Raw genomic sequence first — 288,358 nt, forward strand, 5'->3', positions numbered from 1 at the left:
TGGGCGACAACCGCGCATGAAAGAAAACTCACGTAAACAACTCTAAATAATATTTCAACGCGTTATTATCACAGCTGAAAGAGCTGTTCAGCGCTTTTCTCTCTCTCTCTTGCATCCACCTTGACCAAAAAATTATTAGAGGATAGCGAGCATTGGGGGGCGGCGGCGGTGGCGGCGGCGGCGGCGGCGGCGGGTCCCGCGGAAATAGCCGCGCACATCCCTTCGCCATCGTATCGCTTATCCCCCTCGTGATGACAGACATTTCCGATTTCAAAGTACAGTCATACACACCTCCTCGCGGTGTGATTTATTATGTTTATGTAAACAGAGTGACAAGTACATGGTCCATGTTTACATTAAATAGTCAGTAGTTGCCTCCACGCGACACATTTCAAAGGTGTCGGTCAAGAACATGGTCCTCGAATCGTTATCTCTGTTTATATAAACATTGATTACGCAGAACCATTTCCGATTTCAAAGTACTGTCATACCCACCTCCTCGCGGTGTGATTTATTATGTTTATGTAAACAGAGTGACAAGTACATGGTCCATGTTTACATTAAATGGCCAGTTGCCTCCACGCGACACATTTCAAAGGTGTCAAATTTATTTAAACATCGGCCAAGAACATGGTCCTCGAATCGTTATCTCTGTTTGTATAAACATTGATTATGCAGAACTACCGGTTAGGTTTACACGTGTGACCTCGTTTTAAGCCCCCCCTCCCCCTCCTCCACCCGGTTTGGTCCACCCGCGGGACCTTATCGCCAGTTAGGTCCCCCCGCGCGACCCGAAATATTCCCCCCCTTCCCCGCACCCCCCTGAGATCCCCGAGTTAGAATCCGCCTATGCATTCTACTCTCCTCGGTCAGCGATTTTTTGAGCGCAAGCCTCAGCTTACTGTACTTTGAGAGAGAACCATTTGTGCGAAGTCGAATAAAGTGTCCGCTTTTGTTAACTGCGTGCGTGTTATACTACCCGGCTCTGCTACTCCTCGTCCTCTCGCAACTTAATTTAAACTATTTCTAAACGCCTTCCTGCATCGAGAAGTGCGCCACCACCATTTTGGTCCTTTGAACCGGATACCAACGGCGTTGGAATCGGAGCAAGGACAAGCGATAGGCCGGTAACTCGCCACGCGGTTTTGTGAGCCATCTTGGATGCCGGCACGGTTCTCCGGCCGTGCATCCTGTGAACTCTTCGTCTTTGGCGCGTCGCGTGTGTATCTGCGCGGACTCGCAAGTGCACGGTACATCAGGCTGTTGACTGGGAGCGAGGACATAGTGCTTAGCAGCAGGAGTCAGTCTTCAGGCTTCCTACACTCGCTCACGCCGTGTTGCCGTGCGTGCTTGCACGCGCCGTGGAGCAGGACATTGAGCAGAAAGCGGTGCGCAAAAACCTCGAGTCGTAAACAAGCTCGGGGCAACCGGAGGACCAACAGCGGAACGTGGATATCATCTCCGAGCACCCCCTTCCGCAAGCAATGTAAGTTTGGTAAGAGGGGAGCGGCGCGATGAGGAACGATACCGGCATCTACGCTTCACGAATCTACACGCCTTGCGCACATGTCTCGCTCGCTCGGAGCGAAATCGGTCTCTCTCTCTCTCTCTCTCTCCACTGGCGTTCCAGCGTGCAGCGCTCTCGCTCACACGCCCGCGAACGTGCATGCCACAGCGTGCTCCGTATTGGACGCTCGCTCGCATTTTCACATCTCATTTCCTTGCGCGATCCACGGATATTCGTGTGACATTTACTGACTCTTTTTCCGTCGACTCGTATTATTGTTCGCGACCGGACTCTCGTTTGTTTCCGCGACGGTGCTGAAACAATACGCGCCTTAATTTTTATTTGCGCCGTTATTTGCTGCTGGCGCACGCGCTGTCTTCAGCATCATGCCGTTGGAGCGTGCGGAAATTGATGAGACCTTGGCGCGTCAGAAGCGTGACCTCGAGCTGATCGTGAACTTTCAGGCAAATACCTTTAAACAGACGGCAGCGAAGGACATGACGCTAAGCGATTATCAAACGCGAGATCGTCTCCTTGAAAATTATTGGAAAAACTTTCAGTCAAGGGATTATGCGCTCTTTCCTCATGCCGAGGAACTCAAAAGTCGCACATATTTTAAGAAAACCTCTACGAGTCAGGGTTGTCGGCCTATATGTCGGCAAAGTCGTGGCTAACCGAGCGCATTGCCGTGAGAACGATGCCTGTGCTAAGCGGTGGACCTGCGTGCAGATCTGGTTCAATCGTTTCGACCTCGACTTCCCAACTCGGACGCGTCAAGCTCCGAAATTCGACGGGACTCAGCGGGATTGGCAGAGCTTCAAAAGTAAATTTCAATCGCTCGTTTTGAACAATCCGAGTATAACCGCGGTCATTAAATTTCAGCATCTTCTCAACTCCCTAGAAGGAGAGGCTGGAGGCAAACTCAAGGGACTGGAGGTCACCGGAGAGAATTTTACTACTGCCTGGGAGTCGCTCTGCAGTCGATACGACAACATTTTTCTTAGGTTCTCCACTCACTTCAATGCGCTGCTAGCGCTGCTTTCGTCGGCTAAGGAGACAAGTGCGCATTTGAGTAACCTTCTCAATACGACTAACGAAAGCATAAACGCTTTCAAGTCACTAAAACTTCCTATTGAACACTGGGATATGGTGTTCATTCAATGCATCGAGTCTAAATTAGCTCCTGCAACACGCATGGACTGGACGAAGCAGGTTGAAACCCTTCAGAACGGTTCCTTCCCAAAGTTTGAACTTTTCAAGAAGTTTCTTGAAGACCGGATCTAGACCTTGGACAGAGTCGAGGTTGTAACTCAAGCATCAGCAGATTCCACGAGCAAATCTTCTAACGATCAGCAGGGAAGCTCGAGCAAGCAACCAAAGGGGAAGAGCACCGCTGTTCACACGACAGTTTTCTCTTCTTCAAAATCGAACAGTTCGAAGTCCTCGGACCCTGGTTCCTGTGCGCACTGTCAAGGACCACATTTTATCAGCAAATGCAAGGGCTTTGCCGCTCTTTCGCAGGGCAAACGAAAGCACCTTGCTGCCAACAAAGGTCTTTGCACGAATTGTCTCAGCAACCGTCACAAGGTCGACGAGTGCAAATCTCAAGGGCGGTGTCTCGTGTGCGCTAGGTTGTACCACACGCGACTTCACCAAGATGGACAGCATTCCGGATCTACAACGCAACATCTCTCCGAATGTACCAGCCTTCCAGCAAGAAAACATGCTCTCTTACCAAACTTGGGTCCTGGCAAACATATAAACTTTATTTATTTTCAACTTCTTTTTTATTATCAGATTTTCTAAAACTAAACAAATACATCGTTAACTGATCTTGCTAGCTCATGGATATCTTTGTCAAGATATTATGCATATCTCAGATACTAAATGATTGTTATTACGTGCACACAATATCCAACCATATAATATCCATTCTTGCAAGATCAGTAATATTGAACTACTTTACCATTATATTCTGTCAAATATCTCATGATTAGATATTACTTCTGTGTCTGCATCCAATAAAATGCTTGTCGCCACAAACGCTCCGTTGTTGAGTCCTTTCGCTTATTTATTATTACCTGTAAATAAGAAGAACAGCTTACAAAATATATTTTCTTATTAATAAATAATTTATTAGCAATTTTATTTTATTTTTTTTAATTTATCTGACGTATCAAATAATTCAATCCACTTCCTTTCGATTAAATTGTGAGTAATTTTCTTTAATTCCTAATGAACACTTGACTTTATTACTAAATATTCCTTTGGAATATTCCAAAAATTTGAATGATCAAAATTGAGGTTAGAACGGCTAGCTGTCAAAACATTACTAATACCACTTCTTCTTCTTCTTATGGTTATTGGCACCCGTTCCCACGCCACAGAACCAGGAACTTTACGGCCATCCTTCGCGAATCAATAATGTGTTCGACAAATATCAAATAACAAAATTCATGTAAGAAAGCAAAATTAATGTTAAGAAGGCAAAGTCTGTGCACGAGAACAACTACGTTGCCGATTGTGATGCAATCGACGGGTACAAAAATATGAGTAACGGGCGAACACGTAAAAACTTGTATGCGGCCCCAAACGGACTCACTAACACCACGATACATTCGTGGTCGGGCGCGACATTCGGTCATAAACGTAAAAAATAACCAAGAAAGAAACAAGGTCCCTAAAATGGGTGACCCAGGCATTAATGGCACGGTCTGTACTGAAAATCTGTACTTCATATATAAATTTTTAGTACACAGAGAAAAATATATGTGGTATTTGTGACTATAATTGCATAGTTGGATAATTATGGTTAAGAGGACTATTTTTATAGTTATTGTTAATACAAACAACCTTATATGTATAGTTGCGTCAAATGTGAAAATATTTTACTATAAATTATGATAATCACAACTATTAATATAGTAAAACATATCAAGATATGTAAATTAAAATAACTATTTTCATATCGTTAACGCAACTACAATTAAAGTAAATATAATTATTTTCTTAACCATGCAATTATAGTCACAAATATCACATGTTTTTTCTCAGCGTATGGTAGTACACAAAACCACTAGATGGCTGCTATAGCGTTCTATTTCTCATAAGAAAGGAATCACATAAATGGTATAAAAGGCAGAGCTTTATGAGATTTTTCAATGATGAGAATATCGGTGTTGTTATAGTAAAATAATTTTTCTGATAAGTTTCCTTAAAAATGAAATCAAGTGGAAGATGTTTTGATTTACTAATGATTAAAACTAACGTTTCTAAACTTCCAATGATGCAACCATATAAACATAAAATTGAATTATGGTAATTGCAACCATTCTCTTCTCTCAATGTATCGGCAGTGTATATCAGAATATAATTTGCATCCTGCAAACACCGAATAAAAGAGCACCAAAGAGAACCAAAACTTACCATTACTTTGATGTAACATATATGTTTTAAAGACAAATGTGTTACATCGCAGTATTGGCACGGTTATACTATATATTATAGATATAATATATATTTAAAGAGTTCTGCTACATATCTGAAATAGACCAGTAACGTAATTTTATTGCTGACATTTAATAATAACGTACATGTAACGTACATATATGTTACCTGCTACATAACTCGTTACCTAGTGATACATACTGTTATGTACATAAAATGTATATGTTATATTACTGTGTTTGCTGGAATATTACAATTATGGAAAACTCTCCCCGGGGTTGCGGACCGGACTGGCCCCGAGGTCGCTCAAAAGTTTTCCAAGGCAAGGTTCGGGGCAGTGTTGATCTCACCCGGTTTTCCGCCACAACGCCTCTTTCGAAACGGAGTGCCGGGCCGGAGTGTCTTGGTCCCTCCAATGAATTATTTTACCCTGGATGGACGTGTTGGTCGCCACGGCGGTTAGGGTGCGGAGGGGGCGTCGCCTCCGTTACCCAACCCGTCCGTGGGGCCCCGGGTGGCGCCACCCGTGACAGTGTTCCCGCTGTCGGAGGCGGGGGACTCCCAAAAGCCCGTACGAGGTCTCGATGGCTCGTCCGTGCAGGTAAGTAAGGGACTGGAGGCCTGCGCTCCGGATGTTACATTCCCAGAGCCCGTGCCAAGCCAACCCCCCGGGGCACCCCTCCCCATGTTGGGGAGGGGGGGAGATACACCGGTCGGTGCAGCCGTCACAGGGAGTGGGATCCAATATATTATAAATTCTTATTCCAGCAACACACGCATTAACAAGGAAGAGAACGATGTGTCCTTAGACACACGCGTGGGAGGAAGTTCGAGGGAGATGAAACCTTCATCCCTCCTGAAGCTGGATGGGGGCAATATCTCGCCCGCGGAAGAAAGAGACGACTCCGTATACAAGAGAGGACCCTATACTGGGGCTAGTGGGCTGGAACTATTCAGCTCGACTGGTTCACGGAACAACGGAGAATTCAAGAAACCCACTAACGTGGGTGACGTCACGCAGATGCCCCTTTTCAACAAGCAAGATTTTCGCTCTTTTACCAAAATGGACTGTGCAGGAGCGACTCCCGATACCAAACCGGGCCCGGCCAGCTCCACAGTAGGGGCTAGTCAAAGGATTAATCTTGAGACGAACCTCTTAAGGGCTACCTCCTCGAGCTCGGTCTTCATTTCGTCCTCGGATGAAGAGGAGACCGATGCAAAGGGAAAGAGAAAGACCAGGTCCATACAGCACAGAGAGCTTGCAAGAACATTGCAGAATGATTTCATTGAAACATTGTACTATTGCATTTTGATTACGAAACATTGCTGCAACATTGCTGGAAAATTGCAGCAACATTAAGATGTCCGCTTTTTGAAATATTGCATTGAAACATTCCATTTTTTCCAAAATATTAACATAAATATTATTACATCACATAATTTCAATAAACAAAACAATATTTGTGTAACATTTCAAAAAACATTTTTCGCAAAAAAAAATAAAATCTCGGGAATATTTTTTCGGAAATTTCCAAGCGCTCACTCATCCAAGTCGCCGGTGAATGTTGCTTGACCTCCGTAATCGCTGCGAACTGATTCCTCATGGTGACCTGTGAACACTTTATGCTGATATGTGTATATAACTGGTAGATCAGGTCAATATACGTTATCGAAAAAATGAAATATGTATAATTAAAACACAATATTTATATAAACAAATATAAAATTATAGTTTTTACTAATTTTGCAAATGCAGAATAGCATCTGGAATAAGTTTTCTGTTATTTGTTTAAATAAGATGTAATTAGAAAATATATATCAATATCATACAATAATTAAATTAAATATAAAAAAATTTTTATTAAAAAAACAATTAAAAGATATTGTTTGTTCATTGGGCTGTAGATCGAGGTTTCTTTATATATAGACCTATTTCATCTATTGATATAAATATTTATGTTTCTTAACAATATTATGATGCATACAGCACCACGGGACCACATGCCTTTTTTTAAACGTCTTATAGTCAACATTTGAAGAATGTCTGCAGACGTCTATGCAAAGTCGATTTGCAGTCAACTTTGAAAGCCTGACTTGGATGAGTCAACTTAGAGTCGATATATGGACGGTTGTACTTTTAGGGAATGTAAAGATTTAGAGGAAAATTTAGTAACGTCGCCCGACCTAAATGTGGATGAATAATTATGGATGAGTTAAATTAATATATTATTATACGCGAATATTCTACTTTGGTTCTTTATTGCCACTATTTTATTAAAAAATGATGATATTGCAATGTTTCCGGAATATTACTGGCATATGCCATGCGATGTTGCAGGCATATTGTTAATTTATGTTTCTGCAATATCTCCGTAATATTGCATTGCAATCTGCAACATTGCAACGTTGCTGCAATGTTGCTAGAATTTTCTGTGCTGTATAGGGGCCGTGCCGTGCCAAAAATGCGGCTAAACGCCTAATCGTCTCCACCTCCGAATCGGAAGAGGAGACGGAAAAGAAGAAAAGGGGCAGACCGGCCCTAAACCCAAAAAATAAAGGAAAATTTACGGCTGAGGCCCTTCAGAAGAAAGCCGCCAAACAGGCGGCCAAAAATCTGAAGACGGACCATCTGGCTATAATTGACTCCCAGGTCCCAACGACATCCAACTCAGTAAAAAAGATCAACAAAAGGCTGAGGAGCTCTGTGAAGAGTACAGCATGGAGCTGTAAATGCTGTCGCAGCTGTGATGACGCAAGGACTTGTGACAATTGCAAAATCGGTTGAATGCTCAGGCCACGTACAAGGTTTCATCATGAGACCTTTGGGACGCTTATGCAAAATTGACTGCGGGCACAAGCTCTCTCCTTGCAAGGAAGGGAGCGCAGGAGGCTAGCCTCATGCAGAAAGACTCCGAGCGCCGACTTCAAGAGGCGCAGGAGAAATGGGAGAGAGAGAAGGAGGAGTTGAGACGCGAGCTCTCGCTCCTCCAGACAAGAAACACCCGGTTTAAGTTTAAAGCCAAACCACAGTAGAAGAAAGAACAGTAGGTCGACTCGGTGTCGGCATCTTTGATATAATGATTACAAAATCGCCATGTTGCTGGTTGTGCATGGATCCAATAGCGTTTGTGAACGCAGTGGTTTAACTTAACCTAAGTCGAGTTAATGACGCCATATGCTGGAATCGTCCAATCAGAACTTAATCGCTATATTGCTGATTGTGCGATTCGGTTATGCGCGAAGGACAACTTTTGCCGTGTTTTATGACAGAGTCAACCTACTGTTCTTTTTTATTCTGTGGCTAAACTAGGCATACCGGAACAACCAACTTTGCCTAAGGAAAGGTCTGCTCCCGCAGCAAACGCGGAAGCGCAAAATATGAGCTGCTCCGAGAACGATGTAATCCCGGCGGCCACTGACGAGGTTTCTCAAATCCGAGACGTCGAAATGGGGTCCCCAATAGAGGATTTCCCTCCTTTGGGGAGCACCAGAACCAAAAGAAAAAAAGGAAAACCCATAATCATCATCAAGGAGATCCTAAAGGAACCTATCTACAGTCCGGCTTACGCGGAGATTCAACGACAGTTAAACCCACTGTCAAATGCGCCGGACCAAAAGGTAAAAAAGGCGATGCCCATCCGGGAAAGCCGGGGTAACCTCAACAAAAAGGACAAGCAGGTTTCTGAGACCACCTTGGAGGTCAATGTCCAGGAGAGGTCCAGTGAATACCTGTGTAGGATTGACAGGGAGCCAACGGCACACTGCCACCATTGTGATGAGGAGCGGGACTCCGCGCAGCACACGCTGGAAATCTGGCCTGGAAAGCCGTCTCCTTCTTCTGCAAGCAAATTTTACGGCAGAAGGAAGAGACGGAGAGGGAAAAAGAGAGGAGAGAAAAGAACACCGCCCCTCCTCTGTTAAGGGAAGAAGGGGGGAAGGACGAAAAGGAAAAGGAGGAAGGAGAAGAGAATTCTATACGCTCTGATCCGAGCGTATAGAATAGCTCGGGCCGTCGCCAGGTACTCCGCTGGCGGCACTCCCGCCAAGACCATTATGGCATCGTTTGGAGAGATGCAATATGCGCGCGCTATGCGGAGGGCCAGCAACCTCTTCACAGAGTGCAGATTCTTGAGAATTCTGCGGCTGGCCCTCACCGCCTCGCACCACACCGGGGCGCCGTACAGCGCCCCTGACATAACTGCGTGCATATATGCGCATCTCGCACTCACACCCGGGCCCCGGAGGTTGGGCATCAGACCTTTGAGGGCATTGCTTTGAGGGCTCTCTTGCTCAACCGTAGGGCAAGGTCGTTGAAGTGTTTGACGAAATCCCACCAATCGTCCAGGAGCAACCTCAGATACTTCAGGGTTGTTTCCACCCGGATTTGGGTCCCTCCCACGAGGATTGAGGCCTGTGAACGGGGCCCCCGGAAGTCATCGTAGAAAAAGATGACTTCCGTTTTATATGGGGCCACCCTCAGCCCCAGTGCTTCGATTGAGCCGACAACGCATGCCACCGACCAATTTGCTCTAATTACTGCTTCTTCCCAGGAGGTCCCCCCAGCCACCACCAGCGTGTCATCGGCGTAGCATACCGTGTGGAAGCCAGGAGGAAAAGCCTCACGGAGGACGACGTCATACGCGACGTTCCAGAGCAGGGAACCGAGAACCGACCCCTGCGGAACGCCGTACATCATTCCCCTCCGCCGCTAGAACCCTTCTTTGTTGAAATACTTTAGCGTTCTGTTCCGGAAATAGTTCCTCAACGTCTCGACAAGGTAGGGCGGCAAAACGTGGTAGTCCGACAATGCCGCCACTACCCTCTCCCACGGGACGGTGTTAAAGGCGTTGGCGACGTCTAGCGACACCGCGAACGCCACTCTTCCCTCCCCCAGCATGGATCCCGTGAGGGCGCGAACGTGCTGTATCGCATTAATCGTAGATCGTTCCTCACAGAACTCAAACTGCCCGGGAGATAGGTCGGGACCTTCCCGAGACAGATGCCGGATGATGCGGTTGGCAATCACACGTTAGTGGATTTTGTCGGCATCATTCAGCATGCAGAGGGGCCTGTATGCAGAGGAGTCCTCCTGGCTTGCCCTCTTTCTTCAGGAGGACAAGCCTGGCTCTCTTCCACCTTCTGGAAAATATACCATTTTTTAAATAGTTGGTGAGGACCCTTTTGAGGTTTCCACCAACTACCGACGCGGCCCGGACCCAAATTTTGCCACAGACTCCGTCTGAGCCGGACGCACGAGCTCTTCCCTTGCTGCATATTTGGGCAAAAGCCGCCTTAATCTCGGACCTCCAGTTCCTCTGACCAACCCGGAGGGGAGGGGGGACCAGATCTAACCGGTACGTTCCTCTCCCGGGTGGGGAACAATTCGGTTACGACCCGCTCCAGGAATTGGGGATCTAACATCTCATTGAGGAGGGAGCCCATGGGCGGAGTTTCTTAACTGCTTATATGGCCTCCCCCATGGGTCCCTCGTGAGGCCTAAGATAAATTTCTCCCAGGCTTCGGTTTTTGCCCGGCGTATAGCGATCCTTAATGACTTTCTAGCATCTTTAAGGGCCGCCCTCGCTTTCTCTACTTCAGCCTCCATGCCCCGGCCACGTGCGTGCGTGAAGACCCTCTTGGCGGTCACCGTCGCCGGCCTTAGTTGGGCGAGCTTCTCAAACCACCAGTAGGACGCACGACGCGCCTTCGGGCGACTCCGGGGCATGGAGGCATTGCACGCGCGCAACATAACATCACAAAGTCATTCCGCCTCCGCTTCTGCTTCGGTGTTTTGTCCTCGGTCAGCCCACGTTGATATTGCGAGGCTGACCTTGAAAGCCTCTTGGTCCAGTTTTCTGAAGACCCATCTCCTCTCCGACATTTGGCGGCGGGTTCTCGCACCTCCGCAAGTGTGGAGGCCACCTCCATCTTGATCTATCGACCTGGCTGCTGCAGTTTGTCTGGGTGTACCTGAAGTCCAGGCACCTGTAGCATTGTAGCCCGCGCGTAGGCAGGACAGCCCTGCACCCCTCAACCACCCCACTCTGAAACGTGGGGCAACCAGAACCGCTTTGCCAGCACTTGCAGGGCACCGCACCCAGCAGGTGCCTAGTTCGTTTAGAGCCCGGCGGATCTCCCCAATCTTGACATCCTGTAGGAGCATCCTTTAAGGCTCCCTACGGTTTCAGCCAACTCTAGGGTTGTAACGGAATTATCCATTCCGGACACCCTTAGTTCTACAGTCTTTGTGAGACAAGCAAATTTGACATCATCCCTATGGGCCGTGACCTCCCGAAGCCTTCTGGCCAGGGCGTCAGCCTTCGAAGTGGATCCGACCTGACGGTCTGGGGGGAACGACCCTGCGGCATAACGCGGAGTCGCTCCTCCCACTGCTTCGCCGGGGTGGGGGGAGAGGAAAGGATTTTCTCTCTCCCTCCTAGGATAGGAAGGAGGGCCGCGCCGCCGTCAGTGCGGCGCGAAGAGGCCCGGGGTTACGGCTGGGACCGGATACCCCGGGCTTTATTCCCAAAACACCAGGAGAAGAGGTGGGGGGATGGTGTCTCCCTCCCCCGACCTAGGGCAGATTAGGCCCAAAGCCCTGCCAGGTGCGCTCTTGGTTAGGGCGCACCTGGCGCGCCGAGTCGGACCAGGCCGACCGGGTCCAGGGGGCTCCGGCCGTATGCTGCACGCGTTTCCGGAGCCCCCCCAGTCATGGACCAGAGCTGGACACCCGGAGAGGTTTTAGTGGGTAAGCCCTCGCCGGCACGTCGCCGGCGGGGAAGAGCCCCACATAACCAGGCTTTCCCCGGGGCCTGGGGTATACGGTAACGCATTTCCTCTCCGTAAACAAAAAAAGGGCGTCAGCCTTCTTACAATTGCCGCTAACCCGGATCTCTCGGATAAGGACTCCAGTCACGGTCCTTCGGGGTCTCAAGTTCCCTATCTCAAAGACTCGAAGTTTATTTGACTTCTCGCGAGCCGCATAACTTCCTCATACGCCTCCTGATCGGCACAGGTCACCGAGATCGCAGCAGTATTCGGCGGCCTGATTTTCACCGACCCCGCCGACCAGGCAGGCTCCGCCCTCTTCTTTTGAGAAGAGGGAGGGGCGGGAGGTCTTCTTTTATCTTTCCCGTTTAGGTACTTTTTTCCAGCTCCTATGGGGTGGGCCCGCACTGGTGGCAGGAGCCCCACTCAGAGGGTGTTTTCCTCCTAGGTTGCTCGCAGCCTTGCTTTTTTTTGCCGACTTTGTGACCACTAGGGTCCACTTACCAAAGCAACCATGTCCGGTCAGCACTTGTGTCATCTTGAAGGACAGACCGCCCCATGTGCGGTCAACGTCCAGATGTGGTAGGACGGCCTCCAAGATCCGAGTGCCGTACGCCGGCGGGTCGTTAACAAGACTCTCTCGCCAAGCGTCTATGGCCCGCCGGCGTGCCCTTATTCTTAGCAACAAGGCGATTCGGGGAGTCACCACTTCTCCCTCGAGGCGGATGGCCTTGACCTTTTTTTTATAGTTGGGAAACGCCTTTATGGGTTCCCGGTCCTGTGGGGACAGAAACGCGGGGTATGTGAGACTCTCCGACCTAGAAGTGGCCGGCATACTCACTAAAACCCAACTTTTTCCGGCGTCTGGGCTCGGGACGGATCACGGGATCAAACTAGCATGCACCGCGATCCGTCCTAGCCCAAACGGATCCCCGCCCAGCGAGCAGGAACCCCCCTCCGGAGTTAACGGCCAGAGCTCGACCAAAGTCAAGCCCCAGTCACCCGAACCGGGTGTGCGTCGGGCTCCCGTGAAAGAGGGCCCTAGGTACGCACTCCCGCATCCCAAGCTCCAAGACGGGTCAGCCGGGCAACTACCCCGTCGCTTATTCCGCCCGAGGCGTACCTCCTCAACAGTGGGTAGGGCTCTCTGTCCGATCTAGTCGGCGCTGCGAGGGTCTCCCTCCCCACTGTTCCTTCTCGACTATCCCCTCTCCCCCTTCAAAGAAGGGGGAAGGAGGGAGATAGAAGGGAAGGAGGGAGATGGATGGCCTTGGCCCTGGCATAACACTATGCCAGGGCGTCGGCCGTTACCTCCACCGGGGGAAGCCCCGCCAATACCAGAGTCGCCTTGCCGGGTAGGGTGCAAAACGCACTACCCTCCTGGCCAGCCGCACTTGTATCGTGCGTAAGTTTGCGCGTATACGGCGGCTGGCTAATGCCTCGGTGAACAGGACCGGGGCTCCATAGAGAGTTCCAGCCATGACGGCGTATGTGTACGGGCGTCTTGCAGCGTCTTTCGGACCTCGGAGGTTGGACATCAACTTCACGATTGCGTCCGCCCTTTTGCCCAATCGCGGGGCCCATTTGTCAAAATGCTCGACAAAGGCCCAGCGACCGTCCAGGAGCAACCCTAGATATTTAAGGGTTGCTCCTACCTGGACTCGGGTACCGTCCACTAAGATGGGGGGGGGGGGAGGCGACAAAGCCGTCATAAAAAAAGACGGCATCCGTTTTTTCGGGGGCCACTTTCAGACCCAGGCGTTTAATGGCGCCAACCGCACACGCCACCGCCCAGCTGCCCATGGCGGCAGCTCTTCCCCAGGAGATGCCCCTGGCTACCACTAGCGTATCGTCTACGTAGCAGACAATGTGGCAGCCAGGCGGAGAGCTTCAGGAAATACAGCGTCGTATGCGACATTCCATAGCAAGGGACGTAGTACGGACCCCTGTAGAAAGTTGCACGACATGCCTCTCCGCAGCTGGAGTCCGGTTTTGTCCCGGAACTCCAGCTTCCTGTCCCAGAAGAAGTCCCTTATAAAAAGAGACAAAGTAGAGAGGCACGAGGTGATATTCCCCAAGTGCCTCCACCACCTTGCTCCACGGATACTATTAAAGGCGTTGGCGATATCCAGGGATACCGCAAATGCCACCTCCCCGTCCCCCGTGATGGCCCTCGAGAGGAATTGCACCCGTAGAATTGTATCTACGGTGGATCTCGCCTTTCGAAAGCTAAATTGGCCGAATCGGGACCCTTCCAAGACAGGTGCTGGATGATGCGGTTCGCGATGATATCTTGCCCGCATCATCCAGCATGCACAAAGGCCTATATGCGGAGAAACTCTCCGCTGGCTTGCCCTCCTTCTTAAGGAGGACAAGCCTGACCCTCCTCCTGGGGAATGTTCCTTCTCGGAGGCATTTCGTAAACACGTCACAAAGTGCCTCCCCGACGATAGGCCGCCCAAACCTAAACTTTGGCGTATATTCCGTCTGGCTCGGGCGTCTTCGTTCGGCCCTTGATGCGGGCAAAAGCCGCGGCTATTTCATGGGTGAAAACCCCCAGTTTCTCCCGCCAGTCCGGGGGAGGGCCGGTCTTTTCTGGTATGTCCCTCCCTCTGGTGGGTCAACTACCCCATTCAGGAACTAGGGGTCCAGTGTCTCCGTTACTGGAGGCGCCCATGTGCGGAGCCTTTTCCTCACAATTTTATAAGGCCTCCCCCATAAGTCGCGATCCAGCTCAGAGACTAACTTCTCCCAAGCCGCGGTTTTAGCCCGCGCTATGGCGGTCCTCAGGGCTTTTCTGGCCCCTTTAAAGACCGCCATGCTCGCCTTTATGTCCGCCTCTACGTCCCACCGTCGGGCGCTCGCTTGGCAGCTACGATGGTCTGTTTGAGTTCTGCCAACTCCGCGGACCACCAGTAGGCAGCACGGCGCGCCATTAGTCGGCTGCGGGGCATGAAGGCCTCACAAGCGAGCGTCATGCGCTCACAAAGGCGCTCCGCCTCCTCCTCGGCTCCAAGATCAGCCTCTCCCTCCGCCCATGCGGAGGTTGACCTTGAGGCTTCCGGGTCAAGTTTTCTTAGAACCCATCTCTTCTCGCTCTTTAAGCGGCGGCGTTGCTCTCGCACCTCCGCGGGGGAGGAGACCAGCTCCATGGATATAAGTCGATGATCCAACGTTTCACCCAAGGAGCCGGTCTCCACTCGCCATCCATGTACTCTTTTTAGGGCACTAGGGAAAGCCCACGTGATATCCACGATGGACTGCCCCTTTCCCCACACGAAGGTTCTGACCCGGCCCCTATTTAATAGGACCAGGCCGAGCCCCGCCGCGAAGTCCTAGGTCAGAGGGCCCCTGATGTCGGTGCAAGGGGAGCCTCAACACTCGTAATGAACATTGTAGCCCCCCCTCCCACAACGACTGGCCGAGGAGAGCGACGTTGTATATCCTTCTCCATGGCCTCCAGGGCCGCCTCATACTCCCCCATGTGTAGACTAGGGGAGAGGTAGCAGCCCAGGACATCGATGGGTCCATACTCGACCATGACAAAGCCCTCATCTGCCGATATCAGAATCATCGGCGGAGCGTCCGGTACATGTCGGCTGGCCATCGCTATCCTCCCTGAGGTGTCGCTGACCCAATTAGGGTCATCCTCGGGGAGTCTATAAGGATCGGCGACGATGGCCAGCTCGCCACTCACTACAATTACTTTATGTAATCGCATATATCAAACGGTGAGTTGCGCCGGTCCGCTATACGCACCTGGTTAATGGATAACTATTTCCTTTTATTATTTAAAAACTATGCTTCGGACAAGATTTTGCCAAAGAAAAAGTTGTTTTAGAATAACCTTAGGAATATGTCTCTTCAAGGACATAAAGTTATTCTGAATTACCCTGTGTGTGTGTGTGTGCGTGCGTGCGTGCGTACGTGTGTGTGTGTGTGTACAGGGTGTCCCAGAGCGATGTATACATATTATCACGATAAAATAAAAGAGATAAAGATAAATCAAAATGTCTAATACCATTTTGCGATATTTGTAATAACTTTCAATTAATAAAATATTAAAGTCGGCCAAATAAGAGAGCGCGAAGAGACAAGCAGTCGCTCGCCTGAGCCGTAGAATCGCCCACCGCGGCCCGACTGTAGGCGACGCCGCGACGGTAAGTGGCGCGCGGCGATGAGAAGGATAGCTCGGCACCGCACCACTCCCTTGTGCTCCCACACCACGCTGTGGCAGTGTCCCGAATTCGTATTACACTGTGTTCAAATACTGTCTCAAGCGGTTGTTCGGGACACCACCGACAGAGGGCCGAGCAAAGAAGCTATCTCGTAAGAAAAATTCGCATACAATGCTATAAATGTAATTAATGCATCCGCGGAGTCTAGCAGATTTATGACTGTGCCAAAATCTTTAAAGAAAATTTTCATAAACTTGTGCTGTCTCAGGAAATTTTTTCCTTGATTTTTTTCTTTCGAGACGTTTTGTGCAACTTTAATTCAAATTATATTTAATTTTTTTGCCTTTAAATTACTGATCAATTATGACGACGATAAATCCTGAAAAAGCTGGCCAAGTTGTTGCTTTAATTGAAGATAGCAAAAGTCGAAGGTATGTTGCTAAAGCACTTGATTTGTCAGTGTCAACTGTGCAACGTGTTTACGCTAGGTACTTAGACACCAATTCTTTCTAGACAAGGTCTGATTTGGGACGACCTCAATGTACCACAGACAATGATGATCGATTCATTGTTTTAAATTCATTAAGAGATAAACATCTAACAGCTGTCTAAATTCGAAATAAATTCAGGGATGTCCGCAACACGAATGTATTCGTTAACACTGTTCGAAGAAGATTAGCGAAACAAAATCTCTTTTCGTATAAGCCAGCGACTGTACCTTTGCTTACACGTCGTCATCGTGTAGCTCGACTCAATTTTGCATATGAGCATAGAGACTGGACTTACGCAGACTGGAACAAAGTACTCTTTAACGATAAAAATCTTTATTCTCCAGATGGACAAGAACGAATTTATCGTCGCAGTGGAGAACGTATTGCAGATTGCACTGTAAGTCAGAGGCGTAGCTACAATGGAAGCGGTGTAATGATTTGGGCAGGAATTTCAGCGAATGTTCATACAGATCTACATTTCTTTGACATAAACATAAACGCAGATGTATACGTGGAAGAAGTACTCATTCCATACGTTGTTCCGTATGCACCCTTCATTGGAGATAATTTTTTGTTTATGCAAGACAATGCTCAACCACACATTGCGAGAAGAGTGCTTGATTTCTTGGATGAAGTTGCCATAAACCGACTCGATTAGCCAAATAGTCCAGATTTAAATCCTATAGAACACTTATAAAACAATCTTGGTAGAAAAGTACGAAATCACGTACCTGCTCCTCAAACACTGCAAAAACTTCAAAGAGTTCTTGAAAACGAGTAAAATACGATAACGCAGACTGAAATTAAAGAACTAATAAGAAGTATGCCTCATCGTATGAATAAAGTAATATGCACACGAGGAGGTCATACTCATTATTAGTTCACATGTGCGCACACGCACACACACATAACACAAGGAGAGTTTAGAGTCTTTAATTGTGGAATTGACGAACCACAAGGTCCTTATTCTTGTGGTATGCAAATACACATGCACGCACGCACGCACACACGCACGCACGCACGCACGCACGCACGCACGCACGCACGCACGCACACACACACAAGGTGTCCAAAATGTTTCGGGACGGCAAAATATCTCAAAAACTAAGCATTTTAGAAAAGTATTTCAGATAAAAATTGTAGAATTTTAAAAGATCTATTTACTGAACTTATCAGTTAGATCTTAGATAAAATCGCCAAGGTCAGATCAAAATCACATTAACTTTTTTAAATGAAACATCTTATTTTTGATTCCAGAATCTAATAGCTGATGTCAAGAGCTTTCCAAAACTTTACAAGAAAGTTTATTTTCGTTCAGTACTTTCCAAGTTGTAAGGCTTGAAAGCTACGGTGTACACTAACTTTCAAGCGTCATAACTCAAAAAGCACTTAACTAAAATAAACTTATTTATAGTGTTTTGAAAAGTTCTCGAAATCGACTACAAGAAAATGCAATAAAAGATATAATGTTAGCATATCGGTAATTCCCTAATTAAAAGGTATCAGTACTTCCCTAGCATTCTATATTTTTTATTGCATTTTCTTGTAGTCAATTTCAAGAACTTTTCAAAACACTATAAATAAGTTTATTTTCGTTAAGTACTTTCTAACTTATGACGCTTGAAAGTTACATTACACCGTAGCTTTCGAGCTTCACAACTTGGAAAGTACTCAACAAAAATAAACTTTCTTGTAGGATTTTGGAAAGCTCTTGACACCAGCTATTAGATTCTAAAATAAAAAAATATATATATAGAGAGAGAGAGTAAGATTATTATAGTATTTTTAAAGTACTGTATACATATGTGTGTGTGTGTGTGTGTGTGTGTGTGTGTGTGTGTGTGTGTGTGTGTATATATATATACAGGGTGATTCAAAATAACTTATTGGTCCCGAACCTGGCATATTCGTAATCGAATTCTGAGATGATTTTTTTGCCTTTTGCAAAAATTTGTCCGGAGCTTAGTTTTCAAGTTACAATAAGAATTAATTAGCGTATGACGGGTCGGATACAAGTGGTAGACAGGGGCGGCGCGACTCACTGTTACAGGCGGGTGCTTCCATGAGGTGCCTCCTGCGCTCAAATGCCTAACAAAAGTACACGGACAGCACATTCCTATTTAAACTTTCTCTCTCTCTCTCTCTCCCTCTCTCTCACTATCACTTTAATTATGCTACATTTAACTTGTCAAATTTCGATCTCTGTCATCCGGCCGTCAAATATCGGGATGACCGTGAGATCTTCAAGTAAGTTTACATTATTAAAATAAATGTACGTCCGCAAATAATAAAATTTAATGCAAATTAGATTACTTAAATGTGCACTTGCAAGTTAAAAGTAGCACTTTTAAAATGCACAAAACGGAAAAAAAGGAGAGAGAAAGAGAGAGAGAGACGGGGGGAGGCTTTGAACAAGTTTAAGCACGTTTACTTACGCACACGGCGATCAGCTTATTGCTTCCACGATGCAACAGTTCAATTTAAATTTGTCCTTTATCCAGATTAGAGTCCTATATAAAGAGAGAAGCGACATCGAACCCCCAGAAACTTCAGTATCCAATTGAGTCCTCCATCGCCATTTTGGGACCGCTCTAACGTCATCAAACATCATTCGTATCATTCTGCAAACAGCTGTGGTCACAATATGGCTGCTCGCTTAGCCAATCAAGTATCAATCAGATTACCAATCAGAGCTTCGGACATCAATGTCGCTTCTCTCTTTATATAGGACTTGAATCCAGATCTATCCCATATTGATTAATACGATTTACATCAATACAATTTATTAGAAATGGCAAATGCATGTTTATTATTACTTGTTAAAAATTGTATGATCCATAACTGACTTTATTAAGATAATTATTTAGAATATTTATTATAAAAAAAACTTCAAGGATATAATTCTTGAAATCTCCTTGCAGCAACGGATAATCTGCCTTTTTCAGAGCAACCAAATATATTATTTCGAGGAATATTTTCACAGTTTTTGCAAATATTCAAAAATAAGAAATAAAAAAAAATATTTAGAAGAAATTGATTTTGATAAAATTATTTCTTGAATATTTAGAATGAATAATAATTATCTTGATAAAATCACCATCATACAACTTTTAACAAACAATGATAAACATGCATTTGCAACATTTTTCTAATAAATTGTATTGATGTAAATTGTATTAAGCAATACTTTCATTTTAAATTGCAGCATTTTGATTTATGGCTTTAACCAATCGTTCGACACTTTTATAACAACATAACTAATAACATCCGTCGACTGCTTGATACCGCCGAGTGAACACGTGTTGTGTGATCGTAGCGTAAACACGTGTTTCTTCAAGTAATTTTAACGCATCAAATGATTGTAGTGATTAGAGTAGTGATTAATAGTAATTAATAAAGTCAATCGATCGATTCATCGCGTAGTTCCGCGTTTATCGATCAAGTGCAGAGTAAAGAGTGTAAATGTGGTGAAATATAAAACAACTTCGAGGGATAGATCTGGATAAAGGACAAATTTAAATTGAACTGTCGCATCGTGGAAACAATAAGCTGATCGCCGTGTGCGTGTAAGTAAACGTGCTTAAACTTGTTTAAAGCCCTTCCGCCCCGTCTCTCTCTCTCACTCTCTCTCCTTTCTTTCCGTTTTGGACGTTTTAAAAGTTCTACTTTTAACTTGCAAGTGCACATTTAAGTAATCTAATTTGCATTAAATTTTATTATTCGCGGACGTACATTTATTATAATAATGTAAACTTACTTGAAAATTTCACGGTCATCCCGATATTTGACTGCCGGATGACAGAGATCGAAATTTGACAAGTTAAATGTAGCATAATTAAAGTGACAGAGAGAGAGGAAAAGAGAGAGAGAAAGAAAGTTTAAATAAGAATGTGCTGTCCATGTACTTTTGTCAGTCATTTGAGCACAGGAGGTGCCTCACGGAAACACCCGCGTGTAACAGTTAGTCGCGCCGTCCCTGTCTACCACTTGTACCTGACCCGTCATACGTTAACTAATTCCTGTTGTAACTTGAAAACTAAGCTTCGGACAAATTTTTGCAAAAGGAAAAATCGTCTCAGAATTCGATTACAAATATGCCAGCTTCAGGACCAATAGGTTATTTTGAATCACCCTGTATATATATATATATATATATATATATATATATATATATACGAGGTGTGATCAAAAAGTAAGGTGACTTTTTGAATTTCGCGCGCTCTGTACACTCTAATTTCAAATTTTTTTTTGTGTTGGTACACTCGTCACGATCATATGTTCACAGTTTTGACTATATAGCATGTGTTGTTTTTATGTGAGAGGCATAAAGGTTAGACTCGTGTTTGCGTGCTCGGCGATTTTTTTGCTGTTGAAAATAATGAAGCAGAGAGTTTGTATTAATTTTTGTGTAAAAAATGGTATTAAGTGTTCAAAAACTCTTGAAATGTTGACAGTGGCGTACGGTGAGTCAACTTTGAGCAAAAAAATGTTTATAAATGGTATAAGTTATTCCAAGAGGGCCGAGAAAATGTTAACGATGAACCTCGCTCTGGACGCCCCAGCACGTCAAAAACCGACGAAAATGTTCAGGAAGTGAAAGAAATTGTGTTGAAAAATCGTCGAATCACGATTAGAGAAATAGCTGATGATCTTAACATATCCTTTGACTCATGCCAATCAATTTTAACGGATGTTTTGGGTATGACACGTGTGTCAGCAAAATTCGTTCCAAAACTGCTTAATTTTGATCAGAAGCAGCGTCGCGTGAACATCGCCCAAGACATGTTGAACGACGTCAATGATGATCCTGATCTGCTCAAAAGGGTTATAACTGGTGACGAAACATGGGTATATGGTTATGACGTCGAAACCAAAGCCCAATCATCCCAGTGGAAGAGCCCAGGAGAGCCAAGACCGAAAAAGGCACGCAAAGTTCGTTCGAATGTGAAGGTTTTGCTCACAGTTTTCTTTGATTACCATGGCGTTGTGCAACAAGAATTCCTACCATAAGGTAGTACGGTAAACAAAGAGTATTATCTTGAGGTTATGCGGCGTTTGCGTGAATCAATAAGAAAAAAACGTCCGGAAGTGTGGAAAGAAAATTCATGGATTCTGTACCATGATAATGCACCTGCGCACACGTCGTTACTAGTGAGTACTTTTTTGACCAAAAACAATACTATCATCATGCCTCAGCCACCGTATTCACCAGACTTGGCCTCCTGCAACTTTTTCCTCTTCCCAAAATTGAAAAGGCCTATGAAAGGACGAAGATTTGCGACGATTGAGGAGATTAAGGCTGCATCGCTGGAGGAGCTCAAGGCAATACCCAAAAGTGCATTTCAGAAATGGTTTGACGACTGGAAAAAGCGCTGGCACAAATGCATTGTATCAGAGGGGGATTATTTTGAAGGGGATAACATAATTTTGGATGAATAAATGAATATTTTTTTATAAAAATGAAAAGTCACCTTACTTTTTGATCACACCTCGTGTATACATATATATACAGGGTGTCCCAGAAAGCTCGCATCCCATTTTAAGAGCGGATTCTTTGGAAAATTCTAAGAAAAAAATCCTAATACAAAAATGTCGAGGATATAATGGTTTTCAAATTATTTGCGATTAAAATTTACGAACCACTGAGCTGACATTTCGCGCGCTCAGGCATGGTGACATGACAAAGGTACCACAAGGGTACCTCTCGATATTGAGATTGTCATATAAATACGCAGTGACATTTATATTAAGAAATTACTACTATAGGAAACATATTTGTACATTACATATGCACAATTAATGTTTTCAACAAAATATCAATTTAATAACAAGATGTTACGATAACCGTTGGATCAGCTGTCAAAATAAATTTATTACCATCTTCATATGATAAGAACTTTTATGGTAACATATTGATAATATCGATAATTTATGCGATGATATGAAAAAGATTGAATATGTTGATAAAGTAGAATTCAAACATATCAAATTAGGTCTATTTGACATTATCGCGTTTATATCAATTAAATTACCGATTTACATTTTTAATAGTTAAAAATGTAAATAAATTATTTATATTATCGATATGTTACCATAAAAGTTCTTATCATATGAACATGGTAATGAATTTATTTTGACAGCTAACCCAACGGCTATCGTAACATCTTGTTATTGAATTGATATTTTGTTGAAAACATTAATTGTGCATATGTAATGTACAAATATGTGTCCTATAGTAGTAATTTCTTAATATAAATGTCACTGCGTATTTATATGACAATCTTAATATCAAGAGGTACCCTTGTGGTACCTTTGTCATGTCACCATGCCTGAGCGCGCGAAATGTCAGCTCAGTGATTCGTAAATTTTAATCGCGAATAATTTGAAAACCGTTATACCCTCGACATTTTTGTATTAGGATTTTTTTCTTAGAATTTTCCAAAGAATCCACTCTTAAAATGGGATGCGAGCTTTCTGGGACACCCTGTATATACAGGGTGTTTCAGACCACCCGTACACCCCTTTTCTCTTCGCAGGATTAGGACCAATCAAAAATATGTTCAGACGAAAGTTGTAGGGTTTCAAAAGATCTATTCAATGATCTTATCAGTTTGACCTTGGATGGCGTCGCCAAGGTCAGATCGAAATCACATTAAGTTTTTAAATAAAACACCCTATTTTTGATTCCATAATCTAATAGCTGGTGTCAAGACCTTTCCAAAACACTACAAGAAAGTTTATTTTCGTTGACTACTTTCCGAGTTGTGCGGCTTGAAAGTTACACTACCGCCAACACCATGTAAATAACTATATAAAATCACGCGTTACGCAGAAAGCCGTGCAGCCGACAGAAAGAAAGTAAACACGCGAGCCGGGCCAACAAAAACAGATCATGAAAAATCGTGAAAGTTAGCTGTCGCGACCGTAGATAGTCACATACATATGTATGTCATAATATTATGTAATTACATTATTACTTTAACGGTAGCACACGAGCAATAACGAGCGCGGCTTTCTGCGTAACGATGTCTAACTCGTGATTTTATACATATTGTTATTTGCATAGGATGTAGTAGAGATGTATTCACCACAACGCTATTGTGACTCAACTCAACCCGAGTGACAATAACTCTCTCAAACTTGTCACCTACGTCTTCAATAACCGTGTGACGATGCACCCCATAGAGAAAGCATCGCCACGGCAAACACCAGCCGAAAAGGCCGCCGGGCCATAACCGGGGGTGCCGCGGGCACCCACTTTTAAACCATCCAAAGATTGCGATACCGCCTGGCGATAGACATCGCCAGAAGACACGCGCCGAGCCATCGCACGCGCTGAGTCGGCGCGCACGCGCTCTCAGACAACACGCGGTTCTCCCTTCCCCGACGACTCCGCCGTCAAGCGCCGAGAAAGATAACGGAGGCGAGCGGAGTCGCTCGGTATAAATAGGGCCACCGCGACGAGAAACGACACTCTGTCACCGACCAGCCTCCCGATCACGGTCCGCTGCGTCGGCAATATCCTGCTCCCAAAGTCGGAAACCCGGTCGAAGCGTGCTTGGCCGCGGCGAGAGAGTACTCCGCCTCCGACGCAACTCCTTTGCATAGTTACCAGCCTCCACGAACCGAAGACCACGAGTCTCGGTCCGCGAGCCGGCCGCCGGTAAACCGGAGGCTATCCTCCTCTCCCCGCGACACCCACCAAAACCGCGACCGCCGTGTTCGGGGTCCCGGGTCAAGGTACTTGACAGGGTGTCGCGCGTCCAGCCTACCTGCGACGATCCCCGTCGCGAAAACCGCGATACCGTGCGGGAATCCACTCCGCCTAGGACAATCGCGTCTCACCGGCCCGAACCGCGAACGGCACCGTAAGCCACGCCTACTGCGTCGCCGGAACACGACGCACCGACCGCGGGGACCGCATCCCCGCCCCGGAACCGCGCCTACCTCGCCGTAGTAAATGTATATATCTGTAAATAGCGCAAACGTGTACCTAGTAGTTAAGAAATAAACTTGTATAATCCACGATTAAAACTCGAACTCGCGTCAACTGTTATTCGAAGCCGTTCTGCCAACCTTCCTTTCTCCCGCGTCGAACCCTTTCCGCGGCCTCGCGCCGGGAACCCGACGAGCTGATCCGCGCGCGGAAAGTCGGTAAATTACAACCGTCATATCAGTATCAATCGCGCAACAAAAATCCGACCCTCTTTATTAGTCTAGGTTTATTTAGCCATGTCCTATTCCAATGAAGAAGCATATGATATGCTGCTAATTTTAGGTGAGTGTCGAGGTACATTCATTGCAGCGGAAAGATTGTGGCGGGAACGTTATCCTGATCGGACTCCTCACTCGCGAAATGTTTTTTCACGTTTGGCTAAACGAATCAAAATTAAAGGTGTCGTTCAGCCTCAACATAACAAAGGTACACAAATTCGTCGTCCGATTATGGATGAAAGAACAGTGGAAATTCTTGCATCGACAGAATTGAACCCTTATGATTCTTTAAGACGACGAGAACAAGATTCTGGTGTTAGTAAAATCAGTGTTTGGCGCATTCTAAAAAATAACAAATTTCACCCTTACAGAATGTCTGTTCATCAAGCGTTGAATTATAACGATATTAGACAGAGACTTGTACTTTGCAACTTTATAAGACAGCAACCACTTGATTTCCACTTGAAAATTTTATTTTCTGACGAATGTACACTTAAAAGTGATGGATCTGTTAATACTTGGAACTCTCGTTATTGGGCACAAAATAATCCTCACTGGTTGAGAGAAGTAGATCATCAAACCATTTGGAAAGTCAATGTTTGGCGTGGAATTATTGGAAGTCAAATCATAGGTCCTGTTTTCTTTGACGAAAATCTAAACGGTGATAGATATTCCGCCTTGATAATGACAGATCTTCCTGTCTTACTAGAAAATATTCCTCTGCAATTGCGCCTGAACATGTGGTTCCAACAAGATGCATGTCCGTCTCATACATCGAGAGTTGCTCGTGCGGCATTAAATACTATGTTCCCCGACAAGTGGATAGGCAAATACGGTCCAATCAATTATCCACCCCGATCACCAGATCTCACCGTCCTTGATTATTATTTCTGGGGAAGGATAAAAAACTTGGTCTATCATGAACGTCCGACTACGAGGGATAATATGATTCGTAGAATAAGTGAAGCAATTCGATCCTTACGTGCCGAGGAAATTCTTCGAGCAACCAATGATTTTCAAAATAGAGTTGATGCTTGCATCGCAGAGAATGGTGCTCACTTTGAACATTTAGTCGCTTAACAAAACATACACTCATTCATTCCCGAACGTGAGAGGCAAGGGGACTCACGTGAATCAAGCACCCCAAACGTGAGAGGCAAGGGGACTCACGTGAATCAAGCACCCCAAACGTGAGAGGCAAGGGGACTCACGTGAATCAAGCACCCCAAACGTGAGAGGCAAGGGGACTCACGTGAATCAAGCACCCCAAACGTGAGAGGCAAGGGGACTCACGTGAATCAAGCACCCCAAACGTGAGAGGCAAGGGGACTCACGTGAATCAAGCACCCCAAACGTGAGAGGCAAGGGGACTCACGTGAATCAAGCACCCCAAACGTGAGAGGCAAGGGGACTCACGTGAATCAAGCACCCCAATGGGATGAAATTCTCGTCACGTCCACGTCGTTCATTCTGGATAATGCTAAGCACGGGAAAATGCATACAGTCAATCTGGACATGATTGATCATCAAACATAATCAATCCAGTTAATAAACAAAAGCAGAGTACATAAAACTTTGACTCCCCTTTTCCTCCCCCATACACATACGCATGCACGTATGCACACACCCACACACAAGATTAAATCCGACTAAGTAACCACCACATGGTACATCTTGAGTAATGCTGATGCTGTCGGTAGTGTAACTTTCAAGCCGCACAACTCGGAAAGTAGTCAACGAAAATAAACATTCTTATAGTGTTTTGGAAAGGTCTTGACACCAGCTATTAGATTCTGGAATCAAAAATAGGGTGTTCCATTTAAAAAACTTAATGTGATTTCGATCTGACCTTGGCGACGCCATCCAAGGTCAAACTGATAAGATCATTGAACAGATCTTTTGAAACCCTACAACTTTCGTCTGAACATATTTTTGATTGGTCCTAATCCTGCGAAGAGAAAAGGGGTGTACGGGTGGTCTGAAACACCCTGTATATATATATATATATATATATATATATATATATATATATATATATATGTATGTATATATTGTCACGTATTTTCTTTACGCCGGAGAGCGACGGCAAAATACGCGATCAAGCAAGGTAACTGAGATTATACGCAAAACACGCGCGAGAGCGACAAAAGTACCGATCGTTAACGTTCACGCTAAATCGCGAGATTGGGCACCAGACTCGATTATACCGGTCGCGTCGCCGGGTTCACTCTTCAACGCTAAACGCTAATTCATACCACACGATAGCTCGTCATACAAAAACGCGAAATCATCGCTCGCACGCGGCCAACTAGTTTCTCTGACCAGTAGAGGGGCGGGATAGCGGAGACAGAGACAAAGCGCCTCTCTTACGGGAGGAGACAGATAGGCGAGAAATTAAGCAAAGTGAGGTCGATGTAACGAGCAGAAATAACATGTATTATAGTGCATAATAAAAGCGGCGTATAGTAAAACAAAAAAATAGGAGCCAATATAAAAAAAAAAAAACGAAAAAGATAAGGAGTTGGCGGAAGACACAAGCAGAACGCGAAAATTACCTTAACTTTTACAACAATTACGCTAAAAGCGAAAACTACGGCGGCTGGTCCCGCGCGGAACACGACAGCCAATCACGCGCGTTCTGAACGGCGCGGCGAGAACGCGATAGCCGAGCCTTCGCTAAGACGAACCAAGTAACTCAAAGAAAAAGTACGCACAGTAAAAGATTCGCGCCGACGACAACGCAGTTGTCGCAACCGGACTACAAAATTATTCCAACATGTGCGGCACAACAACGTACCGATAGCTCAGACGGCCGTAACATAACTCGCGCACGTGCGCAAGGGCTTTGCGGCTTCCTGGGAAGCCGGTCGTCCGCGAGCTTCTACGGCGAGACAGCTAAAGCACACGCGGCAGCCGACTGCTGGGTGCTTCGACAAGGTCTCGTGTTTGAAGTGGAGAGCCAGCCAAACACGAAAAAAGGGGTGCGTTCAATCGCCACGCGGCGGACGCACTCGCACACTAACCTAATGGCTCCACCTCAGAGCGCGAGCCAGTCGACACCGGCAGCTCGTGGCTTTACACAGCTTTTAGAGGGTCATCTCGATTACGGTACCGCCCTTCCTCCGTTCTTAGAGCTGCGGGGACTCGTTCGGGCCTGGCACACCTCCCAATAGCCGACTCCGATAGCAGAGGCCGATATCCAGCACGCTCGTTCACGCCTGACATATACATGGGTCGCCGGATCGCACGCCAAAGCCGCGAGAATCGCGCTCGGTGCGCGATTGATGGGCGCTACCCCTCCCACAGGGTGCGCGATACCCTTGCGCCTAGCGGCGCGGCTTATCAGCGGCCGCCCTTATCTAGCCGTGACATCACGGTAGCAGTGTCGGGTCTCCGCAGGTGTCGTGCGGTTCCCGTCGGCATCCGATATCCTCGTCTCTCTTGCCGTCCTCGCGAACGACAGCTGCTTTTCCTCGAGGCGACGTTCCTCCGTCGCCATTATTTCGGACGGACAGTCGGCATCCGATGGCCCTTATCCTGACCGTTCGTCTGCTCTAACCTGTCCATCCTTAGTGCCTCGCGCGAGCTTCTTCCGCGCGGCGCTTATTTGTCGCCACCTCTCGTCTCGTCCTCCTCTCCGTCGGCGGTTCCCCGTGCGCCGACCCTTAACGATCGCCTTCTCCTTTTCTTGCCGCTATCCGTCTCTCTCATCGCTGTTGCTCCTTCGGTGACGTTTGTCGAGGCGCCCGAGATTACATGAAATTAAGCCCCGTATCAATACAACAAAATAATAGACGCTACGCAGTTCCGCCGGAGATTTTGCTCTTTCGCTTAGTGCCCGGCCCGGTCATATGCACTTTGCTTAAGCGGAGGACAAAGTAGCGAGGCAGGTAAAACTGCCACGTTACAATATATATAATTCACTTAAGATGCCTCCCCCTCTCGTGGCAATTCTCTTTCCGGAACAGTAATAGTTATTGAGATATCACAAATTGACACAGAATTATATGAGTATCCCGATTACTGACTTAAACAAGAGAACTTGTAAGTTAAGACCTGATATTTATACTATTTTTTAAATCGTACAGAGATCAATTATGATATTAAGGGGGGAAATAGGGTTAGAGGTTTCAAAATTTCGAATTTTTGGAACTAGCATGAATCGATAGTATTACTATTGAAGAATGTGTTCTGAAAATTTCAAAGCAAAATTCGAAGTCCTTCCCAAGTTATGAGAATTATACGGAGCGCGCTCGAGTTTACTACCTGACGCTGTAGCAGGCAGAAGGGACCAAAGAAGCGAGAATAGCGCGAAAAGAACAAATGTTGGCCGCAAATCTCGTTTATGAAGAAGAAGAAGGCTTGCTATATGGCGCAGGAATCGATGACTAAAAGGTAGGAACTTCGCATAATTCATTAAAAGCCATAAACGTTCAGTTTTCATTTTTTTTTCAAACGCGTTTTTCTCGAAACGACTTTTTTTCGGCTTGCGTGACGTCTAGCTCAAAAAATAATGAACCAATTTTTAAAAACCAAAGTGATTATTGTTCGTTATTAAATTGTCTTCGATATGAACCTTCAATTGGAATAAAAAATGGGTTTTAAGTGCATTTTTAAGGGCAAATAACTGAAAAAAAAACGGTGAAAATTGATGGTTTTTTTTCAAACTTGCGTAATTTTTCAAATTTTTTATTTTTTTAGCCGATTTGAGGTTCATATCGAAGAGAAACTTGTAATAAACGTAAAAATTTTTGGATTTTTGATTTTAGGCGAAAATTACGACCTCTACATGTCACGCAAGCGACATGTTCGTGCGGCGAACGTCCACGGGTTGCGGCCTACAACTGCTCTATTTTTAAATATGACTTAAAAAAATTTGGACATGTACTTCAAAATATGTATAAAATGATCCCAAAGTTGCAAAAAAAAAATTTTTTTTCTACCTAAAAAAAATTCTCAAAAAAACATGAAAAATCGGGCTCCTAACCCTATGTCCCCCCTTAATGCTATTTTTTAACTTCATAATAAATAAGATTTATAAAATATATATTCTCTTTAGAAATATATGCGTTTATATCATTTTATACGTATTTATTTCTGAGTTATCAGTAATAGAGATAAATAAATATTCTAATACCCATTAGTGACATACATGAATTAACTACAAAAATTTTAAACCCTGATATTTTTATGCTCAGAAATTTTATCTCGACTTGACAAAACAATTCACTTACATCAAATTATTTAAAGCACAACTGAATAGATCCAACAAACAGATATCTGGTATGAGCTGTCTCTTTCTAAGATTACGGAGAGCAATTGCGTTCAGACTGTCGTCATCAGACTACGCTTGTAATTATAACGTTTTAACATTCTTTACAGCTTTTAAATTTATTCGAAATGTATTGTAATCAAATATAAATAAAATTTGAATACATGTTTAGAATAAATATTGGACTTATATTAGCTGATTTATTAAGGAAAATGAGTGCGATTGACATAAATTGGGACACTGTCAATAACTGGGACATTTATCTTAGGTTTATCTCCTTCCAGATGAGAAACATTTCACCAGTAAAAAATTAATTTCAGCACTAGCACTAAGATCAAGCTATAAGCGAGGGGAAATTCACAGCCGGCATTGGTGTACAAAATTTCAGCAGTGGACTGCCGAAAAAAGTAAGCAGTGACCTATAATATTGACGGCATTGTCGTCAGTGGTTGGGAAGTGGTGAGCTCACTTCAGAGTCGATCATGGGGTTGAGCACAAAAATTTTTGAATACTTCGGGAAAGCTTTAGAATTCTTGTGCAGGCATTGGCGTATGATAATGGGCACGCGGTAGTGTTCATAATTGCATGGCATTGCCTTAATTTTAATATAGGATTGACGGCATTGTAGGCATTGACTAACAATAAGCATTGTCGGCAGTGTACAAAAATGTCGGCAGTGTTTTACAGCAATGCCAAAAATCGGCATTGGTGTACAAAATTTTGGGTTGTGAATTCCCCCTCGGCTATAAGCGTCAAAGGCATTTTGTTTATATATTAAAGTTTTTTCGTCGTTCATTTAATTGTTATTTTTAACATTATGTGCATCATCGAATCATAATGAATGGCGTTTTAGAAACTTCAATACCAATCTTACAAAAACACACAAAACGGCAGAAAAATATTTCAATTTAAAATAATTAGACAATTATATGAAAAAAAAGACTAACTTTTGCGTACACTTTCCTCAAATACAAATGATTCCGCACGCGAGAAACCAGTACAAAAATAATAATTTATATAATTATTAATTTATTTATCAAATCATTAACTAAACACATTAAAATACAATGATTACATTATTTGCTCCGTTTTACTGCAATCATATTTCTTTTAGAACTCTAACCCACGCAAACAACGAGACACAAGTGTTTTAAAATTACAAATCTTAAGTTTAGGCGAAAATACAAGACATTTATATCTGATGTACATCAAGTCAAAAAATTAATTCGACCTAACTACATTGCACAAATAAAATTTTATTTTATAATACATTGAAATATTTAGATTATTAAAACATAATTAATTAGTACATATGATTATTTCAAGCAATATTCTTTTGATTAGTTAAATCTGAGATATAGACATATAAAAAAATAATTAAAAATAATTAAACTACTTATCTTAATGAAATATTTTGCACTCTGTTAGGGAACCATGGTAACACATGACAAATATATATATATATATATATATATATATATATATATATAGATATATATATATAAGTGCAGATGTACGTGTGCGTGTGTGTGTGTGTGTGTGTGTGTGTGCGCGTGTGTGTACATACAGGTATATATTTCAGAATAACCTTATGTGCTTGAAAAGACATATTCCTGAAGTTATTCTAAAACAACTTTTCCTTTGGCAAAAACTTGTACAAAGCATACTTTTTAAATAATAAAAGGAAATAGTTATTCAATAACGGGGCGCGTATAGCGTTGAAGCAGGGCCGGTAACTCACCGTTTAATATGGGCAAATACGTAAAACGATTGCAATGATAAACTGACAGCTCGAACACTGCTTTCCCTGCCTTTCTGCTCTCTCTCGCTCTCTCTCTCCTGTTCTTTCAAAGCCTCTATCTCATTCTCATTCTTTTCTTATTTATCAATTCATACACTATCACTGAAATAATGCTAAAATTAAAAACGATATTTAATTATTTGACGTCTTGTTTTTAATAATTCTGTACGTGTAAAAAAAAATATTTCTTTTAGTCAAAAATATCATATTTAAAATGTCCGATTAAAAAATAAAAATGCAGAGTGAGAAAGAGAAAGAGAGAGACAAGTCTGAACGTGTATACTTACTTATCATCTTGCACAGCAATCAGCCTTTATCTTCACAAAGACAAAATATCCATATTAAACTCGAGACTTTTTTCTTTTCTTATTAAATCACATCACTTGTCACATTCACTGTAATAATACTCTTGATTCAAAGAATACTAATGCATCACTTTATACAAATCAATTACTATTGTCAATTACTATTAGTCACTAATCACGCGTGAAAATTACTCAAAAAATGAAACACGTGCATGTGACCGTGATCTCGAAGATTTCAAGGTCATCCTGATTTTTGACGGCCAAAAGACTGAGTTTGATATGAGACAAGAAACAGTCGCTCGAGAAACGTGAGCCGTGAACGCGCCGTGAGTGCAACATTTGGGGGCTTGTTCGGGATGACCGTGAAATCTTCGAGTTCATGGTCACAGGCGCAACACACGGGCGCAACAATATTTTTAATTTTTAATTATCGCGTTCTGACTTTTAGAACGTCAATCATGCAGTGATACCGCAAACAATAAAACTAGTCGACTACTCGCTCGTGAAACTAAGAGGATATAACCTAACCTCTTTGTTGTAAACACGTGTCGAGTGTTCGTCGGGTAAACACGTGATTCTTTTTTTGAGTAATTCTCACGCGTGATTAGTAGTGATTAATAGTAATTGACGATAGTGATATGTATAAAGTGATGCGTTAGTAATTTTCGATCAGAATAATTGCAGTGAATGTGATAAATGATGTGATTTAAAAAAAAAGAGGAAAATCTTGAGTATAATATGGATATTCTGTCTTCGTGAAAATAAAGCTAATTGCTGTGGGATGATAAGTGAGTTTACACGTTCAAATTTGATCAAACTCATCTCTTTCTCTTTCACTCTGCTTTTTTATTTTTTAATCACGCATTTTAAATATGCTATTTTTGACTTAAAAGGAATATTTTTTTACTCGTACAAAATTATTAAAAGAAAGACGTCAAATAATTAAATTTTAGCATTATTTTAGTGTCAGTGTGTGAATTGATAAATAAATAAGAAAAAAATAAGAATAATGGGATAAAAATTTTGAGAAAGCGGAAAAAAGAGAGGAGAGGCGGGAAAACAGTGTTCGAGCTGTCAGCTGATCATTGCAATCACCTCACGTAATCGCCCATATCGAACAGTAAATTGTACCGGCCCTATCTCATCGCTATACATGCCCGGTTATTAGATAACTATTTCTTTTTATAATTTAATAACTAACAAGGGGAGGACCAGGTGAGAGACTCTGAGATTTTGATCCCAATTTTTTTAGTTATTCTGGAAACGAAAAAAAAGTTTACGTCTCCCGGCGTTTCATCGAATAGGCCTTAGTTTCAAAATAATAAATTTGTGAAAATTGGCCATACCGCGGCGCGCTATATGAGCCTTCCCGGTAACTGTTCTCGCAACCAATGCAGTCGGCTCCGTGCGTTAGGTGCTTGCTTCGCAATCGTAAGATCCGGGTTCGCTCCCGGGAGTGCAATATTTTTTTTCTTTTTTTTTTAAATAAATATATTTATTTATCTTGATGATATTAATATAGAATGCAAATTTCTAAAATAGAAAATTTAATTCAATATCATTTTCTAAACTTCAATTTAAATTTAATTTAAAGGGAATTTGAATTCAAGTAATAATATTTGAAATAATGAATAGGAAATAATAATAACAATATATAAGTAAAATCTGCAAAACTTAAATAATTAACTTCTGTAATAAAAGTATTTACATTCACATTCACAATCAGATGTTTGTTTATTATTCTTCTTTTACGATTAATTATTTTAAAAACTAGAATTTTAAAATACTGTTAATATTATTTGCAATTAAATTTTAAATTAAACAATTTGAAAACTTAGATACGTTGCCTTTATATGTTATCCATTTCAAATAACTTATATATTATTATTATTATTATTACCTATTTATTATTTCAAATATTATTACTTGAATTCAAATTCCCTTCAAATTAAATTGAAGTTTAGAAAATGATATTGAATTAAATTTTCTATTTTAGAAATTTGCATACTATATTAATATCATCAAGATAAATAAATATATTTATTTAAAAAAAAAAGAAAAAAAATATTGCACACCCGGGAGCGAACCCGGATCTTACGATTGCGAAGCAAGCACCTAACGCACGGAGCCGACTGCACTTGTTGCGAGAACAGTTACCGGGAAAGCTCATATGACGCGCCGCGGTATGCCAATTTTCACAAATTTATTATTTTGAAATTAAGGCCTATTCGATGAAACGCCGGGAGACGTAAACTTTTTTTTCGTCTCCAGAATAATTAAAAAAATTGGGATCAAAATCCCAGGGTCTCTCACCTAGTCATCTCCTTGTAAGCTTCGGACAAGTTTTTGCCAAAGGAAAAGTTGTTTCAGAATAACCTCAGAAATATGTTTCTTCAAGGACATAAGGTTATTCTGAATCACCCTGTATAAATATATATGTATATACACGGTGTCCAAAAAGTGTGGAAACCCCTAAATATTTCCGTTCCCTTGCATTTTACAGAAAAATGTTTTAGACAAAAGTTGTAGGGTTTCAAAAGGTCTATTGACTGTCTATTTACTGATTTTATCAGTTTGACCTTGGATGGCGTCACCAAGGTCAGATCGAAATTACATTAATTTTTTTAAATACGAGGTGTGTTCAAAAAGTAACGGGAATTTTTAAATTTCGCGGGTTTGGAGAGTCCGACAGTCAAATTTTTTTTTGTTTATGTTGGTATACATGCCCCTGAAGTATGCTGAAATGTTGAGCTGTATTCATTGTTTACTTTGTCTGTGGCAGCCGCTAAGATTACACGTGTTTTTATGAGCTCGGCAATTTTCGTTTCTGAAAAAAAATGGATCAAAGAATTTGTATCAAATTTTGCGTAAAAAATAACATAAAGTGTAACAAAGTGTGTGAAATGTTAACAAAGGCCTATGGTGAGTCTGCTATGAGTAAAACAAGAGTTTACGAGTGGTATAATCGTTTCCAAGATGGCCGTAAAGACGTTGAAGATGACGAACGCCAAGGACGCCCCAGCACATCAAGAACCGATGAAAACGTCGAAAAAGTGAAAGAAATGGTTATGAACAATCGCCGAATCACAATCAGAGAAGTCGGTGAAAAAAATGCCCGAATTTATGGAAAAACAATTCATGGCTTTTGCACCACGATAATGCACCTGCTCACACTTCATTGCTTGTTCGTGAATTTTTGGCCAAAAACAATACTGTAATGATGCCCCAGCCTCCATATTCGCCAGACATGGCTCCGTGTGACTTTTTCCTATTTCCAAAAATAAAAAGAATCTTAAAGGGCCGTCGTTTTACAAGCATAGATGACATTAAAAGCGCATCGCTGAAAAAGCTAAAGGCTATCCCAAAGATCGAGTTTGAGAAGTGTTTCGGGGATTGGAAGAAGCGTTGGCATAAGTGCATAATATCTAATGGTGACTATTTTGAAGGCGATAACATTAATGTAGACGAATAAATAAATATTTTTTTCAAAAAACGAAAATTCCCGGTATTTTTTGAACACACCTCGTAGAATACCCTATTTTTGATTCTAGAATCTAATAGCTGTTATCAAGACTTTTCCAAAACACTAAAGGAAAGTTTCTTTTCGTTGAGTACTGTCCAGGTTGTGAGGCTTGAAAACTATAGTGTACTGTAACTTTCATGCGTCACAACTTTTGTCTGAAACATTTTTCTGTAAAATGCAAAGAAACGGAAATATTTAGGGGTTTCCACACTTTTTGGATACGCTGTATACATATATACAGGGTGTCTCAGGGTTAATTTCTTAATATAAATGTCACTGCGTATTTATATAACAACCTCAATGTCAAGAGGTATCCTTGTAGTAGCATGTTATATCACCATACTTGAGCGCGCAAAATGTCAACTCTGTGATTCATAAACTTTAATCGCGAATAATTTGGAAACCATTATACTCTCGACATTTTTGTATTAAGATTTTTTTTTCTTAGAATGTTCCAAGGAATCCACTCTTAAAAGGGGATCCAAGCTTTCTGAGACACCTTGTATATACAGGGTGAGGGAAAAGTACAGGAACAGCAAAATATCTCAAAAACTAAAAATTTCAGAAGTGTTTCAGATAAAAGTTGTAGAGTTTCAAAAGATCTATTTACTAATAGTAATTATCAGTTTGATCTTGGATGGCGTCGCCAAGGTCAGATTAAAATCACATTAACTTTTTTAAATAGAACACCCTGTTTTTGATTCCAGAATCTAATAGCTGGCGTCAAGACGTTTTCAAAAGCCTACAAGAAAGTTTATTTTCGTTGAGTACTTTCCGAATTGCGAGGCTTGAAAGCTATAGTGTACTGTAACTTTCAAGCGTCATAACTCGAAAAATATTAAACAAAAATAAGCTTTCTTGTAGTGTTTTGAAAAGGTCTCGAGATGTGCTACAAGAATATGCAATATCAAGTAGACAGTCCTGTTTAAAAAATTGAAAGTATCCTTTACATGACCTTTAAGCAACTATTCAAGGTGAAATTAATGACACCATCTTATGACCCCCTCGAAACCATACAACTTTTGCCTAAAACATTTTTGCTGAAAATGCTTCATTAAAGAATTATCGAGATAGATTTTTTAAAATAAGACACCCTGTATATACATATACACGCACGCACGAACACACGCACGCACGAACACACGCACGCACACACATATGCATACATACATACATACATATATACACACACATATAACATATACATACATACAAGTTGTCTCAGGAATGGGAAATGAGTTATATTATAAGAACGTAGAAACGGTCAGGAGGAGCAGAAAAGTCTTAGATTAATTTCACTATAACTATCGATTTAAAAAGTAAAACGTGACTCAATGTGCGGTGACGTCGCGCCTTGTGAATTCGTAGCCCATCGCACCTCATTCAATGGTGATGGCGCACTGCAAAAGAAAAGTAATGTGGTGTGACGGGCCGAATTTGCAAAGTGCGGCGTTACTACGCATTGGTTCAGACGTTTTCATTTTTAAGTCAATTATTCTAGCAAATATCCCAAAATAGTATAAAACTTTTTTATTCCTCTCGACTGTTCCACATCCTCAATGCGGTTCATACCCCATTGCAGGAACACCATGTATATGTACAATGAATCTTAATGATTAAACTAAGTTTTTACACCATCAGAGAAATCACTAATTGTACTAATGTTAGTTCAGCGTTAAGCAAGAATTAAATATGTATCGTTTTTTATTTTTCTTTCCAAATAAATAAAGGCAGACACATATTTAATTCTTGCTTAATGCCAAAATAATGTTGGTACAATCAGGCCAAATTAATTAAACATACAATTTCTCTCAGAGGCTAAAAACCTGGTCTAACTAATAAATTTCATCCTATATAGATATAGATAAATGCAATTAACTATAAATAAATATCACATTCGGTTCACTGTCATAAACGTTCTGTTATATACTTTGCACGATGATATGTGAACATTATTTACAATATGGGCACTTTAAACTACTTTTGCTTGTACTTTTAACATGATTTTGTAATCCTAAATTTCTCCACTATGAGATAAAAGTTAAATCTATCAACAGATGTTAAAGTTAAACTTGGGTGAGACCACTAGATTTGCCTCGTGTTCTACGACGTGCCAATTCGGACATAACAACTGGACCAATGTGTGGCGATCTCGGACTACTTGCTATTACTTTGTATGTTTCTGCAACTGCCATCTGAAATTAGAGATGCAATATAAGATCTATTATATGTTTGTAGAAAATGTTATATATAGTGTAAAGTTTAATGGTTATTAAACAAAGATTTTATCCTATTAAAAAAATTATCAACTAAATATATCTGTTTTTATTTATTTAAAAAAAATGACAAATACACGTTTAAGTCTCGCGTAAAATAACGTTAGTGCAATCAGGCCTATATCAAGTGCCGACGTGCAGTCAGTAATTTCTTTCCTAAAGTAAGAACCTGGTTCAACCTTTAAGATTAGTAGTGTGCGTATACGGGCGTGCATGCACGTGTACGCGCGTGCGTGTGTGTGGGCGCGTGTAAATATATGCGTGTGCATGCACGTGCGTACGTATGTGCACATGCGTATATATACCATGTTCATATAACAAGAACTTTTTTATTAAGCGTGGGGTTATTCTGATTATAATTTTCGGTTTCTACGAAGAAAAATACACAAGAAAATGTAGAAATGGAACAATCACTGAATGGTGACAAAATCGTTGAAAATTTGTATACTCCTTTATTTGATTTTTGACGAATGTTACAATATTTAAAAATTTTATTTCGACAAAACTGCTGCGTTATAACGCATTATCTTAGCGTACTTATTCAAAATTTTTGTCAATTTGTGATACCATAAAATAATATTCGCACAATGTGCCTGTTGGGGAATACAAATACCGTAGTATTATGATGTAATAATATGAAACATTATTTCATATAAATAAAAATGTAATTATGTGTCAAAAAATTTCACGTTCCTATCAACACATTTTTCATTGCCAATTTGTATGACATACATGTATCTCTTCTCTAAAGTTGGCTGTTTTGTGCATCATTGACATCTCGTAAATTTTGACATGAATGTTAAGAAAGTACCGATACTCTTTAATTAGGAAACTACCGATACTCTAATATTGTATCTTTTATTGCATATTTTTGTAGCTTATCTTGAAACTTTTCCTAAACAATATAAGAAAGTTTGTTTTCGTTGAATACTTTCCAAGTTGTGAGGCTTGAAAGCTATAGTGTACTGTAAATTTCATGCGTCATAACTCGGATAATACTTAACAAAAATAAACTTTCTTGTATTGTTTTGGAAAGGTCTCGAAATAAGCTACAAAAATATGCAATAAAAGATACAATATTAGAGTATCGGTAGTTCCTTAATTAAAGAGTATTAGTACTTTCTTAACATTCTATATTTTTTATTGCATTTGTTTATAGTCGATTTCGAGATCTTTCCAAAACACTATAAAAAAGTTTATTTTCGTCAAGTACTTTCCGAGTTATGATGCATGAAATTTACAGTACATTGTAGCTTTCAAACCTTACAACTCGGAAAGTATTCAACGAAAATAAACTTTTCTGTAGTGCTTTGGAAAAATCTCAAGATAAGCTACAAGAATATGCAATGAAAAAAAGGCAGTCCCATTTAAAAAATTGAAGGTCCTTCACGGGACCTTCAAGTCAACATAAACTTTTGACCCCTTGAAACCATACAACTTTTGTCTGAAACATTTTCTTGTAAAATGCAAGAGAACGGAAATATTTGGGATAATAGATTAAAATAGGACACCCTGTGTGTGTGTGTGTGTGTGTGTGTGTGTGTGTGTGTGTGTGTGTGTGTGTGTGCGCGCGTGTGTGCGTGCGCGCGCATGTGTGTACAGGGTGTTCGGAAAATCGCCCGAAATATTTTGGGACGTGATTCGGGACCTCAAAAGAAAAAGTTATATAAACATAGGTCCGGAAGAAAGTCGTTTTCAAGTTGTAGCCACTTTTATATTTAAAAAAAAAAATCATAATTTATAGTCCGCGTGGCATCCCTTTTTAAATTCTTATTTTTTTATTTTTTTTAATTTTCAAATTGTACTATTTTTTTTATTTAATACGTTATATGATGCTTTTTTTTCTACAAAAAAGGAAAAAACGCAGCACAAACATGCAGAAAAATTTGTGAAGTTTACGGCGCTGATGCTGTAAGTGAACGCAAGACGCAGGAGTGGTTTGTACGATTTCGTTCTGAAAATTTTGATGTCAAAGATCGACCTCGCTCTGGTCAGCCAGTCACTGAAAAAGTCGATGAAATTTTGCAACTGGTCGAGCAAGACCGGCATGCAAGCTATCAGGACGTAGCCAATGCACTAAGAATCAACCATGTGACAGTTTAGAATCATTTGAAAAAAGCTGGCTACGCAAAGAAACTCGATGTTTGGGTGCCACAGAAATTAATGCAAAAAAATTTGATTGAGCAAATTTCCATCAGCAAAATATTAGTAAAACGCAACAAAATCGACCCATTTCTGAAGCAAATCATCATGGGCAATGAAAAATAGGTAAAATACAAAAATATCGTTCGTAAAAAATCATGGGGTAAACGCGGCGAACCACAACAAACGACTTCAAAGCCTGATTTGACGACAAATAAGGTGATGCTGTGTGTATGATGGGATTGGAAGGGAGTCGTCCATTATGAGGTGTTACCACATGGCCTAACGATTAATTCAGAGCTCTACTGTTCACAACTGGATAGTTTACAGAAAGCGATTAAGGAAAAACAACCAGAATTCATCAACAGAAAAGGTGTTGTCTTCCGGCATGACAACACCAGACCACACACATCTTTGATGCGCCAAAAATTGAGGGAGCTTGGTTGAGAAGTTATGATGCATCTACTGTATAGCCCGGACCTTGCTGACCACCGTCTGACTACAATTTCGATCTTTGCAGAACTCTCTTGATGGAAAAACATTGGCCGACAAAAGAGCTGCCGAAAATCACTTGAAAAAGTTTTTCGCCGATAAATCACAGAAGTTCTACGCGAATAAAATTATGAAATTATCCAAAAAATGGCAAAAGATTACAGATAAGAATGGCCAATATATACTTGATTAAAACTGATTTTCAATAAAGAAAAATTTCATTCAACAATTGAATAAAAAACCGCGAATACTTTTTAAATGACTCAATATTTATCTCTGAGCACATACAAAGAGATCAGAAATTAAATAAAGTTGCACTTGGACATATCTCAATAGCGCAATAAAAATGGCCACAACTCGCGACAGCACCAGCCGATACTCTGACGAACAGTACTCTTCTACAATTCTTCGTCTGTTTGATAAATGTTTCATTTTTGCGTTTTTGTTTCCGGCAGCGATTTATATCAGTCGCGCCGCAACGCCGCTTATAGCGGCTCTGGATAATAAATAATTAGATGATAGTGAATTTGGTTAGAGACCCTAGAAGACTAGGGATCTTAAAATAAAAATCCATAAGATAGTTTTTATTGATTCATCAATGAACCACTCCCGCTCATATTTTGCAAATTTCATGTCAACTTAGACAAAAAAAGTGATAATAGTGATCCTTTCTAGACAATAGTGACATTTTAGTGACTTAGAAAAAAAAGTAACAAAAAGTGACTTTAATGACTAAATAGCAGCACTGCATATATTCTATTTTACTAATTACGATTACGCATTATTTTACAATTTTTGAAAACGCATTGGCGCTCGCGGGATTCAAACCTAAGATTTCAAGACAATAATTTATATACACTAACACTGAGCTATACACTTGTGAAATTGTTAATAATAAGTTATATTTGAAGTAAAGCTGATTTGAAGGAAGAAACTTACATGCTGAGTATCACGCGAACATTCTCACTAGCTCTTTGATTATTTAGCCTTAAATATTTTTAAAATAAACTATATAAATAATTAAAAACTGTTCCTGTCCATGACCAGACTAATATAATGAAAAAAAAAACAATTGGGTATAATGCCGGAGCATGAAAAACTATTGATGTAAAAAGCAAGCTTGCAAAAATCAATTTTGCAACTAATTGTTATACACAAATGACTAAAAATTGACTGTAAAAGAAAACTGATTACTCCAATTTATTCTACGGAAAAAAATAACTCAAGAAACATACATAACCATTTCCTAATTGTTATAAACAAATTAGTTGCAAAATTGATTTTTGCAATGTTTTTTTAGTAATTTTTCCCGTAGAATCGATTGGCGCAATCAATTCTCTTTTAGAGTAAATTTTTAACAATTTGTTTATACCAATTGGTTACAAAATTAAGTTTTGAAAAGTTCTTTTTATATCAATAATGTTTTTTCTTGCTTTGGTCCTACTTCCAATTCCAATTTTTTTGGCTATTTTTGCTAGCCAAACCTTTCTGTAGTAGGGGAAGGTGGGGCAAGAATGGGAGATAAGACGGGGTATCGCCTGCAGCGTGCGATACAAATGCAGAAATCACAATTGAGCATACGTGTTAAATACGACTCCTTAGACATTAACAGTTATCTACGAGTCAGCGAACTAAACAGGTGCGTTATTGAGATAGACCATAATTTATATTTGTCCGCGATTTTCATATGATTACAAAAAGATGTAACAGCGAGGAAACAGGCAGAGGCAAAAAAAACGAAGAGAGCAATTATAAAATAAAATTACATAAGAGTCATATTCAAAGAAACATATGAGAAAAAAATTAAGCTTAAAACGCACAGGTACGCACAGGTCCAACCGTGCCCACGGAAATACCCAACTTACCCCACCCGTTAAGCAAGATGGAGAGAAATGTCTCCTTTTGATTTTTATTAAATAAAGTTTATAATATTTTAAAATTTTATTTTAATAATAAATAAATTGAAAGAAAAATGTATTTTAGAATATTATAAAATAAAAATGACTCGTTAATTATAAAAACCTAGTTTTTATTCATTCTCAAAACTTAACTACTCTGTTTTACCCTACCTTCCTCTAACTGTTAAAGTTAATATTACAGGAAAGTGCTACAATTTATAAATTTTTTTGTAATAGCAATGTCTTTTTGAAATAAAAGATAAAAACACTGCAATACGTGATTTTATTTTGCGAAGACATTACCTTCTGTTTCTCTTGCAAGATTTAAATTTATTAATGTTATGTTATTTCATTTTTTGTATAATATATATTTTTATGTATAAATGTTTATTTTTATATTTATGCTACTAATGCTAAATAAATTAAATGTTATTAAAAATATAAATTATTTCCCTAAAATATAGGGACCATGTGTGGGCCATAAGTCAATTGTCACTAGCACATTGCACCAAACGCATTTTTGACAATTAAGGGCCTATCTAGACAACCTTGCATAATCGCATAAACATATGCATAAAGAAATTAACTGGTCCAATAATTAAGTAACGCATAAAAAAATGGTTCAATCACTTTCTTTATGCATATGTTATTTATGCAGGCAATTATGCAAGTTTGTCTGAATAAGCCCTTAATAAATTCATAAAGAGTGACGTCACAATTTAAAAATATGCAAAACAGCACGATTTGCTTGATTTCTGCTGCCAGCATGACGTCAGATTCTGTTAGCACAGGATACTCGATTTGTGATGTCAGTTTGCCGTCAAATTATTGGGTGTACAACTTAATCCGGTCCGCTTTTTTGCTTGAAAAACGCATTTATTTGAACAATAAAATAAATTAATAGCTTATTCAAAGTATTGTCCATCGCTAGCCATTACTTTTTCCCCATCTTTCTGGCAATTTATGGATTCCGTCGCGGAAGAAGCGTTCATCTTTTGAAGCCAAGAATGAATCGAGTCAATTTTTGATACCTTGTTCTGAAGTGAAGCGTATTCCAGTCAAAGCGTTCTGCACCGATCAAAACAAATGGTAGTCGGAAGGGGCAAGGTCTCGGTTATAAGGTGGGTAAGCCAGAACTTCCCATCCGCTATTTTCTAAATAGTTTTTAACCGGAACAGCAACATGAGGCCAAGCGTCATGGTGAAAGATTATGGACTCGTGTCGCATATTCTAGACGTTTTTCGACTATAACTCGCTTTAAACAGATCAATTGTTGCCTGTAGAAGTCTCCCGTGATGGGAGACCAGGTTTTAGCAGCTCATAGTGGATTACATCCTTCTGATCTCATCAAGTACAGAGCATTACTTTGGCACCATGGATATTCTGTTTCGGCGTTGATGTTCCCGGTTGGACGGGCTTTACATACGATTTTTTACGTTTCGGATTGTCGCAGTGAATCCATCCCCGATAATAATTCAATGCAAAAAAAAACTTCTTTTTGTACCGTTCAAGCAACACTTCGGATATGAAAAGTCGTCATCTCGGTTTCAATTCGTATGGGATCCAATTTCCTTGCTTTTGGATGTATCCCGCGGCTTTGAGTCGTTTCGAAATAGCTTGTTGAGTAACTTCCAATGTTTTTGCAAGCTCTTCTTGCGTTTGACACGAATCTTGAGCGAGTACTGTTTCTAATTCATCTTCAAATTCTTTCGGTTGACCCAAACGCTTTTTGTCTTCAACACTAAAATCATCACTTTTTAATCGTCAAAACCTTTGCAAAATTTATCCGATGGTGCAGATTCACCATATACTTCCACAAGCATTCGATGAGCTTCAGTTGCACTTTTCTTCCAATTGAAACAGAAAATCAAAACTTCCCGCAAATGGTGCTTATTTAGAACAAAACTCGACATTTTCAACGCAGTAAATATTAAATTTGTGCAAAACTTAAAGGCTTGTAAACAATATTTGGTTGAGAGATGTTGACACTTTACGATACAGCAAAAATCAACTGTCACCGTCAACCATTTATAGCACCTAGAACCATCTTTTGAAAACAGACCGAACTAAGTTGTACACCCAATATGTTACGCAGGTTATACTCGAATTGTGCCGCCAATCTGACACCACGTCCTCTCAGCACGGGATGCTCGATTTGTGCTAACAATCTGCCGTCAAATTGTGTTGTGCAGATCTTGCTCTGATTCTGTTGCCCATCTGACATTAGGTGCTGGCAGCACGACGTTTGCGTGGTGCTGCTAGTCTGCTATCAAATTGTCGCGTAGATCCTGCTCGTTTTTTTGCCGCCAATCTAACGTCAAATCGTGTCAACACGCGGTGCTCGATTTCTGCTGCCAGATTGTGTTGAGCAGGTTATGCTTGATTTCTGCCGCCAATATGACAACAATCCTGTCATCACTATTTGCTCAATTTTTGCTGGAATTAAATGCCAACAGTTTCTGTCCTATTTCTGACAGCAGTTTGCTGATACCGCAGATATTGCAGAGTCTGTGTGAAATCTGTTGCCTTTCTAGCAACAGAAATTGATAGCAAAATCTCCGAATAATCTATTTGTTCACGTTTGGCTGACGGGGTTAGTCATTATAATAGAAAAACTGTTTTAAAATAAGTTCTTTTTCATCAATAATTTATTTTCAGTAATAACCACACATATATTCACACACTTAATAAGGAATTTGTTTTGTATGAAAAATCGAAAACCCATATGGTATAAAGAACGCATTAGCTGAGGAGTTCCGCCCTTCCCCCTGCACCCACCTCCCCGTATTTTTTCTAATCCAACCTAAACATATTTTAGTTGTAATTTGGCCAAGGATATCCAATTGACCACGTTGCGATATTAGATTTGAAATTATGATCAAATTTTATCTAAAATAAAGTTAGATTGAGTTAGGAAAAATATGGGGTGGGAGTGTAGGGGGACAGAGGCGGAGCCCCTTCCCCGCCCAAGCGTTCTCTGTACATGTGTAAATTTAAATTTTTCAGAGTTTTTTTAAAATGATTTTTTGATTATAACGACTGACGTATTGGAGATAGGTAAAATATGTATAGAACCTTATTTGTAGAGTTTTTTATAAGCTTCATTTTTTGACACATTTTTTTCTAAAATGAATATTTTCTGAAATAATTAAGAAAAACTATTTTTTCTTTCTCTAACAAGGGGAGGACCAAGTGAGAGACCCCTGGATTTTGATCCCAATTTTTTTAGTTATTCTGGAGACGAAAGAAAAGTTTACGTCTTCCGGCGTTTCATTGAATAGGCCTTAGTTTCGAAATAATAAATTTGCGAAAATTGGCCAAACCGCCGCGCGCCATATAAGCTTTCCCGGTAACTATTCTCGCAACCAGTGCAGTCGGCTCCGTGCGTTAGGTGCTTGCTTCACAAACATAAGATCCGGTTTCGCTCCCGGATGAGTGCAATATTTTTTTTTCTTATTTTTTAATAAATGTATTTATTTATCTTGATGATATTAATATAGTATGCAAATTTCTAAAATAGAAAATTTAATTTAATATCATTTTCTAAACTTCAATTTAAATTTAATTTGAAGGGAATTTGAATTCAAGTAATAATATTTGAAATATTAAATAGGTAATAATAATAATAATATATAAGTTATTTGAAACGGATAACATATAAAAGCAACGTATCTAAATTTTCAAATTGTTTAATTTAAAATTTAATTGGAAATAATATTAACAGTATTTTAAAATTCTAGTTTTTAAAATAATTAATCGTAGAAGAAGAATACCAGTGTTAAATTTAAACAATTTGAAAATTTAGATACGTTGCCTTTATATGTTATCCGTTTCAAATAACTTATATATTATTATTATTATTACCTATTTATTATTTCAAATATTATTACTTGAATTCAAATTCCCTTCAAATTAAATTTAAATTGAAGTTTAGAAAATGATATTAAATTAAATTTTTTATTTTAGAAATTTGCATACTATATTAATATCATCAAGATAAATAAATACATTTATTAAAAAAAGAAAAAAAAAAAAGAAAAAAAAAATATTGCACACATCCGGGAGCGAACCTGGATCTTACGATTGTGAAGCAAGTACCTAACGCACGGAACCAACTGCACTGATTGCGAGAACAGTTACCGGGAAGGCTCATATGTCGCGCGGCGGTTAGGCCAATTTTCGCAAATTTATTATTTCGAAACTAAGGCCTATTCAATGAAACGCCGGGAGACGAAAACTTTTTTTACGTCTCCAGAATAACTAAAAAAATTGGGATCAAAATCCAGGGGTCTCTCACTTGGTCCTCCCCTTGTAAGTATATCTCAAAATCTGTAGAACGCTAATTAATCTACAAGGAAAAATTGTTCAGTATCCTTGCCTCTGTAACATATATCAAGGTCAACATGATTAGAGCTCCCCTATAGTAAATAATTACCTTCATACTACTTTCCATTAATAAAACAGTATATAAAAATCCTTTAGCAAAATTTTTCCAAATTCTAAATCCGTAAACATCTAATTTTCCCTGCGATGCCTTTAGGTATCATAGTAGTAATGTTTTCCCGGAAGTGTTAAATCAGAAATAATATTGGGACAATATCCAATCCATAAATCGATGAAAAAAACGCTATTAAAATCAATATTTGAGAAATAAGCTCCTTCTAACCACATTTTAAAATAATCTGTAAAAAATATTAATTTTATTTTAATAACTTTTACAACTATTGTTAGATTGTTTAATGAAATATAAAATATTATAAGGATAACAATTGATAATTAAGGATTGCTATTTTATTATCTTGTTTAATTTATAAAATTATTTTTCAATAGTACAAGAGTATTTGAAAATCTGTTATACATGAAAATTTTAATTATCTAATGTCATTTTGCCAGATTTCGAGGTTTTTACAATAACATTTGTCGGTTTGAACAAGATTTCTTGTACTCTTGGTCCAAATCTACTATCAACTCCTTTTATTACAATAAATAAAAGTGGCAGTAATTTGCCATTACACGATATTATCGGTTGTATTGTGTAAGAATAAGTTGTCAATGGTATAGATTGCACAACACGCTCTACTTTTTTTACTCCTTGATAAAATAATGATCTTCCAGAATGAATTTCTAATTGGAAACAACTTTAATTTAAATTATAAATATTTTCAGATCTAAACTGTCCAATAAGTGGTTTTACTGTTTTCCAAAAATTATCAGCTGTTTTTTGTAAATCACGGAATGCGTAATAATTTTTCTATAACGCTTGAAACGAATGCGTTCGGAAAGACCACTATTTGTGTTTTCTATCTTTCTATTGAACACACTTGTAGTTCACATTCCGGGCAAAAATGAATGAGGTCGTTAGTGCATCGGAAGTTTCAAGCGTTATAGAAAAAAAAGCCGGTCTCAGGCTCCTCTGTGCTATAACGATTATATTCGAGGTTGTTCAAAAAGTAATTTCGTTGTTTTTTTTTATGAAAATAAAAGACGATTTTCTAATAAATATTTTATTAAATTATATATCGTCCATTCTGGTCCAATACCTTTTGCCATCTTTCTGGTAGTAGCATAATTCCACGCTCATAAAATTTTTCTTCTTTGCTGGCAAAAAACTGATCCAGATAATTTTTGACTTCTTCGTTTGAAGTAAAGGTTTTACCGTCTAAAAAATTTTGTAGAGACTGGAACAAATAGTAACCAAAAGGTGCCAGATCTGGAGACTATAGTGGGTATGGCAGTATATCCCATCCAAGCTGCAAAAGCTATTGACAAGTTACCAAACTTGTATGAGATCTCGCATTATCTTGGTGGAACACTACTTGGTGGAACCTTTTTTTATTGATCAATTCTGGTCTTTTCTGTTTAAGTAAATCATTCAATTTGTCCAGCTGATGACAGTACACTTCAGAATTAATCGTTGTGTTGTCCGGTAGAAGCTTGGGAAAAAAAAGCGATTCCTTTGAAATCCCACTAAACAGACAGCATCACCTTTTTTTGATGAATATTGGCTTTCAAAGTGCTTTGAGCCGGTTCATCTTTTTACTCCATGATCTCTTGCGTTTAATATTGTTGTAGACACTTTTTTCATCCCGAGTGATAATGCGCTTCAAAAATGGATCATTTTTTTAACGTTTGAGAAGCAAATCACAGGCGTCAACGCGACGGCACAGATTTCTTTCCGTAAGAACATAAGAAACCCATAGTCGAGCTTTGAGATTAAACCTAGGCGTTTTAAATGATCATGAACGGTCGAATTCAAAAAACCTAACCTCTCAGCAATCTCACGAGTTGTTATTCGCCGGTTAGTATCAATTAATGCCTTTATTCTGTCTTCAGCTTTAACTGGCCTTCCAGAACATGGTGCATCTTCAACAATAAAATTGCCGGATCGAAATTTTGCAAACCAGTTTTGGCACTGGCGTTCTGTCAATACATCTTCTCCATACACATCGGATAATTTTTTTCTTGCTTGAACAGCATTTTTACCTTTTCGATAGTAAAATATGCCAAAAATGCTTTTTACTTTTCATATTTGATAGGGCATCAAACAAAAACTACTGCGTAAAATTAATCAAACTTTTTTACAAGCAAGCCTTGCTAAATCAGCTGTCAAAATATATAATGATTATGGGGCTTCAGTGTAAAGTTGCCCTCTGTTAGAAAAAAACAAAATTACTTTCCGAACAACCTAATACTATTATACTACTATTATTATTATTATTATTAAATCTCTTCTTTCAATATTTATTGTACTGTAGTGATTTATCTTCAATGCTCTCTCGCATAATCAACCGTCTGTGATAAATCTATTTTAGCATGAAGAAGCAGGCGCATAGATGAGAACGGATAGCATATATAAAAATTCGTAATTATTTCTCAAAAATGTCTGAAAGAATCTTCATCATATACTGTTGAATTCATTTCAAAATAACCTTTGCCATTAAAAAACTTTATAATTATAAAAAGTAGCTAAAAAAATTTTTTTTTAAATTATTATCACTATTATAAAGTACTCTTGCCATTCATTTAGAAACTTTTTTTATCTTTTACAGTTTCAACATTCACTTCAAAAGAAAAAACTTAATTTTATTAAAAAGATGTTTCACCTTTTTAATGAGCGACTTTTGTTAGTACGTATAAAAAAAAATACGTCTCTTATTTTCGTCCATATTTTAACACATTCAAAGCTTATTAAAGTCGGAAGGAAACACTCGGTTATGTTCCTTTATTAACTTTGTAAATAAATAAATTTTGTGTAATAATATCAAAATTGTCAACCTGAGCCAGTGTTTTTCTTGCATGAATCATGAAATGCGTTTGTACTTCATACAACGCTAAAAAATTTTTACTAAATGACCGTACAACTGACGCCAAAAGTTAGAGGACTGCACATAAATTGAATTATTAACAATGGCACTGAAGAGGTCCTAAAGTAGGAGAACAAAATGTATTCGCTTTTGATTTTAAAATTGTGTAAAATATAATTGTAAAAATGTAAACGCACTAAACAATTCACGCGAGAAAAACAGCGTCAATTCAGATTGGCAATTTTGATACTATTGAATTTCATGAAATTTGATTTGTATTCATTAATTAACTTTTGTTTATTCACAGATCAATTTACAGAATTATTCTCTGCGCCGCAATAAACTTTTACATAAATCTTGTGAATATTTAAGAAGATAAAAATATTCAAATTTTTGTCATTATTTCTATTAAAGCATATATCTTTTTACTAAAATAATTAAATCAGGAAAAAATCGACATTTTCAAATGCAATAATAAATATAATTAAAAAATTGAATTTTCTTCACTGTTTTAAAAATAGATGTAATACATCCTTAAAAAAATATTGGCTACTAGCTTAAATATATTTTTATATTTCCATTGTAATATATACCTTCAGGCTATGTGGATCTTTGATAACATCCGGCCCATCCGGCAATACTTTTGGAGGAATGCGATGTCGATTTACAATCCATGAATATTTTAAAATCATAGCCGCTGTAGGTCTTCGAGTAGGATCCAAGTGCAACATTCTTTTAACCAGTTCTTTAACTTCACTGGAAATATGACACCATATCCCACTTTCCACATCTATGTATCCTGAACCAATACGATCTAATATATCGTTTGCACTATCTCCTGGATTATTACGGAAAGGTGTATACCTGTATCGTACAATAAGAAAACGATAAAATCAATTCCAACCGTATAATCGCATATAATAAGTAACAGGTGTTTACTCAAATTTAGCAAAAAAATACCCCAAGAATTCCAGGATTTTCCAAGTATTTTATTCAGAATCTCAAATAAGATTAAAGAATTTTTTTATACTATTTTGAATAAATTTATTTTATTTTATTTATTTTGTAATGTTCCTTAATCATACAATTACACACAAAAGCTATTTGAATTTTGAATATTTTGAAAATTAAAAATCAAGTCCTTACAGCTCAATATGTGCAATCGCAATTAGTCGTATAAGAAAGATTAACAATGAGCATTTAATTTTTAATTAGATGTAAATAATGTAACTATAATTCAAATTTAAAGCATCACGCTAGATTTATATGAAAAAAACGTTTTCGGTCATTTTGCTTAAATTTTTTATATGTTGTAGTATTTATATTTCTAATAAAAAATTTTTTAAACATTTCTATGCCTAGTTTCAAAATTAAAAATTATTGAAGGTCTTTTTCATGACATCGACTCATATGTATATCTACACACTCATTTGAACGTGTATGCTTGCTCATATATGTATATCGGTACGTATGAATGTCCGTAGAAGAGTGCGCATGCGTTTTCTTGTGCGTGCATGCATGCGCATATAGCTGTGCGGAACTTCAAACCTTCTCTATATATGTTGCACAGAGTCAGTGAAGGAGATAGCTTTTGCCGAAAGATTTCGAACTGGTATCGCTGCCCCGAGCGTATATGCTTTTTCCTTATGCGCGCATTTTGTTCGATTCCCGTATTATCTGGCATCACTGTCTCTCAAGTCTTTCCTATTTAGTATTGTCTTATGCGCTTTTAGACTTGTTATTCATCTGCGTTTCTTCACGTCAAACTTATTCTTATTCATATCTTGTTCGCATTTATTAATTGTTAGTTATATTAATATTACATATTTTTATAAACATCTAAAATCTTCTATTGTTTATCTTATACCTTTAAAAATCGAATTAAATGTATAGCGTGTGATGGAGCTTATGTTTCTCGAGTAATGATGCAATTAAAAGTATAAGATAAAGAAAAACTGCAAATTGCAATGTGATATAAAAAAAATATTAACAAACCTTCTATTGACGGGAGAGATGGGATCTTTATCTCTACTAACATGCACGCACGCGCACGCACACACGCGCGCGCGCGCGCACGCACACACACACACACACACACACACACACACACACACACACACACACACACACAAGACGCAGAGAGGATTTGGAGTTATTAAATACTATAAGTATGACAAACCATGAGGTCGTTATCTCTGCTGACACAAAAACATGCGCGCACACGCAGTCATACACGGGCATTTATACGTACTGATATACTGATATGAACAATTCATCAAACTAGTGTAGATATACATGAGCCAATATCATGAAAAAAATCTTCAAATATTTTTAATTTCAAAACTAGGCATAGAAATGTTCTAAAAATTGAGGTTTTTCATTAGGAATGCAAGTACAACATATAAAAAATTCGCAAATCGACTGAACATGTTTTTTTTTCATATAAATCGCGCGTGGTCCTTTTTACAGATAATAGTGTAAAAGTGACATTGATCATTTCTGACATACCAGTCTTTCTTCAGCATCTTATGTTAATCACACTTAATAATAATGAAGTACTACTTATTGCTTAAACTAAACCAAAACATATATGACTTAAGAAAAAAACTTGACCAATGTCCGAGTAAACAATTTTTTTAGCTATAGTCAAGATATTTTCATTATTACTGTTACTATACGCTATGTAAGTATCTCTGGTGTGAAACATTAGCGTCAACTTTTGTTCGTTTTTTTTATTTTATGGAAATATGGGAATAAACGCACATTATTGTTTTGATGTTATAGATTTATTTTGGTAAAAGTAAGAGGTAATAAAGTCGGATCAAATAATTCTTTCCTGGGATCATTAAATTTCTTTCTACAAATAAAATAAACACTACAAATTCTGATGTTGGCAGTCAAAATTTAAGCTTCTTTGTTCTTCTAAAAAATACATTTTTAATGTGTAGCTGCACAGATCAATAATATATGCTGTATTTTAGCCGTACAATTATTCTTTTGTAATTACAAATTCTTATATTCTACATTCAAGTCAATTTAAAATTTTTAATTGTCTAAATTTTCTATGAAGAGATAATTTCAGTTATATTTCTTAAAGGAAACGTTTACATCCTAAATTAAAAAGATTAATTTTAATTTAATCTTCTTTTGATATTTATTTTTAAAAAAATGAGTATATTTATGTTTGACGACGTACTACCACAATTCACTTTTTTCTTCACTCTTCTTTCTATGAACAACCAGGAAATCGATAAATTGTAGCTTAGAACTTTTTCGTTTACTATTAAAACATTCAACACAACATATCCAATTTGATCGATATTTCTTTAATAAATTATAAAGAACACTTGAAACACTTTATTTTGAGATTTTGTTAAAATACTCCCAGAATTTCAGATAATGATTGTTAAGCGGCGCTATCAGAGCTATTTATTGCACAGTGTATGATGCAGTCGGTTTATTTACAAGCTACAAAATTTATTTTTGTAAAAAGGTTCAAAAATTGATATGTTATTAAAGTAGTAGAGAGATATTTTGACCGTGCTGTATCAATACAAATTGAGGGGAAGGAGAGAAGAGTTAATATTTAATAATACACGATATTACTTAATTTTGTTCAATTTAAAATTGTGTTATGATTGAAAATTAATTCGGCACGCAGTTCATTGAACTTGCGGAAAATATATAAAATCACAAAAACAATACAAGCACGAAGATCTAGCTGCGACCGTAGAAAGCATTCTTGTTTAATTTGTATTGATACAGCAACGATCAAAATATCTCTCTACTACATTAAAAGTCACGCTGCCTTAAAAAGCGTTCTAACTTATAGTCGATTATTGCGAGAAATATCATCACAACCTCAGTGATAAAGTTGGCTAAGACACCGGTACGGGAGATTCGGGAGGTCCCAGATTCGAATCCTGGCTGAGGTGATATTTTTCGCAATAATTTCTTTACAGTTTTTTCAGGAGAAAAAAGGGTTAATATTTAATAATATGTGATATTACTTAATCTTGTTCAATTTAGAATTGTGTTATGACTAAAAATTAATTTGGCATGCAGTTCATTGAACTTGAGGAAAGTATATAAAATCACACAAATAATACAAGCACGAAGATCTAGCTGCGACCGTAGAAAACATTCTTGTTCAATTTGTATTGATATGTTATTGTTTTTATGTATAAAGATCGTGCTTTATCTCCAACTAATAAGCTATGTGTTAAACATACTTTTTTAATTGACGCTTGATGCTACCGTTTCGAGCAATCACGTGACCACATATAATGCAAGCGTCAATCAGAAAAAGGTTTAAATTTTCCAGCTTCAAGCATCAAAACTTTACGAATGTCAAAATACCAGTTAGATAAGTTATTATTCGGATGACCTTTTATACAGCTAAAAAACAAATTCTGTACATGAATTGACAATAAATTTTGAAAATGCAAGTCAATTTAATCGTAAGTTGATATATATTAATCTGTTTTATTTATATAAAATAATAAGTTAATATATTAATCCCTTTTATACAGAATAATTTTACAAAAAGTTTTACAATTATATTTTTAACACAGAAAATTTGTGTTTTTAAAGCGAAACATTTACGCTTTTAAATTCTCTGCTTTAAAACATTAATTTTCAGCTTTAAAAACATAAACGCTCCGTTTTAAAAACAAATTCTCTGTTTTAAAAATGCAAATTATTTTTTTATATAATTTTTGTGGTCTTAAAACAGAGAATTAATTTGTTGCACCCACTCACAAGGGGAGACTACAACGTGATACCAATCGATTTTGTCGAAACTCCGTGTATCGATAGAGTATCATGTCAAGTGTTTCAGGGTAAACGGATAAGACGCACTTCTCAAGCGTTCGCGAGAATATCGAGATTAAAGAACCCCAAGCGCTATATTAGCACATGGTGTAGAGCATAAAATCGAAGAGCGCGTAGCTCAACGGTTAAGTACTAGACTCGTAACGGCAACGTTGCTGGTTCGAGTCTCGATATTTTTTTTTTTTTTTTACAAGGAAATGTAATTATTAACATATTATTAATATATTATTATTAATACATACACAGAAAATAAATGTAAATACATTTTATTCATTCATTGCATATTAAAAAAGCACATTTTTCTACATATTACGAAGGAAAAAATTCTTAACCGCTGTCTAGTACTTAACCGCTGAGCTACGCGCTCTTCGATTTTATGCTCTACACCATGTGCTAATATAGCACTTGGGGTTCTTTAATCTCGATATTCTCGCGAACGCTTGAGAAGTGCGTCTTATCCGTTTACCCTGAAACACTTGACATGATACTCTATCGATACACGGAGTTTCGACAAAATCGATTGGTATCACGTTGTAGTCTCCCCTTGTCAGTGAGCGATTGTAGTACCGAATGCATCCATTAAGTCGATAACAGATATCTTAACCTTTAAAATCTCAAACTTTAACGCTAAAGCAGACCGTCGCTTTTTTCTGTCAGGTTCTTTCGTTTCGAGTGAAAATGCTTCAAATGAGTATATTTTTATCAAAATTTAAGGTGAGGTAGTTATTCTAAATAATTACTCAAAATTTATTATTAATTCATCTTCAGAATCCATTTTTTAATTATATAAAAGATTATCTGAACAATAGCCTAATTAACGTTTAAAAAACTTTGATGCTTGAAGTTAAAAAATTTAAACTATTTCTTGATTAACACTTACGTCACGTGATCACTTGAAACGCTAGCGTCAAGCATCAAATAAAAAGGTATTAAACACTAGTAAATTATCGCAATATGTTAATCCGTGTGATAGTCATCTAAATCTTTATGTTATACGGTCAATTTATTAAAAACTTAAATGTAAAAACCAGATTAATTATCTATACTCACAGTTGTGACTGTTACACATCGAATTTTATTCATGGGAGTATCCTGATTGGACACGTAATGATTGGACATAGCATGATTGGAAACGTAATATTGGACGATTGGAAACCGCATGATTGAAAACTGCAGGATTGAAAACCGCACGATTGAAAACCGAACCTAACCTCGTCGGTAGAAAGACTGACAAGGAATAGGCAAGAACTATAAAATGCCAAATGAGATGAATCATAGCTCATTCAAAAGGAGGGAACAAGTATATTAAAAGTGTTAGGCCCGGTTGTTCCACCTTTTGGTAAGTATCAGGTAATTTAACTGTTAGGTAAACCTATGCGAAATGCATAGGTTTACCTAACAGTTAAATTACCTGATACTTTCCAAAAGGTGGAACAACCGGGCCTAAAAGGGTTAGCGTGAATACCGTACTTTTTAAGAAAATTGCAATTAAAGTTTAAAGGCCACGACACTCGTTTTTGCATAGCTGCATAACCGTATGGATAAAGAAATTGATTGGTCCATTTCCTTATGCATGTGCTAACGGATTAATCAACTTCCTTATGCATACGGTTATGCAGCTATGCAAAAGCCTGTGTCGCGGCCTTAACATTTAGACGTTTGTACGTTAAGTACTAGAATCTTGAATCACTATCCAAGAGAACGTCATGGCTGAGAAGGCTAAGTTCTAGCGTTTTTCCCTTCGTGACGGATTGGGTTCAAATCTCCGCAGTATCAAATTTTTTTTTACTTTTTTTAAACCTATTGCTATTATATTTTACAATTACTTTATCTTTATTATTTTTTAAATTAATTAATAATGTACTTACATATAATAATAAAATTAGGCTAATTTTTATTAATAAAAAATTAATAAAAATATTTAATAAATTATTTATTAAAATAAAATTATCTATAAAAGTAAATAATTAGCCCTTAACAAACAGATTTATTCCTAAAAATAATACACTTTAATTTATAACGTTCTATAAATTTATAACATCTTATAATATTATATCTTTATAATATTATAGAAACTCTTAAAGTGTATTATTTTTCAGAATAAATCTGCTCGTTAAGGTCTAATTATTAATCTTTATAAATAATTTTATTATAATAAATAATTTTTTAAAAATTTTTATTAATTTTTTATTAATAAAAAGTTGCTTAATTTTATTAGTATATGTAAGTGCATTATTATTAATTAATTTAAACAATGCTAAAGATAATGCAATTGTAAAATATAATAGCAAAAGGTTTAAAAAAAAGTAAAAAAAAATTTGATATTGCGAAGATTCGAATTCGGTCCGCCACAAACGGAAAAATGTAATGATAGAACTTAGCCTTCTCAGCCACGACGCTCTCTTGGATAGTGGTTCAAAATTCTAGTACTTAACGTACAAACGTCCAAATGTTAAACTTTAATTGCAATTTTATTAAAAAGTAAGGTCTATTCACGTTAACCCTTTTACACTTTTAATATACTTGTTCCCCCCTTTCGAATGAGGTATGATTCATCTCATTTGGCATTTTACAGTTCTTACCTACTCCTTGTGAGACAAAGCAGGTGCGGGAGGGGGTGGGCCGTAGGCTCAACCCCTTGTACCCCTTCCCACGTGTGTGTGTGTGTGTGTGTGTGTGTGTGTGTGCGCGCGCGCGCGCGCGTGCGTGCGTGCGTGCATACGAATGTGACGACGAGGTTAAATTTCCAATCGTGCGGTGTCCAATCGTGCGGTTTCCAATTGTGCAGTTTCCAATCGTACGGTTTCCAATCGTGCAGTTTCTAATCGTGCGGTTTCCAATCGTTATGTGTCTAATATTACGTTTCCAATTGTTTTGCGTCCAATTGTTACGTGTCCAATCGGGTGTCCCTTTTTTAAGATTAATACTTTTCTTGTTTTTGTATATCATTTAAAAAATTAGTCTTTTATGGTAATTAGTTTCCTTATCTCATATTAATGCATTATTCCAATTAAAATTGTAATTAATCTGTAATATGTTCAGTAATAACAGGCTGCTTATCTGAATCCAATTTAATGTTATTCTTATGTTCTTTGATTCTTGTTTGTAACTTTCTAATTAATCGACATATGACGCTTCGTGAATATTATAGGTAATTTAATTTGTATACAATGTTACTATATTATTAAATACCCACGGAATTTTATCTTTATGCGCTCTTATAATTATATTTAATTTAGTATAGCCCTAATATAATACTATGAATTGGTCTCTGTTAAATTTCTTAATAATTCTACGATTAATTTCAATGAATACATCTAATGGATAACCGTTCTTAATATTTCAATATACAGTTTGATGTTGTTCTTATGAAACAATGGATGTGATAGAAGAACTGCACAGTCAATCAAATTACGCCTACTTTTTGACAATGCAGATGATTCGAAAAATATGTCAGCACACAATCCGAGAATATCTTTTATGTCAATGTCAATCAATAATGTCAATCAATACGTATACGATTATGTTAAACTATTAACAACGGATTCAAGAAATTAAGAATTTTCTTCTAATTCATTAGCAAATTTTTTCAATTATACTAATTATTAAAACTTTCTCGGACTTTTTCTATACTATTTTTAGATACAATAAGTAAAATGTCATCGACATCTCTATAATAAATTGTCTGTTCCAAAAGTTTCCGGAATGAAATTCTCCAGCGAACCATAAGGGCTAGAGCGATGCGGTTTTCGGAAACAGTGGTAGGGAGTCATAGCTAACAAATGCAATTTGGCTCAATCGCCTCCGGACAGTGAGGATCGCATTTCGCAAATAATATGTTTTGGTGACGCGTTGAGATTTAAGATGCAGCAATATGCAATCAAATATTGTGTTAAACTAAAAAAATCGGGCTCTGAGACGGTAGGCCTGATACGGAAAGCCTTCGGAGAGGAAGCCGTATCCCAGCCAAGCATTTACGAGTGGCATAAAATGTTCCGGGAGAACCGAGAAAACATCAACGAGCGCTCTGGACGTCCGTCAACATCTCAAATGGATAAAAATGTGAAGTGCAAAAAGTTTTGAATTCTCTGCTATCATTCTTACACTAAGATCATCAATCCCCGTTCAAAACTTTTTGCATTACAATTATTTTGCACACAGCGCGGTTTGCATTAGGTGTCTATCCCTATTACGAAAAATATCATACAGAATATTATAATTAAAAAAATATTATTAATATTGATTATTACACTGTAAAATTGTATGTTGTGTTTACATTTATTATGATGTTCATTACAAAATGTTTATTTCAATGTATAATTAAAAATAAGTTTATTAAGAAATTACAAATATCATTTTTTATGGAAAGTTCATTTTCTTCCAAAAAGCATCGGCAAAACAACTTTTGTAAGAGTAAGACGTGAATTCGACCGCAAACGACTGTCCGCGTGGTGTATACACTTTTGGCGTGGTGTCTCGTTCAATGGAAGTCTCAGCGGAGAGAACGCTCGTAGTGACAGGATTAATAAAATTCCTTGTATAAAGTACTCTTTAAATCGGAATGTTAGTAAAAAAAAGATGTGACGTCTAACGAGCACAAAATTTCAGTTGTCTTATTGCATCTCTTTCTAATATATTGTATAAATCAGAGCTATTATTTATGTAATTTCTAATTTCTAGTCATTTGTCGCTTATTTTGTGAATAAGAAGCAAATAAATACAAAGTAGTGTTGATTGAAAATACAATAATTCTAAACAGACAATTATGAATTTTAGGAATTTTAGATTATCTTGATTTAAAAAATCTATTGTATACTTCCACTATGCTAATTTTTTTAATCACGCGCCTCGAAAGCGTTTCTACTCACAGCCGATTATTGTAGGAAATATCATCATAGCTTCAGGTGTCAAGTTGGCTAAAACACCCGTATCGGAGATTCAGAAGGTCCCAGATTCAAAATCTGGCTGAGGTGATATTTTTCGCAATAAATTTCTTACAGTTTTTTCAGAGGAGGGGAAAGGATTAATATTTAGATGCTAGTTATCATCAAGTATTATTAAATTAATTTCAATTTAATAAAAGTGATTTTACCAATTCTTATTCAACTATAACTGTGTTATGATCAAAAAGTAATTCGATGCGCAGCTTGTTGAATTTGAAAAATTATACAGGCTGATGCAAAACCAATTGTCCTTTAAGGGACGTATTCCTGATCAAATTCTAAGATGATATTTCCTTTGGCAAAAATTTGGCAGAGGCTTAGATTTCAAGATATAAACCGATTAAATTAGCGTATTACGGATCAAATACAGAAGGTACGCAAAGGCGGCGCACTCACTATTACGCGCGGTTGTTTCGAGAGGCGCCTGCTGCACTCAACTGATACTTCTCTCTCTCTCTTTCTCTCTCCCCCCTTCCTCTCTCTCTCTCTCTCTCTGTGACAAGAAAAGTACTACTGTTTCTAAAAACTCAAGATGTAAATACTTTTGTAGATTTCGTGCAATTCTTTGTTTGATTCTTCGATTGTAAAAAGAATTTCATAGCACTTCTCTTACCAAAATCATAAAATCAGGACGGAAAATAATTACATTTTTAAGTTAAAGATAACATTGTAATGTGACAGAGAGAGAGAGAGAGAGAGATACAAAGATAAAAAAAGAGAGAGAGAGAGAAAAATCATCATTTATTGAGTGCTCTAAATAGTTAGCTTCTCAAGCGCTAAATTAGGAATACAGTTTCGCGAATCCTAATACATAGCACATCAAAACCGCAGTTAAAAATACTATACAATTGATATAGAAAATAATACAAAACAAGTAAGAAAAAGATCCTAAGAAAAAAAAAGAAATAATAAGTAAAAGTAAATAAAGAATAAACTAAAACGTAAGACTAAATGAAAATAGGAGATTAGAGCGTACGAGTGTGTCCGAGAGTAAGCAGGTGCAGGGAGCGCAGCTATCAGCGGTTACGATGTATTAAATATGCAAACAGTTTGCGTTTAAAGTTTGCTAATGAGGTTGCTGCCCGAATATTCGCGAAAACACTACGTCATCGCGGTGCAACAAAACGATCGTTTGTAAAAGTCAGTGCAACATGTTCGGAGAGCCAAAACGTCGTCGCATGCTCTCGTTATTCGTGTGGAAACATCGCTCTCAAATCTACGAGGTGTGTTCAAAAAATACCGGGAATTTTCGTTTTTTGAAAAAAATATTTATTTATTCGTCTACATTAATGTTGTCGCCTTCAAAATAGTCACCATTAGATATTATGCACTTATGCCAGCGCTTCTTCCAATCCCCGAAACACTTCTCAAACTCGATCTTTAGGATAGCCTTTAGCTCTTTCAGCGATGCGCTTTTAATGTCATCTATGCTTGTAAAACGACGGCCCTTTAAGGTTCTCTTTATTTTTGGAAATAGGAAAAAGTCACACAGAGCCATGTCTGGCGAATATGGAGGCTGGGGCATCATTACAGTATTGTTTTTGGCCAAAAATTCACGAACAAGCAATGAAGTGTGAACAGGTGCATTATCGTGGTGCAAAAGCCATGAAATGTTTTTCCATAAATTCGGGCGTTTTTTTTAGCGACTTCTCTGATTGTGATTCGGCGATTGTTCATAACCATTTCTTTCACTTTTTCGACGTTTTCATCGGTTCTTGATGTGCTGGGGCGTCCTTTGCGTTCGTCATCTTCAACGTCTTCACGGCCATCTTGGAAACGATTATACCACTCGTAAACTCTTGTTTTACTCATAGCAGACTCACCATAGGCCTTTGTTAACATTTCACACACTATGTTACAGTTTATGTTATTTTTTACGCAAAATTTGATACAAATTCTTTGATCCATTTTTTTTCAGAAACGAAAATCGCCGAGCTCATAAAAACACGTGTAACCTTAGCGGCTGCCACAGACAAAGTAAACAATGAATACAGCTCAACATTTCAGCATACTTCAGGGGCATGTATACCAATATAAACAAAAAAAAAATTTGACTGTCGGACTTTCCAAACCCGCGAAATTTAAAAATTCCCGTTACTTTTTGAACACACCTCGTAAACCTACTGTAAAGCTCTAGGAAATTTCGATTGCAGAATCTTATAAGTTAGACATCCAAGAAAGTACATACGCCTAGTATGCACCTTGAGCCATTGCAGCCTCTCATAAAATTCCGTTATGGGCGCATCTCGTCTGACTTTAAACATAAACCTAATACTAGCATTGATAGCTCTGTATAGAAAAAGATCCTGCTCTCCTGTCGCATTCGTTAAGATACAGCAGCAATAGTCCAGTATCGGTTAGATGAGCGCCGACACTAACGTAATCCTGAGAGACTGAGGTATCAGCTGGTTGAACAACTTTAATTGATAGACAACCGAGTGCACCCTGGAGGACATCCTAATGGTCTGATTGCTCCATAAAAAAATCTTGGAAATGCAAAGGCCCAGACACACAACAGATTTGCAGTATTAAATCGGAATATCGTCGACTACGACACAAAGGACCTCCTCGAACATGAGCCCATTTATATACCACGCAGTACCCATGATCATGGCGGACTTCTTACGATTGATCATTATCAGATGCCCAGGCGATGATACTTCTGATATCTTCGTTTATCAATTGAACGCCCTCATGCAGATGTCTAGGATCGACATGAGTGTAAATGAGATCGTCAGCGTAGAAATTCTATTAAAGAAAGAGAAAGAGAGAAAGGAGAGGAGAAAGACTCTTGTGTGTTGTATCAGCTGGACATATCAACTGAACGCAGTAGGCGCCTCACGAAACATCCGCGCGTAACGGTGAGTGCGCCGCCCCTGCGTACCTTCTGTATTTAACTCGTGATACGCTAACTTAATTGGCTTATATTTCGAAATCTAAGCCTCTGCCAATTTTTGCCAAAAGAAAAATCGTCTTAGAATTCAATAAGAAATATGTCCCTTAAAGAACAACTTATTCTGAATCATCTTGTATAAAATCACACGAATAAATATAAGCACTAAGATCTAGCTACGACCGTTAAAAGGTGTTGTTTCAATTTGTGTTGTCACATTATCGGTCAAATCTCTACTCTAAATTTTTTAGTCATATATATTTTGGTTTAGTTTAATCAACAGATGTACTTCGTTTAAATAATATAAGATACTGAAGAAAGACTCATATGTTAGAAACATTCATTTTCCAACTTTCTTCTTATTAATAATTTGACTTTGAATTATAATTACAATATTTACATTTAATTAAATGGGCTCATTATTAGGGCTCGGACGTTCTCGGACTGCTCACAGAAAATTGCTGCGTGCGAGTTGTGTGTGTGATGATTATCATTTCCTGTCTGCAGGGTTTAAAAAAACCCAAGCCAGTAGAGTTTTTCTAATTTTATGTTTTATTTCTTATAACCTTTATGAAAAAGAACTATTGCTGGCCGTGTGATTATTACACGCAGCTGTATGATTATTACTGGTGGCTCTGTAATTATCAAGGCAAATATTGCTTCTACAATAATTACTAGCAATGGAATACAAATATTACTCGCCTGTTGGGTATCACTAGAAAGACTACTGCATATAATAATTACTGGAACTTGGTTAAGTGGTGCAATGGCGTGCGGATGTGGAGGTGAAGTGAGGTTGAGTATGAGTGTTGTAGTATATTAGGAAGAATTAGGAAAGTAAAGAGACATGAACTAGAGAGGTAGGAGGGTAGAAAAGACGGGTTAGAGGCAGAATTAGGGGAAAAGAATTTGTGGTAATATTGGAAGATATAGGAGAAAGGAAGAGAAGTAAGTTAGGACGGACAATGAGGCGAGAGAATCCAAAAGGATCGGTAATAAGGTAGGAAGGTAACAAAATAAAACGAGGAAGATAAGGAAAACAAAAAGAATGACGATATGCAAATAGAAATAGTGTTAGGAGAAAAGACGGTAGAAACAGCTATAAAAAAGATAATGTAACAAGTAACAAAAGGAATCTGGCAAAATGGTTTATGGAGAAAGAAGGACATATTGTAAATGAGAGAATAAATAAATAGAAGAAGATTGGAAAAAATGTATAGAGGTACGGAGACAGTGAGAAGAGTGATAGTATAGGAAAAACGTAGCAAAGGAAAATGTATATTAAAATGTAAAAAGAGGATCAAGTATAGATATAGGTATAGATATAGAAATTATGAAAATAAACGTACAGGAAATGGAAAATGTAAAGATATGGACAAATATATAATATAAATAATAGTTAATTAAGGATCCTGGGCGGCTTGGTATATAAAGAAGAAAACAAAGGGAACTCAGATCACCGACCATTGGAGATTGAAGTTATAAAGCATAAAGGCTGGAGGAAAAGGTATAGAAAACGAATAAGAAAAAAAAAAGAAAATAGAATAAATATATAGGACAAGGAGGCGACAAAGTTGTTTAGGCAGAAAAGAAAGAAAAACCGGAGTTAAGTAAGAATTGGAAAAAAAGGAGACTGTTGGATTGTCAAAGAAAGAGGAACGGAATAAAAGAGCAAAATATTTTTTTTGCTGCCTAAATTATATTATAAAAGATATAAAAATAATATAAATATTATGAGTACATTATATAAAAAATAAAAGATATATATTTATAAAATTGTATGCAATAAAATAGCAATTATTGTACACACATGCACACGCACACGCACGCGCACACGCACGCACGCACGCACGCACATACATTCAATTATTATTTGTAACGTGTATAAGTGACATTATATAAGACATCCTACGGGAGAGGCTTTTTGGGATAATTTCAGTAGTTACTGATAAGGCAACAATATTTTAGTAATATAATTTTCAGTTAATTTTGAAACAAAAATTATTGGACATAATCACCAATATATTTACTACTATTTCAGTGGTGAAAAAACAGCAATAATATATTTTGATCATTGTGTCTACTAATTTTTTTTTCTAATTAACTGGAAAGCATTATTAAAATATTGTTGTCTTATCAGTAACTACTGAAATTATTCCAAAAAGCCTCTTTTATTTAGGCAATAATATTTGAGCAGTAATATATTTCGGCAATAGTACAAAATAATTATTGACTTCTATGTAATTGTTAATAATATTTTCTGTGATATTCTGTAATATTTCCTGTAATATCCAATAATATTTGTTGTAATATCCAATAATATTTTCTGTAATATCCAGTAATATTCCTATGTAATTATCAGTAATATCTATGTGTAATCAACAATAGTTCTTTTTTGTAAGGAAATCCACTAATAAATATCTAATAAAATTTACCATTTAATTAATAATTCTAATATAAAATTAGTTTAATTTAATCTACAATATTTAGAGGAGACCGGGGCAATTCGTTAGACGGGTTAATTCAATAAATAGAAATATTTTTTAATGGGTACATATTAAAAAAATTTACTTTAAATACTGTAAACATGTCCTAATATAACGATGTTGCTAACAAAGTTTTGTTGGCAACGGCGTCATATTGAAGTCGTAATAGTAAAAAATGTATTTTGCGACAGTCGAAGTAATTTCTGATAGTCAGCATTTCTTCGAAATTTAACTAAGATAAATAAGGTTCTTTTTAAAAACTTTGAATGTATCATGTCCAGTTGAACGTATTTGAAACATTTCGTGTTTATTTTTTGCTGTGTGATTTCTATTTTTGTCAATTATACGCAATAATGCGCACAGTTGATGTCGGGGCTATTCGTAATACCGAACACTGGGGTTATTTGTTAATACTGATTGCAGCGCCTATGGGTAACCCTAACCTACATTAACCCTGGATACATTACGATTGTCTACGTTACGCAGAGTTAAGCATTGAGATAAACTAAAGTTCTTCATTGATTTACTTCAAACTTGATAATATTGTGTATTTTAGTACATAGAACATAAATATGAATATAAAATCGTCGCTCTTAAGCAGATAAAAAATTATAAAGCGTTAAAGAATAACACTTATAGGGTTAGAAAGCCTGTCACACCAATGGCATAAAAAAACATACAAACGTGTAAGTGAGGATATAATGGATCTATTTTTATTTTTTCTTTGTCATAACCTCATGTTCTCTTGTCGCTCTATGCAATCAGTGTGACAGATTTCCTAACCTCACAAGTGTCAATTATAACGCTTTATAATTTTTTATTTGCTTGATAGCGACGATATTTTCTTTCATATTCACGTTCTATTACCAAAATACACATTTAATACTCAATTTCAGATGTAATTATGCGACATATGAGTGATTTGTAACTTGAACAAGATCAAAATTATGATTTATTCCTGGACTGGGTGCAAATTACCCCTATTGGGGCTATTCGTAATACTTGGCATTAGTCAACATTTTTATATGCACTTCAAAGCAAGTGCATTTCCATGTTCTATCTATACCAGCATTGTGAAGAGAAAAGTTCAATCTTTCAAATCATCCCATGTTTTTTTTTTTTTTAATAAATATAGAACTAAAGAGACACGAAAGAAAAAAGTCTTACAAATAGCCACGATCTCCCCTACATTTAATTTATTAATTTATTACTTTAATTTATTTATTTAGTTATTTATTCATTTAAGGATATCCTGGCGGTAACGTTCTAACATTGACAATACTTTAAAAATTTTATAAATCGTTTCTAAACACATGTTTAAATCTGAAGTCAATCCTCTAATTGATTCACAAGTTATTCAACTTTAAATTTTGCATGTATTCTTATGGCGTAGCAATACATTTTCACTTATGTCAACAAAATTATAAAGAAGTCCCATTGCCAATATTCTAAAACTTTGTTTATGAGTAAATAAAATACTGAATATTTCTAAAAAAAACTTATATCAATTTACTATTCGCTATTAAGATATTAAAACGACGCAAAATTCCGAATGGGCTACATAATAATGCTACATAACACATTTCATTTTGACTTGTATAAAATGCTAAAAAGGCAAATATTATGTTAATAATATTTGTTTAAGTATCTTATGGATTTTTAAGTAGGGCGATGTGAGGTAAAATGGAACGGGTTTTTGTTTGCCTCTATAAAAGTGTCAACAAATTTTATTGAACAATCAATGGTTGTTTTCACTAGAGGACAAAAAAAACTAACTTTCTATAATTGAGGATTTTCAAAGTTTTGATTTTAAATTGTATTTTTAGCTATTTTTCAAAAACAAAAAATTTTGAGCTTATGAAAAATAGTGGGGTAAAATGGGACACCAAAAAACTTCAGTCAAAACAGCCATAAAAACCAACTTAAATCGACTCTTATGTTTAACCAACACTTTTAAATAATGAATAATTGAAAATAGAGCAATAAAATCCTTCCCTTTCTCTATAAGGGCTACAGTATTTAAACTTATTCTTTAATGGTTCGCAGCTACTATCACATTATAGTAATATTTAATATTAAATTTTCTCCGTGTATAAGTAATAATATTCAAAATAATTAATAAATCACTTGATTTGCACTAATCCTTCAAGAAAACATGAAAATACCCACTTTGCCCCACAACGTTAATTTGCACGCAATCATTCATCACCAAAATTAGATTAATTTTCTACAACACTTTTTTTATTTAGAAAAATAATAAAAAAACAATAACTGCTCATAACTTTCCTTTGTTGAACACTTGAAAAACTTACTTAAATCACGAGTATTATGAATACAAGAAAAACTTTATAAAAATAACTTTTAAGATCAGTCTCGTACAGCAACAAAATGTTTGTACACAAACTACAATGGCTAATTGAAACATGAGCTGTCATGATAAGCAACAGATGACAGTTTTTCGTTTTGCTCTAAACTCACTACTACATAGAAATTTTGATGGTGTCCCACTTCACCCAATGTTCCATTTTACCCCATATCACCCTACCATTCAATATCTAATATACAGTAAATGTTATATCAATATGTGTCTAGTTCTTTCATTTTTTTTTACAGTAGATTTCAGGTAAAATTCATGCCCAAAAGTTTTTTGCTAACGATCGCAAAAATTGTAAAATATACAAATATATTCAATTGTAGTGCCAAATGTCATGTTAATTGGCATTATTTAAATCCTATACATAATATGGGCACATTTCATCAATTTCAAATTTAAGTAATTATTGTCTAAAATAGTATAGCCAAAATATCCTTAATTTAATTTATTAATTAATATAATAGGTGTGTGCATATATCTATATAAGGGGCATTTTACGTCAAATCAAGGCTTTAGATCCAACCAGTTTTTACTAAATTAATTATTTTATTAAAAATGCTTCTACCGTGTGTGTATGAGGTTTTAAAAAGTTCATTACGTATAGTAAAATTTTTTAAGGACTTCCGTTTCCGGTAGCAAGAGTGATAGTTGTGTGCTTGTAAGGTGTGTTTGGTGAAATTATGTTTTTTGAGACGAAGGAGGACAGGATTGGAGAGCGAGGAGGTAAAGGGACACAGAAGTAGCAAGTGGAATTGGGAGAATAAGGGATAGGGCAGAGGTAAGGGAATAGTGAGGCAGGAGTGATAGTAGGGTTGGGACGGGATTTGGAGGTTAGACGGGAGAGCAGGTATAAAGAGTAGAGAGGAAGCAAAAAAGAGGGAGAGTAGCGACATCGGGCGGTAGAAGTGAGAAGCATAGCAGGAGAAAGTAAGTGCAGTCGTGGGAAATTTTGAATTAGAGTAACTTTTTAATAACCAATATATTATCTTAGTATATAATTTTGTATTTTTACATTTTCTACATTTATATAATGATTTTACAAATAAGCCCAAATATTATTAAACTTAATTAAATTGTTTTTTTAGATTAAAAAGTGTGATCATCTTAAATATAAAGAGTCATATTTTCTAGTAAATATTTTCTAGAACTGCAAAAACAGATTACTAAATTAAAAATTTTTTCATTTACATTTTATTTACATAAATATTTCAATAAAAAAAAATTTTAACCCGACTGCAAGTAAATAAACTTTTTGAATAGAGAACGTTGACAGGTTAGAAGACGAGATAGAGAAAAGAAAAGAGGTAGGGAAGGAGAGGGAAAAGGAAGTAGAAGAGAATGGAGAAGAAAAGAGAAGAATGGAAAGGCCGAGCAAGGCAGAAAGTTTAATGAGGGATAGATCAAACAGTGCGCCGCTGCTAGAATTGTTGAAGAGACGTGAAAAAAGGAAGGGTGAACAGGGGAAGGAGACTAAAGTAGAGGAGGGAGAAATTTTTAAGAGGAGCAATAAGGTAAAGAGATCACCGGTAAGACAAGAAGAAGGAGGGCTAAGGAAGATATTAAGGGGGGTGAGGGAAGGTTTTAAGGAAATGAAAAACAAATTGAGAAAATTGAGGGAAGGTAGGGAAAAGATGAGAAAATGGATAGGGGAAATGAGGAAAAAAGTAGACAATTTGGAGAGAAGAGTGAAGGATAGAGAAAGGTAGGGGGAGGGTAGAGAAGGAAAAGGGAGGAAAGGAGAAGGATAAAAAAGAAGAGATAGAGCAGATACAGATAAGGAGAAGAATGAGATAAAGGAACTGGAAAAAAATGAGAAGACTAGAAATAGAAGGGAAAAAGAGAGAAACGGAGAAGAGGAAGAGAAATATAATTATAAAGAGGGTAAGAGTAAAAGAGGGAAAAGAAGAATTAAAAAGAAAGATAGAAAAAATAATGGAGGCAACGGGGGCAGTAGCGAAAGTAGAAGGGGTGAAGAGGATAGGGAAGAAAGATAAGGGAGAAGAAGTCATAGTATGGGTAAAATTCGCGAGTGTGAGAGAGAAAATTGATGTGATGAAGGGAAAAACGAAGCTGAGGGATAGGAAGGAGTGGAACATGGACGACTTGACGGAAAAAGAGAGAAGGGTAGAGTGGTGGATAAAAAGAGAAGCAGAAAGGAATAGAAAGAAAGGAAAGAAGGTAAGTGTAGGATATATGAAAATGTGGATTGAGAATAAATTGTGGATATGGGATGAGATCAAAGATGAATTAAAGGAATGGAGGGGAAAAGATGTAAGAGAAGAGGAGAGAGGGGGGAGGAGAAAGGAAAAGAGGTATTTTAGCAGGGGGAGGGGGGTAGAGTAGGAGAAAGGGAGAAGGATGGGAATAAGGAAAATGGAAAATATGGTAGAAAGAGGAACAGAAAAAGGAGGGACGGTAAAGAATACAAAATAGGTTTTTGGAATGTAACAGGCATGGAAAATAAAGAGGACTTTAGAGACAAATTGAAGGAATGGGATGTGATGTTTTTGAGTAAGACATGGTTACAGAAGAAAGGATGGGAGAGGGTGCAAAGATGGTTACCGAAGAGATACGTTTGGGAGGCGCAAAATGCGGGAAGAAAAAGCAAAAAAAGGAGGGCAATGGGAGAGGATGATCATGGGGATAAGGGATGAAATAGAAAGAGAAAAAGAGAATAGGGAAAGGAAAGAAGTGGGATTACAGGTAAGTAAAGTCAACTTAAGAAGATAATGGTGGAAACTAGTGGGTGTATATGTAAATGGGGATCTAGAAGAAAAAACGAGGCAATTAAGAGAGTGGATGAAGGAGAGAGGGAAGGGGGTGAGTATATTAATAGGGTGGGATTTTTATGCGAGAACGGGTAGGGAGGGGGGAGGTATACGAGGGGAGAAAGAGAGAGGAGTAGGGGAAAGAGAGAAAAACTCAAAAGATAAAAAGATGAATGGAGAGGGAAAGAAATTGTGTGGTTTTTTAAAAGAATTAGAATGGTCAATTCTGAACGGAGGCATAAAAGAAGATGAGGACGGAGAATGAACGTATACTGGAGGAAAGGGGGAAACTATAATTGACTACGTAATCAGGAATAAGGATACAAGAAGGAAAGTGGTAAAGATGAAGGTGGAAGACTGGGTGGATTCTGACCATCAGCCATTAACTGTGTACGTGAAAGGGGGAGGAAGGGGGAAGGAAAGGATTGGGAAAAGGAAAAGAAGAGAAAAAAAGGGGTATGGATAAAAAAGAGAAAGAAGAAATTTGAGAAATACGTGGGCAAGAGGGATAGTGTTTCGGAGGAGGTTGAAGAGGGTTGGAGGAAATTAAAAAAGAGAGTGGAAGGAGCATTGGGAAGAGTAGAGAGAAAACAGAAAAAGGTGCAGAAGATGGTGGAATATGGAATGTAGAAGTATGAAAAGAGAAGTAAGGAAGAAGTTTAAAAAGTGGAAGAAAAGAGGAAGGAAAGGGGAGAAATATAAGGAGATGAGGAAGAGATACAGAGAGTATTGTAAGGAAAGCAAAAGAAGAGAAAGAGAAAAATGGGAGAGGGAATTGAAAGGTGTAAGAACGGAAGAAAATGTATGGAGGATAGTGAACAGAGGGAGGAAAAAGAGAAAGAAAGTCAGGGAAGGGATCAAAATAAGGGAATGGAAGGAACACTTTAGCAAAGTGTTGGGGGAAGTGGAGTGGAGAGTGAGAGGAGAGGTGAGGGGAAGAAAAAAAGTAAAAGATGATATCAGTAGGGAAGAAATAACAAGGGCGGTAAGGAAATTGAAGGTGGGAAAAGCGGACAAGATGGTATTGTAAATAAAGTATAGAAATATGGGGAAAAAAAATAAAGGAATACCTGTGGGCAATATGTAACAGAGTGTGGAGAGAAGAGGGGTGGTCGGAGAAGTGGAGGGAGGGGGTGGTAGTGCCGGTAAGGCAGGGAAGGAGAGGGAAAGAGAGTTGAAGAATATAGAGGGATCAAGGCATATAAGGTGTACGCAACGGTACTTGCGAAGAGATTGAGAGAGGAAGTGGAGAGAAAGGGGATACTCCCACCGAGTCAAACGGGGTTTAGGAGAGAGGTAGGTACGATTGATCAAATCTACGTACTGAATTATCTGATAAACAAGAGGGTAGCGGTGAAAAAAGGCAAGATGGTGGTACTATTTGTAGATTTGAAAGCTGCGTTTGACTCGGTAGATAGAGAAATCCTCATACAGATGATGAAGGAGAGGGGAGTTAGAGAAAGTTTGGTCGTGAGGTGCAAGGAAGTACTGGAGGAGACCATAAGTAGAGTGAGGGTGGGGGATAAAGTAGGGGAAAACTTCTGGACGGGGAAAGGGATAAGACAGGGGTGCCCTCTGAGCCCATGCTTATTTATGCTGTTGTTGGCGGATTTAGATAAAGAGTTAGAGAAGGAGGGTGAGTGAGGGTAAAGGGAAGAAAAATATATTCGTTGGCGTATGCAGATGATGTGGCAGTGGAGGAGACAGGGAGAAATGGATGATAAAAGCACTGAAAAGTTATATAGAACGGAAGGGATTAGAGGTCAATGTGGAGAAGACGAAAATAATGAGATGTAGAGGGGGAGGGGGGAGACAGAAAAAGATGGTGTGGAAATGGAAAAGAAGAGAGATAAAAGAGGTGAGAAAATATAAATATCTAGGGTATGTAATGATGGCAAATGGGGGTCAGAAAGAACATATAGAGAGAATTAACAAAGGAGCGGTGGTGATGAGAGAAGTATAGGGGATAGGAAAGAGGAAGTTTGAAAAGGATTGGTCGAGAAGGATATGATTATTTGATAGATTGGTTTTGGACGGTAATGAGATATGGAGTGGAGATATGGGACTGGAAAGAAAGAGAAAAGGTAGAGAAGATACAGGACAGATTCTTGAAGTGGATTTTGAGGGTTGAGAGGTACACGCTGGGGTACATGGTGAGGGAAGAAATACAGAGGGAAAAGTTGAGGGGGAGGGCACGGTTGAGGGCATGGAGTTATGAAAAGAAACTGGGAGAGGGAAGGGGAGGAGAGCTGGCAAGGTTGTGGAAAAAATAAGAGACAGGGCGAAGGTAGGAAAAGTGATGGGTAAATGAGAAGAGGAAAGGAGAGATTTTTATGAGAAGAGCTGGAGCCTAATTGAAATAGAAAAGATGAGAGAAAGAGGAGAATTGAGGGGAGAAGAGGTAGTGGCAAGAGAGACTAGGTGGCAGGAGGAAGAAAGATGGGAGAAAATTAGGGACTCTAGTTTTAACATATGGTATGCTAGGATGAAAGGTAAGGGGTTGCCAGAGTACCTAAAGAAGGGATAGAAGGAGCAAAAATGACAGAGAGTGGCAAAGTATAGGCTGGGAGACGGGATGATGGAGAGTAGATATTGGGGAAAAGATGAGAAAAGGAAGTGTAGGATATGTGGAGGGGGAATGGAAACTTGGGAGCACATATGGGAGGAATGCACGAATTGGGGGATTAAAAAGGGATGGCAGGAGATGGAGGATAAGGTCTTGGGAGAGGACGAAGAGGGAGAGATTTGGATGAAGAGATTAGAGGAGTTGATGGAGGGAGGAGAATGGTTGGGTATGAATGAGAGTGTGGAAGGGAGAGAAAAATGCGGCGGAAATGGAGGTTCAGAGAATGAGTGCGGAGGTATGAATGGATAAGTGATCTTTCTCTCTTGTGCGTTGTAAAGGATGCGAGGAATAAAATGTTGAAACTTTGTAAGCGGAGCGAAGGTCCGCAGTGTACTAAAGGTCCGCAAGGAATAAAGTACCTTATATATATAGTAAATTTTTTAATAAATTTGTTAAAAAAATAAAGTTTTTAACTAATTAATATTTAAAGAAAAATAAAGCAAAAATTAATTAAATTAAACAATCTTTTAGATTCTCTTAAAAAAGAGATAAGGAAAAGATTTTATCATGTAAGAAATCTAAAAATAATTATTACTTATATATTTAAACAATTAATTAGTTCCGGATTCTCAAAATTTAAATACAATTAATAATTGGAAAATAGACTAATGAGAGTCAGCGTGGGTCAAAAAACGCAATCACAAGTATCGATATTAAATCATTTATTCAATTCATTTATTCAAAATTACAAAACGAATGTTTCGACTCGCTTTGGAGTCATCTTTAGCGCAACAAGAAATACTACAGGCAATAAAAATAGAAGCCGTCATCAGTCTTTGTAAATGGGAAGCATCAAGTCGCCAACGGTTTGACAATTCCGTGGTGATACTTTTAACCGCAAAGGTATCGCAAGAGATAACGCTTAGTTGTATAACTGTCGTATAATTATTTTAAATCTCGAAAAATTCTAATTGAGACTATATTTTCTCGTCATCATGTCGCAAGAAATGACACTTCACTACATAATTGTCAAATGATTATTTTAGATGTCAAAAAATTATTTTAGTTGCGACTGTATGTACTCGTGGATCCCCACTCGAGCTGATGACAACTAATGAAGCTTGAGATAAGTTTTGTCCGTAGAAATTAATTTCTCTTGACGAAGTAAGCACTCAAACACTACTCGTCTTACACCAACACGTACTCACGGTTTCGAGTCCGAATGGGTACTAACTGTCCGGAACATCATATCTTACCTGAACGTTTCGAGATCCAAAATAATTATACGACAGTTATACAGCTAAGCGTTATCTCTTGCGATACCTTCGCGATTAAAAATACCACCACGGAATTATCAAACCGTTGGCGACTTGAGTGCTTCCCATTTTCGAAGACTGATGACGGTTTCTATTTCTATTGCCTGTACTTTTTTTTGTTACGCTGTGATAACTCCAAAGCGAGTCGAAACGTTCGTTTTGTAATTTTGAATTGAATAAATGATTCAATGTCGATACTTGTGATTACGATCTTTGACCTGCGCTGACTCTCGCAGAACATCAAGCGGTTGAGAATAAACAACGGTAAATTCAAATGCACAAGTACCAAAAATATATAGAATAAATTGACGGTGAGCCAAATATTACAAAAAAATTGATTAACCTTGTATCATTTTGACGGATTAAATCAATTATAATTTACTCAATAACAAGAGATACGCATGATGCAAACATTCGGTGTCCGTTTGTAAGTTGAGACTTTTATCTTGTAACTGAATATGTAGCATTTCAAAAATAAAATCAACCGCTTGCCTAAGTAGCGCTCATTATCTAAGATTTTAATGTTCTCCAAATCAAATTCGTAATTACAAATAAGTCTGTGTTCTGTAATGACAGAGTAATTGTGCGTGTTCCAATTAATGTGCAATACTCATTAATTCTTGTTTTCAATTTCCTGCTGGTTTGGCTCACATATGACGCCTCGCAGTCTTTACATGCAATTTTATACACGACATTGAATAAATGATTCAATATCGATACTTGTGATTGCGCTCTTTGACCCGCGCTGACTCTCATTAACTTATTTTCCAATCATTAATTGTATTTATATATTTAATATAAATTATTGTAAATGTATTTTAATATTATATAAAAATTTAATATAAATATGTCAATTTAAATTAAGTTTTATTATGTTCTTTTTTTTTTTACCAATTTTACTATATAGGGTGTCTCAGAAAACTCGCCTCCCTTTTTAAGAGCAAATTCTTTAGAAAATTTTAATACAAAAATGTCAAGGGTGTAATGGTTTTTATTCGCAATTAAAGTTTACGAATCACAGAGCTGACATTTCGCGCGCTCAGGCATGGTGACATGACAAGGTACCACAAGGGTACCTCTTGACATTGAAGTTGTTATATAAATACGCAGTGACATTTATATTAAGAAATTATGACTGTACCGTTGAGTCAGCTGTCAAAATCAATTTATTACCATGTTCATATGATAAGAACTTTTCTTTTTATAAGAACTTTACTTTTTTATATATTGCCATAATAGTTCTTATTGTACAAATTTGGTATTGAATTAATTTTGACAGCTGATCCAACGGCTATCGTAACATCTTGTTATTAAATTAATATTTTATTGAAAATGTTAATTATGCATATGTAATGCACAAGTGTTTGCTACAGTCATAATTTTTTAATATAAATGTCACTGCGTACTTAGATGACAATCTCAATGTCAAGAGATACCCTTGTGGTACCTTGTCATGTCACCATGCCTGAGCGCGCAAAATGTCAGCTCTGTGATTCGTAAATTTTAATCGCAAATAATTTGAAAACCATTATACCCTCGACATTTTTGTATTAGAATATTTTTCTTAAAATTGTTAAAAAAATCCACTCTCAAAAAGGGAGGCAAGCTTTCTGAGAAATCCTGTATATTATTTATTTTATTTATGATATTACATTATATTTATAATAATTTATATTAAATATTTCATTTATACTATTATTAAATTTTCATTGAATTTTCTGAGTAGGTTTTTGTAAGAGATTTTTAAGTGGGTTTAAACGGATTTTTTTAGGTGGGTCCAACCTATTAAAACCCGGTGGGTTTTAATGAGTTAGACCTATCTTGACAAATCCTGCCCGTCTGACATATAGACAAATCTATGCGCGCATGCACATAACTTGCATGCAGTGATTCTCCACACGTGTCACAGAATTGTACCCGAACGTCCGAGCCTTACTCATTATACATTTTTCTTATATAGCAAATTAAATTTTAGAAAAGATATAATATACTTATATTAATAAAAATAAATAATATGAATTAAATGGCACATCTATCTGCAATACGGATCTAGCTCAAAATATAGAATTTGAAAGTGATTAAACACACGTCAATTTAGAACAATGCTTTTCCACTATTATTTTTATAAAATTTTGCGAGTTACATCAGAATGTACATATATGTGCATCAGTGCTTGCAACAATCTGCACATTTCGGTCGATTCCTGAAGCGACGCCCACTGCTTTCCCCAGCTCGCCGCTCGAAGGTCGAGACCGCGAACACGCGACAGGCGCTCTGCCGAGCGGTAGTGGGGAAAACAGTGGGCATCGCTTCAGGAATCGACCCAAAATGTACAGATCGTTGCAAGCACTAATGTACATAAATGGATATGCCACATTTATATGAGTATACCATATTTATTGTTAATTGTCGATATTGTATATTATTAAGAAAAAATAATTATAGAAACAATTTTGTCAGAAAAACCGAAATAGAATTTAAATTTAAAAATAATACTCTAACAATTTCTCTTTAGTTATTAATAAAGTCTTGCAAAAATTCATGATTTTTAAAGATAAAAATAAATTTCATGTCTTTTTCCTATTACTAAACACTTGAGTAATGATTTTTCAAGTTACCCAGCTAACATGATGTATAGCAAAACTCCAAGTGACCAAATGTCACACGCTGCGTCATATCCTTGGCGTTTCAACACTTCGGGTGCTACAAAGTTGGCTGTGTAACAAGGCGTCATTAGCAAACCGTTCTCTGCTCGTAATTGTGTCGCAAAACCAAGATCACATATACAAAGCGTCGTTGGGTCACCACCAGGTTTTGAATAAAGGATATTTGATGGCTTCAAGTCTCTATGAACAACCTATTTTTTTTTTTTTGTAAGCAACGGTTTATTACATTTCATCATATATATATATAAATCCATACTTACACACGAGCGAATATACAAGTTAAAATATACGACGCAAAATGTTTATTACAGATATTCATAGTATTTAAAGTTATAAATTAAATAATCAAGTTAAAAAATTAATGATTTTTGACTGGATTTAATTAATTTAAAATAAATTGATTTAAGTTTTAATAGTTTTAGATTTTAACTTTAACTAGTTATTTTTAAAACACACATTAACTTATTAACTTTTTTCTTAATTAAAAATATATCTATGTAAAAAAATACATTCCTATATGAAAAAAAACAATCTTTCTCACTTCATATAAACTTAATTTATAAATAAAATATTAAATTTATTTGATGTGCGTGTATGATCTGTATCATAATTGTTCTGTTACTTAGAGTAACTAATTTAAAAAAATAACATTCTAATTTAATATAAATAACACTTCTCATGATTAACTTTTAATTTCAGTTAATTTTACCTTAACGCATTTTAACTAAATTAGTTTTTAATTCGTGCAACTTTTAACGTATCAGTAACAAAATTAATTTTTTAAGTCATTAATTTTAATTTAGTCTGAAAAATATTAACTTGCCCAATCTTAGATTATATTATACAATTAAAAATCATACTTACTCCGTTTTCATGAAGATAATGTACCACACTTGTAACAGTGTAAATGACTTCAGCGGCTTCTCTTTCGGTAAAATTTCGTCTCTGTAGTAAACGATCGAGGAGTTCGCCACCGCGTAAAAGTTCTAATACAAGATATACTCGTTTATCGTCTTCATGAACCGCTCTCAATGTTACAATATGGGGATGCCTGCCGTATCGTAATAGAATTTCTATTTCCTCCGTCGAATCTCGTTTCGATTTCTCAATCACCTATTTTGATCAGTTATCCAGCTCTAATTTTCTACTTATTTCATATAACTCTTAAAAATGTATTTTATCGTAACTCTTATATACTTTACCTTTACAGCATATTCCATTTTGGATGCTATATGAATAGCCAAGTATACCACACTGTAGCTTCCTCTGCCAATTTCGTGTTTAAATTCATATTCGTCAGTTATAGAAACAGGATTAACATAAGCCGGAAAAATGGCACTAATGTTATCGTAATTTCTATATTCGGAAGACATAACGTGATCCGCATCCGCGAGTAAACATGGTGCAACAAAACTGAATCCGCGAAATAATTCGTGAGCGTTTGCACTAGGTGGTACTCCGGGAGAATCTGCGTGTATTTGTGAGTGTGTATGTATAAGACAGTTTTAGTAAAAATATTAGAATGCGAATTTAATTAAGATACCAGAGCCGAATAAAGGCCACTTACGGGAACACTAAAGTGATGGTATTATCGGCATTACAGGATACAAAATTATTCAAAATAGCTTTACAAAATGTAACAAAATTCTTTTACATGTAAAAAGTATAAACAGAAATAAATCGCTATGGCAAACCATATTACTTTTTAACATTATAAAAAAATGATTTTTATTATAACAGTTTTAAAAAATAAACATAAGGTTAGCAGACCTATGTTAGTTGCAGCGGTTCTTCATGCTGAATATTTTTTACAATCTCCAACTTATCGAGAGACGCAGAAGTATCTCGCGTCAAATAAACGCATAACAAAAAAGATTGTGTGTCTTTACGCAAGCCAGCGATTTTCGAGTACCCGAATTATCGGTTCTCTGCAGTTAGAATTAATTGCGTTCGGCAGGAAAGGCAACTTTGTAATTGTTTAAGATGTTTCATCCCTTAAACACACCGATCACGTAAAATAGGTAAACATATTTTCCGGTCTGGGACTCTTTTAACTTTGAAAAGCTATAACTTAGGTTCCAATCAATATTTTTTAAAATTATTTAAAATGGACTCGTCAATATAAAAATTAAAAAATAAAACGTAAGAAATGCGAGTCAAAACGCGGTAATTGGTGCATTAATAACATGCACAATATATTTAAGATTTAGTACGTCGATATGTATACATTAACTCGGACGCGTTTCGATTTCCCTTGAAGTCATTTTCAATATTGCAATTCCATTAAAATGATCGTTGTGTGACGTAGTGGTCGCGTTGAACAAAAGAAACAAACATTTCAAGCCCGGCATACGTTGTGTCCGACTCGAGGGCGAGAAATTGACACGCCGTGTAGTCGCTATTTCGTGTACAAGAATTCAGAGCACATTTACACATTATGGTCCATCAATGTTGACCACCAAGATGGATATATGAGCAATCATGCCGTAATCTGTGGTAGACAATAAACATGAATCCTCGGAAGTCATAAAATAAAAAATTCAGACAACTCACCAGCACTGTCAAAATATTATTGGAGTAATAATAATATAACTTTCCAATGTCCACATGATTCAAATTTGTTAAATAACATCAACACAGCCTCTACAGCATCATCTGATTCCATTTCCTCTGACCTTCTCACTATTTCTCTTGATCCCTCCTCTTTCTGTAACAATATTTTCCCTCCCTCTTTTGTTATCATTAGGAACAAATGGTTTTTGAATCTGTCATCTACCTATACCTATGAATATACAATGTTTGTCATAACTTGGTGAGAATTTCTCCTTACCAATTAGTAACAAAAAATTGTTATATTTGAATTTATAAAAAATATTGAACAAAATATCAAAAAATTTCCGGGTTCACTACAAATGGCAGTCAGAAACCATTACATTCCCTTACTTAACAATCTTTTATCTCTTTCTCCCTCATAGGAATCAATCACAATTTCCAAATTTAGTTAAGATTACTAAAAGTTTTTTAAAAGACAATCCGAATTTGATAATCACAAAGGCTGATAAGGGTAATTTTACGGTTGCTTTGAACAGAGATGATTACACGAATAAATTAAATGAGATGTTGGACAATGAGACTTATACTATAATCAAAACAGATCCTTCAAAAAACTTGATAAGTAAGCTTAGAACGCTGTTGTCAAAGTGGAAGAATCTGAATTATATCTCAGACTTTAATTACAAAAGAATTTTCTGTAGTGATGGCTTAATACCTAGAGCCTAGGGTCTCCCAAAAGTACACAAGGCAAACTGCCCCCTTAGGATCATTGTGTCATCGATTGACAGTCCGTTATATGAGTTGGCAACGTTTTTACATAAAATACTTTCCACAGTACCCCACCAAGTCGTGGGCACATTGATAACAGCTTCGAACTTGTAAAGGAATTGAATAATTCACAAATTAATAGTGATTTCCAATTAATATCGTTAGACGTTGTGTCATTGTTTATGAACGTTCCCACAGAACTGGCTGTAAACAGTATTCACAAGAGATAAAACCTTATCTAGCAACATTGCAAGATTCCTCGAGACGAATTCGTTGGCGCCGTTCGCTTTGTTCTTGACTCGACTGTTTTTCAATTTGACAATCAATATTACAAACAAAATTTCAGGACTCCTATGGGCTCCCCGCTATCGCCTATCATTGCCGATTTAGTTATGCAGAATTTGGAAAGTGAGGTGCTCAAGACAATTGATTTTCCTGTAGCTTTTTATTATCAATACGTAGACAACATTGTCACAACGGTGCCACCACCGTACATTGATATGTTATTAAATAGTTTCAACGCAATTCATCCAAGGTTAAAATTCAATATTGAAGTCCGCAGTAATAAAATTAATTTTTTAGATACTACGATTTTAATTTCTGACAATAAGATTAAATTTGACTAGTTTCACAAAACTTATATTTTCAGAAAGATATCTGAATTTTTTTGTCGCGGCATCCGCTTTCACAAAAAAGAGGTGTTATCATGGTTGATAGGGCCTTCTTTTTATTGCATCCTGAATTTCACCAAAAAAATCTAGAGTTAGTAGTGAATATTCTTTTGAGCAACGACTATCCGTTAGATTTTATTTTTAAAACTATAAAAACAAAATTAAAAAGTCTGATCCATAATCAAAATACCCAACAGGATAATTCCGCTAACGATTCTAAATCTGAACAAACAAAAAATTGATTTACGATCCCCTATATTGATTCAGTGTCTAACAAATTCAGAGACATCACAAATAATACTGACTCTGGATTGACATTTTACAGTCTCAACAAACTCGGCACTTTTATCAAAGTCCATAAAGATCCTCTCCAGGATACCTCCAAAAAGAAAGTCGTATATAAAATATTGTGCAATGACTGTGATGCTTCCTATGTGAGCCAGACGGGGAGACAATTAAAACAATCTCAGAATACCGCCGACATATTCGTAGAAACACGACAACTAATTCTTATTGGTTATAATTGACCATAGATTGCAATGCAGTCATGATTTTGATTGGGACAATGTACAAGTTCTTGATGTTGAAAAAAACATTTTCAAACGGCTCACTTCAGAGATGCTACATATCAAATCTCAGAGAGAGAGTCTGAATTTACAAACAGACACGGACTTTTTCGACCATGCCTACTCGGCAATCTTAAACAGGTTGTGACCTCTCTGATACATATCGGCTATTATTTCGTGCTCATTTGTGTTCGTACCATTAACGAGAAAACATCAACTATCTCTGTGCCATTCTATTTATTATATTTATTAGTTCTATTATTTCCGACTCAATAACGTCTTTTTTAAAAAATCGGTGTTAATTTATTATTTTACGATGTGACGTCAATACCTTACAAAATGGCTTGAATTGACAGTGCTGGTGAGTTGTCTCAAATTTTATTTTACAACTTCCAAGGATTCATGTTCACTGTCCACCACAAATTACGGTATGATCGCTCATATATCCATCTTGGTGGTCAACATTGATGGACCATAATGTGTAAATTTGCTCTGAATTCTTGTACACGAAATAGCGACTATACGGCGTGTCAATTTCTCGCCCTCGAGTCGGAAACAACGTATGCCGAGCTTGAAATGTTTGTTTCTTTTGTTCAACGCGACCACCACGTCACACAAGGTCATTTTTATGAAATTGCATCGTTGAAAATGACTTCAAGAAAAGTCAAAACGCGTCCGCGTTAATGTATACATATCAATGTACCAAATCTTAAATATATTGTATGTTATTAACGCACCAATTACCGCGTCTTGACTCGCATTTCCTACGTTTTATTTTTTAATTTCAATATTTTTCAACAATTTTTTTCAAATAAAAGTTTAGAATCTCAGAAATGTGACTGCACAAACGAAATTGCCAAAAAATGATTTATTGTAAAGTTATAAAGGAAAAACTATTAAGAGGATGCTAAAGTACCGCAAATTATCGACATAACTCTTAAAAATGTATACATTTACAGCATCTAAATATCTTCAAATTAGCGTTACAGAATCACGAAAACTTTTAATAGAAATAAAATACGTGTAAAAAAGAAGAGGTGCTTACATAAATTTTACAAGAAAATCAAACAAAATTTAATAAATCATTAAAAATTTACTCGTATAGCCATCATCTAAGATTAACTTTGCCTTCAGGGATAACACCACCTTTGAGATTTGAAAAAATCGATTTTTTTTGCTTAAATCATTAGTTTATACTTATAAAAATATACTGTAAGTAGTTTTAGAACAAAATTCAAACTGTATTATAATATTTGAGCTGATTAAATGAATCGTCTCTATGCGCCTACCGAGCAGCTGCAAGCAATTTGAAGCGGCCCCGTCTTCTCTATGCTTCGTAAGTATTTGAGCCTTATTTATGTACCAAAAATAGATCTTTGACTAACACAATATAAATGTTATTACTTGTACTATATCAGTAAATAGTTTTGGAAGTGTCGGTTTCTGTGTTTATGCAACGCCATTAGTTTTTCTGTGTTTATGCAACAAACTTGGCTGTTTGCTATTATAATGATGGCTATAACAGTCTAATGAAAATTTTGCAAGTCTAAAACCGCATGGTGGGCACTACTTGTCATTATTATTGCCAAAAATTGGATGCGCGGCGCGTCGTACTTGCCGAGCGCAGTCTCACTCAAGAAGCAAAAGAGACCAGAATATCATTATTAGCAACAAGAAAGGAATATAATGAGGCTGCTGAACTCGTGGAAGGACAACTTTATGGGGCAGGCATCGCAGATTAGAGATAAATTAAAAATTTTCAACTTTATACACAAAAAATCAGTTACCAAAACTTTAAACGCGTTTTTCTCAAAACACAGTTTTTCAAATTTGCGTGCAACGTCACTCTTACAATTTTTATCCGATTGACTTGAAATTTTAACACAATCTTCTTGTAACTATTCTATAGGAAAGTACGTAGGCTTTTTGCGAAATGTTGAAAACTCTTTCTGTAATCAGCATTTTTTAAACAAATTTTTGGGTGAAAAATGCACTTTTTCTATAAATAGCTGCCATTTTGATAAAAATTAATATTTTTAAAAATCCCTACGTATTTCCTAAGTTTTGAATATGCAAATAATCTAGATTTTTTTGTTTGGTTCCAACATAAACCATGTCGCAAAAAACTTGCACGCAAAAATTCATCTTTAAGAAAAGACAATTTCGTAAATGGGCCAGAACGCCGCCATTTTGTGTATGAAAGAAAATTAAAAAATATTTTTTTACTCATCAATATATGTACAATAAAGGCCCCTAAGCTTTTTTAAAGTTATTCATTTGCCAACAATAAATTCCCAAACTTAAGTATCATTTTAGGGCCTCAAAGGTGGTGTTACCTTTTAATATAGAAGTTGTGTAGCTCGTACGTAGAAAATGAGAATAGAGCACCCTTCAAAAAACACGCACAAATAACACTGACCGTGTAAAATTACGACTGAACGCCTGACAAAAAAAGGCGTTCTAACATATCTTAATGTGCTTTTACCGCATGCATATTTCGATCAGCAAAGCTAAACTATCATAAACAGAGCAGTAATAGTATGACAGTAGATGATAGATCTTTTCGCAGATGGCGATATAATCGAAAAACAAAGATAGATCTATGCAACGGACAAAGGGTGATAGCCTGGTCTCGCTTGAAAAATAATCTGCAGTACCAATGTAGAGGAAGTTCTTCTTTAGCATCCTCTTAAGCAAAAATGAAAAATTGTTCAAAAATTCCCTTTTCCTGTAAAAAATCATATCTTTGCACAAAAAACATTTAAAGACTTTAAAATACGGCGTTTTAAAACTAAAGAATCATACTTTCAAAAAAAGTTGTCATTGTCATTCTTATTAAAAAATACACTTATGTAACAAGACGAATATAAGGTACTTTTGATTAATTCAAGATAAAAAATTGATGTGTTTCATGATATATTTCGGACCCTGCGCAGAAGCCTCCTTTTCCACAGCACTGTACAAAGTGTTCCTAAACCCACGATAAATATTTTAATGACAGATTCTTTGGAAGATTTCAAGAAAAAAATTCTGATACCAAAATGTTGAGGCTACAATAATTTTCAAATAAGAACAGTTTAAAGATTACAAATGACAGGCCTAGAATTTCGCGCGCTCAAGGATGACAATGTGCTTCCTTGAAAACAATGCCTTTTATAATAATAAAATTATTGTAAAAATACGCAATGAGAATTTTATTAAAAATTTAATTCCGTTTATCTTTAACAAAATTAATATAAAATTAGATAAATATTTGTACATAATAGTTTAACAATTATGTTGATATTGATTAACGTCAAATATCAAAATTGTCAAAATGTCAATCATCGTTTATTTGGTTCAAGGATGAAAATCTTTAAGATCGGCCTATAAAGACATTTTTTTATCAATACTAGAAAATGGACATTAATGTAAGTAGAATAATGCACATACCGATTACATTAACCTGCGAAAATAGACATTTTTTCTGCAAATATAATAAAACTAATTGTAAGTGATTTTTATAGACAATTTTGCTCGCTAAACACGAATTTGTTGCTCAAATTTGGCTATCACAACATAATTTTGAGAAAAATGAGGTAAAGAACAACGATTTTGAGGATTTGCATGGTGTTATAATATTCGCAGCAGATTTTTCTCTAAATTTCGTTAATACTACATGAAAGTATGAATTTTTAGCTTTAAAACGTATTTTGTTCCATTTCGCTACAATCATGTCAATTATCATTTTAATAATTTTGATATTTGACACATTAATATCGACATAATTATTAAACTATTATGTGCAAATATTTATTTGATTTTATATTAAATTCGTTATAGATAAACAAAATTAAATTCTTAATAACACACTCATTGCGTATTTTTACAACAATTTCATTATTGCATAAGGCATTCAGTTCAAGGGAGCACATTGCCATTCCCGACAGCGCAAAATTCTAGCCCTGTCATTTGTAATCTTTAAACTGTTCCCATTGGAAAATTATTATAGTCTCAACATTTTAGTATTAAAATTTTCGTCTTAAAATCTTCCAAAGAATCTGTCATTAAAATATTTATCGCGGGTTTAGAAACATCCTGTATAATGTTCTAACTTAGACACAGTATATGCGAGTAACATACCCAAAGAGACTTGTTTGAACATATTTTGTCCGGTTTATTTTATACAGTATAAGATTACTCATAAAAAAGTTTCATTCACACACAATGTTAGTTCCATAGACCCCCAACAAAATTTTGCTGTCATGCCATTCAAATTTTAATTGACTATAAAAGTTGATCAATCATAACAATCAAGAGAAGAAATTTCAAACTTTTTTTATCCCCTCAGTTCAAACCTCCTATCTCATTCCGTCTTCACACAGCAAACGTTCGAAACTTCATATGAAGTTTCTTTGACCCATTTCTGTGTTTAAGGCTTAATAGAATTGGTTTTTTCGTTTAGTTATTCCTGATAGATATAAATATATAAATCAATATTAAAAAATTTTACAATAGTTGCAAAACTGCTTTTCCTACTGAACAAAGAATCAATTTACAAAAAAGATAGCGCTGCTTTAGAACTGACGTACCAGCCTCTAATCCGGAAAAATGTAACAAATCTTTGTGTTTTATATTATATATTTCTAGAATAACTATTTAGTAACATTTTAAAACACGTAAAAAATTTTATAAAATGATTATAAAAACATTATACTAAAATATAAGATGTAATAAAAAAAAACATGAAATTACAGCAGCTGCTCCTCAGAATAACTATTTAGTAACATTTAAAACACCTAAAAAATTTTATAAAACAATGATTATAAAATATTATTAATATACTGAAATTTAAGATATAATAAAAAAAAAACATAAATTACAGCAGCTGCTCCTTTAAAGGTTAGATATATTGGAAACAATTTATTTTTTATAATAAAATTACAATAAACTCTTAAGATATTTCAATTCTGGAAAATCAGATGGATATCTACAAATTTTTTTCGTATTTTTCATATGTACGTTCAGGTAAGTTTTGTCAAACACTTCCTTTTTCTCAAACACTCCGTCTCAAACAGTTCCTTCTAGTTTCCAAAATTTTCAATGTAAATTAAAAATTTATATATAGTAAAAAAAATAAATATAAATACGTACATATATTTGTAAAATAATTTGAAATATATCTAAAAGTAAATGTAGAAGATTTTGTATAAAACATAACAGTAAATATCCATAAAAGTCAATATTAAGGTCATGAGAGACTTTCAAAAGGTTTTAGCTTTCGCTCGTTATTCGTTAAAAAGTTATTAACAAATAAAGTTGAAAAAATTATATGTGTATTTCTTAGCAAAGGTAGAAGGCTTTCGCTCTGTTTTTAATCCGAAATGACAACCTGGTTCTGGTTAATAAACACACGAATTCTTTGCATTACAAACACAAATTCTTAGATTTAAGAGCAAAAATTGCATTACAAAAATTTGTCTTTAAAACAGAATTTTATTGATATTGACCATATTAACAAATAAAGTTGCAAATGTAAATGTATATTTCTTAGCAAAGTAAAGATTTTCGTCCTCCCTATAAGACGGCACAACCTAACTCATCCGAATTTTTATCGCAATTAATTACATTTCAATTGATCAGATTGCCATTTTGGATTGGTAATGTCAATATCAACATAATCAACTGTGATAAAAATTCAGGTTAAATTAGATTATACTTTTCGATGACAACATATGTCAAATTCATTGACTTGTAAAGAGGATGACTTTTTGTAAATATTTATCAAAATTATTAAAAATAACTTATTTTCCGCCCAAGAAAATAAAAAGCTCCCTTAATCATATAATTACAAAAAACCACTTGGGTTTTAAATATTAAATTTAAAAATGTACTAAAAAAATTACCTTAAAGGGGGTACATTAAATTGATAATCATATCTCTCAAAAGTCTCAAAGTTTATTGTTGACGCTTTTCCTAATGCCGATTGGTTCTCCCGTTATACTTACTTCGTGAACTGCTGTCATAGCGGAGATCGCGTTTTGACAGTTATGTGCATCGAGGGTTAATAGTGTAATTTTAAATTGGTAAATATGCCAATGAGGGAAAACTACCTCGATGACCTTGACATATGTTGTCAAGGTCATGACCCTGAGCTACCTCTCTTCAGATAAACCTCTTACTTCTTTTGTGATAAAAACCTTGTAAAGCTGTGTAATTCATTATTAATTCCAAATTTTGTATTATTAAAAATTTTTTAAATGTTAAAAAATAATTTTATTAAAAAGAGAGCTAGAGCTTAAATTTAAAAGTAAAATTCTAAAAATTTCCATAAGTTTCAATAAAATTTCATTTTCAAAATTAATTTTTAAAAATAAAAAAAATTCTCTAAAAATTCTAGGTTTTTCGCAATAATAAACACATTGTTTAAGCATATACTCTAAGTTAGTGATTCGCATAATTTGCAACTTTTAGTGAAATTTCTAAACCGATGCCCATTTGTCGGTTACGTGATAACAACGGTTTGCCATATGTAACTAAAGTTTACGACGCTCAAAAGCAATTAAAACACGTTTTTAAATAAATTTAAAAGTGAGCCTTATTCGCTTTAAGTACCTTATTATTAATTTTTATTTTTAAAAAAAAAGATTACCTTTAGGTGTTTTACAGGTAAATTCGTTATCAAAGTAAAACGCATCATCTTCCCTAACAGCTGGCTTAAATGGCGGTTTTATTTCCTTTTTATAAAGAGCATCCCAATCAATGGTAGCAAAGAAAATATGATTTTTAATTTCTTCCACTCCACCTAACAAAAAGTTACATAGAGATTATATCATGTATGATAACTGATATGCGTCATTCAAAGCACCATTTTTTCAATGCATGTAAAATAAATTAAGATAATGTAAGTTTTTTTTATATTACCAGATCCAAGGCGATTTACTGGATTTCTCTTGAACAATACTCTCAAAAGTGCTTGCGCTTCTGATGAAAGATTGTGTGGCATTCCAAGTTTAGCTTTCAAAATTTGCGTCATCGTTTCTTTACGATTAGCACCTTGGAACGGTAGTGCGCCTGTCAGCATTTCAAACTAAAAATATTAAGTATCGCATATAATCATCTCTAACTTTCTTCTTATATTCATACATTTCATTGATTGCACCGATCCACAGACGTGATACCTGGCAAAAATTTTTCTCATTTCTCTTATATTTTTAAAAACTTTTCACATTTTAAAAGATTCTACAGAGTTCTTATATAATAGCCTTAACGAGCAGATTGATTTCAAAAAATAATACACTTTGAGAGTTTTTACAATATCATAAATTATAAGACCATAATTTACTCGTTACTAATTTACTATGGTCTTATAATTTGATATTGTAGGAACTCTCAAAGTATATTATTTTTCGGAATAAATTTGCTCGTTAAGACCTAATTATTTATCTGTATAAATAATTTTATTATAATAAATAATTTATTAAACATTTTTATTAATTTTTATTAATTAAATACAAACGTCCCAATGTTAAAATTTAATTGCAATTTTCTTAAAAAGTAAAACCCATTCACGCTAACCCTTTTACACTTTTAATATACTTATTCCCCCCTTTCGAATAAGTTATGACTCATCTCATTTGGCATTTTACAGTTCTTGCCCACTCCTTGTCAGTAATCATACGCTGAGGTTTTCTCGTAATAGGAACAAAAAACTACCAAAATAATATCTTTTAATTAATCATCATGTAATTATTGAATAAGGTAACTTGATAGTCAGGTTAAAAATAGTTATCGTGTATCCGTTTTCACGGATTTACCAACTACCGTGTCCCAAATACAGTTGATGAAAAAAATCCATTCCGTAATGCTGATTGGGTCTCACGCTGTGCTTACTTCGTGAGCTACTGTCATCGTGGAGATCGCGTTTTGACAGTTATCAAGAATTATGTGTGTATCGAGTAGTATAAATTTGTAATTTATAATATCAAAAGCTGTGTATCACGCGCGTAGCGTGAAAAAATGATAGAATAATAGTGAACTAAATACTTATGTGTCAAGTCATTCGCACTTTCACTGAAACGTGAATACCGCGTTAATACCAACAAGATACGCATTGCACCTAATTTCGTGGGTAAATTTGATTTATTTATTAAATGTATTCATATTTCCATCTTTATTTAATTTATTTAATTTATTTTACTATTGATTAGATTAAATGTGAAATAATTTTTTTCTATAGGCTCTTTTTTTAACGAGCTATCATCTATTTTTCAAAAACCACGATAGTAGGGCAGGCCACGATAATAGGTGCACTTACCCTAGATTGTTGACAAAAATAGTTTTTTGTGTACTTTTATATGTCAATATATCAATAAATACATGTCTATAAACTTGTAAATGTAACACACCCCCTTGCACCCCGTGTGTGTGCGTGCGTGCGTGCGTGTGTGTGTGTGTGTGCGCGCGCGCGCGCGTGTGCGTTTGTTTCGCTCCTCAAGCAGAGGAGAGTGGGGTGGACCTTGCTTTATTTGGCCATTTACTACAAGTGTGTATATACTTATTTTAAAACAGTTTTTCTATTATAACGACTAAAATATTGAAGTTAGATAAAATATGCATATGACCTTTTTGTAGAGCTTATCACAAGCTTCATTTTTTGTTTGACCCTTTTTTGTAAAATGAATACTTTCTGATGTAATTTAAAAAAAACTTTTTTCTGTCTCTAAGTATATCTTAAAAACTGTACGAGAGCACCAATTAATTTATAAAGAAAAGTTGTTCAATATCCTTGCCTCTATAACATATGTCAAGATCAACATAATTAGAGCTGGGTCTCCTATACTGCATAATTACCGTCGAGGCTATAATACTTTTCAAATGAGAAATATTTACAGTAGGCGAATCAAGTAGTCTAAAAATCGCGCTTAGTGACGGCTCAGTACAATGACAGTAAATGCTCTTGCACTTTTGTAAACTTGTTATTACATTGAAGTAATTATGATGATATTGAAATGCTTTATTGATTGAATCATATTTAAATATAAATTAGTATATGCATTATACATGTCATGATCATATAAAAACATTACAGAATATTAAAAATAATTATAATAATTGTCCAAATTCACGAGGTGTCAATGATTCACAAAACAGCCAACTTCAGAGAAGAGATATATGTATGTCATACAACTCGGCAATACTTAATAAAAAATATGTTGATAAAAATGCGAAATTCTTTGACACATAATTACATTTCTATTTATTATATATGAAATAATGTTTCATATCATTACATCATACTATAATATTTATGTTCCCCAATAGGCACATTGTGCGAATATTATGTTGTACAATGGTATCACAAATTGACAAAAATTTTGAATAATTGCGCTAAGATAACACGTTATAATGCAGCAGTTGTGTCAAAATAAAATTTTTAAATAACATTCGTCAAAAACCAAATAAAAGAGTATACAAATTTTTAAGAATTTCGTCACCATTCGGTGATCGTTCCATTTCTACATTTTCTTGTGTATTTTTCTTCGTAGAAACCGAAAATTATGCATTATTACTCGATTTGATCCAATTTTAAATTAATTTCTAAATTATTGAAGCATAATTGACGATTTCATGACGATGCGAATAATGATTCATAAACTTTATTTCAATATAGCAATTTTTTATTAAGTGTTTTTTTTTTTATTAAACGTTTCTCTGACGATAATTTTCTGTTTCTATATAGAAAAGTACAAAAAAAAATATAGAAGTGGAACGATTAACTTCAATAGCCTAAAACAACTTCCAGATTATTATAATAAAAGTATTGTACCAATGCGCAACTGAAGAACAACCGAATAATGTGCAGGAATATTGTAATTGAATGCTTCTAATAAATATATTGAAAATTATTTGACGACTATTCAAACTAAAGAAAGTGTGAATTATTGCATTTGTGCTTGTACGTATAATGAGTTGCATTGTTAATAAGATTAATTATAATCTTGAATAAATAAAGTTGGTATGCATCTTACTCGTTAAAAATAAGATATTGTGACATTAGACACTTTTGACAAGTAGCACTTCGTAGAGGTCAAATAGTCAACTAGTGAGGGTTGTGATCATGGAGACTTTTCATCAAAATGAGAACATGTACAGTGAGTTGCCTGGAGTTCAATTTTAGGCACCACGTTTTTTTCTTAGTAAATTTTTACGTTCATGACCGAACGCTGCGTCAACAATCACAAATGTATCGTAGTGTTAGTAGTGTTTTGACAGTTAGCCTTTGCAACCTCACTTTTAATCGGTCACATCTCTGAAATATTCCAAAGGAATATTTGATAATAAAGTCAGGTTTACTTAAATTTAATTTTAAAAAAGTGGATTGAAAGCGTTTAATCCCATACAGCACAGAAAATCGCAGCAACATTGCAGCAATGTTGCAGATTGCAATGTAATATTACGGAGACAGTGCAGAAACATAAATTGACTATATGCCTGCAACATCGCATGGCATATGTCAGTAATATTCTGGAAACATTGCAATATCATAATTTTTTTAATAAAGTAGTGGCAATAAACAGCCAAAGCAGAATATTCGTGTATAATAATATATTAATTTAACTCATCCATAATTATTCATCCGCATTTAGCAAACTAAGGTCGGGCAACGTTATTAAATTTTCCGCTAAATCTCTACATTCCCTAACAGCACAACCATTCATATGTCGACTATAAGAGTCAAATCATCCAAGTCAGGCTTTTAGAGTTGACTGCAAATCGACTTTGCATAGACGTCTGCAGACAGCCTTGTTGACTCTAAGACGTCTAAAAAAAGGCATGCGGTCTTGTGGTGCTGTGTGCATTATAGTATTGTTAAGAAACATAAATATTTATATCAATAGACGAAATAGGTCCATATATGAAAAAACCTCGATCTACAGCCCAATGAACAAACAATATTTTTTTATTGTTTTTTTAATAAAAATTTTTTTATATTTAATTTAATTATTGTATTATATTGATATATATTTTCTAATCACATTCTTATTTAAACAAATAACAGAAAAGTTATTCCAAATGCTATTCTGCATTTGCGAAATTAGTAAAGAAAAACTATAATTTTATATTTGTTTATATAAATGTGCTTTAATTATACATATTTTATTTTTTTGATAACGTTTATTGACCTGATTTACCAATTATATACACATATCAGCATAAAGTGTTCACAGGTCATTATGAGGGATCAATTCGCAGCGATCACGAAGGTCAAACAACGTTCACCAGAGTTGCGACTTGGATGGGTGACCGCTTAGAAATTTCTGAAAAAGATTCCCAAAATTTTTTTTGCCAAAGATGTTTTTTAAAATGTTACACAAATATTGTTTCGTTCATTGAAATTATGTGGTGTAATAATATTTATGTGAATATTTTGGAAAAATGGGATGTTTCAATGCAATATATCAAAAAGCGGACATCTCAATGTTGCTGCAATCTTCCAGCAATGTTGCAGCAATGTTTCGCAATCAAAATGCAATATTACAATGTTTCAATGAAATCATGCAATGTTCCTGTAATCTCTTTGTGCTGTATGGGATATGTTAGATAAGTATTATTTTGAAAAAGTAAAATTGTTATTACTTGTCAAATTTATCAATAGAGTGCCATTTTTTTTAATAATTTATTAATTGTAATTAATTTTTATTATTTTTAGCAAGATATTAATCATTATACAGGGTGTCCCATTTAAAAAAAACGAACCTTAATAATTCTTCAATAAAGCATTTGCAGCAAAAATGTTTCAGACAAAAGTTGTATGATTTATGTCCCCCTCAAAACCATACAACTTTTGTCTAAAACATTTTTTGCCGAAAATGCTTCATTGAAGAATTATCGAAGTCCTTTTTTTAAAATAGGACACTGTATATTATTCGTTACATGTAACAAAATGTAATAAAAATATAACGATACACACACGCACACGCACACGCACGCACACACAAACACACACACAAATATTTCCAATGCTTTTACGTAAATTTTCATTCACAACATTGTACAACAATATCAAATTTATATAATGAATAAAAATAAATAAACTTGAATCAATATGCAAACCTTCTGATTATTACATTTTGTTATATATAACGAACAATATATAACAATTAATATCTTGCTAAAAATAATAAAAATTACAATTAATAAATGTAGCTATTATTGAAAAAAAATGGCACAGCAAGGTTTCGAACACTTCTCTTCACGCGGTCGCCGAGAACAAAATAGATGGCGCGTGTCTTAAGCTCCTCAGCCACAGTTTAGATATACCAGTTACGACACTGAGCGTCGGCATCTTTGATGTAGCGGGTGACAAGATCACGTGATCGTAGCCATATTGAGAATTGTACACGCGCTTACATTTGAATGCTTTATGAGCTATAGATGAATTATGTATGTTCCACAAAAAACAAATTTACCCAGTGTAACAGTGCAAATTATTTCATCCTTGTTCAACATTAGTAAACAATAAAGATAAAATGATTAACTGTTTCAAATTATATCAAATGTGTGCCTCTTACTGGAAAACGTACATATCTTATGTAGTAAATGAATAACTTTTTGTCATAAAATTTATTATTATTTAAAAATAAACTAAATCTTTCATTATTATACTATTATTAAGTTACATAATTTTTAAATAACATTAAAGATTATTTTGTCTTATTAGCATACAATAAATTAATTTACTGTTTAATTATCTCTAACAAAAATTTTAAAGTTAAATATTTTTATTAATTTTTAATTATAATAATTTATATAACACGTTTCGTTTAATTGATGTTATTTTCTTTATTCTTGTGCTTTTGACTGTGATCGAAGTTTTTTGAATTCATTTATGTTATACAGTTATAAGAGCAGCCATCTTCTCTGTGGTACAAACTGACGCATGCGCATTGGAAATTTGTCCCATCGAAAAAAGTGGAGTGTCGGAACTGGTATATCTAGACTGTGCCTCAGCCATAGCGCTTCACGCTTTAACCTATCGCGCAATAGTTACTAGCGTACCGCGCGGCAAATACCAAACTTTACACGTAAATTTCTCTGAAACAGAAGCCCAAGCACTCAAACGCTCTGACACTTTTTATACCCTCAATCCCGCCCTCCCATTTCGAATAACTATGGCTCATCTGATTTCGTATTTCGCAATTCGCGTCATCTTCTTATAAGTGTTTGTAATTCATACAATAAACTGAGAAATTTTCTAAAAATGTCAACAAATTTATTTAGAAATTCTATAAACTTGTATGAAGAATCCTGCGAAAAATTTTCACCAGATGTGTATATAAATGTCAACTCTAACCATTAAGACACCAAAACTCCACCAATCCGCTGTAAAAGTGTGTCCTTTTCTGTTGACAATTTCCGGTGCCATATATTCAACAGTGCCACAAAATGAATATGCTTTCGAATCGTCTAAAGGTTGTTTGCTTAAGCCAAAATCCGTTAAAGATATATGTCCTTCTGTATCCAACAATATACTATCGCGTAAAACAAGAAAAGATTAATCGCATATTTTAATAGCCTATTAAGGGGTAATGGTAGTTGGAAAAAACTGTAAATGACTGTTTGCTCATTTTTTTAAGAAAAAAGTAATAAATCAAATTACAGATTTTCTTTATTAAATATGTAATATATTTATCTGTCCTTTTTATCTTTTACTTGTATTTTTAAAAAATTCTAAAAAACAGATTTATTATGAATAATAGCTGCAACAACTATCAGCGAAGATTATGCTTATTAAAATGTATTTTGCGATGGTCAGTGTCACATTTCACAGAATTTTATAATAGCAAAACTATTTTGAGAATTTTATAAAAGAAAAACATGGAGAATAAAATTACTAATAGCGGAAATGAGAGTAAATAGAACTATCAGTCCTTATATCTAATGTCATCTAGATTTAAGGAGTTCTTTTGTGACTCTCGCTAAAAATTAAAAATCTTTAAATTAAAAATCCGTATATACTAAATATGTAAGTTCGAATACACAACCTGTTACTTACGAGTTTATCGCTAAAATTTTAGCGATCGATTGAATAATCTTGAGATATCGTGACTACTAATTTAAAAAATTCTATTTCATGAAAAACGCATTTAAAAAATGATCGCAAATGTTCTCCGAAATGGTACTTACTCGTTTCTTCCCTGGCGATTAACTGATACAGACAAACGGTAAACAATAGCACTAAACACTTTAAGAAAATACAAAAAAAAAAAAAATCGATTTCTTTAATGTTTCCAATCTACTATTTCCCCTTAAAAAAAGTATATGATACAATAGTAACGTGGATAATACAAACTTTTCGGGCTTCAAATCCCGATAAATAATTCCGAGTTTATGTATATGATCCAATGCGAGTGCTAGCTCAGCCAAATAAAATTTAACATCATCTTCTGTAAACATTACCTGAAACATTATACTTATAAGTACAATATAGTTGAGCTAATTCAGATAAAGTTGCATTTTTTCCTGAAGCAAATTATATACAAATATGTATACATCTCTTAAATAATATTTACTCGCGTTCTTTCAATTACATTAATCGAAAATACAATACTAAAATTAAAAAAGTTATTTTGCACAAGTAATTATTATAGTTACACTTACAATTCTTTTAAAGATATAATATAATAAATTCGCGAAATTAGCATTAAAAGTGAAAGAAAAAGCGACGTCTATTAAATTAGCATCCCAACATGAGCACAATCACATGAAACATACAAAGGATTTAGTTCTCTTTATGTGCTAATTTATTGCTCTAATCGTGATTTTTATTGCTCCAGCCATTTAAAAGAGGCTAATACAAGTCAAGCACGGTAATTGATACGCAGAAATAAATCAAAATTTAAAGAATTTAAAAAATATATGTATAGGAGAGAGTGGACTATATTGGACCGTGTTCCAAATAGAATTTTTTTTAATTTAAATGAATAAAGTTAAGCAGACTTGTGCCATTTAAAGTCCTTATAAGACACCAAACACGTGACAGCAGTATAACAGTTCTCTGTCATAATATTCATAGAATAGACACAAATATGTATTTTCATCGTGCAAAAATTTAAAAAAAAAAAAAAAAAAAATTCTTGTAAATTTTTATTTAAAGGATGTTAAAAATTCAAAAGGTAATTAAAAATATTAAAGAATGTAGAATTCAAAAATATCAAGCATTTTGTGATTACTTTTGCGGTTTATTGTAAAATTTGTTTCAAAGTTCAAAAAGACTCGTATTCAAATCAAACTTTTACATCGGAATTGCAGCCTGATCGTAACACTGGTGATCAACCGACCAAATCTAGTCCTAGAAATGTTAAATTAGTAAAATATTATGAGTCAGAATAATTGAATTTTATTGATTTCAACTAATTATATAATAACAAAATAATAACATAATCAGGAAATGTCTAATTATATAAAGGGTCACTAATTTTTTTCTAAAATTTTTATTTATGATTGTCAAATTGCTCATTTTTACTAAAGACTAAAAAGATATATTAAAATCTTTCAAAATTCTGTTTAACAGTCAGTAAAAAGCAGTATCCGATTTGCAACCAGTGGTTCCAAATGGGACTGAAAAAAGCGGTTTTACATTTTCTATTATAGTTCAACACAAGTGAGAAATATGTCAAAATGGTCTGAAGCAAAATGAAGAGAATTAAATTATCTTTTCAACGGCACCTTCAGTTTTACAATCAAACTTTATTTGCACCTTATAGAAAGCAAAAATTGCTAATCGGCACGGCTTATTCCACTATTCTCCGACTCTCCCCTACTATTTTAAGTACAAGAATTTTAAATGTATAACGCAACTAAATTATTATATTTATATTAAACACTCACGCGTTATGCAACACTTTTAACCCTTAAACACATATTGAAAATTCTCCTAGATTTTCAATCGCTTATTGTAAAGACGGATTAAAAAAAAAAAAAAATCGGGCTGCGTGGAAAAAAGTTTGAAGTCTCCTTTATCGATTGCTAAAATTGACCAACTTTATTGCTAACTAAAATAAAATGGTAAAATAAAAGTAAAATTTTTTTCGGGAAGGTCTCCCAGACCCACTTATGTGTTAAAGAGTTAAAATTTAATAACTGAATTATATATTATAGTTATATAATTATATAACTTAATTATTTATAATAAATTCACTTAGAACAAAAATTATGGGATCAATATTTTTCAGCTAGAAAATTAGTCAAATTCAAACTGTCTTAATTTCGTAAAAGTATCGTAAACAAAAAAATCTTAATGTTAGTATTTGTATAGGGTGTTTCAGAAATAGTTGGCCAAACTTTAAGAGCATATTCCATTCATTGTAAGGATAAAAAAAAATCATATAAACTTGGGTTTGAAAATGTTTTCTTTTCAAGTTATAAACATTTTTTGATTTTACAGAAATTGCTGGAAATAATTTCCTTTCGCATCAATGCATGCTTCGCATTGACGTCGCATGGATTGTCAAAAACGTTTAAAAATTTTCGGAGTATTTCGTATTTTTTCACACAGCAATAATACAATTTCAAAGTACTTCTACAGTAGCAACAGAAGCATCATACATGAGAGTTTTAAAATGCCCCCATAAGTAAAAATTCAAAGGGTTTAAATCGGGAAAACGTGCAAGCCAAGCAATGGGTCCTCCTTTAACAATTCATGTATTGATGTAATTATTATTCAGGAACTCTCGAGCAATGCGGTTGAAATGTGCGAGAGCTCCATCATGCATAAACCAAATTTGATTGCATATCTGTAGTGGAATGTCTTCTAATAATATAGGGAGTTGCGTTTCCAAAAATTGTCTGTTATTATTAAGTGTAGGTAAACAAAAATCGGTCCAAAAAGAAAATTTCGGAAAGAAATCATTTCCAACAATTTCTGTAAAGTCAATAAAAAAATGTTTATAACTTGGAAAAGAAGCATTTTCAAACCCATGTTTATATAACTTTTTTTCATTCTTACAATGAGTGGAATGTGCTCTTAAAGTTTGGCCAACTATTTCTAAAACACCTTGTTTAATAACTATTCTAAAAAAATAACTTATCACTTTATTCTAGTTTTTAGTTACTTTTTTGTTAATTTTTCTTAATTTTTTATGCATTATTATTTTAAATATAAAAATTTTATATTTTTTTGCCATAACAAATTATTTCATTTATAATCATAAATTTAATCTTAAATTAAACTGTCGAAGTGTAACAAAAACATTTATATAAAAGCTAATAAAAGTCAAGGTGCAGTTATAGATGCGCAAATACTATTAGATTGTTCGGAAAGTAATTTCGTTTTTTTTTTAAATAAAAATAAAAGACAATTTTCTTATAGTGAACAAATATTTTATTGAATTATATATTGTCCATTTTGGTCCAATACCTTTTGCCATCTTTCTGGCAGTAGCATGATTCCACGCTCCTAAAATTTTTCTTTGCTGGCAAAAAACTGATCCAGATGATTTTTGACTTCCTCATTTAAAGTAAAGGTTTTATCGTCTAAAAAATTTTGTAGAGACCGGAACAAATAATAATCAGAAGGTGACAGATCTGGAAAATATAGTGGATGTGGCAGTATATCCCATCCAAGCTGTAAAAGCTTTTGACGCGTTACCAAACTTGTATGAGGTCTCGCATTATCTTGGTGGAACATTACACTTTTTCTATTGATCAATTCTGGCCTTTTCTGTTTAAGTAAATCATTCAATTTGTCCAGCTGATGACAGTACACTTCAGAATAGATCGTTGTTCGGTAGAAACTCCAAAAAAAAAAAAAAACACGATTTCTTTGAAACAGATAGCATCACTTTTTTTTATGAATATCAGCTTTCGAAGTCCTTTGAGCTGGTTCATCTTTTTTACTCCATGATCTCTTGCGTTTAACATTGTTGTATACAACCCATTTCTCATCCCCAGTGATAATGCGCTTCAAAAATGGATCATTTTCTTGACGTTTGAGAAACAAATCACAGACGTCAACGCGACGGAACAGATTTCTTTTCGTAAGAACATGAGAAACCTATATGTCAAGATTTGAGATTAAACCTAGGCGTTTCAAATGCTCATGAACGGTCAAATTCGATAAACCTAACCTTTCAGCGATCTCACAAGTTGTTATTCGCCGGTTTGCGTCAATTAATGCCTTTATTATGTCTTAATTAACTTCAACTGGGCATCCAGAACGTGGTGCATCTTCAACATCAAAATTGCTGAAATTTTGCAAACCAGTTTTGGCACTAGCGTTCTATCAATACATCTTCCCCATACACATCGGATAATTTTTTTCTTGCTTGAACAGCATTTTTATCTTTTCAATAGTAAAAAAATAAAATATGCCAAAGATGCTGCTTTTTACTTTCCATATTTAATAGGGCACCAAACCAAAAACTACTGCGTAAAATCAATCAAACTTTTTCACAAGCAAACCTTGCTATATCAACTGTCAAAATATATAATAATTAAACAGCTTAAGTGTAAAGTTGCCCTCTGTTGGGAAATTACAAAATTACTTTCCGAACAACTCAATAGTTAAAAATATTTTATTATATTTTATTACATCAATTCAACGCAGAGCCGATAAAATGTGTGTAGAATGCTGGAATACGTCACACGTGTGAATTTAGCATGTTTCAACATATGTCGAGCATCTAAGTTAAATTTTTAATGAATAATTATTATAATTTCTAATAAATTATAATTTATTGGATATTTTATTGTCGATATCTCAATAAACAATACTATGCACTCTGATTGGCTCTTGGCGGAATCTCATTCCTTCTAGGCAACCATGTAGCAACGACTACATTTAATGTAGAGATAATAATTCATAAATAAAAGTAATATTTGACGAGCTACATTCGCAATAAATAAAAGTTTGTACAAAAACATAAAATAAGTATGTGTACTTTCAACATAAATATAAATAAAAGACAACATAAAGATCGAAAACAAGACAATATAAAGCCACGTGTGTATTATATTTATTTTTTTAATTTTGATTATATACACTCGACACCAAAATTAAAAGATCACCTATTCCCAAATATAAGCAAAATTTAAAAAAGTGTTACTTTATCAAAAATGATCGTAAAAAAATGTTCAAAAAAGCATTTTAAAGTTTAAAATCTCTAGCTTCAAAATTAATAATTCATTAAACAATTTATAAATTGTTTGCAAAGTTACATGGATTCAAATGGGAATGCGTCAAATCTCAAAATTTTTTACAAACTTTGCAAAGCTCCACGGCACAAAATAAAAAATGCACGCAAATGCGGTTTACAGCATTTAAAAGCGCAAATCTTTATCTATAATTTACGTACTTGTTGAGCGATTCTTGTTGAGTGTTGTACGATTCCTTTTCACTGAGTTATTCATAACTAAAGAAAAAATAACCTTTTTTGCTTTAATGTTGAATAATTCGGTGAATGAAAATCGTACAATGCTCAACAAATACGCAAATTAAAGGTAAAGATTCACACTTTTGAATGCTGTAAATCGCATTTCTGTGAGATTTTTATTTCACGTTGTGGAGCTTTGCAAATATCGTAAAGAAATCAGTCAAATGTCAAAATTGTATATAAACTATACAAAATTCCACAACATGAAATAAAAATCGCACGCAAATGTGATTTACAGCATACGGAAGCGCGAATCTTAACCTTTAATTGGCGTATTTGTTGAGTATTGTATAACTTTTTATCATCGAGTTATTCAACATTGAAACAACTATGATTTCTTTTGCTTCAATGTTGAATGATTCGGCGAATAAAAATCATACAACGCTCAACATGTACGCAAAATAAAGGTAAAGATTTACGCTTTCGCTGTAAACTGCATTTGTGTGCAATTTTTAATTCATATCAAATAAATTCGTAAAATTCGTAACAAGTTTTGCCGCACCTTTATTTGTATTCGTATAGCTCCGTACAATATCAGTTTTCAAGGTCAATATAAGAAGTAGAAACATTAAGCTGTAAAATGCATTTTGCAAAATTTTGTTATGATTTGTCATTTTTGTCGATGTTATATTCTTTTTTGGAGAATAACTGCAGGTGATTCTTTAATTTTATTGTTGAACGCTAACTCAATTTTTGCTTTGGTCTTTTATTGCATTGTGACAAATTTTTCACAATGCAATAAAACACCGAAAATATCGTGGATTATTTTAAAGTGTCTTTAAATTTTTATTTTATGTTAATTTAAATAACAAAAAATTTGCAACTCCGTAGATTTGTTTAAGTTTACAAAATTCTTGTTTTTTAAAAATCGTTCTTGAATTTCCTACTTTATTTCCTAGTGTAAAAGAATCTTCGAGAAAAATAAACTCAGATAAACGGAAGAACTTCGCCCTTTAAAATGAGCCCAGAAAGATCGTTTTACAATTTTTTTTCTCGAAGTTCAAATAAAGTTCAATACCAAATTCAGTAAAAATTGAGTGAGCGTTCAACAGCAAAATTAAAGGATTACCTACAATTGCTCTTCAAAAGAAAGTGTAACATCGACAAAAATGACAAATCATATTAAAATTTTGCAAAAAGCATTTTACAGCTTAAGGCTCCTAACTTCTCAGCTGAGAACTCCGTGTTGAGTAGCAACATTCCGTCGCGAACAAAATTAGAATTAATAGACGTGAAACGTGACACATTGACAATGAGATGTCGTGCATGTCATTTTGTTATTATGTGTTTCATTGTGAAAATATGACTTGTCTCATATTTACCAAATTTGTAAAAATGGGTTGTTACGTCCGCGGATTGTGGAATTTGAATCCGAGATGTAATTTTTTAATTGGTTTTGATTTTTTAACGAATAAGAGGCAGCTGTCACCAGCCGTGTCCCTGAGTCGTGCGAATAACACGCCCAAATACACGATAACTTATCTGACTGAAAAAAGGGAATTTTGGAAGGGTACATAATTATGTGATTAATAAGTAGTTAGAAGAACAAAATAGTGTTTTATTGAAATAAAAAGAGATTTGACATGCGTGATTAAGCGTACATTTAGTGTGGAATTGAGTATGAAAGTACATGTTTTTCGTGTAAACACATCTGATTTATTTGTACACATCTAATTGGTTTGTATGTTTGTATAAGTGTTACTGTTTCTGTATAATTGTTTCATGAATGCCAGAATAATAGAATAAGTGCGAACACGTGAACGCTTGTATGATAAAATCGCATTTTTGTAAAATCGCTTGAAATTAAATGAATGATCGCTCGTGTTAATAAAATGAAATCACGCGGTTTGGATTCGCGTCGGTCAGGTTCCGTGTAAACGCGATGAGATTTTTTAGCCATATTCCTTTTAGTTTACTCATTTTATAAATTAATAAATTAAATTTGAATTTTGCCACAAGAATACATTAGGTTACTGAGTTTTAGTATCTTTAAATAGAGAAAAAAAGGCTGAGATTTTAACTCGCGCGAATTTACTGTAATTTTAAATTTTAAATTTAATATGTAATTAATTAGAGGTGAATCAGTTGGGTCGGAGATGACGTCCGTCCGAATGCCTTTTTGGAAGATAAAAATTCATTTTGGCAGGTTTAAGTCATTGGTTAAAAAAAAAAGAAGTCGAAGAGTCGCGTTTACGAATCTTCCTCGACGACAAAAGAGAGGGAAAAAGATAGAAAACGTCGAAGAGTCTTGTTCGCAAATCTTCTTCGGCGCAAGTAAGGCAGAAGGCGTCGAAGAGTCGCGTTTGCAAATCTTCTTCGACGGGACTGGGGAGGGAGAAAGAAGAAAGACGTCGGAGAGTCGGGTCAACGAGTTTTCTTCGACGGCAAGGATGGAAGAGATAAAGAAACAAGGTCACACTCTAACGTATGCTTGGTGTGGTTCAACCCTCTAAGACTCTAATAGGAGGAAGAGAGAGAAAATAATAGAGAAGGAAAAGGCATCCGACCAGGGCCAATCCCAAAAACCAACGTCTTCGCCTGGGATAAGACCCACCCGTTAGTGCAGTTGTACCTGGAGGTCTGCTTTTAACGGTCGCCTAAGAGCGAGTCTCGCGGACCAATAAGACAAATCTGCGCCCTGGAGCTCTAATTTCGCTCCTTATATAGGCAAGGGCAAAAGATGTCGCGGGACGTTTCCGCAAGTTCGCGGAAAATTCGAAGTAAGTTTTTCTAAACGCGTAGCCCTTAGAAGCTCCACACCGTTCCGCGACCGCGCGGCTCGCGCCTATAATTCGCACGAGATGCTTGTAGACGCTCTCGGAAGTCGCGAGTCACGGAGATACGACGCTTCGACGCAAATTCCTATGCTTAGAAAATTAATATAAATTATATTTCTTAAAGGATCTTAATTTGACGTACATGGTACGGTGAAGAATCATGTACCAAAGCGTTATGCAATGTCAGAAGTTAACATTTTATTGTTGTTACAAGAAACTAAATTTTAACAGAATTTTCTAGAAATTTTTATGAGCTTTAATTTTTTAGCTAACGTAATTTAGAGTGTACAAGACTAAATACATCCTATTGTTTTATGTTTAAAAAGTTAAAGTTTTACTGTCATTTATATAAGATTAATTTTTATATTTATCTAAAGTCTTCTAGCATTTTTAATGGTCACAATTTTAAAGTTATTTTAATCTGAGTTGCATAGTGCGGTAGCAACATATATCCGCGAAAAAATTATGTTTCAATAATTATCATTTTGCCGTTCCTAATATTTTTAATTAAATCAAAAGATAAGTGGAATTTCAATGCGCGAAGCTTTGTGATGTTAGAGGAGATCGCGAGCCAAGCACGCGCGATGTTCGTGCAGCGCTTGTACACGCTCCCGGATGTTGCGCGTCGAGGGAACAGCGCCCACGATGTTGTCAAGCGGTTGCGCATGTAAAAGCCGTATTGAGATTTATTAAGATCGAATGATAGATTATGATTTCAATGTGATATTTATTTAATTGGTCGAAGGGTGTTTCCAAAATTTAATTTGTTATTGCTAAATGGTTTAATACGCATGGTGCGGAAAAATAAAAATTTTATCCGCCAAACGTAACATAGAGCGTAATGTTTCTTTGAATTTTATATATAAAAGCACATTTTTCACTCCTTTCAATAGCTATCTGTGTTTTCTTGTCTGAATAGCCGTCACTTTACGTGCTTTTTACGACTATTTACTGACTGCTAGGCAAAAAAAGGATACTCTTTACCTATTTTTACAAGTGTTTCAAAGCCATTAGATTAATCTGTTTTATCCAAATTGTCTTTATTTACAAATGACACGTCGGACAAAATTACGTGTCATTTCACACAATTTCACGCTTTTGACGACTTCAATATGGCCGCGGCGAGTAGACAGAAGCCTTAATGTTTCTACTACTTCTTATATCGACCTTGAAAACATACTGATCTTTCACGGAGCTATACAGATACAAATAAAAATGCAGCAATTTGTTAGAAATTTTGCGAGTTTATTTGACGTTAATTAAAAATCAAACACAAATGCAAAAAAAACCACTGTAAAACAAAGCGTGAAATAAAAATCCTACAGAAATGTGATTTATAGCATTCAAAAACGTAAATTTTTACTTTTAAGTTGCATTCTTGTTGAACATTGTACGCTTTTTATTTATTGAGTTATTTAACATTGAAGTAAAAAAGACCATTTTTGCTTCAATGTTGAATAACTCAATAAAAAAAATCATACAACGTTTAAGAAATACGTAAATTAAAAGTAAATATTCACGCTCTCGAATACTGTAAACCGCATTTGTGTGCAATTTTTATTTCGCATCGTAAAGCTTTGCTAAGTTTGTAAAAAATTTGGAGATTTGACGCATCCCCATTTGAATCCGTGTAACTTCGTAAACAATTTGTAAATTGTTTAATGAATTATTAATCTCAAAACTGGAGATTTTAAGCTTTAAACTGCTTTTGTGAACATTTTTTTATGATCATTTTTGACAAAGTTTCACTTTCTTAAATTTCGTCTATTTTTGGAAGTCAAAATAAATGATCCTTTGATTTTGATGTCAAGTGTATATTATAAAATTTAAATTTAGCTTTAACCAGATTCCACCCTCCCCTCTCCCGTTGGACACTCTACACATGTAAAAAATTTACTTTGCCGACCCTCATTCAACACCGAATGTTTTGACTCTCTTTGAAATCATCTTCAGCAAAAAAGTTACAAGAATTCTATTACATGTATCTCATTGTCAGTTTCACAAAATATTCACTATTACCTTAACAACACAAGTCGAAAATCAAATCATAAGATGTCTTTAAAACGTCTAAAAAATATCTAAGATTATTTTTGGAAATATGTCTGAGACATTTTATGAGCTAATTTTAGACTTTGTATTGTTTAGATAATTATATTACGTTTAAGTTGTTACGTGAGTCATTGCACATAGCTACATCTTTCAAGGAAAATTACTCTTCAAGAATTTATCAAAATTAAATATTCAAAAAAATATTTTTTATACAGGATTTAAAAATTCATAGCGATAACTGCACAGCTTGCCTCTCTCTCGCTTTTGTGTCGGATACAACCCGTGCTGAAGTTTTTTATAATGTTTTTCTTCGTTCAATAACCACTAAATTAAATTGTTTAATTACTAACCACCGTTGAAAATAACTTCAAAGAAAGTCGAAACACGTCCAATGTTTACTTACGTTTAAGAATAATTATCGACATTTATTTGCGCTATTATTATATTAAGCATTTACTAAATATATTTATACTATATTATTGACGCACCAACTACCGCATTTGACTAATATGACCTTTATTTCCATTGCTTATAAATTAAGTTAAGTTACAGCTACTGAAAAATAAAGTAATTCTAACTGTTATAAATAACGGAATTACTCGCTAACCCTGAACAATACATAAACAATACATGTAGTAATATTCAAATAACACGTACCTCTTTAGACAATCTGGAAAAGAGATCACCACCTCTTAAAAAATCTAGAATTAAATAAAGTTTTCCTTCGGTTTGGAACGCATAATGCAGTCCAACGATAAATGGGTGTTCCACATCCACCAATATGTTTCTCTCCATTTTGGTTCTGACTCTATCGCGAACTAAAGAGAAGTAACGAATAAAGTAATTACAATAATTTAAGATTGTTACAAACGTACAATTTTACTTTCAAAATACCTTTTAAAGTCGCCTTCTTTAAGACTTTCATAGCGTATAAAGTCCCATTATCTTTTCCAACGACCTTTCTTACTAAAAATACCTAAAAATATATTAACAAACAAAATAAAATTATCTATGGAATACTATATAAATATTATATATGTGGTTTTAATGGTTTATTTGAAAAGCAACTTTCAAATATGCTGGTTCTATTATCCATGCATGCAATGACATCTATATAATAATTCTTTAAATAAATTATAAAATAAGGGACAGTTTGGTAGTATTAATATAACTTTCGTAAAAAACAAATTTACTAAAATAACATGGAAAATGATAAATTATATATCGGGTTTGCTTCCAAATTTGATTTAACAAGGGAAACCCGTCAGCAATACATCACTAATTTTAATAAAATTTTATGGGTGTGTAGTATTCACTCAAACATTTACTACAATAAAACCAGTTGCAAGATTTAGGCATTCTCGAGAAAATGACAATTATATAAAATATTAAATTACTACGATGCATATGGTAATGATATTCACTATTATTATATTAATTACTTAATCCACATTATTCTGCATATAATATTTTGATCTTATTTTCAGCCTTTTAAAATAAAATCTGTAAAAAATACAATAATTTTGGCAAAATTATCTAATGAAATAACTATTTACAAAAAAAAATACGCACAGCAAATTAGAATAGAAATTAGAAGAACTTTCCATAAATATAAACAAATAAATTGTTTATAAAAATATGTTCTTAATAAATAAATTTTATACAAAATGTGTTAACAATTATTATCTATTAATAACAATTATTAAATAATATATTTATAAATATAAATATAGAAATAGGACGGCAGTCGTGAAATATATCTAAGGTAGTGGAATATTATAATGTCTCGTGTAATTGACATCAAATTCTAAGAGCGTTAAAGTTATTTCGTGATAGTGTATTTAGACATTGCAAGGTGGTTATTAGTCACTAGTGTTCGCTGCGTTTTTATAAAAACTAAATTTCTGTTTTGGTATGTAGCAGTAATTTTTACAAATATATATTATATATGTAATTTTGAAAAGTACAAAGGTGCTAACAATGTTCAAGGGAAAAAAAGGAGAAAAGAGGAAAAAATCCCTTTTTACCAAAAAAGACGTTTTTCATACAAAAAGACAAAAAAACGGATAAATAAAATACATGTATTTGTATCGTTTAATTATTTTGTTTAAATTCAATACACAAACAAAATTAAAATTGATTTAAACACATATTTATTTCTAGAAAAAGAAAAATATTCATACATAACTTGTTTTTTGGTATCACATTTAGTAAAAAGTTTTTACTTAAATACCTTAAAAATAAATACAATCTAGTGTGTATTTTATGTACTAAAAACAAAAATCTGATACACATTCTACTATAGAATATAGTTCTTTGGTGTCATATTTTATTTCAAGAAACAAAATAAAATGTAATGAATCATATTTTAACAAAATAAAATAACTCTTTTTATACAAGGTGTAACAAAACTATTGCCTGAATTATACCTGAAGTATACCACAAAATAAAGAACATAAATCCAAGATAAAAAATTTTGAGTAATTTTTTTTATTTGAGCCTTCTGATAGATGTCATACAATGTTAAAGTTCGTTAACTTATCACCGCCCGTCTATACAAGAAAAGCAGGAACAGACAATGGCAAGCGCGCGGATGGAGCGGAGCCGACGAATTACGCGGTGAGAGAACAACGATGAGCAGCGAAATGGCTACGCACGCACCCCCCCCCTCTCTCTCCCTCCCCCCCCTCTCTCTCTTTCTCTGAGGACCCGTCCTCGAGCCGTTGCTGTTCGCTATCTTCATCGACGACCTTAGGCACCACCTGCGCCACTGCCGTCACATTCTTTATACCGACGACCTGCAAATTTGTCTACACTTCGCTCCGCGTGATCTTGAGGCTGCCGTGGCGCGGCTGCAGAAGGACGTGCCATTGAGCGGTCGAAGGCGCCACTTTCTGCGCCTCAACCCCGATAAAACAAGAGCAATGCTGTTGGGAAGCTCTCGCTTCGTCAATAGCAGCCAACATCGCTATTTGACTTAGCGCCCGACCTATCGTGCTCGCTGACAACGTGACCAAGCTTGGCGTCCGTATGATCCCCACTCTTAGCTGGTCGGAAAACGTCCGACTCATCTCAGGAAGGGTGAACGGTATACTATGGAGGCTAAAACTCTTTCGGAAAAGTCTCTCTCGGACCTTGCGCACTCGTCTAGTGACCTCCCTCATCTTCCCTTACTTCAACTACTGCGCCGCTGTGTTCACAGATCTCAACGGGGAGATAAGGTTAAAGCTCAGGCGCCTTATGAACTCTTGCGTATGGTTCATATTCAACTTACGGAGAAACGACCAACGTCTCTCACCTGTATGAGACGCTGGACTGACTTACCTCGGATAACCAAAGAGCTTATCTCACTTGCACCTACTATTCAACATCCTTTCCTCTGGCTCTCCTTCCTACTCTGCCACTGAACTCCATTTCATCAACAGAACTCGCGGCGCATCTCGTGCTTCTCCGCTTGACATCGACCTGCCCTCCTGCCGTACATCAACCTTCCAACGGTCCTTCCTCTACTCCGCTGCATCCTTCTGGAACTCCCTTCCCGACAATATTAGACAATCCGCCACCATCACCTCATTTAAACACGAACTCTTCGCTCATCTGAAGCGGGCTCAACCGTCCTAAATCCTGCGGGAGTGCGTGGACGTAGACCGCTTGCTTTCTCCATAATCAGGTACGCCGTATTGCGCCGCTTCTTCTTCCCCTGCGTCCTTATCTGGTCTAATCTTATCATTTTATTTTCGTACTATCTTTTATTTTGTTAATTTTGCTTTCCTCCTTGCGCTTCTGTTATTAGTTTAATACTTGGTTTACTTTACGTTAAATATTTATCACCTGTTACTTTGTTCACATTAATGTTTCTACTGCTTTGCGTTCTTAGAGAGATATTATTATCTTTGTTTTTATCTTAATGTTAATTTTTTTTACTCTTATTTTTACTCTTACCTTATTTTGCACTTACTATTGTTTGTTATTTTGATTTTTGATACTATACTCTCTTATTCTGCACTACCTACCATTTTTGCGTTCTTAGAGGGCCTGCCCTAGAACGCCAATAAACGCTTTGTCTCTCTGTCTGTCTGTCCCTCTCGAGAAGACATGTCGAGAGTCGCTCCGTAAATGTAATAACTTTTGAGTGTGAAAGAGGTTTAAAGTGAGAAAAGACGTAAAATAAATTGTTTGACTTACGCCGCCATAAACCGGGGATAGCTGTGAAAGTTATTTAGCCGGGCTATAGCAATTTGTGAATGTGAGCGGTAAAATTATTGTGCGGGACATCAAAGTTTCACAAAACAGTAAGCATTATACGTGAACACAATAGTGCTGACGTGTGCAAGTGGATCACAAATGACGGATCGCTTATGCTGATATTAACGGTTTCAGCCGGTAATTATCAGCATGGACGAGAAATATGCAGAATACCGATGTTCGGCATGTAGGAAAGCAATTAAGAGCAAAGCTATTAAACGTAAAACTTGCCCAAAGCTTTTTTCACCATCCAGGATGTGTAATTAAGTATAAAATTTCTGATAAAAACCAAGAGTACGTGCCGTAAAAATCCATTTAAGGAATTTTTGATTAATATTAAGAAAATACCGACACCAAGAGGAAGAGATAGGACATCATCAACAGAATCTGTAGGGTCTACAGGAACAGTCACAACAATGAGCAGTGGAAATAAAGGGTCAGGCATTAATTTAAAAATAGATTAGATTATAAAAGCTGTAAAAGAAATAAAAGATAAGGCGGTGCGTAAAAATAAAATTAAAATAATGATTACAAAAGTAGTTTAAAAAGAATTAGAAAATGTCAAGCAAAAACTGGAAAACTTAAAGAAAATGATACAGGAAACAGCGTATGGATCAAAGAAAGTACCACAGAGAAGCTACAGTGAAGCGGTTAAAAAAAAAGAAAGAAAACGTTATAATTGCTAAACCGAAATTGCAACAGGAAAGTGAAGACGCAAAAAAAGTAATAAAAGAGAAGGTAGATATAAAAAATATGGCAATGGGAGTAACAAAATTAAAGAAAGGAAGCAAAGAAGTAGTAATTATGGGTTGTGAAACTGGAGAAGAGGTGAAAAAATTGAAAGAGACAGTACAAGCTAAGCTGGAAAAGAATTATAAAGTGCTGGAGTCGTCTCAATCAAAACCAAAAGTAAAAATTGTTAACATAAATTTAGAAAAGGTGAACTTAGATGATAATGAACTTATAAATATAATTAAAACAACAGAATAAAAGATACAGTAAATATGCGAATTTTGAAGAGAATGGTTAAAGAAAAGAGTAACAATCAAAAAAGAGGAAATAAAGAAATATCAATAATAATGGAAGTAAATGAAGAGGCGCACAAACTGATATTGAAAAAATCAAAACTAAATATAGGATAGAAGAAATGTCCTATATTTAATCACATCAGTGTCAAAAAATGTTTTAAATGCTGAGGGTACTTCCACATTGCTAAAAATTGTACGAGAGAAAAAACATGCTGCAAATGCGTAGGGAATCATAGCTCGCGTGTTTGCACAGCGACGGAGAGCAAATGCGTGAATTGTATGTTCAAAAATAAAACATACAATCTAAAAATAAATGACGGACATGAAGCCATCAGTCAAGAATGTCCAACTTTTAAGAGAGCGTTACAGGAAGAGAAGAGGAGAGCAGGTTAGGAGGATACACAATAGCAACTACCAAAGAAAGAAGAAATAATTATGTAAACAAATGCGCAGAACTTACCAGCGCACATAGACGACATCAGGTTATGAAGAGGATAAATCCTGTGATGATAGCGATCGGAAACCAGGCTGATTAGTGAGATAAAAGACAGTGAAATAAATGTGCCGGGTTACAGTGCAGTTAGATGTGATGCCAAAAATAGGAACACAGGGGAAGTTATTATGTATATAAGAAACAATATTAGATATGAAGTAATATTAATAAAAAAGTTAGAATCAAATTGCTGGTGTGCGGCAATAGAAATGAAAGAAAAACTATATAAAAGAGTGATAATGGTAATATATCACTCACCAAGCGCATCGCACGGGGATTTCATACGATTTTTTGAGGATATAGTAGAGGAGTTAATAATAAGAGGAGAATGCATGGTAATAGGAGATTTTAATATAGATCTTATGGCAGACTCGTTTTATGCAAAAAAAATTGCAAGAGACAATGTTAAGCTTGAGTATAAAACAGTATGTGAACAAACCGACGAGAGTTACAAAAGACAGTCAGACAATTATAAATTTAATCTTCTCTAATAATAATAAAATAGTACAAGTAATTCATGAACCTAAGATTACGGACTATGCGTGGCTGAAAGTAGAGTTGAGTGTGAATAAAATTGAAAGTAAATACAGGGAATTCAGCGCTAGAAATTACAAAGAGTTCGAGAAAAATGAATTTGTTATATTAGTAAAAAACAAATTACAAGAAAGTCAGGAATGGCAATGTATGGGTGAGTAAGAGAACGAAAAAATTTGTTAACAGTATAGTAGATGCGTTAGATGTAATGGCACCAAAGAAAAAATTTAGAATTCCGAAAGTATGGGAGGGGAAAAAATGGTTCTCAGATAAGATAAGAGAGGCTGCGGATAGGAGGGATAAAGCATATGGAAAAGCATTATATGACAATACCAAACAAAATAAGTAACAGTATAAAATTGAAAGAAATGGAGTAGTAAAATTATACAGGGAAAAAAAGAAAGAATATTATAAAAGTATGATAGATCTTAATAAAGAAAAGCCTACGACTATGTGGAAAACCTTGAAAGAAGTAATTAGGGATGAACCAGTAGGTATAAAAAAAGTAGGAAATATAGATTTTAAGATCTTAGGCGATACCAAAGAGTGCAATATAGCCAATAAATTCAATTTATATTATATACAAAGTATTAATAGTATAGTAAACTCTATAAAGGTAGATAAACCTGGCAGTGATGTAATTGAATTTTGGATAAATATAAGACAACTATTTATACTATCAAGAACAAAGAAATTACAATGAAAAGTTTTGAAGTTGTTACACTAGAGCAGCTAGAAGAAATAGTTACGGGATTACCAAAAAAGAAAGGTAGGGAATAACTAGTAATATATTGAAGGTAGTTTTTCCTGTAATAAAAGAAGAATTTGCGATTTTAATAAATAATTCTTTAAGAGAAGGTCATTGTCCGAAAGGTTAGAAAACCTCTACTATAATACCGATCTTAAAGATAGATAAAGCCAAAAAAGCGTGCAAATATTTCGCTGCTCATCGTTGTTCTCCCGCCGCGTAATTTGTCAGCTCCGCTCCGCCCGCACGCCCCTCTATTGTCCGTCCCTGCTTTTCATGTATAGACGGGTGGTGATACGTTAACTTTAACATCATATGACATCTAACAGAAGGCTCAAATCAAAAAATGGCTCAGGACTTTTTGACTTGGATTTATGTCTTCTATCCCATAATATACTTCAGGTGCAATAGTTTTGTTACATCCTGTATATTACGAAAATAAACAATTACGTTTTTATTAGGCAGAATTATCAGGTATATGCTATCATTGTTCAGGTATCATTGTTAGTTACAGTATCACTCTCAATTCGAGCCTTCTTAAAATAAAACTAGTTATAAGAGTAGTTTTACACGTCTTTAATTTTTTATGTAGTGGCTCAACCTGAAAATTATCTAAATTTGATTTTATTCCTTAGCTCCTTCAAGCAATCCGTAAGTAATTTGTAATTTTTGAAAGTCTTTCCTTTAGAGCATTTTTAAGCCTATCAATTTCCTCTTCGAGTAGTTTTACTCCAGCCTTTATGTTGTTCATTGTTTTTGTTCTTCTAAATAGGTTTTGTACCTACTGTGTGCTAGATTGTTCACTTGTAATAAATTGTTTCGTGATGAGAACTTGATCGAGCTTGTTATTATATTTGTTTCAGATCATCCTTAATTGTCATTCTGATGTTGAGTGTCTTTATTGACATTAAGGCTCTTTCTTCTGTCAAGTAGTTATCAGAATCACTAAAACATCTATCTACATACTACTATATACAAGACTCAAACTAGTTTTCACAATTTTCGTTACTAATGAAAATTTCAGTTCTCCCATCGAGTTTTTTATACCCAACATTTTTACCCAGTAATGATCTATTCACACGTGTTCAGCAAGAGCTGGCATATCTTCAAGCTAAAAAATAAGCTATTCATCTAAGAGATAAGCCTCAGAGATCCTTAATAAAAGGGCTCGATTGATTTTTGCAAATACCAAAACTAGTTTTAGGTTTCTTCAACTTATGAGGTTGAAAATGTTTAGTTGTCTTAAATTTTAAAATAGATTTTGACAATAGATGTTCAGCAGCAGCTTTGTAATGCTGTTGAATATTACCGCGATTTCAGCTTATAAATGATAAAAAAAAAGAAAAAATGATCGAATTCGGAAAAGAGATAAAAAGTGACCATTTACAAAAAATGGACAAAAAGTGAAAAGAGATTCGCCAGCATCTTTGTAGCAGAATTCTGTAACGGTGTAACGAACCGCCTTCCGACCCCCCCGGACCGCCTGACCGTCCGAACCGTCCGGCCGAACATCCGCCGGACGGCAGTTAAACGGCGCATAGCGCCTAATAAATATTATAAGATCGGAGCGAACGAGCGATCGCTCCCGCGTTCTCGTCTTCGCGCGCACGGGCTCTCGTTCCCGCGCCGTCCGCAGCCACGCTATGCGAGCGTGGTCCGAAGCAAGAGACCCGAGATCGAGTGGCGGGGATGCTGCCGTCGGACCGCTCCGCCGTAACGCACCGCGCATCCCCCTCATCTCGATTCTCGGGTATATAAGGCGACGTTCGCCGGAGGCCGGGACCTGATCCGCTTCTGGCCGGTCCGCCGAATAGAAGCTTCCCCAGGTTGTTACCGAGATCAAGCGCCTCGGTCTCTGCTAAGCCACTTAGCTAGCAACCGCTTCCGCCTCCGATCCCAGATCCGTTTTCCCGACTCGTCGACCTGGGCTCAAGAACAACTTGGGCCCCGTCAAGCCACTTGACACGAAGGCGATTTCCCATCCAACCCGCCTCCCGAATCCGACGCCACCTCACGTACGGGGGTACGGTGCTCCGTGCCTCCACCAAGCGCACTTGGCGCGAGGAGGGGGTGTCCTCCGGCGAACATCCGCGGTATTAACCGCCTCGCGACGAACCGACGACAAGACACGGATCCGTGTACGCGCCGCGCTCACCGCACCTCGCGCCGCGTCTCATCCGAGCGTCACGGCCACAATAACACGGCCGCCGAGATTCGAGGAAAAACACGCGACTAAGTTCCACGAACCGCGTCTCACGCGACAGGTGAACCCGCTGTAAATAGATTCCCGTGTCTATAGATGACTGCCCGTACCGAGTATACCGAGCCGACTTTCTGTATCACGTCTGTCCGTGCGCTTAGCCAATTTAAGTACTGAATATCTGTATTTCGTCCGTCCGCGCGCTTAGTCGATTTAAGCTCTGAATCTTTGTATCACGTCCGTCCGCGCGCTTAAAAACGAATCTTTGTATCACGTCCGTCCGCGCGTTCAGTTGGTTTTTCGAAACCCGCGTCTGACCACCGATGTAAATATACCGAAGTCCTGTAGAATAAACACATTGATATTTACCATCTTTACGAAACGTCTAATTCCTCCAAGCGACCTTTCGCGCCCATTCCTGTACCGTCGACAGTCCGTGCGCGAAATACGGTCGTTACAACTCCTTAGCGACAATTCGGTATCATTAAAGCGTCGTTGCGCAGATATTATACATGGTAGAAAAGCTGCGCAACCACACGTAATGATATCCCTAGCCGTTAAGAGTTACAGAATCCCACTACTGGAAGTGGGTGCATTAATGAGATCCTTTTTCGGTTTAGGAACTCCAGCAGTTTAACCCTTAAACACGTAAGTGGGTCTGAAAGACCCTCTATGAAGTTTTAAACGCTTGCTATGTGAAGACGGAATAAGATAGGAGATTCGGACCAAGACGTAAAAAAAGTTTGAAATCTCTTTCGATTGATATGGTTGATCAACTTTTTTGGTCAACTAGAATTCGAACGGCACGACAGCAAAGTTTTGTTAGGGTCAATGCGACCCATATGGCATAGTGTGTAAGTGAAACTTTTTTGTGAGTATTTTACATAAAAAAGCTGGACAAAATACGTTCGAACAGGTCGGTTTGCGGATGTTACTCGCATATACTTTGTCTAAAATTGGAATACTATAAAATGCTGAAGAAAAAGAGTTTCCGAAATATATCATGAAACACATCAATTTTCAATTTTAGACACGATTTAATCCAAAATACCTCATATTCGCCTTGTTACATAAGTACATTTTTTAATAGAAATAACAATGATATAATTCTTTTTTGAAAGTATGAATCTTTAGCTTTAAAACGCCGTATTGTAAAGTTCTTTAAAGTTTTTGGTTGCAAAAATATAATTTTTTTTTTAAGTGGATTTTTAGATGCCCAAAAATACCTCATATTCTCTATGTTATATAATTATACTTTTTAAAAGGAATGACTTTGCCAAATTTTATTTTAAAAGTGTGACTCTTTAGCTTTAAAACGCCGTATTTGAAAGTCCTTAAACGTTTTTTGTTGCAAAAATATGATTTTTTGAAGGAAAAGTGGATTTTTGACCAATTTCTCATTTTTGCTTAATGTTTTTTCTTATATGACTTCACAATAAATTATTCTTCAGCAATGCCGATTATGCAGTCATACTCCTGAGATTTTGAACTTTTGTTTAAAAAAAAAATCGTAGTAAAATATTGATTGTAATCAAAGTTATAGCTTCTTAAAGTTAAAAAAGTCTCCCAGACCCAAAAATGTGTTTCCGTATTTTACAGGATCGGTGTGTTTAAGAGTTAACCAATCATGTGTTGTCATTGGCTTAGTGAGTTCGTCTAATTGGCTAAAATTGCTGTAACTTTTGTACAAGTTACACCGAAAAAGAATCTCATTAATGCACCTCATTATATATACATATATACGTATGTTATACATATTAATTTTTTAACTTTATTCTAACTTAAAGGCTTCAAATGTAAATTTCAAATAATATTAATGAATTTAATGTCAAAATGTGTGTATGAATTTGACAAATAAAGTCATGTTATGTGGGCTGTGGTTGTAGAATATGTTTATCCACCGTGTTCATCTCTCTTGCAACTTTACAATCTCATTGTAGACGTTATAAAATAACTATTAAAAGCAAATAAATTTTAAAAAGTTTAAAGTTTTATTTTAAAAAATGTTAAATTAAAAAATAAAAATTTATTTTTAGTAAAATATATTTTTATGAAATATTCATAAAACCTCGTTTTGTGACTTATTTATGTCTAAAATCTAATAATTTACAACATTAATTTACAACATTAATATTATATACTAAGGCTATTAGTTATAAACACTCACAAAGGAAACCCGTCAGATATAATTTTTAAACCGTTTTCAATTATTTAATATAAAATAATTTCTTTTTAAATCAAAGAATTAAAAAATGCTCTTTATTTATTAATTCAATTAAAAATTTACAATTTATAAAAACACTTATTTTGACGTTCTTAAAACAGTGTAAATTTTTATTGCAAATATATTTTCTATGTTCATGAAAATTTTTAATTTAGTAATAGTACATTTTTAAATTCCTTGATTAAAAAAAATATTTTATATTAAATAATTAAAAACGGTTTAATAACTATACATAACAATTTAAAAATATAAGATTTAAATAAAAAAATGTATTCACGGGAATCGAATCTGAGACTGCAAGTATAACAGTCTACGTCCTAACTCCGCGCGCTACCCCGCTGACTCAATACCGTTCTTCTGTAACGGTATTATAGGTGCTGGAAATATTTAATCGTCATTTATTCGAGAATGCCTAATATCCGCAACTTACTGCGGTACTACAGTACAAGTGTGAGTAAATACTACACACTCATAACATTTTATTAAACTAGACAAAATAACCGCGCACTACAGCTTCGATATTATATAATTTCATACAAATTACAAATTTAATATTACACTATTAACACCTCAATACATAGTCAAGATACGCAATCCCCGCGCTGACAGCCGCTCACAAAGTTAGTGCAGCGAGAAAACCAATCGGCATCGCGGAAAAGCGACAATAATAACTTCGATATATTCAATATATTCTTTACATGCCTTTTTTTAGAAAGAGAAGAGAAATCGGTGACTTGTTTGTCAAGAGCCTAGAGTGACCAACACCAAAAGCAAGGATTTTTTCGTCAAAAGGGAGGAAAATGGGGGAACATCAATTTTACTAGGTGATAACCAAAAGAAGACATAAAAATCATTTCTTTACACGTTTTTTAAAATTATATTTAACAATTTAACTGAAAATAATATTTAATCACATATTTAATGTACTTTTTCGCAGTCTTTTAAACAAAAAATTAACCAAAAAAATAAAACATTTTGAAATATCTTTTAAAATAAAAAATGTCTTTTCAATATTTGTTTTCTTTATTGTCTTTATATTTAGCTTTTGTCTTGCAAAAGTCTAACAATTTTTTATTATTTACAACATCGTTGTAAAAGTCTTGACATTGCACATCCTTAAAATTGTATTGCACCATAAACACAGCCTTTACAGTATCAAGAAATTTTAATATTTCTTTTAAATGGTCCTAATTGGTCACTCAAAGTAACTCTACTCGACGAGTACAATTTTCGAATGCAGCCTATCTAGGTAAAAGAGAAAGCTATTATGATCGTAAAGCATCTATCTTTGTCACAATGTTTTTAATTGGCTAGCAATGATTACACTGTATCTCAAAGTTAAACTAAATAGATTTTCTCTAGTCTGTTCTTAATTCATTGTTTTCATTTAACAATTTTAAAAAGAGAGAAATTTCTAGAATTTTTATGACAAAAGGAAGGAAGAAATATGATCAAAAGAGAGAAATTTCCTCCCTTTTCCCTTAGTTGGTCACCTTACCAAGGGCTCACCTCGTGAGTAGCATAAATGTATATATGTATCTCTTCTCTGAAGTTGTTTATCTCGTGAATTGTTAACATCGCGTGAGTTTGACAATAAGTTATATATTTAATATCATATAATACTTTTATACAATTATACAATTTTATACAATTATACAATGCATATACAGTCAAACCTCGATAATTCAAACCTCTATAATTCAAAAACCTCCAAAATTTTGTTTATTCCCTTCCACTCCATTACAGACAATTTCTAAAAGTTGGAAAAACCAACCTCAACTTAAATTATTTGTCAGCATTAAAGATATTATTTTAACTCAAATTTAAAGTAACTAGACGTCTACAAGTTAAAGTTTGCCTTTCTAAGTCAAACTTCTATTGTCACTGTCTCTATAATTCGAAGTTGTAACTATGTGTTATAATGTTGCTGGAAAACATAAGAATACTTGTCGCAGCTCTACTTCCTCACTCTTTAATCGTGTCTGTTCGAGCAAACTATGTGTTTATCATTAAACAAAAGCATAATTTCTATTTCCGCAAATCTTTAATTATATTCACATTTACATTGTATGAAATGAGTAAACGTTTCACAAAATTTTATGTTTTACGAAATTTTTTTAAGAAAAATTTAACAATATTGAGATCAATGTATTCTCTGCTTCAATTACCATTGAGCAAATACCATTAATACACAATATATTAATTCATTAATACAGAGTAAAATTACAGATTTTTTAATAAATCATCAGTAATAACCTGGTATTTGTTATATGATTACATTTATTATATAAATGCAATAAATGTCAAAAATTGATTTTTTTCTTTAAAAGCCATTATAATCAAAAAATTACTCTCGTACAATGTGTGTGTGTGTGTGTGTGTGTGTGTGTGTGTGTGTGTGTGTTTCCATAAGTCAAATTTTCAATAGTTAACCCTTATTTACTCAAAAATTTCAATAAGTCAAAACCATTACATCTCAAAGATTTTAGCTCTTTCCTTGAGATTCAAAATATCGAGGTTTGACTGTACAATGTACTTATTTTTTATATTTAATTATGATTCCATCAATAAAGCATTTTAACATCATTGTAATTACTTCAATAAAAAGTTTACAAGAGCACCCACTGTCACTATGATGTACATTGCTGAGCGCATAAACTTTAGACTGCCTGATTTGTCTACTATAAATACTTCTCATTTAAAAAGTATTATAGCCTGTACAGCTTTGTATTAGAATTTTCATCTTATTTTTAAATAAGGAATACTCCATTAAAATTTTGGTCACAAATTGTGGGACATTCGGTATACATTTGGCATACCGATATGCCAAAACCTGTATAAATACACATTCACTATTCTTACCTTGCCAAAAGATCCTTGGCCAAGGACTTTTAGTAATTCAAAGTGAGAAGGTTCAGCTTTTTCGTAACCATCCCTTGTCATGTCACGTACTTCAATTTCATGAGATTCCGAGCAACCATTTGATCTTTCAATTAAATTTCCTGGAGTTGTTTCTTCTTGATTTTCAGCCGGAAGAATTTCCATACTTTGCTAAACAAATGCAAAAGATAGAAAGCGAAACGATGAATATTTCCCATGTGAGGAATTTTTTTATCTTTTAATTGTTAAAGCAAAGAAAAAAAAACAAAGTAAATATATTTCTGAAAAATACGGCAATGCTTTATTTAAAATTTATTGTGTCTTAGAAAAGTGTCAAGTACATAGCAGTTTGGAAACGCTGAGGAAAATTGAGTTTTACCTTTTCATTTGTATGATGCTCTGTCCAAGGAGCCGTTAGAGTTGCCAACGGCATTATATCCACAATTTTATGTATTTTTGAAATTGCAAACGTTTTCGTAAAGCACTTCTTATTTTATTAGATCGTTACTAATTTGTATGATCATTTCCGAATTCGAAGTAACAAATGTAATGGTATCAGTCTTTTTTTTAGTGATTTCGCGGGGACTATATGACCATTCAATCCAATGCAGGCAAATTTACTACTCGTCTCCCTATGATGATACGAAAATAAAAACGAATGCCTACAAACTTCCGCCAGAATAAAATTGCAGGCAATAATTATCCTGTATGTATGTATATACGATGTTTTCTGATTAGTAGTGGTTAGGCGGCGAAATATAAAGGGCCTCGCACATGAAATGCATAACATAAGCACAACATTCAACGAACCAATGAAAATGTTATGTAAATCAATATGGCGATTTTATGCTGAATGTTCATTGGCCCATTAGTCTTATGTTGTGCTTATGTTATGTTATGCATTTTATGTGCGAAGCTCTTTAATAGGCTTTCTACAATAAGCTATTAGTCGGTATCATAAGTCATAAGTAGAGTCCTATATAAAGAGAGAAGCGACATTGATGTCCGTAGCTCTGATTGGTAATCTGATTGATACTTGATTGGCTAAGCGAGCAGCCATATTGTGACCACCGCTAGTTGCAGAATGATACAAATGGTGTTTGATGACGTTAGAGCGGTCCCAAAATGGCGGTGGAGGACTCAATTGGATACTGAAGGTTGTGGTGGGGGTTCGATGTCGCTTCTCTCTTTATATAGGACTCTAGTCATAAGCTATAAGAATTGATCAATCACAGTCAAATATTCTCTTCACATTTGACTGTGATTGGTCGTGTTCATTATAGTTGCGACACTTTTTCTTTGATGGTTTTTGGAATGTAGCTTTGCTTATAGAGCGGCGAAAGTAATTGGTTGGATCCACAAGTAAGAACCAATCATGTTCTCAGCTCTTGTTATAGTTGCGTGTTCAGAGACGCATCTAAGAAAAAGTGTCGCAACTATAATGAACATGACTGTACAACCAAGGACTTTGATTCTGTCCATGGGGAAATTTTCCAAACTGAAAAGTCACCACTTTCTACATACTCGCATTTCATGATTAATGAAACGACTAGAGCTTATTGGTGGTTACGTTAATCATGAACTGTAAGTATGTAGAAAGATAGCGACTTCTCAGTATGAAAAATTTCCCCATGGACAGAATCAAAGGCTCAATGCACACAGGACGCGTCAAAGCGTTACGCGTGGCGAATAGCCAATCATTCTTTTGCTTTCTTATTTCTTGTCATAAAAACGAAAAAATGATTGGCTATTTGCCACGCGTAACGCGTTGACGCGTCTTGTGTGCATTGAGCCAAAGTCCTTGGGTGTACACCCAAGGACTTTGATTCTGTCCATGGGGAAATTTTCCAAACTGAGAAGTCACCATTTTCTACATACTCGCAGTTCATGATTAATGAAACAACTAGAGCTTATTGGTTGTTACGGTAATCATAAACTGTAAGTATGTAGAAAGATAGCGACTTTTCAGTTAGAAAAATTTCTCCATGGACAGAATCAAAGTCCTTGGGTGTACATCCTCAAATCCAACACGCCATTTCTATGTTTGGTTTACAAATAAATAAATATTTCAATATTCGGGTAAAAACACTGAACTCTATGAAAATACATGAAAAGTCAAGTTAGGGTAACTATTACAAATGGCGCTCATCCGTAAGAAGTAGAGTCCTATTATATATAAAGAGAGAAGCGACATCGAACCCCCACCACAACCTTTAGTATCCAATTGAGTTCTACACCGCTATTTTGGGACCGCTCTAACGTCATCAAACACCATTCGTAGGCTTGTTTTCTATTCCTGCACTAGACTGCACTGGAACGTTCCTTCTTGCTTTCGCTAACTTTGAAACATCTATCTATTTCATTTTAAGTGTACACTTATTTAGAGAGTTCAGGAACAGAAAACAAACGGCATATCATTCTGCAAACAGCTATGGTCACAATATGGCTGCTTGCTTAGCCAATCAAATATCAATCAGATTACCATTCAAAGCTTTGGACATCAATGTCGCTTCTCTCTTTATATAGGACTCTAGTAAGAAGTTATTCTTTTCAGCTACCATCCTCCCAATAGGGAACACGAAACGAGAACGTAATTGGAGTGCTGAGTTTAGCCTCCTATTTTCCTACTCCATGGTTGTGCTTATGTTATGCATTTCATGTGCGAGGCATTTTATGTCTCAACTATGAATACGGGCCTATATGTTTGGAACACAGTCTGAGAACATTCGGGTGATATTTCTGAACGCAATTTTGAATAAAAGTGTTCAATTCGTTTCACAAATTGAAACAAGTGTTGAAAGAATAAATTGTTGATATCATTTCATTTGCTGTTTAGTGTATTAATATATTTAACAATCTGAATTATTGGAAATAAAAGCTGATCTGTGAATAAAGGCATTAATAAGGTACATAAAAAATGTATCAATATTAGGTATTAAGGCGCGGATCCAATTGAGATTTATAACCATAAAAATTTAATTTAATAAACTTTAGGTTCAAATCCATAAACGTTTCTCAAATATCAGATTTCAAATCTGTTTTTATCTTGCGTATGGTAACGTAATATACAAGATAAAGATAGATTTGAGATTTGAGAAATGTTTATGAATTTAGACCCTACAGTCAGTAAAAGGCACAAATTCAATAGAGATCTATATTTATAATCAAAATCGTCTTCTACCGTCAACACGTCTGGAATACGCGGAATAAGCAGTAAGAAGTAAGGCGTAAGTAGTAAGAACCATCTACAATTAATGAAGTAACTGTGAAGACTGGAGTTACAGTAAGAAATAAAATAAATTTCCAATGTAAGGAGTTGGAATAAGGGCACTAACAAATAAATTTATTTTATTTTCAACTCCAATACTTTTTATGCTTACTTCATATATTATAGACATCTAACAATATGATAAATCATAACGTGAAATCACGTTTGAGTCGATTCTAACCTCTGTATGTACAATTTCAACTTTGATAAAGTACAGAAATCTATTATTAATAGATATAAACGTAGTTTAAAGTATAGGAAATGTCACTTATTAATAGATATTTACAATATTAAAAATATAACTCTTGTGTCTATTAACTGCAATTATTCTCAGTTACAAGTTAGAGACAATCTTTAAGAGTAAAATTTTTTGCAATGATTTTCTTGGTGTTTATAATTAACAACTAATAATATATACGATTAAATTATAGTATACTATACGTATAAACTATTGTATTGCTGTAAAACTAAGTAAATAAAATTAACAATGCTTATTGCATTCAACAATTCTATAGTATGCTATTCCATGAATTTTTCAATTTTATCCTATCTTTATAATAAAATTGCTTTTACTATATAAAGGAGAACATTTCTTAACTAATTCAATTAAATACTGATTTGTTTTCATTGTTATTTAATGTTTTTATCAACATGTAATCTTATATCTAATTTGAACGTACCTAATCTGGCTTTTCTCTGCAATCGTTACTGTAAAGTTGATTTAATTTAACTTTTATGGTTACTGTTACAAATCTCCGTTGGACCTTCTTCTTTACTCTTGATTTAGAATAATTATCCATAGTTATGCAGGAAATACCCAACCCACACGAAAGGTTGATTTATAATCATCCTTACCCTAATCCGATGGTCGTAGCCATAAAGCCGTTACTGTAATCTTTAAAGGGGCAGTTTATAATAGCCAGTATGATCGCGATAACACCTAAAAATTTTTATATAAATTTAAATTGCACAAAAAATATAGACTTATTCCAAATTGCAGTGTGTGGAAAAACAAAATAATTAAACTTTACTAGTATTTTTGCACTCATATACTGCTACCTTACAAATTTGACTTCTTTTACGTAGGCCGTAGGCTGAAAAGATAAAGTTGCATCAACTTTTCGGTTACCGCCAAAAACAGCAGATTATTGCCAGCCATTATAAATGGTAGTATAGGTGTCCTATCTTCCAACTTTTATGGCACCGGCTTAAGTTAACGGTTACGACTATTATAAACCAACCTGAAGTCTGTTTTGAGAAAAATGCAAATATTTGATATGATTTAAAAATATAATTAAAAACTGTTTTTTTATTAATTTTAGACACATATTAGACTTGGATCTTTTTTATTTTCTAGAAAAATATACCGACTATCCACTGATTACAATAATTAAAAAATTATAATGTGAGTTGGTTGTTTTTTGCATAACTATGACCAATTGCAATCAGGTTAACAGCTACAAGTATCTTTTTTTTTTAGTGATATAAGTACTGTTAATAAATAATAAATTTTTTTATAAAATTGTACAGGGTGTTGTAGATACATACAGTGCAATATGTGAGTTGCATACCCAGACACTGCCAGGGGTTGGCAGTGGCAAGCGCGGTTCAGTAGGTAATGATTGCATGCACATACAATATGGACAAAACTTATCGATCAAGTGGATCACGTGCATTTTTCCAATTAGGCTTGCAGCGTATCAATTACGCACAATTATTTCTAAATTATAATGAAGAAATACTATTGTATGAAACATTACACATTCAACATGGTAACATTTTATAGTATCATTACGCCGAAGAAAATCCCCATTGTCGAAAAGAGACACACGTCCAAGGTCATTATAGCATTAATGTTTAGATGGGGATTCTGGATAATGCTATAATCGGGCCGCATTTTTTCGAAGAAAATGTTGATATTACTGCAGAAATTTATGCAGCATTTTTTGCAGAAACTTTGCTAAATTTATTGGAAAATATTCCGCGAGAACAATTAAATATTCTGCAAGATCAGATTATCTTGTAATAAGACAGCCATCCATCCCACACATCACTTTTGGCACGAGGAGTGTTAAATCAAAGATTTTCACGTAGATTGATAGGAATCCACAGTGATTTTCACGAGTGTCCACCGCGATCGTCTAATCTGACACCTATGGTGGATTTCTTTGTGTGGGAATTCATACGATATCAGGTGTATCAAACGTTACCACGCACTGATGAATAAATTTAGAGCGGTTATCCAAAATATAACGCCAGTGATGTTAAGCAATGTGCGGCAAAGGGTAATGTGAAAAGTTGCATTATGCTTAGAAGAAAGTGGTGGTTACTTTGAACACATGTTATAAAAATTAAATAAATAGTTTTTATACAAATTTTAAAAGAGTGTTTGATTGAAATACTTCCCTTGATAGGCATATTGTGCGAATATCAATACAATAATAGTATCATAAATTGACGAAAATTTTAAATAATTGCGCTTAGATGATACGTTTGAATATAGCAGTTTTGTCGAAATAAAATCTCTAAATAATATTTGTCAAAAATTACATAAATTTAAATTTGAGATATAAATATTTTTACAAGTATTTAAAAAAACCATTTGATTTTTTATATAACATGTTACCATGCTGTGTAATGTTTCATACAACAATATTTCTACATTATTATTTAAGAATGATTGTGCGTAAGGGTTGGTTTATAAGTTGATTGTTCTTCTATAAATCGACCATGATTGGCCAATTTCTTACGGTTACGGTTATTATAAACCAACTTTAATTGATACGCTGCAAGCCTAATTGGAAAAATGCGCTTGATCCACCCGATCAGTAAATTTTGTTGATACATGTGTATGCCATCATTACCTACTGAATCGGGTCTGCCACTGCCAGCCCCTGGTAGTGTCCGAGTATGCAATTCACATACTGCGCTGTATGTATCTGCAACACCTTGTACAAAGATTAAAATCAACTCAACAATAAATTTACGTTATGATTTGTTACATTACATTACTGCTATTGTGAATAATAGGAGGTGATTTTGGATATGATTACAAATCTCTATTGAACCTTAGCCTTTAGGAATTTAATAGTGCTTGCTAATTAAATTTCTTTCAGAAGTGGTTTAAACATGCCGTGCTGGTATTATGAGAAGAAAGAACTTCGCAACACACCATCTATTCAAGATGGTATCGATTATGAGACAGAATGTAGATATCGAAAAGAAGGTGCTCGTTTTATTATAGACACTGGTACAAAAATGGATTTAGGTTATAATACAATGGCAACAGGTGTTGTTTACTTTCATCGATTCTACATGTTCCATTCGTTCAAAAACTTTCCACGATATGTAAGTACATTCACTCTCTATCTAAATCTCTCTATTCATACACACACACGCACGCACGCGCACACACACACACACTCACACGCACACACACAGGGTTTTCCAAAAGTATGAAAATCCTTTAATATTTTGAAAACTAAGCATTTCCATAAGAAATGTTTCAGACAAAACTTGTAAGGTTTAAAAAAATTTATCTACTGATCCTGTCAGTTTGACCTTGGGTGACGTTGCCAAAGTCAAGGTAAGGTCATATCGATTAAAAAAAAAAAAATAGAATATCCTATTTTTTATTCCAGAATCTAATATTGGATGTCAAGAACTTTTCAAAACACTAAAATAAAGATATTTTTGATTAAGTACTTTATGAGTTATGAGGCTTGAAAGTTATAGTATACTGTAATTTTCAAGTCCCATTCGGAAAGTACTTAATGAAAAATAATTTTATTATAATGTTCTGAAAAATTCTTAAAATTGACTATAATAAAATGCAATAAAAAAATAGGAGTTTTTACTTGAAAATTTGAAGATTATTTTTACATGACCTTAATAACATCAATCAAGGACACACAGATATTTTTATCTATTGATATTTGTCTATTACTTTAAATCCTATAATTTTTATATAGAATATTTTTTTAGAAATGCTTAATTTCCAAAATATTAAAGGATATCGATATTTTCTTAACATCCTACATCTTTTATTGCATTTTCGGTAAATATGTACAAAAGAGGAGCAACCTCTGACGACTTTGACCTTGACATGTTACTAACGAGATGGTCCTGAGTAATTTGTAAAAGATTTTAACTAATGTTCTTTATTAAAAAATTATTAATAACAAATGTTTATTAATAAAAAACAAAATAATTATACACTATAAGAAATTCAGCTTTGATGACCTCTACCTTGACATATGTTGTCAAAATAATCACCCTGAGTGACCTTCAGAAGATTTAAGTTGGCGCCCGTTGTGTATTCATTAAAAAGTTAATAACAAATAATATTAACAATATAAATGTGTATTTCATGACAAAGTAAGGTTCACCTGAAAGGTTTGTTGTGTGGAAAATAAATGCTTGGGTGGGAGAAGGGCTCTACCTCATTGAGAAAAATTGCAAGAAAATTACGGAAGTGAATATTGTAATGTTATTTGAATGCTCAATATATTATTATTTATACAGCGCATAATGTTACATAATATATTATCAATATGCTGTACTGTTGCTGTACTGTTTCAGCATTATTGAAGATATATATATATATATATATATATATATATATATATAAAATTTATTTTTTTTCAAGTTTACATTGCCGAGAAGGGGACTTGGTTTACAATAGTTTTTTAACCACTTATTCATTCATACCCTATACTAATCTTATGTTCTACGTCCTTCTTACTAATACTCTACCATGCGCTTACATTTCTTTTTGTTTCCTATCATATTTTACATATATATCTTATTTCTTTACTTATTGTCTATAATATCGCTACTTACAGCCGTTTACAGCCTTTGTTTTATAGTACATAATCCTACGTGCTACCTTGTAATACCTAATACTATCACTATAATACTATCTTACAATTTACTTCCCTATCACTTTTTATTTACTATCTTCTATTTTCTACCCATTTTATTCCCACTCTCTTTTTTGTTTTCTTTCTTTTTCTTTAGTTTCTTTTCCCTTTCTTTCCATAATTTCTGAATTATTATTTTTTTTTTTTTACACTAATCTAAATCTTTATTATATATCTCTTCTAAAATTTTGTCACTAACTCTTCCTAAGTCTGCAAACCATTCCCTAATTTCCTCGCATTTTTTCACATAATGATCCATGCCATTGCTTCCTTTATCATAGAATAAACACGCCCATTGTCTCTCGTCTATCCAATATTTGTTTGCATGCTCTAAGTTTCCGCACCTTAATTTTATCATCGCTCTCACCCCGGCTTGTATTTGCGATATTTCTTATCTCTAAATACCTAGGAATTCTACCTTTTAAGTCTATTTTCCTGTACCTTTTTTTATATCTTGCTTTAGTTATCTTTCCATTCTCCCATTGTCTTTGCACCTCCCTTTCTCTTTTTATCAATTGTGCTTCTAAGTCATATTCTCCAATCTCTCTTACCTCCCTAGCTTTTATTTCCCACCCATTTCTATTATAATACCTCTCTTTTTCTATGCCGTATTTGTCCTTCCAATCGTATTGTTCTTTCTCCCCCCAGCATTCTTTTATTATATCCCTTGCTCTACCCTCTTTGATCGTACCTCCTAGCTCTAATTCTCCATCCTACTCTTAGCCTATCCATCACTAATTCCCTCGTTATAATATACCTTGGTGTGCAGAATTCCAAGCCAAAAATCCATCTCACATAATTCATCATTACCTTTTCTAAATTTTCTTTCTTTTTCCATCCCCACAATTCTACTCCATATGACATTACACTTTGCACTAAGTACTTGAATAGTATCCATCTTCTTTTAAATCATTTTTACATATCCTTTCATCTAACCCCCAGACCTTTCTCGCAACTCCATGCCTCCATCGGTATTCCGTCAATTCCTGCAGCCTTCCTTTTTTTCATTTTATTTAGAGCTTTCGTAATCTCCGCTTCTTGTATTTCTTCCTCTCCCTGTTCCTCCTCAATCATATTTGCATCGGTGTCTACTTCAGGCAGGCTCCCGCTCAAACCTATCATCGCACGCCGCCGCTGCCTCTCTTCTTTCTCTTTATCCTCCATCCTCTCTTTTTTCTCCGAACTTTCCAACAGGTCTTTAAAATATTTCCTCCATATCTCTTTCCCTATCCTATTTATTATCCTTGCTCTTTTGCCTCTTTTTTTGTTTATATATTTCCACACCTCTGCCTCACTCTTTATTCCTCTTAATTCTTTTTCCTTTTCCTCCTTTTTTTTCTGTGCTTCTTCTCCAACAGTTCCTTAAAATTCTTTTTTTCCTTAATATAATCTTCTCTTCCTATTTTTTCCTTTTTTCCATTTCTTGTATATCCTCTTCACCTTTCTCTTTTTTTCTTGTGCAGCTTCTGTCCCACCAATCCTTGTCTTCAACTTTTTTCCTTTTTCTTATTTTCTTCTTTATCATGGCCTTGTGCACTATCCTCTTTATCTTTTCCCATTTTTCCTCAATCGTATCGTCCTCTTTTTCTTTCAACTTTTTTGCTTCACACAGTTTCTCCGTTATTTTTGCATATACCTCTCTTTTGCTTCTTCGTCCCGTACTATTATTTCTATTTTTTCTTCCTCTTCCTCTTCTCCTCGGTTTCTTCCTTCCTCTTCTATGACCTTCATCTCCAATGGCAAGTGGTCTGAGTCCACCCTGTCCCCTACTGTAAACTTACGAATTTTATCGCGTTTATTTTTATTTACAATAACATAATCAATAACCGAACATCCTCTCGCCCCTATATATGTAAATTCTCTTTTCCAATCACTTTCCATTGTCCCATTCAAAATATACCACCTTTTCTCCATTATCCATCCTACCAAATTTCTTCCTCCATTTCCTATCACCTTGTTCTTGCTATACCTCGCTATTTCTCCTTCTCCTATATCTCCTATATCTCCTATATCTCTCCCACCTAATTTTCCTATTCTTATATTGAAGTCTCCTTCTATTATCACATTACCTTCTTCTTCTTCTTCCCCTATAAATTTTTCCAGTTTTTCTCTTAGACCCTTTCCCCCTTGTGCTCCTTACACAGATACAATTTTTACTCTCTCTCTCTCTCTTTCTCTCTCTTTCTTTCTCTCTCTCTTCCTACCTTTGTCATTATCATCTCCTCTTCTTCCTTTATTATTTTTAACTTCTTTACCTGTCCTATTCCTTTTTTTCTTTATCTCTATTATAAACCTCCCCTCGCCCTCTCTTTCTTCCTTTCTTTTTTCGCGAAGCTACACACCCAATCATGTGTTCCTGGCAATTTTTCTTTGATCTTTTTCCATCCTATTTCTTCTATCCAGGTTTTACACATATTAATAATGTCGTATCCTTTTACATATTCCCAAAACTCCCTATCCTTATTATTTATTTTTTCTACGTTCCAAAATACGTATCTTTTTCTATTTTTGTTTCCTACACCTTCTCTCTCTCTCTCTCTCTCTCTCCTCTCCTCTCCTCTCCTCTCCTCTACCTTCCCTTTCTACTTCCCGGCTTACTTGAAATCCCGATCTTGCTCTTCATTGTTATTCTTTTCCAACTTTTCCTCTTTCCTTTTCTTGTCTATCTCTCTCCTTTCCATTTTTCTTTTTTCCTCCTTTTTTCTAATTCCAACTCTATTTCCTCCTACATTTTCCATATCTCTTTAACTCTAACCTTACCCGATCCTGTCTTTACTTTTACACCTTTTTCTTTTTGTTCTTTTGTCCATCTATTTATTCTTTCCTGCATTTTCCTTTCTTCCCAACTTAAATTGTTTTCTATATATATGTTTTCCCCTTTCAATTTATACTTGTTTCTCATTATTTCTTTTTTGCAGTCCTTATTTTTTAATTTTATTAAAATTATCTTACCGCTTTTTCTGCAGTTAACTACCTTACCCTTTACATCTACACCTATCTTTTCTTTTATTAGGGCCGCTGCCCATTCCCTACACCCTTTTTTATCCCTCTCTACTTCTTTATTTATTTTTATTCCTTTTATTATAATATTATTTTTTCTTTTTTCCCTATCTTTTTCTTTCACCCACTTCTTAATTTTTCTTACTTTGCTCTTGCTTAAACCACTGCATTCGCTCATTCTGCTTCTGCTGCTCAAATTGCAAATGTTGTTAACTCTTGATCTTGTATTATATGTGCTTCTTACTTCCTCCCTATCACCTCCCACGCTATTTTCCTCTCTTCTTTTCTTTTTTTCTAATTCTAGCTCCTCTACTCTCTCCTCTAATTTTTTTATCCTCTTCTCATATAACTTCACTTTTGCTCTTAAAACCTCTATCTCCTCATTTGCTTTTTTCTTATTCTCTTTCAAACCTTTCACCTTCTCTCTCAGTAACTCTTTAATCTCTTGCCTTATCCTAGCCTGTTTCTCTTTCCAATATTTTTTCTTTTATCTTAAGAGTTACCGTCTTACTTTCTTCTTTATTTCCTACCTTTTTTTAATGTTTTTTTGAGTCTTTTATCAAGAATCCCATTTCATGCCGGTGATTTACGTCATCTTCGTTGGTGCCCGAGTAGTTGCTCTGTCACAATGGCACGAACCGTTGTTTGCCTATTATGTTTTGCTGATCCCCATTATATCTACTTGCATTTTGTTTATTTTTTTCTACTGCGTTCGCAAGTCGGCCTGCAGCATATAAAGTCCGTACGTTCTAAGTTCCTATTCTGTTCTTTAGTCCTATTATGTTAAGCCGGAAAATTTTTTTCACCTCCTGATGATCTAACATCTGCTCGGGACTGGAAGCCATTTTTCTAGGTTTCCCTGCTATAGTAAAGTTTTTTCGAACACGTGATTATCCTGGGGAATCTGTGACCACAGATAATGAAAAGCCTTAATGTAAACAATATTATTTATTTTAGTGATGGTGCAAAACAGCACTTGAAAAATTAATTTCAGATAAATGATATAATGAATCATGAAAACAAGCTTTTATATTAAAACTGAGTGGCATTATCATGCAACAGCGCATGGAAAAAAATGCTTGGGAGGGTACATGCAATCTTTAAAAGGAGGCCATTTATTTGCAATCTTTAAAAGGAAAGCAGCACGAGCAAGTCTCTTAGTTAAACCAACAGAGACTATTTTAATGGCAGAAACACTTTAATTGGCACAAAAAGATTTTGTAAATATTACGATCTTTTTTTATAGTAAAATAAAGCATGATAAAGTGAGAAGATAACTGAAAAAAAGATTTAACGCAGCTTTACTAATTCCAGAAATACAAAAGAATCATTGCTTTACGATATTGCTACCAAATAAATTATTAATAAAACTATATTTAAATGCTCCGGATGATTTGGAATTTTTGTACACTCACTAAAGGCAGTGCATTCAAAAAATAAAGGAATAAAAAATATAAAAATAAGTTTAATTTTTTATTTATTACTGATTTGTTTTGTCTTTATACTTATAGAGCACTGATTATGTTACAGAATATTGTTGCAATATTTGTAATATTTTTGCAATATTACTGAAATATTGCAACCGTACAGCAATATTGTTGATATATTATGCAATGTTATACTTTGTATGAATAATTATTAATAATATATTGAGCATTCAAATAACGTAGCAATATTTATTTTTCTATTTTTCATGCAATTTTTCTCAATATTAAAAAGTATTTTTTACTTTTTGGTTGATAATGGAGAAATCTGACTGCAGATTTGTAATCAGTACCTTAAAAAATCTTGCAACTTCGCATTTCATATAAATTAAAAATTTGTTCATGTTTTTTGTTCCACCATATTAGATCGGTTATTTTGAATTTTGTAAATCTGACTTTAAATTAATAATCAGCGATTCAAAAAATTTTTGGTTACAGTGTAAAAGAAACAAAACGTTTTTTTCGCCCATTTTTGAAGGTAGTTTTAGGCCATTTGGGCCTAGTCATCAATCATATATAATTTTGTAGATAATGAATTAAAGAAAAAATAGATTTAGATCCTCAAACTCCCGCCGAAACAAGTTCTGACCTCTTAATGATGTTATTTTATTCGTTCGATGGTTTATCATTAGAGTTATTTAATATGAAAAATTTTACGTTCTGCTACAATATAGTCGCTGGTTGTTTTTTTTTTTCCAAAAACTGGTAAACAAATTGTTGTGTACCATTCAGAATTGATCGTTCTACGATCGTCTAGTGGCACTGTAGCTACACATTCATTTATTCCCCCCCCCCCCCCAAAAAAAACAGGCAACTATTTCCTTCGAAGTGCTTCTTGTGCGAACAACTTTTGTTGTTGCCTCACCTTGGAAGACTCACACAGTCGACTGCTGTTTAGTTTCCGGCTCATATGCATAGATTCAAGATTTGTCACCTGTGTAGATGTTATACACGGCTTTTGACGCATCACGATTGTATTTTTTTTTTTTTTTTTTTTTTTATTATTATTATTTCTTTGCATCAATCGACACGAGCCTTTTTTTGAGCGATTGTCAAATTATGCAGAATTCAACGTGAACAATTTTTTTTACGGCTAAATGTTCATGTAAAATTTTGTGTATGTTTGTCATATTAATGCTCAGGAATCCCTCAATCTCACAGTATGTCACATAACGATCGTGCATTATTGCACAGCATCGATGTTTTTTGGCACAACAACTGATTTTGGACGACCTTTTTAAATTTGTCTGTGAGTGAACGAGAGCCACGATTGAATTTACTAAACCATTGATATACAGTGATTTTAGATGGTGCTTTATCGCCAAAAGTTGAAGTAAATTGATCAATGCACTATTGTTGAGATAATCCACATCGAAAGTCGTAGTAAATCATTGCATGAAAATTTTCACGAGTTAATTCCATTTTTTGACTGAGATAAAATTTTTAAATCACTGCAAACAACACAAATAGCGTCTATATGACAAAACGTTTTGAGTAAAAATATCAAAAAGGTCAAACTTTACGATGGATACGTTAGATGGCGCTTAGCAACACCAGTGTTGCCAATTTTGGATACATAAGGGGTGCTTTCCAGCTACGACACAAATCGACACTGTAACACAGTGTCCATTAGTGTAAGAGAGAAAATTTTAGTTGTCTTACACTAATGAACATTGTGTTACACAGTGTCGACTTGTGTCGTAGTTGGCACCCAAGTAGTAACCTACATGTTAGGAAAAGTTTGAATCGATAATTTGTGTGCGTGCTGGAATATGTGTGCAAGCGGAGCGAGTGCGAAAGCGGCGAATCAGCAGGAGCGGAGCGCGCACCGGCGAAGAGGCTTGAAAATTGTGGAGCTGACGAGAAGCGCTTTGCTTGTTACTCGCTTGCTAGCTAAAAAACGAGCTCTTTCCGTCAAGTATAGCATTTCTATTGTACTACGTAGAATAAGCCTGTATTCGTAGAATGAGTCTATACTCTTTTTAGTATTGAAAGCAACAGGTTATGGATCCAGGTCTCGCGTCGGAGTAAAAGCTGTGTAGAGGTAAGCCTGCTACGTGGTGTGCAAATAGTGCAAAAATATCTCGAAGATTGCAAGAACAATGGAGCGAGAGCGAGAAAATGAGAAAATTAACAAGTTCAAGGGAAGCGAAAACTGGAACATGTAGAAGTTTCAGATGAGGATACTCTTGGCAACGGCGGAGACGTGGAATATGGTGCGTGGACTCACATCTAAAATGGAACAACCGATAGGAGGGATTCCAGCGGAACAAGCGGAGTATCAAAAGAAGCTGAAGGCTTGGTTGAAGATGGACAGCATGGTCCAAAAACTTATGATACTAAATGTAAATGAACAAGCACTGCTACATTTAGTGAACTGCGAGTCGGCCAAGGACATGTGGGACAAATTTACATCGGTGTATGAAGGAAAAAATGCGACTAATGCGACAAGCGAAGTGGTTTGCCCTAAAAAAAGTACCCGCAAGATGATATTGCGACGCACGTTGCAAAAATAAAAGACATCGGTCATCGGTTAAGGGCAATGGGAGAAAACGTGTCGAATAGCATGATAATAACAAATACTGTTGATATTACTGACACTACCTCCCAGCTTAAACCATTTTGCTAGCGCGTGGGAATCTTTAACCGAAGAGCACAGAACGCTGGCTAAGGTACTTATCGAGATTAACGTTGGAAGAGGCTCGGACGAGCACTCAGAACAACTCCACTGATAGCGCTTTATCCATCAAGGGGCGATGGACTCCTGGTGGAAGGGGAACAGAGACGAATAAATTTCAACGGAGACCAGGAGAATGTTACAGGTGTGGAAAGAGAGGACACTGGGAAAGAGAGTGCAGAAGTAAACCCCAGAAGGAAGAGAAGAGTAACAGCGACACTAAAGAGAAGGGAAAATCAGGAGAAAGCGAGGCCCTAATAGGAGAAAAACAGGAAATTCAAGAAGCCGACGAAGAAACATGGTACTTAGAGTCTGGAGCATCGGCCAATATGACCTTCAAGAGGACGTGGCTGGTAAACTATGTGGCGTTTGAAGAACCGAAGAAATTTAAGATAGGAGATGGTAGCTACTTATTTGTATATGGAGTAGGAGACATTCTAATTCGGACACAGGTAAGCGCTGGGAGGAAAATAAACATCTGTCTGGTGTACATTATATTCTCAAGGTCGAATATTGGTGTCGTACGGAGCCATGACGAATCGGGAATTCACAGTCATTGGAGACAATAAACAGTGTGTGACAAACTGTGACAAACATATACTGTGACAACCGCACGATAATGATCGGATAAAAGAACGGCAATCTCTACAAGTTGAAAATAGAACTAATGAAGCATCCACTAAAAAGGCTCTAGTTATGGGGAGCAACCACGGAGATAAGTTTTTACAAGCATGGCATGAGCGACTGGCCCATCTGAATTTCAAGGAAGTTAAACCAGTTCTGAGCAATGAAGGAATAAGAGTAGCGGAACCTTTAAATAAATCTTTCTATAAATCATGTGTCCTAGGGAAGTTTCTCGTAAGCGAGAGAAGGGCAAGGAGAGTAGGAGAACTCATACATGCAGATCTATGCTGTCCAATGGAGGAATCTTCAATTGGAACCTCGAAATATTTTCTGTTTTTTAAGGATGACTACTATAAGTACAGGAAAGTATACTTTTTCAGAAACAAATCAGATGCTCCAGAATTTTTTAAGAAATACCGGATGAGCATGGAGAATGAAACAGAAAAAAAAATACAGAAGTTGAGAACTGACAACGGACTAGAATTTATAAATTGGAAGTTGAAAGAGAAAACAGATAACCTTAGCATCTAACATGAACGGTGATTTACAAGCCTGAGCAGAATAGCTGAGTTGAGAGGGAGATGAGAACACTGGTGGAGACAGTTCTATCGATAATGGTGGGTAAGGATCTACCGAAGAAATTGTGGGCGGAAGCCGTTAACATAACTGCATATGTATTGAATCGCGTTAGCAAAGAGGAGCTGGAAAACAAGTCGCCATATGAAATGTGGCAAGGAAGAAAGGCAAGTATAAAACATTTCAAGGTTTTTGGAACCAAAGTATATGTACATATTCTTAAGCAGAAAAGGCTGAAATGGGATCCAAAGGCAATAGAAGGCATATACGTAGGATACAGCGAAGAAATAAAAGGATATCGAATCTGATATCTAAGTCAGAATAAAATAGATACGCAACGAGACGTTATATTTACGAAGAGGAACTACAATTAGAACAGAAAGAGGGAGACGAAGACGACGAAAAGGAGCCTTGGCTCGAAGTATATCCAACTGCTCAGAGAGAAACAGAGAAGGACGGAAGCGAAGACGATATACGAGAAACTGAGGGAGAACAAATGGAAGAGGAACCAAGTAGAGCAGTAAAAGAAATAACTTTAAATAATGATCAATAAGGGCAAATGAGAGTCAGGCGTGGTAATTGTTGCGCAAGGTCAATGTATTTCTTAATCGTATTAACGGTTTTTACATTTGAACGTTTCGACTTTCTTTGGAGTCATCATCAGTAATACAATAGTAAAAGAGAGAAGAATACTTAACAACAAAAAGCGCATTTTTCAAATGAATTAATAGTCTAGTCATTGTCAATCCGGTATGATTGTTACTGTCGGTTTGCTGAATCCGAAGTGCAATTTTCCAAACATGTAATGGGGGCAGGCTTGATCACCCTATAATTAATATTACGAAATAGTAACTGTAGGAAAGGAAATTTTTTAGTGACACCATCGAGAATCGACGACGACCAACGAAGCCATGGATAAGAGCTTAACGCTTGTAATTATCAAAAACGGTGTTGAGAGTGCTGCAGTCAGGAAGAGATGTTACCCATACAGCGCTTAACAAGCGAATAATCGTTATACATAAATACAACGCAAGTCAAAAATAAATTATATATTCAGTAAATATAGAAAGGCAACTTAAAACAATAAGTGTAAGTCATAGAGGAATTAGATACAAATAAGTAACTCCGACCACGAGAAATAAACAAGTACATAGATTAAATTGAAATGCATCCGAATGAAAATTAAAGTACATAAATAATTAAATAAATAAAAGTAAGTCAGTCATTAAGAGATTAAATAAATAAATTGTAAGATGTTAGAATTCAATACATATAAGAAACTAAATAAATAAATGGTTAAGAGTCAGAACGTGAAATACATAAAAGTTAAATGGATAAGTAATTACAGAAAATTATGAACGCATTGAAACATTTAAGTTCACAATTTTTTCAGTAAAGAAAGGTATGCATGATGCAAGCATTTGGTGTCCGATTGTGAATTTAAGCCGTTCTTTTGCAATCGAATGTGCAACATTTTGTTATTAGAGGATCGGAACATCTACGAAAGTGTCAAAAAAGATTCAACTAACAGCATGATTAAAAGTGTCCGCGAGATGTTGACGAGATGAAAGAATTGGCGCTACATTACGTCAACAACATATAAAAGAATTTACTGTAGCGATGACAATCTCCCGAGAGCGTACTGTCTTCCTAAAGTTCACAAATCGGAATGTTCCCTGAGGATAATAATATCATCTATTGACAGCCCTATGTACGCTCTAGCAACTCACTTACATAAAATTATATCTGTTAACATTCCAGAGGCCTTTAGTAACGTAGAGAACAGTTTCCAACTAATTAAAAAACTAAAGGGGGGAAAGTTGGAGGCTGACCACGTTTTGATTTTCTTGGATGTTGTGTCACTTTTTACAAATATCCCAGTAGAGTTGGCACTAGAAAGCCTCTCCAATAGGTAGGAACATTTGGAGAAGAGTTGCGACATCCGAAACATGAATTTATACAAGCAGTAGAATTAGTTCTGAACTCAACCTTTTTCAGCTTCTATAACAACTTTTACAAATAAAAATTCGGCACACCGATGGGATTCTCTCTCTCCCCCATAATCGCCGACTTGGTGATACAAGATTTAGAGGCTTTAAAAAAGATCGGAGACCCCTTACCGTTCTATTTTAGTTAGTAAATATGTTGACGATATTGTGATGGCCATTCCCAAAAATTTAATTGATTTGACCTTATCAACCTTTAACTCACTCCACTCACGTTTACAATTCACTGTAGAAATAGGAGGTGACAGCATCAATTTCTTAGACGTCACCATTATCAAGAACAACACAATTTAGAATTTGACTGGTATTACAAGCCTACCTTTTCAGGTAGATACCTCAATTTCTTATCTGCACATTCGCTGTTACAAAAAGAGGGACAATCATGGGAACCATTGACAGAGCATTTCTATTATCTAATCTTAAATTCCTATTATCTAATCTTAAATTCCTATTATCTAATCCTAAATTCCACAAAAAGAACATTGAGTTTATCATTGATACATTACTACATAATGAACATTGATACATTACTACATACTGTGAAATTTATTTTTGAGACCATTAACAGCTGGCTATAATCATTAATTCACAAACATACAAGTAAGCAAACAGAGTACGAGATTGACGACACGACTGAGGAAAAAACTCCTTGGTTTATATTACCATATGTTCCCAACATCTTTGAAAAATTCACATCTATTACAAAGAATTTAAATGTAAAACCGGCTTTTTTTAGTCTCAACCAATTGAACAGGATTACCAAAAGACAGAAGGACGCTCTTTCAACGAACTCTAAGAAAAATGTGGTTTACAAAATTGCATGCAAAGAATGTGATGCATCATACGTAGGCCAAACGAGCAGGAAACTAAAAACAAGAATAACCGAACATTGCAACAATATTAATTGAAAGAATCTCTCGGTAATTATGGAACACAGAATAGAGTTTAATCACGAGTTTGATTGGGAGGGCATCGAGATCCTTGATTCGGAACGCTTTCTTAGCAGGCGAGTAGTTTCCGAAATGTTGCACATTTGGATGCAAAAGAACGGCTTGAATTCACTATGTTGCTCTGGGGTGTTGCTCTGCACTTTGAGATGTTTTTTTGGCCTCCAGAGCGAAGCTTGTCTTCAACGCTGAAATCACCATTCTTGAAACGTCGAAACCATTCTCTACATGATTTATCAGTTGGAGCATTGTCACCATAAACTTCTACCAGCATTCGATGCGCTTCAGCTGCGCTTTTCTTTCAATTAAAACAGAAAACTAAAACCTCCCGCAAATGCTGCTTAGTTACTACAAAAGTTGACATATTCAACACAGTAAAAAACAGGGGTTTTGTATGAAAATCAAAGCGATATGTACTGAATATTATTGACAGATGTCTAACCTCTCTGAAACCATCGGAATCAGCTGTCACTATAACACATTCATAACAGCCAGAGCCATCTTCTGAAAACGGAACTAATTTATACTCCCAATAGTATTAAAAGCAACATTATGTATATTATTTTCTGAAAATTTATTACATAGTATTTTTAATGTAGGCGTTTAATTTTTGCATTTTAGATTTAGATATTTTGAAATTTAAGTATACAAAGATATAAATAATATCTTATTTATCTTATGCAGATTTTCTGACAATGTTGATTGTTTACGTAACAATCGAGTTTTAGGGTCTATTCAGATAAATTTGCATAGCTGCATTATCATATGCATAAAGAAATTGATTAGGCCATGCATAAAAAAATGGACCAATTATTTTTCATATGTATATGCCCAGATAACAAAATGCGCGCATAGTGAGTTCACGGAGTGCGCATGCCGTGCGGATTATCTGCACGGTGTGAGCTCACAGTATCCGACAGATGCGTCATCATATGAGAATCATATCGGCCGCACGCGTGCGGTACTCATGTGTGCGAGCGATATGAGCCTCAAATGTGTTCTCCAAATGAAACTCATATTGCTCGCATGCATGCATACGGTACTCAAAAATTCTAATCATTACCTATTTTTTTTACGTTCCAATCAGCACACAATAAGTAAAAAATGTTTTTAAAAACGTTAAAATTAATGGATTTATGCTTTTTACATTAAACAATTTTTTTTTTTTTTAATATTGAGGTTTTGTCATTATGCTAATACATGTACATTACTGATAGATCAGGTCAATATACAATATGTTATTGAAAAGACGAAATATATCTAATTAAAGTATATTATTTATTTTTAAAACTAACCTAGTACAAAATTAGTATAAGCCAAGTGGTGATATTATTAATTTTTTCTAAAACAAAATTCAAGTAGTACTTATGTTTGTATTTCCATTGAAAAATCTTTCTGTTTTAACCCAAGTGGATGTATTCAATTTTAATAAGTTTCAATGGAATATATAACATTTAATTTCAAAGCATTAAAGAGGAAACAAAACAAAATGAGAAAATTTTATTGAAATAAAAAATTTTTAATGTACAAAAACTTGGCGCTGCTAGATGTCTGATTATAACTAAATATAATGTTATAAAATATAATAATTATAGTAACTTAGAAAATTTATAATGATTTCCAACGTTACTTAAATAATATTAAAGAAACTTACTTTGCGTAATTACTATTATAACGCATATTTTACAAGTGTTATTTTATTCTTTCTTATGTTAATTCTTTTTATTGCTTTTCTTATAGCAGCGCCAAATTTGTAGTTTTTTTATATTTAACGTTGTTATTTACATAAACTTATTCTATTCTTATTAATACTAAACCGCATATCTACCCAGATTTCTGATATCACACATGCTGTTTGTTACATTTATGAAATTCTTTTTTATTTAATTCTTATTGCTGTCCTTATCTAGCAGCGCCAAGTTTTTGTACATTAAAAATTTTTTATTTCAATAAAATTTTCTCATTTTGTTTTGTTTCTTCTTTAATTCTTTGATATTAAATGTTATATATTCCATTGAAACTTGTTAAAATTGAATACATCCACTTGGGTTAAAACAAAAATTTTTTAATGGAAATACAAACATAAGTACTACTTGAATTTTGTTTTAGAAAAAAATTAATAATATCACCACTTGGATTAGACTGATTTTGTACTGGGTTAGAATAGAAAAATTTTTCTGTTAAAATACAAAATTATTACCACTTGGGTTTTAAAGAAAGAAAAATAAAGATTTGTGGTGCTTTTATTATACAACAGTTATTTTAAAATAATATATGCTCTTTATAAGGCGCAATTTAAAGATTTCACACTTTTTTTTTAATACATATCACTTGAATTAAAATAGGAAAATTTTTCAATGAGAATACAAAGTACATTGTAATACTTTGATTTTGTAGAATTAGCAGATTTAATTTTGTAGATTTAAAGTTAAACGTAATTATCACATGGGTTAGCATAGACAATTTTTTCTGTTAAAATACAAAAACAGTTGGGTTTTAAAGAAAAATTAAAAATAAATAAACTGCGCGCACACACATACTCTGGCGCCTATTTTTCCTTTTTTTTGAAAAGGTAATTTTATACTGTTCTCACGCGTTTTGTAGTGTTAAGCAATAATTAGCGAAGATACTATCGAGGGCTAAAGAGGGAGTATGAGGAGTAACCAGGTTTATTATTATACTTGCAGTTGAAACATTTATATTTGGCGCTAGCAATAAAGCTCCTTTCGCCACAATGCCACCCTGAAAAAAATGCTAATTAATTTCAACCATTCTCTATAATAATATATAGAATATCTGTTATATTTTTTACCATAGAATGACCAATCAATATAACATTGTTCATCTTGCCCTTGTACAAAGCTACCATTACCTTTATAAAATGTGATACATGCAGTTTGTTTCATGAGCACGCCTTGCATTAATAAATTACAACGGTAGTTAATATTTTACACAAAAAATATATTAACAGACGTTTTTGTAATATGATTTTTTAAATTTCTGCATTATCTACCTTCCTTTTTTTATCCTTCCTATTTTTTACCTATTTTACACTTTCATAATTTTTCCTACTTCCCTTTTATATTATTTTATTTCTCTTCTTTTCTTTACCTTCATTGCACGTATTTTAAAATTTTTACTAAAAGAAGTAACGTTCAATTAAAGGAATTTTTATTCTTAAAACACAAAATGTCAAAATGCCACGTGATATTCATCCATTATTAAAAAAATCTTCAAACTCGCGTTCAATTGCATTCTCAACCTTTTTCGTCCTTTATTTAACAATTTTTCCCTTCTTTGCTTTCTTTAATTCCGCTTTCCTATCTATTGTTTACATATTTTACATATTTTAGTTCAAAATTTTTCCTACTTTCTTTTTACATTATTTTATTCCTATTTGTTTCTCTACCTTTATTGCACATTTTGTAAAATCTTTACTAAAAGAAATTATGTTTGATTAAAGAAATTTTCATTTTTATAACATAATCTCAAAATATGATATGATATTTACCAGTTATTTAAAAAATCTTCAAATTTGTGTTTGATTGCACTCTTAATTTTTTTCGCGACTTTTATTTAAAAATCTGTATCTTCTCCGCCTTCTTTAATTCCTTTCTTCTTTCTATTTTATTTCTATTTTACACTCTCACGATTCTTTCTCCTTCTTTCTTACATTATTTCATTCCTCTTCGTTTCTCTACCTTTATTGCATATTTTTTAAAATCTTTACTAAAAGAGATAATTTTCGATTAAATAAATTTTCATTTCTATTACACAAAATCTGAAAAAATATATCATATGATCATCATCATCATTCTGACGTTACAGCCCTTGTTGGGCCTTGGCCTGCTCATATATGATATGATATTTACCAATTATTAAAAATAACTTTCAAACCCATGTTCAATTGCACTTGTAATTTCTTTTATACTTCATTTAGAAATGTTTATCTTCTCCGTCTTCTTTATTTCTTTTTTTCTTTTTTTCGCCTTTTATTTTATTTCCTATTTTATGGTCCTTCAATCTCTCTCTCTCTCTCTCTCTCTCTCTCTCTCATTTTTGACTTTGAACTCTTTTCTTGTCTACGTTCTTCTTTCTTTCCTTCTATCCGTATATTAAAATCTTTCACCTTCCATTCCTCTGACCATTTCCTGTAAATGAAATGTAACACAAAGTATTCACGCACTTGGTTTTCTATATGAGAAATAGAAATGTGTTTAATTTGAAACTTATCTGGGACACATTCGTTGACACCAGCAATTATACATATTGATGATTAATTAGTACGCACGACACGATATGCCTTCCAAGCGTTGCAAACTTTCAAAATTCGCACAAAGACAGAATTAATAACGCGCATTCCATCTAATTAGCTTTGTTTTGTTACAGTATTCATGTATATTTTGTCAATCATGTGTTATAACACTTGGAAAATTTTATGCGCAACACTAAGTGTTATAATACAACATATGATTGACATAGTAATATACGATATCTCATTTTCAATTTTTACAATACATACAGATTCATTTCAACAAATATAAACTAATATACAAGATATTAAACTACATGAAACAAATATTCTAATAACATTCTGTTTTTTTTTATATTTACAAGTAAATTGATTGGCAAATAATTTATATGTCGTATAACTTATCTGCGATCTTCTATATTGATGAATAGACTCGATTGATTTGATGCGTTTTTATACGAAACAGACGAATTTGGTTGAAAAAGTGTTGGACTGCCCCACGAACCAAGATTATTGTTAACGATTGACGAATAAATATCAGGTTAAAGAACCTGTCATGGCGGCTATGATGATGATCAAGAAGTACTACACTACATACACCATAAGTCGCAAGTCGGCTGACTGATGTACGAGGTGTGATCAAAAAGTAAGGTGACTTTTCATTTTTATAAAAAAATATTCATTTATTCATCCAAAATTATGTTATCCCCTTCAAAATAATCCCCCTCTGATACAATGCATTTGTGCCAGCGCTTTTTCCAGTCGTCAAAACATTTCTGAAATGCACTTTTGGGTATTGCCTTGAGCTCCTCCAGCGATGCAGCCTTAATCTCCTCAATCGTCGCAAATCTTCGTCCTTTTATAGGCCTTTTCAGTTTTGGGAAGAGGAAAAAGTCGCAGGGGGCCAAGTCTGGTGAATACGGTGGCTGAGGCATGATGATAGTATTGTTTTTGGTCAAAAAAGTACTCACTAGTAACGACGTGTGCGCAGGTGCATTATCATGGTGCAGAATCCATGAATTTTCTTTCCACACTTCCGGACGTTTTTTTCTTATTGATTCACGCAAACGCCGCATAACCTCAAGGTAATACTCCTTGTTTACCGTACGACCTTATGGTAGGAATTCTTGATGTACAGCGCCATGGTAATCAAAGAAAACTGTGAGCAAAACCTTCACATTCGAACGAACTTGGCGTGCCTTTTTCGGTTCTCCTGGGCTCTCCTGGGCTCTCCCACTGGGATGATTGGGCTTTGGTTTCGACGTCATAACCATATACCCATGTTTCGTCACCAGTTATAACCCTTTTGAGCAGATCAGGATCATCATTGACGTCATTCAACATGTCTTGGGCGATGTTCATGCGACGCTGCTTCTGATCAAAATTAAGCAGTTTTGGAACGAATTTCGCTGACACACGTGTCATACCCAAAACATCCGTTAAAATTGATTGGCATGAGCCAAACGATAAGATCATCAGCTATTTCTCTAATCGTGATTCGACGATTTTTCAACACAATTTCTTTCACTTCCTGAACATTTTCGTCGGTTTTTGACGTGCTGGGGCGAGGTCCAGAGCGAGGTTCATCGTTAACATTTTCTCGGCCTTCTTGGAATAACTTATACCATTTATAAACATTTTTTTTGCTCAAAGTTGACTCACCGTACGCCACTGTCAACATTTCAAGAGTTTTTGAACACTTAATACCATTTTTTACACAAAAATTAATACAAACTCTCTGCTCCATTATTTTCAACAGCAAAAAATCGCCGAGCACGCAAACACGAGTCTAACCTTTATGCCTCTCATATAAAAACAACACATGCTATATAGTCAAAACTGTGAACATACTCGTATGATCGTGACGAGTGTACCAACACAAAAAAAAAAAATTTTGAAATTAGAGTGTACAGAGCGCGCGAAATTCAAAAAGTCATCTTACTTTTTGATCACACCTCGTATGCCAGCGCCACTCGTGTCGAAAATATGAAAGGGAGAATTCCTGAAAGGCGACGACGACAATGACGACGTATCTTACACACACATGTAAAACGTCGAAATTTAGACTGCGTCTCCGCTCGTAGGGCACGGAGAGAAAAAATAAAAACACTTATTATACAATTCGCCCCTAAGCTATCGATTAAAACTATTCAGAACTTGATCATTCCAGTCGTTACTGAGATCTGATAATCTCGTATGTATGGAACTCGCTGACTCGCATAAAAGAGGTCGGTCTCTTACTGGCGCGTCTACTTTGACGCGATGCTCGAGCGAGCCTCTTGATATAAATATATATAGTTAAGTTAATTTTTTACTGATTTTTATAGATGTTATTGAAACATTTTTTAAACAAATTTTAAAATCAATAATAATTAAAAAATAAGTAGCTTAAATGTTAAATAAATGTTAAATAAATGTTAAATAAACATAAATAATAAACATTTATAAAATGCTTACTAAAATCATTTTTTCAATTAAATAATTTACGAAAATCAAATACTGAAACAATATTAAATAAACGTTTAAAAAACGTTTATTTAAAAAAAATAAATATTAAATTAATATTCAATAAATGTTAAATTAATGTTTTTGAAATTGTTGTTTCAAATGAAAAATTAACGTAAAATAAATATTAAATTAATGTTAAATAAATGTTGAATTAATGTTTTTAAAACATGTTTTTTTAAATAAAAAATTAATGTGAAATGAATATAAAATTAAAGTTGAATAAATGTTAAATGAATGTTTTTAAAAAATGTTTTTTTAAATGAAAAATTTATGTGAAATAAATATTAAATAAACGTTAATAAATATTTTCCCAAGTTACTATTTCAAATATTTAATTAATGTTAAATAAATATTTAACCCTTAAACACATATTGAAAATTCCCCTAGATTTTCGATCGCTTACTGTGTGAAGATGGATTGAGAAAAAAAGAATCGGGCTGTGTGGAAAAAAAGTTTGAAGTCTCCTCTATCGACTGCTACAATTGACCAACTTTATTGCTTAACTATAATAAAATGGCACGAAAGTAAAGTTTTTTTGGGAAGGTCTCCCAGACCCACTTATGTGTTTAAGGGTTAATAAATGTTTAATAATTATTTTTCTTATAATGAATTGTACAATGAACAATTAATATTAAATAAATATTAAAAAAACATTAAAAAAAATATTGTGTGCTGATTGGGGCACTTTTAATGCATTATATTATATATCAATGTTTTTATTCTTTTTTTATGATTTACAATTAAAGATTAATAATATTATTTATAATATTAATAGTAAATTAGCTTAAAAAATATTAAAAGCATAAAATGTACTTGAAAAAATTGCACAATGATTGGAAGTTTATATAGTACAATATTTTTTTGTAAATTTGTTAATTTAATAATAATGGGATATATGGGAGGGTCTTGTTTGATCACATTGCGACTGACCACAGCGTGCCCCCATCACACCGTAAGGCAGCGTAATACGTTCTTGTGCGCACGGCGGGATTATCACGTTACCCTCACGTGAAATGTTCCCATCATGCGTGATTGCACTATGCAATCTTTTACGCTTACACGTGTGCGCCCATTCACATTGTGAAGCCACTGTGATGCACTTTTGCACGCACAGCGTGATTATCATATCGTGAAAATAACATGAACTCACGAATTGTTATCTGGGGGGTTATGCAGCTAAACAAATTTCTCTACATAGGCTCTTTATCTTTAAAAATCCTCAATACAGCCAATCAACGCTTTAAAAAGATTTGTCGTGACAGTTGTGACAATGACATCAAAACACAAAACAACCAAATAACTGTCATATTTACTAAACAATTAATGGTGATAAGTTACAATTTGATAACGGTTATAAAGTAACAGGTACGAAAATACCGCTCGTCTCTACTATCATTCAGAGATGGAATGATTGCTCCTTTTCGTATTCTATCAATCACTTGTACATAAGATCTTGTGCGATTATATGATAATAGCAGCGATCCTGTAATTGTCAATTTTTATAACTCAGAAAGTACTTAATGAAAATAAACTTATATTATAGTGTTATGGAAAACTGTAGTCATCAGCTATTAGATTCAGGAATCAGAAATAAGGTGTTTTATTAAAAAAGAATTTATATGATCTTGATCTAACTTTAATGACGTCATCTAGGTCTAACTGATACCATCAATAAATAGATTTTTAAACTCCGCAACTTATATTTGAAATTGTTTTTTTCAGAAATGCTTAGTTTTCAAGATAATTTAGAACACCCTGTGTATATTAGGTATACAGTTTAATTCTCGGCTTTTTAACAAAAGTACAGCGTGTTTTAGACCACCCGTACACTCCTTTTATCTTTGCTGGATTAGGGCCAATCAAAAATATGTTCAGACAAAAGTTGTAGGGTTTCAAAAGATCTTTTTTATTGATCTTATTAGTTTGACCTTAGATGGCTTCGCCAAGGTTGTATCAAAATCACATTAATTTTTTTTAAATGGAACACTTTCTGATTCCCTATTTTGATTTAATAGCTGGTGTAAAGAGCTTTCAAAACTCTAGAAAAAAGTTTATTTTTGTTGAGTACTTTTCGAGTTGTGAGGCTTGAAAGCTATAGTGTATTGTAACTTTCAAGCGTCATAAGTACTCGGAAAGTATTTAACGAACATAAACTTATTTAAAACAAAGTATTCAAAGACTCTCAAGATTTAACACAAAATAAACAGCTAAAACAGGCTAGTGAGAGTCAGCGCGGGTATAAGAGCGCAAAACACAATCAGTGTTCAAATAGTTATTTATTCATAATGAATTAGAAGTAACGAACGTTTCGGCTCTCTTTGAAGCCCTCTTCAGCGAAATTACAAAAAAAAAAAAATTATTTTAATCGTTATCTTCAACGCAATTACAAGTGGAAGCTATTCTAATCGTCATCAGTCCGTTACCGGGAATTACATGAGTCACCAACGGTTTGCCAAATCTGCCGTGGAAGCATTGTCCGTTGTCGTGTTAGTGAAATTGACAATTTTCTAAACAACCATCGTGTTCTTAGATAGCTGACATTACTATAATTAATGTTTTTTTTTATAATTTTTAAAAAAATATGTGACTCACCCATTGGCACTGATGACGACCAGTGAAGCGTTGGATAACTTTGTCCATAGGAAGCGAAATTCGCCTGTCAAAGTATACGTTTGAATTTTCTGTAATGCCGCGTGCTTGCTATCTCATGCAATAACGTATACTGACTAAATCTTCGTTCGAACATCCTACCATCGCCGAGGAAGTCAAATAAACGAGAGAGAGCAAACAATAATAGATATACGTAAATATGAACGGAGAAATCATTTGATACAAAACAAAATAAATTAGCGGACAACAAAAACTTATTTATAGTATTTTGAAAAGTTCTTGAAATCGACTACAAGAAAATGCAATAAAAAATATAGAATGTTAGGGAAGTACCGATATTCTTCAATTAGGGAACTACCGATACTATAACATTATATTATTTATACATTTTTAATTATATCTTTTATTGCATTTTCTTGTAGTCGATTTTGAGAACTTTTCAAAATACTATAAATAAGTTTATTTTAACACTAAATAAGTTTATTTTTGTTAAGTACTTTTCGAGTTATGACGCTTGAAAATTACAATACACTGTAGCTTTCAAGTCTCACAAGTCGGAAAGTACTCAACGAAAATAAACTTTCTTGTAGGGTTTTGGAAAACTCTTGACACCATTTATTAGATTCTGGAATCAAAAATAGGGTATTTCATTTAAAAAACACTTGGTCCAATAACATATTTGTAATTTGAATCACGCGCCTAGAAATGCGTTGTCACTCATATACCAATATTACGAAAAATATCACTGTGCCCCAGTGGTCGAGGTGGTAAGACACCGGGACCGGAGATTCCGGAGATGTCAGGTTCGAACCCTGGGTGGGGTGTTATTTTTCGCAATAAATTTCTTACAGTTTTTTCAGGGGGGAATGGGTATATAGATGCAAATCAGCATCAAGTATTATATTAAATTAATTAATTTAATGTAAATAGTGATATTACTAATTCTTATTTGACATGCTGTGTTATGACCGAAAATTAATTTGGCGCACATTCTGGTTGAATTCGGAAAAGTATATAAAATCATATAAATAAAAATAAAAGCACTAAGCTACGACCTAGCTACGACCGATGAAGGCTTTCTTACTATCATTGTGTTGTTACACTATCGGTCCAATAACATATTTGCCATTTAAAAAAGTTAATGTGATTTTGATATGACCTTGGCGAAGCCATCCAAAGTCAAACTGATAAGAACAATAAAATAGATCTTTTGAAACCCTACAACTTTTGTCTAAACATATTTTTGATTGGACCTAATCCTGCGAAAATAAAAGGGGTGTACGGATGGTCTGAAACACCCTGTATATTGTTTATTTATACAGGGTGTTTCAGAAATAGTTTGCAAAACTTTAAGAGCATATTCCACTCATTTGTAAGGATAAAAAAAAGTGATATGAACATGGGTTTGAATATGTTTCCTTTCCAAGTTATAAATATTTTTTGATTTTACAGAAATTACTGGAAATAATTTTCTTTCACATCAATGCATGCTTCGCATTGACGTCGCATGAATTGTCGAAAACGTTCAAAAATTCTCGAAGTATTTCGTATTTTTTCACACAACAATAATACAATTTTAAAGTACTTCTACAGTAGCAACAGAAGTATCATACATGAGAGTTTTAAGATGCCCCCATAAGTAAAAATATAAAGGGTTTAAATCGGGAAAACGTGCCAGCCAAACAATGGGTCCTTCTTTACCAATTCATGTATTGATGTAGTTATTATTCAGAAACTCTCGAGCAATGCGGTTGAAATGTGCTAGAGCTCCATCATGCATAAATCAAATTTGATTGCGTATCTGTAGTGGAATGACTTCTAATAATATACGGAGTTGCGTTTCCAAAAATTGTCTGTAGTTGTTATTATTAAGTGTAGGTGAAAAAAAATCGGTCCAAAAAGAAAATTTCAGAAAGAAATCATTTCCAACAATTTCTGTAAAGTCAATAAAAAAATGTTTATAACTTGGAAAGGAAGCATTTTCAAATCCATGTTTATATAACTTTTTTTCATTCTTACAGTGAGTGGAATATGCTCTTAAAGTTTGGCCAACTATTTCTAAAACACCCCGTATAACGAATAATTTTTTATCTTCAAAATAGTCTCCGTTATTTTCTATACAATTGTATCATCTTTTGAGTAATTAGTGAAATTCACTTTGGAAGGATGATGATGTCGAGTTGATAAATTTGTTAATGCTTTTGTTAATCTCCGCGGAAGAGACTTGAAGTGAGGATCAACTAGGTGATGTTGCATAGATCGGAAAAAATGGTAATCCGAAGAGGCAAAATCTAGAGAATACGCTGCTTGAGAACGAATTTCCTAGCTCATGTCGGAAATGTTGTTCTTACCGTGTGTGGTCATGTACTGTCGTGAAGGAAAATCATCTTCCTTGTTCCAGTGCTAGTAAAAGATCTGACACTCAAATGCGTCACTCAGTCTAATCAATTGCTGCTGGTAGTGCTTATAAATGACAGTTTCACTAAGTTTAAGCAATTCAAAGTAAATAATGCCTTCCTGGTTTCACCAAATATATAGCAACACTTTTTTTTCCGGTACTGGTCGATGGTTCAACTAAATAAATTTTCACCTCTTCAGATTATTATAGTGTCGATTTTTTAATCACCAATCACTATCTTATGCAAAAAGTACTTATTCTTGAATCTTGATAGTAAGAATATAGGCATGTTGAGGTGTCTCTCTTTGTTTTCAGGACTAAGCACATACGAAACACAACGGCTTACTTTTTGAATCCTATTAAGCTTATGTAAACGTTTCAAAATGGTTTGTTGGGTCACTGCAAATGCATTTGCAAGCTCTGATTGAGTCTGATAAGGATTTTCTTCCAAACGTTCTAATTTTTCGTCTTTAATTCTTTTTTTTTTGTTGTCTTAGAAAATTGAAATTGCCATCCCGAAACATTTAAAACCACTTCTTACTTCGTACTAAAAGACACGATATTTTCATCTAAGGCCAAGCAAATCATTTCCCTCCGCCACGCCATCATTTTTTTTCAGTTTTAATGCGAAATGAAAGCAATGCTTTAGATCTTACAAGAAAACTAACGAAAGTGTCCGTCTCAGATTAAAACGAGCTTTTAATATGTTGTAGTACAAATAAAATAAGGGACACGTATTTTTTTACACGTTCCCTAATACACTTTTAAGGTTAAAACACCCCTTTGAAGAAAATCGGGTTTTTTCTTTCGAAGCTTGTATCGTCGAAACTATAATGCGTACCGTGCGTATAGAGAGGTTTTTAATTATTTTTGGAAAATGGGAATGTCGTATCGTAACTTTATCATATACCGTTGAATTCGTAATAAAATAAGTTTTATTTTGCTTATAAAAAAAATGAAAATTTTGAAAAAAATATGTAAGTGGTGGGGGAAAGTATTAAAAAAAATTTTTTAAATTTTTTTTCCGTTATAAATTACTTTTCAGGCCATTTAACTTTTATTTAAAACATTTTTTTCTATTTCTTATAGTTTCGACGGTGTACGCTTCGAAAGAAAAAAACCGATTTTCTTCAAAGAGGGGTTTTACCTCCTTAAAGTGCGTATGGGCACACATAAAAAAATACGTGTCCCTTATTTTTATCTGTACTACAACATATTAAAAGCTCGTTTTAATCTGAGGCGGACACTTCCGTTAGTTTTCTTGTTAGATTCTACTTTTTAAACGACATCGTGTTTTGAGATTATGTCGACAGCACTGTCAACTATTATATCTTGTTTTAAAACTGAAGGATGTTTTAAAACAGCTTTATGATGAAAAAAAGATTTAAATTTGAATAGATGCTGTAGTTGATTAAATGTAAAGGCTAAGAAAGGTCTTTATACATATTTAAATGTAAATGCCAAGTTATTTTTATTTAATAATTTTTGTTTTACTAACCATTATAGAAAAGAATGGTTTAGAACTTTTCAATTCAATTTTTGACAAAGAATAACATTACATAATTAGTGGACGTTTTTTTAAGAAATATTATGTATGTGTTATACATATATATTAGGTATACAACTTAATTCTCGGCTCTTACATTTAATCGACTACAGCATTCAAATTTATATATTTTTTAATGAAATAAAGAAATATTAATAAGAAAACAAATGTTTATTTTATGTATAAAAATTGCATAAAATTTTGAATTTAATAAGAACAATTTTAAAACAATAAATGATGATTGTAGGTTTTTTACGTGAACACTATAATTTCATATGTTTTGATCAGAGTTCTAAGATTTTCTTGTTCAAATTTTCTGTAGGAAATGCTTCTGACGGAAGAAATAATTTTCAATTAAAAATAAAATTTTTTGCATTATTATGATATGTAAGAATATCGCATGCTAGTGACAGTGAGAAATTGCGGAAGTATGAGCGCTCACACACATTACCAAGCACGCAACTCATTGACATACTCTTGTGTAAGCGGCCGTCTATAATACATGGAGTAAGCGTAAAGGCTGGAGTTAAAGTAAGAAATTAACATAATGTATTGACTTACGCCTATACTCCACCTCCTTACACTGGAAGTACGTATCTTTATACCTACTTTTATTTTTTACACCAAGCTTATTCTCCGTCTTATAGACGGCCTTTTAAGGTCGATGCCGGTTAGCTTTACTCAGTAATTACTACTTTATTAATCATTATAGAAAAAAAAGGTTCAATACTTTTTGACTCAGTTTTTTTTACAAAGAATAACGTTACATGTTAGATGTACAACTTAATTTTTGACCCTTACGTTTAATCGACTGCGACCTATACTAATTAAGAATTTTTTCTCATCGTATAGTTGTTTTAAAGTCTTCAGCTTTAAAATGAGGTATAATAGTTGAAGGTGCTGCCAATATAATCTTAAAATTACACAGAAATGAAAGCGATGTCGTTCAAAAAATAGCATTTAACGCACTGTCTCTTTTCCGCATTTCAACTGAAGAAAAATGCCGACGAGATTAGGGAAATTATTTGCTTGGCCTTACATAGGTGAAAATGCTGTATCTTATACATGTAAGAAAGGTTTCACAAATTTCGGAATGACAATTTCAATATCCCTGGACAACTGATAAAAAATTGAAAAGGAGAAATTGGAACAGCTTTTAAAAGAAAATTTTTCTTCAAACTCCATCAAAGCTTGTAAATACACTTGCAGTGATCCAACAAGCCATTTATCGAAACGTCTACACAACGTCTTTGGTAGGATTAAAAAATTGGGCCAGTGGATTGCGTATAGGCATCTCCTATAATGCATAATTACCGAACTAAAAATATATTATTCTCTGTAATTCAACGTTTTTTTCGCTATTTTTCTAATCCTATCGAATTACTATTTAACAATGTTTTTAAAAAGATTTTTTGGCTCTAAAAAATCTGAAAAAATTTTGGTACACTTTTCTAACACTTTAGAATATGATTTCATAATTGCTTGATTTGAAACGTTTTTCATTTTTTATTGTATGTGTCCAAATTTGAGACAGAATAATTCAAAATTGAAAATTCTTATGGGTCTTTAAATCTTTGGTTTGATTACGGAGGATTAATGATTGATATGAAAATATTGGGAATCAAGATCGGCTTTGATCGAGAAATGACACTTTCTCTTATTTTTTATGTTATATGTATATTTTTGTATTATATATATATTTTTTGTTGGTCATGTTAAGGTTTCTGAGTTATCGACTAAGAACTTGCGTTAATGATGCGACGTAATATCGCAGAAAAAATTAGAATTAGATGTAAAAAGTAACGTTGATGATCAAATGTTTTACATGTGATTTCATTATTATGTACTTTATTTAAAAAATGTCACTTGTCTCGTATTTATCAAATTTCTAAAAATGAACCGTAAATAAAATTATCTTTCAACTTTATATCTAAAAGCATATTTTTCACTCCTTTCAACAGTTCCGTGTGTTTTTTTGTTTGAATAAATTTTACTTCACGTGCTTTTTACGACTATTTAATGACTGTGGGCGTGAAAAGAAAAGTTGACACCCATTTTTACAAGTGTGTTAAAGTGATCTCATTATTTCGCTTTAACCAAATTCTCTTTATTTACAAATGGCATACAAGAAATTTTAGTTTAATCATATGTTTTTTTTTTCTGCAAGAAACTTTCACGTAATTTCTCGTTTATGATATCACGATTTCAATAGTCATGGCAACTCAGGAACCTTAATTACAAGTGTATATCGTCTGTGTCTTAGAGTTACATTATTGTGACTATAGGTAACGGCTTGCTGCTGTTTACTCTTAGCTGGTAAAGTTGAAGAAACCCCAAAGAAATGTAAGGATATTATAAGGACTGCCAAAACTTTAGTATCAGAACAAAAGTTTATGACGTTTGGTGAAGATCCCAAAGTAAGTCATTCATATTACAGAAATATTTTATTACACAACATTTGTACCTAAGGTACTTGATTCGAATAAGACTCACAATCAGCGCTAAACAAGTTCCACTTTCAAATTTACCGTTAAATTTAAAAATATGTTTTATGTATAGATTATATGCTTAAAAAATGTATTATAGAAAAAGAAGGAAAATTAGAACTGACAGAAACGCGTCTATTTATGTGTAACAAAAATCTCTATGTGGGTGTATAAATCAGTTTTATAAAAATCCGTTATAGAATTTATTAAATATACAATATTTTATTTGGTTTGTTTTAATATATAATAAGGTAATTGTTTAATATGGCCTGCTATCCAATATGACTTACTTGCTGCTTTTAAGTAATTACTTGGTGAATTGGAAAAGTAACTTTAGTGTATTGTAGAAACAGACGGTGTTACTTGGCTGTAACTTTTGACTGCTCAGTTTGTGTATTCTGTTGTTGACAGAGAGGTTAAAAGTAAAATTTTCATGATGGTGTTTTTCATGGAAAAATTATTGCTTTCTATAATTATCAAATAATTATTAATTTGCTAATGATTATTAATTTATGATAATGATTATTAAGTTTATGTTATTGTAGTTCTATATTTATACTTTACAACGTTGCATTTAATTTATATTTTTATAACATCCTGCTTATAGAAAGGAAACTGTAAGGTAAAAGCATTATGGCCTAAATCAATAATGAGTATATACACATCAATAGTAATGTTTTTTGATACTTTTATTACTTTAGATCAGAAATTTTTATCTATCTATTAAATTGCAATTTATACGTCATGATTTTAAGGAGGAAAAACTCGAGATAAGTCAGTTGTTTTCTTAACAAATTGTTGACGAAAATAGTTCTTTGTGTACTATAATTGTAGAATGACAGTGTTACTAACGAAGTGACATTAGTAGATACAAAATAAAACAAATTATTTCTGCGATTTTGGCAGCATTTTTCTTCAATTGAAATGCGAAAAGATTACAATGTCTAATATGATGCTTGTTTGAAGTGTTTTATGAGATTATGTAGTCTGTTTTAACAAATTATACAATGTTTTATAAATATTTCGTAAATAGCCGCATTTAGCGGACTCAACAGTTGAGTGAGCGTTCGCTGTGTATTCTTCTAGATCTAAAAGTTGATTGGATAATCTAGAAGAATACACCAATAATAGTAAGTGATGACTCGATTGTTGAGTCCGTTAAATGCGGCCAATATTAAAGTGAATACTTCAAAATCCCAAAATATTTAAAATGGATTTGTACTGATTGATTATAACGGATTTATAATTAATGAATGTAAAGGCCGAATTAATGTTTACACCTAATATATTAAGTATATATTAAAGTTCAATGTTAGAATTTAAAAAATTTTTAATAATAATAGGTGCCGATAGAGTCAACACAAGTTGTTCGTGTGTAAATTAATGTAATTAACAACAGTCATTATATGGCGTACAATATAGTTACGCAGACGTTTCGATCCCGGTTGTGAATCATCATCAGTGCGATGGTTGCAAGTAGCGCGGGTGCAATCTTATATTCAACATAATTCCACGAAATTGACAATTGTGTAATTATTCCGGTCCGCATCGTTGCGTGACAAGTTTTGATTTTTCAATTTTTGATTCTCGTGGTCAAACTAAAACGATTATGCACTTTTTATATTTTTTGTAAGGAGCACGCCGCGTGGGACAAAAAAAAATATAAATAGACGCACGCATATTTTTGAAAAAAACAATTACTGTAGTCTGACGGAAATTTTACAAGTGGACAATCGCAATTACGATATGAAAGATACGAACGGTTACAGAAGACTGAGTGGAATACATAGCATTAACTTAAAACAAAATAAGAAATAGAAACGTCAGGCATCAGTAAACAGTTCAGTATATACCAGATCTAAGAGATCTGTATCTGTCTGTAAATTTAGAAGCTGTTTTTGTTTTTGAATATAGATAATTTCTTTAATTTAGCATTTTTTTCTTATTCAAAATCTCCACTCCATTCCAATCAAAATGATGAGAGAGGCCGATTCTATGATCTATGATAACCGAGTATTGAATCGTGTTTCTTCTGATGTGATTTCTGTGTTCCATGATTCTGGTATTCAATCTGCCAGTCTGTCCCACATAAGAAGCATCGCAATCGTTACAATTTATTTTATATGCACTATGTTAATTACAATAATTTACACACGAACAACTTGTGTTGGCTCTATCGGCACCTATTATTATTGTGATTTTATTTTCAGAGCCTCGCTCAATACTTAAAAAGATTCTGTTATAAAATATTTAAATATTACAAATAATTAAAAAATTTTGTTTATATTCTATATCAGGAGTGCCCAACCTTTCACATCTGATTGTGAGCTACTTTTTTTTAGTAGAGCAACTTCGCGATCTACCTATGTATGTATAAGATGTAAAAGAAAAAGTATAAAATATAAAATATGATTTAACCGTTTATTAAACATATTAATAAGAATAGGTGTTAAAACTCTGAACAAATTAATAAGAAAAAGATTAATATAAAAATTATAAATTTTATAATATGTAGAATTTAAATAAAATCAAAATCAAAATATGAACGTATAATCAAATTTAAAGTAAAAAATAATACAAATATTAATGAGATCTTTGCATTGACTTAGCAATTTTTTGAAAATTAGGATTATAAGAAGACAAAGATAATCTTAAACAATGATCAAGATGTTCACTAGTTAAAAAAAATTTGTCTCTTTTTTAATTAAAACAAGTTTTAACTTTCTTTGCAGTGTTATAATTCTATTTTATTCTAATAGTTTTTGCAGTGTTATAATTTTTTTAATTTATTTGATTTCGGTCAATTAAAATAATGATTTTAAATAGACGTAATTAAAGAAGAAAAATCTACCAAAAAAACATTGCGATTGACCGGTAGATCATAATCCCTGTTTTATATGAAAGATACATATTATTTTTGTGAGCGATTGAAAAAAAATTTATTTTTACTTTTTATATATTAGATTTTTTTTTCCAGGAAGAAGTATTAACCTTGGAGAGAATATTATTACAAACTATTAAATTTGATTTGCAAGTGGAACATCCATATAGTTATTTACTAAAATATGCAAAATGTCTAAAAGGTAATTAAATATTGTTATAAAACGATATACATAGTGTCCGATAATGATCGCATCACTTCTCGTAGACTGATAGAGCAGATCAAACTGAGAAAAGTTATAGACAAGTTGTTTACCATTTTGTAAATGATCCGACTCTGGAAAACTGCATAGTAGCAACTTTTGCAGACGATATCGCCGTTCTAGCATCGTACTTAAACGCAACAGTAGCATCTTAAAGATTACAAATCAACGTAGACAAGATAATCAAATGATTCAAAACCTGGAGAATAAACGTTAATGAAACTAAATCAACGCACGTAATTTTTCACGCATTCACGATGCGCAGAGAAACATGTCTTACCATTACACTAACAACACCGCCATACCACAGGTAGAAGGCGCCAAATATCTAGGTATACACCTTGACCGAAGATTAACCTGGAAAAAAGGACATTTAGATGAAACAGAAACAACTGAGCTTAAAACTCAGCAAATTATACTGGCTGATAGGCAGAAACTCACAATTAACATTGGACAACAAATTACTAATACATAAAATTATACTTAAGCCAATATGGACTTATGGAATTCAACTCTGGAGATCAAGCAGCGTCTCCATCATTGAAATATTCCAGCGATTCCAATCCAAGACTCTCTAAGAATCGTTATCAACGTTCCGTGGTACGTCACTAACAAAATAATTCACCGAGATCTCTGTATGTGCATAGTGAAGGAAGAAATACATAACTTTAATAAAAAATACCATGCAAAAATAGGTACTCATCCCAACATACTTGCAAAAAAACTTCTTTCAAAAAGTGATTAGACGAAAAGATTCAAACCTATAGACTATTCGATTTAAGTGTTAATCTAATTCTATGCATCAAGAAATAATTCAATGTTAATTAAATTAATCCTTTCAAGACAATACCATCAACCGATAATACACATGTGCACCTGGAGTCTCGAAAGGGTTAAAAGCTGGAGGTTGCCAATAGGCAACCTCCTCTCTGTTCTAATCATACCAAAGAATTTACTTATTATCCTAGAATAGATTGTAAATATAGCATAGAAGTAAAAAAATTTTTTGTAAATTTTGCAATAATTAAAGATATTTATTATTGCAAAATAGAATTGTTTATTATAAGCGGCGATAATTACGAGCAGCGCGGTGCTGCTAGAAGAAAACATTTCATCGCACGCTTGCATTTACCGATAGGCCAAGCGGATTTGACTATTTTTAGTAATTAATATCTCGTTAATTATTGCGAAATTTATAAATGATAGAGGACTTTCTGCTCAGTTTGATTTGCTCCATCAACTCAAGAGAAGCAATGCGGTCATTACGAGATACCTTATATATAGAATTATTAATACATTATTAAGGCTCCTGGCGCCTCAGCCGAGAACTCCGCATTAACGGTAGTGGACAAAATTAGAATTAATAGGCGTGAAACGTGACAGATTGACAATGAAATTTGTCGTACATATCATTTATTATGTGTTTTATTGAAAATGTGACTTGTCTCGTATTTACTAAATTCGTAAAAATGGACCGCAAGTAAAATTTCTTCGGATTTTATACATAAAAGCCTATTTTTTATTTTTTTCAATAACTATCCGTATGTTTTCCTATCTGAATAGGCTTTACTTTACATGCTTTTTATGACTATTTACTGATTGTTAAACGAAAAAAGGATATTCAAGATCCAGTTTTACAAGTATTTTAAAGCGATCTTGTTCTGTTTTATCCAAATACTTTTTACTTAAAAAAAGGTACGACGGAAACTTCAGCTTAACCGTGTGTTTTCCTGCCTGAATAGCTTCACTTTACGTGCTTTTTACGACTATTTACTGACAAGGGAAGAACCAAGTGAGAGACCCTGGGATTTTGATCCCAATTTTTTTAGTTATTCTGGACGAAAAAAAAGTTTACGTCTCCCGGCGTTTCATCGAATAGGCCTTAGTTTCGAAATAATAAATTTGTGAAAATTGGCCATACCGCGGCGCGCCATATGAGCCTTCCCGGTAACTGTTCTCGCAACCAGTGCAGTCGGCTTCGTGCGTTAGGTGCTTGCTTCATAATCGTAAGATCCGGGTTCGCTCCCGGATGTGTGCAATATATATATATATTTTTTTTTATTTAATAAATGTATTCATTTATCTTGATGATATTAATATAGTATGCAAATTTCTAAAATAGAAAATTTAATTTAATATTATTTTCTAAACTTCAATTTAAATTTAATTTGAAGGGAATTTGAATTCAAGTAATAATATTTGAAGTAATAAATAGGTAATAATATTAATAATATATAAGTTATTTGAAATGGATAACATATAAAGGCAACGTATCTAAATTTTCAAATTGTTTAATTTAAAATTTAATTAGAAATAAAATTAACAGTATTTTAAAATTCTAGTTTTTAAAATAATTAATTGTAAAAGAAGAATAATAAACAAACATCTGATTGTGAATGTGAATGTGAATGACTACATACCTGCAAGGGGATTAAAAACCTCTCGTTTATTTACCATTTTATATCCGCTTCTTTTACCAGTGTTAAAGTTAAACAATTTGAAAATTTAGATACGTTACCTTTACATGTTATCCATTTCAAATATTGAATTCAAATTCTCTTCAAATTAAATTTAAATTAAAGTTTAGAAAATGATATTAAATTAAAATTTCTATTTTAGAAATTTGCATACTATATTAATATCATCAAGATAAATGAATACATTTATTAAATAAAAAAAAAAATATATATATATATATATTGCACACATCCGGGAGCGAACCCGGATCTTACGATTATGAAGCAAGCACCTAACGCACGGAGCCGACTGCACTGGTTGCGAAAACAGTTACCGGGAAGGCTCATATGGCGCGCCGCGGTATGGCCAATTTTCACAAATTTATTATTTCGAAACTAAGGCCTATTCGATGAAACGCCGGGAGACGTAAACTTTTTTTTCGTCTCCAGAATAACAAAAAAATTGGGATCAAAATCCCAAGGTCTCTCACCTGGTCCTCCCCTTGTGAGTATTAAGTAGAAAAAGAATAGTTAAGGTCCATTTTTACAAGTGTTTTAAAGCGATTTCGTTATTCAGTTTTATCTAAAATCTCTTCATAAATATCACGGCGGAAACTTTTATGTATAATTTCTCGCTTATGACGTCACGATTTCAATATGACGAGTAGATATGAGCCTTAAGATGTAAAGATATTTCTGAAGAAAATTTTGGCATTTGCAGGTGATAAGAACAAATTGCAAAAGATGGTTCAAATGGCTTGGACATTTGTCAATGACAGGTACATAAACGTATAAAGCAATAATGAAACAATGTCAACTCCAATACTATTATCCTATGCTAATATTTAATACAACAAAAAGTCTTATTAAATTTCTTTTTTTTAGTTTATGTACTACTTTATCGCTACAATGGGAACCAGAAATCATAGCTGTCGCTCTAATGTATTTGGCAGGAAAGTTAAGCAAATTTGAAGTGGTAGATTGGGTTGGAAGACAACCGAAACATTTACGCTGGTGGGATATGTTTGTTGAAGATGTGACTATGGATCTTCTAGAAGGTATGTTGTTCACGTTCTTCTTTAAGCAGATTGGACAATCACGTTGCTCGAACTTGTCTTTTTTTACAATTGACTGAATAAATACACGAAAAGAAAGTTTTGAAAGATATTTATAAGGAATAAAAAGTATATTTTTTGTTAACAAATACGTATACTCATGTAAATATGCAAAATGTGCGTGCGTGGAGTTAACATACATATTTTCTTTTGTTCTGCAATAAGATCTGAGCTTTCAATCATATTAGATTTCTTGGTAAATGTAAATCATCAAGAAAGAACGCGGATTTTTTTCCAGAAAAAAACCTGAAATGGGGAAAAAACGGATTTTTAATATTTTTTATCTTTTTTACTCTAACTTTTTAAAAGTTTTAATTTAAAATTATTATGTAGAGATTATTATATTAATGCAACGGTATCTATAAAAAGCTTAAAAATTTTTGAAAGACATTTAAGTTTATGAAATATTTCATTTCCTGTGCTTTATATCTTGTTTTTTATCTTCTATAATGGCTTAAAAAAATGCAACATTATTTTAAACATGAAACATGTATTTGTATCAACAATGGATAAACAAAATATAAAACATGTTTCATGCTAAAAATGATTTAAAACATTATTTAATTACAGAATAACATAATTATAAGTAATTAGAAATATCAAAATGTCATTTCTACGGAAAATTATGTCTATTTTATGTTTATAAAAATATTATATTTTTTAAACCTACTTATGAAAACAAGAAACAAGATATAAATTTAAGTTTTTTTTTAAATAAATATTTTTAGAAATATTTTAGTGATATTAACTCTACACAGAGCATTTTTAAATAAAGGTAAGAACATATTGTAAACATTACCTCGCGATTGCATATATTACCAGTTACGAAATCAATTGATTCTAGCAATAGTACATAATAGATTACTTGTATTGGGGATGTTATAATGTCTAAATTTAGACTATATAGTGTTTACAAGGCCAAAGTTATATTAATGTCACGTAGATAAAAAAAGTTTATATAAACTTAATTCCAAAAATGCTTTATTGAAGTTACAAACGTTCAAAAATTTTTTATAAATTATTATAAATAATTATAATATTCAAAAATTTTTCCTTCTGCAAAAATGCAGGTTTCTATTCGTCAAACTAACTGTCGAAGTCCTTTAATATTGAATAGTCCTTAAACATTATTAAACAAATTGATAAAAATCTGTAACTATGCACCCCCGAAAATGCATCGTTTCTGACTAATATCAGTCAGGGAAGAAACCGCCGGGCTATAACCGGTGCGCCTCGGGCGTCCACTTTTAAACGACATTATATTCTCTGCCTGGCGGTAGAGATGTTCGATCTTGTCAAAAGAATCGATTTTTCGAATCGAACTGAATCGTAACTAAAAGTATCCGCCCAAAAATCGAATGTCAAAGAATTGATTTTGCAAAAATCGATCTTTTTTATTATTTTAATTATACAGGATTGTGCCGTACATTTCAAGATTACGTCTATATTGATTATTTATGTATTGTTCAAACAAAATTTTTTTATGTAAACAATACAAGCAATGTAAATTATTGGATAACATAATACGAAAAAAATTGAAAAAATAAATAATTAAATTGTTAATATATCTGATTTTAATATTGATAAAATAAAAATATACAATATTAAGAATTCAAAAATAAAATATAATTTACATTATTTTTGTATATTGTTAAAAATGGAAATAGTACGCATTAAATAAAATATTTAAAATTTTTTTTATATTTATCATTGTACATATTGTTACATTCGGAAAGATCAACTCGTTTTCTAGCTCACTCGCGCTCAGAAAATAAGAAACCTTTCTTTAATACGAAAGAGCTTTTTAATAACACAGCGTAATTCAAAAACAGGGCAAGAACAAATCAATAACACGAACACTATAACACATTGGCAAAAGACGATTTGCAACCGCGACGCCGTTCACGCGTATATAACTATGTAAATCATATTTTTGCGCCCGGTATTGCCAATACCGGGCGTAACAATATGATTTACATAGTTATATACGCGTTAAGGATTGCTGTAAGATAATTGTGTCTTATAACGTATTAGTATTTGAATGGAAGTTTATACACGGGAGGATTTATTTCGGTGTCCAGATAATTACGAGAGATGGATCACTGTCTTTCTTATATTAGTTTATATGTATAACGAGAGTGGAAGCAATCACGAGCGTACAGCAGTTTTTGGAAACTGTTTTAAAAACTGAAAAACACTTATGATTGGTTCGCACTCTGAGAATCGAGACGCCGATCTCGGGCCGTGAGATCGATTCGTCGATTTAATTGAAACTTAAGAATTGATCTAAAAAATCGAGAATTGAAAGAAAAAGAATCGATTTTCCAAAAGATCGATTCAAGATCAAACATCCCTACCTAACGGTAAACACCACCAGAGGAATCGTGCCGAACCATCGCACGCGCCAAGTCGGCGCGCACGCGCATTCGAGAAAAGTGCGCGGTCTTCCCACTCCGGCGACTCCGCCGTCAAGCGCCGAGAAAAGCGAAGGCAAACGAAGTCGCCGGGTACAAATAGAGCCGCATGCCAAATTGATTGCCTTTTTCCGTCAACCAGCATCTCTGCCTGTTTCGCTGCGCTGAAATTCCGGAAAACCAGTGTCGAAGATACTTGGCCACGACGGAGGTACATACTCCGCTTTTCAATAGCTTTCCTGCTTTTCCGCATCCTTAAGAGCGCGAGCACCGGACTCTCAGCCAAGGTTCTTGGCGTGAGAAAGGTCTACTCTTGTAGCAGCGTGAACTTTCTCTCCTCCGGGGACGCAGACAAATGGGACCGCCGAGTTCGGGGTCTCTAGTCGACGCGTTTCCACGGCATTCAACCGGCATTTCTCATCTCACGCATGCGGCTGATCGGCAGGTGGGCCAATCCGCCCATCCCTGTCACGCTCGCGAAACGCGCCACGGGTTCCTCCCACCGATTCTTGAGCTCTCGAGACTGCGCCCGCTTAAACACCGCCCCCCCCTTTTTTTAATATACATACAGCCATTAGATACATGCCTATCAGGCTAAAAATATACAGAACTCTTGCTTTTGTCGAAATCATTATGTCTAGTACACAATACTGAGAGGGACTTGTAAAAAGTTCCCTTTAATGTCGTCAACTAAAAATAGGATTTTTCACCGTCGTGCTCACATTACTGCCAACTTAAATTGGCCAGTAGTTCGGTCTCTACAGTTCTGTACAAAAATACTTATCTTGCGAGTAAACCAATTACACCCATATTAAGGCATAAGTATAATTACACCCATATTAACATAAGTATAATTATATAAACTTAGAAAATTAAACAATAAAAATACAGCTAGCTGACTCAGCATAACACAAAATATAGTATGATATAACATCGCATATTCTTGAGCAGAACTAAAATTAAAATTAAACTTAGATTATACATTAACTAGGAGAATACCCCAACTGCCAACCGAGTTTTTTAATGAGCTTTGGTGTGGTGGTAGATTAAGAAAATATAAGATCACGCCTCCAATATTAGCCGTAGATACGCAGCCGTTTTCGAGAATGTGAGGGCTGAAATTAGGCGAGCACGTTATCTACCTTAAATTTAAAGGTTCAATTGTAGCATTTCGTTAGCCGCGCAACGAACGCACTGGACTCACAATTCAAAGATCATGCGTTCGAGCCTCGGCACTGTCTTTTTTTTTTTAGATTACTTTTTATTCTAAACGTCAATTATTTTACTTATTAATAATTAATTATTAACATTGTTTATTACTAAAATAAAAGAAATAATTAAATTTGTTGAAAAATATATTAAAAATTTAGGAAACTATTTGGAGAAATAATTTATGTTTACAAATAAAATTTCAAACATTTTATATTGTGACCTCGATTATAATATTTTAAAATCATATATTATATTAAATTGTTTTACAATTAATAAATTACTACAAACATTATGTTCGCAATAACACAATTTATTACTTTTCTTATTTTTTATTACAAGTACTTGGATGGTATTCAGCATAAAAATAATTAAAGCATAAGAATGTGCGGCAATGAGAGCATTGAATAAATGCTGATTCAAAATCTTCGCAATTCTCACATCTTTTGTTCTTTAATTCCTCAGGAAATGCAACAGCGTTGATGTTAACTTAACCTAACCTAAAAATCAACCGTTTTTCAGGTATACGTATGGTTCTTTGTATTTTTCCCCTCTACTTGCGCCTTCTCTCCCTTATGTGCGAATCTTTTGTGGCAAGAACATACTGGGACAGACTGGTTTTGTGCTTGCTGTTGTATAGCCGTTCATTTCTTGTAGTTTACTCTGTTTCACTTTCGTAAATTTCAATTCTATAACGAAATCTTTTACAATGGAAGCCGCGCAAAGTGCTCACGTGTCAGACTTGGAAGAAACAAAAAGTGATCATGAAACTTATTTGTGCCATCCAGCCAGCAAGGAAGAACAACAGGAATTGGCTGATGGATTCCGCTGATGGATTTGGCTCGCCGCATTCCGTAGCCGAGCATCCTCAGCGAATCACCGTCCCCGACGAGCATCCTCGTCGAGTCCGTAGGCTAGGTATCCCTGGCCGATCAACTCCGTCCTCTCCCTCAGGGAAGACTCGCTTGTAGAAACCAGAACATCGTCAGGGCATCCGCGCTCTTGCGATATACTCGCCTCACTTTGCACGAGGCGGCTCGGGCGAAGCGCGGAATCGCCACCGTCATACCGACTCCGCGTTCCGCGAATCCCCGACTATTCCAGACACCGTGTCCGTTCAAACCACGCGAATCATCATTTTGTGTTCATCTCAACTACCGAGTTAGGTTATTATTATCACTATTCTTATTAAGTTTCTTTTCTCTTCCGCTTATCGTTTGGTACTTCGAGCGTCGCTCTGTATTTGTCACTCACTAGAACTAGCGTTTTGGGCCGCACGAAGGCGATTGGTTAGCGCGATCACCAAGAGCCAATTGCGTTCTCGCTTAAGCTCGGTACACTTGTCACGAGGCTTTTTGACTGTCCAACGATCTCTCTCTCTCTCTGTAACTATTAAGTTTAAATAAAGATCTAGTCTTTTTTTATCTAAACTCCGCGTGCGATTATTCTCCCGAATCCGGCCAATCCGGCGAGCTTATCTGCAACCGTATCCGGATCCTCACCGAACCGACTGAAAATCACCAGCGTTACAAGTTCTTTAGCAAATATTCTCTGAAATCTGGCATTTTCCCCGTTATTTTCGCTTTTAATATTCCTTCCATCCAGAATGTTAACTTCAGGACAAAAGAATATACTGTCATAGTTAACTGAGAAACATAATGGAACATCTTCCCTTGGAAGCAAGAAAGTCCTACGCTCTATAGTGGTACAAGACAGCATAACCGGGAAACCGCTAATGTGATCTTTAACCGTCGGAGACTCCAAAGAGTCTTTCAATTTTTCTAGTAATCGTGAGAGTGGGTGGTTTTTACACGTAGCCATTTGAGTGAAAGTTTCTACAAATGTATCTATATCTAATAAAAAGAGGTTCCCTGGATTCACCTAAAACTACGTTTATTGGCGTGGACTATCTATATCCCATTACTGCTCGGAGAGCTCGAAATTGGATTTTGTCTAGTTTTGTAAATAATTTATTATTTAAATTATGTAATAGGAACCCTGCGTACTTTAGTTTAGATCTGACAATTGATCGGTACACCACCATAAGAAAGCAGGGGTCTGCGCCCTACCATGTGTGACCCAAGCATTTTATTAGTTTAGTCGTGCTCTTGCAACGTTGTTTAATATAATTTATATGGGTGGTCCACCTCAGATTAGACTGTAAGTTTAGGCCTAAAAATTTAACCCTATCAGAATTAAAAAGTTCTCTGAATCTTGACCGAAACGGCCTTTTTTGATAAGTTTTAGTCCCATGTCGCATAACAGATACTCTGAGAGCCTTGTCCTCGCGACTGAAAATACACAGTTTAGTCTTTTTGGCAGACAGTGTCAAATCCAGATCGTCCAAGACGCTAGTAACTTTTTTAATGGCCACTTCTACGAGACTCAAACTTTATTCCAACGGATTGACATCTGAAAAGATACACACATCGTCTGCATACTGGATCAGTTTGCATTTCTGCGAGTTGATCGAATCTAGTTCAGAGACATAAATCGAATACAGAATTGGGCTCAAAACGCGACCTTGAGGAAGACCCTTATATAGCCAAAAGACCTGACTTTTGCCGTACCTACATACAGCCTGTCTGGCCGAAACCAGGTTGAAAACATATCGACACGTATCAGGGGGGATTCCCAGCTTTACCATCTTTTAATGAGAATGTCCACCAGGACATTGTCGTATGCTGCACGAATATCTAGTAAGGCGATTGAGACCGCAGAGTCTTCTTGGAAACCACCAAGAATATTAGCATATAATATTGACAGGTTATCCATACAAGATCTGTTTCTACGGAACCCGTACTGTGAGTTTGGCAACTTCCCTTCAGATTCTAACCACCAGTTAAGCCAATTGTTAATTATACGCTCCATTATTTTACAAATGCACGAGGCCATCGATATAGGGCGAGACTTATCGCCACCCGATTTTGGAATGAACACAATTAAGTATCTACGCCATTCTGCTGGGCAAATACCTTCCCTGGAAATAGAATTAAATATATGTAACAATACATTTCGCTAACGGTGTCAATTTCTTAAGTATCATATAGTCTATATTGTCTAAACCCGGGCTTGACTTGCTTCTAACATTAGAGAGCGCATGTGACAGTTCCTCAGGAGCAAACGGGAGATCCAGAAATTCATCCTGCTGCTCATCAAAAAACACCGGGATACGCAAGGGAACCCAGTCCGTTTTGAGCTTTTCAATCTGTTCTTTGACTTTAGCTTCCTTCTCAGGAGCATATTCCTTACTGTTCTCTCGACAGTTAAATCTGGATTGAAATTTTTTGACAGTTCTCCATGTGAACGAAGGATCCGTGTCCTTTTTTAATTGCTCATAGAAGGATCGAAAGCTTTCCCGCTTAATCCTGCACAACTCACACCTCGCCACCCCCACACTTTTCTTATATTCCACGAAATCCGCGTGTAGACCTGTATGTTTAAACCTGAGCAGAGCTGCTTTACGCAGCTGGACCATTCTATCACACTTTTTTGACCACCATCGACATGGGGGACTGTGTAACTGTTGCGTGTTTTCTTCATATCCTTACCCGGAGAAGATGAGTATAAAACATGAGTCTCCATGGATTTGTATTCTGTAAGCAATTTCAGATTCTTGTCTAAAACTTTCTGAAACTCTTCGCAATCAGTAGAGTCCCTATACATGCGCGAGGTCTTTGGAGCCCGACAGAACAGTCCGGAATCAACTGTGTCTCAATTGTAATTGGGAAGTGTTTATTCCCCCACGAGTCCTCCCCGACAGTCCAACACATTCGAATCGCTATTGAGTCGTGTGCGATAGATAAGTCTATATTTGTGTTACCATGATACGCAGCGCAGTGAAAAGTGGGCGTGCCATCATTGAGAATCGTTAGGTCAACACTCTCTAAAGCTTCTGATATACTGTCCCCTACTTGACATATTCGACCCCACATCTCACTACGCGCATTAAAATCGCCATCGAAAAAGGTTTTTCCAACAAATTGCGAGAAAAATTGCTTTCATTCCGGAATTGTTATAGAGTCTCCGTTAGGAAGGCGGTAACACGACACCACAGTAATCTCTTCTCCGTTAGCGTAAACTATGACTGCGCATATCTCAATCTTGCCATTACAGTCGTAAACATTTATTATTCTTTTGTATTTAATATTATTGTGCACCGCAATTAGAACACCTCTATCAGTACAGTCAATTCTGTCCTTCCTCACTGTATCAAGTCCCCTCGGCCGGTCCCGATAGCACACAAGCCACTCACAATGGCAGATGCCTAGAGATTTTCCGTAGGTTGGGTTAGATAAGTCAAGATGATTGGTTGGTGGGCTATTGGGATGTGCGCTCGGAACCCTCCCAGCATCCACGGTCCAAAGTGTTATGCGGACTTCCACAATTAACGCATTTTTTTGACATCGTACATAGTGCCTCCTTTGTACATTGGTGATCCCCAGCGCATGTCAAACATTTGACCAGGCTCTCGCAAAACTTGCTAATGTGACCAATGCGACCACATTTAAAGCAAATCGGTACTGAGTGAATATACGGTTTTACTGGTATAACCTCACCTTTTAACTCTATACACACAACTTCCGAGTCCTCCATTGGCTTGGTGACTCTGTTGCGTCTTTTAAGTCTGAACAGGTTTGCTATCGAGAGGTTAGAATTTTCCTCTTCTATAATTTCTTTAATCTCCTGCATAGACATATCGTCCAGGATCTCTTTAATCACTACTTTCCTGCTGATTTTGTATCTCGGAACGAAAGCTGTTATACCAGCCTCCTGTACCAATTTATTTGTGATTGCATTGTTTGCAACCGTCTTTGATGGAAATGCAACTATCCAAGTATTCCTCGAATACCTCGCAATTTTGCTGAATTTTACATTGCACTTATCTAGTATCTTAGATATTTTAACCAGCGGCATTCGTAACTGGTAATTATTCAGTTTAGGTACTTCTTGTCCGATTATTATGAAACTAGTCTCATTCGACCACGGGGGTGACACTGCTAAAATTTACGCGTCTAGATTTTGTCTCACGGGAACATTAAGCCGCTTGGTGGCGCATAAGTCGACCTGTATCCTTACAACGCTTACAACCGATTTGAAAGTTATTGTTTTACTAGAAAATGCAGGTTCAAAAAACACAATTTAATCTTATAAGACCGAATAAAGCTTTCTAACAGTTTTAATCGTTTTAATGTTTAGCAGGTCTATGCGTCAGCCAAATCGGTCAAATCAAAGGATGCAGGTAGGAACTAGCGTCTCTTGCGGATTTTTTGATCGTAAGGAGACATTCGAGGGACGCGTAAAAGCATAGCGAAGTATAAGCAGTGTCACCCCCGTGCATTCGACGCGTTTTTACTCGAAACAAACGAATCTGGCAGAAAAAAGTTCGCTCTGCCCCGCGAACCGAGATATCAAGCCTTAAAGTTGGCGATTGTGCAGGTTAGGATACATGTCATCTCGGCGTATTGTAACAAACTGAGCATGTGCTGTGATAGAAATGTGCACGAAATTTGAAATGTTAATCACTGCTACATCTACTACACTTGAATGTATTTGCCAGAACACTGTGTTGGATTAAAGAATTTATTAGTTATTGTACAATGTAAATTTTTTAATAGAGGCATTAAAACAATTTATTTTATAAAATAAATTGTTTTAATGCCTTAATTAAAAATCTACATTGCACAAAAACTAATAAATTCTTTAATCTAATACAGTGTTGACATTTTATTAAACATTTTTATAATATATTTTATAATTAATAGGGGGGAGTGGATAAAATATACATTGCATAATCAAGTATAGTAAACGTGGGAGTGATGTAATTATTAATAAAAAAACATTTCAAATTTCATACGCATTTCTATCACAGCGCATGCTCAGTTCGTTACAATACGCCGATGACATGTATCCTAACCTGCACAATCGCCAACTTTAACGCTTGATATCTCGGTTCGCGGGGCAGAGCGACACTTTATTGCCAGATTCGTTTGTTTCAAGTGAAAACGCGTCGAATGAGACTAGTTTCATAATAATCGGACGTGAAGTACCTAAACTGAATAATTACCAAAAACTTTTGCACTTCCTGCTAGGTTCGTTCCATTTTTCGTATTCTGGGCGGCATATCGATGTGGACTGTCCCGCTTGCATTTCTCTGTTCACCCGACTTGCTATTTCCGGTCTTCATTGGAGAACTTGCTGTACTCTCCAATGACTTAGATTTTTTCCCTGTACTTCCCGCCTTAAGCGACGATCTGCCCTTTTCATCCTGAAAAATTGACGGGTCATCTTCGTCCGTAGTCGGATGGCTTCTCTTATAAACGTTCCGCATCTCTACATCATCGAGATCTTCCATGCTGCCGCTTTAAGAGGATGTATTGTTATGAACTGTCGTAGGTCTGAACCTATTTTTTCATACAGGGGAGACGGCACGTGCTCGCCATCCGATGGGCACGTGGCGCCGAGATTAGAATCAGTCACTTTTGTTGTCCCACACGCGAAACTATTACAGTAAAAAAAGAAAGCCCTTCTGAGGAGTCAAAGGTTGGATCTGGTGTGTAAGGTCCCCTCACACAGATATTAAAGTAAACATTCTGATCCGCCAAAAATATAACGATTTATCTGAGATAGAGGCGATCCTGTTCGCTCGCCAGCAACGCTCCACCGGAAGTCAACACCGCCCGTACGCGCGTTCCGATAACTAGCGACATCCCGCGTGCATATGCAAATAAAATCCGCTGTATATACCCGCGCCACGAATCTGTCCATCCGCGCGTTATAATCTGTAAGATATTTTTTCCGTTACGTTTTGCTTGTCCGTCTGCGCGTATACACTTTCCATAGAGTTTTCTGTAGATTCCCTTTTCTGTTACTATCAAAATAAAGTAACTGTTCTTTGTACATAGCAAAACCGCCGCGTGATTATTGTACCAAAACTCTTTCCTCCCTTCCGATCGAACCATTTCTCTCGCACCGTTCCAAGCTAGTTCTTGCGAAGAAAAACGGTTTGTTACAAATCTTTAGAATGTACGTTTTTCGAATTCCATGGACGTCCTTAGGATATCTGTATCGTGTGGATTTTTTAGAAATTAGAAGTTTTTAGCTAACTTGCCGTTATCGAGTAAACTTTTACAAAATAGATTTTATAAAAAATTTATAAAAACTTTTACAAAATAGATTTTATAAAAAATTAATAACAAAAGTAACAAATGACAATTATAAACTCGATTTTTTCAATTAAAAAATTTTAGTTTTTTTAATAATAGTTGCCATTTTGTTAATTTTTATTCGAGATTAATTTTTTCTATTCTTATATTGTATATTGTAAATATCTCTTAAAACTTAATTTTCATTCATCTCTTATTCAATTCGTTACGAAAAATAGTCAAATATTTCGAGCAATTTGAATCTCCATAAATTCCATCCTCTTTGCCATTGCTTATATTACATCATAGTGTCTCATCTAATATGTCAAACATATTTCCAGATATTTGTCATCAGGTACTGGATTTGTATTCACAAGCTAATAATACAAAACCACCAGATTCGCCGCCTATGATACCATCTAGCGAGGTGTGCAGAGAACGATCCATTATTGCTACTACTACAGAATCTGCATCTAACACACCAAACGGTACTTACCATTTATATTTGCTACTTATTGTTAGCAATATCAATCATAAATGTAGGATGACTTTAATTACTGATACAGTAAGAAATTTTGTAACTTAAGTATACTTGTTTAGTATTTTGATACTTTGGTTTGTTAATTTTTCGTGATCATAGCTCTTGAAAGTTTTGTAATGATCATACAGGGAACAAAACAATTCCAGCGCATTTAACCGGTTGTCATATTCACAGTTTTCGTTCTTTGAAGTAAAAGAATTACTGAACATATTTTAAACATTGTAGAACATAGACATATAGTGACTTTGTAAAGATTTTAATTGTAAGATATTTAAAAAAATCGTTAATTAACTTCTTGAATGTTTCGATTCGGTATGAAAAAGAGTGTCGCAGAATTTACGATAGAAATGGCTGTACTGCAATGGTTAAGGCTCCCGAGTAGTCGGTCAGTTTGTCTTGCACGTTATTTCGTTACTATATGTTTTATTGTGAAAATGTGACTTATTTCGTATTTATCAAATTCGTAAAAGTGGGTCGCAAGTAAAGTTATCTTTAAATTTTATACGTAAAAACATATTTTTCACTACTTTTAACAGCTGTCTCCGTGTTTTTCTGTTTGAATAGGTTTTACTTCACGCTTTTTATAATTATTTACTGACTGTTAGGTGGAAAAAGGAGAATTGAAGTCCATTTTTACAAATATTTTAAAATAATTTCATTATTTTGTTTTATCCAAATTCTCTTTATTTACAAATGGCACGCACGAAACTTCAGCTTAACCATATCCTTCCTGAATAGACTTTATTTCTTGTGCCTTTACGACTATTTACTGACTGTCAAAAGAGAAAAAAATAGTTGAAGCCCATTTTTACAAGTGTTTTAGAGCAATCTCATTATTTTGTTTCATCCAAATTCTCTTTGTTTACAAATGACACAAGAAACTTTTACGTGTCATTTCTTGCTTATAACGTCACGATTTCAATATGGCTGCGACGTCTACTTAGGAGTCTTAATACGAAAAAATTTGCGATGTTTGAATGGTTATATCCTATAAGCGCTATTTCAAAATATTTCTAATATTTCACAATATTTAAAAATATTATATGAATATTATTAAAAATTTTGAATAATAAAATAATTTTCCAAGAATATTATTCAATATTTTTAATATTATGGGAATATTGTATTAATATGTTTGTTTTTAATAATATTTGTGATATATTATTTCAATATTATTTACCCTATTACGGTTGCATTGTTGCAAGTATGCGTGTGTACATACATGCATGCGTATTCAAATTTAAGATGGAAAGCTCAATATTAGAGATGGCTAGCCAAATATAGCAAGTCAATATTTTAAGGAGCGAAAAATGCATACTTTTAAAATGAAACATAGAAAAATAGAAAAATTATTTAAAATATATGTTTGACGTTGTTTAAAATTCTTTTCAATATAATTATGTAACTGTATGTGCTTTTTTAAATTTCTACTAAAACAAAAATTAATGATTCTTATTTCTCATATTTTTTTAAAAATTGAATTTCTGCACTTGTGTATATAAAATTTCAAACAATCTATTTTTAGTCTTAAAATATAAAAAATTGTAATATTTTTGGATTTTTATGACTTTATCGGTCATAATGCATCAAACATTTAAAATTTTTACATTTTGATCACAAATTTATTTTTAAAAACTCATAATACTTTTATACGCTAAATTTTATGGAAATCGAAACACTTTTTCCTGATTTTAGAGACACATTTTGTCTTTAATCAAAACATTCTATCATTCAAGGAATTAAGCATCGAGGTAATAAAAGATAATCGATGAATGTTATAGTTACACCTGGAAAGTCTTGTAAAAGCATCGAAGCGTCAACGGTGTCTGCAAACGGATGTCCTACTACAGATGTCACGGATACGATAAAACCAATAGATACCTTGACACCACATTTTTCCACATACTCGACGAATTTTACGTCCAACAATACAAATTATCCACCGGCGTTTCCACCTGCAAACGTTTCGGTTCCTCCTCCTCCTGTAAATACAATGAATCATATCGTGCCAACGATACATCATATTGGATCATCTGCTACTATTCGTCCTACACCACCGTCGGCACCATCTACCAATCAGACCACTTTTCAACCATATTCTTACTCTACAAATGCGTCGTATTTTTCAGCGAATAATCCAATTCCATCAAGCGCACCGCCGCGTAATTATTATCCACCACAACCATAACAGAAAATAATGTATGCCGCGTATCCATTATAAAGTTGCATCAATATTATCTAATGTAAGCTGCGTTACTATCTTAATTAAAAGTGAATATTAGGATAGTGAAGATATTAATTTATCTGTAAATACACACGTATGTTGTACTTTTATATCTGTATTCTGTTATCAACAGAATATTAACTAAACATGTAAACTCTTTTTTCTACTATAAATGAAATAATTTTTTTTAACTTTTTTATTTATAAAGTTCCAATGTATAAACGAAACAAAATTTAATATTCGCTTAAAGCTCCAATTTATTTAGTGCAATCATGGATTGATAACAACAGAGGTAAGAAAATAAACCATAATTCTTGCAACGTACATTAAAATAAAAATGTTTTTCAATAAATTAGCATTTGTATATAGAATAGACTTATAAAATGTACCAAAAACTACCCTTTTATTTGAGTAAACAATAAATAACCCATATACAGGCTGTTGAAAAAAAGGGTCACATTTTTGACAGCAGGTAGTATTGATCAAAACAAGAAAAGGTTTAATTAACATGGGTCCTAAGACTAATATCTTCAAAGATACAAGCTATTTTGTCATTGGAGCTCTTTGTCATTTTCTTATTAGTCGTGTCATCTTTAAAATGTAATGTACAAAGGAGTAAGAGAGAGTGGAGTACAATGGGGATATCTTTTTTCTAGTTGCCTTAAAAAATAAACAAAGAGAGATAAAGAAACAATTTTTATTTTAATATGAAATTAATCATTTATTTTCCATAAAAAACTAAAGTAAAGAAACTGAATGTATGATGACAAAATAAAAACTCTTTTTTTAAAAAAAATAAAAAATTTTAATGCTGACTCAGCATTAGAAGTGCTCTATGTGATTGCCATTTACTCTCACGCATGTTTCAGCCTTACGTCTTACAAGGGGAGGACCAAGTGAGAGACCCCTGAATTTTGATCCCAATTTTTTTAGTTATTCTGGAGACGAAAAAAAAGTTTACGTCTCCCGGCGTTTCATTGAATAGGCCTTAGTTTCGAAATAATAAATTTGCGAAAATTGGCCAAACCGCCGCGCGACTTATGAATCTTCCCGGTAACTCTTCTCGCAACCAGTGCAGTCGGCTCCGTGCGTTAGGTGCTTGCTTTACAATCGTAAGATCCGGGTTCGCTCCCGGATGTGTGCAATATTTTTTTTCTTTTTTTAATAAATGTATTTATCTTGATGATATTAATATAGTATGCAAATTTCTAAAATAGAAAATTTAATTTAATATCATTTTCTAAACTTCAATTTAAATTTAATTTGAAGGGAATTTGAATTCATGTAATAATATTTGAAATAATAAATAGGTAATAATAATAATAATATATAAGTTATTTGAAACGGATAACATATAAAAGCAACGTATCTAAATTTTCAAATTGTTTAATTTAAAATTTAATTGGAAATAATATTAACAGTATTTTAAAATTCTAGTTTTTAAAATAATTAATCGTAGAAGAAGAATACCAGTGTTAAATTTAAACAATTTAAAAATTTAGATACGTTGCCTTTATATGTTATCCGTTTCAAATAACTTATATATTATTATTATTATTACCTATTTATTATTTCAAATATTATTACTTGAATTCAAATTAAATTTAAATTGAAGTTTAGAAAATGATATTAAATTAAATTTTCTATTTTAGAAATTTGCATACTATATTAATATCATCAAGATAAATAAATACATTTATTAAAAAAAGAAAAAAAAAGAAAAAAAATATTGCACACATCCGGGAGCGAACCCGGATCTTACGATTGTAAAGCAAGCACCTAACGCACGGAGCCGACTGCACTGGTTGCGAGAAGAGTTACCGGGAAGATTCATAAGTCGCGCGGCGGTTTGGCCAATTTTCGCAAATTTATTATTTCGAAACTAAGGCCTATTCAATGAAACGCCGGGAGACGTAAACTTTTTTTTCGTCTCCAGAATAACTAAAAAAATTGGGATCAAAATCCAAGGGTCTCTCACTTGGTCCTCCCCTTGTTAGAGAATCACGCACTCTTTCAAATACACCTGGTTGGTCAGAAATCAGAAATATTTTTTTATTTTTTAAGGTACCTAGAAAAAAGATATCCACATTGTATCTCACTCTCCCCTAATATAATTAATAAGAAAATAACAAAGAGCTTAAATAACAAAATAGCTTGTATCTTTGAAGATATTAATCTTACCCATGTTAATTAGATCTTTTCTTATTTTGATCAATACTACTTGCTATCAAAATATGTGACCCTTTTTTTCAACACCCTGTATATTGAATTAAATTAAGTCTCAAATACATAACAAGATATTTGTTAGCAAATTGAAATAAACATTTGTTTTTACATAAAAATCTGATCAAATAAATCTGCAATATATTTTAATACCTCAACAATTATCTTAAATATAAAAACATTGCACTAAAATGAAAAATAATGTTATATATTCTACGTTTTACGTTACAAGAATAATTTAACTTTTCCACGTCACTTTTTGTGTATACATTCAGTGAATGTATATTTATGTATATGTATATATGTATGAAATGTGATTCTTTTTTTCACCATTTTAAATTAAACCACTGGTTTAATTTTCACTGAAATCCTCAATTCGGTTCCACTTCGGTGCAAATCAAAGTTGCTACTTGAAGTAAAGTAGAAGTTAAGATTGACATTTCAATAGAGCAAATTTAATTTTGATTTGTGTGAATACAAACAATATAATCTCCATTGTTAAAAAAAATTTTTTTTACTTAAAATATTAATTAATGTTAAAGTTTTATTATATGCCTTACGTTTATTTCTCATTTTGACGATTAATAAAAAGTGATTGTTATAAATGATAAAAAGGATAGGTTGACACTATCTATCTTTCCACTGACTAAAATTTTATGTCAATTCACTGCCACCCTAATAGAACTTGCAGATAAAATGAATATAGTCTAATGCGTTTCCATCAGCTTATATTTAGTTCTATGCTACATTAGGTGTGAATTAATTTCTCGGCAGAAACTATAGGTTTGTTCGCGTCGCAATGTTCTAATATGCTCCTATTCACTCCAACACACTCCAATACATTCGAACTAATGCTATAATTGATGATAAAAGTGATCAAAGTGATCTTGGAGCATGCGACGTGAAGAAACCTCCAGTTTTCGCCGAGAAATTATTTCACATCTAATATAGCATAGAACTAAATTTAAGCTGATTGAAATGCATTAGACTATATTCACTCCCGCTTCAATCTGCAAGTTCTATCGGAGTGGCAGTGAATTGACATAAAATTTTAGTCAATGGAAAAATAAATAAACCTTAGATCACTGTCAACGCAGGCTTGGCAATTAAGTTAGCAGGAACTTTAATTGGTTTAGATTAATTATAGAAGGAAGAAAAACAAAATAAAACATTTTACATGTAAAGATTTCCTTTACTAAAAGAATTTTCCACAAATTTGGGTTGCTGTAATTTACAGGGTATTTCATCGGTTAAAACTTGTAAAATCGGTTCCACACATTTGGAATCCAACACAAAACTGTCGATATACAATATATATGACTTGGCTGGTATGCCCAGGAGTTCGGCATAAGATAAGACTGAAACAAATAAAATGATTCCATCAACAACATACTTTGTATTTGGTACGCATTTTCCATACAGCACAGAAATATTGTAGCAATGATAAAACATTTGCTTTTAGAAATACAATACAATATTGCAGCAGTATTACAATAAAATATATAATATTTTATACCATCATAATTTAATTAAAATGTTTTTAATTCAAATTAATTTTTAATTAAATTATAAGAATATCTTAACCAAAAATTATATAATAAAAAAAATAATTATATAAATTTGCAAACTAATTTAATTATTAATTTATATATTTTAAGATTATTCAACATATGATCTGCGTTCAACAAAATGAAATGATAACTCATCTTTGAGAATAATTATTATATAAACGTTAAAGTTAAAACTTTTTAAAACATCTTAATCATTAATTTACAATGAGTTTAGGGAGTCTTTTGACCATGTTGCGATTAACCACCAGCCACTGTGAATGATCGTAGTCAGTCGTAATGTGGTCAAACGGAATACTCCCTAAATTTATCATGAAGTTTAAATTTGATAAACTTTATTTTCAAAATATATTTCAATATAGTCCAAGTATAAATGTTAATTTATTATTTATTAATTTAGTTTATATATTAAATATTTTAGTTTTAAGTTCTTAAAATAACTGAGTCATTGTATTCAAAATAATGCAGCATGTAACTAAGTGTTCAATTACAAAATAATTCGGTAATATTAGAAATGTAATTGTGTTCTCGTACTTAAAATAGCAATGCATAAATATTATAAACAGGTAATAGATAATTAAAATTAAAAGTAACAATTTGTTACTCGAGAGAAAAAACTATACTTGTTACAAAGCATCTTAATCCTGAATGCATATTATATATAGTACTATCATTTAAAAAAATATAAATAGTATATATACATATATGTGTATGTATATTGTATAATAAATAGTACAATTGTACATTTATATTTTCTTAATTTTTTGTATACATTTCATAGATTGTCCGTCACTTTTAATTATATAATTGTTAATTATACGTTTGAAAATCACAATAAAATTTAATATTAAAATTTTGCTCTAAATACAAAATTATAAAATTGAATTATTAGTTCGACAAATTTCTTTAAATTATGCAAATTGCTATTATCAAAAATTTTCAAAAATAACTCCATGACTAAGCAGACTCATACTTAAATGTAATACAAGATTTGTATGAAATTGCTTGATGATCAGAAAATGTGTATGCATACACAAATATTTATACATAAAACCATAGCAGTTTATTTTCACAATATATTAAAATATTACTGTAATATTATTAAAATCATATTGCATATCTATATTTTAACAATGTTTTTAATATATCACATTACAATATTGCCATATTACTGCAATGTAACTGCAAATCTTTTCTTGTATAGATTGGTCTTGCATACACAGTAAAAAAAAAATATAGTCAGTAAAATATTTCAAAATCAAGACACTGATGACAAAAAATATTCCAAACAAAAGTTGTTTGATCTGAATAGACACAATTAATAGAGAAGAGAGTATTATGGTTACTGTGGACATTATGGCTATGCTTATTATTTCCATTATTAGGTGACGAATTCTAATAATTGTTTATGGAATTATTCAATCAGTAGCACATTTTTTTAATGGCACTGATGTGCCAATACACAATAGCTAACAATTGTTGTAAGGCATTTTTATTTTTGATTACTTCTAAACTTTTTCAAGGTATACTTTAGCACTTAATTATGTATATTTCCTCATTGTTTTTCAACTTGAGCGTATTATCACACGAATGATTGTACACTCGAGTGTATTTTTGTTATTAACTTTTTATTCGACTGTACACACTTCGAGTTAAGCAAAGTTGAACAATAACATAAGATTTTGTTAATATGGTTTTTTTTACTTTTGAACACTTAAACTTTTTCAAGGTACATTTTAGCACTTAATTACACATACTTCATACTATTTTTAAATTTCAGCATATTACCACACAAATGTATGTACTCAAGCGTTTTCTTGTTATTCAACTTTTTATTCAGCTGTACACACTTTAGATTATACAAAGTTAAACAATAATATAGAACTCTGTTAATATAATTTTTTTAAATTTTAAACAATTTTAAACAAAATTTTCATATCGAAATATTTCTTCGATAAATCAATTGTTACTCATAAGGGCGATATTCAGAAACATTAGAGATATCATTTTATATTTGTTTAATATTAAACAGGAATAAAATGATATTTCTAATGATATCTCTAAAATCTCTGAACAGGGAAATTCTAAACGATAGAAAATTAAAAATTGTAATTTTGAAACAAAATATCGTTTCTTTTAAACTAAACCGATTTTTAAGAAATTATTTTTGGGCTAGTCATATTACCACCACTTTATTTCTTCAATCGATTATGCAGTCACATTTTTATAAATCATTTCCCAAGTCCTAAGTAATAAATATTTCATTACTTCGAGTCTAAAATCAGTTAAACAACACTTTGATGAATATAGTTATTCAAGTTTTAATATAAAATATTGATTATAAACAAAGTTATTGAAGAAAATAAAAATGGGTGTAATATTACTTTTTTCTTCTCTAGTAAAATATTTTCAAAAAATAGATTTTTCAAAGTCATATAAAGATTTGCTTTTTAAAATGGAATTATGATTTTTTTCACGTAATATAATTCCTCTAATCATCATGCATATAAAAGTATTAAAATAGATTTATGAAAAAGTAGCATAAAGAAATCAATAGTTTGTGAAGTTTATTTCATATTTTATGTTAAAATATATAGCATGCTAAAGTATAAAATATCTCGTAAATTACTTTGAAACTTTAGATGCAGAACAATTTCAGGAATCATATTATGTGTTGTAACAAAATCATATTACTCTTTGAAGGTTCTTGAGTAATCGCCGCTGCCATATTGAAATCGTGACGTCATAAGCGAGAAATCAAACGTAAGGTATATTTTGCATACCATTTCTAAATAAAAAGAATTTGGTTATAACAAAATGTTTTAAAGCAATTAAAAAAATGGGCCTTAACTCTCCTTTTCTCCGACAGTTAGCGAAGTCATAAAAAGCATGTGGAGTGAAGCCTATTCACACAGAAAAACACATGGACGATTTTAATTTCACCATTATTTATCCTTCAGATACTATACAACTTTTGTTTCGAATTTTTGAGCATTTTTTCAAGAACAACCTGTTTGATCATGTTATGATTGATCACACCAATTCACAACAGTTTGTAATTAAAGAGGTGGTTCCACTGAAACTTATCAAAAACTTTTAACACACTTAAATTAACAAAAAGGCTACACCAGTCAAAAGTGGATTTTAATGTTCAATAATTTCCTAAGTAAATTCATATACAAATTCCTGCAAATTGGGTGCCATGTACTTGTCAGACTTTAAAATGCAATTAATAAGTAAAACCAGAAATGTACCATCACAAAATTAATAATTTTTTATGTCAATAAGTATCTTTACTATCTATTATCCTAAAATTATACAGAATTTAAAGTAGAAAGATATTCAACCGTTTAATGTAACGTACAAATCTAAACAAGAAGGCCTTCCATGGTCGTAACTAGATCTGGGTGCTTTATATTTACTCATGTGATTTTATATACTTTCTCAGATTCAACGCAGACTGCGCGCCATTACTTTCGGTCATAACACAGTTATAATCGAATAAGAGTCAGTAATATCACATTTATTAAATTAAAATTAATTTAATATTACACAATGTTACTAGCATCTAAATATTAACCCCTTCTCCTCTGAAAAAAATTATAATTTATTGTGAAAAATAGTCTGTGTTGAATCTAAGTATATAAAATCACACAAGTAAATATAAAGCACCAAGATCCAGCTATGACTGTGGAAGGCCTTTTTGTTTAAATTTGTATATAAAGAGTTTGTTGCAAAAAATATTATTTTGATCATGATTTGAAACTGGATACCCTACATGGGTGTCTTTGTTTGAGCACCAAGGCACATGGTAGTATCTTAAATTAAGTTAGCCAATTATCAAAGTAGGCAAGAGTTCCATTCTTTTCTTAAATGTCTTGATTTAAAGATATTTACGAGTTTCATACCTTTTCTTTATCCTACATATATTAAATTTATAGATACTAACTTCCTGCGCCAACTCCAAATACAATATTTGGTTGTTCCAATGGTTCAATCCCACATTTTGTGAAATTGGTAGTTTTGGTAGCTAGTATTCTTAAAAATGAAGGAATTTCTGGAACATTTGTATTTTGGAACTGCGATATATGACGACATATTATTGAAGTTGTAGTCTCTAAATTTAGTAACAAATCGTTTATCTGTAAAAAGGTAAATACATATTCTTTAATTTTATAAAATATATTTTGAAAGCAGATGAATATTATTACTGATTATGTACTTGCCTCGTTTATGAATTTTCCAGCATTTTTTGTGTCAAATTGTGGTAAAACTATACATATATATATTTGTTTATTAATTTGATAAATGACTGAAACTTTTTTATGTTTTTCATTTTCTATGATGCATGCTTCTTCCATTTTGGAACACAAACACTGTTCTACAAATGCTAAAATAAAATATTCAATGCAGCAATCGAAAACATAAAAGTTAATAGATGATTTAAAAACAATGCAGATATTACGAATTAATGGATCCCCTTCTATTATGATCAACTTTTGTAAGCATTTTGGTTTAGGTTTTGACCAATGAACATATAATTTCCTGAAATTGTAATTACATATTTAGATTATTTCATAATAACAGACTCAAGTTACAATAAGCAGACATTCTAACTTACGGAAAATGTTCTGTATTATCAGCTGATTCGTATTCATCCTCATCGTCCCAAAAAGCTCGTGACGATGGAAATATTACTTCTCCAAAATAACTAACCATTTTATTTTAATAGAACGTCCTACAGAAATAAAGAAAATTAAGATGTCAGTTCGTAATTATGTTTTCCTAAATCACATACTCATTTTTTTTCTTACAAAACTATTATTAATTACACTCAATTATACCAAAGATGACTTATAAATTAAATTGTAGCGTGTCAGCATGACTCTCCTCTTCTTCTTAGCATTTATTAGCATCCGTTCTCACGTGAAAGAACTAGGAACGATACGACCATGGAGTAGGAGAATAGGAGGCTAAACTCAGCACTCCAATTACGTTCTCGTTTCGTGTTCCCTATTGGGAGGATGGTCGCTGAAAAGAATAACTTCTTACGCCATGAGCGCCATTTGTAATAGTTACCCTAACTTGACTTTTCATGTATTTTTATAGAGTTTAGTGTTTCTACCCGAATATTGAAATATTTATTTATTTGTAAACCAAAAAAACAAGCAGGAAATGAAATTAATAAACAAACGAATAAAAATTATAAAAAACAAAAAACGTAATTTCTAAAGCCTGATCTACAATATGCTTTTTGCTTCCTATTGCTTTTTGCCTCTTGCTTTCTTGTCTCTTCGCGCACTGTTTTACCGACAATCGTGTTTTTTGTTACGTGTTTCTTGTCTTTTCTGAAGTTCGTCAAATTTTATCTCGAACAAAGACAAAGAAACATATTGGTTAGGTTAAATACGACCACGGTATCGTGGCGATTCGAACATAGTCTGATAAAAAATATGTCTTATAAAGAAAATGAAGCTGAGATACAAGTAAACAAAGCTTTTGGCGAATTGTTTGCCAATTTTATGCAAAAAAATCCTTGCCTTTTGTGCATGACGATGTCTCTTGGCTTCGTGTGACAAAAATACAAAAAGCAAGGAAACAAAAAGCAGAAAGCACATTATAGATCAGCCTTAAATGTTCTATGTTTTTTAAGTTTATGTTGTTACTCAAGTTTATGTTGTTACACAAGTTTATGTTAATTTATGCATCTGTTAATGTATATGATGGTGATAAATAAAAAGGAAATGAACATAGAAACGGATGTTTAATGAACCACTAAGTTTATATTCTTTTATAATGAAAATGCACAATCATTTAAAAAAGGTTGAATAAATATCTTCAACATATTGACACAAGGTCAAATAAACTTTTATCGTACAGCATTAAGTAATTATAAAGACTTAAAGTTACTTTGATACAAATTGAAACATAAATCTCAGACCTTATATTAAACTATTTGATATCAGAGTAAATAAACAAATAGTCTTCAAAAATCGAAATTGATTACTGGTTTTCTTTAATGACTTGGTCGATTTCATTTCACTTGTCAAATTTAATTATCGATGTAAAATTCTTAATTTCCTTAATTTCCTTGAATGCACACTTATTTCATCCTTAAAATATATATACAATTACAAGGAGTATAAATATATATACCATAAATATATATATATAGTACAGTTAAAAAGAGTATAAATTAAACAGTATCTAAAGTTTTCAAAATTTCATTTAAATTATTAATACTCGATACTTTAATATATCTTAAAAAGGGCATAATCTCATCATCAATATAAATATTAATATGTAAATTTGGAAAGACAGCAATTCTTTTTATGCTAAAATCACTTTCAACTTTCGTAAAACCAAAGAATTTGTCGTTTCCAGGCAAAAATCCCCAATCCGAAGAAGGCAGCTCCACTAAATTCAAGTTCTGTTGCAAATATTTAAATTTAATTTTATCTGATGCATGATATATTTCCATGAAAATTTTTTCTATTATATCCCTAAAATGTAAGTTTTCGTATTAATTACTAATCAAATATACTATTTCATAATTATTATGTACCTTTTTATAATATAACCTCTTTTGTCGCTTGTTTGACACAACTTCTATTTTCCATTTCCGATTATTGGACTCAGCTTGTAACACGATGTACACAATTTAAGATTAGTTCTCAATTAATATTACTTTGTTGTTAAAAATGTTGCAATAAAAATGGTATTTTTCAACATTTTCTTTCAAAACCGGAGTAACAACTGGCATCTCGTATACGATCTCGTGTATGCAATGTATGCGTGATCGTGAATTCATCACATTTTGCTTGTGTGAGAGGTCTTTAAAGATGGCGACCATCGGTAAGAAGTTATTCCGTTTAGCGTACTTCCTCCCAATAAGGTACACCCAAGCATGATGTAAAAAACAAGGTGAAACAACGCGCATCGTCGGCGGCTCGATGCGCGGTAAGAGGCGTGGCTCGATGTGATGAGCCAATGAAATTTGGGTCCAAATATATCCGCGCAATTTAAATACGAAACAATCATATGTAGTCACACATACTTAAAATGTAGATGCTGTTAAAAAAAATAAATATAAAAATGTAAAAATACTTGAAATTTATTATCTTTAACAAAAATCACTGTTGCAATAAACACTGTTGTTATAAACATGAAATACAACAATTTAGCCATACACATAAGCTCATTCTTATAACTTTCCAAATTTCTTCTAATTCAAGTTTACAAAATTTGAAATAACAATTATCACAATTTTTATTAATGTACAAAGTCTCAACCTTACCTTCACATTCTTCTTTTTTTAAGTAGCTTTGAATTTCTTCGATTCACCGATTATCTCCGATTCACGTATAAATGCAAGTATAAATACGTCCCAGTACCGGAGCCGTAGCCATATTGAATCTCAAAATTTGGACCCAGTTCTGATTGGTCTAGAGTATGGTCTACTGCGCATCTGGTTACTTGTTTCACCTTTCTTCTTACATCATGCACCCAAGGACTTTGATTCTGTCCATGGGGAAATTTTCCAAACTGAGAAGTCACCACTTTCTACATACTCGTAGTTCATGATTAATGAAACGACTAGAGCTTAAAGGGCCTCGCACATGAAACGCATAACATAACATAAGCATAACATAAGACCTATGAGCCAATGAGCATCCAGCATAAAGTCGCCATATTGATTTACCTAACATTTTCATTGGTCCGTTAGTCTTATGTTGTGCTTATGTTATGTTATGCATTTCATGTGCGAGGCCCTTTATTGGTCGTTACGTTAATCATGAACTGTAATGGCTCTGGCAGACCAGCGCGATTTGCGACACGCGACGCGCGATTATCCAATAGGCGTTTACAATTTTTTGAAAAGACGTACGCCTATTGGATAATCGCGCGTCGCGTGTTGCAAATCGCGCTGGTCTGCCAGAGCCATAAGTATGTAAAAAGATAGCGACTTCTCAGTTTGGAAAATTTTCCCATGGACAGAATCAAAGTCCTTGAGTGTACATAAATCAGGAACACTTTTGCTTCGCGCGCGCTATCGAGTTCGGTCTCCTATTCTCCTACTCCATGGATACGACCATCCTTCAAAATCAGTTTTGCAATTCAAAGCACAAGATTAACGACGTTGTCCCGGCGGTCGATTGTGACGTAACCGACAAATACAAAAATATAAGTAATGGGCGAACGCGTCCGAACTCGTAAACGGCCCCCAAAATTGCCGTTGAGACGTCGATTTATAGCACACAGACAGCACCGGCAGCCAGAATGAACAGACCGTGGTGGGAGTAAAGGGGCTCACACATGAAATGCATAACATAACATAAGTACAACATAAGACCGATGGGCCAATGAGCATCCAGCATAAAGTCGTCATATTAATTTACATTACATTTTCATTGGTCCGTCAATCTTATGTTGTGCTTATGTTATGTTATGCATTTCATGTGCGAGGACCTTAAAGGCTATAATACACACCTTCCATAACCGTAAGACGTACCGTAAGAATTAGCCAATCACAGTTGAGAATTTAAATTCTTATTTCTGAATTCTCGACTGTGATTGGCTAATTCTTACGGTACGTCTTATGGTTATGGAAGTTGTGTGTTAAGGGCCTCGCACATGAAATACATAACATAACATAAGCACAACATAAGACCGATGGACCAATGAACATCCAGCATAAAGTCGCCATATTGATTTATATAAGATTTCTATTGGTCCAGAGGCCTTATGCTACGCTTATGCTCGGTTATGCATTTCATGTGCGAGGCCCTTTATAGCCTTAAAACTTGTCGCAAGCTATGCGCGCCTGCGCATATGCTGTGAATTCAAATTCGTCATACATACATACACCATCGTAGACAATTTGCTTGTTTTCTGTTCCTGCACTAGGCTGCATTAGAACGTTTCTTCTTGCTTTCACTTACTTTCAAATATATATCTATTTTATTTTAAGTGCACACTAATTCAGAGAGTTCAGAAACACAAAACAAACGGAATAATAATGCACAATATTTAACCACGTTGTGAAAAGTTATTCAGTTGGACAAGATCCGATAGCGCACGGTGCAATAGCCCACCAACCAATCATCTTGACTTATATAACCCAACCAACGGAAAAACTCTAGGCATCGGACACAGTGAGTGGTAGTGGGCTATCAGTCCCGTGCGCTATCGGGATCCGCCCTATCCAGTTAATTAAAAAATAAAAAATCTCATAGAATTTTCTGTGCCAATGAATGACAAGGTAGTAACACTATAGTATCAAGCATTAAAATGAGATACAATATTTGTAATTCTTTGTTTATAGAGAACTTTTCATTTTTATTATCACTATCAGAATCATCACTGCTATTAATGTTTTCAATCTTTTCATCATTATTTAAAACAATTGGAATTATTATACTTCACGTTTTGTTATTCATTATTTTGCCGCGTATCATCAAACTGCATCAAACGCATTCAACCCTTTCGTTTCTAAACACGCATACTGTGCATTAACAAAGTCCATAGAAGTAGAGAGTCTGGACATCTCGGGGTTCCACGTGATTGGACTGCACCTAAAATGGCAGCACCAATACGGAGGGTGACACTCTTTTGGACACAGCACGATTGGACACCAACCAATCATCTTGACTTATCTAACCAAACCAACGGAAAAACTCTAGGCATCGGCCGCTGTGAGTGGTGGTGTCCAATCGTGCGGTGTCCAATCGTGCGCATCCCCAATACGGATCCTTGTTTAATCCTCTTTAGCCAATGCGATAACAACATATAACACATTCAAGTAATACAGTGCACACAATGATAAACATACACACACATAAAGTTCACGTACACCCAAGGACTTTGATTCTGTCCATGAGAAAATTTTCTAAACTGAGAAGTCACCACTTTCTACATACTCGCAGTTCACGATTAATAAAACAACTAGAGATTATTGGTATTTACGTTAATCATGAACTGTAAGTATGTAGAAAGATAGCAACTTCTCAGTTTGAAAAATTTCTCCATGGACAGAATCAAAGTCTTTGGGTGTATATACACTGCATGATGTAAAAAACAAGGTGAAACAACGCGCATCGTCGTCGGCTCGATGCGCGGTAAGAGGCGTGGCTCAATGTGATGCGCCAATGAAATTTGGGTCCAAATATATCCGCGCAATTTAAATACGAACAATCATATGTAGTCACACGTACTTAAATTGTAGAAGTTGTTAAAAAAAATATATATAAAAATGTAAAAATACTTGAAATTTATTATCTTTAACACAAATCACTGTTGCAATAAACACTGTTGTTATAAACATGAAATATAACAATTTAGCCATACACATACCGTTTGTTTTCTGTTCCTGAACTCCCTGAATTAGTGTGCACTTAAAATGAAATAGATATATATTTGAAAATTAGTGAAAGCAAGAAGGAACGTTCCAGTGCAGTCTAGGAATAGAAAATAAGCCTATAAGCTCATTCTTATAACTTCCCAAATTTCTTCTAATCCAAGTTTAAAAAATTTGAAATCCCAATTTTCATTAATGTGCAAAGTCTCAACCTTACCTTCATGTTCTTCTTTTTTTAAGTAGCTTTGAATTTCTTCGATTCACCAATTATCTCAGATTGACGTATAAATACAAGTATACATACGTCGCAGTACCGCAGCCGTAGCCATATTGAATCTCAAAATTTGGACCCAGTTCTGATTGGTCTAGAGTATGGTCTACTGCGCATCTGGTTACTTGTTTCACCTTTCTTCTTACATCATGATACACTGTAGGCCTATTCTCTAACTTCATAACGACAATTCGGTATCGTTACAGCGTCGTTGCGCACATATTATACATGGTGGAAAAGCTGCGCAACGACACGTAACGATATCCCTAGCTATCGTTAAGAGTTACAGAATACGCCTACTGACATATTCATCACCGACATTTTAGGGGGAGATGTCTAGACTCTCTACTTCTATGGACTCTATGCATTAGTGGAACGGAACGCTGTCTATGCGCGCAGCGTATTGTCTGCTGCCTATGCACTTGATGTGAGAAACGAAACGCACCCATGGTTATCAATCAATTTTTTAAATGTTGGTAGTACTGATGTGCATTACACGCTGAAACTTATAGCGTTTTTCATTGGGAAAACTAGTGCGCACTTGCTGCAGGTAATTGGGCGTTTCCGTTGGCACCGTCATCGCGCGAACCGAAACGTCCAATTGCCAGCGGCGAGTGCACACTCAGTGCGCACTTGTTTTCCCAATGAAAAACGCTATAAGCTTTTTGTCGTGTCAAACAGTGACCTGGGGATCAATCATGTAATTTCACGTGGAACTTCTCACGTTTCACTTTTCACTTTTCACTTTTCACGTTTCACTTTTCACTTTTCATTTTTCATTTTTCACTCATAGAGAGTACACGTGAATCTTTTCACGCACAGCGATTATCCGTTTGTTTTCTGTTCCTGAACTCTCTAAATAAGTGTACACTTAAAATGAAATAGATAGATGTTTCAAAGTTAGCGAAAGCAAGAAGGAACGTTCCAGTGCAGTCTAGTGCAGGAATAGAAAACAAGCCTTATGTATGAATAATGCACGGAAATTTAGTTTGCGTTCCGAAATTCACTATTAGAGGCTCTGTCATTGCAACTATCAAGCGATCGTGAAAAAGGTTTCTATCTGCTTTTACAGTATAACTTTTACTGTAAAAATTTGGTTATATAAAAAAAATTGTAAAAAAAATATTCATAAATAAATAGCAATATTTCTTATATTGCATAAACTTAATTTACAAATATAATATATATTACATTTATTTTTAATGATCCGTATATTGTAACAACTATTTTATTATGTAGTAATCTAATACTCAAAATTACATTGTAATTTAATTTAAACATTGTTTTTCAAAATTAATTTTAATTAGTTTTTTATGTGTGCAAATTTTAAAGTAAATTAATTTCATTAGTCATTAAATTTAACTTTGTTTAATTAAAAAATATTGAATAATTTAGAATATGGACCTTGATCAAAACTGAATTCTCCGCTCACACATATATTTTCCAAATTTATAAGTTATAAACACTTACATGATAGATTAATATTCTATTTCACAAGTTTTCGCACCTTTCTTATATCATTGAGTATCAAAACGCGTTTAAAGTATATTTTTATCTAAATTTGCATTTGATGAAACCTCATTCTATATAATTATCAAAATATCAATTTGTCAAATATAAATATCAAACCTAATTACATCACAAAAGCATTATTTTTATTTATGTATGTATTACTTTATCCTATCAACGCAATGCAATACCAAAAAGGTTAACCTTTTCAATAATACGTCTTCAAACTGTTACCACACTGTTACCACACTTTCATTCTTATTTCAAAATACATACAATTTATTAATTCCCTAAATTTTCACCTTTTCGCCATCACGGCTGATGGCGAAAAAGTTCACGTGAAAAAGTTCATATTTCCGCTCATGAGTGAGTTACATGATTCCGTGGAATCGTACATGATCGTGCAGTTCACGTGAAACTTTTCACTTTTCACGTTTCCGCCCTAGGGAAAATGTTACATGATAGACCCCCTGTTTACACCGAGCACTTGATACGCGTACTAACTAGTAATTTTCTATTAAATTATCTTAATTTCGGCAATAAATTTAAAAAATAGTATATTAAGTTGGTACACCCAAGGACTTTGATTCTGTACACGGGGAAATTTTTCATACTGAAAAGTCGTTATCTTTCTACATACTTCTACATCTTTCTACAGTTCATGATTAACGTAACGACCAATAAGCTCTAGTCGTTTCATTAATCATGAACTGCGAGTATGTAGAAAGTGGTGACTTCTCAGTTTGGAAAATTTCCCCATGGACAGAATCAAAGCCCTTGGGTGTACAGTCGTGTTCATTATAGTTGCGACACTTTTTCTTCGATGGTTTTTGGAATGTAGTTTTGCTCATCGAGTGGCGAACGTAATTGGATCCACAAGTAAGAACCAATCATGTTCTCAGCTCTTGTTATAGTTGTGTGTTTAGAGACGCATCTAAGAAAAAGTGTCGCAACTATAATGAACACGACTGTACAATATGAATCAAGATAATTAAATATATGTATTATGTATACACGCATTGTCGACAGTAAGATAAATTAATAGTTACGAGTTAGTACGCGTATCAAGTGCTCGGTGTAAACTAGGCCAGTGTAACACTAGGCTTGTTTTCTATTCCTGCACTAGACTGCAATGGAACGTTCCTTCTTGCTTTCACTAAATTTCAAATATATATCTATTTCATTTTAAGTGCACACTAATTCAAGAAGTTTAGAAACAGAAAACAAACGGACTGGCTTTGTTTATACCGAATACTTGGGGTGTATTCCGAAAGTTTTATTGAAAATAGTCTTTTCAATCATAAAATTGGTAGCACTGTAACTAACTACGCTGTGTTCCGTAATGTAAGTTAAATTTGTGATTATCGTTGGCTTGCAAAAATTAGCAAAGAGGTCTATTTAATTTCTTGTATTTTAATTATTTATAAAATAATTGTTATCATGTATTATTGATTAAAATATTATTTACTGACAATAATTTTGATTTTAATATAGGAATTAAAGAGTACAAGAACTTCCAAAGACTGAAAATTAACTGCAAAGTATGTAGGATAAATTTTTTTATATTGCCAATATTGATATTGTAAGAGCGGGCCGGAAGGTTTTCAAAATCCCGCCTCACAAAGGAGAGAACGTGCGAGCCGGAAAATATTAGGAAAGGAAATATCTCGTCACGATCCCTCGTGTGTCAGGAGCCGGAAGTACCGACGGAAAGGAGGGTAACTGGAATTAACTGCGCACCAGGAGTACAATGGCAGAACCGACTTTATTCACCGGTCGTGTACAGAAAAACGTGGCGGCCATGCCGCACTTAACGAGAGCTTCGACGAGTCTGATGCTTGCGATGATACACCCACGAGAGAGACCGCAGGGGCGCGCTAGTAAGCCTCGCAGGACCAATCGCATGGCGGTATACGTCTCACGTGGTTTGCAAAACCAATTGGGGCACGAGACAGAAGGTCACGTGACCCACGCAGCCAATCAGGCAAGCAATACGCAGGCAATAATCCGCTGACAACGCCACCGCAGTGGCGGCCGATTTGAAATTTATACCGAGTGAGCCGATTGCTCACTTACAGCCCGGCCAGCCTGCATTAGTATTCAACCCTGAATACTGCCGCAAACAGAAAACGCATTAACGTATATAAAATCTGTAAGCAAGTACATAAGATAACGCAAGTAAATATACGCAAGTATCTAAATAAAAATATGTCATGAGTGACGAGTTAAACGGGCATGTCACCCAATACAGAATCGTTGTCGCTATATCGCAAACATTTGGTAAAGAAACTTAAAATTATTATATAATTGTATCACAAATAGTTGTACTTTTGGTAAAGGAACTTAAAATTATTATATAACTGTATCGCAAACAGTTGTACCTTTGGTAGAGGAACTTAAAATTATTACGTGAGTAACGTAAGAACAACAAATATCAAGGATTATTTAGGGGCTTAATCCATGGTTTGAGCCTATCAGGAGATAGAATTGAGTTATAAGGCTTTTGAGTTATCGAGAACCCCGGAATGTCTTGGATCACATACCGGTTCTTGTTGAGAACTTTGGCGACCAAATATGGTCCCTTATAGGTAGATTTTAGCTTCTGATCCTCACCCGGTTTGGCTGCGGTGTTTCAGATCAAAACGTAGTCACCTTCTTTGTAGGTTGAAGGGGCTTTATGACATTTGTCATAATAATCCTTGTTGTAGAGTTTAATTTTATTGGAGGCCAATAGAGCGACATCCCGATTTTCATCGCGAAGTTCCTCCAATTCTTGAAAAGATAACGTTGTTTTAGCAAGGTTACTGAGGAAACGAACCAAATCTGAATCTTCGTGATTGAGCTTGTCTTGCCCAAAGACTAGTTTAGCTGGAGAAGTTAGATTAGACGAATGAAAGGTATTATTGATTGTGTATTGAATCACGTGTAATTTATCAGACCAATCGTTTTGATCCTCTGTCATTTTTGCAAGAGATGATTTGAGAAAACGATTCACTCGTTCAACGAGCCCGTTAGCCCAAGGCGCAGCAACTGCGACTTGTCTATGCTTGATATTTTTATCTTGCGTGTATTGAGAAAATTCATAAGACGAGAAAGCGGTTCCTCGATCGGAAACAATTTCCGTAGGATTTCCGAAAACATTAAATGTCCAATTTAAATGTTTTATGGTTTCTTTTGAGCTAGTGGTCTTTGCTGGAAAGAGCAAAGTGAAACGCGTGAATGCATCAATAATAACCAAAACGTGGCGGAAACCATTAGTAGTTTTAGTTAAAGGATCGAAATGGTCTAAATGAACCGTGTGCATAAAATATGCGGGGGTAGAATGAAATTGAAGTTCACCTTCCTTGATATTGGTTGCCGAATTATGCAACATGCAAGTTAAACAATTGTCAATGTGGTTTCGTACCTTCTTGTGAATGGACGGAAACCAGTAGTTATCGGTGATACCTTTCACCGTTTTTTCGATACCACAATGGGCGCAATTATCATGGTATATCCGTATGATATTAGATACCATGGAGTCTGGTACGTAAAAACGAGGTTTGTCCTCACATTTGCGGTAAACCAAACCTTCAATTAATTTATACTTATCATGATCTGATTTTTCCAAAAAGGTTACAATCGTTTGAATATAGGGATCAGCCAGTTGCCGACATTGCAACTCTTTTTCCAATGGAAGTGAATCTAAAGAAGCCACGATGCGGCTTAACGCATCAACGTGAGCCATTTTTGTACCCTTACGGTGGACCATACTGAAAGAATAATTTTGTAATTGAAGAGTCCATCGGGCAATACGTGGATTGAGGTTTGCTTTGTTGACCGCAAATACGAGTGCATTACAATCAGTGACGATTGTAAAGAGTAAACCATACAAATAGGTGTGAAAACGCTCGACGGCTCTAACGATGGCGAGCATCTCTAATTCGAACGAATGATAACGACTCTCTGCCGCATTCGTTGCTTGGCTAAAATAGGCTATCGGAGCCCATTCCCCGTTATTTTGTTCTTGCAGTAAAATCGCTGCAAGAGCGGATGCGCTTGCATCGGTATGCAGTTCGGTCGCGGATTGGGGGTTATACACCCGCAACACCGGGTACTCAACCAGAGCAGACTTGAGGGCATTAAAAGCTTCAATACATTGACCATTGAAATCAAAAGCAACTGATTTTTTTAACAAGTTATAAAGAGGTTTAGCCTTTTCGGCAAATCCTTTTACAAATTTTCTGAAATAGCCAACAAGGCCCAAAAACCTTTGTAGTTCCCTTGCGTTGCGAGGGACAGGAAATTTGTTAACCGCTTCTACGTGTCTATCACTCAAAGTGATACTCTGGTTGGTAACAACGTACCCTAAATATTCTATCTTAGATTTAAGAAATTGGCACTTGGAAAAATTTACATTAAACGAATGCTGTCGCAGCAATCGTAACACAGCCTCGAGAATTTCGAGATTCTCTTCAATCGTGGTAGTCGGAATGAGGATATCATCGATGTATACTAAAACCTTGTTTGTTTTAATTAAAGGTTGCAAAATTTGAATCAGTCTCTTTTGGAATTCGGCAGGCGATTCCAAATATCCAAAAGGCAAACGTTGGAATTCGTATTGACCGTCCGGAGTCGAAAAAGCAAAGTATTGCGTGTGATCAGGATGAATCCTGACCGAAAGAAAACTCTCCTCCAAATCCAACAGAGTAAGAACAAGTTTATTTGATAAATGCAACATCAAATCCTCCATGACGGGAAAAGGATATTTTTGTTTGATAACCCGTGCATTTAATGGGCGTAAATCTACGCACAAGCGTAGCTTACCGTTCCTTTTTCTGACTAGCACGATACGTGAGCAGTATGGAGAACTAGACTCCTTAATAATACCGCGAGATAGCCAATTGTCTATAATGTCTCTAACTTGTGAGCGTTCGGCCCATGCTAAACGCCTGGGCGGATACGCAAAAATGGAATGGTCGTGTAACCTGACAGTTACCCCGTCGTCATTAGTCACAGTGGACGGAGATTCATTGACTCTACAAATAATATCACAGACTCTTTGGTCTGTCTCGATTCCAAAATCTGTTTGGATGTCGAGAGCTGTAATATCCGAAGAATTCTTATCGATGTTGTCGATATTTGTTTCTGCGAAAGCAATCTCATTAAGTAATTTAACCCGATTCCCACATTCAGAATCAGACGGTGTATAGACAAGAGTCAATTCATTATTAGTGAAAAAATCTCTTCCAAGAATGACGTGAGTAGACCATGAGTTATTGGAAATAACATGACAGTTAATTTTAATAGGAACTTTGGGTAACAATGCTAATTCTAGCGAAACTTCTTTTTTACCGACAACGTCGATTAAAGAATTATTGAGAGTACGAAAACTTTGAGAGTTAAATTTATCAAATTCGACATTCTGGCCCAATAGAATTTTACAAACAGATTCCTGTATAAAAGTGACTGGACTGCCAGTGTCGATAAGCGCGAACAAGCTACATTTGCGACCATCAATCGAAACAATTTCAATAGTAGACTCACAGATACGGATCTGGCGTGCCGTATCGTTCATCACACAGCCGACGATAGACCGATCCTCGGGGGACGAAGTCGACGACGGTGACGGTTTGTTCTCCTCGGTGGCAGCAACACCCGCAGAAGAAGAGGTACCCGAAGAGGTAGAGGCACCCAGAGAAGGCACTGATGCTTGGTCTCTGCGTTTAAGTTTGAAGCACTCGGCTTTACTGTGTCCTCGCAGCTTACAGTAGGCACATGTGGATTTTCTATCACTGCTCGGTGACACAGGTTTTTTTCCAGGGCTGGAACTGTCCTTAGGATCCCTGAAATCCTTATTTTTCTTCGCCGGAGTAGGCGATGAGCGTTTAAACGAGCAAACGCTTGCAATGTGGTACATACGGTCGAGGAACTCGTTAACACTGTCGACCTGGAGCGCAGCAGCAGCGCTCTTGATGGAAAAGTTATCAATGCCGCTAATGAGCATATTAATACAGGCATCCTGAGGCAATTGCAACGGATGGAGGAGCTTCAGCTTAGCCATTGCGTACTCCTGAAAACTTTCTTTTCCGGCGTTCCATCGACGATCACCGGCCTTTTGCAATGCCAGATTGAATGGAATACGGCGACGGAATCGTCCCGTAATGGCACCTTTCAACGATTCCCATGAACCGTGGATAATATCTGGATCCAAGTCATACCAATCTCTGGCATGTTTGGACAGCTTGGAGATGGCGGCGAGAAATTTCACCGAGTCCGTAACGCTGTGGGAGGTAGCTACGTCGTCTACCCTTTTCACCCAGACTGCAACGTCTTCATCCTCTCGACCACCGAAGGTTGGGATCTGGGAGGCAAGCAGGCTAACTGTCTGTGCTGTCGGCATCGTAGCCAGAGCAGAGGGAGTCTGGAATACTCCTGGAGAGTAAGCAGGTGCAGGTGGCGATCCATAACTCGACTGCACGCTGACTGGTACATTACTTAGAACAGGAGGATTCTGGAACACTCTTGGTGAGCAAATGAGTGCAGGCGGCAATCCATAACTTGACTGCACGCTAGCTGGTGCTTGCAATGCCTTACAAATGAGAAACAGAATGTAAGCCGCTGGATGTCATCTGAGAGACAGCAGGGTATGTGTAATGATGCCAATAGCCCGGGGGCGAGCTCGAGCTCGGAGCGTACGAGGCGTGATGCGCCAGGTTCGGTATCAGATTCGAACCGTAAGAATGAGGTGCTACATACGATTGAGCTGCAGGACTTGGTCTGCATATCTGTTCCAGCAGGAGCTGTTGCTGGTACAGCCGTCGCATGAATACCTTCATAGTCTGCTCGAGAGATTCGGGGTTACCCGCTTTGGCATCCTCCGCATCCGTCTGTGGGCTGCACGACGTGGCGGGGGCAGTCTCTTTCTGTTTAGAGGCGTTCCTTTCCTTCTCGACGTCTCTCCGTTCGAAGAAGAGCATGAGCGTGTCGATGCACTGAGCAGGATCCGGTGACATCGGCAAGGAATGTTTGGCCAGTTCCTCATGAAGCTGGGCCAACGACAACTGCTCGAGTTCTTGACATGGCATAGTGTCTCGTCCCGACCGAGTGATTACCATCACTTACACACGCGAAGCCGAAATCGAAAACGGCGAACAAGAAAACCGTTACAAGAATTGAAACGTGTCGAAACGTGTCGGTCGACAAAATGGCGGTCGAACACGACAACCGGCGACGTTCGTTAACAAACGACGCAGCGATGAATTTAGCAAAGACGGGCGCGCGAGAAGACGGCGACCACTTCCGTTTCCGCGAAATGCAATGTATCCCGTGGTAGCGCAGCCAGTATCCCACTTCTGAGAGCTGTAAGAGCGGGCCGGAAGGTTTTCAAAATCCCGCCTCACAAAGGAGAGGAGAACGTGCGAGCCGGAAAATATTAGGAAAGGAAATATCTCGTCACGATCCCTCGTGTGTCAGGAGCCGGAAGTACCGACGGAAAGGAGGGTAACTGGAATTAACTGCGCACCAGGAGTACAATGGCAGAACCGACTTTATTCACCGGTCGTGTACAGAAAAACGTGGCGGCCATGCCGCACTTAACGAGAGCTTCGACGAGTCTGATGCTTGCGATGATACACCCACGAGAGAGACCGCAGGGGCGCGCTAGTGAGCCTCGCAGGACCAATCGCATGGCGGTATACGTCTCACGTGGTTTGCAAAACCAATTGGGGCACGAGACAGAAGGTCACGTGACCCACGCAGCCAATCAGGCAAGCAATACGCAGGTAATAATCCGCTGACAACGTCACCGCAGTGGCGGCCGATTTGAAATTTATACCGAGTGAGCCGATTGCTCACTTACAATATTATTTTTTTTATAATCTTATACTTATTTGATTTTGTATGAAATAAGTATAAAATTATATTATGATAATATTTAATAAAAGTCTAACATTTATAAGCATGCTAGCTATAAAAGCTACTGTAGATTCTTCAACTACTTAAACAAAATAAATTTTATCATGCACTATTAATGCACACAAACGGTTATAATCTAATTTACTTACAATTAATAATTTAAAATTAATCAGAACTTGCAATTTTTAGCTTCACGGAATTTTTGGAAATCCATCTTTTGTTTAATTCCTATTTTGAAATAAAAATAATTGTTAGTAATTATTATTTTAATAATACATGATTAGAATTATTTTAATAAATAATACGTCATTAAAATTATTTTATAAATAATTAAATTATTTTATAATAATTACAAGAAATTAAACTAACTTCTCCAATGGTCTCTGCAAGCTAACAAAGGGTGCTTTTCAGCTACGACACAAATCGACACTGTGGCTGTGTTCCGATAGAACTGCCAGTACTGGCAGTGGTGAAAAATCCGTTAGGTTATTGGTACGCAGCGCACTGCGACAGCACCTAGTAACATCAATGACGTCATGAATGGTAGCCATATTGCCACTGTGACTACTGCAACTTCCAAGGCTGTGTTCCGTTTTTACTGGCAGTACTGAAAATTTATAGTTCACGTCACATATACTATACATTTTCAGTACTGGCAGTTAATATCGGAATACAGCTTAAGGTGAGGTAGCTACAGTGCAATATGGCTACTGCAATGCTGTTCCGAAATACGATGCTATAGCAGTGCTGGCAGTAATGCAGTAATATTGGAACAGTTGTGACAGTGTACTGTCATGACGTCACATTTACTGCACTGCCAGTAAAAACGGAACACAGCCTGTGTAACACCACAGTATATACAGTAGCGCAACTCTCGGAAATTTTTGAAGCCTAAAATAGAGTGCGCATGCGCGAGGTCAGCGAGTATCTCTCTTTCGCTTCCTCTTTCTTTGTTTACATTCTGTCTCGTTCGCTCTTTCAGCATTTGAATGGTCATAAACATTTTTGGCGGTTAGAAGTTATTAAAGTGATAAGGTGATATATTAAAGTGATAAAGTGATCCAGAATAGTGTTATATAGTGAAAGTAAAGTGCAAAAAAAATTTTTCCGTTTTTCGTTCGCCGTTTTTCTTTCTTTTTTTCTCTATCTATTATTCATACTGAGGTGGACCGAGTAGCTGAGGTATGAACAATTGATAGAGGTGAAAAAGGAGTTTAAAGTTTATTTTATTGCATGTTGTATGCTGCGATATACGTATAATATATGATATAGTTTATTAAATATGTATATTTATATAATTATATAATTGTTGGTAATCTCAAATTATTTCTATAGGACTGAATATTCAAGCCAAGACAAGAACTGAGGAGAACAATTAAATTAAACTTGTGAGCGTAAAAAGGTTGATAAATTAACCTTTTTGTAATTAATAATACAAAGTTTTTCTCTTTCTTTTTTTCTCTACTTCTCTGATTCATACTGAAATGAGTTAAATAGCTGAGGTATGGGCAATTGATAGAGTTAAAACAGGAAGAGTTAAAACTTTACAATTTATGGCTTACAACATTAATATTATATAATAAATATTAAAGTAATTATAACTTTATAGTTTTATTAATATCATAAGTTTTAAAGAATGTTATATTGCGTATATTGGTTACTTTACTGAATTATATTATTTTTGTATTTTTAACAGTATTTACAATAATTTATTTTAAAAATAATTGTAATTATATTAAAATTTATTTTAATTTTGTAATTTAATAAGCAAAATGTTAATACGTAAATGTTATTGTATTGTATTAAAATACTTATTTATATTAATTTACTATTTTTAACAATGTTAAATAATTAATGATAATACGAACATAAGCTTGCGGATAATTATATAATAATAAATTTAATCAAAATTACTAATTGTAACTTATTATTTTGTAATGAAACGTACTTACTTTTGTTAGTTTTTTAATTGTAAAAGAAATATTTATTATAAAATATATATAATATTCATAACAGTATATTTATTGGTTAATATATTTATTTTATTTGATAAATATTGTATTAAAATGTTTTTCATAATTCCTTTATTATTTCCTTTATTTTCATAATTCCTAAATTATTAAATATATTAAAATATGAATATAAAATTTTCTGTGCTAAATGCAATATGCAATAATACATAATTATATATTATTATTTATTAATATATGTAAAACGTTTTGCAATTTTTTTACTTTTTCTTGTTTTACGTTATGAACAATTTGATTTGCATGTTTCTTATTAAATCTTATTCATTTTAGCAATGACTTGAAAAAAGAGAGAAAACGAAACATAGGAGAAAGAGTGAGAAGAAAGTATAGGTGGCGGTACTGTATGTACTCGCTGACTTTGCGCATGCGAACTTCATTTTGGGCTTCATACACATCAAAGGTGCCGACACAGAGTTGCGCTACTGTATATACTGTGGTAACACAGTGTCCATTAGTGTAAGAGAGAAAATTGTACTTGTCTCACTCACACTAATGGACACTGTGTTACACAGTGTCGACTTGTGTCATAAGGCTTGTTTTCTATTCCTGCACTAGACTGCACTGGAACGTTCCTTCTTGCTTTCGCTAACTTTGAAACATCTATCTATTTCATTTTAAGTGTACACTTATTTAGAGAGTTCAGAACAGAAAACAAACGGATAGCTGGGGGTCGATCATGAAACTTTTTCCCTAAGGCGGAAACGTGAAAAGTGAACAATTTCTCCATTAACTTCAATGGTAAAGATTTTCACTTTTCACGTTTCCGCCCTAGGGAAAAAGTTTCATGATCGACCCCCTGGAAAACACCCAAAATCACAAACTCAACTTTTGGGTGTTTACGGTAACTAATCGGAGGGTCGATCATGAAACTTTTTCTCTAGGGCGGAAACGTGAAAATCTTTACCATTGAAGTTAATGGAGAAATTTTTCACTTTTCATGTTTCCGCCCTAGAGAAAAAGTTTCATGATCGACCCCCGGATCTCGGATTGGATTGAACAATGGTACTCAACGTAAGTATAGAAAATTTCCCTAGGCTAATCGGATTGACGATTTCTGGGTGTTTACCTCAGTGAAGTTAGCCGGGCAACTTCAACGTATCGAACTTTAATTAATTGCATTCGTTTGGTGGTCTTTGGTAGTCTAGTCCGATCGTTTGGTGGTTAGTTGTTTTCCTGTAAAATAAAGAAGTAATTTTCGGTGTGAAGTTAGCCGGAAAATTTTTATTTTTCAACCGATTTAACTCAAACAGGGCTCATTCGACGCGGAATCGTTTGGTGGTCACGAATATCGCGATAAAAACGTTTGGTGGTCAATCGTTTTCCCGGAAAATAGAAAAAACCGTACGCTCACGCCATGGGTTGCATGAAAACGTGACCTAAGCTGTGTAATTTGGTGGATAAATATTATTTTTCAACCGATTTAACTCAAACGGGGCTCATTCGACGCGGAATCGTTTGGTGGTCACGAATATCGCGATGAAAACGTTTGGTGGTCAATCGTTTTCCCGGAAAATAGAAAAAACCGTACGCTCACGCCATGGGTTGCATGAAAACGTGACCTAAGCTGTGTAATTTGGTGGATAAATATTATTTTTCAACCGATTTAACTCAAACAGGGCTCATTCGACGCGGAATCGTTTGGTGGTCACGAATATCGCGATGAAAACGTTTGGTGGTCAATCGTTTTCCCAGAAAATAGAAAAAACCAAGACGCACGGACTGGAAATTGTAATCTTATATTACAATAACTACAGAAAAATACTACAATAACCACACACAAATATTACAATAACGTGTTAATATTACAATAAACTTGTGTGGTTTTTTTGTATTAGGAATGGATCACAGGAAAATATTACAATAATCACAGAGATTACAATTTCTAACCCGTGCGTCTTTTTTGTAAAGGTAAACTTAGTAAAAATAACTTTGAAATTATTCAATTACGTTAATCAATATTAATTTAACTACACATTCATCATTATTAATTTACCTTGATAGCCACCTGTCTGTGTTGTTGCTGTAATGTTGCCGAAAACAAAGGGCATTATTTTTCAGCAAATTTAGAACAAGGTGTGCCTTATTTGCCTTTGGTTTGACATCATATGAATTCAGCACGTTTTGCTGCCAATATGCTGCGTATTTGCTGTCAACGGTTTATTGCTATATATAAAGAGCAACATGAGAGTAAGTTGCCAACAACATGTGCTGAGTCATAAATTTCAGCAAAAATTCAACATGTCAAAAACGGTTAAATATATGTTTTGTACTCTTTTTTTCAAATATATAAAAAATAAATAATTCTTCTTTCTGCTGAATTGTCACCACCCTGCCAAAAATGTGCGATAAAACCGATTAAAAAAAAGTAATCCGAATCGATCGAGATTTCTGCACCAAAAATACGGTATTAAGACCGATTAAAAATAAGATCGGAATCCAGATAGATTTATTAAATCAGAATACATTAATGTAAACGTAATAAATATTTAGTTTACAAAAAAGTATTTCTTGTATCCTTTTTGTTAAAAAGAATTAAATTTAAATTAAACATTTAATTTATGTACAAGATTAAAAACAATACAAATTGTTATTTACATATATAATAAAAATATAAAATTTTATGTGGACTAATGTTCCACACACGTCACGTTTGAAAAAAATGAGAGCGAGTATTTGTCTCGAGCTTACAACAAGAAAGTTCTAAAAGCTTACGGAAGTATGAGCTGAAGTGTCCGCCGCGGTGGCACCTAGATATAACGCCTGTGGCCGCACTCGACTCACGAGAAAATCTCCCGCGGCGTGGCCGCCTAGCGGTGACGCCAGCACTCACTTGTTAAATCCATTTCAATCCGATCTGATAGCCAAGTAAATAATTAATTTACTCTTGTTTATTTATTACATTACACACGCTCGCGCAAACACACAATCACATACGCACACGCGCGCACACACACACAAATCATTTTCGACATCTTATTTGGTTACAAGACAATAATTAATATATTTAATGTTTATAACAAATACACGACAAAAGCACAGAATCATTATCTTTTTTTATTGTCGTCACGTTGTTCTTATGTTGTTGAAAATGATTGATAAAGCAAAATGTTTTCCACGAATAGAAGTCATTTTGTTGGCAACAGAATAAGCAACAGTTGCTCTCTGTTTGCTTTGAATCTGCTGACATAAAATGTCTCAAATCTGCTCTCATGTTGTTGAATATGTAGGACTATGCGTTACGATTTCAGCAAATACACAGCAACTAGTCAAAAATTCATGCTCAGCATTAAGTTGCCTGATTTTGCAAAACATGCATGGCTATCAGAGTATATGTTAAAAATCAATAATGTTTCTAAAAATGTTCTTTTTATTCTTTTGCAGATTGTAAATAAACTTTAATTCCATGTATAAATAAAAATTATTGGAAAATGGATTTATATGAAAAAGGCATTATTGAACAATATCAATTTATGCTAACTTAAAATTTGTAAAATCTGCTTTTCTTTGTTAGCTGTTTATTAGAAAGTAATAATATAAAAACGGAATATACATAAATAAAATTCAAATAATTGTATATGACTTTTATTGTAACCAAAGGTACATATCAGTCATTCATAACAAAAATAAAAATTTTATGTAAATTTTAATATAATCTTTGCCTTCAACGGTTGTAGCTAGATCTTCGTACTTGTATTGTTTGTGTGATTTTATGACAAAAAAAATTTTTTTTTGTTATAGATGAAAAATATGTACATTTTACAATAAAAGTCATGTATGCATACAATTATTTAAATTTTATTTATGTATATATTATGTTCTTTTATTATTACTCTCTAATGAACAACTAACAAAAAATAGCAGATTTTACAAATTTTAAGTTAGCACAAATTGATGTTGTTCAATAATATCCTTTTTATGTAAATACATTTTCCAGTAATTTTTATTTATTCTTGGAGTTGAAGTTCATCTACGATCTGGGAAAGAATAAAAAGAACATTTTCAGAGACATTATTGATTTTTAACATATAAATTAATATTGATTAATGTGTAATGTAGTTGAATAATTTCAAAGTTATTTTTACTAAGTTTATAATAAACAGGAATTCTATATGATATGCTTAAAATATTATATGCTTTAATATGTACCTAACAATTAATAATTGTTTTATTAATTTTGATTTGTTTCCGATATAACCACAAACTTTAGAATGGATTAATTAATTTTTACAAACAGAAATTTAAACGAAATCCAGTGTTTAGACAAAAAAAATTACAATAAATCTAAATTCAAATCATTCTTTTTAACTTTATCTTTGATTTTTTGTGTTATTATTTAAAAAAATAAAGAGATTTACTTTTCAAACATGCTTCTCGGTCTCCACGCTTTCGTCATCAATCGGATTATATTTGAGACAGCAATCGTCAATCCGATTAGTCTAGGGAAATTTTCTATACCTACGTTGAGTAGCGGTGCGCACGATTGGACACCACCACTCACAGCGGCCGATGCCTAGAGTTTTTCCGTTGGTTTGGTTAGATAAGTCAAGATGATTGGTTGGTGTCCAATTGTGCTGTGTCCAAAAGAGTGTCACCCCGTTGAGTACCATTGTTCAATCCAATCCGAGATCCGATTAGTTATCGTAAACATCCTTTATTACGGAACACAGCGTAGTTAGTTACAGTGTTACCAGCTTTAATATTAAAAAGGATATTTTCGATAGAACTTTCGGGATACACCCGCAGTTAGTTACAGTGTTACCAACTTTATTATTAAAAGAGATATTTTCGATAGAACTTTCAGAATACACCCACTGTGGCCTCTGTGTAACTTATTGGAAAATCCCCATAAGCACAACATAAAGGGCCTCGCACATGAAATGCATAACAGAGCATAAACGTAGCATAAGGCCTCTGGACCAATGGGAATCTTATGTAAATCAATATGGCGACTTTATGTTTTAATGCTTATTGGTGCATTGGTCTTATGTTGTGCTTATGTTATGTTATGCATTTCATGTGCGAAGCCCTCAAGACCGACGGACCAATGAAAATGTTATGTAAATCAATATGGCGACTTTATGCTGGATGCTCATTGGCCCATCGGTCTTGTGCTTATGTTACGTTATGCATTTTATGTGCAAGGCCCTTAAAGGGCCTCGCACATGAAGTGCATAACATAACATATGCACAACATAAGACCGATGGGCCAATGAGCATCTAACATAAAGTCGCCATATTGATTTACATAGCATTTTCATTGTTCCGTCGGTCTTATGTTGTGCTTATGTTACGTTATGCATTTCATGTGCGAGGCCCTTAAAGGGCCTCGCACATAAAATGCATAACAAAGCATAACCGTAGCATAAGGCCTTTAGACCAATAGAAATTTTATGTAAATCAATAAGGCGACTTTATGCTAAATGCTCATTGGTCCATCGGATTTATGTTGTGCTTATGTACATACATACTGTGGGCCTCGCACATAAAATGCATAACATAATATAAGCACAACATTGGTTATGGGCTCAGAAGATAATCCAATACTTATTTAAAAAAATAGTGAGACGAATTAGTCGTGTTTAACAATGTTACACAAAAGGTCCTGTTCCTGTCGAAATTCTTAAATAAAAAGAAGAGATACTGAAGAGACAAAATGACTGAATCGCATCACCCTTCTATTGCAAAATTGAAAAGACGAGAAAACTATTCAACATGGAAGATCGCCATGGAAAGCTTACTGCAATTGGACGGACTATGGAAAGCGATTCTAAAAATTGAAACCAACGAAGAAAAGATTACGAAGGCAAGAGCAAAAATTATTCTGAGCGTAAACAAGTCAATTTTCGTGCACGTTTTGAAAGCGACAACGGCACAAGAAGCTTGGAAAAATCTCCAATCTGCATTTAAAGATTTGCACTTACGAGAAAGGTGGGTTTACTACGCAAAATTACAACGACAAAATTAGAAACTTACGGTGGTTCTATGGACAAATATGTCGGTGAAATAATGTCAAAGGCGCATCAGTTAACTTCGATCGACTTTGAAATAAATCAAAAATGGCTTGAAACAGTCTTTTTAGCTGGTCTTCCAGATAAATATCAACCGATGATTATATATATATATATATATATATATATATATATATATATATATATATATATTTATTGTACCATTCAGCTTTCGCCAAGAAGCGGGACTTGGTTTACATAAAATCCTTAAATCCATTCATCCTTCCACACTTTCCCTACTCTCTCTCTACCCTACTTCATACATTTTTTCCGCCATATTTTTAGAGACATAGTCTCTTTATGCGCATGTGTCTACGTTATATAAATTCTCTTATATATATACGCGCCACTCTATTCGAATACTTTACACAAAAAACAAAATAACAGGTAGCATAGAATACATATTGAACTAACAAATAGATAACAAATACATAACATAACAATTACATAAATACATAGAACATGTCACAAACATAACACCCATCCAATATACCTATCGACACCCCTCCCCTTACTTCTCCCTTTCCTCTTCTGCCTTTCTACTTTTATACTTTTCCTTTTCCCTCCAAAATTTAACTAACACCTTCTCTTTCCTTTCATCTAAACTATCGCTTTCTAACTTACTTATCCTTTCCTCTACACTTTCTCCTAACTCCTTAAACCAGTCTTTTGTTATTTCGCATTCTCCCGTAAAATGCGCTAAACTATCTTTCCCTATCTCGCAGAATACGCAATTTCTTTCTTCCTCTTTTAACCAATATTTATTCTCTACCTCCATATTCCCACATCTCAATCTCATCAACGCTCTTATTCCTTCCCCATTTTTCCTTTTTCTCACTTCGCTTTCCTCCAAGTAACAAAGTATCCTGCTCCTATCCATGAATATTTTATATCTCTTATTATATTTAGCCTCTCTAATTCTACGCTCCTCCTCCTGTCGTTGTACATCCCTCTCTCTTTCCCTTAGTTCCTTAATTAAATCCCTCTCTATCCCTGGCATACCATCTATCGCTACAATCCCCCAGCCATTTCTATTATAATATTTTTCCCTCTCTCTTCCATATAAATCTTTCCATCCATCCTTCTTTTTTTCCAACCAGCACACCCATTTTACCCATCTCTCCTCTCCCATCTCTTCAATCTTTTCTTCTTATTTTCTCGCTCTAATACCCCATTCTACTTTTCGCTTGTCCAACCCTAATTCTCGCGTAATCAAATATCTTGGTGTACAGAAATCTATTTTGAACATCCATCTTAATCTAGTGAAATCTTCTCTAGTTCCTTTCTTTCCTCCCAACCCCATTCTACCCCATAGGACATTACACTCTCTACCAAATACTTAAACAACATCCATCTCCTTATGAAATCCTCCCTACAGATCCTTTCTCCTAATCCCCATACCATATTAGCTGCCAATCTTCCTTTTCTCCTTAATTCCTTTATATGATAATCATAATTTCCTCTCCTATTAAAATTGAAACCAAGATATTTGAATGTTTGCACCTCCTCGATTTCTTTCTTTCCCCATTCCCATTTCCTTTTCTTTTCCCTTCCATCTTTATTGAACACCATCATTTTCGATTTATTTGTATTTAGCTTTAAATTCCTCTCTTTTAAAAACCCTCGTAAAGTTCCCATCATGTCACACATAGCCTCCCTATTTTTCGTTAGTAATACTAAATTGTCCGCATACGCCAACATCCATACTCTATCTTTCCCTAGCTTCAGTCCCCCTATTCCTCTTTTCTCGAAACATTCATCCAAATCCGCAATATACAAATTAAAAAGCGTCGGACTCAGAACACACCCCTGCCTTACACCTTTCTTTGTCTTCTGACAAAGGACTTGAACTCCTCCGATAATCCTTCCTTCGTCCTAATTGCTGCTCTTGTGTCTCTATAAATTTCCTTCAACCTCTCTATTAGCCCTCCATTGATGTTTTTCTTCTCCAAAGTTTCCCATAGTTTCTTTCTGTTCACATTATCAAAAGCCGAGCTCAGATCGGCAAAAAAGGCATACACCTTTTTCCCTTTTTCCCCTGCTTTTCTCTCTCTCTGGATCAGGTGACTGAGAACAAAAATATTGTCCGTGGTCCTTCTACCCTTCCTAAAGCCACCTTGGCTCTCAGGCACTAAGGTCCCACGCTCAATCTCCTCCTCCAGTCTTTTCCTCAGAACTTCCGCGTAAATCTTATACGCCGTACATAGCAACGATATCCCTCTATAATTCTCCATTTTCTCAGTGTCTTCTTTCTTATATATCGTTGCTATGACACTTTTCTTCCAGTCCTCCGAAATTCCGCTGCCGTTCCATATACACGTCAGCAAATCCGCTAACCTTCTCTTCACTTTTCCTGCTCCATATTTCCATGCCTCCATTGGAATTCCGTCGAACTCTGCTGCCTTTCCTTTCTTCAATCTCTTTACTGCTCTCTCTATCTCCTCTATCTTCAGTCCCTGTTCTGCTTGTTCCATCTCCTCAAACTTCCTCACCTCGCTTTCCCTCTCCTCTTCTACTTCTTCTCCACCGAGCAGTTCTTTGAAATGCTCCTTCCAGCTGTCCTTACTTATCGTGTTTTCCATCCAGTTGCTCTTCCCTCTCTTCTTATTGATCACCTTCCACACTTCAGCCTCATTTTTCAATTTCTTGAGCTCCTTTTCTTCTCTCTCCTTCCATTTCTTCTTCCTCTCCTCCATATGCTCCTTAAATCTCCTTCTCTCTTCCAAGAATCTTTCTCTACTCGACTTCCCTAATCTCCAGCCTTTGTATAGTCTGTGTACTGTCCTTTTCTTTCTCGTGCAGCTCCTGTCCCACCATTCCTTGTATCCTAGTTTCCTCTTTCTTCTTCTTCTTCTTACTCTTATCATTGCATTTTTTACCAAATCTTTTAACGCCTTCCATTTTTTTTCTATTGTGTTTTCATTTATCTCCTCTGCGTCTTCTCCTTCTGTCCTTTCCTTATATAAAACTATGTCCTCTTCCTTCCATCTGTAGCTCCATTCCTCTTCTTCTCTCCTCTCTTCTCCTCCTTCATACATCTCTTTTCCTCTGTCTTCCAGTATTTCCAACACCAGAGGCATGTGATCCGAGTCCGGCCGCCCTACAACCTTAAAAACTACAACTATTTACAATTTCCATACAATAATCGTTCGCAATTACATAATCAATCGTAGAGCTGCCCTTTTCTCCTATATAAGTGTATTCGCCTTCCCTATCTCCTATCATTGTCCCATTCATAATATGCCCACCTATTTCCCCCACTAAATCTACTAGTTCTCTGCTCTTGCTGTTAATTACCTTATCTTTACTTTTCCTTATTCCATCCTTCTTCGTCATTACCTCCTTCTAAACAAATTCTTGCGTTAAAATCCCCTCCTACCACTATATACTCCTCTTTATTTTCTTCTACCACTTTTTCTATTAGCCTTCTTATCGTTTCCCAATTTCTTGTGACATAAACTGCTACTATTATATAATCTTTCTCACCTTCCTCCCCCTTGATTTTTATTACAATTACCCCATCCTCCTCTTCCCATTCTAAATTTAATTTATCTTTTTTCCAGTCTTTCCTTATCCCTACAATAAATCCCCCCACTCTACCTTTCTTTTTTACCCTTTTTGCGTAACTACACATCCACCTGTGCGTCGTCGGTAACTTTCCCTTAATTTTCTCCCACCCCTTTTCTTCTATCCAAGTTTCAATTAAACAGACATACTCCATGTCCCCTACAAATTTCCAAAATTCCATATCTTGCCTCCATATTCCTGCTATGTTCCAAAACATAAAACTTTTGATTTCCCTTTTATTCCTCTCTGCTTTCCCCCCTTCCCCTTCTTGGCTTACTCGAAATTTGTACTATTTTTCCTCTCCCATTCCCTCCCCCTTTCCTCTCTCGCTACCCTATGTTTATCTATCTCTTCCTCTATCTCACCCCAGCTTCTCCAAGTATTTCCTATTTTGACTCTCCCCGTTCCTACCTTCACCTCCACCCCCTTCTCTCTTTGTTCCCTTTTCCATTTATGTACTCTTTCCTGTATCTTTCTCTCTTCCCACGATAAATCGTTTTCTATATATATCTTTCCTCCTCTTAGCTTACTCTTATTTGCCATAATTTCTCACTTTTTATCCTCCCCCTCTACCTTTGCTATTACTACTGCCTTGTTAATTCTACACATCTTTATCTTACACTCTATTCCTAGTTCTTTCTCTATAAACTTTTCCACCCATGTTACCTTGTTCCCCTCCACCTCTTTTATCTTATCTCCTAAACCTTTAATTACGAAGTTATTCCGCCTTTCCTCTCTCTCCTTCTCAGTCACCCATTTCCTTACTTTACTAACCTCTCTTTCGCTTAGCCTACTACATTCGCTTCCCCGCGTCCTCCAGCTTCCTCCGCTCCTAGAACTTCCCTCCTCCCCTTCCCCGCTCATCGAACCGTTCAACTCCCCCTCATTCATCGACTCCTTTATATTTGCCGTCTGTCTCTCTACGCTATCTAATCTTTCCTTCATATTCTTAAACCTTTCTTCCCATTCCCTTTCTCTAACTCTAGCTCTTTCCACCGACTCACGTAATTTCTTCACTTCTTCCTTTAATTCTTTAACCTCTCTTAGCCATACTCCTTTAAATTCTTTCCAATCGCTCTTCGCCTCCTCTGCCCCCGTCATCTTAAAAGTAACCTTCTTACCGCTCGCGTTATCCTCCGTCACTAACTTTCTTTGTCTTAAGTCCTTACTTCCTACCGGCCTCATTTCCAGCTCCCGCCTTTCCCGGTGCCATAACCTCAACTCTGAGCCTTCCTACAATTTGCTGTATCTCCTCTAAACTATACTTCTCCACTCTCCCTCCAATTTCCCTTTCTCCTTCTATTCACCTCTCCACGTACTCACTTCCCTACCTTTCCCCTCACGCTTATTCTACTAATTGCTCTATGCTAAATCACACGCTCACGCTTCTCCGTCCATTCACTCATGCGCCCTCTAACCAAGTCCTATCAACCTATGATTATGGCGCTGGAAGCTTTCGGGATTCAAATTACGGGAAATTCAATCAAAACAAAGTTATTGCAAGAAACTATCTGCCAGAAGAGTACAGCAAAAGACGCGGTTTTTCATACGAGGCGCCAATTCAAAGGAGGAAAATCAAAATTCAAACCCAAGAAATTCGTTTGCAGGAATTGTGGCAAACCTGGTCACGCGGCAAATAACTGCAGTGAGAAGAAGAAGGAAGAGAAGGACAACAAGCCTGAACAGAAGAAAAGAAGAAAAATAAAAATAGCTCCAAAGTGGCATTTCTGACGACTACATTTATAGCTGATGGCGGATTGTACACCCAAGGACTTTGATTCTGTCCATGGGCACCGACGAGAGACTATTAAAGACCGCTAACCTTACGGGAGTTTGTGTGACTGTTAAATTTTTAATGATAAACTGACAATACAGTACTAATTTTATAATTTATTGTTATCTTGAAGTTTCATAGATATGCTTATGTATTTGTAACCCAAAATTCTCGATTTTTATTAAAAATTTCAGTTTTGATGTTAACATTCAAGTTTGATTATCGACAGAGATAATAACTGATCAAAAAGAATTACAATTTTAAAGCAATATGCAATGATATTATTAAATATAAGTATGCATATTTGCTTATGAAGTATTTGTATAATAAAAAAATCAAGATTTTAATAACGTATTACTCAAATATTTGTATTAACAATCATATAGTCGATAACGTCATCGCTCTTCAATTACCGCCGGGCCCCTGGGGCCCCAGTGACGGCCTCGAAAATTTACCCAGAGTTGACGGTCTTTAATAGTCTCTCGTCGGTGCCATGGGGAAATTTTCCAAACTGAGAAGTCGGAATCTTTCTACATTCTTACAGTTCATGATTAACGTAACGACCAATAAGCTTTAGTCATTTCATTAATCATGAACTGCGAGTATGTAGAAAGTGGTGACTTCTCAGTTTGGAAAATTTTCTCATGGACAGAATCAAATAGAGTCCTATATAAAGAGAGAAGCGACATTGATGTCCGAAGCTCTGATTGGTAATCTGATTGATACTTGATTGGCTAAGCGAGCAGCCATATTGTGACCACAGCTATTTGTAGAATAATACGAATAGTGTTTGATGACGTTAGAGCGGTCCCAAAATAGCGGTGGAGGACTCAATTGGATACTGAAGGCTGTGGTGGGGGTTCGATGTCGCTTCTCTCTTTATATAGGACTCTAGAATCAAAGTCCTTAGGTGTACGAAAGCGAAACATGGATCGTCGACTCAGCGGCAACGGAGCACATGTCACCAAGGAAAGAACTGTTCGACACCTTCACTCCATTGGCCAACGCGGAAGTAGCGGTAGCGGATGATATGCGGTTATAATAGACATTAAAGGCAAAGGTACACCCATGGAATTTGATTCTGTCCATGGGGAAATTTTCCAAACTAAGAAATCGCTATCTTTCTACATATTTACAGTTCATGATTAATGTAACGACCAATAAGCTCTAGTCGTTACATTAATCATGAACTGCGAGTATGTAGAAAGTGGTGACTTCTTAGTTTAGAAAATTTCCCCATGGACAGAATCAAATTCCATGGGTGTACTGTAAATCTTGCGATAGAATTTGACGGGCAAGTTAAAGAAATCACGGTGAATGATGTGTTTTTTGTACCTGAATTAAAAGTTAACCTTTTATCCGTAAAGAAAATGACCGAAAAGAACTTGATTGTAAAATTTAATAAAAATTTTTGCGAAATATCGGATAATTACGATAATGTAGTTGCGATTGCAAAATTAAGAAATAATTTGTATACTACTGTGTCCAAAAAGTAAGGTGACATTGCATTTTAAATCTCCCGCGCGCACGGATTTGGAGGAATAACATTTTTTTTAGGTTGGTAGGACTGTCTTTGACATCCAAGAGAAGTAACACGTCAAAATATCCATTAGTGTTTGAGATACGCATTGTTTTGTGAGCTGCTACAAGTGAATTTATCGCGGCGAAACAACACTTGGTTTTTGCACCACGATAATGCACCGTCACACACTGCGCTGATTATTCGTGATTTTTTAACCAAAAACTCGACTAATATCGTTCCACAACCACCGTATTCACCTGATTTGGCTCCATGCGACTTCTGGCTATTCAGCAAACTCAAGCGGCCGCTCCGGGGACACCGTTTCGAGTCGATAGAAGAGATTCAAGCCGCTGCGAAGAAGGAGCTAAAGGCCATTCCTGAAATCGATTATTACAACTGTTTCGAAGATAGGAAAATCCGTTGGAATAAGTGTATTATATCAGGGGGGGATTACTTTGAAGGGGACGAAATTGATTTGCAAGAATAAATAAAGAATTTTCGAAATAAATGCAATGTCACCTTACTTTTTGGACACAGTAGTATGAATTAATGCAACAAAAATATTTTGCGTGTAATACCAAGGTCGAAATCGCGTGTAGTTCTAAGATAATCAGTCCTTTTTTGTGGCACAAAAGACTAGGACATTTAAACCAATACAGTATAAAGATTTTGCGAGATCAATACGCGCGGGGATTAAATTTTAGTGATCCGGAAGATGAACGTTGTGAAATATGTATTAAAGGTAAATAGACGCAACAACCTTTCATTAAAAGTAACGATAGGGTAAGAAAAACTTCAAAACTATTAGAATTAGTACATATACAGATATTTGCGGACTAATGGAAATAAAGTCGATCGGAGGAGCCAGATATTTTATTCTTTTCATTGATAATTATTCAAGACATTTAAGCATATATTTTTTGAAATGTAAATTAGAAGCGTTAGAGACTTTTAAGAAATATAAGAAATATGTCGAGAAAAAGACGAGAGAGTATTTTAGCTTTAAGATCTGATAACGGTAGGGAGTTCATCAATGAAGAATTTCAAATATTTCTGGAAGAGAAAGGGATCCAACATCAGCTTACCATTCCCCATAAACCTCAACAAAATGAGTTAGCCGAAAGGAGTAACAGATCAGTGGTAAAGAAGGGACGCTGCTGTTGTACCCTGTACAACTACGATAATTATACGCATAGCAACAGGAAATTAAGATTCCTATTGCTATGCATACGCGTAGCGGACTCGAATTCCGCATACGCTAGAAATATCGAAAGACGCTGATGGTCCGTCGGGCTTCCGGCCCGCAACACCATCGCGCTGCGCCAACTAATGCTGAGTCGCTTTCCGGTATTCGGATTTCAGCTAAGCGTGGGAGCTGCATGCCGCAAGGAAAACGATTGGCCGAACCAAACGACGAATTGCCGTATAAATATCGCGACAAAATCGGAAAGCGACGGAAGAGTTTGACAAACAGCTGTCCGGTGTGTTACTCGCCGTGCGTGACTTACACGTCGAGCTTGTAACCCGGAGATAACAGCCGACCTATATATACCGGGCCGTCCGGGAAGAACAAGCAAACGAGCGGCATACATGCCGTTTGTTTTCTGTTCCTGAACTCTCTAAATAAGTGTACACTTAAAATGAAATAGATAGATGTTTCAAAGTTAGCGAAAACAAGAAGGAACGTTCCAGTGCAGTCTAGTGCAGGAACAGAAAACAAGCCTATAATCATACTACAAGTGTAACGAGGGCAATACTGAAGAAAATACATTATTTTAACGTTGGAACAAGAAAGTGTTGTATCTTTGATCACCGAGCGGCCCTTCCTACGAGTCCTAACTCCTAAGGCGCTGAAAAGATCCCGATATACCTACCGACGTCCCTGGAGCCATCACCGAGGCACAACACTGCTTACTTTTGGATGCAGAACTTCCAAAGGAATTTTGGGCAGAAACTTCGTCGACAGCAGTTTATCTACTGAATCAATCACTATCAAAAGGCTTGTTTTCTATTCCTGCACTAGACTGCACTGAAACGTTCCATCCTGCTTTCACTAATTTTCAAATATATATCTATTTCATTTTAAGTACACACTAATTCAGGGAGTTCAGGAACAGAAAACAAACGGAAAAAGTTTAAGCAATCGGACACTGTACGAAATATGGACAGGAAAAAAGCCAGATCTATTTCACTTAAAAATATTTGGATGCAAAGCGTTAGCACACGTTCCAAAAGAAATGAGATTAAAATGGAATGAAAAATCAAAATCCTGTATTTTTCTTAGATATTTACAGCATACACTAGGATATTGACTGTGGGATGAAAAGAAAAGAAAAGTTTTCAAAAGCAGAGACGTAATTTTTTGTGAAGAAAAAGATAAAAATAAAAAAGATAGAATTACAGAAAATAAAACAGAAAATGAAGAAACTACACAAAGATCTGAAGATAAAGTAAAAGAAAAGACTTTATCAAATAATGATCTAGTAATATTACCTGCCACTAATAGTTTTACTGAGGATTTAGATTCGGGCGGATCCCGATAACGCACGGGACCGATAGCCCACCACCACTCACAGCGGCCGATGCCTAGAGTTTTTCGGCTTGTTGGGTTAGATAAGTCAAGATGATTGGTTGGTGGGCTATCGCACCGTAGACTATCGGATCCCGTCCCGTAGATTCAGTGGAGGTAGGATCTATTGAGAATGAAGAACAAAACAGTAACATAGATGATAATGAAGATAATAATGAAGAAAATAATAATAGAATTTACAAAATGAATAATGACAAAGAATTAAATAATGATGAAAATCGTGAGAATAACAATATAGAAGATAGAATCGAAGAAGGAAACACAGAAGAACAAGAAAGTTTAGAAATCCGATAAGGCAATTAAATAAGAAAACCAAAAAGTTGGTTAGATTAAGTAAGTTTTAACGTATCCACAGTTACTTTTAGTATTGTTCGTTTTGTCTCTCGAGAGCTGCTCTGAACGAACCCAGCGACTTGTAATATTGCCGTTTTTCTCTCGCGCGGACTAGCTCGTCGGAGCGGTGCGATCGAAAGGGCTCGCACGGGAAGAGAGGAAAGCGTCGGGCGTGTATAAATGATGAGTCGGCGGTATATGTATGATACAATCTACGTGTGCTTTTATTCATTAAGTTTGAACGAGTACAGACGTTCGGTGCGCGTGGACGGACAAGAGACACGAATTCGGAACGGCGCTCGGACGGATAGATCTTTGTGAACGCGGCTATTTACAGTTCGGTATATACATATGATTCGCGAGGTGTCGCCAGGCGACGGGACGCGAGCGATGCTCGGATGCGGGCGCGGCTTTCCCGCAGTATAGTGGTACGCGAAGGGCGGAGCTTCGCGACGCGATGTGGCGATGCGCGAATCGGTAGGGCGACCGCGGCCGCGTGCGTGCCGATGACGATGGCGTCTAGGATGCCACGAAACGCGCCGAGTACCTCAGCCGAAACCCCGTGTCGGCGATTCCGCTTGCTTGCGTTTCGTGGAGGGGCGGAGGTAACCGCGGCTCGAGAGCTGGTCGGGAGTCCTCCCCTCGCCAAGCACCTTGACGAGATTTGGACGCTCGGGCTCGCGAGGATGCGGAGGATGAGGAGCGGTGCGGAGTACCTCCGCCGTGGCCAAGCAATCTTCGACCACTTTTATTCTCAGGATTGTCAGACGTAGCGGATCAGCGGGTGATGCTGGCTGACGGGAAACAGGTGCTTCTATCGGAGCACGCGGCCCCATATATACCCGGCGACTCCGTTTGCCTCCGTCATTTTCGGCGCTTGACGGCGGAGTGGGACGAACGCGCGCTCCTTCGTGTGTGCGTGCGCGCCGACTTGACGCGCGCGATGGCTCGACACGGTTTTACCGCGCGAAGTTCTCATTATCTTTTACATTTGGGTGCCCGAGGCACCCCCGGTTATAGCCTGGCGGCTCTCTTTCTCCGGCTGTCGGTGGCCGCGGACGATGCATAACATTTTTCGGGTGCATCGTTACAGACTTGATAGTGTTCTTTTAGGAAAGGTTCCGATAGCGCACAGTACTATTGCACACAAGCCACTCACAACCACTCATAGCGCTTGAACAGAAGAATATCACTAGGCACCAGCCACTGTGATTGGCTGTGTGCAATAGTACTGTGCGCTATCGGAACCTTCCCCAACCTGAGTACCTCTTATGCTCAATGCACACAGCACGCGTCAACGCGTTACGCGTAGTGAGGTAGCCAATCATTTTTTCGTTTTTATGGAAAGAAATAAGAAAGCAAAAGAATGATTGGCTATCCGCCACGCGTAACGCGTTGACGCGTCCTGTGTGCATTGTTATTCCGTATTTCCCTGCAGAATTGCCGACCTTTTCTCCTCGCTGTCGTGTATCGTCCTCCTGAGCTTTTGGCCACCTCGCTTTATTTCGGACTGATTTCAAAGGACTTCTGCCATCCTTTTAGGAGGCTGCAGTAATTGGCGATTTCAATATCAATCTCAATCGTCCTTCTCATCATTCCGATTGCCTGATGAACTTCTGCACTAGCAATCATCTTTCCCTAATTTCTTTCGACAATATTTACTATACATCATCCTCTTATACCCAAATTGACCACTGCATCGTTAGCGACCTTTTCCTTGTCACTTCCCACAATTAGCTTTCTGTCCCCTTTCTTTCTAACCATGACCTTATCCAAGTTTCACTTGATTTCCACATCCATCTCCTTCCTTCTCGTACTGTCCGCGTTCGCAACTACTCAGGGTTTGACCCTCAGAATTCCTGCAACTTTCTGCTATCTTTTAACTGGCAAGTCATTCCCAGTCTACCTTACATCAACAATATGATCTCATTGCACCAGTTCCTGACAATACCTTGTGATACTCTGATCTTTCAAGACATTTACTACGAGGAAGCCTCCTGCCCCCTGGATCAACAATTCTATTCGCACGCTTTTACAAAAGCGGGACGCTGCCAGAAAAGCCTATCTCCGATGCCTTTCCCCTGCCCGACGAAAAGTGTTTTGATCGCTGCGGAATCGAGCTAAATCCAAGCTACTGTCTGCAAAAAACAGTTATCTTAAGAACCGACTTGGCTCGGTAAAAAACATCGCACGTCTTTGGTCTGAGTTACGTGCTCTGGGCCTTGCTAAATCTACAGCTCATCTCTCACAACTCGACCTTTTGTTGGACAACCTCAACACCTTTTTCTTGTCTGCTTATCTCACCTCTCGCGCCACATCCATCTTTACTCTTGATTCTTCTGCCTCTACTCCAGATAATTCCATCTGTCCTCCCTCTCACCTCTTTTCTACGTCTCTACCCAATCCTTCCACCTTCTATTTCCTCCACATCACGCCCGATGCCTTGTTAAGCGCTCTACGCAACAACTCCTCCAATTCCACGGGGCCTGACGGATTCAACCGACGTTTTATTTTTCACAGTTTTCCTGTTACCTTCCTTATAATCCTCGATATACTCAACTTTTCCTTTACCACCTCTACTTTCCCCTCTACCTGAAAACTCTCCCATATAAACTCGCTTTCCAAAACAAAACATCCTTCCGACCCTTCCCACTTTCGTCCAATGTCTCTGCTCTGCTTCCTGTCAAAGGTGCTCGAGCCCGTTGCTTTCGAACAGCTCTTATCCCATTTGCAGCTCTCCGACATCCTCAATCCTCTTTAGACTGGTTTTTGACGTGGTAACACAGACCGCCTTACTCAAGCTGATGGACGACGTCAAACTGGCTGTTGATCAGCGAAAAGTCACTTTGCTTGTTTCGTTTGATTTCACGAAGGCCTTTGACTCTGTCTCCTACCGTCTGCTAAAGTTTAAATCATTTCGCCTGTCCTCCTCTGCCCGTCGTTGGATAGAATCGTACCTCACAGGGCGCTATCAGAGTGTGAAAAGTCCTGATGGCTCCTTCTCGTCATGGGCTCCAGTTAGAGCGGGAGTTCTTCAGGGTTTGGTACTCGGTCCTCTTTTATTCTCTCTGTTCATTAACGACCTCAGGCATTCACTCAGGCACTATAAGTACATCTTCTATGCTGACAACCTCCAAATTTATCTATATCCACTTTCCGCCAACCAACCTTGACACTGTCCTTGGAACGGTGAGGGAGGAAATTGCTGCAATAGAAGCATGGTCCTCTAAAAATCTCCTAACTCTTAATAGCAGCAAAACAAAAGCTATGCTCTTGGAAAGTGCGAGGTTCGTCAACAACTTTCCTTTATCCCGCATACAACTGCATTTCAATAGCATCCTGATAGGTGGCCTTATTAACAAGTCCACTAACCTCGGGATTTCTATAAATAACACGGGAGGGTTCCGATAGCCCACCAACCAATCATCTTGACTTATCTAACCCAACCTACGGAAAATCTCTAGGCATCTGCCATTGTGAGTGGTTTGTGTGCTATCGGGATGTGCGCTATCTGAACCCGCCGAAATAACACTCTCAACTGGGCTGAGCAGATACGCGATACTTTGAGTCGCGTTAACGTCATTCTGTGGCACCTTAAATCCTTTAATAACGGCCTCACCTTATTCGTATGTACTTGACCGAAGCAAAGTTCCGGATGAAGAAATGACTATTTTAAATCGTTTGTATTTCGTTTGAAGAGTTATGAAGTGCATTTGAAAAGGTTTGTGAGTCCTTCAATTAATTGTAATTAATTTTTTATTTTTACACCGTGTATTTGGCCGAAAAAATTAACCGGAGCTAAATTAAACAAAAATCTTGTATGGATTCGTTTGTATTTCGTTTGAAGACTTTTGAAGCGTCGTCAGAAACGTTTGTGAGTTATCCAGATAATTTTAATAAAATATTTTAAAGTCATGTAATTGACCGAAATATAGATTCCAGGCGCTACTGGTCCTGAAGTACCAGAAGGCGCGTTCGGTGTAATCTCTAGTATTTCGATACTCCTGGTTCTTTCTTGACAGTAAGGATAAACAATGTGCAGTAAGTCACATATTTCCAAAATATCTGGGGGGGCTATTACGGTTTCTGAAACGAGGTGAAAATTACAAAAGTGAGCAAATTCATTAGTTGTTGATCAATAAAGTTATAGATATTCTAGTAAATTTGTTCACTTTTGTAATTTTCATCTCGTTTTAAGAACCGTGATAGCCCCCCTGAGAAGGTGCAATTGGTGTTGCAAAAGCGAATTAGTATTTAATCAACGAGATTCAGAGACGGAAGCACAAGCCCAGGATGATCCTTCCCGAGAAAGCAGTCTCCGTACTTCGTCTGGAACCAAGATTCATAACTCCAGCGATTAGAACCTGTTCGGATGCACTCAAATGCAAAGTACAATAGAATTAATTTTTTCAGAAAGATGAAAATGTATTTAATATTTATACATAAAATAACATTGGATCCAAGATCCTTGACGATAGTTGATGCATCTTTATTTATTTTTGCAAGTAATTTTTTTGGATGCTATATTGATTTTATGTTCAACGCACTATATTTTATTGCAGGTTTGTCGTGCCATGAGATATTTTCCTCCTGAACAATGCAGTATGGTCAATGTTAAAGTGATCGGGTGTTTACTGTTTGTATGTGATGGCGACACACTATAGTTATACCGGTGATTCAAGAACAGATTGGAATATTCCATCTGCGACTTGCTCTCTTTGGCGAAAGGATATTTCTTGATGCATTCGACTTTATTTGATAATCTAACGAGTTTGTATGAAAATGTCTTAGAAGTATGGGAGAACATACAGAGGAATGCCATTGAAATGCATGGTAATTTGTTATTTACATATTTTAATTACTGTTTAACAAGTAGTACACAGATAATTTCCACATTATTGAATCTTGCACTTAGCTAGACTGGTTTTTTTTAAGCTCAAGATAAAATTATACTGAGTCCTGCGGATAGTTGGTTACATTTGTAGACTCGACGCAATTAGAAACATATCTAAACCACGGTAGGACAAAGGATAAAAAATTTGATCAAGATCTTATGATTCTGCGATAAAGAATGCGATGTTTTCCTCCAAAAATGCACTCCATCAACGTTGCCAAACCAGCAACGTTGATGGAGTGCATTTCTTAGGGTATGATTTCTGGAGTAGAATATCTGTCAGAAGGGAATAGAGTCAATTATGATAAATATACTAATCATGATTTATTCTAACCATGTTTTAATCTGAAACTGTACATAATAAAATTCCCATTATGCAAAATACCTTGTACCATACAAAAAAACCTATTTGTAATACAGGTAAAATTATATTGTTACTGTAAAGAGCTATTGTTACAATTGTATAATCAATAAATCTTCCATTTAATTAAAAAAATTGACTTCTAGTTAATTTTAGCCGACTGTTTCGTACATTTACCCCGAGAATTTTAAGGTCGCTATTTAAAATCAAGCGTTGAAGCCAATCCGTTGCTATATCGTTCGACGTCTTACAAAGTTAACGGCATTACATAGTAAATAATTAGTTAATTCACGTTGAAATACATTAAGCATTTGCCATTTCAAAAAAGAAGAAAAGACAACGGATTGTAGCCTCGTTACTATTCAAATTATTATACATTTATTACTTATAATATGTACTTAATGTTATCGATCAAAGCACTTATCACGCAGTTAGAACCATTGATACATATTGCACAATTGTACTTTTCATTACTCGGCTGTATCACTGTTCTTCATACAAATATATATATATATATATATATATAGATATTAACAAATAAGATGTTATTATCGCGGCCATAGACATAAGTTAAGAATCCTGCTATTTATATATGTATTATTTTCTCACTTTTGTAACTATCTCTCCTAAGTATCAGACTCTCTTACGTATCAATAAGCTTTGTACATTTCTATTAGAATAATGAGAGATACGGACGTTTATTGTAGTGTAAAGATTATCCAAATTATTACACATTTATTACTTAAAATATGTACTTAATGTTATCGTTCAAAGTACTTCTATCACGCAGTTAGAACCATTGATACATATTGCACAATTGTACTTTTCATTATTCGGCTGTACCGGTATAACTATAGTGTGTCGCCATCACATACAAACAGTAAACACCCGATCACTTTAACATTGACCATACTGCATTGTTCAGGAGGAAAATATCTCATGGCACGACAAACCTGCAATAAAATATAGTGCGTTGAACATAAAATCAATATAGCATCCAAAAAAATTACTTGCAAAAATAAATAAAGATGCATCAACTATCGTCAAGGATCTTGGATCCAATGTTATTTTATGTGTAAATATTAAATACATTTTCATCTTTCTGAAAAAATTAATTCTATTGTACTTTGCATTTGAGTGCATCCGAACAGGTTCTAATCGCTGGAGTTATGAATCTTGGTTCCAGACGAAGTACGGAGACTGCTTTCTCGGGAAGGATCATCCTGGGCTTGTGCTTCCGTCTCTGAATCTCGTTGATTAAATACCAATTCGCTTTTGCAACACCAATTGCACCTTCTCAGGGGGGCTATCACGGTTCTTAAAACGAGATGAAAATTACAAAAGTGAACAAATTTACTAGAATATCTATAACTTTATTGATCAACAACTAATGAATTTGCTCACTTTTGTAATTTTCACCTCGTTTCAAAAACCGTAATAGCCCCCCCAGATATTTTGGAAATATGTGACTTACTGCACATTGTTTATCCTTACTGTCAAGAAAGAACCAGGAGTATCGAAATACTAGAGATTACACCGAACGCGCCTTCTGGTACTTCAGGACCAGTAGCGCCTGGAATCTATATTTCGGTCAATTAGGGGAAAGTAGGTAAATTGCACGCACCTAAGGGAAATTTATCGCAGTGAAGTGATTTTTAAAGTTGAAATCGATACGAGTACAGAAATAGAAACTTTAAACATTTTTTTATCATTATGTATTGTCATATTGAACAATTTTTTATTTGATAATGCTATATTCAACAAAAAGAAGCAAGTGGTTAAACGAAAAAATTTCTCGGGCCTTGGGTAATTGTACGTGCGGTTGGATAAATGGACGCGGAGGAAAAATGAGGTTATAGCTCATTCTTTTAACTACACTACACTGCACTACACTGTACTAGTGGCACTATAGTTGATCTCACGTGGTCTCACGCCTTTCAAGATGGATGCGTAAAATTGTCGACGGCGGACTTGATTTGATAAAAAAACAATTACTGGATGACTATTTAATTAAATTTAATAAACAATAGCTCAAAGAACGCAGGAAAAAACGTATTTTTGTTAGGTATAACAAAATTAAACAAATAAAGTAAAAATACAGACTTATTGCCTTATTTTCTGAACGCCAAAATCGCAAGAAAAATCATGATTTTACTTTTTCTTATTTTTTAAATTAACTACGTTTTTAAATGATATAACGTATGGTTATATATTTAAAAACTGCCTTCAGCCTACAAATATCGTCGTGATATAAGTTTTATTCATCGGGAAGGTGCCAAACCACGAAGCGTACAATTACCCAGTGCGTACAATAACCCTACTTTCCCCTACATGACTTTAAAATATTTTATTAAAATTATCTGGATAACTCACAAACGTTTCTGACGACACTTCAAAAGTCTTCAAACGAAATACAAACGAATCCATACAAGATTTTTGTTTAATTTAGCTCCGGTTAATTTTTTCGGCCAAATACACGGTGTAAAAATAAAAAATTAATTACAATTAATTGAAGGACTCACAAACCTTTTCAAATGCACTTCATAACTCTTCAAACGAAATACAAACGATTTAAAATAGTCATTTCTTCATCCGGAACTTTGCTTCGGTCAAGTACATACGAATCCTCACCTTACGTCTTCGTACTCGGCTTGTGTCCGCACTCATATTTTCAGTTCTCAACTACCGCGCGACTCTATTTACTGATCTCATGGGTCAGCAACGACTTAAAATCAGGCGCCTGTTAAACTCATGTGACAGGTTTATCTAAGGCCTTCGATGAGCACATTTCGGAATACTATGAGTTGAAGTGGCTGAACACTGATGACAGGAGGGAGTACCTCACCTGCTGTCTTCTTTTCAACATCATCTCCACTTCCTCTCCTTCCTATCTCTTTGAAAATATTCCTCCTTTCCACTGTCACACCTTCGTTCCTCATCCTCTGCCTCGATCTTTCTATCCTTTTCTGCAGAACCTTCACATATTAAAACTCCCGCTCAGTCGCGTGCACCTGAAACAACCTCCCTCCTGTACTTAGGAAGGCCGTTTTGATCAGCACGTTTAGACGCTTACTCTTTGATTATTTAAGGCGCCATGGGCGCAGTGCTGGACCTCCGACTCGCATTTAAAACGGTCCCTCGCATGTCATGCAAAGCTGGTTGGTACAGCTCTACTCTATAAAGCTTCAATAAGGTTATCTTTATAGTTTATCTTTTTCTTGTTTTGTTCTGTTTTTTCTTTCTATTCTAATCCTGTTTTTATTTTTATTTTATTATTATTTTTATTATTTTTGCTACTATCATTGTTATTTTGCTTGATTATTATTATTACTATTATTAATATTTTGTTTATTTTCACTTTTATTATTAATGTTACCGTTATTTTATTTTTACTTTTGCTATTGTTTCTTAACCTGTCTTATCGATTTTGTTTATGTACGTTCCCTCAGTTTGCTTTCAAATTATCTTGTAACCTCTTGTAAATTCTTAAAGGACTTCGACTCTAGAATTTCAATAAATGCCAAATCAATCAATCAATCAATTAATTTCTCTCTTTCCAATCTTTCACCTTTCTCTGGATTCATTCGAACTCTGCTCGAGTTAATTCGAAGGAATTTTTTATTTCATGCTCTCCTCCTTTCTTTGGATTTACTCGTCCGTTAGAGTTAATCCAAAAGAATCTCTTAACTCTTTTTTTCTTTCTCTGAATTCAATCGAACTCCGTTCGATTTAATCCGAAGAAATTTTTCCTTTAATTTACTTCTTTTCTCTGAATTCATTTGAACTCTGATCGAGTTAATCCGAAAGAATCTTTCATTTTTTTCATTTTATTCTCTTTTTTTCTCTGGATTCACTCGTACTCTGCTCGAGTTAATCCGAAGGAATCTCTTATTTCAATCTCTTCTCCTTTCTTTGAATTTGTTCGTTCGTTAGAGTTAATCCGAAAGAATCTCTTAACTCCTTTCTTCTTTCTCTGGATTCAATCGAACTCCGTTCGATTTAATCCAAAGGAATCTTTCATTTAATTCTATTTCTTTCTCTGGATACACTCGAACTCTGTTCGAGTTAATTCGAAAGAATCCTTCATTTTTTTATTTCATTTGCTTTCTTTCTCTGGATTCACTCGTATTTTCCTTGAGTTAATCCAAAGGAATCTCTTATTTCATTCTATCCTCCTTTCTTTGAATTTGCTCGTCCATTAGAGTTAATCCAAAAAAACTCTTAATTCTTTTCTTCTTTCTCTGGATTTAATTGAACTCCGTTCGATTTAATTCGAAAGAATCATTCATTTAATTCTCTTCCTTTCTCAAGATTCACTCAAACTCTGCTCGACTTAATCCGAAAGAATCTTTTATTTTTCATTTTATTCTCTTTTGTTCTCTGGATTCAATCAAACTCCATTCGATTTAATCTGAAGAAATCTTTCATTTATTTCTTTTCCTTCCTCTGGATTTATTTGAACCCTGTTCAAGTTAATCCAAAACAATCTTTTAATTTTAAATTAATCCTTCGCAAAACCAGAGAAAAACGGAGTTGTTTTTATTTTAGTGGACAAAAGTCCCTAAAATCTATAAAAAACCCGAACAGCCGCAAAACATTGCCGGAACAGCGGAAACAGGAGAATCCGCAGGCTCCAAGCGTTGCATGGATCTATTGTAGAAAGAATTAAAGCGCTTGCCACTAAACATAATTTACCCGTCTCTCTCATACTCGCTGGTTATTTACAAAGAAGAAGAGTCTCCATTCCCCCTTGAACTTCGTGTTAATTCACATCGCGTCAATTCGGACTCCGTAACTAGTCAACTTACATATAGGATCTTTCTAGACTCCCTCGTATCTCTCTCTCTCTCTCTCTCTCCGAGATTTCCGACCCCTGAGGCCCACAATTTAGAGGAAGATTATCTTCCTCTAGATTCCCCGATCTTAAGGTCGCATGATCTCAAGGATGAGCATCCTTCTCCTTCTCTCACGCCTAGTATACAATTTTTAGATGAATTACCACTACCTCTTCCTCGTTGCTATTTTGTCCTTGATCCTCTTCAGTCTTTAGAATCAGTATTGTCAGTGCTTCCATTATCCTCCGACTTTCTGCTTCCTGAGACATTCTTGATCGGCCCAGACAAATTAGATCTCGAGGCCGATCGTGGCTTTTTCCTTCATTCTGCCTCTAATGCACCAATCCCTGTATACCTTCCCTACACATATCTAAATTACTATTTAGTCCCTAAATTAAAATTTTTAAATCACTTTCGTTCCAACTTTGCCATTTTAAATAAAATTTCCACTTAAACACACGCACACAAATTGTAACAAAATGCCCCTCCACCTCGCGCGCACTGCCACTCCGCTCCGTCCACCCGAGCACCGTGGCAGCACAAACCACGTGCGCGCACCGGCTAACCTTTCGACGCGCGATCACGTGGCAGCACGCGCGCCGTAAGTGGCGTACTGTAACGTTCCCACTCCGAACCTGCCGATCGAGCGCGCGGATTGGTTCGTTCAGCCGCGCGTTCGGATATATAAGCCGGCAGTGAGAACACCGAGTCAGATTTTCCCGGTTCACCGAACCCAGGTGGAGAATCCTGGACCGCGCCTCCGATTTTCGTGAGGACGAGAATACTCGCCTTTTCCAGCACCCTCGACGAGAATCCTTGTCGTCCTGACCAGCCGAGAAACCTCGACTACCCACGAGCTTTCGGGGTGCGCACGATTGAACACCGCACGATTGGACACCACCACTCACAGCGGCCGATGCCTAGAGTTTTTCCGTTGGTTTGGTTAGATAAGTCAAGATGATTGGTTGGTGTCCAATCGTGCTGTGTCCAAAAGAGTGTCACCCCGAGCTTTCAAACACAGTCTCCGCAGCCAATCACGGCGAGTATCCTCGCCGCGTTCCATAGCCGAGCATCCTCGACGAATCACATTACCGTCCGCGACGAGCATCCTTGTCGAGTCCGTAGGCTAGGTATCCCTGGCCAATCAACTCCGTCCTTTCCCCCAGGGAAGATTCACTTGTGTAAAACCGAACATCGTCAGGGCATCTGCGTTCTGACGATACCCTCAATTTGCACGAAGCGGTTCGGGCGAAGCGCGGAATCGCCATCGTTGCACCGACTCCGCGTTCCTCGAATCCCCGATCACTCCGGACACCGTGTCCGCATAAATCGCGCGTTTACCGTATAGTTAGTATATCAGTATCACTCGTTTTATCTCGATTATCGCGTTAGTTTAGTTTAGATTATGGTTATTATTATTATTATTATTATTAAGTTCTTTTCTTTATCGCTTATCGTTTTGCTATTCCGAGCGGCGCTTTACATTTTTGTTTGCTAGAATTAAGGTGCAATTTCACGCAGCGAGTAAAAGCTGGCGTTTTACCCCCACTCAATCGCAACGCAAAGCAGCGTTAAAAAGCTAAACGCTATCGCCTCTATCCTTTTCATGTAGCGAATAAAAGCTGGCGTTTTACTCTTATTCCACCCAACTCCACCGCATCGCAAAGCAGTGTTAAAAGCGGCAATTGCTAAGTACATAATCTGACATAACCGCAAAAATAGAGTTGGAATATTATAATCAATATATCGAGTTTGTAAAATATTATAAACACACAGTGGCGGTTATAGCTGAAATTAGAAGACGACGTATAGCTGCTGCAATTGCTGCAATGTATTTGTTAAAAAAAGAAAAAGAAATAGATAAAAAAAAGTTTTTGGTAGCTTCGATTTTTGTAAATCGTAATGAGCACAGTTTCTTTTTTGCATCGGGCCAAAATTGTTACTAATGTATTTACCTCTTTTAGGATAAAAATAATATGAATTTTTATCTATGTAACATTCATTATATCCCTCCATACAAGAGTGCCGATATATTTCTTCACTTTCTTGTATGGTACAAACAATTGTTTTGCACACACCACAAGTATATGAGGGTATAACAGAATTTCCTACAATATAAAAAAACACAGTTATTAACACAATATAACAAATAAAGCTATCTAACATAAATAAATAAAAAACAAAAAGCAACCTAGCCTGAAAGTATGCTTACTATATGTATATAATATTGTAGGATAATATGATTTTAAGAAGGATAAAATAGAAATAAATATAATGATTAAAGATAGTTGTTATTAATAATGTCGCAATTTAATCAAATACGCGATTTAAATAGTTACATATATAGAGCGAATCTTGTCGCTTCAGTCGAATTAATAATATCAATCGTCTCTTGCAAAAGTTCACGTAAAAGGAAAAACGAACTCGTGGCTAACTCTGAATTTCCGCACTCTGTCTCTGTTTATCTCTTACTCTGTCCTTATACACTCTGTCTCTGACACGGAGCACTGTTTCGGCTCGCGACTCACAGCGGACTCCCGCTCGCTCGCGCTCTTCCAAATTCCGACAACATATAAGGTCATTACGATTATCGACCGATAACAATCGATCTTCGATCCCTCGATCCTTGTCCGATATCTATTCTCCTACAATATATATTAAATTTGTTTGTATTTTCAGATGATGTCGATTGATTTAACCTTTTAGTCATAATTTTTTTCTTATATATTTATTTTTGGAAGGTAATTAATTTGGAATGTAATATTTAAATTTCAGCGTCGTTTTGCTAAAAGTTGGACTGTGTCGAACTTTGAGCGTTTATCCTCTGAATTTGCCAAATTGATGAAAATTGATGGAGAAGGGGTAAACACCAGCGTTTAGTCGCTAAAAGTTGAACTGTGTCGAACTTTGAGCGTTTATTTGCTGGATTTGCCAAATTGATGGAGAGGGGGTAAAACGCCAGCTTTTATTCGCTGTGTGAACTTGCGCCTTTAGCGTTTTGGACCGCTCCTTTTGTCATTGCGATCACCGAGAGCCAATCATATCTCCGCTATGTCGAGTACACTCGTTATGAGGCTTTTCATGGACAAACCATCTCTTATGTAACCATTAGGTTTTACTAAATAAAGATCTAGTCTTTTTTTGATATCTAACTCCGAGTGCGATTACTTTACCAAACCCGGCCAATTCGGCGAGCTCATCCGCAACCGCTTCCCGATCCTCACCGAACCGACCAAAAATCACCAGCGTTACAAAATAAACTTACGAACAATTAAAATTGTAATTCGAACCATTGATATTATAAGTGTAACGTTACGCCCCTCCACCGTACCGCCTCACCAGTCTAAACAACCTTCCGACGTGCATAAGCTGAGCACGTGCGTGCGCAAATCTTACCTCGACCACGTGCTATTACGCGCGACCGGCGCGCCGCGTTTAGTAAGCGTTCCCTCTCCTGCCGGCCCAACTGCGCGCGCTGATTGGTGCGTCCAACCGCGCAGACCGATATATAAGCCGATAGTAAGCAGCCAAAAACAGATCACTCCGAACAACCGATCTCACCGGATCTTCTCCAGCGCAGGGCATACTCGACGCTTCCTCGCTCGGGGATGCTCGAGCACCTCCTCGAAAATGTATCTTATAGCGAATTCGATTGGCGTGCACTTGCCTCGTTCCAGTGGCTGATAACTTTTTGTTACTAGGCGCACTTGCTCGGAGTGTATATTTTTATACTGAACTGAGTGCGGGTATTTACACTAACCTAGGGTGTTTACGATATCTAATCGGATCTCGGATTGGATTGAACAATGGTACTCAACGTAAGTATAGAAAATTTCCCTAGGCTAATCGGATTGACGATCTCTGTCTCAAAAGGGGTCCGATTGATGACGAAAGCGTGGAGACGCAGAAGCATGCTTGAAAAGTAAGTCTCTTTATTTTTTTCAATTTACACAAAAAATCAAAGATAAAGTTAAAAAGAATGATTTGAATTTAGATTTATTGTAATATTTTTTGTCTAAACACTAAATTTCGTTTAAATTTCTATTTGTAAAAATTAATTAATCTATTCTTAAGTTTGTGGTTATATCGGAAACAAATCAAAATTAATAAAACAATTATTAATTGTTAGGTACAAATTAAAGCATATAATATTTTAAGCATATCATATAAAATTCCTGTTTATTATAAACTTAGTAAAAATAACTTTGAAATCATTCAACTACATTACACATTAATCAATATTAATTTATATGTTAAAAATCAATAATGTTTCTAAAAATGTTCTTTTTATTCTTTTCCAGATCGTAAATAAACTTCAATTCCATGAATAAATAAAAATTACTGGAATTGAAATTACTGGAAAAATGGATTTATATGAAGAGGGCATTATTGAACAATATCAATTTGTGCTAACTTAAAATTTGTAAAATTTACTTTTCTTTATTAGTTGTTTATTAGAGAGTAATAATATAAAAATGGAATATACGCATCATATATGCATACAATTATTTTAATTTTATTTATATATATTCCGTTCTTATATTATTACTTTCTAATGAACAACTAACAAAGAATAGCAGATTTTACAAATTTTAAGTTAGCACAAATTGATATTGTTCAATAATGCCCTTTTCATGTCAATCCATTTTCCAGTAATTTTTATTTATTCTTGGAGTTGAAGTTTATTTACGATCTGGAAAAGAATAAAAAAAACATTTTCAGAGACATTATTGATTTTTAACATATAAATTAATATTGATTAATGTATAATGTAGTTGAATAATTTCAAAGTTATTTTTACTAAGTTTATAATAAACAGGAATTTTATATGATATGCTTGAAATATTATATGCTTTAATATGTATTAATAATTGTTTTATTAATTTTGATTTGTTTCCGATATAACTACAAACTTTAGAATAAATTAATTAATTTTTACAAACAGAAATTTAAACGAAATCCAGTGTTTAGACAAAAAAAATTACAATAAATCTAAATTCAAATCATTCTTTTTAACTTTATCTTTGATTTTTTGTGTTATTATTTAAAAAAATAAAGAGACTTACTTTTCAAGCATGCTTCTCGATCTCCACGCTTTCGTCATCAATCGGATTACATTTGAGACAGCAATCGTCAATCCGATTAGCCTAGGGAAATTTTCTATACATACGTTGAGTACCATTGTTCAATCCAATCCGAGATCCGATTAGTTATCGTAAACACCTAGGTAAAGTTATTTACTCTGACCCAACTCAGTGCAACTGTTAACTTGAATTATAACTATTGCTATATATTGATAATTATTAGTTGATTAATCTATTGATTACTACCACTAATAAATTATTAGTCAACTGTTATGCATTTTTTAAACATAAAAAACTACGCGCATCTTCACATTTACGAGCAACTAATCTTTTTCTATCTTCTGTATCTGGCATCTTTATCATATTTGGAGCAATATAATTAAAATATTTCATAACATTTGTTATGATAGAATGAAAAGTAGATTCTGCTACATTAAATCTAGATGCAATGTCCCGTATCACACATTTGTTTCCTGCAAATCTGTAAATATAATATTATTAAATACTTATGTATATACATATTAATTACATAAATATATAAAAAACATACCATAAGAGGGCTAATAGCTGTACATCACTATTTATTGTTTTACGCCCACCATACTCTGTTGTTGTATTATAAATTTCCAAATTTAAATACATATTATTCAATATATCGAACGTGCTTTGTTTTAAAAGAAAATGTCGCTGAAACTAATAACAGATGTTTTAAATCTAAAATAACAAATATTTAAAATATGTTGAAATTTCGTATAGCATATCCTTGTCAGATTATTTATTAATAATTTCCATCATATTTTTTACTTTTGGAATATTTTCACATTTCATTAATATTGTCATTATCTCTTCATTGCTGGAACTGCTTGAACTATCTAATAGTTTGTTTAATAACAATATTTTTGCCATCTCTTACTATTATATACGTTGTATCAATTTTGTACTAAACTATAAGTACGGAACGCACTGAACCGCACTGCCGAAAATCTCGGTGCGGTTCAGTGCATTCTGTACTAGTGTAGTGCGTTCAATAGAACATAAAAGTATCACTGAACTAGAGTAGTGCAATTCAATCGAACACGTTTTTACTAGCACCTTTTCAGTGCATTATCAATCGAACACACCATAGTTTCTGAACCAGTGGAGTGCACGCCAACCGAATACAACACACTATTAGCTCAGCTCCATCGTACGATGGGCATTCTCGTCGTTCCCGCGGCCTGGTATGCTCGGCCAATCCGATCCGCTCTACCGTACAACGAGCATTCTCGTTGTTCCCGCGGCCGGGTATGCTCGTCCGATCGCAACTGTCCGTTCCGCACGTCCCCGGGTATTCTCGGGGACCAATCCCGCCGACACCGTTCTCGTGTCCGGCTCACCGTACCTCACAGGATGTTCATCCCCCCGCAAGATGAGGCCACTCAGCCCGCCATTGCCGACAACCCGTGCGCAGCGCGGAACCATCCGTCGCGCCGCAAATCGTCGATTCCGCGACCGCAACCGGCCAATCACGGCCCGTTTCACGGAGTTCGCCGCCGCACGGCAACTCCGACTATCAACTCCGAGCGCATAGCGCATAATACGAGTCCGTCCGTTTGTTCTCTTGAGTTATCCGAATCCGTTTGTTTGTTTAGATATTAATTTGCATAGTGAATTATATGTGGGCGGATCCCGATAGCGCACGGGACCGATAGCCCACCACCACTCACAGCGGCCGATGCTTAGAGTTTTTCTGTTGGTTAGGTTAGATAAGTCAAGATGATTGGTTGGTGGGCTATCGCACCGTGCGCTATCGGATCCCGTGGATGACACTCTTTTGGATACAGCACGATTGGACACCAACCAATCATCTTGACTTATCTAACCAAACCAACGGAAAAACTCTAGGTATCGGCCGCTGTGAGTGGTGGTGTCCAATCGTGCGGTGTCCAATCGTGCGCACCCCGGATCCCGTCCTTATATTCTTGTCCGGCCCGACCCATCGTCGTTCGCGCGAGCCCGATCATTGTTCAACCGAGCACTCCGGTGGACTGTTATTATTTATATATTCCAACGACATATGCCAAATATATTTTTACGTTTGTATCTTTGTACCCAAAACACGGAGCTATTATTACTAAAAACGCTGGTACACAAGCGGTCATTAATGCCTTCCCTAAGGAGGTTAGGCGCGTTCCAGACACATGCATCGCATCTAGGTATTTATCATGCATGATTGTTAAATCTGACCAATCTGGCAAGACAGATTTAACAATCATGTGTAATGAACACCTAGATGCGATGCGTGTGCTGGAACGCGCCTAACCTCCTTAGGGAAGGCATTAATGACCGCTTGTGTACCCGGCAGGCACATCTGAGCAGCCTATTCCGATATTCCGCCGCACCAAAAGGTACTCGATATTCCGCCGCACCGAAAAGTACCAGCGTTACATAAAGAAATATTACTCGCCATAATTATAAACTAACAGTATTAACCTCTGTAATTATTATTTTGAATAATATAGTTATAACAATAAGAACGTTTGTTTAATCTATTCTTTTCTTTGTTAAACAATATAATTCCTTCTTTTCTTTAATTTATATAATATAATTGTGACAAAAGAAACGTTAATTCCATCTGTTAAACAATATCATAGAAATGTTTTATTCTTTTTTTTCCCTATTTTAAGTGACATAATTCGTAAAAATAAAAATGTTAAATTATGCATAAATTTAAACAATATTGTAACCGCAAATATTCCTTGTAACATGCTTCGTTGTTTTCAAACTCATCAAAAATCATTATATCAATTGAAATTTAAAATATATTTGTAATGCCGACTATTATTCAAACAAACTATCATCTTTTATTGTTCACTATTTTAGAATAAACCATCTATGACAATTACGTACCCGCTAATTTCTCAACCATAACTACTCCCTCGCTCTTAGTGAGGTAAGCACTAGGTCCGATCCCGAGGTAAAGCAATTAGATTTGCTGCCTCAAAACAGGACCAAGGGACGCAGAACGCTTGGATATTTTGTCATTGGCCCAATCAGTACACAATATTTAAAAAATGTTTTTAAAAACATTTAAAAAACATTTTTAGAAACATTTATAAAAACATTAAAAATAATGGGTTAAGTGCCCTTTTTTTCATTAAAAAAATGTTTATTTTAACATCAAAAAAATGTTTTTCAAATTTTATAAAAACGTTTTTAAAACATTTAAAGAAAACGTTTATTAAACATTAAAGAAACGTTTATTTTAACGAAGCATAAATGAGCAAAACAATATTTAAAAAAAAGCTCTTAAAATAAAAAAATTTTTCAAAAACGTTAAAATTAGTGGATTTACACCCTTTTTTACATTAAACAATTTTTTTTAATATTAAAGTTTTTTTTTTAAATTTTTTTCTCGGAAATTTCCACGCGGTCACCCATCCAAGTTGCGACTCCAGTGAACGTTGCTTGACTTTTATAATCGCTGCGAACTGATCCCTCGTGATGATCTGTAAACACTTTGTGTTTATGAATGTACATCACTGATAGATCAGGTCAATATGTTATCGAAAAGACAAAATATATATAATTAAAGTATATTATTTATTTAAATATATATATAAGTTAATTTTTTACTGATTTTCATAGATGTTATTGAAACATTTTTTAAACAAATTTTAAATTTAATAATAATCGAAAAATAAAGAGCTTAAATGTTAAATAAATAATAAATAAACATAATTTTATAGAGATGAAAAATAAGTAAAAAAATTAATGTTAAATAAACATTAAATAAATATTAAATAAACATTTAAAAAATGCTTACTAAAATCATTTTTTCAATTAAATAATTTATGAAAAATAAATACTTACACAATATTAAATAAATATTTAAAAAAATGTTTATTAAAAAAAAATAAATAATAAATAATAAATTAATATTTAATAAATGTAAAATTAATGTTTTTGAAATTGTTGTTTCAAATAAAGAATTAATATAAAATGAATATTAAATAAATGTTAAGTAAATGTTAAATTAATGTTTTTAAAAAATGTTTTTTCAAATGATAAATTAATGTGAAATAAATATTAAATTAATGTTTAATAAATTTTAAATTAATATTTTAAAAAAATGTTTCTTTAAATGAAAAATTAATGTATAATAAATATTAAATTAATGTTTAATAAATGTTAAATTAATGTTTTTAAAAAATGTTTTTTAAATAAAAAATTAATGTGAAATAAATATTAAATTAATGTTTAATAAATGTTAAATTAATGTTTTTAAAAAATGTTTTTTTAAATGAAAAATTAATGTGAAATAAATATTAAATAAACGTTAAATAAACGTTAAATAAATATTTTCCCAAATCATTATTTTAAATATTTAGTTAATATTAAATAAATGTTAAATAAACGTTAAATAAATTTTAAATAAATATTTTTTCTAAATCATTATTTTAAATATTTAATTAATGTTAAATAAATATTTAATAAATATTTAATAAATATTTAATAAATATTTTTGTTATAATGAATTGTACAATAAAAAATTAATATTAAATAAATATTAAAAAAACATTTAAAAAATATTGTGTGCTGATTGGGTCGCTGTTGTCCTCTGACTCATATATCCTAGATTGTCGACGCGCTCAGTCGTGCCGCTTGGCTTAACCAAGCGTGTACATTCTCTAATCGTTGCGTCCTTCCCTTTGTCACCTACTTTTTATTCATATCTATTATTTGGGCTGGACATAACATAATTAACAATTAAAAATTTAATTCTTAATTGCAGAAGCCATGTAATTAAGAATTAAAAATTTAATTATCAGTTGCAGGCTGTATAATTAATAACTAAAAATTCAATTGTTTATTTACTTTAGTTGTAATTAAAAATGATAAGTTTATTTATTAATTATTAACTATATAATTAAGAATTTGAATTTTAACTATTAATTAGTGTAGTTGTTAGTTGATAATTGTGGGGGAATCAGAGGGAAAATCACAAGCTCGTGCACGTGTCTTTTCAGGCTCAAGTCCTTATTGTTCTCCTTCACCGGCTCTCGTCGCGGCGTAACCGAAAACGCTTGTGTCGCCACACGATTTATGTGTCCTACATGAGTACTTATTACTCGTTACCGACTGTGTGTTATCGATCGGTAGGACAAGATCTAGGAATGCCCTATAGTTTGGCCAGTCTGAAGGGCCTCGCACATGAAACGCATAACATAACATAAGCATAACATAAAGAGCCTCGCACATAAAATGCATAACAGAGCATAAACGTAGCATAAAGCCTCTGAACCAATAGGAATCTTATGTAAATTAATATGGCGACTTTATGTTGGATGGTCATTGGTCCATCAGTCTTATGTTGTGCTTATGTTATGTTATGCATTTCATGTGCGAGGCCCTATACTTTATGATCGTCCTCGATCACAGGGTATAATTGCACCAAGACTTAAATTTAGATTACTTTAAATACATACATGTTCTGACAACTGAAACTTAAAAATACGTTATGAAAAAGATGACTCTGTCATTTAATATTAGGTTAAAGTTACTTGATATCGAATTATACGAGTGAAACTTAAATTGTAGTCGTAACTTTAACCTAATATTAAATAACAGAGTCATCTTTTTCGTAACGTCGCATTTTATCTACACTTATTGTTCCAGTATATGGGATTTGTGAAACTTGGGACCCTTCGATATCCGTTATAATGTATCGATCAAAATCTGAAACTTTTTTAATGACATAAGGTCCCTTGTATTAGGTCCCTGAATAAATTTTTTATTTACTCCGGGAGTAGTATCAACGTTTCGAATCGTGACATATTCACCTTCTTTATATAAAGTAGGAGTTTTGCGTTTTTTATTATAATTTTTGCGATTCTCTTCCTGTGCTGCTTCGATTGCAGTTGCCGCTTGTTGTCGCGTAGCCGGTAAGTCCCTTCCTTCCTCCAATAATGCTTCTAGCATCTCTTGAATTTTATCGCGACATTCATTTCGCTGATTAATTCCAAATAATAGTTTACTTGGTGTCGAGTTTGTGGATCTACATATAGTATTGTTGACCGCGTATTCTATAGATTGGATAGTTTTGTCCCATTTACTAATGTCAATTGTCTCTTTCGCAATCATTGGAACGATAAAACGATTTAATCGCTCCACTTGTCCGTTTGCTCGTGGAGTACCTACTGCTATTAATACATGCTGAATTTCTAATTTTTTTAATGTGGTTGTGAATTTATTAGAAGTAAAGCAACTTCCTCGATCACTAATAATTCTTTTTGGTTTGCTATACGCACAGAAATAATCATATAGGTGTTTGAGCACTTCATCGGACGTGGTTGATTTACAGGGGTATAATCGAACGAATTTTGTAAATCCGTCTACAATTAGGAAAATGTATTTAAATCCCCGTCCTGTCTTCTTTAGCGGGCCTAAATGATCTACGTGAATAGTGTGAAATGGTGTACTTTCTTTTGGTATAGGATGTAAATATCCATCTAATCTTCCGCTTGCGGGTGAAAATTCAATACATTTTAAACAGTTTGTAATATATGTCTTTACTTTTGCATGTAATTTCGGCAACCAATATACGCGCATTATATTTTCTATGACTTTTTCTACACCAACATGACCAATATTATCGTGACAAGTACGTATTATATTATTCTCTAAACATTCTGGTACATAGAAAAGTAATTGGTTGTTTTTAGCTTTCCTATAAACCAATCCGTCTCGTAATTCAAAATATTTGCTCTCGCGATCTTCTAATTATTTGCGTATACGTTGGATCGTTACATCTCTATCTTGTTCTATTGATAATACGCGCTCAAAAGTACTTCCTTCTAATACCATTATAGCGTGGCATCTGCTGAATGCATCTACGTGCGACATTTTTGATCCAGGGCGATGCTCGATAACATAATCATATAATTGCAAAAATAATGCCCATCTTAAAATGCGCGTTCTGTTTGTTCAATGTTAATCGAAAGCTGTCGCAATCAGTTAGAATTTTAAATCGAATTCCTACCAGATATATGTGAAATCTTTTGCCGCGTAAATCACTGATAAACACTCCAATTCAAAACTATGGTAACTCAATTCCGTTTCGGTGGTGCGTTTGCTAAAATAGAATACAGATTTGAATTTATTATCTGTTTGCCGTTGCATCAAAATTGCACCAAATCCGCTCGAGCTCGCGTTGCAATGTAGTTCAGTTTCTAATTTGGGTGAATAAATCACTAAAATCGGTTGTGAAGTTAAACGATTCCTTAAAGTTTCAAATGCTGTATATTCATTTACTTCAAATCTAAATTTCGTACCCTTTTTCAATAGGTCATATAACGGTTTTGCAATTCGAGAGAAATCGAGAGAAATTGAATAAATCGTCGAAAGAAACTTGCTAAGCCAAGGAATCGGTGAACTTCATGTACATTTCTGGGCAATGGATATTTTAAAATTGTTTCAACATTTTCTGTCCCTGGTCTAATTCCATCCTGATCAATTATGTATCCTAAATAATCAATTTTTTGTAACATGATTGAACATTTGTCGAATTGTAAGTCTAAATGAAATTTTGATGCAAGTTTTCAAACTTTCTGTAGGATTTTTAAGTGTTCCTCAATACTTTCTGTAGCAATTAGTATATCGTCCATATATAATAATATTTCTTCTTTTTGAATTAAGTCTGAAAAAATGTTATAAATGAATTGTTGAAAGACTCTTGGTGCGTTAGTTAAGCCAAACGGCATACGCAAATATTTGAATTGTCCTAGTGGGGTTGTAAATGCCGTAAATTTTATAGATGATTCTGCAATTTTAACGTGATGAAATCCGTTATGTAAATCAAGGCGTGAGAAAAATTTCTTATTACGTAACCGATCCACGTGATTATCAATCAACGGGGTTGAAAAATTATCTTTTATTGTTATTTTATTTAATTCGCGGTAATCCACGCAAAGGCGTAATTCTCCGTTCTTTTTACCAATCGGATTAGCGTATGGGGAGTCACTTGGTCTAATGATATTTTCTTTCAACAAATCGCGTAAAATTTCTTGTAATTTCTGCTTGTCAGAATATGACAATTTACGTGGACGATAACTAATTGGTTGCTCGTGTTTTAAATTGATTATAAGTTGCACGTTTGATGGAATAGACTCAATAGGTGTACTTTGTTCTAAATATTCGTGTTTAAACATTCTTTTTATTTCTTCATCGACGTGAAAATCTAATTGTGGATTTATATTCAATTTTTCAATACCCATCGTTGGTTCGGATGTACAATTTATTTGAAAGATATCATTTAATTCTTCACTTTGCTTATTGTCATCAATTTGTTTGATTTCATTTTTGTTTTTTACTTTATTAATTAACAACAAAATATTGCGGCATTGTTCGGATAAAATGTAATCGCGTCCAAGTATTGCTGCAAAACTTATTGTTTCTACTGGAGTTACGTGAAATTTTATTTTTACCTGGAATGTCCTCTACAATACAATTAATTTCAAAAATATTTACAATATCTATTTTCGACTTGTTAATACCGTAATACGCTGTAATATTTGATGGAATAATTTTACATGTCCACCGTGGGACATAATCTTCTCTAATTAAAGAAATAGGTGACCCGGTATCAATCATCGCTTTAATGTTAAAACTTTGAGTATTATTACTATTGTGTGTGACAGTATACTTTACGGTGACTATGAGCGGTTCGGTATTACTATTTGATTGGACGTGCGCTGTCTCTTCTGCGGTTGGTTGCTTCTTTTTGCCTCTTCCGTGCACTCTCGGATTTTGTGTGTCTTCCGCATCGAAAGCAGGAGCCCTTCTCTCGTACCGGTTTTACGCACTCACTGGACAGATGACCAAATTCATTGCAATTGAAACTACGTGGGCGATTCTCACGTGTTTTCGTCTTCTTCAATTCTTCTTTTTTCTCCTCGCGTCGTTTGTCTGGCCCTCCCGATTCTTCTTTCTTCTTCTGTTGGAATCCTTTAGAGTATGACGGCAATTTCAAGTTTGCAAAGGCTTTCAATAGATCGTCTTCTGTGCTGAACTGTTGCATGCGTGCCTGATCTCTCATCCGAATGTCTGGTATTCCGTCAATTAGATAATCCGTCAATTCGTCTTTGATCAATTGAGGCTTTGTTTGCTAACACTGTTTTATCGTGGAAATATGCCGGAAAAGTTTCTCCTGTCTGCCATATGCGTTTCTCAAAGTTTCGCCTTAATTCTAGTTTGGTTTGTCTCGTATTAAACATGCGATCCATACGTTCAAATATTTCGTCGACGTTCAATTGAATGTGTTCTGTGGTAGAATGAAACCATTCTTGCGCCTTTCTTTTCAAATGTGAACTTAGCAATACCTTTACTGCGTTATCACTCAGTCGATACGTTGTACGTAGGATTTTAGCCTGTCCTTTCCAAATTTCGAAAGTATTTTTCTTGCCATTAAAATCGGCAAGCAAGTCGCTGATCTCTCTCAGTCGTATTGGTGGACCCAATGATGTACAGTGCATTGCATTGATGCCTGGGGTACCGATTTTAAGAACCACGTTTTTTTCTTAGTTATTTTTACGTTTATGACCAAATGCTGCCGTCAATTGGTACCCCAGGCATCAATGCAACGCACTATACGCGCTGCGGCTGTCGGTCCGTTTTCACTTTGTTCGGCCCATCGCAATTCTTTTTGTAATACCGCATTTTCGCGTCTTAGCAATTCGAGTTCTCTTTGTAATAGTGTGTTCGTATTGCTGCTTCCTCTTCTTCCCTCATCTCTGCAATCTGCAGCGCTATGACTTGTGTGAGTCGCCGCTGTTGTGGAAGCGTCCCCCTGTCTTCTCCTTTGGGCGCCGCTACACTTCCCGTTTCGTTGTTTTATGACCTGCGATAACGATTCAGGATTCACTGCCGTCAATCGTGCGATCAATTCGGCTTTCGTGCCCGTCGTCGACAATCCCAATTCTCTCAAAAACTGTTTCAATTGCGCTACCGAAAAGTTTGCTAATTCCATGATGCTCAATAGTCGTTATGAATGCACGTTCTTTTGTCCAACGTGTTGCCACTAACCTTTACGGCCACGCATGATGCAATATACGCAGCACCTTCGTAAATCTTCGGACACAACTCGACAATTAACTCGCAAAAATGCTATGCGTCAATCACTCTTCTGTTCAATCGTCCGAATCACAATTATTCGAATCCGACAATCCAATATCTAAATCTCAATCTTTATCCCACTTCTGAAAAACTGTGGAGAAATCAGAGGGAAAATCACAAGATCATGCACGTGTCTTTTTAGGCTCAAGTTCTTTATTGTTCTCTTTTGCCGGCTTTTGTCGCGGCGTAAGCGAAAACGCTTGTGTCGCCACACGATTTATGCGTCCTACATGAGTACTTATTATTCGTTACCGACCGTGTGTTATTGATCGGTAGGACAAGATCTAGGAATGTCGTATACAATTAAAATTTTGGTTATTAATTAAAGACGACTTTAATTAAGAAGAATAATTTTAATTATTTAATTATTAATATCTAATTACAAATTTGGAACTCTGCTGTGTCGTATAAAAAAGAAACCAACATTGCAGTGTCATCACTGTGACAACCCCCTGGACTCCGCGCAGCACACGCTCGAGCATTGCAAATAAATGAGGCTGTAGGCTTCGGACAAGGGCCGTGCAGGAGGGGTGTCCCCATGCCCCCCTTCCTTTATCCCCTGGTCAGGTGAGGGACCGGAGGATGGACGACATACGTTGGAAGTCCCTGACATACGTTCTCAGTTACAATGAAGCCGGCAAGGTCTAACGCATGGAGAGGATGTGACCCCTGACAGGGGAATCAGTCTCCCAAAGCCTCGCCAGAGGGAGGAAGGGTTCTAGAGCGTGGGGTGCCTGACGCTGGTCAGGGGTCCTCCACGTGCCCTCCTCCCGAGGTAAAAGAAGTAACCGTGCTGGACCCGTTCCGGCGCGAAGGGGCCTGAGGTGTCCGGCGGGGACCGGTGCCTCGGGCTTTACCTCCATACCAGGGAAAGAGGCGGGGTGTCCCTGTCCTCCGTCTAGGGCGAAAATAGTCCATTAGAACCAGCTGAGGAGGATGTCGCCAAACTCGCCGGCAAGATCAAGTCGTTCAGTTAGGACAACAGGTTCGGGGAACCCTGGAAGTATGCTCCATGCGTTTCTGGAGCTTCCCCACTATAAGGACTAGGATAGGACTGGAGGGATTTTAGTGAATATGTCCTGTCGACACGTTGTTGGCGGGGTGAGTGCCACATAACTCAGGTTCTCCCCAGAGGCCTGGGTATACGTAATCGTATTTCCCCTCCGAAGAAAAGAGGGTCAGACCCAATTTAGGGCGGGGAGCTCGATAGTGGACATCATCATCGGGTCTCCCGAGGCGTCTAGAGAGATTTAGCAATGGACGGTGGCCGACGAAGAGACCCTCTCGGACCACAAGTACATCGTGATAGAGATCTTGTTGACACTAAGGAGCAGGGTGCGTGGCAGCGTTAGTGCAATCCCCCAATGGGCGTTGAAGCACATGGATGAAAATGCGGCAAAGGCGGCTGCCATAGCCAAGGCTTGGGAGGAGAGTCTGGAACTAGAATAATATGACATCAAGGAGGAGGCGTCATGGTTCAAGGGCGCTATAACGTAGGTGTGCGATACCTCCATGTCTAGGTGTCGGACGGTACCACCCAAAGATAAGAGGGCTGTTTACTGGTGGATGGCGGAGATTACGGCCCTAAGACGGAAATGCAACTCTGCGCGTCGTCAGTACACGAGATGCCGTTGGAGAAAGGCCTCCGACAACAACGAAGCGGCCAGACTCCGAGGCAAGAAAAAGTCCCTGCAAACAGCCGTCACTAAGCTGAAGACTCAAGCATGGGAGAAACTTGGATACTGTCAACAAGGACCCGTGGGAGCGACCATATCGCATGGTTAGAAACAAGTTTCGGCCGGTGGCGCACAGTGGGATCAAGATGCATGTTGTCGGAAAAAATTACATAACTTTTTTATTGTATTATAAATAATAAACTTTTAATTTTTTTTAACTTAAAGATAATGCTTCATTAACATAATATACATTAAGTTTTGAATTATTTTTATAAAAATATAACAATAATTTTATCGAAATTTTTTGGTTTAAATTTACAAACATACCTTTTAATAATATCTTTACCTTACCTATGTTATATTTAAAATTAGTTTTAACAAATGTTCATAGAAAATCCAAAATGTTGCCATCGTTAAATAATCTCGTTAAGAATATCTGATAAATTTTAGAATACAAGTAATATAAGTAATATAAGATGAGATATAAGTTGTCAAAATATTTTTCATCTTTATGTAGTAAAATATTTTAATGTTGAATTGCTTTATAATAAACATTAAAAAGTTTTGAAATACATACCAAAACAAAAATAATCTACTTTTAAAGAAATTTTGTTCACAAAAATTTGAATGCAATATATGTAAAATATATGTACTACATAAAATATAACTCTTTTTCAATCTGACACACTGTTGAAACAACACACGTCTTATGTCAGATGATACAAATCTAGACGGTAATGTGAAATGACAATCTAGGAAAAAGTTATTCAATTATTTCTTCCTGGCTAGCTCACCATTTTATGTTATTGTTGCTCAGAATCAGTATTCGTCTTTCTATTATAGGACGTGCGTTGCTATGTGCAAGCTAAGCTGTGGCATGCGTCATAGATTAAATTAAATAAGTTATATTTTATACAACATATTACGCTCTTTTAAATAAAATTTCTCTAAAAACGGATTATTTTTCTTTAGGTATGTATTTCAAAATTTTTAATATGTTAATCATAAAGCAATTTTTTAAATATTTTTGCGTATTTTTTATTGCATAAAGATAAAAATACCTCGACACAAATATTCTGAACATCCGGGCCCTAGTTATCACTTTTATTACTTGTAATTACTTGTATTCCAGAATAAGTATTGTTGTGTCCGTTCGGCCGAGCTTGAGAAACTGGCTGAATGAAGATTAATCGATCAGACAGAAAAAACGCGGTCGGCATTTGTTCTGTTTCAGGACGCGGAGCCGTCGAAAGATATTCTGAATAATTTCGGTTTTATTGTACAAAGTCATTTGATTAAAGTCAGTGTTCCTTTTTATAAAAGAGTGTCTAATCATTTTGTATCGCGCGTTTGTTTTTCCTTTCGCAAGCGTTTTGTGTGCTCATCAAGTACAACAATATTCTTCTTTCCATCGCAAGACGTATTAAGTAGATTATTTTGATACGTATTTCAAAAATTTTACTATATTTATCTTAAAGTAATTTAATATTTAATGCTTTTGTATAAAGATCAAAATATCTCGACATATTTCATATTATCACTTTATTATTTGTATTCCAGAATTGATCAAGTATTGTCAAAGTTTATTTATCACTTAACAATAACAACGTGAAACTTTGTCAATTTCTCGTGAACATTTGTCCAAATTAATTTTAACTAATAACTATAATATTGATAAGACAAAATATTATTAAAAGATACGTTTGCAAACTTAAAATCAGATGATCTAGAGAAAATAATTGGAGAAATTCAGAGACATTTTCTTTAACAATTAAAAAAAAATGGCAAGACAGTCAGAGAAAAACTGAAAGATTCATATCAAAAAATAGAGATTGGCTAAATAAAATGTTCAGGGTACATTTCGAAAAAATTGAATCTAATTTGCAAAACTCTACTCTTTGTACTGAACCTCCGACAAAGAAAGAATTAAGAAGACCTCAAAAATTGTTTGAACAATGTTGCGATCGAGCCAAACAATATAAGGCAAAATACCTCAGTAAAACTTTTCCTGTTCAGTAATTAAATATGGCTATTAAAAAAATATTAGGTACAAATATACCACAAAAATATATTGATAATCATAAAACATTAGCAATGATAACAAATGCGGATTTAAGCAAACATCAACATGAAGTTATTTAAAAAACATTGAAAATAAGCGGTTTTGACATATTTCCTCCTTATAAGAAAGTATCAGAAGTTAAAAAAAATTTTACTTTGATGAAATTAAAATCACTAAACCAAAAACTAAAATAAATCTCCAAAATTTATTAGACCATACCGTTAATAGGATTTTCAAAACTTTTAATGAAAAAACTATTTCTGATATTACGGAAGAGGAATTGATTTTGATATGGAAATGGGGATGTGACGGATTTTTTAATCAAAATGAATATAAGCGGAATTTCTCAATGGATTCAAAAGAAATGTCTGATACTTGGTGTCTACAGTGCCGATTCAAACAATTTCAAATAACAATTTTGAGAAACAGTTTTGGCAAAATTCACGTCCGTCATCTCCAAGGTTTCGTAGACCCATTTAGTTTAAATTTGCAAAAAAAAAAAACATCTGAACTGATAATAAAAACCGTGAAATACATTGAAGATAAAATTTCTAAATTACATAAAACGATAGTAACTGTATTTGGACGTACATTTAAACTGAAACATAATTTATTGTGCACAATGATTGATGGAAAGACATCTCAGTCACTCTCTAACACAAAATCATCATTAATTTGTTATATTTGTACAGCAACTCTTCGAAAAATGAGTGATCTTAACGAAATAAACAAAAATCTTATAATAATAATGCTTTAAAAGTCGGTTTTTCTCCTTTACATGCGCGTATTAAATTTATGGAATGCATTCTTCAATTGCTTATAATTTATCATTTAAAAAATGGTCAACTAAAAAAGAAACAAAATTTGATAAAGAACAAAATAAAAAGAGAATTTAGAAGGAATTTCCCATACTGGTCTTAGAATAGCCCAGATAGCACACAATATTTATGATAAATATTAATAAATATATATCATTAATATTTTTTATAAATATTATAGAAATATTTTATACATATTTTATATATATGACGGAAAAAGATTATAAAAATCTTTATCAAAAATATTGTTAAAATATTTTCTAAAATATTAGTCGCGATTTGGATGGGTGACCGCTTCGGAATTTCCGAAAAAAATTCCTAAGAATGGAATTTTTTTGCGAAAATTGTTTTTGAAAATATAGAAATATTGTTTTACTCATTGGGATTATGTGGTGTAATATAATATTTATGCGGATATTTTGAACATTTTCAAATAATTATCATAAATCATAAATATTTTTAAAACATTTATGATCAGTCCAATCTACGGCCATAAAAACATTTATTAAATGTTTTGATAAATGTTTATAAAATATTAAAATAAATATTATAAATATTTAGTAAATATTTTATAAATATTTTGTGCTATCTGGGAGATATGGTGCATCAATGGAAATACCAATGATGGTAACACTTTACGTCGTTTCTTTTCTCAACCAAAATTAGCAGCAAAGATCATAAGAATCATGAGGATTTAATTAAACATTTTTCGGTGATATTAGAAGTCATAACATGCATTGCCGCTATTGATAGCCAAAAGTTTGGCAAATATGCTTATGATACTGTAAAGTTATTTGTCGACTTATATGACTAATACTATATGCCAGTAACTTTTCATAAAGTACTACTTTGGCAAAGAAATTATTAACGCAGCAGTACTCCCCATTGGCTTGTTACCCGAAGAAGCACACGAAGCACGGAACAAAAATTACAGAATATATCGAATGCACCATTCAAGAAAAATTAGTCGTACAGCTACAAATAAAGATGTGCTTCATCAATTATTGATTTTATTTGATCCACATTTATTTACTTTACGAAAAAAAATTCCAAAGAATGCTTTACCGTTAAGTGAAGATGCTAAAACACTTTTAAAAAATGTATAAATTAAATAATAACCCAGATAGCCAAATAATTGCAAGTTGTCGACAACTTGTCACAAATATTCATATTAGTTGTCAGCAAAGCAACAGAAGGGGGTATCCTCTTACCATTACGTTCTTGCCAGCAATAGTTTTTAAAATATAATACCAGCAAGTTTCCAATAACTTATCAGCATTATACTTATTACAAGTTATAAATGGGAATTGTTGCTCACATGTTGCTGTTATGTTGCTCGCAGATTGCTATAAACAATTTTTAAAATATAGTAATGGCAAGTTCTAAACACAACTTACCACAATATATAATAATAACACAGATTGACTTCAATAATTTTTCTCGACAATAAAACTCAGCATATTGATACTAAATTGACTAAAACATTTTTGTCGCATTAAATAAAAGGCAACGTAATAGCAATTAACAAGCAATTTAATCTGCGCAATGATTTGCTTTAGATTGAGTTATCACGTTTTGCTATCTGGGAAGAAGCATAGGGAAACGCTCGTATTGTGAATAAACACAGAGTAATAATATTAAACGATCAAATTAACGAGCCAAATTGATTTAATTCAAGATTTAAATTACGATAATATAATAAAGAAATAATTAGGAACGTTTCGGCTTTACTTAGCCTTCATCAGCCTATTAAATTTAAATATAATACAGTTAAACGTTTATTTTTTTACAAAAGAATTTTTTCTTTTTTGTTTTGAATATCTAAAGATGACAATTTTCTCTAAATTATCTTTTAAAATTATCGTGTGTGTGTCGCATACCGTCTGTGATTTTTTTTATGGCGAACGGGCAATCTCATGCATCAGATGTTATGTGTGTGTGTGCGTGTGCATGTGTGTGCGTGTGTGCGTGTGCGTGTGTGCGTGTGCGTGCGCGTGCGTATGCGTGTGCGTGCGTGTGCGTGTGCGTGTGCGGGCGTGTGTGCGTGCGTGCGCGCGCATAAATTTGAGAATTTACTAGGAATTTTCGATGAAAACTTCTAAAAATAAAGATTTTTTTATCTTTAGATACACCGATGATATAAAAAAAGAGTTGTTTACTTGCTCTTTTAACCTATTCAACTCTCTTCCTGAATATATCCTGAAAGACATAATTGAACACCATTCAACATCATTTTTCATATTTTATAAAAAACAATACACAGAGCACAAAAACAAGTTCAATTGGATGTTACATTTGCATTACTCGGAAAGAATTAACAAAATTAAGCCAATAACTTATGTTGGATTTCAGTATATTAACAAATTTGATACATTTAGATATGCTCACAATGGACTCAATTCGAATGTTGTTGATAATTACATTTTGATTGCAAAACATTGCTGCAATATTGCTGGAAGATTGCAGCAACATTAAGATGTCCGCTTTTTAAAATATTGCATTGAAACATCCCATTTTTCCAAAATATTCACATAAATATTATTACACCACATAATTCCAATAAATAAAACAATATTTGTGTTACATTTTTAAAAACATTTTTCGCAAAAAAAAAATCTCGGGAATCTTTTTCGGAATTTTTCAAGTGATCACCCAAGTCGCGACTCCGGTGAACGTTGCTTGACCTCTGTGATCGCTGCGAACTGATCCGTGATGATGACCTGTGAACACTTTATGCTGATATGTGTATATAATTGGTAGATCAGGTCAATACACGTTATCGAAAAAATAAAATATGTATAATTAAAGCACAGTATTTATATAAACAAATTTAAAATTATAGTCTTTTTTTACTAATTTCGTAAATACAAAATAGCATTTGGAATAACTTTTCTGTTATTTGTTTATATAAGAATGTAATTAGAAAAAATATATATCAATATATAATACAATAATTAAATTAAATATAAAAAAAATTTTATTAAAAAAACAATTAAAAAATATTGTTTGTTTATTGAGTTGTAGATTGAGGTTTTTTGATATGTGGACCTATTTCGTCTATTGATATAAATATTTATGTTTCTTAACAATACTATGATGCACACAGCACCACGAGACCGCATGCCTTTTTCTAGACGTCTTAGAGTCAACATTTGAAGGATGTGCAGACGTCTATGCAAAGTCGATTTGCAGTCAACTCTAAAAGCCTGACTTAGATGAATCGACACTTACAGTCGACATATGGATGGTTGTGCAGCTAAGGAAAGTAGAGATTAAGCGGAAAATTTAGTAACGTCGCCCGATCTTAGTTTGCTAAATGCGGATGAATAATTATGGATGAGTTAAATTAATATATTATTATACGCAAATATTCTATTTTGGCTCTTTATTGCCATTACTTTAGTAAAAAATTATGATATTGCAATGTTTCCAGAATATTACTGGCATATGCCATGCGATGCTGCAGGCATATTGTTAATTTATGTTTCTGCAATGTCTCCGTAATATTATATATTGCAATTTGCAACATTGCAACATTGCTGCAATGTTGCTGCAATTTTCTGTGCTGTATGGGATTATGCATGAAGAGAGCCACATCAGAATTTTGTAAATTAAATCCGAATGTTATATTTACACGTGCAGACAAAGATAATATCACTGTAGCAATGGACATATTAGACTACATCAACAATGGAACAACTCCTCCATGACAAAGAAACGATAATCAAAAATAATCCCATAAAAAAAGTAGAAAAAGATCTAAATACGTCAATAAGAAGGTGGTATGACAAAGATTTTATTTCTAAACAATCCTACTTCTCTCTCCATTTAAGTGATTCCACAATTCCAAAAGCTTTTGGCTTTCCTAAAGTACATAAAGAGAATTTTCCTTCTAGAATTATTGTCTTCTTGGTAAACACGGCTCTTTATCCAATTGCTAAATTCTTACATAAGATCATCAACAATAGCTTATCCTTTGATTCTAGACAAGTCTATAATAGTTTCGATATCGCGAGGTCTCTATCGGGAATAAAAATTAGAGAAGAATATTGTTTAGTATCTTTGGGTGCGAAATCCCTATTTACAAATATTCCTCTGGATTTGGCAATGGACAGTATTCGCAGGAAATGGTCGTTAATAAAGAATAATACAAAGATTCCATTTGATGAATTTATATTTGCTTTAAAATTTATACTGACTTCCACGTTTTTTACTTTCAATAACGTTTTTTTACATACAGACTTTTGGTACACCAATGGGATCGCCCTTATCACCCATTATAGCGAACATTGTGTTGCACGATTTAGAAGAAAAAGCGTTAAAGTCAATAAATTTAGAAATACTGTTTTACTATCGTTATGTTGACAACATTGTTATGGCAGCACCTGCAAACTCACTCAATTTTATTCTTTAGACGTTTAACAGTTTTCATAATAGATTGCAATTCACCATTGAATTAGAACAGGAGCCTAAGTTTTTTGGACCTTTCATTAAAAATAACCGACAATACAATCATTACTGATTGGTTCCATAAAAAAACTATTTCTGGTCGTTATTTATCATTTTTTTCTCACCACTCAATATGCCACAAAATTGGAAAAATCTACAGTATGCCACAAAATTGGAAAAATCTACAGTATGGTGGATAGAACGCTAATGCTATCTTACCCTATTTTCCAACAAAAAAATTTGGAATTAATTATTGGACTATTTAAAAAAAAATGGATATTCTCTGGAATTTATTTTCAAATATATTAAAACAAGAATAAAAAATTTATTCAATACAAAAATGGCACCCATCATCATTAAAGACACAAATAATCAAGACGAGAGAAAAAAGATGAGAACACAAAAAAATTCATTGTCTCTTACATTCGAAGTATTTCTGAAAGAACAACATCTTTGTTAGACAAAAATACATTTACAATTGGCTACAGATGCATAAACAAAATTAACAATTTCATCAAAGCACATAAAGACAAAACGAAGAGTGACTGCAGTAGCAATGTCATTTATAAGATTTTTTGTAATAATTGCGATGCCACATATGTAGGGCAGACGAAAAGACAGTTGAGGACTAAAGCAAAAGAGCATATTAATAATATAAAACTTGATCCTTCAAAACACTCAGTCATAACAAAACTATAGAATATTTTTTGACCATTCCTTCAATTGGAAGGAAATAAAAATTCTTGTCACCGAAGAAAATTACCAAAAGAGATTAATTTCGGAAATGATACATATAAAACAGCAAACGGACTAAACTCACAGAATGACACAGACTTCCTTCATGACTCTTATTTCTGTTTACTTGACTCGCTTAATGATAACACAAATATACGTTACTGACTTCTGCTCCAACAGTTCTGCCTCACTTGTGCTCCGTCTGTCTCAGCAACAAGACCATCGACGATGGCGAACGTCTATATAATTACTGTTCGAATACTTTTTCAAGTAAGCCTTTTAATTTATTTACGGCAAAAAATAAATTTACAATTCATATAAAATAATAACTCCATGGTCAACACACAGAGAACAAACGTGGCAAATACTACGCTTGTAAAATAAACTTACATACGAAGCCGTGAGTGATGTCGTAAGTCTTCATCATGTAAGGAGAAAAAAAGTTGTGCTGCTTGGAAGACTTAACACTTGCACACACACGCACGCACGCACACACACGCACACGCACGCACACACACGCACACGCGCACACGCGCACACGCGCACACGCGCACACACACACACACACACACATAACATCTGATGCACGAGATTGCCCGTTTGCCATCAAGAAAATCACAGACGGTATGCGACACACACACACGATAATTTTAAAAGATAATTTAGAGAAAATTGTCATCTTTAGATATTCAAAACAAAAAGAAAAAAATTCTTTTGTAAAAAAAATGAACTTTTAACTGTACGAGGTGTGTTCAAAAAGTATCGCGAATGTTGAATTTTCGCGGGTTACGTATATTCGAATTTCGATCTTTTTGTGGCGTTATGTTGGTACTCATGTCTCTCACTTATGCCGACAAGCTCGGCCATTTTGAATGTTCACTTAATTGTTGACAGCTGCTTTGCTTGCACGTGTTTTGGATCGTCTTCGATTTTTACCTATTCAAAAAAATGGATCAAAGAACCTGTATCAAATTTTGTGTGAAAAACGAAATTAAGTGCGCGGATGCATTCCGAATGTTGATTGTGGCATACGGAGAAGCTACCTTGGACCGAAGCAACGTTTATCGGTGGTACAAAATGTTCTCAGAAGGCCGAGAAGATGTGAACGACGAAGAGCGTGCCGGACGCCCGAGCACTTCAACAACAGACGAAAAAATTAATGAAGTGGAGAAAATGGTATTGGCCAATCGTCGAATCACCGTTAGAGAAGTTGCTGAGGACCTAAACATATCGATTGGCTCGTGCCATTCGATTTTTATCAATGATTTGGGCATGAGACGGGTCGCCGCGAAATTCGTACCAAAATTGCTCAATTGCGACCAAAAACAGCATCGCATGAACATTGCTAATGAGATGTTGGACTCTGTCCGCGACGACCCAAATTTGCTCCAGAGGGTCATAACTGGTGACGAATCGTGGGTTTATGGTTATGACGTGGAAACCAAAGCTCAATCATCTCAATGGAAGCTGCCGCACGAACCAAGACCGAAAAAAGCGCGCCAAGTTCGGTCGAATGTGAAAGTTTTGCTGACAGTTTTCTTCGATTGCAGGGGCGTGGTGCATCATGAGTTCTTGCCACAGGGTAGAACGGTCAATAAGGAATATTACCTGCAAGTTATGCGCAATTTGCGCGAAGCAATCCGCCAGAAACGCCCGGATTTGTGGAAGAACAAAAATTGGCTTTTGCACCACGATAACGCCCCTGCTCACACATCGTTGCTTGTGCGCGACTTTTTGGCCAAAAACAACACACTAATGATGCCGCAGCCACCGTATTCCCCAGATCTGGCCCCCTGTGACTTTTTCTTGTTCCCTAAACTGAAGAGGCCCATGAAAGGACGACGTTACGCTACGCTTGACGAGATAAAGACGGCATCGAAGGAGGAGCTGAACAAGATAAAAAAAAATGATTTTTTGAAGTGCTTCGAAGATTGGAAAAACCGTTGGCACAAGTGTATAATATCTCATGGGGATTACTTTGAAGGGGACAAAATAGATATTCATGAATAAATAAATAATTTTTGAAAAAACACAAAATTCGCGATACTTTTTGAACACACCTCGTATTATATTTTAATTTAATAGGCTGATGAAGGCTAAACAAAGCCAAAACGTTCTTAATTATTTGTCTACTATATTATTGTAATTAAATCTTGAATTGAATCAATTAGGCTCGTTAATTTGACTGTTTAATATTATACTCTGTGTGTATAAATTAATTATGAAATAAAACTTTAATTTTTCAAAATTTTATGTAATTTTTTATATTTTAATAAAATATTTTGGGTATACTTTTGCAACACACACATACGCACACCATGCACGCACACACGCACATACAAGATACAGTATGATTCCAGCCATGCGCATTTAAGAACATGTATATCTTGGAATAAAAATTTGAAATTTTTGTTGTAGCACAAATATGCGCAGCTGTTTGTTAATATTACTTCTAATTAGAAAGATTATCTTTCATTATAGCCAAAAAAGTCATCTTGGAGAAGTTGGATAACAATAAAAAACTCTATTTAACTCACACTTATTTAACATTAAGGTTGATGTGCTTTCAGAATAATGTTAAAATAAAAATATTTTTAATGATTATTTATTTATTATCTTATGAGGTCGATTTGAAATTAGTTTTAATTCCCACATAGCACGTAATATTTTTGTGATATCACAGAAATATTGCAATATCACAGAAATATTACATATTACTGTGAAATATCACAGAAATATTACTGTGATATTACACAGTGATAACAACATTGAAATATTCTACTGATATCACAAGATTATCATAGAAATATTATTGTGATATTACACAGTAATAATAACATTAAAATATTCCAGTAATAACATTGCAATATATTGTTGCAACATTTAATGCCAAAGAACAAGGTAATGTCAAATAACTTTTTTATTATGTCTTATTAATGCAACGTCACTATCTCTTTGATTAATTTCGATATTTTCAATATCCATAATATTCTTGGTAATTTTGGTATCCTATAGAAGAAATCAACTTACAAATAAAATAATTATGTCTTTGCCCTTTTATAGAAGTGAAAGTGAAAGTTAAGAAAAAAAATTAACTTTATTATTAGTTTAGATATTTACTTAGTTTATCCCTGAAACTGTATATATAAACTATAATGTACGCTCTTCTATGTCATCTATCAATTTAATTATTGCTTTACAACTCGATCAATAATAATTTTATTAAAAAATTACAGAAAAAACTTTGTATTTGTCTTATTGCCATTTATAATTTTTACAGGAGCACAAAAATCGATTTTAATTTAAAAAAATTTTCATTATGAGGAATTTTTTTAAAGAAAATGTTTACAAAAAGTTTTGTCAATACACATTTATTATTTACTTGGCAATAAATATTTTAAGGTATATTTAGAAGTTTTTGAAAAAATATACATTTTTACGTCATTTAATATTTACTGCTTGGTACAGTGTTTTGTAAAATAGTTTATTCATTAATATTGATTAGACTATTATACACCACAGTAAAAGGTTAAGTTCAAGTTAATTAAAATATTAAATTTCCAACAAATTTTTCTTTAGATTTCACTTTTTTTTTAACTCTATTAAAAAATATGATTATATACATTCCATCATTAATTAGGTATTTTACAATGTTCATTAATTATATGTATGTATATAACATTGCGGCTCGGTCACCGACCGTTACAACATATGACTAAACAAGCAAGCGCGTGTACAGCCGCTATGCGGTCCCGCCGTGTGTATAAGACTCCACGCAAACAAGTGAGTGCTGACATCATCGCTAGGTGGCCGCGCCGCTGGAGACCTGTGGGATGATTGGTTGTCGCGTGGGTTGTAACCGCGAATATATGCCTGGTCCCACTACTATGGTACAGGATGACAATGACACACAACGATTAAGAATATACATTTTTATTACAGCTTTTCCAACCGCGTACAATGACGAAGTGTACAAAAGATGACGGTACGTCCTATTCTACAATCCAAAAAGGGGAAGTCAATTCGTAAGCGCAATGATTGCGCCATTACGTCACTGGGTTTTTGTTCAGCGCTTGTCATTGGTGGAGAGAATCTCAATACTCCCCCCCCTCCCCGAGATTTAATGATACTATAAGAAAATTGGATAGTAACGTAAAATATTATGTAAAATATGACTCGGAGAACAAAAGATAAAATTAAGAACAATATAGAATATGATTTGAGATAAAATAATGAAAAGAAAAAAATGAGAACAAGTTAAAATACAAGAATACTTAATACTATTTGAAAACTTATTTCTTTGGAATTGATTGGCTTTGAAAAACTCACAGTCTTTTTATTTCTTAACTGCGTTGCACTAGGATACGTTTTTAGGATTGAATGAGTCTTTCGTGCTGAAGATGGTTCTGTTGACGGTTGTACTGAGGTAGGTTCACTAACTGGAGAAGTGTGCTCTTCTTGCTGAGCGGTGGAGTAAGCCCGTTTTAAGCGATCCACCGAAATATTGAGCATTTTTCCGTCGACATCCACTGTGAAAACTCGATCGGAGATCCTTTTGATTATACGATGAGGGCCTGTATAAGGTTGCTCCAGTGGACGTCTAATTGCATCCTCTCTCAGGAAGACATGCGTACAGGTGTACAAATCTTTAAATATGAATGGTTTGCTTCGCATGTGATGTGCCGCAGGTATTGGTTTGATTTGCTGCATGAGCCTACGGAACGGCTCCACGAACGGTTGCGGGTCGTTAGGCATATCTTCAAGATCGAAAAACTCTCTTGGAATCCTAAGTGTCTTTCCATACAGGAGTTCAGCTGTTGATGCGCGAATATCTTCCTTATAGCAAATGCGGAGTCCGATGAGCACCACGGACAATGCGTCGACCCACTCCGCTTTTGACTATTGCACATAATTGCCGTCTTCAGGGACCGGTGCCAGCGTTCGATGAGTCTATTTGATTCCGGATGGTAAGTGATAGTTCTATTGCGTTTGGTACCTATGAGTTTTGTTAGTGCTTCGAACAATTTCGATTCAAACTGTGAACCTTGGTCGATTGTAATGACTTTGGGCGAACCGAAACGAGAAACCCATGCTACAAAAAAAGCTTTAACTACGGTGTCTGCTGTGACGTCGGCTAACGGCACTATCTCGGGCCACCTAGAGAAACGGTCGATTAGTGTCAGGCAATATCTGAATCCTCGTGATAATGGAAGTGGTCCAATTAAGTCCAAATGGACGTGATCGAAGCAAGCGTCCGGAACTGAAAGTTTTTCTGGAACCAACTGGTTGTGTTTAGTAATCTTTGATCGTTGACAGGACTTGGCCCATGTTGCTATGTCTTTATTCATATATGTCCAAACAAATTTTTGAGCGATTTGTCGTCTAGTGGCTCTTCCACTAGGGTGCGACATTCCGTGCACCATGTCGAAAATGCGACGGCGGAGCGTGATTGGAACAAACGGACGGACACTATCCTGAGAGCAATCACAGTGTAGCGTTGAATTGGTTTCAGGAAGTAAAAACTTTTGCTAAAGCCTAAGGTTGGATGAGAGGAATTTCAACTTCCATTGAAGTTCTTGATCTGTCGCTTGTTGCTGTGCCAATTCTTCAGTGTCGACAATGACTGGCATCATTACGGAGTCCATTCTGGATAGAGCGTCTGCGACTGCATTCTCTTCGCCAGGAACATGACGAATGTCTGTTGTGAACTCTGATATATAAGTTAATTGACGGCACTGTCTGGGTGAAGCGCGGTCCAACTTCTACGAGAAAGCGAATGTAAGGGGCTTGTGATCGGTGATCACGAAAAATTCTCTTCCCTCCAGCATAAAACGAAAATGCTTGATCGCAGCGTAGATCGCCGACAGCTCGCGATCATACGCACTATAGTTGCGTTGTGCTGGGTTGAGCCTTCGAGAGAAGAAACTTAGCGGACGCCACTTTTGGCCTTGACGTTGCTGCAAAACAGCGCCAACTGCGGAATCGGATGCGTCGGTTTGAACAGCGAACTGTGCGGAAGGATCTGGGAACGCGAGAAGTGTAGCGTTAGCTAGTTCCTCTTTAAGCTTTTTGAAAGCGGCTTTCCTTTTTGATGACCACTCGATAAGAGCTTGACTACCTTTTTTCTGGCTTTTGAGCACCTCCTGTAAGGAAGCTTGAGTGCTCACAATGTTAGGTAAGAAGCGGTGATAATAATTAATCATACCTAGAAAACGGCGTAGCCCTTTTACGTCCTGAGGTTCGGGGAAGTTGGTGATGGCTTCTACCTTTTGCGGTAAGGGTGCGAGCCCCTTCGCTGAGATATGATGTCCAAGGAACGAAACCTCAGATTCTCCAAAGACACATTTGGCAGTGTTAATGGCGACGCCAAGTTTTTGCAGACGTTGAAATAATTTCTTGAAATGCTCGCGGTGTTCTTTTGCCGTTTTAGACGGCCGTTTTGCCGCACGAGAATATCGTCTAAGTAGACGTAACAAAAATCGAGTCCTCGGACAACTTCATCCATAAACCTTTGGAAGGTTTGAACTGCATTACGCAAGCCGAAAGTCATAAAAGGGAACTCGTATAATCCAAAAGGAGTTATAATAGCGGTTTTAGGAATGTCCTCTTCTTTGACTGGAATTTGTTAGTAGGCACGGATGAGGTCAATTGTTGAAAACACTGTTACTCCATGTAGAAATTGAACGCAGTCTTGCAGGAATGGGATTGGGTAGCGGTCCGGTTCCATTATTGCATTGAGGTTGCGGTAGTCACTGCATGGCCTCCAATTACCATTTTTCTTCGGGACCAAATGGAGTGGAATGGCCCAACAACTCTTTGACGGGCGACATAGGCTTTGTTGCAACATGAACTCAAACTCGAGCTTAGTTGCCTTCAGCTTCTCGGGTGCGAGACGACGGGCCCTGGCAACTACCGGCTGACCTTGAGTGATTATTGCATGAGATACTTCATGGTGTGCGCTTTTAGGCGCAATTGAGCTTCGAGTGAGCTCTGGAAACTCGTTGAGCAAATCACTGTAAACAGTATCAGATTTGAGATAAGGTACTTGTAAAACGGAGATGCTGTTTAACTGACCGGAAATCTTTAAACTTGTGTTGCCATCAATCAGCCTTCTTCGGCGAAGATCTACCAAAAGATTAAAATGTGATAAAAAATCTGTGCCCAAAATGGGTTTGCTCACCTCTGCGAGGTAGAACGGCCATTGGAAACTACGCCGCAGTCCAAAATCTATTTGCAGAAGCTTTTGACCAAATGTTGCAATGGGCGTGCCATTGGCTGCGCAGAGCGTAAGTTTTGACTTACTGCGACTGTTTTTATGTGTAACAGGAAAAACAGAAACGTCCGCTCCGGTATCGACGAGGAAATCACATCGTGAGAGGCGGTCGGTGACAAATAAACGGCGTACAACAGAGTCCGGGGTGCTCTCCGCCGCTGACACCTCGGGCATTAGTTTTCCTCTTGCTTTTTCTTGTCGTCCTTCTTGTTGTCCCAGCTGCATGGTGCGGAACACTTTTTGACGTCCCGGCCGAAACATTTGTGGTACCAGCAGTATTTCGTGTTAGTTGATGATCTTGAGCGTGATCTGGTACGTGATCTTTTTCGGCGATGTGGGCTTGATCTCTGCCTTCTGGATAAGAGTTGGTCAAGCTTTTTGATGATTTCGCAGAGCTCGCTTTCTTGCGACGAGGTGCTAGCCGTTGTTTCGGCAACCTGCAAAACAGATGAGCTGGGTGGTGTTATATCATAAATCTTGTCTGCCATTGCGGTTAGCCTGTCCAACGTTAAGATATCTCCGCTGGCCGAGAGGACAGTCTGCATATTTGTTGGCAGACGTTGTAACCAGAGGGATTTGAATAGATCGTCAGACATTCTGTCTTCTGCGAGGTCTTTCATATGACGCAGCAAACGTGAGGGTCGTTGATCGCCAAGTATGGTTTGGTTCAGCAGCGTTTTTAGGCGTTTTTCTTCGCTGTCCTGAAACTCGGCAAGGATACGAGTCTTAAGCGCTTCGTATTTTCCGTTTGCCAGCGGGTTGGTAACAAGTTCACTTACCTCAGATATGACGTCCGCGTCGAGAGATTGCAACGCGTGATAGTATTTTGTGAGGTCTTGTGTGATTCCGTTTGTCGCAAATTGCGCTTCCATTTGTATGAACCAGATTAGCGGTTTTTCCTTGCTAAACTTTGAAGGACGAATGCTGATGCGTGAGGTTTCCTGCGAGCCGGTGTCGTTGGTCGTCATCGTGGACGTCATGCGCGTGGTTATGTTACTGGTGTGATCCTTTTTGTTCGGCGAGGTCACCAATGTGGGATGGTTGGTTGTCGCGTGGGTTGTAACCGCGAATATATGTCATTGTCATCCTATGCCATAGTAGTGGGACCAGACATATATTCGCGGTTACAATCCACGCGACAACCATCCCACAGACCTTCTCGTGAGTCAAGTGCAGCCACAGGTGTTATATCTAGACGCCACCGCGGCCGATTCGCTAACTCACACTTCAGTGAGATTTTAAGGAAAATTGTTGCTTGTTGTAATTTGGAGACAAATACTCGTTTTGATTCTTTTTTCAATGTAATGTGCGTGTGGAACGCTGTTCCACATAAAATTTTATATTTTTACATGTAAATAGTATTTTGTATTGTTATTTAATCTTGAACATAAATTAAAATTATAATTCAAATTAAATCTTTTTTAACAAAAATGAAAAAGGACACAAAAGATTTTTTTTTGTAAATTAAACATTTATTACGTTTACATTATTGTATTCTGTTTGTAACGATACGCCCCTCCGCCGTCCGTGCGCCTCCGTTCCGTCCACCGAACACCGAACGCCGAGTGCAGTCGAGGGCCACGTGCTCGCACGACCGAACTTCGCCGTGCGACCACGCGGCGACACGCGCGCCGACCGTGGCGTTCCGTAACGCTCCCACTCCGGCTCAACCGACCGAACGCGCGGATTGGCTTGCTCAGCCGCGCGTTCGGATATATAAGCCGGCAGTGGGAACGCACAAGTCAGATCCGTCCGACTATCCGACCCGTCCACAGACCGAGTATTCTCGATCGCTCCTTAAAGACGAGCATTCTCGTCACACTCCGATATCCTCGACGGGCATTTCCGTCGCTATCCTCGGCCGAGTATCCTCGACCAGTCATCTCAGATATCCTCGACGAGCATTCTCGTCATCATCACCGGCCGAGCATTCTCGACCAATCACGTCCGAGATCCTCGACGGGCATTCTCGTCATCATCACCGGCCGAGCATTCTCGACCAATCACGTCCGAGATCCTCGACGAGCATTCTCGTCATCATCCCCGGCCGAGCATTCTCGACCAATCACCGTCGTCCTCGAATACCGTTACCGTCGAACCGACAAACTTCGTAACCCATATCGGCAGGGCACAAGCAACCTGTCGATCAAGCGCCCCACTTGCACGGGGCGCGCTCGGGCGAATCGCGGCGGCGACCGCGCCGGCAACGACCCGCACTTGCGCACACGCTTATACGACCGCGTTAGCCAATCCCGCCGCGCCCCGCGACTCCCCGACCGTACGGGCAAGCCGCCCGCATAACTTCCTAGCTTAGCCGAAAAACTTTGTACATAGATAGTTCTAGCCTTAGATATAAACCGCGCCGCGTAGCTGGTAAGCCGAGTACCAGCCATATTGCAATCTGTATACTACTGTTATCTCTAGCATTGTCTCTCTTGCGATCTCTATGTTATGAGCGCGATCATTATCTTTTATTTTGATATCTCTCTATTTCGTTAGTTATGTTCCTGTTCATTCTGTCAACTCTTTTTGGCAACTGATATTATCAATAAAGCATCCACTGTCTTTTGCTACGTAAAACACTGGGTATAGTCATTGCGGACACCTGACCAACCGACGAGCCTTATCCGGTCCGATCCCGAAGTTCCCGCACCGCACCGAACCGACCGAAACCGCGTACCGTTACATGTTTTAATAAATATAATTACTTTTTTCTATGTCTAATATACAGGGTGTCCCAGAAAGCTCGCATCCCATTTTAAGAGCGGATTCTTTAGAAAATTCTAAGAAGAAAATCCTACTACAAAAATGTCGAGGGTATAATGGTTTTCAAATTATTTGCGATTAAAATTTACGAATCACTGAGCTGACATTTTGCGCGCTCAGGCATGGTGACATGACAAAGGTACCACAAGGGTACCTCTTGACATTGAGGTTGTCATATAAATACGCAATGACATTTATATTAAGAAATTACTACCATAGGAAACATATTTGTACATTACATATGCACAATTAATGTTTTCAACAAAATATTAATTTAATAACAAGATGTTACGATAGCCGTTGAGTCAACTGTCAAAATAAGCATTATTTTACCGTCATCATTACCATGTTCATGTGATAAGAAGTTTTTTGGTAACATATCGATAATATCGATAATTTATGTGATAATATGAAAAAGATTGAATATGTTGATAAAGTAGAATTCAGACATATTAGCCGCTATTTCTGCAATATTTTATTTGTAATATTGCAATGAAAAAGTGATATTGCTGTGATATCACTACAATATTATGTGCTATGTGGGTTATTATAGTGAATACAGCTGCCATATACAAATCAAAATATAAAAAATATATTTTAAATTAAATATTACTTTTAACATATTTTGCGACTAAAACTTATTAGATTTTATAAAGTATATTATAAAAATAAAATCAAAAATATAAGAATCATTTAATATTAACATGTGTAGATTCTAAAACATTATTTTTATAATTATTTTGACTTAAAAGGCAAAATTTCAAAAAATAATTTTTTCCATTGCAGCCCCACTGTACAGCGTCCCCAACAACGGAAACATTGAAACCAGGAATTCTAAAAGAGATGGTGGACGTCCTCTTTCCGGAGGATACGGGGGAGGTGGGTTACCTTTACCACTCTCTAGAGATGATCCAGCCCTGGTAAAAGAAAGATCCGGGTAGACGGAGGACCTGGAGATCTCTGGAGAGGAGTTAACCCGTACCATTAGAAGGATAAAAAAAACACGGTTCCTGGCCTGGATGGGATTTCCGGGAAGGCCTAGGCGATCACCTTGAGCGTTATTGGGGACCGTCTGAGACGGTTCTTTAATCGCTGCCTTCAGAAAGGTAGATTCCCCGTGTCATAAAAGAAGGCCAAACTAAAGCTGATTCCTAAGGAGAAAAGGCCTGCGGGAGAGCCAGCAGCCTACAGACTGATCTGTCTGGAGGATGAGGTCGGAAAGCTCTTTGAAAGGATCGTGGCTAGTTGGCTCATGGATATGGCAACCGTGGGACCCAATTGTAGTTCTCCCAGGACAGATTTCGGCCGGGGAGATCGACCGTGGGTGCAATCCGGAAGCTCATGCCCCTAGTCAATAAGGTGGTCTCCTGGGGCGGAGTAATGTTGATTGTGAGCCTAGACATATCCAACGCCTTTAACTCTCTGCCCTTGGGGAAAATCAGAAAGAGTCTCAGGAAAAAGGATGTTTCCTCATACTTCGAAGAGGTGGTCGAAGCCTTTCTCGCGGAACAAGCAATTTTTGCAAAGATAGAGATGGTGCGTTGATGCGCAGGGCAGTCAGTAGGGGGGTTCCACAGGGGTCGGTCCTGGGACCACTCCTGTTGGACGTGGGCTATGACCAGGTCCTGAGGCAATCCTTCCACATCAAGGTGTCGTTGATGTGTTACGCCGACGACACTCTGGTCATTTCTGGGAACGGTTGAAGGAAAGTCAGACGCACGGCGACCATAAGGCTAAACTTTGTTTTGAGAAGAATCCCCCTCTTGGGATCAAAGTAGCCCTTTACAAGACCAAAATCTTATGACTCGTGGAACCTCAAAAGAAGGGACCAAAGTGGTGTCATGTCACGATCAATGGGGTCAGAGTCAAGGTGAAGTCTCAGATGAAGCATCTGGGACTGATCCTCGACTCCAAATGGTCTTTCCGGCCCCACTTCGAAAGGATGGCGGTCAAATTGGGCACAGCAGTGTCCAGCTTTGGTCGAATAATGCCCAACCTGGGGGGAGGGGAAGGGGCCCAAACGAGGGAGTTCGCCGCCTGTTTATGGGGGAAGTGCGCTCGATCGCGCTGTACGGGGCATCGCTTTGGTACGAGCTCCTGGTGGCCTGCAAGCACAACATAAGCCTCTTACACAGGGAACAGCTCAAGATGGCCATCAGGATTTCATGTTTGTATTATACCATCTCTTGGGAGGCGGTGTGCATATTGGCGAGGTCGGCCCTGTGAGTATGCAGAGCTGGGTCCCTGACCGACACATACAACTGGAGAGATGAGATGGCCCGCGAAGGCTTGGCGGTCTCTGAGCAGATAGTTGAGGCCAGGAGAGAGTAAGTCAGAATTGAGGTAACGCAACTGGCGGGACAGGCTGCTCCACGCCAAGGTTAACCTGAGGATGATGGAGGCGCTTCGTCCCATATTAAGCAAATGGGTGGAAAGACACGGCTGCCTCTCTTTTCATATGACGCAGGTACTTTCCGGGCACGGATGCTTTGGAGAGAGGGCGAGGCGAGAAATGGATGCGAAGTGCCACCACTGTCCCGAGGTGAGGGACACAGCATACGCTCGAAAAGTACCCGGCGTGAGCGGAGGAGCGTCGTGCCCTCATAGTGGTAATAGGGGGTGACCTGTCTCTCTCCGTTGTTGTGAGGAGGATAGTCGAGTCTCTCGAGGGATGGTGGCCTCCTTTTGCGACATCGTCATATTGCAGAAGGAGGAGGCTAAACGCATTTGAAAGAAAGACCCAAGAGCTCCCCCGTGCAGGAGAAGAAGAGGAAGGAGCAGGCAGCGGAGGTTTCTGCGCCGAAATTTGTAGGTTTGTCTCTACTTTGTTCTCACGAAAGTGCATGGGACATTTTGCTGTGGCAATATGTGCTACGCGGGTCTACCTCGCGCGGTCCCTTCTCTGTTCGGAGAAGGACCGAGTGATCTGGCCGGGGGCTTGCCACAGATTGGTGGCTTTTTGGTCTGTCTCTATATAGGAAAAAGAAGGTACGTCCTCTGGGATGTCGGTGGCGGGATATCTGCTTGATCGACCCTCTTAGGGCTTGGGATGCGGAGCATGGAGCGCTGGAGAACTCGAGGTGTCACGAACTCGCGTCCCGGTTAGGGCAACCAACTGATTTGATGGCCGATTGCTAACTTCTGAAAGGCGGTCCCTACCTTGTAAAGCGGGAACCCGTTTCGGATCAGAACGGATCGCGGTGCCTGCCAAGCCCGATCTCGTGTTCCGTCCATAGCCAAAACACCAGAAACAGTTGGGGTTTAGTAGGTACCCTGGCCTTGTAGGCGGGGAGCTCTACATACCGGGGTATGTCCCCGTGTCTTGTCCCCACACGTCACAAAATTGCGTAACGCATTCCCCAGCTATATATAAAAAAAAGGTAAGACGGGGAGAGGGTGCAGGAGAGGTGCGGAACGTCTCCCCGCTTAAGCATTTACTTTTCACGCAAAACAGTACTGAAAGTAAAAGAAAATTCATTTTAAAACAGTTTTTCTATTATAACGACTAAAGTATTGAAGTTCCACGTGAAGCAAGTATTTTTCATGAGCGGATCCCAATAGCACACTAGACCGATAGCACGCCACCACTCACAGCGGCCGATGCCTAAAGTTTTTCCGTTGGTTGGATTAAATAAGTCAAGATAACTGATTGGTGGGTTATCGCACTGTGCGCTATCGGATTCCGTTCATTTTTTATATTATCTTGTTTTTTTCGAAAACTATTGGTTCTGTGCCAAAAATGTATAATACATCAATGATGTATTATTTCAAAAGCTATAACTTTTATTTAAAACATTTTTTTATAAAATTAATATTTATCAAAGTAATATTCAAAAACCGATATTTTTTAATTTTTTACCTTGAAGATGATCTTGTCGGTGATTTTTATTTTTATATTCGTAATCAGCATACCAAAATACAGTAGTATACTAATTTGCAACCAAATCGGAGGGTTCACCTTTTTGGAACTTCATCCATTTTTTTCACACTATATTCATTTTTTTAATAACATTAATTTATTTAAAAAAAAACAATCATTTGTTAAAAAACTGTTTTTTTTATAAATAGTACACGGTCTTTTATATGGAAGAACAAAAAAATATACTTGGCGCAAGCCGCTACTGCGTCTCTTGATATGTTCGAATCTTTTGTCCGAGCCCTAATCATGACATTCATCATTTATATTAGAAACGAATAAAAGATTAGCAAACGATAGTACATATTTTGCGATTCATTTATTAAAAATATGCAGTAACTTCACATCATGTATTTCATTACTTTCAATTAGAGTAGAATGACACAATAATATAATTGTAATATTGTCCTCTATCTACAGGCTGTCCTTGAAACGCTTCTAGCGCATAACTTTCAAAATATATGTTATTCTGTTTTCATCGTTTACAAAAAACTAGATTCATTCTCTTTAAACATTTTTGGTATAATTTTGAATTTCTAACTCGAACTGTCATGGAGAGAAACTTTTCTAAGATATTTTCATACTTTTGGTCGATTATTCGCAAATGAGCCGCAACATTTACAATAACTTACATCAGGAATTACTAACTATGGTTAGCGCGCTGACGTTTCATGTAGCTTACTAAAATTCTTATTAATTGAGAATCGTATTTGCTTGTAATGTAAATAAGATAAACACACAATACGATGTCATTTGTGATAACAAATTCACATAGAGGGCACAGATTACATAGCAGTTTTATAATTATTTGTATTTGCATTAAGGATCTATGAATATCATTTAAGGTAATCCCAAGTTAAAAATGAGGAAAAAAGAAAAAAGCACGCAAAGCGTACAAATGCGTGACTATAGGTGCAGTCAATTTGAGACTATAAATATATGTTTCAAAGCATTTTATTGACCAATTAGAAAAAAAATTTTACTAATTGACCAATCAAAAAATGCTTCAAAGTATTTGTAATGTCAACTTGACCGCATCCTATACGTTAAAGTTTTATAATCATTAAAATGTAGTTTCTTGAAAATCTTTTTAAAAACATCAATAATTACGATAACTATGCCATTGTAAATGCTTATTCTGAAATTTATTCGTAAAGATCCTTAATCGCGTGAAACATGCTGCATTGTATATCGAAGACGGCAAACTGAATTACGTGTAAGCAACAAATTCTTAACTAGAATGCAAACTGTAACGTGGAATATTGAAAGTCAATTTTGTCCTTTGATATATTTAAGACGGCGTGAGAATAATGCAAGAATAAAGTCTCAATATATGCAGAGTGTAGGAAAATTATTAATAAGTAAAACGCATAAAAAAGGGAATTTATTTTTTACAATATTGGACAATTGACAATCGCATACTTTTTACTTTAGTTTCAATATCTTTCGTTTTTACGCTGTTTTTAGCAAAGCATATATGTTTAATTTTGATTTTACTTTATTTTTACTCTTAACCCATTCGCGTACACTTAAAAATCATAATTAAAATACAAAGAATTGTACTTAAAAAAATACAATTGTTTATATCTCTTTTCTCTAGTTTTGCATATAATTATTTCTTTGTGTATAAACTAGAGCGGGATCGAAAGCAACAGGGGAGCTAAAATAACAATTCCAATATTTGCAAACTTATGACAAATAAGTATATGTACGTTAAGTATAAAACAAATAAAAACTATCAAAAACTGATTGTCAATTTTTCGGCGGTCTAAGTACGCAATGTATATAAGTATTTTCATGGAGTGGAAAGTGATTTCAATAACTAAAAGTTATAATGTACGAGCGTATTAATTTTGCATATAAATATTTTCATTGTAAGTACTTATTCTTTTCTTTATTTAAATTTACTTTTAGTATGTTATAAATTATAAATTATTTATATTAATTTATTATTAAGTTAAAGTTTAAACACATTGTTCATTGTAACATCATTGTGCAACATCGAATATAATCAACCCTGACTCATGAAAATTATTTTGTTTTGGTCATAATAGAATTTTTTTACTCTAGAATGTCTCGCACACTAAGATTAGAAAGACTAATAGAGATAAAAAAGATATGTCAATTTATGAATAAGCATAAGGATATAAATATTAAAAAAGTATTGTTTATTCAAGTAACAATGAAGAAAAACAAATTGTGTTGCGTATTTTTAATAAGATACATAAGAACATATATAAAGAAAAGAGAAAAAACTTTAGAAGATAGAAATACAGGGAGAATTGACCGTCTATTACAATCGACCTTACATTAAGTGGTTGCAACATTTTATCTTGTCTTCAATTTAAGCTGATAATTTTAGTCCTATGTATCAAGAGATAGAAATATTGTGTTTTCCATAAAATGAAATAAATATGTTAACCAGTGGTATTAACAGCTTTTCTGTAATTGTAATAATTCTTCCATAATCGGACTACCCAAAGACAAATTGTTACTTTCAATCACGTTCTACCCTGTATGAAATTCAAAGAAAATCAATGTTTAATACAAACATTCTTGTTTACAAAGAAAAACAATATTTGAAAAACAGAATAAGACTCGTTAAATATCAATTAATATTTCGTAGACTTAATGTGCGTTTTTACCGCGATAAGTTGATTTATCACGCACGCAACGAATATAATAAATTCTACTACAATAACTGACTAAAAACTTACAACGCTAATAAAATAAAGATTTCTTACAAATGCTCTCTTCGATATACAAAATAATCATGGCGAGGAGAAAAGGGGAAAAATAGAGAGAAAAACTGTCACAATACAATATTTATCATAAAGGATGGAATTAGCTAAAATAGTATATTATAGAAAGTCAAGTCCCAGCTAACGTTATTCTTGAAATATTCATGAAATGTTCACTATATCTTAAATAATATTACAATCCCACATAGCACGTAATATTTCTGTGATATCACAGAATCATTGCAATATCACAGAAATATTACATATTACTGTGAAATATCACAGAAATATTACTATGATATTACACAGTGATAATGACATTGAAATATTCCACTGATATCACAGAAATATCACAGAAATATTATTGTGATATTACACAGTGATAATAACATTAAAATATTCCAATGATATCATTGCAATATATTGTTGCAATATTTAATTTCAAAGAACAAGGTAATGTCAAATGACGTTTTTATTATGTCTTATTAATGCAACGTCACTATCTCTTTGATTAATTTCGATATTTTTAGTATCCTTAATATTCTTGGTAATTTCGGTATCCTATAGAAGAAATCAACTTACAAATAAAATAATTATGTTTTTGCCCTTTCGTGGAATAAAAGTAAATGTTAAGAAAAAAAATTAATTAACTTTATTATTAGTTTAGATATTTACTTAGTTTATTCCTTAAACTGTATATATGTATAAACTATAATGTACGCTCTTCTATGTAATCTATCAATTTAATTATTGCTTTACAACTCGATCAATAATGATTTTATTAAAAAATTACAGAAAAACCTTTGTATTTGTCTTGTTGCCATTTATAATTTTTACAGAAGCACAAAATTGATTTTAATTTTTAAAAATTTTTATCATGAGGAATTTAAAAAAAAATGTTTACAAAAAGTTTTGTTAATACACATTTATTATTCACTTGGCAATAAATATTTCAAAGTATATTTAGAAGTTTTTAAAAAAATATACATTTTTACGTCATTTAATATTTACTGTTTGGTACATTATTTTGTGAAATAGTTTATTCATTAATATTGATTAGACTATTATACACCACAGTAAAAGGTTTTTTAAGTTAATTAAAATATTAAATTTCCAACAAATTTTTCTTTAGATTTCACTTTTTTTTCAACTCTATTAAAAAATATGATTATATATATTCTATCATTAATTAGGTATTTTACAATGTTCATTAATTATATGTATGTATATAATGTTGCGGCTCGGTCACCGACCGTCACAACATACGACGAAACAAGCGAGCGCGTGCACAACCGCTATGCGGTCCCGCCGTGTGTATAAGACTCCACGCAAACAAGTGAGTGCTGGCACCACCGCTAGGTGGCCGCGCCGCTGGAGACCTTCTCGTGAGTCAAGTGCAGCCACAGGTGTTATATCTAGACGCCACTACGGCCGACCGGGCCGACTCACCATGACTCACTAGTTTACACTTCAGTGAGATTTTAAAGAAAATCGTTGCTTGTTGTAATTTGGAAACGAATACTTGTTCTAATTTTTTTTCCAATGTAACGTCCCTTGAAAAAAAAGTTGATAAACTTGTTTCAATAAACTGATTACTGATCAGTAACTGATTATATTTTGTCAGTTACTGATCAGTAATCAGTTTATTGATACAAGTTTATCAATTTTTTTTTAAGGGGTACGCGTGGAACGCTTTATATGTTCCATATAAAATTTTTACATGTAAATAATATTTTGTATTGTTATTTAATCTTGAACATAAATTAAAATTATAATTCAAATTGAATCTTTTTTAACAAAAATGAAAAAGGATACAAGAGATTATTTTTTGTAAATTAAACATTTATTACGTTTACATTATTGTATTCTGTTTTAATAAATATAATTCTTTTTTTTGTTTAATATGTATTACATGTAACGATATGAAAATAATATTAAGCATAACAATAAAAATAAAATAAATTGAAATAATTTATTTATTTAATTTCTTGCAATATTATTTAAATATCATATAAACATCACAGAAATATTGTGAAATATCACAGTAATATTACTATAAAATATCACAGTAATATTACTGTGATGCGTTTTCGCGGACATTTTAATATTACTGTGATATCACAGTAATATTTCGTGATATTTCTGCAATATTTCATTTGTAATATTGCAATGTAAAAATGATATTGCTATGATATTACTGCAATATTACGTGTTATGTGGGATAATATTCCAGTATATCTCAAAATATTTATGGAAGATAAAAGCAATATTCAAATAGTAAAAAAACATCCACATTTTTTACTATTTCAAGAATATTTAAAGGACATGTATATTGTATAATATTCAAAAGATATATATAATAATCGTTATATATTCCAAGAATATTTTGTATATGCAGAAAAATTATAATTTTTCCAAAAATACGAGGATCTTAAATTGATTTTCAAAATGAAACTATACAGAAGCAATCATTAATTTGTAGGACAAAAAATGTCTCAAGCAGCATTATGCGTTCGCGAGTTCAAGAGAAACAAGAATTGTCGCCGAAAGGAGAAAGAAGCACAAATTAAATGAATTATTTGAAGAAGAAAAAGATTTGTTGTATAGCTCTGAATAATAATAATTGACTTCTACTTTTACAATTATTCTCATAAAACATGTCGTTATTGTCTGAACTCACAAAGAATAGGCAAGAACTGTAAAATGCCAAATGAAATGAATCTCATTTGAAAGAGGGAAACAAGTATATTAAAAGTGTAAAAGGGTTAGCGTAAATAAGCCTTACTTTTTAAGAAAATTGCAATTAAAGTTTAACACTTGGACGTTTGTACGTTAAGTACTAGAATCTTGAACCACTATCCAAGAGATTTAAATCTCCGCAGTATCAATTTTTTTACTTTTTTTTAACCTTTTGCTATTATACAGGGTGTTTCAGACCACCCGTACACCCCTTTTCTCTTTGCAGGATTAGGACCAATCAAAAATATGTTCAGACAAAAGTTGTAGGGTTTCAAAAGATCTATTCAATGATCTTATCAGTTTGACCTTGGATGGCGTCGCCAAGGTCAGATCGAAATCACATTAAGTTTTTTAAATGAAACACCCTATTTTTGATTCCAGAATCTAATAGCTGGTGTCAAGACCTTTCCAAAACACTACAAGAAAGTTTATTTTCGTTGACTACTTTCCGAGTTGTGCGGCTTGAAAGTTACACTACCGCCAACACCATGTAAATAACAATATAAAATCACGCGTTACGCAGAAAGCCGTGCAGCCGACACAAAGAAAGTAAACACGCGAGCCGGGCCAACAAAAACAGATCATGAAAAATCGTGAAAGTTAGCTGTCGCGACCGTAGATAGTCACATACATATGTATGTCATAATATTATGTAATTACATTATTACTTTAACGGTAGCACACGAGCAATAACGAGCGCGGCTTTCTGCGTAACGATGTCTAACTCGTGATTTTATACATATTGTTATTTGCATAGGATGTAGTAGAGATGTATTCACCACAACGCTATTGTGACTCAACTCAACACGAGTGACAATAACTCTCTCAAACTTGTCACCTACGTCTTCAATAACCGTCATATCAGTATCAATCGCGCAACAAAAATCCGACCCTCTTTATTAGTCTAGGTTTATTTAGCCATGTCCTATTCCAATGAAGAAGCATATGATATGCTGCTAATTTTAGGTGAGTGTCGAGGTACATTCATTGCAGCGGAAAGATTGTGGCGGGAACGTTATCCTGATCGGACTCCTCACTCGCGAAATGTTTTTTCACGTTTGGCTAAACGAATCAAAATTAAAGGTGTCGTTCAGCCTCAACATAACAAAGGTACACAAATTCGTCGTCCGATTATGGATGAAAGAACAGTGGAAATTCTTGCATCGACAGAATTGAACCCTTATGATTCTTTAAGACGACGAGAACAAGATTCTGGTGTTAGTAAAATCAGTGTTTGGCGCATTCTAAAAAATAACAAATTTCACCCTTACAGAATGTCTGTTCATCAAGCGTTGAATTATAACGATATTAGACAGAGACTTGTACTTTGCAACTTTATAAGACAGCAACCACTTGATTTCCACTTGAAAATTTTATTTTCTGACGAATGTACACTTAAAAGTGATGGATCTGTTAATACTTGGAACTCTCGTTATTGGGCACAAAATAATCCTCACTGGTTGAGAGAAGTAGATCATCAAACCATTTGGAAAGTCAATGTTTGGTGTGGAATTATTGGAAGTCAAATCATAGGTCCTGTTTTCTTTGACGAAAATCTAAACGGTGATAGATATTCCTTGATAATGACAGATCTTCCTGTCTTACTAGAAAATATTCCTCTGCAATTGCGCCTGAACATGTGGTTCCAACAAGATGCATGTCCGTCTCATACATCGAGAGTTGCTCGTGCGGCATTAAATACTATGTTCCCCGACAAGTGGATAGGCAAATACGGTCCAATCAATTATCCACCCCGATCACCAGATCTCACTGTCCTTGATTATTATTTCTGGGGAAGGATAAAAAACTTGGTCTATCATGAACGTCCGACTACGAGGGATAATATGATTCGTAGAGTAAGTGAAGCAATTCGATCCTTACGTGCCGAGAAAATTCTTCGAGCAACCAATGATTTTCAAAATAGAGTTGATGCTTGCATCGCAGAGAATAGTGCTCACTTTGAACATTTAGTCGCTTAACAAAACATACACTCATTCATTCCCGAACGTGAGAGGCAAGGGGACTCACCTGAATCAAGCACCCCAAACGTGAGAGGCAAGGGGACTCACGTGAATCAAGCACCACAAACGTGAGAGGCAAGGGGACTCACGTGAATCAAGCACCCCAATGGGATGAAATTCTCGTCACGTCCACGTCGTTCATTCTGGATAATGCTAAGCACGGGAAAATGCATACAGTCAATCTGGACATGATTGATCATCAAACATAATCAATCCAGTTAATAAACAAAAGCAGAGTACATAAAACTTTGACTCCCCTTTTCCTCCCCCATACACATACGCATGCACGTATGCACACACCCACACACAAGATTAAATCCGACTAAGTAACCACCACATGGTACATCTTGAGTAATGCTGATGCTGGCGGTAGTGTGCTGGCTTTCAAGCCGCACAACTCGGAAAGTAGTCAACGAAAATAAACATTCTTATAGTGTTTTGGAAAGGTCTTGACACCAGCTATTAGATTCTGGAATCAAAAATAGGGTGTTCTATTTAAAAAACTTAATGTGATTTCGATCTGACCTTGGCGACGCCATCCAAGGTCAAACTGATAAGATCATTGAATAGATCTTTTGAAACCCTACAACTTTCGTCTGAATATATTTTTGATTGGTCCTAATCCTGCGAAGAGAAAAGGGGTGTACGGGTGGTCTGAAACACCCTGTATTTTACAATTACTTTATCTTTATTATTTTTTAAATTAATAATAATATATATATATATATATGGTACTTTATTCCTTGCGGAGTATACTGCGCTCCGCTTACAAAATTTAAACCTCGCAATTTTATTCCTCGCATCCTATCCAACACCTGAGAGAGAGAGAAAGATCACTCATCCATCCATACATCCACACTCATTCTCCGGACCTCCGTTTCCGCCGCATTTTCCTCTCTTCCTTCCACACTCTCATTCACACCCAACCACCCTCCTCCCTCCCTCATCTCCTCTAATCTCCTCATCCAAATCTCTCCCTCCCCGTCTTCTCCCAAGACCTCATCCACCATCTCCTGCCATCCTTTTTCAACCCCCCAATTCGTGCATTCCTCCCATACGTGCTCCCAAGTTTCCATTCCCCCTCCACATATCCTACACTTCCTTTCTTCATCCCCTTCCCAATATCTATTCCCCATCATCCCGTCTCCTAACCTAAACTTCGCCACTCTCTGCCATTTTTGTTCCTTCCATCCCTTCTTTAGGTACTCTGGCACCCCCTTACCTTTCACCCTACCATACCATAAGTTATATCTAGAGCCCCTAATTTTCTCCCATCTTTCCTCCTCCTGCCACCTTCTCTCTCTTGCCACTACCTCTTCCCCCCACAGCTCTCCACCCTCTCTCATCTTTTCTATCTCAGTTAGGTTCCAGCTCTTCTCCTCGTAAAAGTCTCTCCTTTCCTCTTCCCATTACCCACTACTTTTCCTACCTTCGCCCTGTCTCTCATTTCCTCCAAACACAACCTTGCCAGCTCTCCTCCCCCTCCTTCTCCCAGTTTCTTTTCATAGCTCCATGCCCTCAACCCTGCCCTCCCCCTTAACTTTTCCCTCTGCATTTCCTCCCTCACCATGTACCCCGGCGTGTACCTCCTAACCCCCACAATCCACTTCAAGAACCTGTCCTGTATCCTCTCTACCTTTTCCCTTTCTTTCCACCCCCAAATTTCTGCCCCATAGCTAACCACCGTCCATACCAATCTATCAAATAACCACATCCTTCTAGCCCAGTTCTTTCCAAATCTCCTCTTTCCTATTCCCCATACTTCTCTCATCACCACTGCTCCCTTGTTAACTCTCTCCTCTATATGTTCTTTCTGACCCCCATTTGCCATCATTACATACCCTAGGTATTTGTATTTTCTCACCTCTTCTATCTCTCTTCCTTTCCATTTCCACACCATCTTTTTCTGTCTTCCGCCTCCCCTTCTACACCTCATTATTTTCGTCTTTTCTACATTGACCTCTAGTCCCTTCCGTTCTATGTAGCTTTCTAATGCCTTAATCATCCCTTTCATCCCTGTCTCCTCCTCTGCAACCACTGCCACATCATCTGCATACGCTAGCGAGTATATTTTCCTTCCCTTTACCCTCACTTCTCCCCATCCCTCCCTCTCTAACTCCTCATCCAAATCCGCCAGCAATAGCGTGAATAAGCATGGGCTCAGAGGGCATCCCTGTCTTACCCCTTTCCCCGTCCAAAAGTTTTCCCCTACCTTTTCCCCCACCCTCACTCTACTTAGGGTCTCCTCCAGTACCTCCTCGCACCTCACGACCAAGCTTTCTCTAGCTCCCCTCTCCCTCATCATCTGTATGAGGATTTCCCTATCCACCAAGTCAAACGCAGCTTTCAGGTCTATATAGAGCACTACCATCTTGCCTTTTCTTACTGCCACCCTCTTGTTTATCATATAATTCAGCACGTAAATCTGATCAATTGTGCCTACCCCTCTCCTAAACCCCGTTTGACTCGGTGGGAGTATCCCCTTCCTCTCCACCTCCTCCCTCAATCTCTCCGCAAGTACCGCTGCGTACACCTTGTACGCCGTCTGCGTTAGCGTGATCCCTCTATAGTCTTCAACCCTCTCCCCTTCCCCCTTTTTCACTATCGGCACTACCACCCCCTCCCTCCACTCCTCCGGCCACCCCTCTCCTCTCCACACTCTGTCACATATTTCCCACAGTCATTCCTTTATTTCTTTTCCCCCATATTTCCATACTTCATTTACGATACCATCCCCTCCCGCCGCTTTTCCCTCCTTCAGTTTACTTACCGCCCTTGCTATTTCTTCCCTACTGATATCATCTTCCACTCCTTCTCTTCCCCTCACCTCCCTTCTCACCCTCCACTCTACTCCCCCCAACACCTTTCTAAAGTGTCCCTCCCATTCCCTCATTTCGATCCCTTCCGTGACTCTCTTTCTCTTTCTCCTCCCCCTATTTACTACCCTCCAAACATCCCCTTCCGTTCTTACACCTTCCAATTCTTTCTCCCATCTTTCTCTTTCCCTTCTTTTCCTTTCCTTACAATATTCTCTGTATCCCTTCCTCATCTCCTTATATTTCTCCCCATTCCCTCCTCTTTTCTTCCACTTTTTAAACTCTTCCCTTACTTCTCTTTTCATATTCCTACATTCTATATCCCACCATCCTCTCCGCACCTTTTTCTCTTCTCTCTCTACTCTTTCCAATGCTCTTTCCACTCTCTTTTTCACTTTCCTCCAATCCTCCTCAACCACCTCCGAAACATTATCCCTCTTGCCCATGTATTCCTCAAATTTCTTCCTTTCCTCTTCCGTCCACACCCCTCTTCTTTCTCTTCCTTTTCTTTTCCCAATCCTTTCTTCCCTCCTTCCTCCCCCCTTCACATACACCGTTAATGGCTGATGATCCGAGTCCACCCAGTCCTCCACCTTCATCTTTACCACTTTACCTCTCGTATCCTCATTTCCGATTACATAGTCAATTACAGTCCCCCCTTCCCTCCAGTATATGTCCATTCTCCCTCCTCATCTCCCTTTATACATCCGTTCAGAATTGACCATCCTAATTCCTTTAAAAAACCACACAATTTCTTTCCCTCTCCATTCATCTTCCCATCTTTTGAATTTCTCTCTCTTTCCCCTACCCCTCCCTCTTCCTCCTCTCCTATACCTCCCCCCTCTCTGCCCGTTCTCGCATTAAAATCCCCCCCTATTAATATACTTACCCCTCCTCTCTCTCCTCTATCCACTCTCTTAATTGTCTCGTTTTTTCCTCTAAATCCCCATTCACGTATACACCCACTAGTTTCCACCATTCTCCCCCTAATTTGACTTTACTCACCTGTAAACCCACCTCTCTCCTTTTCCTATTCTCTTTTCCTCTTTCTATCCCATCCCTAATCCCTACAATCATCCCCCCCATTGCCCTCCCTTTTTTGCTCTTCCTTCCCGCTTCTTGCACCTCCCAAATATATCCCTTCGGTAACCATCTTTTCACCCTCTCCCATCCTTTCTTCTGTAACCATGTCTCACTCAAAAACATCACATCCCATTTCTTCAATTTCTCCCTAAAGTCCTCCTCTTTATTTTCCATGCCTGCTACATTCCAAAAACCTATTTTATATTCTTTACTATCTCTCCTTTTTCTATTCCTCCTTCTATCATATTTTCCATTTCCCTTATTCCTATCCTTCTCCCTTTCTCCTACCCCACCCCCCCCCTATTAAAAAACCTCTTTCCCTTTCTCCTCCTTTCCCCCTCTCTCCTCCGCTCTTACATCTCTTCCCCTCCATTCCCTTAATTGATCTTTGATCTCATCTCATATCCACAATTTATCCTCGATCCACATTTTCATATATCCTACTCTTACCTTCTTTCCTTTTCTTCTATTCCTTTCTGCTTCCCTCTTTATCCATTCCCTCTACCCTTCTCTCTTTTTCCGTCAAGTCGTCCACGATCCTCCTTCCTATCCCTCAGCTTCATCTTTCCCTTCATCACATCAATTTTCTCCCTCACACTCGCTAATCTCACCCATACCATGACCCCTCCCCTCTTATCTTTATCTTTATCTTTATTCCCTATCCTCTTCACCCCTTCCACTCTCGCTACCACCCCCGTTGCCTCTACTATCTTTTCAATCTCTCTTTTTAATTCCTCCTTTCCCTCCTCCTTTACTCTTACCCCTTTTATAATTATATTTCTTTTCCTCTTCTCCCTTTCCCCCTTTTCCCTTTCTAATTCTAGTCTCCTCATCCTTTCTTCTAGTTCCTTCGTTTCACTCTTTCCTCTTATCTGCATCTGCTCTATCTCTTCTCCTTTATCCTTCTCCCTTCCTCCCGTCACCTTCTCCGCTGTTCCCCTACCTTTCTCTATTTCCTCCACTCTTCTCTCCAAATTGTCTACTCTTTTCCTCATTTCCTCCATCCATTCCCTCATCTCTTCTCTACCGTCCCTCAATTCTCTCAATTCACTTTTCATTTCTTTAAAACCTTCCCTTACCTCCCGTAATATCTCCCTTAGCCCTCCTTCTTCTTGTCTTACCGGCGATCTCTTTACCATATTGCTCCTCTTAAAGATTTCTCCCTCCTCTACTCTAGTCTCCTCCCCCTGTTTACCCTTCCTTTTCTCTCCTCTCTTCAACAATTCTAGCAGTGGCGCACTGTTTGATCTTTCCCTCATAAGACTTTCTGCCTTGCTCGGCCTTCCTACTCTTCTCTTTTCCTCTCCATTCCCCTCTACTTCTTTTTCCCTCTCTTTCCCTCCCTTCTTTCCTTCCTCCATCTCGTCTTTCTTCTAATCTGCCAATTTTCCTATTTAAAATATTTACTAGAATGACTCTTTTTATATTTAAGATTATCACTTTTAATCTAAGAAAACAAATCAATTAAGTTTAGAAAATGTAAAAATATCAAATTATATGTTAAGATATTATATTGGATACTCAGTAGATTACTCCAATTCAAAATTTCCCGCGACTAACTCTCTCCTGCTATGCTTCTCACTTCTACCGCCCGATGTCGCTACCCTCCCTCTTTCCTGCTTCCTCTTTTTTCTCTATACCTACTATCCCGTCTAACCTCCAAATCCCGTCCCAACCCTACTATCACTCCTGTCTCCCTATTCCCTTACCCCTGCCCTATCCCTTATTCTCCCAACTCCACCTGCTACCTCTCCGTCCCCTCACCCCCTCACACTCCAATCCTGCCCTTCTTCTTCTCAAAAATACAATCTCACCAAACACACCTTACAAACACACGACTATCACTCTCGCTACCGGAAACGGAAGTCCTAATAATAATATACTTACGTATAATAATAAAATTAAGCTACTTTTTATTAATAAAGAATTAATAAAGTGGATAGTGGTTTAAGATTCTAGTACTTCACGTACAAACGTCCAAATGTTAAACTTCAATTGCAATTTTCTTAAAAAGTAAAGTCCATTCACGCTAACCCTTTTACACTTTTAATATACTTGTTCTCCCTTTTCGAATAAACTATGATTCATCTCATTTGGCATTTTACAGTTCTTGCGTACTCCTTGCCAACCACCAATAAGCAGATAATACTTTTTAAATGTTTTTTTAATGTTTCTTTAATAAAATTTTATTTTAAAAAAACTTTCAAAAATATCTGCTTATTGCGTAATAATCTAGGCTAATTTTTTTTTAAAGTCAAATAAAAGGAAAAATGAAAAAATTTTTAATATTTTTTTCAGTTTGCAACCATATTGAAAATATGCATGCCATATTAATAATCGAAGTTCAGACAAAACTTACAAATCTACTCATTAAACATTTACATTTTTTACTTTCAGATTAATGAGATGATTTCCATCCCAGATAGCACATTAATTTGACGTCAAGTGACAATTTGGTGTCGACAATTTTGGTGTCATTTTGGTATCAAAACGACAACAAAGACGACTATTTGGAGTCTTAGTCACCGTTTGACCATATTCGCGGTGCAGACTTAATTTTGGTACTAGATTATATTACCTTGCAAAAAAATTTATTTACATTTACATTTATGTATTTTATAAACATAATATAATTTTTAAGTCTCTCTCAAGTTTTATTTGTAAACAAATTCCAAAAAATTCTTTTAAATTCGGCCCTTAAGAGTAGACTATTATACTTCTTTAAATGGAACTCATCTATAATGCACATAATGTATTTTAAATAAAATGTGTGCGGAAAGCAACAAGACATTAATAATTACTACTGTATTTATCAAAACACGTTTCATTTACTTTCCACCTTAGAGTTCAATTTTGGGGGTTTCTTTCCGTCTTTAAAAAACCCTTTCATTAGAATGCGGGTGAAAGATCTTATAGTAACGATCATAAATGTCGGTGCATATCCAAATATGTATGCGTTCTTATAGGATCTGTTACTTTATATGCATTATGTGAAAAAATAGAGAAAAAGCACTGCATGGGGAAGGCATTAATAACCGCTTGTGTACTTTAGCTTTTATGGGTGCGTTTCGTTTCACTCATGGATTGCATGGGACGACAACATATCACATTGGCTCGGTTTTTTTTCCTATCGCTTTTATAAGTATAAAAAGACGGAATGGATCCTTGTAGAAAGAAAAGATCGATTTCCTCTTACCCCAGATAGACAAGCATGCTGGACATAAAAATGCAAACATTTCATGTACCTTTTATGATGCCATTATGACAGCATAAAATTACAAGCAATTAAATGTTGCGATTATGCTGTCACATTGCTGTTATATAATTTATATATTTCACAATATAGCAATATGTTGCCATTTTACTACAAACGTATAACTGCAATTATATATAAAATATTTCCAGTAAAAGTTATGTATTAATTGTATTATTTGTGGGAACAATATTTGAGCAATCCCATACAGCACAGAAAATTCCAGCAACATTGCAACAACGTTGCAATGTTGCAAATTGCAATGCAGTATTACGGAGACATTACAGAAACATAAATTAATAATATGCCTGCAACATCGCATGGCATATGCCAGTAATATTCCGGAAACATTGCAATATCATAATTTTTTAATAAATTAGTGGTAATAAAGAGCCAAAGCAGAATATTCGCGTATAATAATATATTAATTTAACTCATCCATAATTATTCATCTGCATTTAGCAAACTAAGGTCGGGCGACGTTACTAAATTTTCCGCTGAATCTCTACCTTCCCTAAGAGTACAACCGTCCATATATCGACTGTAAGTCGACTCATCCAAGTCAGGCTTTCAAAGTTGACTGCAAATCGACTTTGCATAAACGTCTGCAGACATCCTTCAAATGTTGATTCTAAGACGTCTAGAAAAAGGCATGCGGTCCCGTGGTGCTGTGTGCATCATAGTATTGTTAAAAAATATAAACATAAATATTTATATCAATAGATGGAAAAAATCCATATATAAAGAAACTTCGATCTACAGCCCAATGAACAAACAATATTTTTTAACTGTTTTTTTAATAAAAATGTTTTTATATTTAATTTAATTATTGTATTATATTGATATATATTTTCTAATTACATTCTTATTTAAACAAATAACAGAAAAGTTATTCCAGATGCTATTATGCATTTGCAAAATTAGTAAAGAAGCTATAATTTTATATTTGTTTATATAAATATTGTGCTTTAATTATACATATTTCATTTTTTCGATAACGTATATTGACCTGATCTACCACCCAGATAGCAAAACGTGATAACTCAATCTAAAGCAAATCATCGCGCAGATTAAATTGCTTGTTAATTGCTATTACGTTGCCTTTTATTTAATGCGACAAAAATGTTTTAGTCAATTTAGTATCAATATGCTGAGTTTTATTGTCGAGAAAAATTATTGAAGTCAATCTGTGTTATTATATTGTGGTAAGTTGTGTTTAGAACTTGCCATTACTATATTTTAAAAATTGTTTATAGCAATCTGCGAGCAACATGATAGCAACATGTGAGCAACAATTCCCATTTATAACTTGTAATAAGTATAATGCTGATAAGTTATTGGAAACTTGCTGGTATTATATTTTAAAAACTATTGCTGGCAAGAACGTAATGGTAAGAGGATACCCCCTTCTGTTGCTTTGCTGACAACTAATATGAATATTTGTGACAAGTTGTCGACAACTTGCAATTATTTGGCTATTTGGGCAGTTATATACACATATCAGCATAAAGTGTTCACAGGTCACCATGAGGAATCAGTTCGCAGCGATCACGGAGGTCAAGCAACGTTCACCGGAGTCGCGACTTGGATGGGTGACCGCTTGGAAATTTCCGAAAAAATATTCCCGAGATTTTTTTTGCAAAAAATGTTTTTTAAAATGTTACATAAATATTGTTTTGTTTATTGGAATTATGTGATGTAATAATATTTATGTGAATATTTTGGAAAAATGAGATGTTTCAATGCAATATTTCAAAAAGCGGACATCTTAATGTTGCTGCAATCTTTCAGCAATGTTGCAGCAATGTTTCGCAATCAAAATGCAATATTACAATGTTTCAATGAAATCATTCTGCAATGTTCCTGCAATCTCTCTGTGCTGTATGGAATCTATTTGATGTATGTTAATTAGCATTATGTAGTTGTAATGTATACATAAGATAGTTGCATTCATATGCCGCTTTAAATATGCATACTTATTATCATTTAAAAATACATATTTTGTTGAAATAAAATATTGAATATTACAATTCAAGGATTACAATTAATACTGAAGGAGACGATTCTCCTCAGCGATTTAGCTCTAATTTTATAATTTTACTTATTTTGATAGATACAACAAGAATCTGAAAGAAAAATTTGCTCTCAAGCACATAAAAGTTAAATCTTACACACACGCACACGCAACTACGCGCGCGCGCGCACACACGCACACACACACACACACACACACACACACACACACACACACGGGGTGGTGCAAGGGGGTGGACCTACGGCCTACCTCCTCCCGCAATGGACGGTGCGTCCACCACGGTTGAAGACCAAGCTTTACAATTATTTACCGGCGGACGGGCGCAGGAGGGGCTGAGCCGTAGGCCCACCTCCTTGTACTACTCCCCGCGCGCGCGCGCGCGCGCGTGTGTGTGTGTGTGTGTGTATGTGTAGGTGTACGTGTGCGTTTGCGTTTGCGCGCGCGCGCGTGCGTGCGTGCGTGTGTGTGTATGTGTGTGAGACTTACTATATATCCTTGCTTACGCATTCTCAACGTCCTTCTATGCAGTCAGTGTGACAGATTTCCTAACCTCACAAATGTTGTTCTTTTACACTTTATAACTTTTTACTTGCTTGAGAGCGATTTGTTTTCTTTCAGATTCTTGTTGTACGTATCAAAATAAATAAAATTATGAAATTTGAGCTAAATTGGTGAGGAGGACCGTCTCTTTAGTATTACTCAGATTTTGCCAACAGTCAAATTTTAATAATTTGTTTATAACAATTAATTGCAAAATTAATTTTTGCAACATGTTTTTTATGTCAATAATATTTTTTGATGCTCCGGAACTATTTTTAATTGTTATTTTTTGATTATCTTTACTTGTCTGACTATGGTCAGGAATAGGTTTAATTATTTATATAGTTTATTTTAAAAATAAAGCTTAATAATCAAAGGTCCAGTGAGAAAGTTTGCGCGGTACTCAACACGCCAGTTTCTTTCTGTTCAAATCAGCTTTACTTCAAATTTAACTTTTTATTAACGATATCACAAGTGTACGATTAGCTCAGTGTTAGCTTCCCACACTACACGTGGACGTCCCCGGACGTCCTATACATGTCCACAACAGTCCTTGTAATGTCTCAGTATCTCGTACGTCCATAGAATGTTCTAAGGACGTCCGAAGGACTTCCTGGTTTATCATTGCTGCAATATGACGTTTGTCGGACGTCCGCAGGATATATTTGGGATGATTCATAATATCTAACATATTATGTATATTAAACATGTTCCCGACATACATAATAAATATGCATTCGAAAATTGCGAGCGTTCTTTATATTAAATAAGACATTTTAAAGATGCTCTAAAGACGTCCATTAAATGTCCAAAAAATATCGGTGGTTCCGAAAAGGTCCGCTATATACATACAGTGAATCAAAAAAGTATTGGCACACTCACTTTTTTAAAAATATCTTTATTTATTGAAATGATATATTAATACAAAATATGTATTTTCGTGTCTTCTAACCTACAGAAATAGTGTATTTTTCCCGAACTCGAAATAATGTGTTTATAGAAAATAAAAAAAAGAAAAACAGAAATTTCTTACTCAAAAAAGTATTGGCACACTTGTGATTCTAATATAAAGTTCGCAGTTACACGCTTTTGTTTACATTGTAAGGATACAGATGTAAACAGACTTTGTTTATATAACTCTCTTCTTTTGATTTACGCAGTCAGTCTAGATTTACGCTCAGTAGAGAAAGCGTGGCTGCTAAAAAAAGCGAATTGTCTGCGTTCGTACGAAACCAAATTGTTTTTCTGCGTAAACGCGGTGAAAGTTATCGAAAAATCGGTAAAACGTTAAAGTTAAGTTTCTCGACAGTGAGTGTAATAAAAAAGTATGAAGAGACTAATTCTACGGAAAATAGACCGCGATCAGGGCGACCAAAGGTCTTAACAGTAAGAGAGCGACGTAATATTATAAAACAAGTAGTAAAAAACCCATTTGTGAGTGCTCAGAGTTTGTCTGCCGATATCGAAACATCTTCGGGAAAGACAGTTTCTGCTCAAACTGTACGAAATGTTCTGCATTCTGCTAAAATTTATGGCAGAACAGCAAGAAAGAAGCCATTCATAAACGACAAAAATAGGCAAAAACGTCTTGGCTTTGCTAAAGCGTATATTAATAAATCAATGGAGTTTTGGAAGAATGTTATTTTCTCTGACGAGAGCAAGTATAACATTTTTGGATCCGATGGAAAGAAGTTTGTGTGGAGGAGACCAAACACCGAATTGGAAAAGCAGAATATTCAGCCGACAGTGAAACATGGTGGAGGACACGTAATGGTCTGGGGTTGTATGTCGTACAATGGAGTTGGAAATTTAGCATTTATCGAAGGAATTATGAATGTATATCGATGTGTTGCGAGATAATTTACAACAGAGTGCAATTAAATTAGGCATACAAGAAACATTTCAGTTTCAGCAAGATAACGATCCAAAACACACGGCCAAAAAAACACGAGAGTGGCTTCTTCAAAACGTACCCAAACAGCTTTTTACACCACCTCAATCACCAGACGTTAATCCGATAGAAAATCTTTGGCATATATTGGACTTACAAATTCGAAAAAGAAAAATAAGGCAATAAGAATGACTTAAAAAAGGTACTATTAGAAGAGTGGTCAAAAATTTCTCCGGAAACAACACAAAAACTTGTGGAATCGATGCCAAATCGATTACAAGCTGTAATTAATGCCAAAGGCCTGCACACAAAATATTAACAATTTGCTTTGTCTAACAATTCTAAAGAACTATGGACTTTATATTAGAATCACAAGTGTGCGAATACTTTTTTGAGTAAGAAATTTCTGTTTTTCTTTTTTTTATTTTCTATAAACACATTATTTCGAGTTCGGGAAAAATACACTATTTCTGTATGTTAGAAGACACGAAAATACATATTTTGTATTAATATATCATTTCAATAAATAAAGATATTTTTAAAAAAGTGAGTGTGCCAAAACTTTTTTGATCCACTGTATATGTCAATGAAGTTGAATATTTTTGTTATTATCATCATTATCATTATTATTATAACACAAGGATTTTATAAATAATAAAATTATAAAGATAATTTTTTGTGTTAAAAAATATTTAACAAAAAATATATTTAACCATATATAAACATAAACTATAAATTTTGATAATATGATAAGCTTTAATATATAGTAGGTATACAGATTTTTAATAAAATATATTATTTGTTAATATTTAATATTTTATTATATATAATATTTAAATTATATCATATTTAATGCATATGTATAATACTATAACAATTAATTAATTAATATGCTATTTAATGGCCATTTTATTTGTGAGAAAAATTCTATTCAAAATATAAATAAATAATAACGTATATTATATCGAGTAAAATTTTTCTCGAAAAAAACGTTTTTGAACGTAAACTTAAAATATAAAGAAAGTAATTATACATTTAGCAGCAAGGTATATATATTTGATTTACAGAATCATATCTGTTTACATAATTCTGTGAATCAAATACCATACATGTATACATTAAAATTTGATTTAATTATAATTTATGAAATCCTGTAATTTTGGATTGAAATGGATTTAACAAGTGAGTGCTGGCACCACCGCTAGGCGGCCACGCCGCGAGAGAACTTCTCGTGAGTTGAATGCGGCCACAGGCGTTATATCTAAGCGACACCGCGACCGACTCCCCAGCTCATAACTTCAGGGAAACTTTTAGAAGCTGCGTGTTGTAACCTTGAGAAGAATACTCGCTCTCATTATTTCAAATGTGACGTGTGTGTAGAACGCTGTTCCACATAAATTTTTATAATTTTTACATGTAAATAACAATTTGTATTATTATTTAATTTTGTACAAAAATTAAATATTTAATTCAAATTTAATCTTTCTTTAATTCTTTTTAACAAAAAGGATACAAGAAATATATTTTTTTTGTAAATTAAACATTTGTTACGTTTTACATAAATGTATTCTATTTTAATAAATCTATCTGGGTTTGGATTTTATTTTGAATCTGTCTTAACACCGTAGTTTTTGGTGCAGAAATCTTAATCAATTTAAATTACTTTTTTTTTTATCGGTTTTAATTGCACATTTTTGGCAGGGTTAATACTACTTTTACTAACAAATATCATTTTTTACTAAAGAATGTCCTAATCGCGTAATATAAAATAATATTTAAACAACGTCCATAAAAGTCCTTTTTATGTCTTGCCGAGACGTCCTAATGACGTCTATTTAGCGTCCAAAGGCGATACATTGTACGTCCGAAGGATGTCTCCTAGACGTCTAGAAGACACAATTGGTATGTCAGTGGACGTCAAGACATGTCGGACCGCGACATCTATTGAACGTCCAAGGACGTTTTTGTGCTGCGTGGGATGTTAGGTTCTTGAAATCTAAAGTTCCGAAATCTTAGGTTCGAATCCCGTCGATGCCGAGGTGTATTTTCAAAAATTTGTAAAATAATGCGTAATTGTAGTTTATAAAATAGAATCTTATATGCGAAACAAAATAAATACAAGTTAGGCTTATAAAAATCATAAGATGTGTAAAAAAATTGTTTTTCTTTGAACTAAAAATTTAAATAAGCAGCATATTGCCACAATTTTTGCAGCATGAGAAGACATCTTTTATAAGCTGATAACATTTATTTCATTTGGCAACGCATCTTGACGTCTTTATGCAAGCATTTTCCGGCAAATTTCGGCAATATGCAGACAATATGCCAAATTTTGTCTATCTGGGACAAAACAGTTTCTTTTCCGTCTAAATAATCCTCACTCATCCCAGTCAACAAAATGTTAGCACTGTGTCGGCAGGCTAGCGATAGATTTGATCAAGACGTATTGGCAAACTGAACTCAACTGATCTCAAATTCTGCTTACGTTCTGTTGACAGAACCTATTAATATCCTATGTCAGTAAAATGACAGCACCAGGCGAACACGCTGTGCCGCCAGCACATGACGCCATATAGGCGGCAGAATTCTAACATGACGTGCGCAACACAATCTGACGGCACACTGCTAGCACAAATCGAGCACCCCGTGCTCAGAAGACGTGACGTCAAATTGGTGGCACAATTCGAGCATAATCTACGTAATATAATCTGACGGCAAACTAACATTACAAATCGAGCACTCCGTGCTGACAAGATCTGACGTCACGTTGGCAGCAGAAATCAAGCAAACCGTGCTGTTTTGCGTATTTTTAAATTGCGACGTCACTCCCTCGATAAAAATTACAGATAGAAATGAACAGAAAACGTATTCTATCCATGGACGGAATCCGATAGCGCACGGTGCGATAGCCCACCAACTAATCATCTTAACTTATTTAACCCAAACAACGGAAAAACTCTAGGCATCGGTCATTGTGAGTGGTGGTGGGCTATCGGTCCCGTGCGCTATCGGGATTCGCCCTCTATCCATATCTGTTTGCTTTACTATGCGTTTCTTAATCCGTAATTACAGACAGAAAGTGATAGAATGTGTTTTGCAATCTATCGCCCTGATAGCCAAATGACCGTAATCAGATAACATTTTGCTGTCACTTATTCCGCATTCAATTTCATCAAACTAGAACCAAGGTGTTTCTACAAACTATCTATTGTTCTGACGTCATTAAAGTCTTCATTTAAATTCAGCAAATTACCAGCAAAGTGTTATCATGCGTGCACTACATTCAACTGATGTGTTTGATATCAAAATGTCAGAAAATCATCATCATACATGATATCTACACGTGAAGCTTTGTTGTCAGCAATTTGATTACTATTCTAGTAGTAATTTTCTGCAAGACTGCAG

The 288,358-nt window shown here is 35.4% G+C and overlaps 5 protein-coding genes across 14 annotated transcripts; 2 read left to right on the top strand and 3 right to left on the bottom strand.

Moving 5' to 3' along the window:
• Window positions 1-3,113: 3,113 nt before the first annotated feature.
• LOC105194734 (ribosomal protein S6 kinase 2 beta) lies at window positions 3,114-120,363 on the bottom strand. 2 transcript variants are annotated; one of them, XM_039450116.1, is made up of 14 exons: window positions 119,994-120,363; window positions 119,597-119,785; window positions 106,157-106,238; window positions 105,920-106,080; window positions 95,357-95,463; window positions 94,358-94,535; window positions 87,925-88,090; window positions 87,653-87,805; window positions 77,666-77,931; window positions 77,328-77,576; window positions 76,416-76,654; window positions 50,212-50,482; window positions 3,474-3,588; window positions 3,114-3,254 (listed from the first exon to the last, which is right to left on the bottom strand). In XM_039450116.1, the coding sequence occupies exons 1-13, from the start codon at window positions 120,045-120,047 to the stop codon at window positions 3,508-3,510; spliced, it is 2,196 nt and encodes a 731-aa protein (XP_039306050.1). In that variant the 5' UTR covers window positions 120,048-120,363; the 3' UTR covers window positions 3,114-3,254; window positions 3,474-3,507. The 2 variants fall into 2 exon arrangements, with proteins under 2 accessions (XP_039306050.1, XP_025995637.1); XM_026139852.2 differs by lacking the exons at window positions 3,114-3,254; window positions 3,474-3,588 and adding an exon at window positions 37,408-37,701 and having other exon boundaries at window positions 119,994-120,362.
• Window positions 120,364-122,349: 1,986 nt separating this feature from the next.
• LOC105194733 (cyclin-K) lies at window positions 122,350-175,533 on the top strand. Of its 6 annotated transcripts, none has more exons than XM_039450126.1 (9): window positions 122,350-122,520; window positions 122,729-122,841; window positions 125,999-126,230; window positions 154,718-154,849; window positions 157,896-158,001; window positions 161,239-161,296; window positions 161,403-161,575; window positions 172,742-172,888; window positions 174,723-175,533. In XM_039450126.1, exons 3-9 carry the CDS (start codon window positions 126,012-126,014, stop codon window positions 175,127-175,129), a joined length of 1,242 nt encoding a protein of 413 aa, XP_039306060.1. In that variant the 5' UTR covers window positions 122,350-122,520; window positions 122,729-122,841; window positions 125,999-126,011; the 3' UTR covers window positions 175,130-175,533. The 6 variants fall into 6 exon arrangements, with proteins under 6 accessions (XP_039306060.1, XP_039306061.1, XP_039306057.1 ...); XM_039450127.1 differs by having other exon boundaries at window positions 126,002-126,230; XM_039450123.1 differs by lacking the exon at window positions 122,729-122,841.
• A 3,026-nt stretch (window positions 175,534-178,559) lies between these two features.
• Window positions 178,560-184,081, bottom strand: LOC105194730 (proteasome assembly chaperone 1). 4 transcript variants are annotated; one of them, XM_011159798.3, is made up of 6 exons: window positions 183,801-184,081; window positions 183,578-183,694; window positions 183,422-183,501; window positions 183,183-183,346; window positions 182,906-183,098; window positions 178,560-178,746 (listed from the first exon to the last, which is right to left on the bottom strand). In XM_011159798.3, the coding sequence occupies exons 2-6, from the start codon at window positions 183,673-183,675 to the stop codon at window positions 178,562-178,564; spliced, it is 720 nt and encodes a 239-aa protein (XP_011158100.1). In that variant the 5' UTR covers window positions 183,676-183,694; window positions 183,801-184,081; the 3' UTR covers window positions 178,560-178,561. The 4 variants fall into 4 exon arrangements, with proteins under 4 accessions (XP_011158100.1, XP_011158101.1, XP_039306062.1 ...); XM_011159799.3 differs by having other exon boundaries at window positions 183,789-184,075; XM_039450128.1 differs by having other exon boundaries at window positions 183,755-184,075.
• A 22,343-nt stretch (window positions 184,082-206,424) lies between these two features.
• LOC120357971 lies at window positions 206,425-212,434 on the top strand. Its single transcript, XM_039450129.1, has 2 exons — window positions 206,425-206,947; window positions 212,202-212,434. The coding sequence occupies exons 1-2, from the start codon at window positions 206,673-206,675 to the stop codon at window positions 212,323-212,325; spliced, it is 399 nt and encodes a 132-aa protein (XP_039306063.1). The 5' UTR covers window positions 206,425-206,672; the 3' UTR covers window positions 212,326-212,434.
• Window positions 212,435-255,796: 43,362 nt separating this feature from the next.
• LOC105201603 lies at window positions 255,797-260,422 on the bottom strand. The gene is made up of 2 exons (XM_026141375.2): window positions 259,932-260,422; window positions 255,797-259,853 (listed from the first exon to the last, which is right to left on the bottom strand). The coding sequence occupies exons 1-2, from the start codon at window positions 260,130-260,132 to the stop codon at window positions 259,326-259,328; spliced, it is 729 nt and encodes a 242-aa protein (XP_025997160.1). The 5' UTR covers window positions 260,133-260,422; the 3' UTR covers window positions 255,797-259,325.
• Between the last annotated feature and the right edge of the window lie 27,936 nt (window positions 260,423-288,358).

This window comes from Solenopsis invicta, chromosome 5, assembly GCF_016802725.1.
Source record: "Solenopsis invicta isolate M01_SB chromosome 5, UNIL_Sinv_3.0, whole genome shotgun sequence".
NCBI lineage: Eukaryota > Metazoa > Arthropoda > Insecta > Hymenoptera > Formicidae > Solenopsis > Solenopsis invicta.

Coding starts and splice junctions, on each gene's coding strand:
- LOC105194734 (XM_026139852.2), bottom strand. CDS start 120,047: ATGCCGTTGGCAACTCTAACGGCTCCTTGGACAGAGCATCATACAAAT. Junction 95,464..105,919: donor TTTCCAGATTGTCTAAAGAG/GTACGTGTTATT, acceptor ATAATGTTTCAG/GTAATGTTTACAGAAGATGA. Junction 77,577..77,665: donor AAATGGAATATGCTGTAAAG/GTAAAGTATATA, acceptor TGATCAAAATAG/GTGATTGAGAAATCGAAACG.
- LOC105201603 (XM_026141375.2), bottom strand. CDS start 260,132: ATGACGTCCACGATGACGACCAACGACACCGGCTCGCAGGAAACCTCA. Junction 259,854..259,931: donor ACGCGGACGTCATATCTGAG/GTAAGTGAACTT, acceptor GCCGAGTTTCAG/GACAGCGAAGAAAAACGCCT.
- LOC105194730 (XM_011159798.3), bottom strand. CDS start 183,675: ATGGTTAGTTATTTTGGAGAAGTAATATTTCCATCGTCACGAGCTTTT. Junction 183,099..183,182: donor CTGGAAAATTCATAAACGAG/GCAAGTACATAA, acceptor ACCTTTTTACAG/ATAAACGATTTGTTACTAAA. Junction 178,747..182,905: donor ATTTGGAGTTGGCGCAGGAA/GTTAGTATCTAT, acceptor TATTTGTTTCAG/TCTTATCTTATGCCGAACTC.
- LOC120357971 (XM_039450129.1), top strand. CDS start 206,673: ATGACTGAATCGCATCACCCTTCTATTGCAAAATTGAAAAGACGAGAA. Junction 206,948..212,201: donor GATTTGCACTTACGAGAAAG/GTGGGTTTACTA, acceptor ATTCGTTTGCAG/GAATTGTGGCAAACCTGGTC.
- LOC105194733 (XM_039450121.1), top strand. CDS start 125,728: ATGTGTATGCCATCATTACCTACTGAATCGGGTCTGCCACTGCCAGCC. Junction 158,002..161,238: donor ATATGCAAAATGTCTAAAAG/GTAATTAAATAT, acceptor TGGCATTTGCAG/GTGATAAGAACAAATTGCAA. Junction 172,889..174,722: donor TGCATCTAACACACCAAACG/GTACTTACCATT, acceptor TGAATGTTATAG/TTACACCTGGAAAGTCTTGT.